This window comes from Neolamprologus multifasciatus, chromosome 19, assembly GCF_963576455.1.
Source record: "Neolamprologus multifasciatus chromosome 19, fNeoMul1.2, whole genome shotgun sequence".
Lineage (NCBI taxonomy): Eukaryota > Metazoa > Chordata > Actinopteri > Cichliformes > Cichlidae > Neolamprologus > Neolamprologus multifasciatus.
This window is the reverse complement of record NC_140457.1, coordinates 13,786,556-14,037,218: the sequence shown is the minus strand read 5'-3', so window position 1 is coordinate 14,037,218 and position 250,663 is coordinate 13,786,556. Positions and strand designations below refer to the sequence as shown.

The 250,663-nt window shown below is 40.6% G+C and overlaps 11 protein-coding genes, 1 long non-coding RNA gene and 1 pseudogene across 17 annotated transcripts; 12 read left to right on the top strand and 1 right to left on the bottom strand.

Moving 5' to 3' along the window:
- Positions 1 to 51,500: 51,500 nt before the first annotated feature.
- On the top strand, positions 51,501 to 61,757 carry bmp4 (bone morphogenetic protein 4). The gene is made up of 4 exons (XM_085143443.1): positions 51,501 to 51,872; positions 55,669 to 55,791; positions 56,434 to 56,798; positions 60,548 to 61,757. Exons 3-4 carry the CDS (start codon positions 56,441 to 56,443, stop codon positions 61,399 to 61,401), a joined length of 1,212 nt encoding a protein of 403 aa, XP_084999569.1. The 5' UTR covers positions 51,501 to 51,872; positions 55,669 to 55,791; positions 56,434 to 56,440; the 3' UTR covers positions 61,402 to 61,757.
- A 40,775-nt stretch (positions 61,758 to 102,532) lies between these two features.
- Positions 102,533 to 103,652, top strand: LOC146496202 (uncharacterized). The gene is made up of 2 exons (XR_014871197.1): positions 102,533 to 102,935; positions 103,548 to 103,652. It is a non-coding gene; the product is annotated as an uncharacterized LOC146496202 (long non-coding RNA).
- Positions 103,653 to 115,062: 11,410 nt separating this feature from the next.
- On the top strand, positions 115,063 to 123,940 carry lbh (LBH regulator of WNT signaling pathway). Its single transcript, XM_085143460.1, has 3 exons — positions 115,063 to 115,307; positions 119,773 to 119,875; positions 122,496 to 123,940. Exons 1-3 carry the CDS (start codon positions 115,279 to 115,281, stop codon positions 122,715 to 122,717), a joined length of 354 nt encoding a protein of 117 aa, XP_084999586.1. The 5' UTR covers positions 115,063 to 115,278; the 3' UTR covers positions 122,718 to 123,940.
- A 5,979-nt stretch (positions 123,941 to 129,919) lies between these two features.
- lclat1 (lysocardiolipin acyltransferase 1) lies at positions 129,920 to 150,020 on the top strand. 2 transcript variants are annotated; one of them, XM_085143445.1, is made up of 7 exons: positions 129,920 to 130,283; positions 132,489 to 132,581; positions 141,050 to 141,217; positions 141,777 to 141,975; positions 142,234 to 142,380; positions 143,714 to 143,830; positions 144,779 to 150,020. In XM_085143445.1, the coding sequence occupies exons 3-7, from the start codon at positions 141,050 to 141,052 to the stop codon at positions 145,303 to 145,305; spliced, it is 1,158 nt and encodes a 385-aa protein (XP_084999571.1). In that variant the 5' UTR covers positions 129,920 to 130,283; positions 132,489 to 132,581; the 3' UTR covers positions 145,306 to 150,020. The 2 variants fall into 2 exon arrangements, with proteins under 2 accessions (XP_084999571.1, XP_084999570.1); XM_085143444.1 differs by lacking the exon at positions 132,489 to 132,581.
- Positions 149,272 to 153,290, bottom strand: LOC146496199 (protein yippee-like 5). The gene is made up of 3 exons (XM_085143456.1): positions 153,120 to 153,290; positions 151,495 to 151,666; positions 149,272 to 151,388 (listed from the first exon to the last, which is right to left on the bottom strand). The coding sequence occupies exons 2-3, from the start codon at positions 151,633 to 151,635 to the stop codon at positions 151,164 to 151,166; spliced, it is 366 nt and encodes a 121-aa protein (XP_084999582.1). The 5' UTR covers positions 151,636 to 151,666; positions 153,120 to 153,290; the 3' UTR covers positions 149,272 to 151,163.
- A 174-nt stretch (positions 153,291 to 153,464) lies between these two features.
- Positions 153,465 to 169,329, top strand: LOC146496198 (phospholipase B1, membrane-associated-like). The gene is made up of 43 exons (XM_085143424.1): positions 153,465 to 155,656; positions 156,384 to 156,427; positions 156,539 to 156,602; positions 156,807 to 156,870; positions 156,943 to 156,977; positions 157,648 to 157,714; positions 157,803 to 157,851; positions 158,516 to 158,581; positions 158,681 to 158,746; positions 158,834 to 158,889; positions 159,008 to 159,065; positions 159,165 to 159,272; positions 159,384 to 159,425; positions 159,780 to 159,848; positions 159,980 to 160,057; positions 160,247 to 160,307; positions 160,400 to 160,458; positions 161,031 to 161,104; positions 161,186 to 161,229; positions 161,533 to 161,641; positions 161,747 to 161,798; positions 162,708 to 162,788; positions 163,300 to 163,365; positions 163,445 to 163,545; positions 163,630 to 163,711; positions 164,355 to 164,459; positions 164,566 to 164,661; positions 164,777 to 164,848; positions 164,953 to 165,030; positions 165,154 to 165,214; positions 165,294 to 165,352; positions 165,965 to 166,032; positions 166,124 to 166,167; positions 166,305 to 166,404; positions 166,505 to 166,556; positions 166,685 to 166,765; positions 167,596 to 167,661; positions 167,817 to 167,911; positions 168,235 to 168,316; positions 168,423 to 168,527; positions 168,676 to 168,771; positions 168,878 to 168,952; positions 169,042 to 169,329. The coding sequence occupies exons 1-43, from the start codon at positions 155,596 to 155,598 to the stop codon at positions 169,297 to 169,299; spliced, it is 3,249 nt and encodes a 1,082-aa protein (XP_084999550.1). The 5' UTR covers positions 153,465 to 155,595; the 3' UTR covers positions 169,300 to 169,329.
- Positions 169,330 to 170,265: 936 nt separating this feature from the next.
- On the top strand, positions 170,266 to 183,048 carry LOC146496197 (serine/threonine-protein phosphatase PP1-beta catalytic subunit-like). 2 transcript variants are annotated; one of them, XM_085143449.1, is made up of 9 exons: positions 170,266 to 170,395; positions 174,333 to 174,464; positions 179,211 to 179,441; positions 179,516 to 179,620; positions 179,744 to 179,815; positions 180,096 to 180,247; positions 180,960 to 181,094; positions 181,193 to 181,293; positions 181,660 to 183,048. In XM_085143449.1, exons 1-9 carry the CDS (start codon positions 170,344 to 170,346, stop codon positions 181,676 to 181,678), a joined length of 999 nt encoding a protein of 332 aa, XP_084999575.1. In that variant the 5' UTR covers positions 170,266 to 170,343; the 3' UTR covers positions 181,679 to 183,048. The 2 variants fall into 2 exon arrangements, with proteins under 2 accessions (XP_084999575.1, XP_084999576.1); XM_085143450.1 differs by having other exon boundaries at positions 181,193 to 183,048.
- A 2,887-nt stretch (positions 183,049 to 185,935) lies between these two features.
- manea (mannosidase, endo-alpha) lies at positions 185,936 to 191,505 on the top strand. Of its 4 annotated transcripts, none has more exons than XM_085143439.1 (5): positions 185,936 to 185,980; positions 186,526 to 187,135; positions 188,657 to 188,766; positions 188,889 to 188,965; positions 189,086 to 191,505. In XM_085143439.1, exons 2-5 carry the CDS (start codon positions 186,634 to 186,636, stop codon positions 189,717 to 189,719), a joined length of 1,323 nt encoding a protein of 440 aa, XP_084999565.1. In that variant the 5' UTR covers positions 185,936 to 185,980; positions 186,526 to 186,633; the 3' UTR covers positions 189,720 to 191,505. The 4 variants fall into 4 exon arrangements, with proteins under 4 accessions (XP_084999565.1, XP_084999567.1, XP_084999566.1 ...); XM_085143441.1 differs by lacking the exon at positions 185,936 to 185,980 and adding an exon at positions 185,987 to 186,109; XM_085143440.1 differs by lacking the exon at positions 185,936 to 185,980 and adding an exon at positions 185,995 to 186,249.
- Positions 191,506 to 191,813: 308 nt separating this feature from the next.
- Positions 191,814 to 200,244, top strand: LOC146496195 (4-galactosyl-N-acetylglucosaminide 3-alpha-L-fucosyltransferase 9-like). Its single transcript, XM_085143448.1, has 3 exons — positions 191,814 to 192,202; positions 195,377 to 195,621; positions 195,890 to 200,244. Exon 3 carries the CDS (start codon positions 195,898 to 195,900, stop codon positions 196,978 to 196,980), a length of 1,083 nt encoding a protein of 360 aa, XP_084999574.1. The 5' UTR covers positions 191,814 to 192,202; positions 195,377 to 195,621; positions 195,890 to 195,897; the 3' UTR covers positions 196,981 to 200,244.
- A 5,025-nt stretch (positions 200,245 to 205,269) lies between these two features.
- LOC146496194 (4-galactosyl-N-acetylglucosaminide 3-alpha-L-fucosyltransferase 9-like) lies at positions 205,270 to 207,990 on the top strand (annotated as a pseudogene).
- A 6,198-nt stretch (positions 207,991 to 214,188) lies between these two features.
- Positions 214,189 to 216,394, top strand: fhl5 (four and a half LIM domains 5). The gene is made up of 6 exons (XM_085143506.1): positions 214,189 to 214,301; positions 214,498 to 214,677; positions 214,850 to 215,024; positions 215,431 to 215,600; positions 215,775 to 215,961; positions 216,105 to 216,394. The coding sequence occupies exons 2-6, from the start codon at positions 214,516 to 214,518 to the stop codon at positions 216,254 to 216,256; spliced, it is 846 nt and encodes a 281-aa protein (XP_084999632.1). The 5' UTR covers positions 214,189 to 214,301; positions 214,498 to 214,515; the 3' UTR covers positions 216,257 to 216,394.
- Positions 216,395 to 216,405: 11 nt separating this feature from the next.
- LOC146496192 (transforming growth factor-beta receptor-associated protein 1) lies at positions 216,406 to 222,250 on the top strand. The gene is made up of 11 exons (XM_085143504.1): positions 216,406 to 218,045; positions 218,203 to 218,397; positions 218,553 to 218,707; positions 219,286 to 219,368; positions 219,505 to 219,846; positions 220,012 to 220,069; positions 220,169 to 220,312; positions 221,142 to 221,276; positions 221,353 to 221,494; positions 221,583 to 222,004; positions 222,104 to 222,250. The coding sequence occupies exons 1-11, from the start codon at positions 217,361 to 217,363 to the stop codon at positions 222,245 to 222,247; spliced, it is 2,505 nt and encodes an 834-aa protein (XP_084999630.1). The 5' UTR covers positions 216,406 to 217,360; the 3' UTR covers positions 222,248 to 222,250.
- Positions 222,251 to 243,039: 20,789 nt separating this feature from the next.
- Positions 243,040 to 247,984, top strand: col10a1a (collagen, type X, alpha 1a). The gene is made up of 3 exons (XM_085143505.1): positions 243,040 to 243,171; positions 243,523 to 243,640; positions 245,502 to 247,984. Exons 2-3 carry the CDS (start codon positions 243,538 to 243,540, stop codon positions 247,340 to 247,342), a joined length of 1,944 nt encoding a protein of 647 aa, XP_084999631.1. The 5' UTR covers positions 243,040 to 243,171; positions 243,523 to 243,537; the 3' UTR covers positions 247,343 to 247,984.
- Positions 247,985 to 250,663: the final 2,679 nt, after the last annotated feature.

The following is a 250,663-nucleotide window of genomic DNA, read 5'->3' as shown; positions in this document are numbered from 1 at the left end:
CACTTTCAAAACACATTTCTATACACAATTAACAATTCTATTAATAGGGACATATTAATAGAAACAGTTGACAGTGTTGAAGGCCCTTTAAAAGCATATGTGTGACACATATGACACATTAATGCAAAAAAAGAGGAAAAAAAATCATATATAGGTGTTCAAATGACTTGAGATCTGGTGACTGAAAAGGACATAGCAGGTCACCTAATTTTAAGATCCATCAGACTATTCTGTACCCCCCTCGTGCCTTGTGGATGGGGCCATTGTTATCCTGAAAGAGGACCATCAGGTCATCACTCTGAACAAGTCTATGCTAATTTACACTGGCTCTGAGTTCAGATGTTGCCTTATTTGTTGTCTGTGCAAAATTATAGCAAAATATAGGTTAATAAAGTAATTACAACAAAAATGGTGCCTGCTGACTGCCTTTCAGTCACCAGATCTCTAGTCATTTGAACACCTATATATGATTTTTTTTTTTTTTTTTGCATCAATGTGTCCACAGCTATCTCTACCACCATCTTCAAAATAATACATGTGGGAATATCTTTTAGAGGTATGGTGTTCATATCTCTTTTTAATAATATAAAGTATCAGTGATCTTGACCTTTGACCATCAGTTCTAATCACTTCATCCCTGAGTTCAAGGGAGTCTTAAAGCTAAATGTATCTAATCAGAAATCTTGGTACCATGCTGTTAGTTTAGTTTTGTTTGTTTTTTTAATTTAGCTGCATTCTTTTTTAAAAAAATAAAACAGATATCACACTGATGAGAATGAGATGAATGCACAAGGCCTCTGGCCACATCTGTTACCAGAGTGGAGGCAAACAAAATTACAACCTGAAATAAATTCATCAATTTTTTAAAATGCTTATGCAATTCAGGGGAATTGGTGGGCTGGATCCCTGCTTTCACCAGCCAAGGGATGGGGCACACCCTGGCCACGTTGCAGGGAAATAAATGCAAAGGAAATAAAATCAAACACCTCTTTATTTACAGGAACATGTAAGGAATCCTAGTTGTAGTTTTCTGTACTATGTCCATCAGGTAAGCATGTCCTTCTAGCCAGGTAACTTCTCTTCAATAGCTTCTCTGAACATTTTCTAATGAATAGCCCAGCAGTAAGCAATACTTTTGAGGAGTTTACCCATTCATCCACATCTTCACTATGTGAACGCTTAGTGCCTGCCCTTTTGCACATGTTCTACATAGTGTGGTGGTGTCTGCCAAGATGCACTGCCTGGGCATGTCTTCATGCCTTTATGGTCAGTATCATAACAGGCAGAGAGGGCGGGGGTTGTCAAAGACAGTTAGATTACATCAGAGAATTAATGCTAAAGCAAATAAAAAATAATAATAATAATTTTATGGCCCACAATAGCTTTTCATTTCAGTGGTTAACTACATGAAAACAGCAAAAAAAAAGAAAAGAAAAAAGGAGTTGAACTATTTGGACTGCTGGCTACTTCCCAACATGGATTATAATATATCTGTTATAGTGCTAACTGGTGTGTTTGTATGAGAGTGCATCAGTGCAGTGTGAGTTTGTATCTGCCTATGCGTGCATGTATGCATGTGCCTGTTTATTTAGGCAGAGTGCGCGTGTTTGCACAATGTGTGTTTTGTTTAGCAATACTTGTGTGTGTATACTGCTGGTCCAGGTGATCCTGGGGCCGTGGTGCGGTTTGTGGGGAGAGAAGGGAGCGAGCGAGAGAGAGACACAGAGAGAGATAGGAGAGAGGCCCAGGCAGCTGTATTTGGAATAAACAGACATTACCCTGCTGTGTTCTAATTTACTGCAGAGTGGGAATTAAACTTTAAGCTCGTCCCGCCCCTCTGCACTCTTTTCTTCTGGCCATCAACAACTACTTGCACAATGTGAGTTATTAAAGTGTTACTCCACCCAAATTCTGTCTTTTTAGTATCAAATTAACAACCCCTATAGGCTTGAGAGGTGGTTGTAAAAGGGGGGGCATCCGCACAGAATCAGCTTCCGGAGGAACTGTGGATTTCCTGAGTGGAATAGAGACATATAAAAGCAGCATATGAAGACTATTTGAGCCACGACACATTGTCTTATAAAACCATAAATGTGTTTTACTTCTTTCTGTCATTTCTGTTGCTTACTTATACATTGCATTATGGAAAATTGCCCCCCCCCCCCCCCCCCCCAAATTCTAGTCAACTCCACATGAGCATTCTCATATTGGTAATAATCATTAAAAATTGCTCAAACATTGCGTAATCATAAGTGCAAGGATAATTCACTTTGTGGTAATGTGTATGACCAGAATAATTACCAGGTTAAATATGCAACCAGATCTTGCCAAGAGCTTTCTCTTACTGCAGGTTTACACTAGAGGATGACATGTGGCTTTCATATAAGAATTAGTCTAAACAGGTTGCTCTTTCTCTCTCTCTCTCTTGCTCTCTCTCCCCCTGTCTTGATGTTTTGCAACCACCAGGCCCACCACCTGGATGAGTGGATGACAAACAAACTGCACATTTTCCCTTCCAGTAACTGACCAAATAGATATTTATAACCACCTGGTCACCTCCTCTACCCACTGATGCCCCCCCCCCCCCCCCCCATACACACACACACACACACACCCAACAACCCTCCAGCCATGGCTGCGAGAGCTCCCTTTAAAGATCAGTTGTGTCACTTCTGGCTTTGTTCTTAAACAAAGAGAACTGCCCCTCATCTGCCCGTAATTGGGCCTGCTCTTGGAATGTGCTTGATGTTTCCCGCGTGGGGACACCGCCACTCCAACAGACAGGGAAAGGTTTCTGGGACATAGCAGACAAATGAGTGGAAGCTCGTCCACTGATCTCTACTTTTGACCTAATATTTTTTTTCTTTCTTTTACTTTTTTCCTCCCGTCCCTCTTTCTTTTAAACTCTGCTTCACACTGTTAGCCACCAACTGCATCATAATGATGGATCCCCCCACTGAAATAAAGAAATCCCACACTCACACTAAATGGAACGGTCTGCAAATTGCCCTCCCCGGATCTGCTCGGTTTCTCTGAGTTGTACCACCTCGCTAAGGTGGAGCAGTTGGATGCACTACAAGGCCAATCTTCAGCACATGTCACGAGCAGTTACTGAGGTGATGTTGACCATGCACAGATGGTTGAGAGAGGATTGGAGGGTGTTTACTGCATTGTTACTAAAGGGAAGCAATTTGGAGAGCTCAAATTCCACTTGCAAGGAAGGAAAAAATGTTGAAACAGTAGTTGGCATCCTACCAAAAGCCTGAGCCCCTAATTGTTCTCATTAATAGCAAATAATCTCAAAGTGCTTACTCTGTATTCTGGGAAACATTATGGGGTTATGTTTAAAATGTGTACATCTGGGAAGTCTCAGAGGATTAGTTTAGAAATTTGTCTGCAACAATCACATGAAGCTCAAGTGAAAAGTTTTAGTGTTCTTACGCTCAAACCGCAGATACGCCAGAGTCTTTGTGTCGGTGTTGTGCGCCTTTTGGTGTTTAAGCAACCTTGTCCCCAGAATCCAACCCTTTGGTTTTGGTCATGACTCATTTACTCCTGAATCCTTCACCTTTCACCCCAGCTCCACTCTCCATGTCACTCGCTAGCTAACCTGGATAAGTAAATACATGATGTAATGTGTGGTTTTTGCCTCCACCCCCACCATCCTCCACACACACATACAGAGGTGATTAAACTGGAGCCCAGCAGTTTGAGGTGGGGCTGGCAGTAGATGAGCAAAATGGAAGGGAATTTAACTGGGCTGATTTGGGGTAAATATAATGGAAAAGGTGGGCTCATGCAGGTCACCAACAGTGCAGGACCTGCGCTCAGTTTGAGAGTATTTTCAGAAATTCTGAGAAAGTTGGCATCCTCTGATATCTGCCTAAAAAACTACAAAGTGCTTTGCTTGTCTTAAGAACTATTCATTTGATCCGTTTCATACCTGGCGGACATATTGCAGGAATTCAGCCCAAGTTAAACTAGAATGTTATTTAAGCAGTATCTTAAGTTTTTGCATTAGAAAAAAAATGGTAGGTAGTTCTGTTAAAGTTCAAACACATTAATTTGCTCTGCTGTGAATTGGAATTTCCTCTAAAAATGCATATTCATACAGATTTGGGATGAGCTGGGAATGGGTGTGGTGATGGTCTTTTAGACTGCATATGCAAAGGGAGTTCACAGGTCAGGTAATTGCTTTCCACACCCTGAAACAAAAGAGATTTTCTCTGGCATGACGTTTCTCCTCTATTAACAGCATGAACCATAGTTAACATTTGAATAGGGTTGCAAATAGGGAGGTTAGGCTAATGCTGTGCTGCAACAATTACAGTCATGAAATGAGTAGTTAGCCTCTTTTAGGTATTATTTTAAACAAAGATGTTTTTGTTTTTCATTACATTTATCATTATTTTCATGGGTAAAGAACTTCGAGGTCCCTCTTAGTGCTAATATGATTTATTGGGAATAGATCTGTGCCAGAGATGCTGCATATTATACTACAGGCTGTTTTCTCTGAGCAGGGATTCTCCATCCAAGCAGCCTGTAGATGAGGTCAGGGCAGCGGCTCCACCTTTCCCCCAGTTGTCTGAGCTCAAGGTTTCAGGATTGGGATTGCTGACTGCAGCACACGGCAGGCACATCTCTCTCCTCTGGGGTTCTTTAGGGTCCACTGTCATTCAAATTCCCTGCTGCAGTTTATAAGTCTGATGCCTCAGTTCACTGTTACCTGACTTCTGTCATTGTGTTTGCTTGTGTGAGTGAAAGTGAGCTTGTCGAGAATAAGACGTCTTTACGATTTTAATTACAATGACAGAGCAGTGACACCTTTTAATATTCAGGCCTCTTGTTTGTTGTTGTGTCAGTGCTGGTGTCACTTTTGTTATCTGACTTGGAAAACTTAGTTCAAAGCGTAACTTTAAGTAAGTTTAATGCAAGCAACGTTAAAGAAACAGTGTGACAATTTGAGAAATACTTTCTTCCTCTCTAGTCAAAATTATTTATGTTGGAACCGAAACAAAGTGGCTTAAAGAGAGGGAAAACTTAGCTCTCTATAAAGGCAGGAAAGAGGGGAAACAGCTACCCTGGGTCTACACAAAGGTTAAGAAATCTGGCTCTTAACATGTATAAAGGGCAGGGATTCTATTGGTAAGAAACAGAGTGAACATATTACCTTAAATGTCGAGTGACCACCACTTCCTTAAACATTTTCCTTTTACAGAAAGCACCTTTTTACATATTTGAAGGTCCAAGCCTGCCTGGTTTGTGTCTGCAGACAGAACCCTTTTGGTGTGGGTGAGTCAGCATACTTCACCGAGGCTGTCTTTAGACGATGAAACTTATCAAGAAAAGTTTGGATATACTCTCTTAAGCATGTCATGAGACTAGCCTCACTCCTTACCAAGCCAAGAGAATATAGATTATGTGTCCAAACATATTGGAATTTCATATTCCATTTTAAGATACAAGCACAATGCAGAGGAAATGGAAGCATCCAGAAAAAAAGAACGCTGGGTAAATTACAAACCGTGTAAGTTATTACTTGTGGGTGACGTTGGACATTTTGCGTTTTAAGGCCGCCGTTTGAGTATCTGTCACTTTCACCTCCATGTAAAAGTAAACTTACTGGTAAAATAGACAGCCTTAGAGAGGAAAGTGCCAGGAAGATTAATGAGGTGTGCCTTTCGCTCATTCGCTCTGTTTAAGTGCACAGGCCATGGGTCGATGCGTGTGGGGGTCCATGTAGGGTGGCCGTAAGGGGTAACGTGCTGAAGTAAACAGTCAGCGAACACAGCAGGGTGATGTTTCTCTCACTTAGCTCTATGCACATCAAACAAGACGCTTGTGTTGCCTTGTTTAGACATCTTTTCTAGCTTATTTTTTCCAAGTGGTAGAATCTTCAATCTGCACCCTCGCTAATCTACCTTATTACACACTTAGTGTAGGTTTAGTTAAGTGAAGAAGATTTAAATGGAGAAAGTTGACGTCATTAAAATGTTGGGACTAATAAATTAATTGTTAGTCCAATTAATTTATTGGACTAACAATAACAAAACTGTTTAGTATTCACCAGAAAAATACATTTATTCCCCAAATTAAATAATTTTCTTGCAGAAAGAGGCACATTAATAATTTAATATTTTGGAAAATTGTCTTGAGTTGGGTGTGTGGCAGGCAGGACTCAACAGATGGAAGTATACTTAAAATCACAACTTTATTTATGCTGGCAAAAAGGCAGAGAAAACAAACAGTAACAGTAACTGAGAAGGATTGTAACAGACTTAAAAAAAAGAAAGCCAAATAGACTGAGAGATAAAAAGACTGCCGGACTAAAACTCTCACACCATGAGGAAGAATACAACAAAGGAACACAAACAAATATGTACAAGAGGAGAATAGGGCAGAGTGGACACACCTGTGGAAGACAGCTAAACAGAATCTGACTGATAAGACAGGGGAAGCAAAAACTGAACAGCACATGCAGGAGACAGACTATCAAAACAGAAAATAACATACACTGAGACCGGACTAAGACACGTCAACTTCATATGGCGGTTGGAGATAAACAGACATGAAGACACGAGTGAGAAAAGGATAAAACATAGGTGATTACAGAAACAGGAAGGGAGAAAGACAGGGACCAGGACAACAGACCTATAAACATGACAAGACAGGCAAACCAGACAACCACAGCGACAGGACAGGGAGAGACCAGACAGACACAGGGGACTGACCGGGGAGACAGAAAGGATAACAAAACACGGAGAACAGACAGACTACAACAGGAGACACAGATGACAAGATACGGAGACGAGACAAGGAACAGACTGGACACGAAGGCGAAATGTAATAAAAAGGAACCAGGGACTAGAGATAACAAAACTCAGATGCACTAGAGAACACAAAACTCAGACTAGGTAATACAAAACATGATTGTAAACTTTTCATAAATCCAAAGAAGTGAGTAGGAGTCCAGAACAAACTCAAAAACAGGGTCGAAGACCAAGGAGTGTGACAAAAACGGGCTAATTTCTACTCTTGCTAACAGGTGTAGCACATGTCTGTTAATCAAAATACCACAGCAAGCAGCCAGTCCAATAGAAACAGTGAAATATTGATATACTTACAGCTTCAATGTATGTTTTTTCTCTTTTTTGTATAAAGTACATTTAATAAAGCACAGTAATTAATCTGCGGCAACAGAATATCGTGGCAGATCATGAAATACTCAACCTATAGTCTATTATTTTTGTGTTCTTTTGTGATTGCTCATCTTTTCCGTCTCATGCGCACCAATTTGTCTCTGTGCACACAAAATTTATATTTTCCACTTACATGGAGTGAAAAAGGTGAAGAAGTGGTGGTGGAGTGAATTATTTAATCACTCACACCAGGCAATTCAGTTCATACATGTAACAGATCTACATATTACATATGTATTCATTTTTAATACATTATTAATCACAAATGCAGTTCTAGTTTGAGAATTAGAAATATTCTGGTTAAGATTGGGCAATAAAACTACTGTGTTAGGTTTGAAGAAAAAAAATCTTTTGAAACCTTCTTCACGATACTGCTTTTTTGTGATTATTTCATATTTTGCTATGATACTTTATTGAATATATTGAATATTTATTCCAAATTCACTTGTGCTTGTAGCGATACACCCTAATACACACTTCAGGGTGTATCACTACAAACACAAACACATTTCTTTTCTTTGTTACTGTCTGTACCTGCATTAAAGTTTAGGGTTTGTTACCTCCAAGAAAGTGCCTGTTGTTTTCTTCTCCAGCCCTGATTATGACTCTATGAGTGCAGAAAATGATGCCTATTACACAGTCCATGAGTAAAATTTCTCTGGCTGTCATTTACAAGGTGAGTACTTTGCCCTTAGGACCTCTGTGGACCTACACAGAGACCTACATGTGTTTGACCAACCTCTGTGTTTTTAAATGATGTTTCACACTGTCAGGGTTAACTTATCTGAGTAGGGAAAAAGAACCAGGGAATAGACATATCCTCTGGAAAGGTTTGGAATGTTTTTACTATGGCACGGGGATCACAATCAGGGCAAGAGTTGTGTTGTCCAGAAGATGTTTCTTAAGTGTTACACACGTTTTCTCAGTTATCAGGCATTTTTTTTTAAATTGTCAATTTAAATATTTAACCTGATAATCTCAAGTAGAGTCAGACCACCAAATCTTGACGTGATGGCTGGTAAAGCTGAAAAGACATGCCAAAACAATATTCGTTTCCCCTAGTCTCATGGTCTGTGCTTATGATGATATGATAAAGTGTTTATCTTAATGGTAAGTAATGGTGTTTTCAATACAAAGAATGTGAATTGTACATATCTTGGTATCTAAGCATGGTTTAGAAACATATGCACATGTTGAATTGGTTGGATTCCTGTTCAGAGGAGAGAGAGACAGAAAAAAAACCCCATACACAGTCCAAGTTTAGATTGGTTTCCACTTGTCAGAAATACCCCCTTCTTTCAATCTCCTTCGTCTTCCCCCTTCCTTTCTTTACTTTTCTATGAGAAGAGCTGAGAGATGGGACCGCAAGTCCCCTCAGAGGCTTGGTCCTCCATCACAGTATTTTTAATGGATGTCAGATGTGTGTGAGAGGAGGCCATAGCGTGAGTGTGTTTCATGTTAGTTCTCAGCATGATGAGCAGGGAAGCAGCTGGAGATGAACAGAAACCACCTCTCGCCCCCAACAATACCTCCATTTTTAATCCCTACTTCAGTCCTTCCAAGTAATGTTCTCCTGCTTTTCACACTGTAATATATTGGCATTAATAAAGGCAAACAAAGGCAAACATTCTGTAATGGGAGAGGAAGATATTTTGGTTTCCTGGAGAACCAGACGGCAGTCTCTTTAGTTTTTCTCACTATAACTCTTGTGGCAGTTTCAATGGTTGGATAGCCATGCACTGTTTCCCTCAGTTGATTACAAAGGAGTTCAAGGCAAACTGCTCTGTTATTGCTTACAGCCACGGTACCTAATAATATGCTACAGTGAAGCACTTCAATCGCATGCACTCTCATACAATATCAATTTGGACCTCTACGGGAATATGTTATTCACCAAAGCTACTCCTGAAGAGAGGTTGTTTTTTTTTGTTTTTGCTATGAGTGGCATCCAAATGAGCTCAACTAAAGGCCATCCCCTCCCGGCAATGGAGCTCACATCCCAATTGCTTAATAAGAATTCAACTTTCCCACAGACCTCTTTGTTGGAACAGCACTCTTTTACCACAAGCATTAAACACTCCAGCTCACATTTCTTGTGACTTCTCAGTAACTTTTTATTTGTATAGCTTTGAGTTTTCTTTGCAGCATTGTCCTTGGGGAGGGCTTGAGGATAGTGCTGGACTGCTAAGCTAAATGAGGGAAAAATACAGCATGGGGTGTTTGTTGCATTTTATAAGGTGACTGAAACTATGTGTTTTGCAATTGAGTACCAATGAGTCAATATGAGTAGTTCTCACTCATCAACAAACCGAACTGCTTACGGTGAGTAAGACCAAGTGGGGGGATGGTGCATGGGCCAAACCGCTAAGTGGTGTGAAAGGAGATGAAAAGTGTTTATTTCAGTAAGGACCAGCATGGTCAAAAGAAAACTGTTATTTCCATCTGCAGCAATTTATATTTGGAGGTAGGGCTCTGGTTTGAGAATTCTTCCCCCTTCCATTTTCATAACGGAAAGTCTGAGAAAAGGACAGGCATTGGTGATGACAGAAGTTACAACTAACAACTAAGTCAGACATAGTGGAAAAAGGAAGAGACGGGTTGCAGAGGGGCTTTCGGAGTCCACACTAGATGACATGTGTCAAAGCATATCAGCTAAACCCTTAGACTATGTCGACTGTTAGTGAGATCAGGTGATCTGGCACACTAAATGAGCCACACTAGTGTTTTCTGATTTTTAGAAACAACCTCTACTTTAATAGGTGGTCTCTTCTTCTGTCCATACAGATATGAGTACCTACTTATATATGTGATCGCCCCTTTTAACACAGTCAAAGCACGTAATAATTTTCCCACTCATCCGAGTTATTGAAATTTTATTTTATTTTATTTAACCTCTGTTAACCAGGCGAACAGTTTATCATCATAAATGCGTCTTAATTTGAACAAACACAAATGGAAATAATGTAAAGTAAACAACAACGATGCATCATTAGCTTACAATAAATGATCACACAGAGGTGCAGAGGTGGATGTAAAAGTGAAAAAATAAAGCAAAACCATTAACCAGTTTTTGTGTAATGCCACATGGCTGCTGGTGGATGCCATAGTTTTCCAAAACTCTCCCATGCCCAATAAAGCACAGTTTTTGTTGTGTTGGAATCTGCTCCGACACAGACTTCTGTTTTCCTCTACTTCAACCTGAGCCCAAATTATTTCCTAACCAAAACCAGTCATTTACTGTAATGCATGTACTCAATCCAGCCTACCCTTAATCTAAACCAGTTATCTCCGCAGCGCTCAGTCATAACCTTTTCAATAGACTAACATAGCCCGAAAGAGCAATGTTACAGGAAACATGCACCAGACCTCTTAATTACGGAAAGTTTAGTGTAGACAGAATGCCAAAACCAAAGGAAGAGGAAAAATATGCTCATTTTAAAACCCGAAACAGAGAAAGAAATAAGTACAGACAAGCTTAAATCAGGAGAGGAAGGTGGAAGGTAAAGACCACTTGGGTTGATGCAGGTTGCCTGATCATTGGAGAATTTGAGCAGGCAGCCAGTTGGTAAGCTCTGCAGGATGGGGGCGGAGGGCCTCATTATATCTCTCTCCATGTCGGGCCCTTAAGTCCGTCTCCTCAGCGCCTGCTCTGTTTGTTTAGAGAGCCAGAGCCTTTTAAAGCTACGTTTGGCCTAATGAGCCCATTATCTGCCAATGATCCACAAAGAGGCCCTCCTCTCACTTACTCCCTCTCCCTCTTCCTCTCTGTGTAGTAGCTTGCCCTCTCATGCTCTCCTCTCACCCTATTTTTCTGCCACTTACCCCCCCCCCCCTTTTTTTTCTGGTGCAGTCTACCCTCTCCTCTAACTTTGCCTTGTTTAGCTCATTTTCCCCTCCCTGCTGCCCTGCTGTTTTCCCAAACCTGTCACACACTGTGCTCATTTCATTTCCTCAGGACAGCAGCGTAACCTCCTTCTTTTTAAAAAAAAACACCCGCCTCCTTCTCCGTTTTATGCTTGTTGTTGGGAAGTACTTTAACTGCCTTACACCTGCAGATAACGTTGACTCTCTTCATCACAGCTGACGGCATGAGTTACCTCTAGAAACAGAGAGTAGTTGTATTCCAGTGAGTGTTGAAGAAGATTTGTGGGGACCCCTTGTACGAGCACAAAATCGGCAGTATGCTAAACCCCTCTTTGGGAATTGAAAGTGTTATCTATGCAGCCTTTTATATCTACTGTAGGTGTTACAGGTGTGCAGGCACAAGAGGCTGGTGTTGATCAGCTGTGTTTTCAGGGCTTGTTCCACCTTTAACACCAAAAACCTTATTACGGTGATCTGGCAATAGAGGAGAAAACAGAAGGAATGCTGTCCTCATGGCTGTACCCACAGCAGGATTAACTGCACGAGCTGCACTCTCCAACCTCCACAAGCTTGACGGCCCCTCTCACAGCTGCTTTTGTCTTGCTCTCAAAAGAAGGAGGGTGTGAGGAGGTGGGAGGAGAGGAAAGAAGAAAGAGACAAAGAAAATTAATCTGCTGGGTGCAGGATCTTAATTCGATTTAATGAAGGGAGCTTGAAGTCTGAGAGGCTTTATGCTCACACACTTCCTCGGGCACGTACGCATGCACACACACACACACTCAACGCTCACTCATGTAGGTCTTATTGATCTGTTGGAACAAACCTATTATGGGCAATTATGTTATTCGCCAGCCGTGGCAAATCCATTCCTTTGCTTTTATTACTTGCTAATACATGGAAAGGAACTCTATTAAGCTTGAACGTGATGCTTCCTGTTCACTTTGGGTGTGAGATCGGAAATCTGTGTTTCCGTCTGGCTGTAATACGTCTGTCCCACATCACTTTGAACCTTTCAGAGGAAAAGACTGTAGAAGAAAAATGGCTCAACATTTGTTCTTGTTTCTTTTTGCCCATTATTGACCCGGAAATTATTTGACTAATATGATTTTATGCACTCCTGCAACCAGAGTGTCATTTAATATGCTAATTGCTAGCTCACTTTTGAATGCATATGTAGCTGCTTGGGTTAAACTCGTAGAGCTAAAAGTCATGTGGCACATCAGACCTGGGCTTAAAGCAAAACAATCACATAAGAAGGCCTCTCTTTGCACCACCTTTTCAGCCCAATCCCCTCCCTTAAGAAAGAACAAGCAAAACCAGTCTTTCCATCTCTCAACCAGTGCAGGAGAAGCCTATTACTATGTTCATCTTCTCAACATTTGACAGGTGGAAGTAGAACTTTGGGGTTTATGTTTTAATTATAAAGAATTCCAGATGTGGAGGGGGGCTCATAAATTAGAAGCAGAGCTACTCAAATGTCTTTTTTCAAAGGGACCAAGAGGGTCAGCATCTGCTTCTCATTGTAGCCAATGTTATTAAGGGCCCTGACTACAGAAAGGCCCAAGTCCCCTGTCTGGCCCCACAATAATTGACACTATTAAATGTGCCTAAACAGATTTAGAGCGTCCAGAAAAGTTACATTTGTCTTGCAGAATGACTCTAATCATCTATTTTAGATTGAAAGGACCTGAAGAGGAGGAACCAACCACATAATCTGCAAAATGATAGAGGGGGAGAGAGAAAAGGAAAGAGGCAAAACAGAAAGTGGAGATGATTGGGGGAAAAAATGCACAAATACAAACAAATTAGAGCAGAATGGCTCTATGTAGGAATGCCAGGGAGGGTGGGAGGGAATGACAGAGAGGAGGACCGAGGTCTGAACTTTATTACCGCACTCCAGATCTTGCTCTACAGGCTGGAGCTAGTTGAGCTGAATGTACATGGATAGCTTTACAAAAGCACCAGTCATGACAGACCATCTGCTCCACTTCTCTGGCGATCTTTTAAACCTACATAAATGCATTTTTTTTTCTTTCTTCACAGAATGATGCAATACACTGAGTGTTTTTTTTTTAATTTTCTCTGGGGCTTGATTCATTCTATTGGCCGGTGTTTGGGAGTGGACATACTTAACAAGGTACAGGTTTGATTCTTAATACATTACTCTTATTCCGGGGGGACATGTTTGAAGCCCTTCTGCTGCTGCCGAATTGGGAACGGAGGCAGAGGGAGGTCCAGTGAACTCATTGGCTGCGGTACTCATGTTTGTAGTTTTGGCCAATGGATGAAACAGGGTTGCAACTGAGGGAACAAGACAAGATGCATGGGGAGGGGTAAGTTTGCGCTTGGGTTGGTGTGAGGGTGTGATGTTTCTCCACAGTGTGCAGCTGGGGGGAAAAAAAGAAAAAGGAAAAAGGAAAAGAGTAAAAAAGAAACTCCTTCATCCAAAAAGTGGAGCCAGATCAGCAGAGGTAAAGTGGGGCAAGAATTCTCAGGGGTGTGATTGAAAGGGTGAGAAGTTAATTTGGCAGCTTTTCCTCTTCGCTTTGCTAATGTTTCCTCTCAGGACTAAACACCCTCAGCACCCCTCGCCACCACCTCGCCTCTCCAAACTCTGTAACCCCCCCTCCATACACCCACTACTTCATCACACAATCACCCAACTTCCACTTCTGGCCCTTTCCAAACACACACAAACTTCTGCCACTCTGCCTGTGCTGCAGTTTGCTTCTTCAAACATCCACAAGTTTTGTCTCTAATTCTCACCGCACCTCCTCTTCTTCGTTTCCCTCTCATCGTAAGCTGACCACCTCCCCCCCCCAACGCACCGCTTCCCCCGCTCCCCCACACCCTTGTGAAAAAGCACCCTCCATCACAGCAGTGCACACTGACCTGAGACGAAACCTTTTCTCCCCAGGAAACATCCTGCTCTGAAACACTTTGGCTCAAGTGTGTTTTCTCCTGGGACTCAAAGAGGAGGACGGGGTGGGGGTGTCTGAGGTGATGGTGGTGTGGTACTTGAGCTAAATGGAGACCATGTTGGTGTATCTTCACGGCCTGTCAATCAGAAGCCTGCTGATGTGTAGGGGGGCTCTGCTACAGCTCAGGATAGGATGAAGGGTCACATGGGGCACTTGTGGAGATGGTGGTGGGTAATGGGGTCGGTGTGTACATAAATGTGTGCGTGTGCATGTGGTATGTGTGTTACACAGCAGAGAACCACATGGTGTCCTTGCTCTCCTCACTCACCACACGCAGGATCGCTCACATCAACAGGAGCGTGCTGCTGGCGTGGAAAAAGGGAAAGATGTTGGTTGAATAGACTTAACCTATCTTGACTTTGTTGCTCTTTTTCAGCTTTTAAAATAAAATTTCAAATTAACCTGGACTGAAAAGATAACAAATCATTGAAAAATGAGCAATGAAACCTACATTGTCTTACTGACAGCTCTTTTAGGTTAGATGACTTGTGACATTCGGACACCTGCTTTCTTACAAACATAAAACCTGAGAAACACCAGAAGCTACATATAGGGAAGAAAAAAGGCTTACTGTAAGGCTTATTGTAGCTCTTACTGTAACCGACATGTAGTATAATACATTTTGGTGTTGCTTTTACTGAAAAGAAACAGAACAGGGTGGGGTACAGCATAGGGTTTTAGAATGAAAGCAAAAATCTACCTTTGAACAGAGGTCTACCTGGCATTCCTGTTTATTTAATGCTGACATGGTGGGCAGAGATCAATCAAAGGAAAACAACACAGAGAGTAGAATGACTGCCTCCTGTTTTGCTTTAGGCCACACGTGGTTGGGAACATAAGCCAAACGTATTTGAGATCTTCACTTTTTATAAGTTACAAATGAACTACAATATATAAGTAATTCTGTAAATACTGATGTGCACAATGTGTGATGTGGGAGAGTGTAATGACAACGACTCACCCTGAAACACTGTGATAAAACCTCAGGAAGATAAGAGTAATTAGAAACTGGCCTAAAAATGGAATTTCAGTGAAGTATCTGATGGATATACAGCACCATACAGAAGGCATCTGGTTGGTTTCACAGCAACCATGTCAAAATCACAAACTGTACATCAGGAAATATAAAGAATTGTCTCCTGAAACAACATACAAAGCAGTCCAAAACACAGATGTCCTGGGCCCTAACTTGGTTGTAGATAAGTCAAGGGACAGAGGCAACTGAGACAGGCGAAATCAACAGAAGAAACTCAGCAAAGTGCTCATATAACTGACCATTGTACTCAAGTTCACCTCAAATAACTGGTTCTCTGTGCAAAAAATAAAAATATTTGTGGCATCATTTCTGAAAGGATTCTTACATCATTTTAGTGGCTAAAGCTGTTGCGAAATCTATGCACATCTATGAACACTGTACATGTTCAGCTTAAGCATGTTAGTGCAGCAGTTTTGTTTTTTTTTTCTCGTCCTGACATAGTGGTTGTTAAGTGTAGGGAATCTAAACCTACAGGATTTAGGGTGGGGTTGTACCATTGGGTACCAATAGGACTGACATCATTTTATAGCTCTAACTCATTCTGTTACCACTAACTGTGCTGTATGTAGTGAAACACTAATCAAACATATTTGCACATACGCCCATGACATGCACCTATATTCACAAGTGCACACTTACACGTCATTGCATACAACAAAAAGCATGATCTCACACATCCAAGTACGTTCAACCTGTCATAAATTTCTAGCCGCCTCCATCCCTCTAAGTACCACTGGGGTCCCCATTGCGTGAGCACTCCCTTTTAGCTGTATTATTTCTTGACATTCCCAGACAATGTCAATGGGGGGATTACAGGACTCTAACAATGATGTAATCACATATCACTGACTTTTGATTGAAGTGTGAAATGCATTGTTATCTTTGTTGGATGCTAAAGCTAATCTTACAGAGTCAAAGTGAGCATGTGCTTGTGGTGTGATCGGGACCTTGTACTGTAAAAATAATAATATACTGTATGTTTTAAGCCTGCAAAGATCCACTTGCTAGCATAAACTTTAAACTCACAATGTTTTGTATTGTATACAGCGCCATGCTTGCCTGCAGTTTGTATGTTTCAGTGTGTAGGTGCAGGACTGCATTTATGCGTCTAAATACATTCTCTTTCCCCAAGGACTGCCATGGGTGCTGAACAAGAGCACACGCGGCTAACACACAGGTTGCGGTGTGGTGTGAGACAGGCCAGGTCGGCTGGTGACAGTGTGCAGCACCCTCTCCTGCCTCATTTATCTGCTATGGCAGTGGACAGAATGCAATTTCCTGCAAGGGGGAGGCCCGGGGGATGGAGCGGTTAAGGGGCCGGGGGATGCAAAGAACATCAAAGGCCCCTGAAAGCTATCAGGAACTTGAGTACTGCCAGCACTGCGTGCCAACTCGCCAGTCCTCGTTCACCCTGTGGTGCACCCGGACATCAGCCATGGATATGCACACAATTCACAGTGTTTGTTAATATGTGAGTGAGTGTGTGATGAGGATAAAAATACCCCTCCATTTAGAGGCTCAGACACCTTGAGCTGTGGCACTCAGAAAAGCCATTAGGCATGTTGCAAGTATGAGGAGAAGGTCGCAGTTTATCATTCCTGCCACCCTACCTCTCCAACACAGACACCCTCTTGGTATTTTCTCCGTCTCTTCCTCCACCTTCAGCATTGGTTCCGCCGGCTGGCTGAGAGTCCTTGAGTTGCTATCAGCAGAGGTGAGGGGAGAGCAGGAAGGTTTGGTGAAGACCATTTGGTGCAGATGTGAGAGTGGAACCTTTAAATTTGAATCCAGTTGCATCAGTATGCTGTGGCTGTGTATTTGTGTTTAGCTTCTACAACCATCAATGCTCACAATCCCTTTTGCTGTATTCTCAGTGTGGACAAAAAAGTACTATAAATCTTACATTCATCCAGTTACGTTGGATGTTTATCTGTGGTGTTTTGCAATGTGATGTGCAGTTACATAAGTTTTAGTTCACATTTATGGCAATATACAAATATGTGTCTGTGAGGACGGAGGAACAGCTGTTATGACAGGAAGTAATAAGGTAACCCGAGGTGGATTTTATCTCTGCCTTCCCTAAATGCCCGCCTTCCTACTTCATTTTATGTGGTATTAAACAAGTCATTTTTAAAGACTAGAGGAAACTGTCCATTCATGTTCTCACAAAGATTAGATTAATGTTATAATGATTAATGCTTATATACAGATTTGATATAACTATAATTTTTACTTTGTGTTTAACAAAAGTTTATGTTGCAATGTAAGTCAAAACTCATTAGACCAGGAAACATTTTCTTGTATTGTGCAATTTTGTTGGGCAAATTGAGCCTCAGTTTCCTGTTCTTACTCGGCAGGAGTGTTACCCAATATGGCCTTCTGCTTCTGTAGCACGTCTGTGTTCTGGAGATGCTCTTTTGCATACCTTGGTTGTGACGACTGGCCATTTGAGCTTCTTGTTGCTCTTCTATATCAGCTCAATGCAGCCTGTCTATTGTCTTTTGAGTTGCTGCAATGTGATTGGCTGATTAAATATTTGCATTAACCAGAAGGTGAACAAGTGTACCTAACAAAGTGACTAATGACTGAATAGAAGTCATATTTACTACCTCAGTTAAGATAGTTCTGTTGCTATATGTTCATGTTGTGTACTATACTCTATGTACAAGTTGTGAACTTATCAAAAACATGCCTCAGATCGCACATAATACAATTTTTCTCTAAAATTTAGATGACAGTTTAACACACATAAATACTAAAATATGTCACAGCCCATTTAATGTGATATAAAATCTGCCATTGTTAGCTCGCTACCTTTTGACATCATTCATGCTGACAATATATTCTACTTCTGATGGATACATATTTTTTGGTGGACCCTCCCTTTCCATGTGTGGCGAAGATGGCAGCTGCTGACTGTGAAAAGTTTACAGTGTTTCATACTGAAGTGTTTGACTGTTTTGTGTATACCTTCTGGGTACATTTCATAAAGCTGTAGCCTACCTGAAAAATATTCACTCTTATTCTCTCAAAACAGCAAATGGATAAGTATGGCAGTAGATGATTCAAGACACAGCCATTGATTTTAGCATACAGCAGCGCTGGCCTCCAGACATTTAAATTGCTTGCATCAATTTGATTGTTGTTAGGCCTCAGAGAAACATAACATTTTCTCCGTCCACTAGCCAGCTGCATACACTGGAGTGCTCAGTGGTTCCTATCTAGACCTATCACTAACAGGATGCCTATGGAATGCTTTTGTCATAGTCTGTGCATTACTGTGTGTGGGAGGTCATATTAGTGACCTCCACTCGTTGCCTTCCGCTTTCACTCAGTCTGTTACATTTGTGCATTTCAGCACAAGACCACCTTACTTTGTCTGTCAGTACCTCCACCTCCTGATGGGATGCTTAACCTGTTTACTTGAAAGGATGGAGCTGGAGGTCTGGTCAAGGCTACAGAGGTAGGACACCGGGGGTGGGATATCTTATCATGGCCATCAGAAATGCCTTGTCGGCAGCCATTCATTGGGGTTGGGGAAAATAAACCAAACTGCCCCAGATAACCGTAGACCACGGGGGTCCCCTCTCCCCTTTCCCCACCCGTCTATCACTCTTGCTCCCCGTCTCTCTCGCTCTCTTTCTGTGGCTGGTTTTATTGGAGAGGAAACAGAAAACAGAAAGCCTCAGTGTGGGAAGCCACTTGTTATCTGAGAGTCTTGGGAATCGAGGCCTCGGCAGAGGCTTCACTCAGCGCACTAATGAAAGCAGGACAATTTGGCCGCTTTCGTTCCCAACATAGTTAGACCCCCATCCTCATTTGAGTGCAGGTACTCCTGCTTCTATTTGCCTCCCATCCGCAGTGTTGCTTTTTCCCGTTCATCTGCTCCACATCTTCTATTCTGGTTCCCTCTCCTTCTCCTCTCCTTTTGGGGCACAGTGACCTGGTAATCCCACAAATTGGGCAAATGTTTGGAAATGCTTAACAGTTGCCGTATTGCAACAGTTAAGCATTTCCTACAAAACAGTAACTTGTGAATGTAATGAAAAGCAACATGGACATTTAACAATTTAATAATTTCATTATTTCTGCATGTGAATATTTTACTCAGCATCAGCTCGTCTGGCAACGAGCTTTATGGCATCATGGAAAACTGTGAACATTTTGTGTAATTGCTAAAAAATAGGTTGGCTATTTCAGAATATGTCCTGTATGTATTGTACACAGCCTGTTTGTTAGGTCTGGCTCTGTAGAAAGCAGGATAGACGGGCTTTTGAAAGTCACACATAGCCCCTTGAACCATGGAAAATCCTCTCTATTCAACAGTTCATTAAGGCTAGAAGATTTAAGTTTCCACAACTAAACAATGCAGCAGAGAGCCTCTAAGTTCACCTTTGTTTGCCACATAGCTGAGGTTTACCATCCCCAGGTGAGCAGCTGAGAGCTCCTCTCTGTTCTGATTCCCTCCATGCTGTGGCTTTCCCAGTGGAGCCAGGGCAGGGAGGCAGCAAGACCATGTGAATACCGTATAGTAAGGTAAGACTTGGCCGCCGGGCATCCGGGGAGAGGGCTCAGCTCCCTTTGTGGTGGATCCCTGACAGGTTAGGGCGATGCACAAGCCAACCCCTCCCATCCACTTTCACCTGTGATATTGTCCCAGGTGGAGGGGTTGGAGAGGAGGCACTGAGATGTGCCCATAGGGCACAGCTCCTGTGAAGCTCGATATCCCAATGGACTTTGTCGACCTCCAGAGAGAGGTTAAATGAAGCCATGGCTGTCTGATGGACAAAGGCCGCAGGTCAGTACCCAGTCCTTTGATCCATTCCTGCCCTCTTCAGACCGCAGAGCCAGACCTTTTTATTTCACCTTGCTTTTCTATCCCTAGGGCTAGTCCCCTTTTTTCCTCTCAATCTGCCCCTAACAATGGAGTCACTTACAAAGCCCTGTGCGTTGTATGGTCTGCCAGTCACCAGAGGGGAGAGGTTTCAAAGGGAAGGTAGTGGGGCTCAGTGTCTCCCAGGTCCCCAGTGACGAGATAGAAACTGATTCATTCAGTCTCCTGTATTGGGCCACAACCCCACAGCTGCATCCAGCACTTTAGAGGCCTCATCCAACAAAGACTCAGTGAGGGAAGTTCATTTATGGGGTTGAACAGTTGAAAAGAGAAGCAGGGAAATTTGTTGACACATGCTTGACTGCAGCTCAGCTTCTCGCTGTGAGACGAGTTGTAATTTTTTTTAAACTTTTAAAAAACTTTGTACAATAATGACAAGCAGACCTAGGACAAAAGTATTTAGAGGGTCATAACGCTGAGATCTCAATGCCAAAAGCAGCTCACTGAAATACGACTTTCATTTTTTCTCATTTCTCTCTAATGGTCAAAATGGGAGAAGAAAGGATTTATCTTGGAGCAGCAGCATCAGCAGATGTAGAAAGACACACTGGATCTAACAGCTTATTTCGGCAGCCAAAACCCGCAGGTGTAGACCCGCTCAGAGACCACTGTGGTATAAAAGTTCAGTCATCTTCTCCTACCTGTCCCAGTGCGCCTATAACACCTTGACGTGTCAGGACGTCACTGCCTCATTAGAATGAATCTCCTGTGTTTTGAATAAATAAAAAGGGATTTATGTGTGATTTCACAAAAACCCTGAAACAAATTTGCTCAATGAGTGGCTTCAATTTTAACTAATGTGTTTCGTAAAAAGATACACACTTAGCTCAAGGACGACGAAAGAATAGAAGGTGACAGATGCAACCAACAAACTAGATTTTCACTTGAAGGAATGTATGATCTTAATTTTTGCTTATGAGGATAGGTAGCAGTTTATTAATGTTCTTGCTGTTGTTTGTGTCCTTGATAAGAATGTTTGGGCTATTTCAGCATCTCCCATAGGAGCAATAGGAGCGTATGTTTGTGTGTGGCAGGGGCCCTGAGTGAGGGCCACAGGGGTAGGAATGTAAAGACTGCACTGGGGGCCTCTGTGGTGCTAATGGATTAACAGGGCGGCTTGGCATGCTAATGGAGATTGTCTGTGATGTAATGAGCTTCTAATTAGGTCACCTCTGAGTTTGACCCCCTTGTAATGAGGGGGGGCCAAAGGGAGAGGAGGGGCCGGGGCTGGTGATAGCACCCTGACCTGCAGGTGTGAACCGGCCCGAGCTGTAAACAGGGTTGGACATTCCTGGCATTCTCAGCTCAGCATCCCCTCCCCAAACTCCCCTCCTCCTGCCTGCCAATAACCCTTCTCCAGCGCTATGGGTGGATACACACACAGAGAAACAATTGGAGCCACATTTCATGCTCCAAGGTGCTTCCCATTTTGGTTGAAAGAAAAAAAAAGTTCTCCTAGGTCCAGCTATTATTCGATTGTCAGACACTACTTTTCTTTATGATATTCCTGTCACATTGGGGTTCCGCAGCATTACGCTGAAACCTGGATTCATATGCTAAAGAGATCTGTAGGAGGGGAACTATCTAATTAAATGTGTAAGAGTTTAATCACCCTGTGTTATTTTGGCAGCTCATTCCCACCTGACAGGTCTCTGCTTGCAGGACAATCATTAATCCTTAACTCCTCTCAGGCTCTTCTTCAGCCTGTCTCACTTGCTTTCACTTTCTTTTTCTCTGCTTTGGCACAAAGTGGCGCAATGATACCATCCCTAATCCATTCTCTCACAGAACAAAACACCTCGTTATTTTGTGGGGAAGAGAATAACACCCACCGTGCCACCAAGAAAGTGAGGAGGCAGAGACCTATCCATCTGCGCTCATTACAAGTGTTCTGTGAAAGGATTCCAGGACTACTGCCAGCAGTTTTATTGCACCATTTATAGGCATTACATTATTATAAGTATTGCTTGATTAGTCTGACAGGGATTTTACAATGTGGTCTCAACAATAGTGCTGGATTAAGTTTAAAAGAGGACAACTTTGTTCGTTTTTCTCGCTTTCTTCGCTTATTAAACAAATTAAAGCTATTCTTAAAACATCTCGCTAAATAGCATTTCGTTCTCATAAAGATCACAGCTGTACGTGCTTTGTAATTGCCTGCGTTTAAGCATTTAAGTACTTGTGCGTGCTTACAACAGGTGTGTACGCATGCCCACGCACATGGGGTAACTTGATGGGACATGGTATCAATATGTAGCTTTTGTTGTTCTTGGGGGCAGATAGAATCAATGTGGGTTATCATGTCATGGAGGGTGGTGACCAGGACGCATGGAGCTTAGGGGGGAGTGGTATGATGAATGACCTACAGGAGCTTATCGCTGTGTTTGTACTGTTGAACTTATCAGATGTTGAGAACCAATCCAGTCGCTTGGTTGAGATTCTTTTTTTTCTTTGTGTCTCTGAGGGAAAAAATGTAAATTGTTGTGTAGAGTTTTCCAAGAATGATTAATTAAAAGTAATGTCTGATGGCTTCCAAAGAATTTTGATGATTGAACCTGTGAAGATTACCTGTTGGATAACTTAACAGAGCAATTAGTGGTTTTGATTTGTCATCAAGAACAGTTTGTCACCCACATAACAAGTTTTTACGTCTATTCATCCTTTTAGTACATTGTGTTATAAGCCATTAAATAACAACTAGTGCTGTGGCCATGTTCATCCTTTTTTAAATATGGCATATACAGCAGTTCTCCCCACCTGTTAAAGTTATGCTATTCTGTCATTCGGATCATGTTCGTTCTAACTAGTTACACGTTGCTCTCTCACAGGCTCAGAGAGACAGTGCTGAAAATGCATCATAGAGGAATGTTTTATTATTATTTTTTACAAGACACTGTTGATCAGACATGAGATCCTGCTATGCGTAATCCTGCAGGTGCCTATTTGCTACTCTGACTAAATCCAGTTTTGACTTATGCAGCATTAAAAGTGATACAGAAATGTCCAACCTAGTTAGACTACTATCACAACTTTTCTACAACGGGTGCTCATTCAAGCATATAATGCACATGCTCGGTGCATTTCTGAGGAGGTTAGGCTCACACACTTTGATGAGAACCTCTAAAGGGTACGAATTGGGTAAGGGTGTCTTACTGAACATAACAAAAAACAGCCTACCTCCATTCTGAGGTAACGATCCTAACTGAGATAGACAAAGATTACAGGAAAACTAACCTTTGCTGTGTCTGATTTTCACTCATGTTTGTGATTTCTTCGACGAGACCTCCGAGGGCAGGGAGGTGCGGAGACGGGAACCTCAAAGTAGTAAGTGGACACTCTATCAGTCCCTCATTCCCTCTATTCTTTTAGAGACCTAGACTCATTAAGCCATCTATAAATGGTCTAGTCTTAATGAGGAGGCTTTTATTGGCCTCTCTCTCTGGGCCTCGAGGGGATAATCAGACTGCAGTGGTAGTAGGAAGTCGTCTGTCTTGATAGTCTGCCCCTTTCTCAGTGGTGGTCTGGCCAGGTCTAGCCCCAATCCAGAGCGGAGTCACAGCACTTATCAACTGTACCGCTATTCCCCATTTCTTTCTCTCACTTCGTTTTCCTCCACCTCTGCATCTACTCATATCACAGCAGAAAGAAAGTCAGCTGGTGCACAGCGTTCAGGCCACTTGGAGTTCTTTTAATTGCCTCCTTCCTCCCCCTCCTTCCTCACTGGTGGCGGCAATTTTATGAGCCCCAGGGCCCCGGACCCACCGGCTGCTGCTCACCCTTTCAAGGGTCTTCCTTCTCCCCCAAGGCATGTCTCCTAAAGCATGTCTTCATTTTCAAATGATAGATAGCTATGAATGAACAATTCCACTGTCATTCTAAATATGACAATAGTCTGAATTTGATATACGACAAGCAAACAGCATATTCCATTTGGATGTTTGACTTATCTTTTTATTTTCATTCTGTTTTTAGAACTTTTAGGAGGTTTTTTTGGATGTATTTAGCACATTTTGGATATGCGTCTCAAATGGGGGTTTTACCACAGCTTTTAGCTCATGGATTCTTGTTTACAGTCAGCTCTGAGCATACACAAAACCAACACTTTCCAAAGCTGTGGTAGAGATGCATGCCGACAAGAATAACCCACATTTCAGATTAAAAGGAGAGTGATCTATTTTTAAACATCATGAAAGTCCTGGATAGCAACAGGTTTTGGATACATGCAAATATTGCAACACTGTCCTTTTCAAGAAGGCAGTTGAAGACATAAAAGAGGGCAGGCTGTGTTCGCACAGTCAGACAAATCCTTCAGTGGCGGAATGTGGGAAAAGTATCATTTTTTGACATAAAATCCAAAATAGCACAAAAGTCTCCATTCACTCTACTTTTTAGTATTTTGATGTGATAAGCAAAACATCAGGACCTCATTTCCTATTAAAGAAAGCCAGGAATGCAATGTTTTCAGTACTCTGTATAAAGCACAGTAGTTGCAGTTGAAATAAAGACAAAATAAGATTTGAATAATTTGCACATGTAAAAGTAGTTATACAGATGGTGGCATCCCTTTTCCTCTGAGCTGATATTTGGAGCTCTTACAGATCAGAGACGTAACAGTAAACAAATCATAAGCTTGAAACCTCAGTTTCTTTTGCAGTGGATACTCGTATTACAGCAGGCCTCTCCTTTTTTTTTTTAACATAAAGCGATAATCAAGATTCATTTTATGTGTAACTTTGGGTGATTAAAAGTAAGTTCGTCAATGTCAACTCAGGCAGTGCTTGAACAAGAGTGAAAGCCTATCCTTGAGCAGATGTTTACCACTAAGGTCAAAGAGCATGCCGTGTTTACATCAGCAGGTTTAGGATGGACATGTTTAGAATTGGAAATGCTGCTGTAGGCAACGACTTTAATCAGATTACTTTATTCCTTTCCTGATCCCCTCTCCTTCAATCTGCTATTCCTTTTAAGAACTTTCTTTTTGTCTTACAAGATTCAAAACAACTGCTGCTTAGCATCATGAGTATGTCACTTCCTGCCTTAGGGTGAGTGTGGCCTCTCCACTTCCTCCCTTATTCATTCCAGAGGTGGGCTATGAAATGCTGCTCCATTTGAGCAAGCAGTGGGCCTTGGGGCTCTTTAAAAGGCATGCAGTTTGTGATTTGGAATAAGATATGTAAATCTGGAATGGTCTTTTAGTATGTTTCTGAGAGGAAAGTTACTCAGCAGCTGCTTTTTGTAACTGTGTCTAAAGTCATGCCTTTTAATTCTTGGCAAGAGATACAAAGAGGGGCTGAGAGGAGAGAAGGGAGAGGCATAGCTTATGGGAAATGGAATGATAGCTCAGACCAAAACAAATTGTTTCTGGTTTCACTTGGGCCCGACCCTATTATCAGGCCGTGTCAGATCAGACAACTGCTGAAGCAGAGACAGTCCAGATGGAAGAGTGAGAAAAGAAAGACCATTTCAAAATAGTTTGCACTTGTGTAAATGCGTTTTCAAAATTCAAATGTCGAAATGTATAATGCGTGTTTGTGTGTCTGTGCGTGTGTATATGAGTGTATTGCGGAAGGCCGGCGGGCTGAAGGTCAGGTCTAAGGCCGAACTTTCTGCGAGGGATAGGGGTTGGGTGGCCATTACCTCTGAGCTGCGGACATGAGGGAAAAGTGAAATACGCTCCCAGATCCTAATGATGTTTTCTTTTGGACTAAAACATCTAAACATGTCCATTGCTCAGTAATGTGACCTGATGTGGGGTCACGGTTTGGTCACTGCAGGAAAGGGTTTGCATTTCTCTTACCGGAGCTTGAAACAACACATTTTTCTTGGGGAAACATAAAGAAAAATAAAAGGTAAGGAAGCATCTTCAGCATGTAGACGTCCTTTTAAATCATTTGAAGCAAAACCGTAAAGCTATCAGAAAAGAAATAAGACAACGGATCAGTGCATGTGTCCGAGTTCTGCGTCCGACACTTAGTTCCAGCGTGTCTGCATGTCTGGTGCAGATGAAACAACTAGCTGTGATTACTGGGATGGGTGGGGCATGCAAGCAATAAGTCATGTCAGATACCAGCCAATGACGATAATTTATTGCATTTTCATTGGGGTGTGTATGTGTGTGTTGGTTGTTTTTTTTTTTTTTTTTTTTTTTTTTTTTTGGGGGGGGGGGGGGGGGGGGGTTCTTTCTAAAAAACCCTGTGGTTTTAACGAGGGAGAGTCAAGCAAGAGAAGGAACTACTTGAAAATTTTTCCCATCTTACTCTGTTTCCCCTGTCCAGGTTTACTCCTGTAATTGCATCATCACACCATGTCTCCTCTTCCTTCTTCTTGGTTCTCTAGTGACACCTCTGCCTGACTAACATGCCGTTATTATGGCTACTGAGCAGAGCATTTGGGTGAGGCCCACTCTTTGTTGTTGACAGGATAGCAGTGATTAACGTGCCTTCTCCTGACCCCAGCTGCAGCCTGGTCCCTCAGCCCTCCCTCCCTGGTCCCTGCTGCTCCCGATGCCTCAACCTGCAGCCCTAGAGACAGCCCTTTCTCAGCCTCCGCAACATGTGTTTGTGTGCACATGTGTGCTGCTTTGTCTGTTTGGGAGGCAGTAATGATGTGTGAGAACGGTGGGGGTTTGTTTAGGCTGCTTAATTATCAGGTAATCGCTTCCTATAACTTTATAGTGTTTCCACTGCTTTATAGAGAATAGCTTCTTTTTTTCTTACATATGGAATTTGCCTAAATGCTGTGATGTCACCCTTCCCCCCACCCCTCCCACCCCCATCCAACCTGGCTCGAGGGCACCGCAGACAAGGAAAATTAGAGGGGAACTTTCACATAAAAGACCAAGGCTTGGTCGGTTTAGAAGAGAGTCAGGTGATGTAAAGGAAAACAGGCATTCACAGGCTGGGTTCATTTTTCTGCTGCTCAGTTGTGACAAATTCATTTTTAATTATAGAAAAAAAAGCATCCTGGAAGTCATTAGATTTTTTTCCAGCCAGGCACTATAATCAATTGCTCTTCAGCATGGACTGTTGGAATGGTAGTTGACCACAAAGCCTGCTAGTTAGTTAACCGCATTAAAGTCGCACTGTTGAGAGATGCTGGATTAAAGAACAGGGCTAAGGGGAACTCTCCATACTGCCCCTGAAACCACCCACTGTTTCATGTGTGGTTCAACTGCATGAGGGTGGAGATGTGCATGCAAGGTGTGTGTGTTTGTGTGTGTGTGTGCGCCTGTGTGTTTTTCAGCACTCATATCAACGCAGACGTGTCCTAACATTCAAAGCCGGTGTGTGCACATGAGCGCAAAACACTGCCACTGCCCCAAACCCGCCACAACAGGCTGAGCGCTGACTTGCTTTTCCATCAGCCGCTCTTCCCTCACTGTTTGCACGAACACAACCCGAGCTTTATATTCCAGCAGAAAACAAATATTAAGTGCATGGCTTTCTGCATTACCTCTGCTACTGTGTATCTGCCTGGCTCTTGCTTGCTTCTGTTCCTTCACGTCCCAGATATAATTATATCTGTCCGAGGGATGATTATATGTTTACTCTGGAAGCTGGCCGACTGCCTGTCCCCAGTCCCTGAGGAGCTGCCTCTCAAAGGGGTTCCTCTTGAAAAGCACCACAGAAGTGGCTTCAGCGCCGCTCGAACACGTAATGCAGAAGATCGAAAGACTCCAGAAAGACAAGAAGCTACAGCGAGAAAGAGAGAGAGAGTGGCGGTGCCTTTGTGTTAAAATATCTATTTAAACAGGCATATTCAGTACCCTAGCTCCACTGCCTTTTCTCTTGAGAGGGCTGGTTAGCAGTGTCTGGCCAGCAAGCAGCAGACAAATGGTTGAAGGGAGGTTTTAAGAGGCACTAAATGAATGCCTTTAGAAGGTAACAATGCATTTATATTTATACAGACATCAATCCGTCTAACGTGGCTTCTGCTGGAAGATACATGTTATTGTTAGGATGAGGCTATGAGAGACAACAATGAACTAAGGCTCTAACAATACCTTTCATTCCTCATTTTCCCAAATACACTCTGTTATCTTGTTTAACATGCAGTTACTTTTTGTAGGCAAAAAGAAGCCACAAGCACAAACTATTGGAGCCTTGCGTGTCACTTATTTTGGATAACCTAGAATTATCACAATTCATGCCGATAAATTATATGGATTAAATCATAGCTTCAAGATCCACATCTAAACCCTCTGTGCAGCTTTTTGGTGTTTGCATGGCCAAATTAAGTGTTTGTAATGAGTTGAGGCAGAATTTTCAGACCCCACATTCATGTTGCTTAGCAATAGCTATTAATCTCTCCATGGCTGCTATGCATAAGGGTCCCTTTAGGCCAGGCAAAGGTCATCATTCCACACCTAATTAACACTCCTCACACAGCATATGCAGGCACAGAGACTCACGGCTCATTTGCACTATAGTGATTTTCTTTAAATGCAATCATACAGCAGCACGTTTGAGGGTCTACTAGAACCCAGCTCTGCAGAAAAGCTGGACTAAAATGCACACTTATCTCATTCTTTGACTTGTTTATAGTTTGGCATTTCTGAAGGCAGCTGACCTGTAGCTGTTAGTTGACTGGTAATCCTTGGGAATTTGCTACAGTTAATCATTTCAGCTCTTATACATGCTCAGAACTGTGGGTCCATCTGATAGGAATGAGAACAAAAGTTACACACAAAGAAGCAAAAGCAGGAAATTAAGTGTCTGCTATCAAATAATTTCCAACAGTGTATAAACAAATGAATAGTTTGTTGCTGGGCACCGGGAGGACGGAAGGACAAGCCAGTGGCTGACTTTGCAACATTATTTTTATTGAGCTGTGATCCACAACATTGTGTTTGCCTGAGGGGTCTACAGAGTACATGTTGGCCCCAGTAAGGTTAAAAGTTGGATGTGTACAGCTTGTATATTTGTGGATATTTGGTTCTAAACTGCTTTTGGTTTCCAGTTACCTAATTTCCTGAATAAGAACAAATAAATAAATACACACTTACATAAAGAGACTTTAGACGGTTAAGTATACTCTGGTTTTATGGCCATAATTTTCCTTCCCCTTCCATCTTTTTAAGTAGACTATCATCAATGAGCAGGCAAGAACTCACACAAGTCTACACAGAGATACTACTTTTAGCTGCAGACATGCTGAAGCCCACGCATCCAGGCTCGCCTTCAGTGCTGTCCTTGTAATGGCCGGTATCAGTGCTCCCTGAGCGCAGGAAGGACGATAAAAGCCAGAGTAGCTGCGTTTTATCGGTTCTGCTGAAAGTCAGCCATTGACACTATGCACTTTAGAGGAAGTATCACTCAGTAGGAAGACCCATCAATCCTCTCATCTCCTCAGTGACACGTCCCCTTTCTGGGCATAGATCAGAATTAACTTAGCATGTTTATTCCATGATCATGTAGATGATTTATACATTTATTGGTTATAAAGTCTTGTCTGACACCTCATCTAATTTACATTTTTTTTGCAGAATGGAGTACAGAATGAAGATAAGTAGACTCCTGTAGACTAGCTCAGGAGTCTACTTGGGATGACTTGGATCTTTGCAATACCCAAACATAAAATTTCTTCGTTTTCAGCCTCTTTGTTCTTTACTTACTTGTGAGGTTTCAGTCATCGAGCACTACCCTGAAATTTACCTGTAAAATTTCCTCATGCAATTATACAAAGGTTTCCTTATTTTTCTATCTATCAATGAGGCTCATAAGGCCATAGTCACACAGGTCTGGAGATCTGTCAGGGACCATCTGGCAACCACCAGTCAGCAAAGGAGATGTGAGTATTCTCTGACCAGTTGTGAGTGGTTGCTGCCAGTTACTGTGAAATTGATCACTAAAGTCCCACTAGTTACTAAGTGTATATTCTTTGACTGGTTAGGGAAGATTCCTGGCATTAGCTAGTTGAAATTCATCAGAAACATTCACATAATAGCATGTGAATCTATGCAAATGTCTCCTTGCATTTTCTTTGGATGCTAGCAGGTGCTAGCATGGTTTTCTGTAGTTTGCATAGAACAAGCTAACCTGTCTGCAAACACTTGAAAGCTGCTCACCAAACAGTAGCGAGACTATGTGCAATGCAAACTGGACATCGAGCCCATTCGCTTCAAAGTAATAGTTGCACCTTTTGAAGTGTGTTAGTTGCAGCGTTAAGGCTCCAGTCACTTTGCAGGCAAACCTTCTTCTTCTTTTTTCCAAGTGTCGCTATAGTCCGGAAGGTAATGGACGAGTCTTTGCAGACAAGTTGGTGTTTTCCATGCAAACTGCGAATAGCTGTGACAAACTGGTAGTGACCAAAGAAATTACAAGAATTGTTGCTGCAGACTGAGGCTTTACTGAGAAAATACACTTTTTTTTCTTTTCTTTTTTTTTTTTACATTCTATCAGTAATCAGTGTGATCACATACAACCCACCTGTGTCCTTTTTGGTGATGATGTGTTCTCAAATATCTTCAGTCCATTTAATGTTACGGTGATCAACATGAAAAATGAGACCCAAACTGTAGTAAATTACCATAAACCTGGTTTTTAAGCAAATATCAGACAATTGAATTCCTGGCTGACATGGAACTGTGTCAAATCAGAAAGACCAGCCATATCTATGGTGTCCACACTGATTCGCTTGTAGCCTACAGTGACTCAGTATCTCTCTTTTTGGCTCTTTATCCTTCCAAACTTGCTGTTTTGTGTTTGCATTGTCGTGAATTTAATTCTTTTGCACTCATTCACTTCACCAGTGGCAACCTCAACAAAAAAAGTCAATCACGGGCAGAGTCTATTTTTACTGACGGACAATAGGAACAAAACCGAAGTCGGTGGGTTTGCCCACTATAATTTGATTGCTGACAAGTGAGGGGAAAAAGGTCTGTCAGCCTAGTGACGATATCTAACAAAGGGCAATCTCATTATAAACGTTGTAGCACTCAATTGCTGGACGATGGAGCGCTGTACAATGGAACAGCAGGCAGTGCTGGGCATAGTAAGGACCCTCCCTGTGGCTATTTCAGTAATAACGGCCTAAGTGCCAACAGCAGGTGTCTTCCATTCAAGGCTGGGCAGGTTAATAAAGTTTCCCCCTGAAAGTCAATAAACAAGAGCTTGTTCACACACTGGCTAATTGTACTCATTCTTGTCCTTCCTCTCTCGCTCTCTCACTCTCTCTCTCTTTGCCATGGTCCCTTTCCAAATTTCCAGCGTGTGCTAAGAGGACAGACAAGAAAAAAGTGAAGGACGTGATATAAAACTGGATCTTTGAGCTTTTATCCCAGATGTAGAAAAACCCCATTTAAAATTATACACCTGTGCTATAATTTCCTCAGCATGTTTCACTTGATTTGCTTAGTAATGATATTATCAATTATTTTTATATGCATAACAGCAGTCTTTAAGAAGCAGTGTTTCCCACAAGTCCCAGACTGTTAGAGGTTAAACACCGCAGTACTGACTGCAGCTTTTGTTTTACTGTAAGTTTCAGCGTCACTTTTGCATCATCATCTTTATCGCCGTCATAAGGTTTTCAAATGGGGCTAAAAGTGTTGGAGGTTGTACGTGTGAATTAGAACGAACAAGGCAGACAGTGATGACCTACGGTGTGGTCACAGTTCCTGGCTTTGGTTTTAGTCAATATTCTAGTGTTCCCAGAAAGGAAGCAGCTGTCTGATGCCATTCACAGCAACAAGTCATTTTAGTCGCAAGTTGTGGGTAGCCATGTAATACATTTGGGTCACATCATACACCTGCTATGTTTCTTTTTGGGAATTGTTTTAGTTGCTTAATCTGACTTTGGTCAAGATGTAGTCGTGTGAAAAACTAAGCATACCAAAGCATTTTAGCCCTTTAAAGCCTGAACCATGAAATAATTACCAAAAAAAAATCATTTAAAAAAATGGAGTATATGTTGAACCTTCTGATGAAATAAAAAAAGATTTATTTTTGTAATTTAATGCTTACACATGTATTGCTGAATTAATTTTCTTTTTTGAGGGGAGGGAACATCACACTGATGATGTGGAAGACTTAAAAACTCACAAAAACTCAAGTATCAAGTATGATACACTTGACTTTACAAGGCCAGAGTCAAATGTGAGCCATTTGTCTAACAGCTAAAATGGCTGAAACAGGACAATGCTGAGCGAAGCAGGAACTCTATAACAGAATGACTGAAAAAGAAAAGAATCAAGGTGTTCAAATGGCCCAGTCCAGGACTGTAGACCATTCCAGCTGCCATAGGGTGAAAGGTAGGGTACACCATGGACAGGGGACCAGTCTGTCACATGGCTAGTACAGGAAGACAGACACTCACATTCAATTGATTTGCTTGGTAATATAATCACTTATTGGTATAATAGCAGTCTTTAAGAATCATTCAATTTAGAATCACCAGTTAACCTAACTCCCTTAACAGCATGTTCTTGGATGGGTGGAGGAGTGTTCGGAGATCCCATGCACACATGAGGAGAACAAACTCCACATGGAAAGGCCCAGCCAGATCACATATTTGAACCCAGGAGGCAAAAACACTGTGCAGTGGTGGTGGCAGTTGTTAAAAATGCAGATATATGTATGAAAACTTAACATGGATACATTTCTCCCTTCACTAGCAACGGATGTTGGCATGGGACTTACACTTTGAGATGCGGAATCGCCCAACGTGGATGTAATACCTCGGGGTCTTGAGCTGTTTTCTCCTGTGTAAATGATGAAGAATTTCAAACTATGGTTTGGGAAGAGACACAATACATCTTATGTCAGCTTAGTCCCTTTTTCTGCTCACTGCCCTTCCTCTGTGTGGACGGCTTCCATGTACATGTTTATACCATTTTTTCCCCCTGCATCACTTTAACTAACTCAAGTCTCGGAGGCTTGTGTTCCCTGTTTAATGGGATCCAAGTAAACAACTCCTCATGTTAAAGTTAGAAAAAAATGCAAACGGTACAGCCCACAAAGTCAGTGGAAATGCTTTTCCTGAGAAAAAGAAAGAGAAGAATAGAAGAAAAAAATATCCTACACCACAGCCATGCAGTAAATTGGTTCAGTGCAGTGAACCTGCGTTCTCTGTTTGGGCAGGCAATAAGCAAAATGAGGGAACATGAAATGATATCTCAGCACATTTATCTCGATAAGAGCAGAGGATGTTGAGGCGTAATAGGAACAACATGGCTGGTAATGAGAGGAACAGGGCACGATGGAGGAGTAGACATGGATTACCAGCATTCCTCTTGATGGGGTTTTATGGAGGAAAAAAAAGAATAGAGTTCCTTCGTTTATTTGATTTTAGGGCCTGTGGTTGGGAAGAAAAAAAAAAACACTAGATAAATGCACGTTTCATCAGGGCTAAATATTTCCACCCTGTAAAAAAAATGCCGGAAAGCAAACACAAGCCAGATTGTGGACTAGTGGTAGGACGATTGTGGGTATTTGTTTACATGTCTCTCTGTGTGCATGTGTGTCTGCCTGTGTGTGTGTATGCATAAATACCAAGTCTAACCACCCTAAATTGGCATAGCAGGTGCTTCTGAAACAATTGTAACCTAATGTTACTGTTTACCAAAGCCGCTTCCCCTGCTTTTACTCTGAAGTGTTGGGCAAATACAAGAGAAGAGGGATGAAGGCCAGAAGTGAAGAGCTGCAGCGGATTGTTTGAGTCCGAATTGAACACATTCATTGCTGACAGGTTTGCTAAAAGGCTTCCATCAAAGTGAAGGATTTCTTCATAATCTTCTCTGTCTCTTCGCATGCCAAAAAAATCCAGTGCTCCCACTGCTCCTTTACTTTTTTGTCTATTGACTGCAGATCCTCAGACTAATCTCAGCCCTTCAGTGTTTCCTATGTCCTAATCTTTTTTTGTCTTTCCACTGTTGGCATCATCTTTGCATCACATATGTTTTGGAAAAGAAAATATATGAGTGTGAGGTCAGACAGACACAATGATGCAATTCAGTGGTGCAGCGGTGTGTTCACAGTTCCTGGTGTTAGGTTTACTCAGTCTCCTGTTGTATCCACAAAGCAAGCAGCTCCCTCGCATTTCTGGAATGGCTCACATTTCTTCTCTCCCCCTCTGTCATCTTTTTCATTATTGCCGATCTCCAAAATAGAGCCAAGATGTTTTGGAGATCCCCCTCCCCCTCCCTCCTTCTTTCCTTTCTCCCTTCTGACTTGTCCTTTCACCGTTGTGTCACTGTCGGAAACTGAGGTGAGATCAAGAGAAAGCAAATCCACCAAGCTGCGGTGAAGGATACTCCCTTCTTGGTCATCTGGACTCCATTTTGTTTCCTTTAGATGTTATCCTCCTGTCATGCTGCTTTGCAATCAAACAATAAAGTGACAAGATTAAGGGAGAGAAACCCTGTTATGTGAGTGGATTAAACAGCTTAAAATAAACAGGGGTTGTAAGATGAGAAGTGCTCATTTTCTCAACACTAAAACGCAGTGCCAAATCTTTATTTCATAAACAAGATTAAATGCCACTTCATGTCATCACTGAAAGATGTTTTCTTTTTTCCCATGCTCCTTGTCAGCACTGCTGGTACACAAGAAACAGACACATAAGATTTTATCCTAAAATGCTGCTCGTTTAAGAAGAGACTGAGTTGTTAATTGAGACGTAAAAGCTTATGATACCAACAGTAATGTGGTTAGAGTGCAAGGATCCATCGCCATACTGTTTACATCTGCTAAGTTTTAATATTACTGTTAAACAACAACAACAAAAAGCACAACTCTAGCACAGCTCATTACCATTTTATCAAACAGCCCAAGGTGTAATAAGGCACATACAAATTTAAAATTCAAGCACCGTGCCTAATTCTCATTATCTCTAAAAACAATTAAAGCCTACTTGGCATAAACTATGCCATGATCCATCATCTGCCACAGTTGTTAGTTCTTTCTCAACTGGAGGAATGTATGAGCTGCAGCAGAGGCTGATTAGCTGTAATCTCACCTCCAGATTTATTTTCTCAGAGCGTAATGCAAGGTGATGCAAAGTAACTCAATCCTTTAGCACACATATGTATCATCACAGAGATACTTAAATCACTGCCATAATGGCTGCCGTGTTTTCCCAGTTCACCGGCTTCATCCCTCTCTTTCTCTCCCTCCTGTCTATCGGCCCCCCTCACGGTGTGTCTCTCAGTTGTTGTTTTTTTCTTGATTTCCTCCAGTCTGCCCCATGGAGACCGAGCCAGAGCACCTGCAAGTGCTCACTTTGAAAGATGTTGCAGGCTCAAGAATGCGCGCAGTAAACACATGAGAGCTGTATTTATAATAAATCAGCTTTATGGCCCTCTGATGGAGGTGATATCAGTGAAATTTATGCTGAGAGACCTCGCCGTCCTTAGCGAAACAGCTGCGAGATAGCACTACACCCCCACAACCACCACCCACCTACACCACCACCTTCACCCCCATCACCACCACCGCCCCACCCCACCCCAGCAGCTCGCCTGGTCTGACTGGGGTTAGAGAGCCCAACACAGTCCTCTCTATGTGGTGGGGCCTGTGGTCTCTGGAACGGTAAAGTTCAGACTGAAATAGAGTGTGGGCAGGGTGGCGGTAGTGGGTAGCTATGTGTGTGCTTGTGAGTGTGTCTCTGTGGTTGTGTGTGTGCAGTTATATGTGTATTTAATGTAGGCAGGGTTGCATAAATAGCATGAGCCTAGTTGAAGAGGCCGGAAGAGTGTCAGAGAGTTTTAAGGTGGATCATCTCTTAGCGATTCCAGACCTGTGTTATCACAAGCACCAGTGTTTTTGAAATTCACCCAAAACCTGACATCCCTGACAGTCCTATAAATCATAGTCCTGCAAATGCATTAAAGGTGCAATGTGTAGAATACATTATTTCAAGAAGAGATTGCTATTGTTTTGTAATAGAACTCTTTAATTCTATTTTTGTCTCACATGGGCACCAGTTCAACAGCATGTTCATGCTCACAGGCTTCCAGACTACCAGCACTCATCTCTTGATGCTGGTAGCTAGAGAGAAGCCATTGTTACGGTCCCTCAGTCCTCCTGACCTTTATTTTCTCTCCGTGTCTCGCTCTCCTCTCTCTGTGCTTGTGTGTCTGTATCTGGATTCATGGGCAGGACTCATCGCAGGTTCCCGCCTCTGGCTGAACACACCTGCAATAATCAATCACCTGTTGCTGAGGATCTCGTCAGGAGGTACTACTTAAGAGGGCGGTTGAGGTTCATTCTTTGTTGGAGCATTGAACTGTGCTGTTAGTAAAACCTCAGCTCTTTAGTCTAGTGTGGTTTCCCTGCCTTTTCCCCCTTGTGACTAATCTCATTGTTCTTTCCTTCGTGTACAGACCTTCCCTGGATTTCGCCCTGGAGGGCTTGGAGAAACTGCCTGAGCTGAGTGAGGAGAGTTTGGATTGTTTAGGCGTCCCTTTCCCTGGATTCCCTGCTTCCTGAATCACAACCTGTATATATCTCCCTGGTTTTTCATTGTAAATAAATGCTCTAAACTTGACCTCTCTGAGTCCTGCCATTGAGTCCTCTGTCTTCTTGAAAGAGGTGTGATGAAGGATAAGTGAACTAATTGGACCTTTACCAAAATCTAACCCTAGCTGATCAGTGTTTCTATTAACTTCACATCACGAATAATAGATATATTTACCATTTCATTCGTTGCCTGTCCATTAGCATATTTGAATACTGAGTGTTTTTTAACACATGCACTGTGGCCATGAGTTTTTGGGGTACGTGTGTGAGCAACCATTAACCTTGGTCTTCAAAATGCCTGCTCCCTAGAACATATTTCCCTAGAACATTTTCCAGAATTCATGTATGGAACCAGCTACTGAATGCATAAAAGAAAAAAAATGTAACAACTGGGTGCAGGCCTGTGTGCTGGTAAGCATGCTAACCTCAGTTAGAGCTGCACAAGTAATACAATTAGGATCTCAATCAATATCTGCCACAGTATCTTGATCCAACTTGTCACTTGGAACAGATCATTAATCTGCTGTTTGGAAATATTTTGGAATCAGCAAAAGGGAAAGTTAACCAAGACTTATTTAGCTGCCTGAAAACGCTGCAGGCTGCAGTATAATAATGTATTAAAGCCAATCAATACAGCACAACTGGTCCATAAACGTGAACCTGTATAAAAACTTTGATAGTGTCAGTACATGTACTGTATGCAAAATGCTACATAGGAAACAGACGGATCTCACAGCTGTCAAGTAATTTACTTTTCTAACAGATCCAATGATTTTAGATGCTTAAGGTGGACCAGTTTTATTTTATTGCAAAGATTTGTACATTAGCACAAATGCAACACAACATGGATGCAATGTTGTGTTTATGTGAAGGTAAAGTAAAAACTTTTTTCTTAACTTTTGTCACTAAAATCAATGAATAATCATTACAATAGTTGTGATCGCAATACAGGCCAAATTAATCGTTATAATCCTTTTGGCCACAACCATGTAGCCCTAAACTCAGCAGCTATGAGCTAACAATACATATATGTCAGTAAGATAAAGTCTCAGCTGTTGCTTCTTCATGCGCTGTTAAGAAAAGTATGTATTGCACCTTTAAAGCTCGTAGTTAAATATGGGTTAGAAAGGAATATTATTATCACAAGTGCCGAGGCACAAACACATGCACACGGTCACAGTGCTACTCCATTTATCATCCAGCCTTCTCTAACTAGCCCAGATGGTTCCTGTCTCTACTAGCCAGTGGACACAAAACACATTTAAAAGCAGTGATGTCACAGCCATGCCTGCATTGTGTGGTTTTACCTTACCGAACCCATTCTCATCATTCCATGATGAAAGGTGACCACCCGCCATTATTTGGTTTTCAACAGATGCAGGCAATAATAAGATCTGCCGAGGCTCCAATGGTTAAAGTTTTCTTAAAGCCTCTAAAACGTTGTGGAGTCCCACATAATCAAGCCCCAGAAAAACACCACATAAACAGTGAATTTCTGTGTTTTTTTCCCCTCTGATGTCATCTCCTGCTCTTCTTGCCAAGGAGGGTGCAGCAGCTTCTGTAAATGTTTGTTGTTCTTTTGTCAACAACCCCTCTTGAGGACTTTGCATTCAAATATGTTTGCTAATTTCGTATCGTGCTGAAGTGACACAAAGGTGGATCAAATAAATTTAAGCACGAGTCAGCCAAGTGTATGTAATACTGATTACACAATGGAAGGAGATTTAATCTTTACTGGAAAAAATTACAATTTTGTTCTTCTCTGCCATCTTTAGCAACCCCGCTGAAGTGTCTTTGAGCCTGCAGGGGCAAAAAATTAAAAGAAAACATCTGATATTCTAAACACTTTACAGCATCAATTAAAAAATTTTTAAAAAAAAGATAGGACCAGTGAACCTAATTAGTTACAAGATGTTTTCCAGCCTTTTGTTGTCCCTGTCCCAACTTTTTTTCAGACATATTCCTGCCATCAGATTCAAAATGAGCTAATATTTTTCTTAAAATTGAAAAATTTCTCCAATACATTTTTAGATGTTTTCTGTGTTCTATTGTGAATAAAATATGTTTTTTGCAATTTGCAGATCATTCCATTTTTATTTAAATTTCACACAGTGTGGCAACTTGATTTGGAATTGGGGTTGTGCTAAATTTTTGACTAAAGGAACAATGACAAAGACACATAATCCAGCAGTCTTTTTGTACCAGAGAGAAGTAAAAAGTGTGATTGGACAATTAAAAAAAAATCATACCTTATTTCACTAGCTGGGCCCACGTCCTCATTTTAGGTTTGACAGCATTTTAGTAGGTAAAGGTGAATGATTGGACATGAACTGAGCTGCGGTTTGGGGCCTGGCAGATCCCCATGTACTAAATAGGAGTGAAGAAGTTAAAGAATTGAGAACAAGGAGGGAGGGAGGGTGGGGCACGTAAATGAGAATGAACAGCTTGCAGAACTGGGGGAACCTATATAGATGACAGCCGGAAGGAGCGTGTTTGGAGGCGTGGTCCCGCTCCTGAAATTCCGATACATAATCTCCAATTAAATTTCCTCTTATGGGTCATCACCTTCAGCGCACCACTTCTGCCACTTAGTCTGTTTATAGTTTTTAGCTTTATTGAAGTTAAATTCAGATTACCTGAAATTGTGTGTCTACAACTCCTTCCCCTTTAAGCTGAATTTCATTTAGGTAAGAGGATGAGGTACTGGTGTGGACAAAAAAAAAGAAAAAAGAAAAGAAAATCCATCATTTTCAGCATAGTGTAAGCGTGCATGTTGATGAGATGATGAAACGCATAAAATTTCTGCTTATTTTCTGCTGCAGTCATTACAGAAGCAGTTTGTGTTGATAGCCCTGCAGCAGAAGATGGTTCTTAGCACACAATCCCCCCCCACCCCATGGTATGATCCAGGTTCCTGGAGAGGAAACTGGAGGAGTAAGGCAACAAATTTGGCAGCAAACCCCAAACCAACCACTAGCATGTTTAGGTAGCTGCCATGGTAACCAGTGTTATCCCACAATAGATTCCTTTTTTTTTCTCTTTTTTCTTTTTGCACCTACAGCTCCAGTAGAGTAAAAGCAGCTTGGTTTAAAAGGTGTCGGTTGCACAACAATGAGGAAGGGAGGGAGGAAATTTCACTTGCATTCACTGTTTTTCAGATTTGTAGTTGTGTTCTGGTTAAGATCAAATTTTGGAGAAGATGTTTATACATATCTTTTTTAGATCCTGCTCCCGGATATCCACACACACATAAATAAACAAAACATTTCAAATGAGCCCTCATGTACAATTAAAGTGAGCCAAACCACTAAAGACAACAACACATGGAATAACACGGACACATGTATCATTACTCTGGCTAATATCACTAAAACTGTGGCGTTTTTATTTAACTTTTTTCCAGCAAGCTTTTATTTTGTGGCTTGGATGTGAGCACATTTGGCCTTTTGTTAAAGGAATACGATGTTTGCATGCATCAGTACAGAAGTGGCATATTTGTGTTTCCTGGATGATAAAGGGTTATTGATGTGCGCATAAACACACAATCTTTATAAGTTAGATTTTCCAAGAAAAGGGACTTTGCAGAAGTTCTTTTTTCTTTGAGATCCTGGAAAAGAACATCCGATTCACAAATCGACGTTATTCCTTATAAAAGTAAGGCTTTCATTTAAAAGAATTACACCCTGGGGAAGCTAGTTTCTTACACATAAAAAAAGCTCACCACATACATACTACTTACCGTTCGGTACTAATAGAGGAAAACAGGAAACGTTATAGAACCATTATAGAAAAAAACAAACAAATACCCGTCTCACTGATGTCAGTGAAAGCTTTAGAAACTTTTGATATTCATTTAAATTCCTTCTCAAAAGATTTGTTTAAAATTACCATTTGGAGAGGAATCGTTTATTTGAAGAATTTCAGTCAGGATTTAGAGTGAATCATGGCACAGAAACAGCACTGGTGTAGGTTACTAATGTCCCTACCCTAGGCCTGGTTCTTCCTGTTAATAGGGAGTTTTTCCTTCCCACTGTTGCCAAGTGCTTCCTCGTTGGGGGTCATCTCAGTGTTGGGGGTTATTGTAGTCTTTATCTTATATTATAGAGTACATTGAGGTGACTGTTGTTGTGATTCGGTGCTACATGAATACAACTGAATTGAATTAATACAAATTCCATTAACTTGGAAAATCTTGGAGTCATTTTTGACTAGAACATTTTCTTTAACTCACAAAGCTCCCAGTTTGGGATTGAGAGACAGACACTGATCCTAATTTTAAGATTAAACTTTCATTTTAATTAAACTTATGTTTACAGCTGGATCCGGTGGTCTAATTGTGGGGATTCTTGCACTAATATTGTAGGCTCTTTACCTTACATTATATAGCAACTGTACCTGGTATAATATGAAGATAACTGGATTGAGTTGAGGTGAGAGGATGGACCATCTCTGCCTAAGTCGCTGTATTTTTGAGATAATCGGCGGCAGCCCCGAAGCAGATGGAGTACACAAAAACGTACTACTACTCTTAATGCTCCTGACTCATTTTAGAATCACCGACCCATTGTTTATTTATTTATTTATTTTACTGTCCACGGAAAATTTGTGTCATGTCAACCAGCCCCAGCGGTTAAGCACAGAGAGGAGAAAAATGTGTCTTCAGTTAACTGGATCCATTAAGATGTCTCCGAAACTCCAGCGAATAAATCTGCCCGCTTTGTCCTCCTCTCTTTAGCTTTATTTTTGTTTCAGTTATGTTTGTTTGCAGAGATTGGAGCATCTCTTTACTACACAACCAAACTCCCTCTCATGTTCCAATGCACTTGCGTTACAGGCTCCTCAGAAGCTTGCTTTCACCCTAAAGCTTGATTTGACGTGAAAACAAGTAATATGACTAAGCACGTATTTAAGAGCTTCCCAGCACTCAACAACTCAGCTTACATCTGGCCTCATAAATTTCTGACTTGCGCTACACAAAAGGATGCTAGAAGTGCAAATCGTAAATTTAAATCAGGAAATTCAAACATCACCTCATGCTTAATTCCCAGCTGGGATTCAGTTCATCATCATCACAGATGTGGCATTCCTATTCTGTAGGCTTGATGCTTTTTTTTTGTACTAAATGAAATGCTAATTCAGTATCATGAGCATGGGTACAGTTATTTTCCTGTGAGTGAATCGTCTTGTTGCCAAAAATAGTCAGTAGCACAACTAATTTGTGTCTGAAAATAGTTCCCCTGCAGATTTACTATTTACTCATGATTGGGTAAGGTTTGCTAAAACATACAGTGTTATTTACTTTTTAAATTTGTAGTCTGCATTTAAAGATTGAATCTTTACAGTAGAAAAATGTGCTGGGAGTGAGCGCAACAGCAGGTTAAGAAAGTGGAATGAGCCCTGCCACAGGATCATGTGTCTTTGCATTCATACTGTGCAGTATGCTATGTTAGCCAGTCTGTGTGAGTGTATGTGGGGCAAACTGTATCCCACCCCTGAACTTCAGCTCTCAAATCAAGGCCTTGAAAGTAAACACTGCACTGCCAGGGGATCTTGTTTATCAAATCTGCAATTGCACTCATAGAGCAAAATGACCTACAATTACAGGCCCAGCTAGAAATTAAGTTTTCAGTCAGCCATCCAGAAAAAGATCATAGGATATCCTACAAAAGAGAATTCTTCAGTAGTCCTCCCCTTCTCCTTGTACCTTTTTTCCTAAAATTCCATATCCTATGACGGCTTAAATAACGTGCTTTTTATGTTTCTGTGTATTTGCAAAAGGGTTTGTATAGCTTCACTTCACACTGACATGATGTTTGAGAATGTTTATGTCACTTTATGGTGATATTTGTAGAATTTCCTCCCAAAGCAACCACAACAGGCTGATGCATCCAAGCATCAGAGCTTTGTTGCCACTGGCTTCGCCAAGATATTCCGACCGCTCCTAAAATGTCAGCAATTCCAGCAAAAGCAATTACATGCTGCTGCCCCCAAAGTAAAGTTGAAAGGTTCTCTCTTTAAAGTGTGTAAAAATCCCTTTTGGTTTAGAAATATGGTGCTGGGTGGAACATGGAGGCTACTCTGCTCTAACACAAGCGTATGGCACGAGCATGCAACATACTGGTTCTCACAGAGAGATCATAAATGGAGCAGATCCCAAAACCTGGGTTACAGCATTCCTGGATCTCTAAGCAGTGCGGTGACCTAATCGCCTCACCACCTACTTCCAAATCCCAAGCAGCAAGCCAGACACCCCTGACAGTAACATCTGACTGCACCATGAAATATTACGTCAGGAGTGAGTCATTGGAGACTGAGCCTCACTCAGCCTTATAAACTCACAAACACAGGGGCTTTGCTCAGACTAGATTAAACTGGTGAATATACTGTATCACTGAAAGGAAATGTATCATTTCTAGCTTCCACACTTTTCAGATAAGGTCCAAAATAAGCGGTGTAAACACCCAGCGTCACGTTATATGGAGGGAATAAGCCGATCACAAATACATTTCTTTGACATGCTGCACTATGATTCAACATCCAGCTTTTGTGCACTGTTGACATTGCAAACAAATTCACTTTGACAAATATCCAAGTTTGATAAACAGATCGGTCTCTCCTAATAAATCAATTGATGGTGCTTTTATTAGTGTTTTGACATATCAGTCAAGCACATAATCAGTCAGTGAGCTGACTATCCAACATCTGCAGATTACTTGGAAAGTAAAGCTGTGGCTAACAACCAGTAGTCCACTAAACACTTTGACCTGTGAAACATATAATCAGGAACTATTTTTTTGGAACACGACACTAAAATACACACATAAAAATCATGTAAACAGACAAAATATTACAAAAGAATTTCTTAACTGATGGCATAAACAGGCCTGTAGGGCAAACCGAAAAGAAGCTTTAAATATTTTGTCCACATTTAGAAGAAAAAATCGGCTATTTTGTGAGTCCAATAGTCTGTTAATATTGACATGGATCAGAAATGATTATTTGCTAAACTAAGAACATTAATCACAGCTTAATAATTGGCAAAAATGCCCCCAAACTGTTAAGATTTAGATTTCTTCACAGACAAAGAGGTGAATACTGATCTCTAGTAAGAACAAAAGTTGACATTTAGTCTCTTTTTTAACCAAAACAAACCAGAAAAAGTTCAGGAAATGACTTGGACAGTGTGTTTATTTGCCCAGAGTAAGCTGTAATAATGAGTAAGTCTAGCTATTTAACTTACAGCAACAGCCTACATTAGTAGAAGGTCTTTACCCTAGTGTTAAGAAACATACAATGCTGTGCAAAATTCATAAAGCACTCCTCATTTCTTTACACTCTGGATCAAAGGAGCCAGACTTTTAAAGTATTTTTAAAGTGGTCTTGAGCAATAGTTTCTTTTCTTCCCTCTCCCTTTTTTTGTTTTTGGTATGTCACTCAAAATTGACCTATGAATCATCTAAACATTAAAAAGGCACCTAACTCAAGGGATAAACCAGTGTTATGTCTACACATAACAGACGATTAGCAAACAACCAGTTTATTCTGTATCTTATGGCACTTTTTTATGAGCAGCCTGTTGCAGAAACACATCTTACCATACGAGCTTCATTTATAAAGCTCTTTAAGATAATAAAAAAGTGCTGTGCACAAGAATGAATAAATAAATACCCTGAAAAGTAAAAACAACACCAATAAAAACAATGCGTCTTCCTGAGTTGAAGACTAAAGAGTACAAATGTTTGAAGATGAGATTTACTAAGTCCAACATAATGTGTGTTGCAGTAATATAGCTGAGACCTAATAAAGGCATATATTACTTTCTGAAAATGCTGCCTAGAATTAAATGAAAGAAGCTAGAATATTCATGCAGTATTTAAGAGGGAGAAACATCTCTCTGCTTTAATGACACATTGATCTGATTGTCATCGGCATAGCAGTGAAAGGTGATTCTATGCTTTCTAAGAGTGGATACAAGTAGAAGTAGATAAAGTACAAAAAGCAGTGGCTCTTAAATTGAGCCCTGTGGAACCCCGTGTAGCAGGGGAGTGGAGGAGGAATCAGAGGCAGCAGAAATCCTTCCAAAGCACGCCCACGGATACTCTCAAGATGCTGTAAATGAAATACCAGGTCCATGTATCACAGTTAGATCAAGCAGAAGAAAAATCACGTAGTCACCAGAATCAGATACCAGGAAAATATCATTAAAGACCCGTAACAGTGTAACTCTGTGCTAGGAAGGATTTCAAACCTCAGGATATCATGCTTTTCCAAAAAACAAAAGTCTTCAACTGGTGTATAAACTATCTTTCCTAAAACTTTTGAAAGAGAATGCAGCTTAGAGATAGGGCATTTGTTCAATTTCTTCAACTGATTTTTTTTAAAAAAAATGCCAAAGGGAGCACAGTTTGACAGGCTTAAAATAGTATTTTAGCACCACCAAGGTAATTCCCAAAGAGTTATTGGCAAAAAAAAAAAAAAAAGGGTGTGCGTCCTAAAATATTTGAGGAAAAGGAAAAAGTGTGGGGCCTAAAAACTATCTACAGCAGATGAAAAGCATCTGAAAATCATGTACTTGTGAAATAGATACCCAGCAAAGATTTGGCACAGGACCTGTGAGATGCATCTGGCCCTTTAGTTGATCCATCTACTGTTTGAAAAAGCCTCATATAAAATTGTCTCAGTGCCTGTCAAGAAGTTATCCCCAAGAAGACAAGACAAAGACAAACAGACAGGAAAAGCTGGGGTGTGAGAAATTACACAAATCAGTAGTACCAGTTCTCATGGAGAGATGAATCCAAATGTGAAATTTAGGTTCAAATAATCACAATCAAATCACTTTTATTGTCACATCACATCATCACAACGTTGTCAATCATCAATAAGTGAGTGTCTACAGCCATCTGTAAAACACGGTGAAGGCTCTGTTATGGTTCAGGGCTTCAATTTAGCCAGTGGTGTTGGAGATCTTATGAAGACTGATGGAATTACACAGAAAATTATGGCCAGATTTTGATCCACCGTGCAAAAATCATCTGAAAGGCTTCTTTTTTCAGCATGACAGTGATCTCAAATACAAGTGATCTCTTTTACTGCCAATGCAGTAAAAGCATAGCTCGGTGGAAAAACACACAACAAAACACTATCAGTCATGGATTGCCCTCTCCAGAGCTCGGACCTCAAAATTATTAAAACAATGAGACCAGCTTGACAGAGAATGGAAGAAAAGGCAACAAATAAAGGGAAACTTTGACATGTCTCAGCCTGATGAGTAAAGGTGGCCACACCAATTGTTAGAAATAATTACAAGCGTGTTATATTTACAAGTTTCAATAAATTTCTATCAACCATTTGCCTATTAAAAGATAAAGTAATGACTATAACTTAAGACTTTTGCACAGTACTGTATCATTCGTAGATTATAAATAATTAAATGAGGTGGTGGGATTGATGTCTGAGGGTCTCTCCTACCACTGTGATCTTCACTACTTCACAACTATAGTAAACCCTAAATAGTAGTATTTGACATCTATGATGAAAAATAGAACCCAGATTCACGATAATATCGGTGAATGCAGCATTGATTACCTTTAATTTTATATTTCTTTCATTTCTTTTCTTCTTTCATTTCAACACTACCATGTCTTCTTCGCCCACACAGGGATGTTAGCATATCCCAACTGCTTGGAATTCCTTCCCTCCGTCTTGAGAGCACACACTGCATTTTAAAACTTGTCAGATCCTTTTAAGTTTTATTTGAAAGTATGTAATTACATTCTAAAAAGGACAACAGGTCGCCGGAGTGATTTACACACTACATTAAATGTCAAGTTTCGAAAAGATACTGTTAACACTCGTGTGTTTTTGGAGCGAAAAGGTAACAAAGTGGAAACATTTTAAATTAGAGCAGAAGCTTTGAATGTACTTCACTTCTGGTAAGTTTTGAATTTTGTGTTGGTTCATTTGGGGGAGCTGCGGCTCTTCTGTGGCCCATTTATGATTTATGAGGTTAGGCTCTTTGTCACTGATAGAATTAAAGAGTAGATAGGCAGTCTGATTTGTGTATCTCATTTTGATACAGCTTTCTGCTTTCAGCCAGGATCACTGAAGGTGGTACATAACTTTCTGAAAAATGGATTAGTAAAGATTTGGAAAGATCTGCCTTTCTTTTTATTATGGCTTGAGAAAGTAAAATATGGCAGCAGTTTTCTTGCTGAATGGCAACTTTGTATGGTGACCTCATAACTTGATTTGGAGAATATTACACAGTCGTTCTTATCCAAAAAGAATCCTAGATATTCAGTTTTGAAACACTGGTCACAGGATCTCTCGGGGAACTGTATCAGCCTGCTGCATGCATGTTATTTAATTATGTTCTATTCCTGGTTGATTTCCATCTATTCAAGCCTAATCTATTTTTCTCTCAAGCTCCAGAACATGACACTTGTGAAGTTCTCACCACTGGAGAATTTATTCTGCTACCTCTTAGCTTGGCCTCTAAGGGGCTGCGGTGTGGCCAAAGTCAATTCCCCCTCTCAGATTAAAGGAGTATCTTCAAGTGCCAATCCAAATGGTGATAAAAAAAGCTTTTTAATCCATTGAGAAAGTTTCCCAGTGTAACCCCCCAGAGTCCCGGCATCAGGCGTTGCTGCACTCAGGCTGTGTCTGGACAGTGTTAAAGCCCAAGTGTATCTTCCTGCACCCTGACAGAGAGAGGGAAAGGCTCAAAAAGCCCCCCTCTGCAACTCACTTGACCAGGTCTCTTTGATAACATCTGGCAGGGGCAGGACTTCACCAGTGACAGCATGAGATGGACAGACATTAAAGTCCTCTCACTCACAGCTCCACATCATTTGACACACAGAGCCTCAATCTCATATGCCCGAGTGTCACTGATGATCTCTCTTTGTTACGGGTCTGATGATATTTTCCAGCAAGAGTGCCAATAAGAGGTGACTTGGCATGGCTTCTTTTTATTGTGAACTCAAAAGGTCACTGATACTGTCTTCGCTAAAGTTTTTGTGTTTCTTTCACTACAGAAGAACATAACCCCAAGTGGGTCGGCAACTTTTTTGCTTAAACATTCTTTGTAAAAGGGGAGTTATAGGGTTTATTTAAGCATGACATCTGTTGAACGGGGTGGGCTGGAAAAGACGCTGGGCCACCTTTGTTCTCGTGAAAGAGACTGGAAGCAGTTTGGTGGGGGAAAGAAGAGTTTCAACACAGTTATCCCAGAGAGGCTCAGATCAGTTCAACATCCATCCTTCTCCATTTTCTTTTTGTTTACTTCTAGGTTCATGAGTTTACATGCCAATTCCATTACAGGGATTAAAATAGTTTGTCCAATCTATCCTCAGACTTTGCTTCCCTTGTCTGTCTCCCTCCCTGAACCCCCCACACCACTTACAGACTTTTAGGTCTCAAGGCTGGGTTAGGGGATTACAGGACAAGCAACCCTCAGCCCGAGAACCCAAAGAAACACGAGGCAGCTGTGCTGAAGAATGTTCCAGTGAGAAATCCAAGCATTAGCAGTGAAAGCTGAGGTTTGATCAATGGCTGTGGCGCGTGTCTGCACTAGTGAGCACTTTGCAGAGCCTCTGAGGTAGAAAAAAAGAGAAAATTAAGGTGTGTTATGACATCAGGCTGGAGGTCTAGGTGCTCGGGTCACCTTTGAGCCGCTGCTGATTAAGGGCTGGTGTTCACAGGTGAGCAGCTCCGAGCAGGATTTAGTGACACAGGTAGGTGAAATCACTCCACTCTCCCAGCTTACGTTAAAACAGCAAAGCTGCTGACCTTTCCCCACAAATAGCTGCAGGCAAATGTCAGAAGATAAGTGAGCTCTTTGACCTGCTCAGTTTAGTCAAAGAAAAGAAAAACAGGGTGAACTTTCCATGCAACTTCTACCTTCCTCAATAGATGTTCGCGCTACCAGAATGCTGATGTTTTTACATGCCTGAATTTGACATTTCGGGACTTTTTTGGCATCTATAGAAAAATTTGGACTCAGAGGTGCAAGCAGTGGGAAAGCTCCTCACTGACTACCTGTGGTTCTAAGCCGCCCGCATTTGATAATCTCCTTCGTAACTGAGGAGCTCAAAGAGGCTAAACCCAGTCAACAGCTTGGAATGGGCATCCACCACATTACTTGCACTCAAGACAGTTTTGAAAGTTAACCTTTCAGTCCACTTTAGGGTGACTTGTGGTGTATTTTGGATTTTAAAAAATCCCACCTTTAATGTAAAAGGATCACAAAGAATATAGTAGAATATTTTTTAAAGTGTGAATATATGTGTGTTCATACCCATACGATGATTATGAGTAAAGAATATTCTACATATTAACAATAATAAAAATAATAACAATAATAAAGATCTTAGAGCTTTACTGAGACAACTGTTTTTTAATCATCTAAAAAAAATGAAATCCACTCTCATGCAGGCAAATAACATACTTTACATCTATCATATCTGACAGGTGACGTGAGCTTGAACTGTTTAACTTTTCTTTTTTCACTGGTAAAGGATGGATTGAGTTTTATCTTATCTGTCCAAAATAAATTGCGTCATAATTCAGGTTTTGTTTTTATTTTTTTTCCGCTTGTTTGTGTTCACTTCACTAGTTTGAAGCTTATCTTCAGTTTAAAACTTGCAATACAAAGTCATGCTGGTGTAATCTTGTTTTGATGGATGAGACAACCACAGGTTACGTACATCACCCTGATGCAGTCTTATACGTCTTTGTATCTTTGTGACCTCACAGAAACATCCTGTCCTTTGTTAATTCACCTAAAAACACCGAGAGGATTATTATGTTGGAATTTCCACCCGCACATTAAATAAACTGTCGAGAAGGAAACAGACTCTTTTTGTTGGTTTGTCTTTTTTTTGTTGCTTTAATTAATCATAAAACCTAAAGTCAAATAGGACTGAATCTCTGAATGGCAATCAACATAATGAAGAGGGCTTAAGGACTTGAGAGGAACCAGTTTAATAGCAAAAACATCTCTAAAAGGGCAATCTGTAAGATTATTAGTTTAAAAACTAATAAAAAAAAGTAAAGAATTTAAAGCTATTAACAATATGGAAAAGATGTTTGTATTGCATTACAGACATTGTATCAGCATGGACTCATACCATTCCACAATGCAACTTTTAACTCAAGATGTGATATAATGTACCATCCAGTATTTACTTACTCTATCATGAGAGAGGGAATTATTAGTGTGTATTATTCTGACATGCTGTCAATCTTAATGTAAGACAGGAAGTGAATCAGAAAACTGGATTAATGTGAAAGCCATCCAGCTAAAAAGTCTGTTTTGGCCTAGCACCACTTACTGCACACAAGCTTGCTCACGTAATTCTGATTTCTATGCTGTAGTAGTACTTGTTGATAGAAGACTGGATGCTCTCCATGCACCTTAGAAATCAAAGAAATCTAAAATAAGGAGGCAGAATAGCACTCCTAAATATCCAGAGTGACCGCCATGGATTTTTTTGTAAAACAATACAACAGCCCCTTTGTAATTCTACCATGCACAGCTTTACAAAGCGGTTTTACAGTCTAAAACTCATCCTGCACCAATGTGTGATACACAGTACATCACATGCAATTTTAACAATACTGCAACTCAGTGGGGAACCACAACCAAATGAATGCAGGTGCATCTTCTTCTTTTTTTGACAACAGGAAGTTTTAAGTTACATTATACAAAGAATAATATAGAAACTGTAGTACTGTAGTAAAACTGAAGCTGCACGACCTATCTGACACTCATCTATGCATTCTAACTCTGGCCAACCCTACAAACCTGTAATATTAAATAAGACTCCGGGCACTGGTGTAATTATTCAAGCTGTGAAATCTTCAGTTAAAATTGGTTAAATATGGATCCTCCAAAAAAAGAAAAAAAGAAAAAAAAACAGGAAAGAAAAAAAAGCTCTAAGTCTGACCAAAAATAAATGAGCAAGGTCTTATCAAAAAGACCAAATGCACATGTATACAGTGCATAATGCTGGAAGACTAAAATCTGGGAAAGAACAAGTGGAAATAATATTTATTAAGACTGCAAACAAACTAAAACAAATCTGTAATGTTTCTGGCACAATTTAAATGCTTTTTAAACATATACAGGAGCAGAAACGTTTTAGTCATAACACGGGGAAACGGATTTTTATCTTTTTAAGCAGCGGTTCTCGCCAAACGGAATCATTCAAGGAATAATTTCAGTCATACTTTTAAAAAAAACACGATTGAAAAGAACATGATGGCTGAATTTACATCTTTTTTTAGTACGTGGTATTAATTGTGATTATCTGCTTTATTAATATCATTTTCTATATCACCGTTCCACATCCGTAGTTCTAAAATGACAGCCATTTTAAAATCATTCAGACAGATGGCCCACTGTGGGGTTAGGCAGTGATTGAAACGGGCCCGCTTTAACCTGTATGTTACACAAGTACATATCACGGTGATACCGGTCATATAAAATGTCTATATGTTAAATGAACCCTTTACTAAGTTTAAAGAGCAGTCATGAAGTTCGGTGGAACCCCTCATCAAAAGCACTATCGAAACATGGATCCACGGCATGCGATCGTGGAATAATTTCAAATGACGATAACAATAAGAAGTGCAAAAGGCAGAAAAGCTATTTTGTAAAGTTGTACATTAGTGGGAACACATCGCTTATATCGGGGAAGCCAGTCACTTTGAATACATTTCATAAATTTTGATGAAGGATTAAAGAAAAAGCCTTAAACCAATAAAAATGTACGCACGTGGCCACGTGTATATATTTTTTAAAATAATTAAATATGCATAGCATTTTTAAAGTTTACTTCGGTAGACCAGTTGTTTACATCTGCAGGTACGCAAGGCGTTTATTTATTTATTTATTTTAGGTAAGGTCACTAACATGTTGCATATGGAGACTTACCGGGCATTTGACCCGCTGGGTGTTATTTAAAGTCAAAATGCAAAGTTTCACATAGTGAAAAGGGGGGAAAAGCGCAGTGAGTTGTCTTTATTTAAAGTGGAGGAGGAGGAGGAGAGAAGGGTGGGGGGGTTATCCAAGGTGTTTGAGACAGATGACGGAGGTGGGGGTCGTGGAGGAAGGAGGAAGGAGGAGGCAGAGAGGGTAAATTGGGCGGACACATAAAAACTGCAAGGGGCCATAGATGCTGGATCATTTGAAAGCCTGCCGTCCTGCGCGCCGATCGCGCTAGTGAGCCGCACTGGAGACGAATAAGAAGCCCCGCTGCAGAGCCCGAGCGCCGGCCTTCATTCCTCTTGTCCGTTCTGAGGTGTCGCTAAAGGATTAATGAGCCAAAAAGGCGCATAATTTCTCCTTTAAGGCACATTTCGGCGTTACGCCTGGACTGCCTTACACCTTCCCTTTCATATTCACTTCATTCGAGGATACCTGTACCTCTACTGATGGTAAGCGCTCAAACGACACATTTAGACTACACACATCAAAGAGTCAACAGCGAAACTTAAAAAAAACAACAGCAACAACATACAGACACACACACACATCTTTGAGCAAGAGAGACTCTCGCTGAAGTGTTGTTACTTTAAGTTTGGGTCTCTCCTTTGTGCGCATTTAAGCGACTCCGCTGAGAGTTTAAACACCGTTCCGGGATAAATGCGCGAGAATAAATGGGCATAAAAAAAACCTCACAGCGTGCGGAACTCATTCAAAAACCGATATAAAAGTGCATTTTGGAACGAATGGCGCTGTGATCATGGCCAAACAAGTAACAGGTTAAAGCCTATTGTACCCGAGACTTGAGCCGATGACAAATCAAGATGAGGTCATGTCCAAACACAGCGTCAGATTTAGCTGTTTTGTTTTTTTTATGTCTTTCATTGAAATCGTCAGCGTTGCGCACGTGTATGCATTTTATAATTCAGTTTAACACTGATTAAACATCTGTAACTGCTTCTTGTCATCCAAGTATGAAGGCTCGTATGAACGATGGAGGTTGACAGATCAGAGATGAGCGATAATCAAAATAAGTTGGGGGGGTTTCTGCAAAAGATGAAGTTCATTTCATTTTACCGCACGGGTTTTGAACAATAATTGACGCATAATTGCGCCAGTTGACTGAGCTGATGTCCAGTAATGACATAATGCTTGCGAAAACATGAAATGCTAATACATTACAGCTGCAGAGTCTTGCAGATGTGAGTCCGGTTTGTAGTCCACTCACGTGTTTTTCACCTGTTTGTAACAAGTCGTTGTAAAGATAAATCCTGTCATTTAATCCGGTAAAACTGCAGCAGGGAAAATTGCGGCCTGCGGACGCCCGGTCTCCTTGGCACTCAGTTTAGTTTGCAACTCAAATTCATCTCGTGAACTGCAGAGGAGCAGAATGGCCAAATAAATTAATTTTAGAATTACTTTTACACACACACACATATATATATTATATATAAAGAAGTCACATGTCACTTCTGGTGATGGCTTTAATTTTTTTCGGTCATTTTCCTTGTCAGCCTCCGTCTGATTGTTCTGGGTTTTCCGTTATTAACGCATAATTAACAACACACTTTTTTTTTTAATTTAAATGAAAAAACGTGCCATTGACATTTCCCCCTTTATTTTTCAATAAAAGGAAAAAAACCCGACAGGATACATCAAAAAATCCCACACACCTCATCTTTTCCCTCAGACTTTTTGCCTTTCGTTTATAATGCCAGAGAAACACCGTTGTATGTTGTAATTTCGAGCTTGAGAAATTTAAAAATATCCCAACCTGCACATAAAATATATAATTTTGTTAGGCTGACTGGTTAAATATTATTATTTAGCTTTGTTAATTTGGTTACTATAAAGCAAAAAAAAAAAAAAAAAAGACAAGAAAAAAAAGAAAGTGTGACATTTGGGGTTGTGTGTGTGTGTGTTTTCTTTACCTATTGCTCATTCCAAGAGCAGAACATTATTTTGGGACTACCATTCAAAGACATAAATGTCTTCTAATTATACAGGCAGCAACCGGAATCAAGTATAGAAATTACCACTGATCAATAAGTAGAATCCCTGTGACTAAAATGATAAAATCACTGTTCCACAGTGACCTGTTGCTTGCCTCCCTCTCTCCCTCCCTCATTCCCATCCTCCCTCCCACCATCACTGTCAAATTCCTCAGGAAACACATCTAAAGAGCCATGTGCATAGTCTGATCACATTATCTCTGGTCAGAGAGAGAAACAGAGAGAGAGAACGAATGAGAGAGGCCAAGGGGGATCAAGCAAAGCCAAGGGCAGTTTGACTGCTGCAGCCTAATTGCAGCCTGGTCTGCAACGGTTGCTGCAAAATGTATTTCTGTCACTTAGTGGAAAGCTTTTCTGTGTCCAGCTTTGTTTCATAATCTCATGTTGTTTTCGTTTGTTTGATTAAGAGGGAAATAAATGACTGCACGTTTATGATGAGTGCAGATGTGTGTGTGTGTGTGTGGGGGGGGGGGTGATTTTGTTGCTGCTGTTGTTGTTTTTTAAGAATTTGGTGTAAAACTATTTCTTATCACTCTTGGTGAAAACAGGCCAGTAAACACGAGCACACTGGCTTGAGAGACACAGAGCTGAGAGTTACTCCCTGTCTGCCTTACATCTTCTTTCATCATCATCACACCATTTTGAGTGTCTGTCTGTTTTAGCCTGCAGCTTTGTCAGTGGCTGGTTACAGTTACAAGATGTTCTGTATGGTCAGTGTTTTTGAGTGCTATGAATCCCTGTAATCATGGGAGAGGCCCTCTCTGTACAATGAACGTTTGTTGTCAGAGATGTACACACACAGACTCTCTCTCACACACACATTTATCCCCTCACCCCATGGGTAATAGAGCTGATCATGTTCTGAATCCTCCTCACTCTTTTTGCTGCAGTTCTCACGAACATGCAAATGGTGGCACACACTTATGCGGACGCGCACGTCAATGCATGCGCTGCGTTTTGCAGTCGTGCGCGCGCACACTGCATGTCACCCTCTCTTCTTGCACAGTGGATCTAGTGTCATGACCGAGAAAAGGAGGGTCAACCGGAGGTCAAAGTCTAATACCGTTAGGGAAATAGATCCTAGATTGCATGTATAGTGAGGCATGCAGGAGGCAAGTTAATCACATAGATATGAAGCCAGGCATGCTAGCAAGCTGAAAAACACAAACTGTATGTGACACACGCACACACACGCAGATAGAGTGTGAGCTAATATGCATCCTCACTGTGCAGTAATTCTTGGTTGTGCTCCAGTGGAACAAGATCCAAATGATGACCGAAGCCTTGTGTCACTTTGGAGTGTTTGTTCCATGATGCTGTTGTTGTGGTCACTTAAAATTCAGTAACCTTTTTAGTGCGATTCAGCAGCACTTAACACTTCAAATGAGGTGTACAAACTGAATCATTTGATCCATATTGTTCTTGTTAAACCTGCCTGTTAAAGCTCTGACTTTTCCTTTTTGGAAAGTGGTTCTTTTTTGTGTGTGGAAGTGTTATATATATATATATTTTTTAAATTAGTCTTCTAGAAGCACATTCTGCTCAGTACATCATGCATACATCAGTGGTGAATGTACTACTGTATGTACAGTGTTATCAAAGTAGAGAAGTCCTGCCATCAGCGTCACAACCCATGTGAGCTCTAAAATGGAAGAGAAGGTCTTCTAAGAAGAATCTGTTTAGTTCCTTGTCTAAAATAGGTCAACTCAGTCGCTTGGAGGGGTAAAGGCTGAGTGGGTTTTCAGTTTTAGTAAACCAACAGCCCTCTTATCTTGAATAAAGAGTTTGCTAATTGTGATCAGACTTGTTTTGTGCTCTGTGGGTTCTGACGTTTTTCTGTTGAACCTGGCGCTAATCAGATTTTTAGCTTGTCATTAATGTAAAGTAGGAAGCTGCTTTTCAAATGGGTGTCTCTGAAATAGATGTAAGATGTTGAATAAGTTGTATTTTCTTACCAAGGTGGGTGTCAAGCATTAGGTATCTGCTGTCTGTGTTGTAGCACATGCCTACTTACATTCCACTTACAGCAAATAGCTAGCTTACCCACCAGCCAAAATGATAAGCCTTAAAGAGACACTGGGTCTCTCTCTCACCAATAAACACACACATAGACAAGCTGACACAGATAGACACACAAGCTCCTGTGCTACTCTTTGAAGAAATGCCATGTAACAACCTCAAGTGTTTGCAAGTGTCAGTTCACAATATTTCTGTGTTTTCTGCCTTCATCTTTCAGGAACAGGGTCACTTCAAAGTTCTCCTGCAGCCACCCAACGCCACCTGACATTTCCTAGAAGAACGGGTCCATTGCCTGCTCCCAACAAACATGGACTGTTTCCCCATGCTTTATTTTCTGTCGGTAAGTAAGTGGGCCATGCCATTTCAATTAGCGGCATGTGACACGCCGCTACATCTTGCATCTCCCTTTTCTCTGTCCGCTGACTCACTCATTTATGTGGCGTCTATCCAGACTTGGACTGAAGGTCCCTAAGGGGTGTTGGGCGAGGCATGTGCCTGAGGAAGAGCTTTTTCTTATAAGTGTGTGGCACAAAGTCCCAGGTTTGGGCCATGGTTTGTTTGAGCAGAATGTGTAAGACCGAGACTTTTTATCAAGTTAAGAATTTGCTTAGACCCCAGGGCTGCCTCTTTTATTTGTCTAATTATAGTGGAGGAGACAAGGAGGAAGGGAGATAGTGGGGAGGAATGGCCCTGAGATTCCTTTCAAAAAAAAAAAAAGATGGGTTCTTGAGCTAGCTGTTTACCTTTGGAGGATAAAGATAAACTCTAAATGGTCTATCTGATCGGAGACTACTTTACTGTAAACAAGGCAGACTGGACTATTGAAACTAATTAGTCTGCCTTTAGTGGGAACATTTATACAAGAGAAAATAATGGTGTTTTGGATGGAGAGTAAGACAAATCTTATAGCTGCCTTTATATCTGCTCTATTTAGCCCTTTCTTAATCATTTATCTTCCTGTTCCATCTGCTGCTCTCACCAGAGACATCATGATTCCTGGTAATCGAATGCTGATGGTCATTTTAATATGCCAAGTCCTGCTGGGAGAGAGCAACCATGCTAGTCTGATACCTGAAGAAGGAAAAAAGAAAGTACCTGGCCTACAGGGTCGTTCGGCCGCTCAAAGCCATGAACTGTTGCGGGACTTTGAGGCCACGCTGCTGCATATGTTCGGCCTCAAAAGGCGGCCGCGGCCCAGTCGTTCAGCCACTGTGCCCCGCTACCTACTGGACCTTTATCGGCTACAGTCGGGTGAGGCTGAGGAGGCCGGAGTGCATGACATTGCTTTTGAGTACCCAGAGAGGTCAGCCAGTCGGGCCAACACTGTGAGGGGCTTCCACCATGAAGGTAAGCAAAAAAATAGGGGTTTTTCACATCACATGAACTCCAGAAAAACAATTTTTAGGAGCACAAAACTGAAAGAAGGAATGTCATTAGTAGGAGGAGAGATAATAAATACAAGTGTCAGCACACAAAACATTACACCACTCTTACAGCAAGGTCGCTGTTGCCAAGCATTCCAATAGTTTTGGTGGTAATGCAGTGCGCTGGCATGGGTGAGGTTTGCTTAGTATTCGGGGTTTTAAAAAAAGCACATTTCCGACATCCCTTGAAACATGATTGTAAGAGTGCTCCACCCATCTCACCATAACCAAGGAATCTAAGGATGTGGTCACCAAACACTGTCTACAGAGGGGCAAAAAAAAAAAAAAATCTGCTAGACAAGCTCTCAAGAGCCTAATTTGACAAAGCTCTGTGTGTTTGGTTAGCAGCTGAAGTAAAAGCATACCTCCATATTACTGACTTACACTTCTCACCCCACCCAGGAGAACACGGCTTTAAAAAGCCCGTTCTTGGACGGGAATTGTAGTGTGCTCCTCTCTCATGTCTCCAGTTTATATGGAGGGCTCTTTTAGAAGGACCTTCTTCAACGTACAATTATCTTTAATGCTACTCTGCAGACTTCTAAATAAAGCCCCTACTGCCAACAATGTGGGTGCTGAGAGCAGATGCTCGCAGCTCTTTGGCGAGATGGAAAAATGGCCTCAAAAAGCTGGTGTGATAGACAGAGTGGAACATTAGAAGGGTTTCTGTTTATTGTGACTGATCCATTTTAGCATCAAATGCAGAGGTTTCTCTGGGCTTGGAGAAAGTCCAGTTTGAGTGATATGCGAAACGTAAGCTGAGTTAAAAGATAATGTGTTTGGAAAAGAACGAAAATGATGTATCACCGTTAGTCAGCAAGGAATTCAATTGTAGCATGGATAACTGAGAAAACTGGGAAAAATTTATGGATAGAGAGGGGAGTGAGGAAGGAGGGATGAGTCAACCTTGCCAGACGTGTTGCTAAGGTAGTGCACGGCCACATGAACTCAAATGGTAGCGTAGCAAGGCTAGCAAGAAAAGGAAGCGCACCACCGCTAGTAAAGGAACTTCTGCATGTGATGCAATGTGAACACGCGCACATGTGTGCTTGTGCATCGGTTTCTACTCCTCTACAAGCATTTACCCGTTTTCTGATTTACTAAACTATGTTAATAATATGCTCTGAAGCTTTAAGAGTGGCAGTTCTCGCTTTCATGGCAGCGCCATTGTGTGATGGTATAACTCAGTTAAATGATCTGTCCAAAACATAGGGAGGCACTGCAGCCTGCAGCAGATGGATGATTATGTGAAGAGACATGTTTATAGGCAAGTTAAACTGTGTAACCTCTAACCTTGAATTCAGACGGCACGTTTATTGACTGGGTCTAATTGATGGCATCTCTTTGTTTTACATAAGTTATGAAGTGTGTTAGTGCCCACTTCAAATCTGATTTGGTTGAGGATTTGAATACGCACCGCGTCTTCTCGCAACATCTCCTTTCCCACCGGCTTCAGATAAATGAGATTCTCCTGTACTGTCTGACTCCTTAATGATTATTCGTGATGAAAATGATAAATGTCTTAAGTGAATAAACTGCAGAGCTAATCAAAAACACAGCAGGTTTTAATAATGAGAACCACCTGGGTAAGATTAGGGCCTGGGTGTGAAATAACAGGGGTGGATTGAGCAGGAAAATAGTAGACACAACATTCCTTTCCCCAACAATGATGATCTTGCCAGAAATCTGCAGACTGTGCGTGGAATAGGGAGCCTCCACTGTGTTTATACTGTAGCTGTGGTACGTTAATCACCACCCTCCTTGTAATGCATGTTTCAGCAAAGTGCTCAGAGAAAGGCATTGAAAGAAGGGCAGGATAATCCTTAAAGATAGATAAGAAAACACGGACGATATACATTTATATTCTTGAATACCCTGGAGGCCTTTCAAAGTAAACATATTTCCAGTGTACAAAATGATATCTTTACACAAAGAAATGATTTTATATCTAATAATTTTTAAGAAAGCTTACAATGCTTGCACAGTATACCCAAAAAAAACTGAGTGCACCCCTGATGTGATGAGTCAAAATAATTCCAAAAAATCCTAAATAATACAGCTGAAGTTCAATACACACCTGTGATCACTGATAAACGAAACAAAAAATGAGTATACTTGTGATTTGAGCCTCTATATGAAAAAAGAATTGCCAGAAGAATTGAAAAAATATGATTGTGAGACTTCACAAACACACCTAAACGTTCGTAATTAGGGGCTATAAACCACCGCTAGAGCCACAGTACCCTCCTCCTAAAATGACACCAGGGACAGAGAGCTGCTTGCACAATCTAGCATCAGACTTGTCCAGAGAAATGATGCATGCCAGTAAAAAACAAACAAAAAAAAGAACAAAACAACAACCTTGCTGGCTCTCCAGCACAGATCTGCAAGACTGAACTTGGTGCATATCGCAGTGATGATTTTGGGAGCATATTATTTGGTTAGATAAATCCAGGATAAACAATACCTGGAGAAATTGCATTGTAATTGCTGAAAGTTGCTGCAGCCCTTCTGCACACGCATCCAGCAACAGGCTGGGATCAGAACAAACCGTTCAACCCTGTGGTTAGTGGACAATCTTACCTTACCACCTGAGCCATGGCAGCCACAAAGATATTCACCAGAGTTCTTCATGTTTAACTTTTTCTGAGTTTGCTGCACAGAGTGCCATTAAAAGAAAAACACATAAGATGCTTAAGACATTTAAGTCATTTAAACTGCAGTCGGCATAAACCTGAAAAAGCAAAGACAAAAAACTACAATGCACTGCTATCCTACAGGTCTTACTCTCCATCCTAAGTGCGTTCCCAACAGATAAGCACAGCACTTTCCGCTTAGTAATATTTAACTGACACGTCAAACCCTTTTGTTAAACGTGAAAGCCTTTTCTAACCCATTCATCTCCGACATACTACCACTGTTATCACTGCTGTCTTCATACAACGTTACCTTACCTGAGCAGGTCAGAAAGATCCAGTGACTCGCCAAACTCTGCTATCACATCCTTTGACTCTCAGGGATTCCTCGTAGGTTTAGTAGTGACACTAAACAACAAAAATCCACCAAACAAAATCACCAAAAACATTGAAAGACTGATGTGGTGGGAACCAAACTCAGAAATCTTTGCACCCTAAAGTGACACTTTGATGCCACATGCGCTTTTCAAAGAGCTGTCAAGGTGCCTCACTCTTTAACTTTACAACTTCGCATTTTGTTGAAGAACCTGCATTTGTCTGAAGAAAAACCGCATTCTGTCTGCTTATTGTGGTTACTTTGCAAAAAGATGCTGGAAAATTGCTGCCTACCCTAGCTTCAAATTTAGACAAAACCTAGTAACATTCATTTCATCATGTCACTGGCAACTGGTAATAACAGGATTATGCTAGAACTCACTGATACTGATATAAATATTACAGAAAAAGTATAAAATGTAAATCTTGGTAGTCAAACATGTAGTGACCTTTGATAACATATAAGAGTAAACATTCTGCTGTTTAACTGAGGAAATGACTGTAAACTTGTGCAATTTTGAATCAGGATATTGCACATATTTCATACCCTTGCTATTTTTGTCCTTGCTCAGGATGTATAAGTCTATTTTACATAGTCTCAAAATTATTGAGTTTCTTAGTTAAGCTTGCAGTAAATATTTTTTTTCTTGCTGTATTTCAGAGCACATGGAGCAGCTACATGAGCAGGATGACGGAGGACCCATGCCCATTCGTTTTATGTTTAACCTCAGCAGCATCCCAGTGGACGAGCTTCTGTCTTCCGCAGAACTGAGGCTCTACCGTCATCAGATTGATGAGGCCATTGCTGATGCCATCTCAGACGACCAGGCACTTCACCGAATAAACGTGTACGAGGTGCTCAAAGCCCCCCGACCCGGGCAGCTTATCACACAGCTACTGGATACGCGGCTCGTGCGCCACAACGCGTCGCGCTGGGAGAGCTTTGACGTCAGCCCCGCCGTGCTGCGCTGGACTCGTGAACGACTTCCCAATTACGGGCTGGCTGTGGAGGTTCTGCACCTCAACCAGACTCCACAACACCAGGGCCGACACGTTCGCATAAGCCGCTCGCTGCACCAAGAACCCGGTGAAGACTGGGAGCAGCTACGCCCCCTCCTGGTAACCTTTGGTCACGACGGAAAGGGTCATCCGCTGACTCGCCGGACCAAGCGCAGCCCGAGACAGCGGGGCCGTAAACGCAACCGCAACTGCCGGCGCCATGCGCTGTACGTGGACTTCAGCGATGTAGGCTGGAATGACTGGATAGTGGCGCCTCCTGGTTACCAGGCCTATTACTGCCACGGGGAATGCCCCTTTCCTCTGGCAGATCATCTGAATTCAACCAACCACGCCATTGTTCAGACACTGGTGAACTCTGTGAACAACAATATTCCCAAGGCTTGCTGTGTGCCAACAGAGCTCAGCGCGATCTCCATGCTCTACCTAGATGAACATGACAAGGTGGTCCTTAAAAACTATCAGGAAATGGTAGTGGAGGGCTGCGGCTGCCGCTAACGCACAGACGTACTAAAGTGTGGGCTTGGACTGCGGCACTGAAAAAAGCAACACGGGCGCTAACAAATCGGAAGGTCTTTACTCCCAAAAATGTTCACTTGGACCCTTATTTATAACTTTTATGAGGTGTATGTTTGTCTCACTTTTTTTCTTTGACTATATCATATATTTTGACAAAATATATATTTATATCTACATATTAAAAATAAATAAATAAAAATAAATCCTTATTTTAAACATAAAAAAGCTGTACAACTTTTCATAATGTACATTAGATTGTATAAGGTTTTTTTTTGTTTGTTTGTTTTGTTTTGTTGAAAAATAGTAAAAACTCTAAAAAGTAAAGTTTATTTACTGGTAATATTTATTGCTTTCATATTATATATAGAAAAAAATAAATAAAAATATGAATTGCTTCCAGTAACACATTCAGTAATATCAAATGATGCATCCTTTGTGTATTTGCATAAATTAGAGCACTGAGTGAATTTGTTACAATGGTGAATTGTATTGGCTTTAATTAAGACGTTCGACATCAATCTGATTATTTTGAAAAGGCCCTCAAAACAAAATCATAAAGGTAAAAACGTCATTGTAAAGTATATGTAATAGAAACAAAAAGGAGTTAATAAAAACTACAATCTGACCTTAAATCTCCCATTACTTTCGTAATTTGGATCTAAACATGAGGCTGAAATTTCTACCCGTGGCACGTTAATTGCGGTGTAATCACTTTTTACTAAAACAAAAGAGACGAGCACAGAAATCTCTCTGTTTTGTCTTTGCCAAATAAAAGAATGTTTGGCTTGTTATCTGGTATCTCGCCAGCTTTCAATGGATTGCAGCTCATCAAAGGAAGAGCAGAAACCAGCAGAAAAACTGCTTCTGCATCTTTTTAAAACAGTATAGGAAGTTTTTTGTTGTTGTTTTGTTTTCTGAGAAGCAGTATGCCATTTCACAGCACATAGGAGATTAGGGTTAGGGCCTTATTGTTCTCAGATTTCACTTTAATGTCAATTAGGCTAACATGTGGTGGTTGGATACTTGCTAATCCAATTGCAGTCGAGATGGGTTGTTCAGACCAACTGCGTGAGAGTGATTCTATTGTTCCTGACATCCCCACATTGGGGGCATGATTGTGGCTGATGCGTCCTGCCCTCATACAAGGCGGCTGAGTCCTCAGAAGAATCAAAGGTTAGACACTCTGTCTCCTGCCTTTGTCTTCAGCGGCTCATGCCGGCAGAGCAAAGACGCCTGTCTCCAACCTGTGCCCCATCACACAAAAGGCTTCTACATCACTTATTTACAAGCTGACAGCTGTCCCAAATTATGTGATAATGTTTAGGGAGAGCGTCTCCTTTGAACTGCTGGGGGGACGTTGGCTGTGCATTGTTGCCTAGACAGCGTCCTGTACATATTCGTCTCCGGCAAACCACTGTGCATTGTTTAAATGCCTAAAGAACAGTATAATTACATTTAAAGGGTTTTTAATTTGATGGGTGTTTTTTTCTGAAATAACCTTTAAAAGCAACTTAAGCCACTAAAACGATCGACAGAAACCCCCCAAAAAAACCCAAAAGATGAATCAACTAAATTAGTTATGACGTTAATTCAGTTTTATTTAATGATAAAAGACAAGTTTGTTAGTTTTTGCTACTGGAGCACGTGCAAGCCCTGAGGCACTCCAATTGCTGCTGGACGTCTCTTTGATGCTTGCATATCTGCCTCAAAAAGGGGTGACTCCTAAAGGAGTGGAGGACGTTGAAGAATTTAATTTTGAAGTGGCTGCAGGAGGACGGGAGGTATGTATGTGTGCGTGTGCATGTGTGTGTGACTTGGCAAAGAAGGGGGCTGGGGTTGTTTTTAGCAGCTTGACAGTACAATTACAACATTTCAACTGATCTCCCCCCTAAAGTTGAGATAACATCAGCTAGTTATGGTAATCACCTTGCCTGTTCATTATCTCCCTACCCTACACAAAGAGCATGCGTGTCTATTAAAAAGCCCAGAGTGAGTTGCATTTATATAAGCTCGACAAACTTAGTGATGCTAGCATTTTGGTTAACGTCAAGCAGGCCCTTAAAATGTGTATTTGGTGGAGGTGAATCAACCTTTACAGAACCTTCAGCAGCATCAAGTCCAAGAAGCTTCACTGAGTGCAGTCAGCCACATAGCAGTGAGGACTTCATGAGTGTGTGTTAGCATGAATGGAGGTGAAGGGTGTGGGGGTCAATTAAAGAACAAGTCCTTAAAAACAGATTGAGGCTTTTGTCATTCCTATGTGACGTGCCCCGCCGCTTCCTGTAAGTACTCATTCTCACGCAATTACAGGTGAGTCATTATGCAGGAGGTCTATTGACACTGCGCGACTAATTGACTGGGTGAAGTCTTCAAAAAGCTTTTTATTTGGACATTCCACCGTAAAGTGAGCCATGTGTTTATAGACAGCGAGCCCTCCCGCAGGAACAAAGGAAGATGATCCTTGCTTACATTGCCTTGCTGTAGTGGGAGCACTCCATACCTCTATCTTGAAAATTCCCCCCAGTTACAAGATTTTAGAGACTTCAGTGTGTTTGAGTGCATCTTTTAGACAAGTCATGTGACTCTGCTTCTAACAATCACCTCCCTTTGAGAGGACTAGGAAAGGACATAAAATTACTAGAACATTAACTTCTGTCCATTGGTGGAGAGACAGAAAGCTAGAAGTATTTTACAGTTTTGTATTTGTCTTGAGTCATTTTCGTGGACCGGGCCCCATGCTGGCTGGGAAATTGATGCTAAATAACATGTCATGTCAAAAAAGTCCGAACTACCCCATAGAGTTCTAACGCAGAATCTAGTCTGGCCTGTTTGACTTGCAGTCTCATACAATGATACATCTATACTACCTTTATTTTTATCAAATGTTTGAGTGCCACAGTATTCTATTTTACTGTTATTTCACTTATATATTTATTATTTCACCGCTAACAGTCCAGTAGGCCTCGTTTCCTGTGGCCATACTGATTTATAGCAGGTAACCGCAGCAGTAGTAAATGCTATATTTAGGCTGAGCCTTCATTAAGGTGATTAATATCAATTGTGTGTGACACCAAAATAGCTGTGATACAGGTAGTGCTCAAAAATTCAATATTCACTGTCAAATTACATAAAACATGCATTTAAAGAGCTACAAATACTCTACAAAACCGATTAAAATTGACTGTTTCAGATTCAATTAAAAATCTTCCATTCACACAAAAGCTATAAGCAAGTGTGGCAGAAATGTAACCACCGTGAAGAAAATACAATACCCAAAAGATTTATTCTCTTTGCACCACAGCTAAGATCAATTTGCACTACACTGGCTCATGTTGCAGAATAAACTAAGAAACCAAGATTTCTAGAAGTCTGTTCAGCCAACCATAGCTAATACTGTTATCGCTGGCATCCTTTATCTTTTTCCTTAAGAGACTTTATAAAATTATCCAAATCAAGCATGAAAGTAGTTACTTGATTGGTAGTAAACTTGTCCAACAAAAAAATAAATAAAAGATACCTAAAATATCTGTTGTCTGTTAAGGTAAATTAAAACTAAAATAACACAAAATAGATGAGAGAGAACAGAGGTTTAATTTTTTGACGTCAGTTAAACTGTTTTGAATACCTTGTTAATCTATCATTCACTACAGAGCCATGTATAATGGTTGCGATGCATAGTTGGCAAGTTTTGTATGTGCGAAGTTCAAAAGAGAGAGCAAAACCTTTCTGAGATTAGCGGGATAAACACTATTGCTTCTGCATATCTTTGAAAATTCGTGCTGATTTAGCATTTTTCAAATATCACGTAAAAGCCTCGAACACCACAAAAACTTGCTCACCTCTGTTTTATTGAGGTATTGTCAGACGTTCGAACAGCGGAGATCTCCAAACAGCATCTAAAACCACAACTATCTTCAGGGTGAGTCAGACTACTAACACTAGGGACACAATATACAGTTATAAAATTATATTTATGGAAAGTACTGCACAAGAAGGCTTTGTATATAAAGAAAATAACCAGCTTGGGTGCTCTATAAAATGAAATGTTGGACTGGAAATATTAAATGAGTCCACATATTAAGGGACTCATTTACTGTGTGTGCTCTCTTATTCTGTTGTCCTGAATCAAGAGGGGCTATCATGGTGACAGCTCATGTCAGTGCTGCTCGAGGTCAGGGCCTCTTGTTACACCCTCTCACTCATACTTCCACACACGTGCATGGAAATGCACACATATTCTTTATACTCTCTTCAGGATATATCATTTTTACACAAAAGGGCACACAAACACACATTCAGGTTTGAAACTTTAGACCCTTCCCGCTGTCCATCTGTAGGGGTTATCTGTGTGACACCTCCTCTCACCCAGTCTGTGACTCATCTCCACTCATCACGCACACCTCTGTGCTGGCACATGGCAGCTGGGACACTCCATGGTGCATTAAAGGGGATAAGGCTGTCATCAGTGGAACAGTTTGACCTCGGGTCACTGGCACAAACGCATGCATGCACAGACGCATGATGAGTACGCTGGAGGTACTAACAGGTAACAGCAGAGGGATATTTTACTTGTTAGGGATCAGACTCAGGTGAGTAAGAACATTTAGGATAAAGAAAGGACATCTTTTGCTATGAAAAGATGTAAAGTAAATACATACATGTAAGCATACCTTCTTTTGCAGATTTGGCAACTCCAATTTTCATGTGATCACTCCATTGAGGCTGTTAATGCCCTTGGTGTCTGTCAGTTGTGTTATGAGCAGAAAGAAAACAATGGAGCCTTCTCAAAGAAAGCTTAATACCATCTGCTGACTGTGTGATTAGAAAGAGAGTTGGATTTTTGCATCTTGACAACTGTTGCCAAACAAAGCACACAGGAATTGTGTGCCGGGGGGGGCATGGAGCGTGGGTTCTCTGATTTACACACTGACCCCTCAGCAGTCGTTTCTCTCACCAGCCTCTCGGCCTGGGAAGGGCCCACAGTGGAAATTTCCATTTGTCGAAGAAACAACACGCAGGTTTAAAATTTGGTGTCAAGTGCCAGTGTCGCTGTGCGGACGGAATGCTTCTTTTGTGGGCGAGTCTCTGGTGTAATTTCGGGCAGGGCAGGGTGTCCCGGCAGTAGGTCTTTCTTCCTCTGGCCCTGTGCAGTTTCATTAGATACGGCTAATGAAAAGATGGCTGGCCCCGCAGTCTGGCCCCCTGACACTCTTCTGGCCTGTATTTAGAGCTCCTGCCTTGCATCTTCAACTGAACAGGTGTGCTGGCTGCGCCAAAAACACGTTTCATCCTCATCTGCTTGAGGCTTTGGAAAGTTATTTTCACAAGCTCATTTCACAACATTATTTTCATTTAAAGCAACTTTTTCAGGATTTTTTTCCCTTTTCCAAAAACAGAAGAAAGAGGCCTCCCTTTATTTTCTGTTAGAGCAAAGATACTTACTTCCTCTTCACAGCGCTAAGAGGGCCAAACCGAGAGTATAAAATAAAAATGTATTTTTGTTATTTGAAATTTGTTATCCATTAGTATTTTCTTTCCTGTTATGCTTCTTAACAGCCCCTCTTCCACTGAGACATCTCTCAGGTCCTGTGTCAGATTGAAATGCTATTTTATGCCATTCAAACATTATTTTTGGCATTTTTCATAGATTCATTCAAATTACAATATAGGTGCATCTTCATAGATTCAGTGCCTGAGTGGATTTTAGGACTTTCATTCAGATATTGCCTTAAAACAACTTTGTTCTCTTGTGCATCATATTACATTACGTGTTAGCTTTATATTCCTATGTATATAAGGCAGTAAATTAAAGGCCGTGAGTTAAACAGAAGCATAGTTCATGTATGGATTTCCACCACTGTGAAAGCTTTGGGAAGCTCAGAAATTTGTTTAAAGCCGCCTGTAATTAGATAAAGCTGTTTATGCACAACTGCTCCATCTCATTCTCTCATTCCCTTCTCTATGAAACACCAAATTGGCTTTCACCGCGACAATAGTTGATATACAGTATGGCGTCATCTGATGACTTCTCATTGTTTTGCTCAGGTTAGTTACAGAAGCCTTATTTTGGCCACAGGCAATGTCTCCCTTTCAGGTTAATATATATCTGAAAAGAGAACCAGTGTTTGAGTGAGGCACGGCTGGAGTTCGATCTCAGTGTTTATTTGCTAACAGACTCCCTCTGTGTTCATACGCTGACCCTTTTGTGTGGCACTCTGGGAGGCAGGTGGATTGTGCCTCGGGCTTGCGGGCTACAGTTTGAAAGCAACAACGTGAAACTGGAGATGTAACATGACCCTGAGGCAATTAGGCCCACAATGAGGACGTTTTTTTTGCATTCGCTCCTTTTGTGTTGCTAAATAGTATTTAAGAGGAAATAAAATGAGGAACCTTGGGTGCTTTGGCAGTGAGACTGAGGAAAATGTACAACCAGGTGGTAAATCAGCAACAGTTTTTGTTCCTGAGCAATGGCTGCTTGTTGTACACAAGTGAGGAAAATCCATAGAGCTCACCTTTGAAGCTGCCCAACCTTGTTGTCCTGCACTTTTTTGAAGCGTGCACATAAGCTGTTCAGAAACTGACTTTGGTGTTGAGAAAGGTGCAATGAGGGAGAGAAGCAGGAGACCCTGCAGCTCCTTCCCTCCGCCCTCTCTCCCTCCTCCCTTTCAGTTGCTATATACCCTTCCTTGAATGGAGTGTGTCTACCGGATCTGCCCAGGATGAAATGTCATATCTTAGACTGATCCTTATCTCTTAATCGCTTCCTTTGTCTCCCATGATTCCTCCGACCCTCCCTAACTTGCCTCCTCGGACTCTGGCCTTTGATGTGTCAGCCACAGTTAGGGACGCTGGGGGTGGGATATTTGTGGTGTGTGCATGCATGTGTGTTTTAAAGTGGCGGTCTGGTTCTGCTCTGAGCTAACAAAAGCCCCAGAGGTTATCAAGATTCTGTGGTGAAGGAGACCACTAGAGATGGCTGCTGTTGTGCTGCGCTGGTGCTCCTGCAGCTAAATGCAAAAAGATGGCATGTGTGTGCTAGCCTGCGTACATATGGATTTTCAGAATATTTGTGCTGTAGGGCAAGAGTAATGTGTAACAGTGATGTGTGTGAGTATGTCTCGGTGCACATGTGCGTCTGTATGACTCCACACAGGGTAAAATGCTAATCTGATGACACATGAGCCCCAAAACTTTCTCCAGGTCTACAAGCAGATGTTTGTGCTGTATGGGTCACAGACAGTCAAATGTGAAACAAATGTTGGTAACACCACAGCCCGAGTGAATAAAGAATAATAAAATAAATAAATAAAAACACACACACACTACGTTGATAGAGCCAATACCAAAAGCCTTTTACTATATGCTAGTTTTAACAGTTTAGTCTGGGAAAGTTGTGATGTTTCTATCATAGATTATTTACATCTTGGAACTAAAATGAGCACAAGTGGTATATCTCTAACCAGTTATTTGAACCATTTTTAGCACTAACAGCGGTCTGTTGGTATGCGTGTCTGCCGCTCTGGACTGAACTGAATGGTGGTCATGGTCCTCAGATGACAAATCCTAATTTTCATCTTGAGCCACCAGCACTTTTTGGGGGGTTTTTGCTGTTTTTTCGTGAGAGCAGCAACAAATGCTGCCCCAACTGTGCTGATTTACAGGTGCTTAGCATTAATTTTACAGACGTTAGCGTGCTTATAAACCCATACATTTTATATCTTAGCATGCCATCATACCGATATTTTGTTTTAAGTCAAAGCTCTGCAGTGCCTAAGAAGTCTACAGCCTCAGCTGCTGGGTGATGCTTGGCACACTTTTTCATGCTGTAGTAATGGAGGTGTGGGCCTGGTCTAACCTCTGAATTGTTTTCCCACTTTATATTTACATGTTACCATTGTAATCTAGACACCTATGTGACAAAATAGATCTCTTGTTCAGTGCTCCTAAATGAAAAAGTTTTCATTCAGTGAACTGAACACGTTTTCATATTAAGTTTTTATCTAAAGAATTACATTCGAAACAAGCTCAAATGATCATTTTAGTGTTCATTTTGCTTGATTTCTGTTCATAAGTAGAATTTTAGGTTTAAGGCATCTGAGGAGAGTTATGGACTTTAATTTTCTTGTCACTGTTATGTTCAAACTGATTCTAACCCAGTTGGTGAAGACATTATTAGAAAGAAAATCCTATTGGTGTGACGTATATGACGTAAAGACGAAAAAACATACAATTTATTCATTATTTAATGCAATATTTTAGGAGGTTAAAGAACAGCATTCAAGGTTGTGGCCCGATACTACTGAAGAGAAGCAAGCGTACACAGAGTAACATTTTTAAGTGGGGGATCATTTCAAAGATAATTTCAAATACAACATTTCTAACAGCTCATCAATTATTAGCAAACAAATTAACTGTTTCTGTGCAGTTTGTCATACAATGTGCCTGCTAGCTAAAAATGCAGTTGCTGTATTTACCACAAGGAGAAAATAAAGGGTAATGTGTAATACATTCATCCTTAGAGATGGGGAAAGACATAAGAAAGAGTGTACAGGATCCTAAATAATATTTTATTGTTATAATACAATAATAAAACACAAGGTTCAGTTAGCTTTGCACAAAACTAACTTGCAAAATACAATGGAAGTGAAGTTGAACAAAATATAATAGATGTAGAAAAAGCAAAGCTGCAAAATCTTCTTTTCAGTGTGTCTCAGTGCAATTCTTTGCATGTTTTGGTTTCTGTATCTTCCACAGTTGTTCCATCAGATTATTGTCTCCCCTAAATCACTTCTGTTGTTGTGTTCTGTTTATTAGTTTTTGGTTGTTTACTACTTCCGTTGTGTTTTGTGTGTTTTACCAGCATTTTCCTATTTGCTGGTGCGTCCTTAGGTTGCAGTCTGTTTAACCTCTCAGGGGTGTTGTAGAAAGGAGGAGGAAAAGGAAAACACTGATAAACAGAACAAAGTAAGGCCTGTAATAAAAGACGTATGCAACAGCTCAGTCATCTAACAAAAGAAACAACTTTTAACGTCAAATATCTGAAGCACTCTCTGTGCTTTTTTATCCTTTTTAATCTTTTTTCTTCATTTAGGGTTTTATACTAAGATCATACACATTTTCTGTTATTTCACTGTCCTCAACAATGTTCCTTTGTGCTTTAAATGTAAGAATGCTTTGGAATGAAACAGAAAACATCAGGCAAAGAGAGAACGGCCAGAAGTTTTTTTGGACTTCATATGGGGGATTGCATCAGGGTTATCAAATAATTTTCATTGTATTGGAACATGTGAGAAAAAGAGACAGAGACAGAGAGAGGACAGCTTCTTCGAAAAGGCTTGTATCATCGAACACATCTTCAAATATGTAGGCACGTCTTTGAACATTTGATTGTGTATGGGTGGAAAATGTATGTGTGTATCCTATCATAGCTCATTGTTGTCTGGTGGGCTCATTTTGCCCATCCGACATCCGGAGCTTCATTCTTTGGTCCTAAAGGAATCTTGGGTTGAAGCCAGTGGTGATGGGGGCACATTGTCTGCACCCTCTGGTGGCAGGATGCAACAGCACAACCTGCCCTTTGTGTGCGCACGCTCTGAAAGGGTGTTTGTTCGTCTGCGTGTTAATCTGGAGACAGCAGAAGAGCTTGCTTCCTCAGATGACAGTACAATACTCTGTGTTTGTGTGGGGAGGCCACCCAGCATAAGTTACATATCCTGACAAAGATAGGAGACCTGGCTTACAATTAGAGGTTTTTGCTTCAGCCCAAAACATGATTCATTTTAGTGAAAGAGCACGGCCTTCACTGGGTCCAGAGCCACCTGGAGAGTTCAATAGGGTCAGGGAGAAAATGTCATCACATTATTTAACAACTTATAATATATTGTAGCTTAATCATGGATGGATTTCTACAAAACGACCAGCAATATATGAATGTTTGCACATCCATACAAGTATAACGAGAACATAAGCCACCATTTCTAAGCTCCCTTCATTGCAAGTGACCGTCGCAAGGCTGTTTGTTGATCTTGGCATTAATGTACACAACTGTATATTTTTAAGCATGGATTTTGGGGCATGAACATATGGTCTAAGCAGTAAAAGCGTGCAGGCGTGAGCCCTGAGGGACACCATGGCTTTGTAAGTGAACACTGATCATATGCTTCAGATATTAATCCCCTGACATTTGTGGAAAAATCGTGCTCACTAAGTTCTTAAACCTACGACAAGCTAGTGAGAGACAAACAAGGATATCCAACATGCATTTGGATTATTATGAGTTTTTCTTGGGAAAGTAGAAAGGGTTCAGGTTTTATGTGAATGACCAGTACTTCTTTCCTGCTCGAAGAATTATCATTCTTTCAAACTAGTGACACTGTGCTACTCAAAAATATGTTCATATTAAAGAGACAAAACCCATTAACATCCTTACAAATGATGGACTTGATAAGCTTAAGGTGAAGTCTCCACATCTTATGACAGCAAACCTCAACAAGAAAATATTGAAGCTCAACCATGTCAGTTTGCACGACAAAAAGAAATGTCATGTGATAAAATTGATTTTCATTTGTCCAACAGTGATTTGTAAAAGTTTGAATAGGTTCCTACAATAATGTGCCACCAAGTCTCAACCTCCAGTGCTGAGAAATGAAGTCAGAAAACCAAAAACTACAGTTGCTGGCTCCAAATATGAGTCAGTCCCATAGAATCCCACATTAAATTGCCCAACCTTACAACAGAAATAAACATGTTTACGGCCTTGTATGAAATGGTTTTGTTATCAAGCTAATATATCTCCTTATAACAGCTATAAACTTCTTTCAGTTGCTCCCTTATTCACAAGAGTTCACCACAGGACAGGATCTGCATTGCTGCCGGTTTTTATATCACATCCTGCCTGATGGCCTGATGCAACTTTTTAGGTTTCCTTTCAGTTTTGACTTAGGGATTACTCAAATTGGTCAATAAAGTAGCTTGATGTATTTAGGTATGCAATATGTGTAGTTTAGGTAAAGGGAGCATCTAGTACACACAATGAGCAGGCACACACACACACAAAATTATGTACAGCAGAGCACAACAGGTAGCACAACCCAAATTTGGGCAAGCGGTCACCGCAACAAGTGCCACGTCCTATGAGTTATGAGTGCACTTGTTGCCAAATGCAGGGATCTGATTGGTTAAACCTTTTTATTTGCATGCTAAAATCAGAAAAATCAAACTTAATCCAAAAATGCAAATTTGTTCAATGAAATTATGTGATTGATGTGAATAGCTGGATCAAAAAATATAGTTTAAAAAATTCAAAAACAATATACATCATTTTTTAGACAGTCAAAGGAAGGAGATGGAAAAGACACGCAGCGATGGACCACAGGTCAGACTCAAATCTGTGCCACTGCTCTGCAGCAATGCAGCATGTGGTCACAACTGGTAGCAGACATCAAGTCATGTTTAAGCTGATGACGCTGATTAGAGTCACTCACTGAATTTTACACTTTTATAGCAGCTTTATAGTGTTTAGGGGTTGGAAAACAGCCATACAGCTTGTGAGACATCTGCTTATATTTTGTTGAATTCAGCTGACTAAATCCACAAAGAGCCGTGAATACTGGAGTAGCTTCACATGTCCTGTGATCACAGCCTACAGAAAGAAAAATGCACTGGAGCTCACAAAACAAGTTATTATATGACTTATTTCTAAGTAATTCTTTTCCCTGTGGTGCACTGCTACACCCAATCTTTGGTTTCCCCCACCTGCCAGATCCCACTTTAACCCCCATCTAAGATGAATGTTATGAAACTGAACATTTGCCCTTTGAAGTCTTCACAAAATTACCTTTCTTGCAGGATTTTGTTTCCCCAGGATTGACTGACTGTGAAGATGTAGAAAAGAGGAAAACACTGAAAACATACAATTAAACATTTGAGCCAGTAATAAAAAGGCAGAGGAACAGTCACACCAAACAAACAGACATGTTGCCTTGGTAATGAGCAAAGCCCCTGCTGAGGTGGTGCACGTGTGCTATCAAAATGAGTTATATCTAAAAAGTAAAAGATCGCTACAGGAAAGAGTTGTAATGGCTGACAGACGTGGAATGAGAGAGAGAAACAAAATTTTTCTTGTGGTTCTGAGGTCCTGCAAAAATCTGAGGGAAGGTAGAGAAGAATACCGTACTAATTAAGTCCAGGCTATCACAGCGGATGGTCTGTTATATTGGACACAGCCAGGGGATTTACAAAATACTTCCAGTTATTTGTCCTTTACGTTTGGGAAAGGATGTACATACTTACTCACGTCACCTGGTATTCACATGTGCTCCTGGCACATGCTAACCTCATGCTACCTGCGATCCAACATCTAATAACAGATGAAACAACTCAGAGATGAACGATTGAGGTTTTTGAAATGGTATAAAGATTTTGCTCTTAAAGAGAAAAGCACAAATTATGGGAGTCAATACAGTGATATGGTAAGACAACACATAACTTAAAGCTATTTAGCAACATGTCACTATGATGTGTGTGTGTGTGGCTGCATTTCTTTTTCTGTGGGAGTTTGTGTGAGGCTCCTGGCCATAGCTGTGCCCGGAAAGGCTTGGAGCACAACCAGTCATTAGGAAGTCAGGCTGTCTGGTGTGCATTATAGCTTGGGTACAGTAACTCTTACAAGCAGAGGATGCTCTCAAATCAGGATGATGAGAACAAGAAAGAGGTTGAAAAGAAAAAAATATCATATTTGTGGCAGATATCTGTGATTTAGAGAACTTTACAGGTATCGTTCAGCACACTTATCGAAAACATTTACTGGGAAAAAGTGTGAAATTGAAAACAAACAAAAAACCCAACAAATTTGGGATAAAACACAGATAGACACATTTTAACACCGGAGAATAAGGAATGCACAGAGCACAAAGCAACAGTGTTTTTCAGGTAGTGATGGAAAACACTCGCATAAGCTTTGATGGAAGGGTAAGTGTGTGGCTATATGATGCAATGCTGCTTATAGACCAACAGCGGGATAAAGCCCCAGCTAAATCCGTGCTGCAATGCAAACCGCAACGGAAGTTTTGACTGCAGCTCTCAACAATTTGACACGTTTTGGTCCTCCGTGCCAAATAAGTGTTTACATTACCTCTGTTTAGGTTTGGACATAACATCAAATGGACATGATTCAGCCCAGAACATACGTAGAAACTCAAACTGAGAGAAAAGGAAAAAGATGTGCAGTGTAGCATACAGGCAAAAGACTTTAGGATGAACAAAAAGAAAAGAGAGAGTGTTCAGTGGACATGGGGGGAAAAAATATGAATGGTATTTGGTGAGTACCTCCAAATGAGTTCTAACAGAAAGCCTTATGTAACACTGGAACAGCTGGTTCCTGTGGTTTGTTGTTCACCTTTTAGACTTTAATACAGCACTCCATAAGACGAGCAGCAAACATCTGCACAGATCTAGGCTGGATTATCTTTAAGCAGTGCATTCTTTCCTCAAGGTTGTGGGCAGATACGCACAGTGCATGATCATGATCAAGTCAGCAGCCTATGGTGTGTTTGCAGTAAGTGAAATAGCCGATTGGTGGAACTTTCTAGATCATACAAGCCTCATTTACCCAGTAATGCACACATTCACGCAAGGATTTAGTATCTTGACTAAGAACACTTCAACATGCAGGTTGTAGTAGCCAGAGATTGAACCACTAGCGTTTGGGTTAGTAGACGGCCTACTCTACCACCACCTCTAGCCACAACTTTCTTGAAGTGATGCATATCTATGAGATAATTAATGAACAAATAAATTGCTGTAAGTAGTCTGTGCGACAGGTTTCACACCTAACTTGTCAGATATGGATGCTTGTTAATGCTGGCATCTCAGTGACTCTAGAGTAAACGTAGGACAGCAACCTCTGAGAAGAAATTGGGGGTCGGCCAGTGATTGCATTGAATTTTTGGTCATTCTTTGACTGATTGCATGTTATAATGAGGTTCTTTTCATCAAATGCTTTGTTAGTTTTATTCAAGATGTAACGGGACTTAAACCTTCCAAAAAGGTCAACTTTTGTTCCATCAGTCCACAGAATATTTTCACAAAAATCTTGGGGATCATCTAGATTTTTTTTTGGTTTTTTTTGTTTTTTTTTTTTTGGGGGGGGGGGGGGGGGATGTGAAACGAGCCTCGTGTTCTGGTTTTGGTCAGTAGTGGTTTCCTCCTTGAACAGACGGGGGATCGAACACCAACATTTGCCATTAGCAGGTGACTTGGTCTACCATCTGAGCTACAGCCAAGGAGGATTAACAGTTTACAGTAATAATCACCATCGTACAGCAACTTTGTGATCATTTTTCTGATCTTTTTTGTCAAACTTGTGAGGTTGTAGTTGGACTTACACTCACACTTACATTTTAAATATAGAGACAGCAACAGATTTCACTGTTAATTGCCATATTATTACAGACAAATTGCATGTAATTGCCTACCAATTCAATGACAACCTGATAGCAGCCTGACTCCGTCTTATTGCCATTTTATTACCGTCTTGATGACTGAAACCACTTTGAAGACTGTGCGTGTTCGCAGACCTGGTCCCTATCTGTGAAGTAACCACTTCATAGGCAACAATAACACAGGTTCATTTCACATGGTTGCAATAATCTTGGTTATAGTCTTCAACAGCTTGAAGTGTGTAGCTATAAGCATCATTTCTCAACTAGCAGGATCAATCCTGAGAGGTGTTGTGTTTAAAACAAAACCACAAACTCTTCTAACCAAGAAGTGTTTGGTGCCTAGAGGTCTGCACTCACCACCGCTGCCAAACAGGGTTAAGTATTCACTGTAATAATGTACTTCAGTAACAATAATATGAGATCTCAAATAGCCCTTTTCCATTTTTACCTGCTTGGGTTGGTGCAACATGGATTGACATGGTTTTTAGAGTTCCTCATTAAGTGATAATACCTGGTACCAGGTACTACTTGGCTGGGGTTCCAAGCCATCACGGCAATCTGAAAATGTGATGTCAACAGATTGTGTGCCACCAATTGCCCACTCAATGGCGTCACACAATGAATTATGAGAGCATTTCTTTCACGAACAACAAAAACACAATTTTTGAAACCTGGCAACGAGGGAAATGGAGGCACAAAAACCAACACCGTGGTCCCCGAGTCTGATGAAAAGCCACAGACCGAGCAGCAAGTATATCATTGCCTCTAGGTCCACCTTTGATGTGGCGTTTGTGTCACATGCAAATCACGTCACGGGATGTAAAATTCTGTAAAATTCACAGCTGGGATGCTGCTGTTTACAACAATGGCCATTTCACCAGACAAAAGCTTTTATTTTCCTAGTAAACATGTGTGCCCTTTAGTCTCCACATTTAAAATAGTATTGCTTTTGGGTTGAACAAAAAAGCATGTGAGTCATTGCTGTTCATCATTCAGCCGCAAAAATTCAAACAGATTTTGGTAAGTTCACCAAGGAGGCAGTGTGCCGATATCCAGACAGTCGAAAATTTGAAGAACAGCAGCAAACTGTCAGATTTAATTGTAGCAAAGAGTAGTTGATTGCTGATTTATTAAGGTAATTTTAGAATTTCTGCTTTGTGGTTAGAACCTATGAGGCAAACAAGCCTGGTGTTTGCTATTTAAGACATGATCTTTGACATCTCGTCTTCATCCTGAGACTCTGTTTTTATGATTTAGCAGCAGGAGGGGAAAAGAATTGCCTGGCAAGCATCTGGCCTTCATGTTACAGCAGTCGACATATTGAAACACCTGTTTTGATTTATTGTGTTTGGGTAGTTGGTACTGGATAGATTCCAGCACCCGGCTTCTTGCACATGGACGGCAAAGAACACACACACATCCACAACTCAGCTATGCTCGATCTCTTAAACAAAAGTACAAATTCACCCGCACACATACACAACACATCAAATAAACATCAAGAGTACATATTTGTACACCCCCGATAGACACACACTCTTGCACACCATCCTCTGTACAAGTTTTACAAATGACTTGGGTGAAAGATCAGTCATGAGAACAGACTTTCTGGAAGTCTCTGTTAATGCCTTTCGTTTCTGAACGTCCCCCTGCTGAGCACAGGTGCACTGGCACACAGAAGAAGAAACAAGAGAGCAAGAACGGGAGGGAGAGAACAGCACGGTCCAACAAAGAAGAGAGTAGTCGAAGAGAGCGGACCATACGTCAGTCTGCCCTGAGATTACCTTTGACACAGTCCCACCTGTCAGCATGGACCTGAATTAAGCCCCCTTTTCTCTAAACTGTACTGCACAGGCTTTTTGGTGCTGTGCCAGAGTTCTTCTTTCGGCTGACCTGCGTCTATCTTGCTGGTTTACAGACTAGAGTTAAAGAGAAGCAAATAGATACGCCATCTGGCCGTTGTCTGGCCTTAACTGTCTGTGGGAAAAATGATGGATTCTATCTGGAAAAAAGGCCAAAACACAGAACGGCTGAGGTCAGTAAGTTGAGGAAATCCCAAAAGTGGGAGACGACTGTAGATCTTAGTTGTTTAAATGTTCTCCTCATGTGGATTTGGATGGTTTGAGAGCTGCTATTTTATGTTAAACCAGAAGTACAACATGTTTTTGTTTTTCAAGAGGTTTACATATTCTCTATTTTCTGATTGCAGTTTGACTGGCTAGTATCAGCTCCGCCCTTTCTGGTGGTTGGCGGCTGTCGTCATGCTGACGCATGTATACATTTTCCTAATTAGATGGTTGGGGGACCCAGACGACTGTTTGCCAAGGCCAGACGGAGTTCTTCCCTTTCCTCTGCGCAAGATGACATCATAGTCTGATGCAGGACACCCTATCATTGGCGTGATCAGGCAGGACATGATGTGTTTAGGGAGTGACAAAGACGACCACAGAGTCCTGTCACAGTCCACTCCTCCGTGCAGACCAGTGTTAGGAGGAAATAGCCCATATGCCAAGGAAGTGTGGGCTGTGCCACTTCAATCCAGGAATTCTTATCATGTTGACTTTTCAAAAGGGATGCACCACATTGCGGTTTCTTCTGCAGCTGCGACAACAAAGTGATGAATAGAGTGGCTAGTGAGGAAGGGATATGCCCACAAACTCACCTCCTCCCTCTTTCTCTTCCCCTTTACGCCCACAATTAATCCACGCGCACACACACACACATACATATACACACCCGTCTTGAAACCTGGGGAGAAAGGAGAAATTTGCGAGCTGTGGGGCTCTGCACAGCCACTTCTCCAGTGCTGTGGCCATAAAACAAAAGCACTTGTAACATGAAAGAATTCCTGAAATTTACAAGAGGAAGTGGAACATCTGAGAGACTATGTTTGAATTCTCAGTGCGCTCTTCTGGGCAAAGTGTCAAAGCTGGGGTGGTTGCTGCTGGTAATGTAAACCCCCCCCCCAATCCCTTCCCCGACAATCCAGCATCACCACCACAATTCCCTCAAGCCAAATCACCCTCAGTGCTGCTACACTCTTCTTTTCAATGCTAAGTGTGCTTCCTGTTCCCCATTACACTGCCATGTCTTAGTGATCAGTGAGACCTCAGTAAAATGTGTCCACCTTGAGTATAGGCACCTACCCCGAGCTGCTCTGGGGCCTTCAAGGGCTTCACTTTGAACCTGGCAGCTCCAGGGAACATTCCTGCTTTGAAAGGTTTATTTGGTTATCTCTCCAAATGTCCTGAGGTGAAATATACTGTTAAGTAAACTTAGCTGATACAAACCAGTTGTAGGCATGCAATAGTTAACAGATTGTAACCGCTCATGAAATGGTTGCTGCCTGCACTGGAATAGCGTGCTGCACATTGTCTGCTTCAAACCTTCCAACATCAAAAATAGCAGATTTTTTCTCATGATGCATCAACAGCCTGGGATCGGAGCTTTTACTCTTTGTGGTTCACAATGTCGTATTATATATGTCTTATGGAAATAAGAGCTCTGTTTGTGTGTTTAAAGTATGCACAAAGGTACAGCCACTCTTGGCACAAGTAAAAGTGTGTGTATGTGTTTGTGTGTGTTTGCAGTTTCCCAAAATTCAGTCTGCATTCATGTGGATAATTATAACTTTATGTTGATTTTTTCCCCTCCCTTTCTTACAACCACATCTGCAGCAGAGGCAAATAGTAGAAAAGGGTGGAGGCCAAACTTTTTAGCTCTCCTCTGTCTTTCTCTTCTCTCTGTTTCTGTCTCTGCACTCGTTATAACTGAACCACCCCGCCCCCTCGCTCTGTCGCTCATCTTCCTCCCCAGCTCAGACCACCTACGCTCTGAGCCTTGGGTGGACCCAGAACCATTGCTATCAGCGCAAGCGTACTCAAACATCCCATAATGACTTCCACTTAGAGCCAGTCCATAAACACTCTCAGATGCACAGAGACACACTCTGAGGACTCAGGCAGGCCCACAGCGTGATGTTCTCCTCCACAGAGGCTGCAGTCACTTAGTTTCCTTAATTCCTTTCTTAATAGGAATCTGTTTGTTTGTTTGTGTGTGTATTGGTTCAGTGCTGTTTATTTGGCTGCCTGTTTTATGAGATTTACCAAATGTCTTTTGAGCCACCCTAAGAGCTGTTCTAACCTCGTGTGTGTGTGTGTGGCAGCATTCACATATTAAACTTAAGGGTTTTTACTGTAACCCGTTGAGTTTTCCGGCAGTGGTTAAACCTGCGGTGAAGCTACCTCCACGAATTTTTGGTCGTCAGCATGGCTTCATGCCTTTGTACAATCCCCAAAGCTGCAGTCCACGCCTGTGTGAAATTATGTCACGCCGCGTTGTGTAATTTAGTTTTGCATTATGTTAAATGCCATAAAATTCATGTACACTGCAAGGGTGCGGTCTGACATATTCCTTTAACTCATTGAATGACCTCAAACCATTTTAACTGCAATGCAGTGCCATGATAGGTTTAGCAGCATAGCGAAGAGGATGATGTGTGATTTCAAATGTCAGTTTTTGTTGCTGTTATTTGTTTGTGTTCCCATGGATGTCACTTTTAATCCAAGAAAGCAACAAAGTGATACAGAAGTAATAAAATGATAAAAACAGTCTGACAGTTATGCAGTGATGTGATCAACATTTATCCTCTACTTCAGCCGTAATGCATGTTATCCATAGCTTATATTCAGATATGTCACACACAACTGAATTATTTGATAAGTATCAAATTCAATAGTGGCACGTGTTCATTACACCTTCTCTTTAATTCAAATCAGCCAGTCGCATGGCAGCAAGACAACATGCTGAAGTTCAAGCTGAGCACCAGATTTGGGAAGAACGGTGGTCTAGGTATTTCAGAAAATGCAGATTTTCCCAATACAACCATGTCAAGGGGTTAATAAGAATGGTTCAAAAAAGAGGAAACACCCAGTGAGCGGTAGTCGTCTTGGTAAAAAATCCTATTGATGTCATCAGAGAAAAATGGGTAGACTACTTCAAACTGACAAGATGGTAATAGTAACCCAAACAACCACTTGTTAAGACCAAGGTATGCAAAAGAATATCTGTGAATGCAGAGCACACCGAAACCTGAAGCAGATGGGCTACATGACCTGAAGAGCACACCAGGTGTCTGCTTGTCAGTAATGACAGGAAACTGGTGCTATGATTTGAACAGGCTCACCAAAATGGAACAACAGAAGAAAATTGTTGTCTGGTCTGACCCAACTTCTGCTGCAACATTTAGATGGTATCTTCAGAAACTGGCGTCCATCCTGCTTTGTATCGATGGTTCAGGGAGCTGGCGGTGGTGTTACGGTATGGAGGGTATTTTCTTGGCACATTTTGAACTCCTTAGTACCAAATGAGTATAATTTCAGTGACATAGGCTATTGCTGCTGACCATGTCCAACCCTTTATGACCACACTCAAATCACCCAAAAGTGGTTTCAGTACTCAAAAGGACTCCGCAGTCACCAGGTCCCAATAGAGCACCTGTGGGATGTGGTGGATCAGGAAATTCACATCATTGATAAATTTGCAGCGACTGTGCTAAGCTATCATGTCAGTGTGGACCAGAATCTCTGAGGAATGTTTCCAGTACTTTGTTGAATCCATGCCATGAAGAATTAAGGCAGTTCTGAAGCTAAAAGGGTGTGCAACCCAAAACTGGCAATGTGCACCCATCCATTTTCTTAACTGCTTGGGGCTGGAGCTTATTCCAGCTGTCATAGGATGAGAGGCAGGGTATGCACTTAACAGGTCACCAGTCTATTTCAGGGTGAGGTGAAACTTATGAAGAGGTATCGTTGTGTCTGTAACTTAAGACTGGTGAATATTCGTACTTCCAGATCCTTAATGACATTCTTTAATGACATCACAGGCAATTTCTATTGTAACCACTAGAGTTGTTATCATAGTTCCATGAATCTGCCAGTTAGAATTGTAGTTTGATTACATGCAAATTTTGTTACATAGTTAAAATGTGTAATGTGAAAGTTTATGGAATCAGGTCAAATGAAATGTACTTGATTGGTATATATTCACCATAACGATTTATTACGTGAACAAATTCAAATAACTCAACTAAATTATTTAAATTAAACCTTTTTACTTTACTTTACCTTTTTTTTACATTTTATATATTCCAGTTGCACTTCACCTAAAATTACAGCTTCATGTGTATGAGGGGAAATAATCATTTCTTTTGAGTGAATAGCCCACGATCTCATCGCTAGTGATCATCCATTACATGCAAGCCAGGTCAGCTTGAAACAGTTAATGTTAGAAATCTCTGAAAATATTAGGTTTTTGATGAAATCCCGGATGCAAGTCTAGAACTAGTGGTAAAAAGAGAACCAGAGGTGCACAAGGACCAGACCTTGAGGGGAAGTGAACTGATGCTGCTGTTTTTCCACAGTAAATGAATTCATTAACAGTTCTGGACTAAGCCAAAGTGCAGAGATGCCAGGAGGGCACTCGTCCTGACAAAAAAAATTAAAAATAAAGATCCTTGCACACATGTTAAATGTAAAACTATTAAATAAATGGATTTTAATGAGTTAAATAGCAATGGAAGACAGCTGTTTCCACTGTTTTAAATCTTTATGTTACATTAAGCTGATGGGAAGAAGCTTTATATTTGACAGTCATGAAAGTAGTATACTTTTTTAAATCAAACTGTTGGCAAGAAAACTAAATTGTTTTCCCCTAAATTGTCAAACTATTTTTGCATGAGCAGATGAAATCTTTCATGCGAAACATCACCCTGACAGCTGTAGACATTAACTTGGACTTGATCGTGACAGAGGAATGTCAGAGAAATTCAGGGACACCATCTGTATCATATCACCTGCAGTTTATCTACTGCCGAGATAAACACAAATATTCACACATCATTCTGCGCAAAACTCCTAAACACATCATACACCCCTTGTTGTTAGAGATTAGTCGGGCTATCTCTTGCCTGCTCTGACAGGATTCAAGAGATACGTCTTTGAAAATGGCATTTTTGCCAGCAGACTGTAAAGACTTTTACGTGACAACAGAGCATCTCCTGAAGGCTGCAGAGGAGGTGAGGAGAGAAAAGAGAAGATTGAGATCAGACTCTCAGCTTCTCCGCTCTCATCGTCCATCAGTGTTGACATTTTAGAGTGTTTTATATCATGTCAGAATGTGGTTGTTGAAAATATGCCACTGACACTGTGGTTCTGAGGTTTAGCTGTGGAAAATCGATTTGAATGTGTCTCGCTTTATCGGCTGTTTAGGATTTCGAAACCTGAATAGACCCTGATATTCTATATAAATGACAGGCATGCGCATGTACTCAGAAATGACTCAAAGGCAGTAAGATAAAAACATCCAGCAGCGTCTTTCATCTGGTTTCTTTTATAATTTTTCCATCTCGTGTTTATCCCTTTAGTAAAACTATGCATCTTGTTTTGCAATCAGTTTGCGTTTAATCTGTTTGGGACATTGTCTCCCCTTCCATCAGTACACAGGTGTGTTATCGCTGCAGTCCTGCATCCTGCCAAGCGTGGGGTTTCACAGCTCAGGGGCCACTATCTGGACTCGTGCTAAACAACTGTGTTCACATGTGGGCCAGAGGGCGGACATATCCAAAGCTCACAAGATCAGACACAGAACTAAGCCGTGCCCTGATATGCCTCCTCTAAGGCGATGTTGCAAACCTCACAGATAAGCAGATTCACGATATCAAGCATGTGATGAGGCAGGTTGGTGTTACTCTGAGATAGGCAAGGGTTCCAAAATAATAACGACATGTTAGGTTGTGAAGTCGAACATTATTTGGGTTATCTGACACATTGTTTTTTTCTGAGTAACTGAGAAAAGATCGTTTTGCTTAATGCTCCGATTAAAGTTCCAAAGCTGGAATTTAAAAAATCCCACGAAGACCAAACATGGCCAGATAAAATCATTCAAATACACCGAGCTAATTATAGAAATGTACTTAATAAGCAAAGTTGAAGTTGATCATTAAATCTGCTGAGAGCATGCGTATATAATTAAAATAGGATCTGTCATTGCATGTAAGTTTCCAATTATTGTTTATACTTTTTTAAAAATCATAATCACTATGTTGGTGTTTGTTTGTCTCTCTCTTTATACAGAGAGATAGATTATGGGTATTCCAACAATGTTGGAATACCCATTGCCTGTGCAACTTTATGCACAGGCAATTGCTCCGGTGGAAAATGTATATATTTTATAATGCATGTTTTTATCTTTTATCTTTACAAAGCAAAAATCGCACAAACACAGATGTGTTACACTAATCCACATTTTTGTTGTTCCACATATTAGCAGTAGAGTATCATAATTCCATCTTCCATGCTACTGAAGGCTGCTATAATGTTTTTAAAACATGATGTGTGTCATGGTTACAATATATTTCTAATCTCCTGTCTTTATTCAATAACACCTTTCTACTGACATGAGTTACCGCATTGGCATGAAGCAGTAGTTTCCCTCTCAGGGTCACGTAGAGTTCATTTAGAAGGTGAGTCAATTTCTATTCTAAGTGTCAATTAGTGTTTGTGACTCAGTTTTGGGTCCATTTTCTTTGAGTCACCTAAACAAGCCATAGCTGTTCCCGCAACACAAAAAGACTTTCTTGTTCCTTCCAGGTACCCACAGTCGGGACACAATAGCTGCCTTAATTGACTCGCCTTTGATGTTCCCAGTTAAAGGCTTTGTCTGTGTTGTGTCACTCAGCAGGCAACATGAACTAATGACAGTCTCTCCCTCTCACTTCTGAATGGTACGGTGCGGTGGGGGTATTTTTAAAGTATTTTCTTAGGAGACCCTAAAGCCACAGCCACAAAACTGCAACATTAATTAGATGAATACTCCATGGGTTGTTGTATGTTAGTAAGCCAAGTGAGTAAGCAAACAGTCACTGAAGCCACATCCACACTAAGGTGGATACATCTGGAAACCTTATTTGTTAGAGAATATTGCTTTTAATGGAAACAGAATTTCAAGTTGTTTTCTGAGTTTTCTACCCAAATTTAAAAGCTGAAACAAGAGCCAAATGGCAGTGCTAGTCTAAGATTGCACTTTGGTGACCTCTATATTGTCTCATTAATGAACACAGCACGGTTAAATGTTACCAAAGGAAAAAAAATATGCCTCAAGTCACTGTGAACCTTTTCTGTGTTAAACAGAATATATATACATGAAAAAAACATGTTTTTGCATAAATCATAAAGAAAGGTTAATACACCACATATCTTACTAATATTATCTTACTATCATTACTATATTGATGACATGAAATAGATAGGAAGCTGCTTCATAAGACCTGCTGAACTAAACTTCTGTCTTGTAAACTGCTCGGATATTTATTTGATTGAAATGTTTCTGTGTATCTGACTTTGATCTGGCTCCGTGATGTTTCTGCAGCTGCCGTTGTCACATGGCAAGTCTAAGCTGCGAACTGAAAAGAGTACAGCCATTATCAACTCATAAGACAAAGAGCTGGACGCATTTACACAATATATCTCAAACTGCTGTTGCTCTCATCTTTATACCAGAAACAATTAAGGCTGCTGAGACAACCATTAGCTTATGTAAAATGTCATTTTCACACAAACCATCTGATTATCTCTCCTTGGTATGTGCCTGTTTCCAAAAACCTTTTTTTTTTTAAACCTAAATGAGTGTACAACAGTAATTTGATCTGCCTGCATCCATATAAACATCTACTAACCAAGTTATTGGGTGTGAATAATGGTTGCTCAATGTGGATGGAAAGCCAAAACAGAGAGGAAAACATGAGTTATAAATTTAGTCAGCTTTCCTGACATGACCCAAGTCACCTATATTTGCACCCTCGCACACTTCATCCCCTTTATGCACCTCTATCTCTGGGGTGCTGAGAGGAGAGATTTTGGCTCTATCATCACAGCCTGAGTGGCTGCAGACAGGAAGAATCGGCCCATCTGCTGAAGCAGTTGCGCTGTTGCTGCTAACTTTTTTTTTCTTGTTGTTTTTCTTATTTAACATTAATAACAGACTAGGTTTCAATTCAGTTCTGTCCAGTGTTTGCTCAGACGCGATAAAATAGACAATATGCATATACAAGGTGTACACAAAACTATAACCACCTGTGCAATTATATAAAAGACTCCGCTACAGCCCTCTTTGTAAAGGTTATAATGTTGATATTCTGTCTCCATGGAAACTTTTGTTCTTCACTGTATAAAGCACTGTATCGTATGTGCGCTTTACTCGATCTGCTCTTGCTACAACTTAAGTGCACACAGTTTCCTACACACGAGCAATCTTAAGGATACCCTCACCGAATACCTTTACTCTAATGTAAGGAAAGTGTATTTCAGAAAAACCACACCACATAACCCAACACCACAATGGACTGGCACACATACGCGCTCAACACACACATACAGGGACTTCAAAGGAAACAGAAATTATAGCCTGCATACTAACTGGGGCCTGGCATACTCTCCTTGGTTTTCTCCTTGGCTTTCCTTCATCTGAAATAAATACACCCACAAATATAAAACAGGCAAATACAAAACCAGTGAAACACATGTTTTTTTGTTGTTGTTGTTTTTGTTTCTTGCAGCCCAAAGACATTGTTTTTTCCTTTCATTTCAAAAGGATATGGGCTTTTTTATTTTATTTTATTTCAGGTGATTTCTTGATATGATAGCAGCAAACGTAATCTGTGGCAAAAAACTTTCCAGACATTTCATTGCTATACATTAATGTTTCTCTCGATTAATGCTAGGATACCCACATGTGTTGAGTTATCTTGACACCTTTTTCCCCTTTACTTTACTGCTTGAGATTAGTGGCATGCACAGTGCCAATCCTGCATGCTGGAGACCAGATAGCAGCCTGTGAGGGTTCAAAATGTTAACAACTACACTCTTAGCGTGCTAAAAACCGTTACTATCTCGTTACGGTTCTTCAAATCTGATAGACTGATGGTCTCACTTTGCATCTTCTCAGACAGAAGGCAAATATAGGCATCATATTTCCAGGGATCGTCACAATATATTTCTCCCTGCAGACAAAGTTTAACAAAACCATTCCAGGGATTCCTGAGCTCTGAGTATTATCTGCTGTTTGCAGCAAGAGTGCAAAAAAGGAGGCAACCTTTTAAAGATGAACATCTAAGCATTTGGAGTTGCACAAAATGTTTTTGACGTGTAAAGCGAAAACCTTTAACAACCAGGGGGACTGTATGTTTTTTAGTGCGGTGAGTTTATAAAGTACATCTGCTTTCTTTGTTTGGACGGAAATGTTCTCTCTCATCTCTTTCTTCCGCTATAAATCAGAGACCACAATGGCACAGTGAATAAAAGTCAGGGACAGCACAGCTCTGTTGTACATCTCACTCGCAAAAGCAAAGTCTGTTTATGCTTTCATACATTTGTTTGCGCTGACTCCTTGTCTGTCTGTCGGCCTCGTCTATCCATCTTTTAAAATATCTTCATTTTAAAAACACTTGGCATGCTTGTTTCAGGAAGTAAGCACTGCAGTGGGGTGAAGTGGACTGGCATGCCTTTGTTAGTTTAGATGATTAAATTCATTCTCCTTGTTAACTAAATGTTTTAGGGGAATTGTGGCGGATATTATCAATTTGCCCTTCGTCATTTTTCCTTTCTGACTTTGAACTGTATGCCCGCTGTCTGATTGGCATTAAGCTTGTGGAAAGATCTGGTAAGCCATTGTTTTGGTAGTTCTTTCTCTCGCTAGCACAAAGCTGTTTTCAGTATAATTTCTCTTACAACTACTTTCAATATCCAAGTCTGTTCCAAACACACACCTATAAAGAGCCAGCTGGATGAGGCCCACTCCACAGTCTGATCTTTTTAGCGGTGCAGTGGAGAGCACAACCACACCACTGAAGAAATAAGAGAAAAGATGGGGCAGAAAAAAAGCGGTGCGGCGGGTTCGAGCCCTTGACGTTCTCACATTATCCCGATGTGTGAACTGAGACTGTGGGTTGTTTCTCAGTTGGATTGTTGTACTCAGAATATCCCCCTGTTATTAGAGTTCTTCACTCTGGTATTGGATGGATCCGCTGAGATTTAGGTCAACATTAGATTAATGTGTTCATTAGTCAAAAAGACTGCTAATTTTCTGTATTTCTTGTGAGCCTCTTTACTGAGCAAATGTACACCAATACATGTGGTAGTGATCAAACTGAATGGCTACTGCAACCTAAAATACACAAGTTATCTCAGTAAGTGTAACTTTTGGGAAAAAAAAAACTGTGAACCAATAATTTAATTTTCAGTTTGACCTCATGGTGACAGTATTGTGTTATTGTTGTTCTCTTTCAAACCTCACTCCGTATCTTATTTTGGGATTCTGATGTGACCAATCACAGAAGTCCAAGATAGACCAGTGAGTTCAAGGACACGGCTTTCCTCGACCCCTTTATTATAATAGCTACTGGCTCGACACCAGATAGTCTTGCTTTTTCGTTTTCTACCCTATGAAAGCTCCTCAAGAGGTCTGGACCACGAGTTTAATTGTTAACAAACACGCAGCTGTTAATGCAGTTCTTTAATGTGGGTTTTACTGGTTTCAGGATTAATTGTTATTACACTGTAATTATAGTTTCATTACAAGAATATATTTTTCTGATAAGTTGTTGTATTATTGTAGAGCTGCATCTTATCAAGCTAGCACATCAACTAAGCTTCTGTTTGTTTAGCTATTTGCTAGCCGTCAAAGCTAATGGCTTCCACTGGTTACTATAACCATATAATCCCAGTTTACCTTGCTGTTTCAAGGCATGGGCCACCTGCTGTGATTTGAGAGAAGATATCTATCTTATTCTTTGGTTCTCTAGGGATGCAGTGCATGGCTGTGGCTGTGTCATGGGCCTCGCGATGGCAGGGATTGATTTGGTTCAGTCTCTCCAAATGTCCTGGCCAAGATAATCAGGTCATTATTTATTCTCAACATGAGCTATCACAGCCAGGGGGTTGAGTGAGGAGGCTGCAAACTAGTGACCTGAGGAAGACACGATGAGACTTTTCACATCTACCTTCCCTCGTCTTAATATGTGCTCGCCCTGGAGCACATATTAAAATTACTCTGAGTTCATGGCAGTGTTTCTGACTTTCAGGCACGGTACAACAAAAGCTTATAAAGTGTCATGGAGGCACTCGCGTCTTGACATTACACATGCTTGCTCACAGTCCACAGATAATGTGGAGCAACAAGCACCGTCATCACACGTGATGCAAGTTCCTGGTATGTTGAAGATGAAAGAGTGAGTCTACGTTATGGGACATATTGGAATAGATCTGTTTGCACTGTGCAAAAATGCACGTCTTCTGTTTTATTCGCTAAAAATTACTTGTGATGTGATTTTCTTTCCCCCAAAACTTTGCCTTCATACCTAAGTTTAGGCAATTGAGCTTTCTCACATGAGATTGTGGGCACACTGCTTAAGAGTTGCCTAGCATATTAGACAAGGCACAACAATTGGTTGCTAGGGAAAAAATGTGTTTTCCACAACTGACCAGCAGTTCATGGAGGTTGCTGCTATCAGTGGGTTTAATCAGTTGCAAAGAGGATGACGCACCAAAAGCCTACTGGTGATTGCTTTGGTTGCTAGCAGATAGTGACAGTAGCCTGCAGTTTTTCAGTTTTTCCCATTCTTCTGAAAATATTTGCTAATTACTAACCCAGCAGTAAAACTTGAGAAAGAGCAAATGGAGTTTTGGAGTTTTGGAATTTTGCCTTTTAAGCAAAAGTAGCTCAATGATACAGACAACATTTCAAAAGTTGGAAATTTGACTTTGAAGTTAAACAAGCCTTCTGTTTGTGTCCCACTTTTTACACTTTCACTACAGCTTCGAGAATAGCTCGACAGTGTTTGCAGACAAGTCTTAATTATTAATAATACAAAACAAACACAAGAAGGTTTTTGCCAATTGGTTGAGGAATATAAATGTTTCCCTATCGACATGTGGTTACCAGGACATTGAGGCATTAACAATAATTTTCATAGCACCTCCCATCAACATCTGACAATCACTCACAATCAGTCAGTGAACACTAATTTTTTAGTGACGGGTGATTGCCAGATAGGCCCGTGTGACTGGAATATTTTTCACTTGATTCTACATTGTCACTGTGATTGTCACACATCTGAAGTAAAGACAAGTTAATGTCACATGGCTAGTCATCATGTATCTGCAAAACCCCAAATAGCTGCCAGGTACGGGAGCTGATAGCTTTTGACCCTGTGTAATTTGTAGAATTGTAGAATGTAATTTGCCAGAAGAGGCTTCACTTTGCCCTGTTTGAGCATTATGCATTTACTTATACAAGTCTAAGCAAATTAGGAAATGCAACCCGCTCTCAGTTTCCTGGGTTCTTTCCCATACAGTGACGCATATGTCCTATCAGAAGTTATTGTAATAGAGTCACAGGTAGTGCGTCCTCCTGTGCACATTCCATCAGAGGAATGGCTAACCCAAGGGCCCTTTTTAAAGGTGTTTTGGTGGGGAAAATCTGTGCAGCTGCTATCTGGGCAGGTCTTAGTGCATCCCTGTGACTGTGCCTTCATTTGGCACACTTAGTCCACAGTGTGAGCTCTTAGCTGTACCCTGACCTTTGAGTTGTGTGTGAGGCATTGACCTGCCTGTGTCAAGGTGTTACAGGCCTGGAAGCACAAGGCTGGAGGGGGCTGTGTCACCCATAATGAGATACCAAGTGAGATTTGAAAGAGTTACGGTTACCGGGATAACTCCTGTTCTCTGAAAACTGGGTTTGGTGTCTCACTGCACTGCTCCACCTGCATATAAATGTGGAAAAAAATACACAGATGCCTGGGGTGGGACCAGCAGCTATTATTAACGGGTTCAGGGACCCCGTGGACTGATTGGCAGATGTGATGGTAGTAGAAAGATGACTCATGCATTTTAGGTTTAAATAATTGTATTAAACTGCTTGGATGACGTTAGAGGAAGATGGTAATCACAACTAGAAGACACTGTCTTTCATAGTTAATACAAGATGATGCACTCTGCCGTCATCACAATTAATACTTTCTGCTCTACATGGCAATACACTGGCTTCATGCTTGTCAAAACACAGCACCTTCTACCTGGTGCAAGCCTACGCACCAGTTGCATCTTTACAAATCTTTGCAACTCTTTGCAGCTCTTTGCAGTCTTTGCCAACATGTCTAAACATGCCCGTACAGCCCACTACTGAGTTCTTCTTATCTGTGTGTCACATGCAACGACACTCTTCCAGCATAACACTTGTGTACTTTGCACAAAATTTGTCTATTGCAGGGGTTTAATTTTCACAGCTTGGGCCATTAGCCTCATTGGTTATGATGATATTGTAGTCAAAGAAGTAATTGCTGACTGTCCAAATGACACTGCTAAAAATACATTGAATTGAATAAGAAGCACAAGACTATTGTATGGGGAAACAGCTTAAACAGTTTAGCTGTAATTGGATTTTTAAGGTGACCAGTAAATGAAATCTCTCATGATATAATGTATCAATAAGTGCTAAGGGAATCAGCTATGAAAAAAAAGCCCAGGTTCTAATAAATCAGTTTTTTTCCGTTTTTGTAAGGTTTTGTGTTTTTGTAGAAATGTTACAACATTTCTGTCTTACCTCCATCATTATTTGCCTGACCACAAGAGGACGCGTCACAGTAATACGTAAAACATCTTACTTTAAGTGTTTGAGCAAAACAACTGACGCTTTTGTCTTCAGGAGAGGACAGGCACATGTGTAAGTACAATTTACAGAAATGTGATTTCGATTAGGCTGCACTAATGCATGCAGGTTGCAGCGGAACACAGTGGAGTAACATATTGCCTGGGAGGGGGGTAGAGAGTGATGGAGGTCGTGTGTGTGTGTGTGTGTGTGTGTGTGTGTGTGTAGGTGTGTGTGTGTGTGTGTGTGTGTGTGTGTGTGTGTGTGTAGGGGGGTGGGTTGGGGCTGAGATCACAGCTGGGAGAATGGTGTGCTAACCTTGCCAAAGCCTCAGCACATGACTCCCACCACTTGTCAAAATCACCATGTGTGCAATAATGTGATTACAGTCTGGTTACTATTATGATTTAAAACAACAGCTTGTGTGGAATGGAAGAAACGCACTGCCCCATAGTGTGTGTGTGTGTGTGTGTGTGTGTGTGTGTGTGTGTGTGTGTGTGTGTGTGTGCGTGTGCGTGTGTGTGTGAGTTGGCAGTTAAGAGAGGGTCTGCAAGGGGAGAAATATGGGTAACAAGAATAAAGAAGGAATGCATTGGATGTGTGCCTGGACACCCTCTCTTTTTTCTCCCATCTATGCCCTTCAGGGGGACACTGGGTGGGTGTTTCAGGGTGACTGTTTGGGTCTTGTCACAGATTTACAAGTCAGGGGAACACTTTATGTCATTTTCTCCTTCTCTGTAGCCCCTTACACCATCCACAGTCCCCCTTCCTTTTATTCCAGGTTACACAATCATTGCACTGCACACAAGGGGTTGTCATCACAGGTGCAGCCGAGATTGGCCAGGATAAAGGAATGTTTCCAGCTCAAGATGTTTTTCCCCCTCTTTTTCTTTTTTCCTCAACCAGCTCCTTCCCTTCCCTTTCTTGTTTTCTCATTTCTGGTATCCTGCGGTTTTTTCTATTATTCATGTTTGTTGTGACTTTTCACAAATAAAGGATTGCTCAAACTGGCCCATTGCCTCCTAATACATATCTCTATCTTCTTCTCTTTCCAAGCATAGTGGGGGGGGGTTTTGCTTATTTTTTTTGCCTTTTTGTTTGTTCGTTTGTTTGTTTTAAACCCTCAATGTTTGCCTTTATTCACCCTGATTAAAACAGGATTCTGTCCCCTCCAACTACCCTGTCCAGTCGGGAATAAACTCCTGCACCAGTCACCAGTGCGTGCCCCTTGGCTAACTCCTCATGAACAGTCAGGCAGCCAACAGAGCAGAGGAGTAATATCACCAATTTGCCAAAATCATGAATATGTACGTGTTTGTAATTATCCACGAAGGTCTTACAGCTTCTGAGAGACTGAGAATAGCGAGCCTTCTTTTTGGTGGTATAGCCTTGGCTACAAGGCCAGATGGAAAAGGGAGGGATGGAGGAAAGGAAGAAGGGAGGGAATGAGGTAGGGAGGGGTGCAAAATGTAACCAAGCAGCCCAGTATGTAAGAAGCTGGACCTGATCCACACGATGCCAACCGGGCATGAAGGCAGCTCTAACGATTCCCTCCTATGCATCTGGAAGTTGGAGAGAGAAAACGAGTGAGGCCTAGACCCACAATGCCACCCATCTCGGAGCTCAGCAAAGGAAAACAAACGCCAGCGGTCACAGAAAGGGGATTTCCGGTTAGAGTCACCTAATACCTCCCTGGAATTTCAGAGGGTTGGAATCCAGAGTTGTGGAAGAGCCAGGCTGCTGTAAGCCACAAAGCAGCAATATAATTCCACTTTTAAGTTTCTCCTTTCCGCATTAAACTAGGCTTAGCATCAGGCTCAACATCTCCCTGTTTGGCAGCTTAACTCAGATGAAGGAAATAACAGTGGATTTCACTGACAAGAATACAAAGATCAAGTAAATTCTCGAGTTTTATAAATGAACAAAAGCACAAAGCTTATGACTTCCCAGCTTTTTTTTTTAAAAAAATTGTGCTTTTCTCAAGGCTGGATTCTTATTTGTAACAAGTTTGGGCATTTTGCTAATAAACTCCATGACAGGCACTTGGCACAATCTCCCTAATTACACTGGTGTGAACGAGGTCAGGTGCACAGTCTCAGCCACAACCCAGGTGACGTGATGTGTTTGATGTGTGTGAGCCCTGAGCTGACCAGGTGGTGTAGTCGCTGCTCATAAGCAGCATTGTTCAGTAACCCTGGTAGCGAGGCCCCTCATCCGGGACCTTGCCTTAATTCTTTCACCAAGTCTGTTTTCACAACAGATGTTGTTACAGAGACAAAACCCAGACTCCTAATAGAAATAGTTTCAAAAACTCCCCGTTGGCTTTTTAGGGAGAGAACCGACTGCGAGGCATGTGTAAGGTCGTGTGTGCTATGGGTTTTGGTCCAATTGGTTTTATGACCTCTTTTGTGTCTTGTGATGAAACATCTGTGCCGATTTGTGGACAGGCTACAGCTGAGAGCACCGGGTGTATGCATGTCTCGTGTGTGCTAGGTGTGGCCAAAGCTGTTTACATCTTGGATCTGTGCTGTGTTCTCCCTAGAGTGGTTCATGTACTGTGAGCACTCCAGCGTCTAGTTTCTCTAAGCACTTCAGGCAGGGGTTTGTGCGCTTCAGTGTTCCTGTGATGAGTCAGCTGTGCAATGGAGTGTGCAACATTTATAAAAAATGTGATCGTGTGAGCACGCCGCCCTGGTCCTGCTCGTCGTCCATGTGACCCTTTGCTCTGACACAGAATTGCGGTGTGAACGAGCAAGGTCACCGTGCACTACAGGCTGATGGGAATTGAGGCATCTGTCTGCAGTGATGAATAGCAAGCACCTGCGCTACTCACGGAAAGCAGAAAGACTGAGAGCTGGAGATGAAGGGAGGAAAGAAAGTAAATGTTCAGCTCTGAAATTGGCAACAAGAGACCTCACCTGCTATAAGGCATGGAGTAATAAAAAACAGCCTCCCTGCAAACCTCCCCTCCTGCCTCCCTGAGAGCCACCCTCGCTATCATGCACACAGATGGATGAAACACACGCTCACACACACACACAGACAAACACACACCAGCTCAACCCCCCTTTATTTGAGATGTTTGTCTTGCTAATGTGCAGTACCTCTGGGAGAATCAGAGTTAATGCAAGGAGACCACAAACTCTGCGCTCTGTGGTCTTAATAAAGACTAACCACTCGCCGAGCTTGGCCAGAACTGGACAGGGAGTCCGAGGGGAGAGAACCAGAGAGAGAGAGGAGAGAGAAAATGAGTGTTGATGAAGCGAGAGAGAGAGTGCAGGAAGGGATAGTATGGGATGGCAAGAGAGAGAGGTCGGGGATTGTTTTACAAACAGAATTCCTTTAATTAATCACCCTGTTTGAACAGCTGGCCTCCTCAAGACAGGTCGTAACGGGATCCCTACATGGAAGTGCGGATTACAGACGCAGATTTGGCAGAAAAATATTAGCTGTCAAATGTTGCAGCCAAGAGGTGCGCGAGAAGGCCCCTGTTTCCTGGTGGTGAGAGAGCCACAGACAAGGGGGGTTGCTTAACATGGCTCCCCGAGGACTGAGGCTACTCGAGGCAATACATGAGCCCGCAGAGAGGTGGGCCGGGGCGCAGCAGTCGAGGCCAGCAATCATCCCCCAGGACTGAGACCAGTGCAGCAGTCTGGAAAGAAGGTTTAGTCTTAGTGTCAGGCTTCGATATGAGACTGTAAAATCTGGAGACCCCCATGTTAGCATTTATGTACAAGCTGCGTATAAACAACTGACAGCAGCTGTCGTGAGAGTGTGCAGTATCCTCATGGTACGTGTTTATTGTCAGTGTCCCTATAGACGGCTTCACATCATGATTAAGAATGCGGCTGTGAAACAGTTGGCTAGTGTCACTTTCTAAATAAATATATTTGTATGTAGGTCAGATTGTAGACAGGTCATTAGAGTTCTAACGGAAGGCTCTGCATTACATATATTCATAAATATTAACCAGTAAGCGCTCTGTATTAGTTCCTGCTCAAGGACTCAGTCATAAATGAATTTGTACAACAATATCATGTCGTTTAATTAATCATTAGTGACTGTATTCTGTCATGAAGGAAGTGCATTGGCATAACACTTTTGCCTAAAGTTGAGTGTTTTGCTAAGCTTAGTGGACTTTTTAGTGAAAAATTTTAAGGGATTAAAAGGACATTGAAAAGTTTATATGTCAATCTATCTCCTTTTTTTAAGCGCTTCAATGCTAGATGAAGCAGTCCCATTAGCACTTTTCACCTTGCTACCCATTTTACCATGAAGCAAGGAGGCTTATTATTATTCTCTGGGTATAAAACAATGCTGTCCTTTAGCGGTAGTGAGGGATGCATCTGATTATGGCAGTAGTGATACTGGGCTCAGAAACTGGCATATATCTAACACAAAGTGTTAATGTTGTAAAAATTCCATTTCTACTCAAACACAATATTTTCCTCAACCTAGCGCAGGTAGCTGGATGCAACTAACCTGATGAGTGAATTATAATGAAATTAAACCAAAAAAGGTGGAACTTTGTGTAAAACACAAATCCAAATGGGATGCAAACCAAAGTCTTCATAAATTTGCAACTTATCTAACCATCACCCAGCCTTCTAATGCTGATTTTGTAGATCTCTAAAATGATGTCATTATCTTACCTGCATCAGTATTACAACCCACGTCGATGCAGCAGATGCCTCAAAGCACTGGTGACAAAAGATGCCCTGCGAGTAATGTGGGGTACTTTGTACACCACGATAGATGCACTGGGGTTTAGTATCTTTGAAAACAGAAGAGAAGTTTCTTACATATTTTCGCCTACTACCAAGGCACACAGAGAGGAACAAGGATGTGAAAAGGTCAAAGCTCCAGCAACATTTGTAGTATAAAGCATAGCTATGTTAATTGACCTATGGCTTGTGGTGTAATATCTTTGACATGCAGATAGGATGAGACAAAGATCGAACCTATGATTGGTATGCCACCCAAACCAATGGTATGTGATTATGCCCTGGAACAAAAACGACTTCATTAATACACACTACTAGCATGCTGTAAATAGATTTTACGATGTTATTTCCTGGCCTATGGTTTACCAAGTCAAATTTCAAGAGAGTCAAAAATATTTTCACAAATGAACTCCAGACAGTGTTAGAAGAATCAAGCTGAAGCAGTCCAGACTTACATACACAGAACAGCGCGCAGCAGGAGATAGTCTGCTTCAGATACATTTTCACAATGGGAAATATTGTGTTTTGTGTGGTCAAGATAATTTTAGACTTAAATATAGCAATGGAAACAATATATATATGTCTAGCATACCACTAGCTTAAGATTCTCAAATAATGCACCCTTATACATTTTTATCCAAATTTTATTTGTTAAGCCCCAAAATAACCCTACTCGTGTAATTCACTGAGGTGAGGGTATTCTGTGCAGGAGGTAGGACACACAGATCCAGTCAGAGTCACAGGACAGTAAGCCATGCCATAGGCTCAGCTGTACAATACAGAGATAAGTCTGAGCTCAATGGTTTAATCAGCTATGTCAGACATTTGCGTTCTACCACATTTTAAATTGATGCCTGAAGACAAAGTCATGGATTTATGGTCAAAACCAGGGTCTTTTAAAAGTTATGGTGGATGGTATTGATTCTGCTATAACCAGGGGAGGCTAAAAGCGCTTTTCTTGGCAAATTTTTCTTTCACATATGGGACCTTCTGTAAGAAAAAAGAAATTCCCCTACTGCCTCTTCGTCCTCTGTTTCTCTATATCAGTTTTTATGTTCCCTTTTCCATCTTTGCACCCTCCCTCTGTCTTTGCCTGAATATCTCATTCCATCCCGTCGGCGAATGAAGGGAAAAGGGAGTCATGTTAGCTCAGGTGCTTGATTGTCAGAGCTCTCACTTACGCTGTATTTATGTGGAGGGTAAGGTGGAAACAAATGTTCACTGACCACACACGCAGGCACGGCACACCATACTCACACTTAACCAAGATTTGTCACTGTAATTGTGCATATGGCAATATTATTCTCAGACCTTCCACGCCACCTCCTCTCTGCTTTCTCTCATGACCATGATGTAATTACCAAGGAACTTAATTAGTCATTGAGAGACGTGGAGCAGGCACAGCTTGGAAATGGGATTTACCATTTCACGAGTCTAAATCTGAATCATTTCCTTTGTTATATGATGAATGCCAGTCACAACAACAACAATAATTTGTAGAAGTAAAAGCTGTTTCCTATTTTACTGTGGGGCTGCATATACACTAGAGAAAGTTAAGGCCTGCCTTAAACATCTGTCCAGCTTTCCTTTGAGAGCCCCATAAAATTTCACCACCGAGTGTTGTGGTGATTTTTCCACGTTTTTCTATGTATCCCAATAGGGAGGCGGCAGCTTGCTCAGTGAACTGTGCTCAGTTCAAAGCACAGAGAGGAGCTTGAGGAGTGTAGAGGAAGATGATGTATTGCAAAGTGGACCACCAGGCCTACTGCTTTAGTGTAACCCTTCTGTGCCTGTGAACTTGTGTGTCTACGTCTGCAAATACACCTTCTCCCATGACACACACATGCAAACACACATACAATAATAATTAATACTCTTGCTTAAACATTCACTGTAGAGGATGGATTAGCCTTATTTAACCTGCTCATTATTGCAGCGGCATTTTTATACTTTAATTGTCATTTGAGAAATTTTATAATCTGGCGAAGATTAGAGGCAGCAAAACAGAATCCAATTTAGGGCGGAGAGTTACATTATGTTGTTCATATAAACATTAAACATATCCAGGAACCTGTTGCAGAATGTGTTCAACTGTATTGGATCAACATCTGAGACTATCATTAAATCCATTTTTTTATATAATTGGGTTGGAGTGGGTGGAAAGATGTATACTAGCGATGTTAGAAGACACTACTTTATAACACATTTATGAACTAAACACACACCAGTACTCCTCTCTTCGTTGTAAAACAGAAATACAGAAAATCATTCATCAGCCATCAGACTTTTTAATTCTCTGAATTAAATGGTTGGATGCTGTCAGACATATAAAAAATAAAGATAATCTCATGTACTGTATAGAATAATTTGAACATCATTATATATCAGGCTGAGCTGGAACTAGGGGTAATTTTGTTGTTTTCATAAGTTATAAACTGAATTTCATGTGTTCTTGTGGTGTTTCCCCACTTAGGAAAATGTAGTTTAATGTGATGTAATACTTTATGTATACTCACTGTGGCTTGTTTTGTTCCTTTGCTTGGAATATACACCCATAAGGTTTAAAAGGAAACAGTGATGTACTGGAAAAAAATGGAAACTGGAACAAACTGAGAGAAAAACAATGAGATGAGTAACTTGAAGGACATGGATGCTTTACTATGGAGTAGCAAGCAAGACACAACAAGGGCTTCTCCACCAAGTACAAATTCATGTATCACTTGGGGATCAAATACTTAATTTACTCAATGACTAACTGACTAAAATATTAGAAATGGTTCATTTCTTCGTAAGTGAGCAAACCAAACTAATTCTGAAGGTCTTCAAATAATTATCTCCCCCACTGTAGCTTCCATCCATCCATTTTTTTTAATCGCTTATCCATTTTAGGGTCATGAGAGTGCTGGAGCCTATCCTAGCTCTCATAGGGTGAATAGAGTACACCCAGGAAGGGGTGCCAGTCTATCATGGAGAACCAGACAGTCATTCATGCTTGCACTCACAACTACTGGCAATTTAGAATCCCCAGTTAACCAAATAAGCACGTCTTTGGACTGTGGAGCAAACCCACACAGGCACAGAATATGCAAACTCCACACAGACAGGCCCCAGACTGTTGATGGATTTGAAGTCAGGACCTGTTCACTGTGAGGCATCAGTAATAGGCAAACTGTCCCACTGTGCCACCCTCTATTTACATAAATATTGATATTAGTTGTTTTAATCTGTCTATTTTCTTTGACAATGTTACAAAAACTCAGCAGTGAAGTGACCACTCAATGCAACATCACACCCAATTCCCGGGGTGCTTCCATGAGACTGTGGTCTCCACCTTCCTGTTTAGAGTCTTGTGTCTGCATGTTCTCATATTCTGTGACCATGCATATTCTTGACCTATTTGCATATTGTTACAGCAGGACCTGTTTTCCCACAAGAGCGAGAGTTCACATCTGTGAGCTCTTGTACGTGCTCATGTCAGAGGAACGTGTATATTAATGTTTGTTTGTGCATTTGTGTTACGTTAGCTGGATTAGCGCAGCCCATTTGCATCATCAGAGAATGTGCATGTGTTGAATGTCTGTTATCTTCCCCGTACTTTTTTTTCTTTTTCCCTCTAAGCACTTGCTTGTGTGTCTAAAAAATGGCCCAGGATCGTGACACTACTCTTCACATTCCCACACATTTACAGACTGCTGTTACATGAAGATGGAGCGCTACACAGTTGTAAACGTTAGCCTTTCTCAACTTTTTAGAGATGTGTTCCTGCAATCATGTTCTGAGTTTAAACATTTGATGTTTTCTATGTTCTTGTAACGGTCCTGGGTCGGTGACCCAGTGTTTTGAGTTACGCATTCTTATTGAACTTTGATTTTGTCAGTATTTATCATTTCTAGTCTTTTGGTTTCAATGTTAGCGTTCTCAGTATTCTGGTTTTTGTCTCTGTGTTCCATGGTTGCTCTGTATCCCCTTGTCAAGTCCACGTCTATGTGTTATGTTTCCTGTTTTACTTTGTAAGTCTGTGTTTCATGTCAGTGTGTCTAGTTTGGCTTCCCCTGTTCTTATTGTGTTTGATTACTCCCAGGTGTGCTCCTGTGTCCCATTCCCTCGTTATCCCTCCGTGTATTTTAGCCCTGTGTTTCTCTCAGTCAGTGTTGTGTTGTGTTGTGTGTCTAATCTAAATGGATACAGTCACATAATGAAAGAGTTCTATACGTAAGCAAATACTTTATGTGAAGTATAACACAGATAGCAAGATGCTGGGGGGAATATGAGATACAAAAAAGAAATCAAAACAAGACAAAAAGACTAAAAGGTGTGAGAAAATTACTTTGGTGGCGCATCTGGGAGACTTGAGGTGCTCCCACGTCCCTCTGGTCTCTCCCTCGGACGACCCTGCTCACCTCTGTCTGCGCTGAGAGAAAGGAAACGGACGAAGGATTTACTGTTGGGTCCTGACTTGTACACATTCCTGGTGTTGTTTTTCTCCCCTCGGCCCCTCGGCCATACCAAAGGCCTCTAAAACAACAGGCTGTCAGGTTGTGACAGCTGGCTTCAAACAGCTCCTACAGCAGCCCTGCACCCAGGTTCCCAGCCGCATTTGTATCTGTGTGTGTGTGCGGATGGTTATGTGCCTGAGCGTGTGTGCGTTGGTGGTTAAGTGTTTGTTTGGTCTGTACATGTAGATGTATAGCTGCTTGTGTTGGTGGCTGTGTGTATCTACCACTTTGAGATAAGTAGGCCTTCACTCGCTGAGACTTAACATTTAAACCTCTTTGGTGTGGGTGTGTGTCATATCCTCACACACACACACACACACACACACACACACACACACACACACACACACACAGCCAGGTGGCAGAGTGGCTTTGAAGCACTGTGAGCCTTCTTATGATTCTCCTGGCCATCCAGGTGTGTGTGGGCTGGCCCGCCTGTCTCAGTCAGAGAAGGCCCTTTTTGTCTGCGCTTTGTCAAGCAGGAGAGGACCATTGATCCCCATGACCCCCTCCCCTGCAGAGAACTACCACACCTCAAGATACCAAGATGCTCCCATGCAGTCTCAGACGTGGGAGCATGCAAAACCCAAGATTGTCTGGAGGATGGAGGTGTTTTGTATGTGTGTGTGTGCTGGGGAGTGGAGGCTAGTACAGAAGGTGTGGGCAAGGATAAGGGCTCCTTTAGGTGAGCAAGAGCAGTTCTTAATACTAATGGATTAATTGTTTGTACTCCACAGATGCTCATGGTCCACACTCAAATGTGGCTTTTCAGTAGTATGGAAGGATTAAAATTTTTGGCTAAAAATTGGCAGGCAGGAGATGTTTTTAGTGGGTTGAGAAGACAGCCTAACATAGAGGAAAATGTAACACTGAGTTAACTTATCGTCGATCCATTTACAGTATGTGCTTTAATTAAGTCACTGATGTGGTGCTTGTCCTACAGGCTAGCGCCTCAAATTTATACCAAAAATCTTAGGATGCCGAGTAAATTGTAAATAAAAACGAAAAGCAATGATTTGCAAATCTCATAAGTACATATTTTATTTACAGTATATCACATGAAACACTGTTTGATAAGAGAAATTGTATAACTTGTGAAAAATATTAGCTCATTTTGAAGCAACATGTCTGAAAACAGTTTAGTTCTACTTACTTTCCACAAGGCTGAAAAAGTAAGTAATACTAAAAGGAAACACCTGGTGGAACATTTTACAACTAATTAGGTTCATTGCAACAGGTCTGTAACATATTTGGGTACAAAAGAGCATCTTAGACAGTTTCTCAGAAATGAAGATGGGCAGAGGTTCACGGATTAGCAAAACAAATGACTCTAGAAGTTGTGGAACATTTTCAGAATAATGTTCATTAATGTAAAATTGTAAAGACTGAATATTTCATCTTATACAGTACATTCAATCATCAAGAGATTCCTCAAATCTAGAGAGATTTTTTGGATGCTGTATCCTCTGAACTAAAGAGCAGATGATCTATCCGACTTATTTTCAGGGCTCAGTTCAAAAGCCCGCATCACTGATGGTATAGGGGTCCATCTGTGTCTATGGAATTGGCAACCTTTTTTTGGAAAGGTACCTTCATTGATGAAGTCATGGAATGCCCTGCATATTTTAGCAATATATCCTGTACCTTTACTTATATCGGCCGAGAACAGAACAATGTTCCCATTCTTTCAAACCTCCTGCAACAAACCTCCTGCAACTCCTGCAGAATGTAAGAAGTGAAGAAGGTGGACCCAAGTGCAGACAAGCAAAATAACAAAACTTAATATTAACTGAAAACAAGCCATTTATTAGAGGCTGGATTAAGAGATACAAAACAAAGGCAAAGGCAAAACTAAATCATAACCTAAACTGGGTGAACTAAACATAACAGAACCCTGAAACATGTACATGGACACCTGGCATAAATTCATAATGATGGAGACAAGGTAGCATAACAGACGCTCTGACAAGGAATGAATGAACACACAGAGACTAAAAGCACACAGGAGGTGATCAGGGGAAGTGGAAACACATGGGGAAACAGCTGACACAAATGAACATAACAATGTCACAGTGGAAGAGTAAAACTAAACACAATGAACACAGGAAAACAAGACCTCTTCAAAATAAAGCAGGAAACATAATGAGACACATGTCTGTGAAGGTTCTCAGTCATCCAGGTCATCGTAGTCAAAGGAGCTTGCAAAGAAAAGCATCTGGACTTCTTTAAGTTACTTGAAGACGTTTCACCTCTCATCCGAGAGGCTTCTTCAGTTCTAAGGTCAAATGGTGGAGAGTCCCAGATATAAACCTGGTGGGAGGAGTGAAAGAAGCCATCTATGTCCACTGTGAGTGACCATCTTTGAACAGAGGCGGTGGTTTACGACACCAACTCTCTGCCATCTATAATCCAGTTTTGAGATCCCTTCCCAGACGCCTTAACACCCACTCACATCCTGGGCCATCTGACCTCAGGAATTCGCATGATAAGGTGGGGCCAGGTTTCACAATGAACTCACCCGAAACTCTGGCTGATTGGGACCCACACCCAGTTCCACACCTTGGCTCAGGCGATTAGAGGATCATCAGGGGGTCCTTTTGTCCCTCTGTGGGGGGACACTCCCACCAGGTTTATATCTGGGACTCTCCACCATTTGACCTTAGAACTGAAGAAGCCTCTCGGATGAGAGGTGAAACGTCTTCAAGTAACTTAAAGAAGTCCAGACGCTTTTCTTTGCAAGCTCCTTTGACAATAATGAGACACAGATATGACAACATGAACTTGACAACACAAGACATGCAGACATGAAACACATGAAGGGCAAGGGAGACTTAACACAGGGGTAGGAAGACACAAGGGGAAGCTAATAACAAAGAACTATAATGACAACCTAGGCATGATAGAAATAAACTTAGGAAACCTAAAGGACTTAAACATAAACTGAAAGTCAAAACACTGGGGCAAAATGGCCCAGGATCGTGACACTACTCTTCACATTCCCACACATTTACAGACTGCTGTTACATGAAGATGGAGCGCTACACAGTTGTAAACGTTAGCCTTTCTCAACTTTTTAGAGATGTGTTCCTGCAATCATGTTCTGAGTTTAAACATTTGATGTTTTCTATGTTCTTGTAACGGTCCTGGGTCGGTGACCCAGTGTTTTGAGTTACGCATTCTTATTGAACTTTGATTTTGTCAGTATTTATCATTTCTAGTCTTTTGGTTTCAATGTTAGCGTTCTCAGTATTCTGGTTTTTGTCTCTGTGTTCCATGGTTGCTCTGTATCCCCTTGTCAAGTCCACGTCTATGTGTTATGTTTCCTGTTTTACTTTGTAAGTCTGTGTTTCATGTCAGTGTGTCTAGTTTGGCTTCCCCTGTTCTTATTGTGTTTGATTACTCCCAGGTGTGCTCCTGTGTCCCATTCCCTCGTTATCCCTCCGTGTATTTTAGCCCTGTGTTTCTCTCAGTCAGTGTTGTGTTGTCCCCTGAGAGCTCCATCCCTAGTTTCCAGGTTTCCCAGTGTTTTTGTTATTCGTTCCCAGTTTCTAGTTTTGGTATTGTTTTTGCAAGTTTTTGTTTTGTAAAATATGCTACTGCAATAAAGAAGCCTCTTTAAGTTTATTCCTCTGTTGAGTGTTTTGCGTTTGGGTCCCACATCCTGCCTGCCACACAGCCGTACCTTGACAGATCTCTTGTAAATAAAATATGGGTTTATGAGATTTGTAAATCATTGCATTGTGTTTTTGTTTGTTCAATGTTATTGTTCAGTACCTTTGATGATCACATGCAGGTATTTTCTTCATGTTTCCTGCACCACTACACTGAGTCTTGAAAAAAAAAACTATCTTAGCTCTTTTTAATATTACACCTCCAGTTTTAACCAGTTTAAAAGTCAAGAAAATGTTTTTTTCTTAAGACGCTAAATGGCTTTGGATGTTTCTTAGTGCCAGAAACCAAGCCATTTTAATTTCACTTGGCCTTTCAATTGGCCTGCTTTTGAAAAAATCTCAAGGATGTGGTAAACACTCAAGATTAGTCATCACAGTGGTGCACCCCATGCCTCAATCTGATGCCCTCTTTTATTTTTTTATATGCTTCTGCTAGAATTTGTCTTTAGAAATCCTGTATCTGTTATAATTTCTAAGACACACCGCTGTACCTCAGTGAGATGAAGCAAACAGACATTTCCTATATGTAATCATGTACAAGAAGAAGCTTAAAAAAACAACTAAGTACATTCCATGATTCAATAGCTTGTAAAACATCCTTTGCCACTGAGAACTTATTTTCTGCATGACTTTATAAGTCATTCACGTGTTTAAAAATGGAGGACTGTCTGTGGTGTGACACCATATGGCCATTGCTAGCGAGCATGACTGCATGCAGTGAAGTGAATGAACATTTTAACCACTCGATTTCTAATTGCATTCAAATACGGGAAGTTTTGGTGGGGAACCCGCTAAGATAGATAGTCTCCCAAATATAAGCGATTAAAACAGAAGGGCAAGCAAAAGGGAGAAAAGGGAAGTGACTTCGTTTTTGTCTGAAGCTTTCAGCTGCATCACATGGTTTTGATCAGCAGATGAATGTTGCTCAATTGCTTTGGAACTTTCCAGAATGAATTATTGCATTATTAATTGATAAGTCCAAAGCCAAAATGAACTACTCAAGTCCTAAATATGTTCAGAATAACGAGGTAATTCAAACTGCTGACGAAGACCATATGACAAATGGGTCTTAAGGGGAGATTGTTTTGCTGTTGTTTTAATGGTCTACAATGAACTGGCAATGTCACAGGCAGTATGTTTACTTTGTTAATAGTTTAGTGTTGCACAAAAGTGGCATCTGTGAGAAATGTTTTCAACTTTTCCTGGTTAAACTACTTCACTGCTCCAAAAAGACTGTGTGTTTTTTTTCTCACCGTCACACTGTGGCAGCGTATATGCACCTTTGGTGCATTCAGGTTTGTCTCTTACTGGCCATTAAGTTGTGAGTGATTTTATGGCTCTTCTGTAGTTCTCTGTTTTCACAAAGGAAAATCATATATTAACTTGCTCCCTTGTCCACAGAGGGGTCAAAGTCCCAGATCAGCCACAGATCAGCTTGCCTGGAGCTGAATAGGAGTTTGTGTCTTGCTCATTGACACTTCAGCAGGGCATTTAAAGTTCAGACAAGAAAAAAAGAGTACTCTTAAGTGTTTTCTGTGGTGATTGTATGTTAAAATGTGTTTAGAGCACCGAAGTGCACTTTGGAAACTATAATGTGGAATTTAAAAACAGTCCTTCAGGCCCGTCTCTCATCTGAACGGTACTTTAGGCTCAATGCCACAGTGCAGAGCAAAGGCACAATGGGAGACATCACAGAGTCACGGCCTGTAAATGTTAGCTTTAGTTTCTTTTACATCAACAATTTACCCATCTCTAATTGGAACATGGCCCACCTTCCTCTTCTTTCTATCTAAACACATAGACATGTACACGAATAAGCACACGCACACATGCATTCACTCATCTAGATATACGCTGCGCCATGCGCGCACACACAACCGGTAGAGTTATGGGAACATCTGGAGGAGCTCATCCAATGCACAGACAAACGTTTCCTGGAGAGCACCAAAAGAACCATCAAGGCGTCTTCAAACGGCCCGCCGCTGCTAACACAAACACGCTCACAAAGCTACACACACACACATACACCTCTTGGCTGCCGAGGTAAAGGTCATATCAGATGAACCAAGGGAACAAAAAGCATCTCTTTGCACTGTGTGATATTGCAGCACTTTAGGTTAACTCTCCAAGCACAAGGGCTAACTTTCTTCTCCACCAGGGTCCCATATACACATCCTCATACATGCTTCTCTGTCAGGGTCTCAGACCCAATAGGTTACAGACAAAACCGTGAGGTATGAGGAGCTTCTTGTGAAACACTATGAGTATGTCAGGGTCAGTCACTCTGGCCTCTGACAACACCTCGTGTGTAGCGGGGAGGGATAACCGTTGTGCTGCATGTGGATCCCTGATAATAGTAGCTGTTTATCACACATCCACATACAGCATGGAGTAGATTACAATATACGTTTACTGTCCGTTTATTCTGGAAATTTTTCTTCAGCTCGCCAAACACGGAGGATGAAAACATAAAAAACAGACAAGCAATGAGTAAAAAGCAAGCATGTTCAGTGTGACACTAGACATTTAAACAGTTTCTGTAAATGTCTGCAGCTTAAAGTTCTAAAAATCCTCATCTTGTGGACTATTGCCAAAATTTCCCATTGATACAGTAAAACCTGAGCTGCTAGTGAGCTAGTCAAGTGTAGTTATTTTGGTTATTTAAAGTCCGACTTGTCATAGGGATTGAGAACCAGACAAACAGACTTAAGCTTTCACTTTAACCACCACAGCCACATGATTGCTGCCTGTGCTGCAGAATTGGACTTTTAAAAGTAATTCAATCAAGTGCTTTCTAAACCTAAACTCACTTTAATCATCTTATTCTCTCGTCCCATTTTTTCCATCTGTCTGTGAGACACGACAGAGAAGCACAGTTTATCATTATCACCCCCTCTCACCTGAGACCTCACCTCTTGTCTCCCCATTTCGCTCTACTTCCTGATACCCCCCACCACCGTCCACCCCTATGGGCCCTTTCACCCTTTCTCTCCCCTGCCACTGCCCATCTCTTCACACATTCTCTCCTCCCCTCTCTCCCCCTCTTCACCTCGCTACCACCTAGTGAGCACATTTCCTTACTCCCTCCCTGCCAACAAAGGGGAAAAAAAGCTTTTACTCATTAGCGGATGACCCTTGCCCCTAGGCCACATTTTAAGAGGCTCTACTTGACTCCTGACATGGCCGTCAGCAATCAAAACACGCACATATAGACCTGGAAAAACGAGGGGAAAGGCCAGCGTGTATTGATGCTTTCCCTGATGTGTGTGTGACAGCAGTCTGACAGCAGACAGACAGGTTCATGAACTACCGCACAAGCTCTGCGGTGGTTCCCCTGTCCCCGGGCTGGACTGAGGAGAAGGTTACCTACAATGGAGATGGATCACTCCCTCTCTCTTTGCTCCCCGTGTGGCTCGTTTGCAGGAGCCCCATTAGCTTTATCACCGATCTGTGTGTTTACCCATTGGGAAAGGTGAAGGGTTTAAGCCTAGCATGTCAAAGTCGGTGTGTAATGTTGTCGATACTTTTGTAATTGCTCACAGAAGTTGGATGGTGTAAGCTTGTTTAAGATCGGATGTGTTTGTGTTTCTAATTTCACAGACAGGATGCAAACACACACATATGCTGTTAATCGCGCTGTTGTTCTCTCTCCCTTTACCACGCACACACATTCTTCTAGACCTGGAAAAAAAAGTACGATTTTGAAACCTTCTTTGCATGACTGTGATCACAAAATTTTGCTAAGTAACAGCAAATGAGCAGCAGTATGCGAGCTAGCCTGAGGATTCTCCTGTGCAGGTCAGTCCTTTAATGACAAAGCTGACAGCATATTCCCAAAGGCTGGGTGCTGCTCCTACAGTAATAGCCCTTCATTGTTGACAGATTCATGTACTCCCCTCGTTTGATGTGGCTCTCTCCTCCTGCTTTAACCTCTGTTTGTCTGCTTTTGGAAGCTTTTTTTTTTTCCAAGGAAAACTTGGCTTTTCAAAGGACAGCAACCAAGCAATTAAAGTCTTCTTTTACCGGTTTTACTGTGTGGTAATGAGACGTACCTTTCTGTGTCGCTGACACTAATATAGGCATGTCTGCTCTTAATATGACAACAGGGCTGGCATTGTACCAGCATATAATTTTTCAACTATAGTGGAATCAATAACTGTGTTTTGCAGCACTTTAAGAGAGTTTAGATGTTTAGATCTGAAGCAGAATTACGGTCATCCGAATTCGTAAACATCAGGCTGCAACATCACCTGAACTAAGTCATTGGTATTATAGTGAAATCTGGAGATGAATAGAAATATTGAAGCATTTAAGTTATTCAGAGTGTTTTGAGGTGAAACTTTGAAGATCAGGGTTGGTTTTCAGCCCTGAACTGTGAAGAAATCCTAGATGGGGCCTGTCTACGTCAGTCCACAACTCTAACCCTGTATTTGGTTTATTTTCAGCCTATGTGTCGATGTTTAACACGAAAGACTGCAATATCCAAGCACTGAGCAGCACCAGCGACATGTGGCCACCAGACTCCTTCGCTCTTTCTTTCACTCCTCCCCACCCTGTGCTGCTCCTGCTGTTCCCCTGAAAACACTGTGTCCCATGGCATGAGCAAACATGTTTGGCCATCTTTCCTGTGACTCCCCTCTTTGCAAAGCCCAGAAGACATCCTGACCGCCTCTCAGTGTAACTCAGAACTTGTGAGACAACAAACCTTGATGATGGCTTTGGGTGACCTTTTAAAGGTATTTTAACAACCCAATGTACCCACTATTGAAATATTTGGTGGGTTAGGGTAATTTTGTCTGTGTGAAGTGGGGGAAACAGCTAATCCTGTTTGAATAGGCTACCCTAGTGTTTGAAGTCATTATGGCTCGCAACAGGGCAATGAAAGTCACCGTCCTCCACACTAACCAGGATTAATCATGTAGTGCCACAAATCAAGAACCACACCAAAGCTGAATCACAGATAGGACTGTAACCACGCTATGCTTCTGGGTGGTTGTTTGCTCCTGCATAATAAGCATACAACTTTTACAGTTTTAAAATTTAGTTTAGTTTTTTGTCTTATTGTCCTACAGATCCAGATGCAGAGAAAGATGATTTGACTTTTACAGCTTTGTTGTTTTTGTTTTTGAGGTCACCGTGCCGGAGCCTTGCCTCACTTTCATCCTACATCTAGATTTAAAAGTGTCCACCAGAAGATTGCTTTGCAAACATGGCTATTTACTCGAAAATCTAAAATAGCCAGGGTACAGACACTGTGAAGTTGTTATGAAAAGATTTCTTTTTAATTGACAGATTTTTTTTCCTTTCCCCAAATGCAGCAGTTCTTGAACTTTTCCTGGCAAGCTCCACCTCGGAAGCAGGAACAATTTCACGAGCCATACGCCACAATTTGAATTTTTTTTTTTTTTACATTTATTAGGATTTTTTTTTTTTTTAAAGAATCCAGTTGAACTTTTCTGGAGAAAAGGTCTTTATGATCGCATCGGTAAACTTTATTTAATAAAAATCTATTTTTATTTAGCTCCTCAATTTTCCCACTAGTACTCCACCACCTGCAGGGCCACCATATAATGAACCATTGCTAGAGGTGAGCAGATCTACCTAAATATCAATAGCATTGATACTGATGCTGGTATTGGTATCAGACTGATATCAAATTGACCTTAAAAATATATCTTAAAGGACTATTAAAAAATATCAGAACCTTTTTGTTCTTACTGTTGCATGCATTTTTGTGGGCTATAGAAAGTGCTTTAGAGCCAGGGACATTTACATTTAAGGTCTAAAAATAAAACAATTTCAAAATACATGACAAGCTGAAAGGTGTTTCTTCTTTTGTTAACTTCCTTATTATTATAGAAAGTAAAAATCACAGTGATTTAGTGGTTATTGCGTTCAGAATTTGCAAATTGGATTATGATTCATCTCATAAATCATGAGACACTGCTCTCCCCTACAAAAGCTGCATTTAAAGCTTTAAAGTATTGGTATCAATATTGGTATTGTCAATACTGGCCCTGTGTTTACTTAGTATCGCTAAGGACTGGTGTCTGAAATAATATGCGCTCCAGCCCTGCCATGTAAAGATGAAACTGGGTAAAATATATATATATAAATATTTATGTCAGCAATCAATGTGAATTAAAGATCTATTAAAGACCAAATCTCATGGGGGAAAGCCTACATAATCTCTGCTTTGTGTTTGCTTTGGTCGCTCTCCCATGGTTCTCTCTCACGGACGATTGTGTCACACAAACGCGCCACAGCTCCGAGACCAGGTGATGACAGCATTATGGTAGTTAGATCCCTAAAGGGTTATAATAAGTGTGTTAAAACATTATATAGTGCTCGGCAGCTTAAGAAGCGAGGAACAGCTCTTTCACCTGCCCTGCTATCCGCTCTATCTGGAAGCAGCAGACTCCCATGGATGTGTGAGGTCTTCATTTGTCTCCCTAAGCACTGATAGCGGAATACAGTAAACATCTGAGAGAGTTATTGCTGGGATTGGATTAATTACATGCAATCTTGAGTTTCTGCAATGCATCTTTTGTTCCCAGACAAGTCACACAACATTAACAAGCTGTCAAGCTGTGAATTGAAATGGTTTGTCTCAGCAACTTGTTTTGAGCGCCCGTGTGCGTGTGTGTGTGTGTGTTTCTTTACCTCACCATTTACCCCACTAAAGAATACACGCCTTAATGGTGTGAGCGACACACATAATCATGTGTTATAATTTTCATATCCATCCACCGAGCTCAGTTTGTGAATAAGATGAAAAAGAGAAGTGAGGTGGGATGGAGGGTGGGGGGGGGTGGGGGGGGGGGTAATGGAGCTTGACTAAACCAAGTGCTTGTACATAAATTGACATGTGCAATTAGGGAGATGTACACAGTCCCCCTGGTCTGTTTAAGATCTGGAATAGTTTCCTAACAGTTTCAAGATGCCCTGTTTTGGCTTTGGTTTCAAACCTAAATCGGGTTTGACCTTGCTGAATAATGGTGCCGGTGAAGTTCCTTCTGTTCTCTTTGGCCGAAGTCCAATTCCACAGCGTACATGACGGCAAATACAGAGCAAGGTTTGGCCTCGCTGGAATGTGACGAATGGTGAAAGAAATTCTGACCTGAGCTTGAAATTCCTAACACTGGATTTTGCAAGGTGGTTATAAACACTTTTGGTTTTGGTTTCCTGTTTATATGGTGAATAGAGGTTGGAGGGGGCACTAAAACTGTTGGAGCTGAGGGTTTAGCTTGCATGCTCGCACACTCAGTCTGGAACCTTTCAAAATGAAATGCTTTGGGAAACTCTTGCTGTTTTCTCTTCTCGCTCTCCTTTTTTTTTCTTTGTCTGGCTTTTTCTTGGCTTCTGCTTTTCTTTCTCCAGCGCACAACCTCTTCTTTTCTGTAAACCAAGACACGTTCTGGTAAGTTACCTGACCTTTATCTACATTTCACACAGGATAAAATAGCAGATTGTAATAACAGAGTGGCACATCAAGGGTTAAAGACAGCTGCCAACATCTGTAGCTGTAGCTAGCTTTTAATTGTGAGGCCCAGCAAGTGAGCGAGCAGCATGGTGGAGAGGGGGCCGGCAGGCCGCATATTTCAGCCGAGTGTTCACAGACCAGCTTTCTTTTTGCAGGACATGTGGACTCAATGACGGCGTCCAGGGGTGTACTCTGCTCCTATGAAATATTAAATGTTCTCGGCCCCTAAGTGCAGACAGACCACCTGCAAGCGCTGTGGCGTGCGGCAAGCCCGGTGATCAGATGTCCCTAAGCAACACACATGCACAAACACACATGAATGAATAAGAAAAAGTTACAAGCACTCATATTCCCAAACAGGGTACAACATACAGGAATGCACATGCTTACACTAATGGACGTAAACACATATTTTTAAAAAAGAAAGGGGAAAAAAAGCAATGTGAAAATGGAAACTGTCAGGCTGATGTATGGAGGAGAGATTTATTCTGCAAAAACATGTTTCCTGGCTGTAACACACAGAACTGCTGCGCATTCTTGAGACTGAGAAATATGTCTTTACTGTGCTTCTCCAGTAGGTTTCTGTTCAAAGCTGTGCTCAATGTCAGCAAAAGCAGAGAACCGTGATGATGAAAAAGAGAATGAAAATAAATAAAAGAAGACCATGACAGATGCAGCATTACTTGGTATGATCATAGTCCAAGAAGAAACCTAAGCCTACTTTGAAAAGCAGCCAGGAACACAACGGGTGCTTGTTGACTGCCGTCCCCTTCAGGGCCTCGTTCATTTACACATTGTGCAGTTGGTCCTCGGCCTCCCCTCTGCTCCACCGAGACATCCATGCCTGGCCAGATGTGCAGCTGTTTTTGTGAAGCCATGAAAAAAAAGCAGCTGGTGAGCACATCTGCAAATTGAACAGTGGGGGTCGCCATTCTCTTGATTCTGTGCTTTTTAAGTGAGGGAAAGGATTGCTATAGACACACTATCCATTCTACAGTGTATTTGGACTGTTCACATTATCAGATTTAACTTTAGATGGTTGTGAGATAAGTTAATGTAATTAATCCTAAAATCATTTACAATCAACTCGTCATCAATTATAATTAACCAGTATCAGGGCTAGGAGAGGCATTGATGCACAAATAGAAGCAGGTCTTTTTGTTTCATGCAGTGTGGTTGCAAAATAAATCATGCATTCAAACACTGTGCTTTATGCTGACAAACAGTGCAACGCTCACTTCACAGACACATCATTTCTAAACTATTCATTCGCAGCATCGTAAATATTTTCCTTCACCTTTTTTGTCACAGTTACTTTGATAGGTCAGGTTTTTTATTTCTAGATTTAGAAATCTTTCCTTTTTTTTACAGAAAAAAAGGCATAAGGGCCGTAATAAAGGAAAAGAAGAGGTATTGAGTGCTAAACTTTGAGGACAATTAACATAAATAATATTTTTATAAACTCAAATTAAATGTGTTGTCCTAAAAAAGTAACTATAAACTGATTATGTTTCATGCAGATCATGTTTCATGCAGTTGTTGAGAGGGCTGTAAAACAAATCACTTTAGTTTAAATTAGTTCATGCAATTACTAAATATGAGTTTAACCTGGCTAGCAGCATTTCCTGTTGGCTGCCACCCATCTTGTTCAGTCCCTTCTTTGAAACTTCTTTGACACTGGTGACATCATGTGGGCATTTGGTGTCAGTGAATCTTAAATCTTGCATATGTTGTTTCTTGATGTCTTGTTAGGGGACGCCAAACTCAGTGCTGCCCATGACATCATGTGACAGTGATGCGATGATGTAACTGGCTGAGTCACTCACACCCAAGGTAGCTGCTAATGGTATATAAATATATAGGATGGCAAAGAACCAAGTGAAAATACCTGTTTATATTTCTAACAATATGCTGCAATGACATCAGTGGCAAATGCTGCTAACTTTAGCTCCAGCCTATTCAAGGGTGTGAATGTCCTATAGAGTACTATGCAGGGGCTTTAAATAAAATATAACTGCGGTGAGATATGCAGCCCTTCCAACACACACAGTGCCCACAGTGCAAGGGCTTAAAACTACATGGACACATTGTTGAACAGCTTTGTGCATGCACCACAGGAGTTCATACCCAGAGGAGCTATATTGTAATGCTCAGCTTTCTATCTGTTGCTGAGGCATTACCTTTTTCCCAAGTCTCAAAGAGCATGAGCTGGCAAGTGGCAAATATAGCATATAGACTTTGCAATCCAAATTCTTTTTTAGTAACTAAGCCATGCCTGTTTGACGTGAATTTGCCTCAAACAAGATGTTGTGTCAATGGCATAATGAAGATGTTTTTAAATAGGAGAACCATATAAGAAATATTGTAGATACTAATTGCTGTATCATAAAGGCGTTTATTTCTATGTGTTTTGAATGAGTGAGGCAACAAATCAAACTTGTTTTTAGTTGGTCACAGGGGGGCAGTGGAGTCCTACCTGCATTATATCATCAGCCCCTGAAGAGTGCACCTGCTCTTTCTGAAATAAATGTACAGTACATGGCGTGCTCGGAAAAGGCAAATAGGCATTCTATGAGGTGTGAAGGTCGACTATGTGATATTGACCAAAAACACAGAATAAGCATGGTGAGGTCATGGAAAACAAAATCCGCTGACAATAATTTGATAACAATCTGTGGTCATCTTGTGCTTGCATTCTATGATATAACACAGTAAAGGCTTTCAAAATAAATAAATAAATACCATCCTGCGTTGTTGCCGAAGTCTACAGACATTGACTTGCCCTTGGAATATATTTATGAATGAGCCTTTCTTTCCTCCTCATTTGGATAAATGTCACGAATAAACTAGCGGGCGAATCGGAGTGCTTTTGTCATTCAAAGGGAGGTAAGGCTGTCATTTAGTTGCCTTGGAGACTGCAAATCATCGCGCAGCATCTCTTCGCCCGTCCCCAATGAGCGGGTTCAGCCGCGTTTGCCGTCATCAGGGCTGGAGGCTGGATGAGCTCCAGTCAGCCTGTGCTCTGATTGGCTCTTGTCGTTAATGAGCTGCCATTGAGGATTTTTGGCTCGTGCTGAGGAGAGGTGTGTCTCTGGCTGCTCGAGTACACGCCTCTCGCATAAATGCTCCGCCACAGCTGTGGATCTGATCAGACGCACCAATTTGAAGGGCAGGCTTTCGAGACTTCGCTGAACAGTGACTTTCGCTTTGCGTGAGCATCCCGTTTTGCTTTTGTGATAGACAAAGAGAAATAAATAAATAAATACATAAATAAATAAAAGTAAAGAGAAGTAAGCGGCAGCAATTAGATCCCCCAGCAGAAGTGACAGCAGGTGTGAATTCATGTCTGTATTTTCACCGCAGATATACTGGTGAGTACTCTTTTTTTTTTGTTTTTTTTTTCCGTTCGTACCTGTTTATGTGTGCTCTTTGTTTATGCATTTTCAAAATCGTAACTAATTATATGTCAGGCGCTGGATTTTTCGGCATTGCACCTGACAGACAAGAACAATGAAGGGTCTAGTTGTTTCATTTAGATTGGTGATTTCCCTTAAAATCAGCCACCCTATTTTTGTTGCTACACCCACTCATGTTTCCTTTGAGTTTTTCTGTGGGGTGTTGCCCCTGAAATTGGAAATGTCACAGCACTCAGATTGGAAAACGAGAATATTCTAGGTCTCGGTCTTAAAAGAAAAAAAAAAAGAAATCAAATAGTTACCAGGATATTCGGTAGGTTTAGGTACTGCTCCATGCGCCAGTTTAGAAAGGTGCATTAGTCTCACTGTGCTGTCATCATTTTCAGCTTATTTCAGTCCATTTGACAATAAATGTAAGTTGATCTCTTCTCACTTTCATGCCATTGGAAGCTCGGAACATATAGGCTTACTTTGCTGTATGTGAATGTAATAGGACCTTTGCTTTCAGTTTTTGGTCTTAAATACTGAACGTGCAAAAAGAGAAGTGCGCCTTATCTATTACTAATATCTGTTATCAGTGTTACATTTTACATAGCCAGCAATCAGTAGCCTACCATGACTCCAAAATTCACTCTTTGATGGAGGAATAAGGAATGTGTCTTTGTTTGTTCAGGCATTTTTAATTCTCTTCTGTCAAATATTTTCCTTTCTCTACAGAGGATATGCAAGCTGCTTTGAAAAAATGGTTTTGCAAGCACTGTTAAAACCTCAGTAGGCCTCTGTTTGTCTCTACCAGGAAGTTCAAAATCGACCTCTTTGTTTTAACCACACGTTGCTTTCTCGCCTGAGCTTACTTACATTAGGCTTGCGCTTCTATCTTTTGTATGTTACTGCTGTCAGAAACCTTCACTTCTTTAGTTTTATCAGAGTGGTGTACCTGTTTCAGAGTGCGAAACAAGATTGTTATGCTGCACTGAAGTCTTTGCCTTTCTCTGTGCCATCAAGAAGGCATTACTCTCCCAAAATGCTATCATCTTGTATAAAATACTACATCACATATAAAGAGAAAAAGATCTTCCATTGGTTGGGTTTCTCAAACTATTCAATATGAGTAAGCACTTGGCAACAGTGTAAAGAGATAATTTTCCACATACATCGCAGAGGACACTGATATATGATGTGTTTTCAGTGATGGTCAGCCCACAGGAATCTGGATTCAACTCATTTGTTCCTGCTCACTTCTGGGGGTCCTACTCATTGAGCCCCGCATACCTGCAGAGCTGGGTGACTTGGGTGGTGGAAAGCACAGCACTTGGCACTGAACGTCATCAGCTTCGCTCTGTGTTTGCCACATTGCCTTAGATTTATGATCGTCGTTGTCGTCGTAGTAGTAAGGACTAGCGGGGATGTTCAGAGGGGAAACAATGTTAATAATGCAAGTTTCACATTCCTCTTGTGGAGTGAGATTGTTGCAAAGAACATTTGGGCTCCAGTCAGCATCACTACAGAGAAGCAAGGAACTAGCATGGAGCTAGCCTCTTTGTAGTTCAGGGACAGGTGAATAATGGAAGATTTTTGACAGCAGTTGGAAAGGCTTTCCTTTAGAAACCCAAAGAAGTTCATGTCGTTTGTATGTGAAAAGGCTCCAGCGTAAGGTCAGCGTTGTTAGGAATAAAAGTAGAGCAGATTTGGTACAGCAAGCGCTTTAAAGAGCTATGCTTGAACCCAGCAATCAACTAATTAACTGAATTGCTCTAAACTTTGGACACATGGTCAAGAACATATTGGACCGTAGTGGCCTCGTGATGGTACTGGCTATCTATCTGTGGCCTGGCTCGCTGAGGCATTAGGAAGCTGGCAGGACCAGGTATGCATTAGGCTGACTGGGTCAAGAGGTAAGAGATTAACTGCCATCTGCACCACCAGCCTCACCGATTAATCATTGAGGTCATGTATCTTTAATGTGTTTCTTGCTTACAGAAATAGGTGGTCTGTTCCTTAACTCTGTTAAGGTCACATGTAAGCGTGCAACCTTAACTCTGTTAAGGTCACATGTAAGCGTGCGAGTTGCGGTCATGCTGAATGCATCTAATCTATACCACTTGGTTGCTTGGATAATTCCTGCGTCCTCTTTGAGAGGGGCATGTCGTCGATCCCTCCCTGACACTTGAAGCAGTAATTCCAGGACTATTGGTGCATGTTTGTTTCCTCCCAGGTTGACTTGTTACTCGTGCACCCCTACTTCCTCCTCATTGTGCCCCTTTGTGTTTTATTAGGCTGATGTTCTGTTATTCTTAGCTGAGCAGGATGTTTATAGATCCCCGAACAGAAATATGACTGGCAAGTCCTAAGTGTTTATCTTTCTTTTTCTTCTCTCCCTCCCTTTCCCCTCTTCTCCTCCTGCTCAGGTCTTCACTGTCATCCTTCTGTCTCCACCTCTGCTGTTTTTGCATGTCTGCCTCACGCTCCTCTGAACCCCACTGAACGATGATATTAAAGAATAACCTGAGCTGACTTTTTTCCCCCATCCTAAACCTTGCATATCCCTCAAGCCTCCTCGGTTTATTTCTGGATATCCGGCTATTGTTTCTGGCCAGTCGTCTCACAAGCGCAGAAAAGGTTACTTAACAGTGATTCAGACGGAAGCTTTTTAATTTTAACATTTTCAGAGCCATTGTGCACCCTGCTATGATGGCAGTCTTTCTTCCTGAAACAACAAGAGGTTGTGTATATTTAGGGATGGAAAAATTGATTATTTCTATGCCCCAGGGGTTTAAAGATCTCAGACTGTCTCATATCTCATGATTCAGTCCCCCTTGTTAATAATCTCATCTTAATTTAGGTTACATAGAAACTGCAGTATGTGTATAGGTACATGTGTTACATTCAAAAGTTGACGGTACTGATTAAAGGTTCAGCTACACAAAGCGGAGACCTAGAAATCCTGGGTTGTACCAGGGATGAGTGAATGATCTGAGTGCTGTTCTAGCCTGTGGCTCTCTTACCTTTTTAATGTTAGGTGTTCTCACTAAAAAATGTAATAAAGTTCTTGTGGGTTGGTGTCATCTTGACAATTTCCCAAACAAAAACAAAGGTCAACAATAAAAATTCTTCCATTCAAACATGGAGGTTGAAGCAATGCAGAGGGGATTGTCAGGACGCTGCGTTTGAGTGAGTCATGCATGGAGATAATAAGCCAGTACTGTACTTTACGCAGAAATTCCACATAATATATTCCATGTAATGGCAGATGAAGTGAAAGTCAGGGTTTGACAGATTTGTTTTTAGAGAGACTTCAGTTTTTTTTCCCTTATCAAGATATATTTATTTCTTTAATAAAATATGTCTCTGTCAGAGAATTCAGCGGATCTTTAAAAAAAAGACAAATTATACCATAATACCATTTTCACCAAAGCCTACCTTTTAAAAAAATATATAATTTTCATGCTTCTGATGCATCTAAAAATAAACCCTCCTTCTGAATTTCTGATTTTAAAGTAGGTTAAGTGAAGCCCACACATCTTGTCCCAAAAAATAAATAAATAAGCAAGCCCATCAAACTGGATAATGTGAGCATGTGAGTGAGCTTCTTGGCATGCTCTATTTTCTTTGTCCTTTTTAGCCAGTGACCACACAAACCACAAGCCTGTGGCCACTGACCACTAGGCACCAGTCTTTAAATAGAGAGCGTGAGAAGGCCGCTCAGCATCTTGTCTCAAGACAGCATCTATGCGAGTCTTGGGACCTGCTTTAAGCGTTACTGCGACAATGCTGGATAGTGAATGCACTGAGCTTGGATAAACAACCTCTTGCTACTTTCATCTAAAATGGAAAGTTTGGCCAAGCTTTGATGGAACTGAGTGCATCAAGTTCCTCCCCAGTCAAATACCACAGCACGCCCCCAGCACACTCTCACAATGACTGTTCTCTGGTTGCTAGCGCAAGAGCAAATCACTCTGTATTGAGAAACGGCCACCTTATGCAAGCCGCATCATGAGCTCTGCAGCTTTGCAGTGCATTAGCAAAGCAGATGGACTGGATGCGTGTTGTGTTGTGGTGGAGATGTGCAGAGTATAAACAAAACTCAAACATCAGTAGGAAAATAGATCAACCATAACTTTCAGACCTGGGCTGCAAATAGATGGTTTGATAAGTGTTTCTCTCTCTCTTATTGGCATGCTTGTGTTAGTTATTATAGCCTTTGAACTTTTATCCGTTTATCTTCACTGTATACAGTCTGCGCAGTAGTATGCCATACAAAATACACGGGGATTACATTATTATTGATTAGAAACATTTGGATAATTCAACACTATAAATCTTCTTAGTGTTTTTATTTTCTCTGCAGATGCCGGGCAACTGTGCTATGATTGTCACTGTGTCTAATCACATTGCCTGTCTTCTTCTTTCAACCCTACAGCCCAGTGTTTGTGCCCAGCCGAGATATGACTGAGGTGATGATCAACAGCACCCCCATGGAGGACATGAGGCTCAGCCCCAGCAAGGACAGACTCTCCTTCCAGGTAGGACACACGTGCATGCACAACAGATAAACAGCACTTCCTTCCGAATTCCCAGCCTGTACATTTTTATGCAGCATTGTCATTTCATACCTGCTTTTATCCATTTATTATCTTGAATCTGAGTATCATCTAATGATATAGTGATTATTTTCTTTCTTCCACCATTACGAGCTAAGCAAATATTTGAATTTTTACATATAAAAATCTGTGTTTTAAGATAAAGCAAGAATGCCCACCTAGATACTGAGATTACGATGATAAGAAAGCATTACAGCTAAATTGCACAGCCCTTGTGTTGTTTGTTTCTTTAAAATTCTAATATGTAATAGAAAGGAAATTGCAGATTATAGTTGTTACAACTTCAAAGTCTGTCTGTCCGACTGACTTATCCGAGGTCCGTCACAAACATAAACCCTCAACAGATTAATGTTTTTAAAAGCGGCTATCAGGTGGTCTTGACAAGTTGTAGCCAAAGGCTTTGTTTTGCTGTCAGCTGAGCAGGGTCATCTTAGAAACGAAATTATTTGAATATGCAGCTGCTTCATTATTTTACTGTCTAAAAATTAAAAGGCTTTCTGTCAATACTCTACGGGAGGGAAATTAACATGAAGATGGAATACTTATCAAAGAGGTCTTCTCCTGTTAAGTTCATTTTGATCATTTAAAACTTCATTATAGTGTCAAACTGTGTGTTCGGTGCATTTATAAACCTTATAGAGCTGTGTGTGAAGACTATGACTCAGGGAGGATGTAGACTGACCTAGAGGAAAAGGCCCGCTTCCTCTCCACTCAATTCACACCACAGCTGTGAGTCTGTCTGAGAGGGGCCAAGAGAAAAGGAGGGTGCCAGTGTGTCACTCCCTCACTCTTTCTATCCTTATCCGGCCCAATGTCCCAGGATCTCCTTAGAGAAGCCCTGTATGAACTGGTGATTCTCCATCAGTAGCTTCCACTATTATGAGTTCCTAGGACTTTGACTCTAGTAACCATGGCCATGGAATCCCAGATGCTATTACAAAAGCTACTAAAGTAAATATGAGCTATGATACTAGATGGTGAAAACTGAGTAGATGTTGACTTTCTGAATTATCACAAGGCAATGTCATGATTCAGGCATACAGTGCCTCCCCTCCACAACTAACCACGCTAGAAGAGCTTAAAATAGCCTACATTGTGCCTGGGTGATGTGTCTTCACTTCCTGTCATTGGAAGTAAAAGTGATTACATGTGTTAGTTAGGGGTCCGAAGGCAAGGTCACTCACTGCCCAACTCCCCTTGGTGCTGACGCACAGTGAGGATTAGCGATGCTGGCCAGAAATGCAGATCGACTCAAGCATTACACATAAATACGGATCTGCATGCACACATAATTACATGGCATTTACTTGGCACAGTTTGTTATGCACCTGGGTTTGAAGAATGTAAAAAAAAAAAAAAAAAAACGACTAATGGACACGTACAACCTTTTATAACCTGAGAGATTTTCCTCATTTGCTTTTTTCCTCCCTTCTCATCTGTCTCCTATGGAATTCATGGAGACTTAGACACAGCTGGATCTCCTCTATCTCTTGTCTCACTTTCTCTCCTGCCCCATCTAATGCTTTCTTTCCACTCGGCTCTATGCCCAGACAGCGACATCGCCCCCTTTACCCCCCCCCCCCCCCCCCCCAAATGTCTAGGAATGAAATATGCAGGTCTAAAAATATTCATCCACTTTATCCAAACAACAGCAAAAAAGAGGGGGGGGGGGGGAACTGCTGTTCTTGGACCAGGAGTGGCAGGCTTTTTTTCCCCTGGGCCATTCCTCCTGTTCCTGAGAACAGAGAAAGTCGGAGGTTGATGTCAAATCTTGCCAGGACAGGGAATGCGTGTAATCTCTGTTGTCAGTCTGTCTCTCATGCCCTTCAGTTCAGATCCAAATATTTTAGTGTGACACTCCACATTTATCAGCATACATGGATTTGCAGATAACGCAACAGATTTCGTGTTCTTTCCGAGGAGATTTTTGACTTTACATCCACAGAAGTGTACAATATTCAAAAGCTGACTGTTACAGGGATAGGTTTCCTAATTATGCACAAATCATGTCGCAGTGATATTTTACTCACTCACACTTATTTTTTTAACTCTTGGTTTAAAATGTTATGATTATGCTATTGTATAATCCCCCGAGTTGCGGGTGACGTTCATAAGCGGCTATGAGCTGCTTGGCACAATTCCTTCCAAGACATTGAGATTAAACATGAGGCAGCATTTATCCTAAGTCCTGCTAGAGATGCCTCATTTACCCATACAGACCCTTGTGCAGCATCTATGCAGAAAGCTGGTATAACTGAAGGAATGTGGGTTGGGCAAGCACAGGTATGCCACTGGGATTTTAATCAATCCGTTCCTATCGCAGATGTTTAGTCTTCACATCACTTCCTCCTTCGTTGCAGCCCTATAGTGGTGCCTGCAACACTTGCACAAGATTCAAGTTAAGTTGTAGGAATCCAAAAGCCTTGCTTACAAATAACTTTTTTGGGGGGGATAGCTGACGCTCCTCTACATTTCAGAGCCCAACTAGTATCCCCGTTCAGCTAATGACAGATTAATAACCATTTGTGTATTTTCTCTACAGATATTCCCAGACCCCTCGGATTTCGACCGCTGCTGTAAGCTCAAAGATCGCCTCCCATCCATTGTGGTTGAGCCGACAGAAGGAGAAGTTGAGAGCGGGGAGCTTCGCTGGCCTCCAGAGGAGTTTTTGGTCAGTGAGGAGGAGGAGGACGAAGAGGAAGAAGAAGAGGAACAGAATAGCAACATTCAAAATGGACAGCCAGCACAGAACTCTCAGCACTAGAGGCTGTGTTATAGCACCCATACACTCTTTCTTCTTTCTGATGGACTCTCCCGTTTCATACACTGGTTATACTTCACATCAGCACTCCAGTTCACTCAACTGACAGACGCCGTCTCGTTTCCCATGACACCAAAAAAGAAAAAAAAATATCACTCCACGCGAGAAGCAATATGCACACATAAACACACTTTTATGACATCGTAACTTATCCTCCTGGACTGCAAATCAATCAAAAACAGACTTGGAAGAGATCAGACAATGCACACCTCTAACCTTCACCTACTTCTTACCACCGTGTGTGTCTCGGCCCAGACCGGATGTCCTGTTGGACAGCAGCAGCTCAGTGCTCCATGGACAGGTCTCGCACTGCAGGATGCTACTACTGCTCTGTACCTAACTTCAAAATGGCTGGCGTCATGACCCCAGAGGCTTCCTACTTGTATGCAGAACTATTGTGGTACCCGTGGGAATTATTGTACAGTACACTGTCCATGTTTGTGTTCAGAATCTGGTTTGCTATATTATTATTATTATTATTGTAATTGCCACTGCTGTAGACTTGTCTGTTCTGGAGAAGCTGAAACTTTGTGACTTGTCTGTTGAATGGGTTTTGTGCAAAATGTTGTTGGGAATGTTTTAGTTTTGGGGTTTTTTATGTTTAGTTTTTTTGTCCTTCACTGTCAGCCACTTGCATTTAAAAAAATAAATAAATGGGGGGGGGGGGGAATAGAAGTGTTGTGAAAATCAAAGAGGTGAAAATGGTATGCATGATAAATATATGTGGGACGAGTTCATTTTTACCCGTTATGTACCAAAGTCAAGTTATGCTATGATCCCCCTCATGACACTGGCCTCCTGAAAGCCTTATGATGGACAGTATTTTGATGATGCAGCAAAATGATCTGACTGAGAACAAAAAGTGTCACCGACAGGCTGCTGTTCAAAGAGAAAAGCTGAATAAAGATGGGAAATGTTAAATTTTGAAAAGCACTTAATAAAGCAATGTACAGACCCAATGAAGGATATGTAAATACTTGTTTCTAGTGAGCCGACCCCCGAGGCCTTGTGGTGCACTGATCGTCTTTTTTTTTTTTTTTTTTTTTCTTTCTTGATTTCTTTGTAACTTTTTAGAAAGACAAAGTCTGAGATTCACTCTGAGCTGTACACATTTGATTGTCTTTCCCAGTCTTCCTCTTTTGTTTTTTTATTTTTTTTATTTTTTTTTTTTTAAAACAGCCATACTTTTGAAGCAACACCATGAAGTACAGGTTGTAGAGAATTCGTACTGTGGGCCACAGTTTGCAGAAGTAATCTTTGTTCACGTCGTTCTTGGAACTCCTGTTTGCCAAAAGCTGTTAATATTGTTACTGGTTCTCTGGTAGTAATGTGTCAGTTTATTTGCCTACAGTGTTTCTGTGTTCTTCTCCACTCAGTCATCATGACTTGGTGTATGTGGGGTCAGTTTCTAACTGTTGTAGAAGCATGTCTGAGATATTGTCTTTGTATTTTCTCATTTTGTGGCATTAGGGCTGTGTACAGAACATCTCTCTCTCCTGTCACCTGCAGGTCCCACATTGTTTTTGTAAAGCTCAGGGAGATAAGCCACCATCTTTCTCTTGTTTTGTTTTTTTCCCCCTGTTATTTTTGTATTTAGACCACTCTTCTCAGTGACTATTACAAAGGCTGTAAATAAACATTTGAATTTGCTATCCAGCTGTGTGAGTCTGACTTCCATGTTTACAGTACAAGTTAATGGCTGTTTTTAGAGGGGTAGTCCTCCAGCACATTTGAAGTATCTTCCAAGAGACTTTACTTCAGTGTTTACTTACATTCTCTATCTTAACCCCTACCCCCCTTCTCTCCATTCACTTCACCTGCAATGGTTAGAGAAAAGCAGTATTACTTCCTGCTTCGCATCTTTCGCATACAGAATCTCTTTCTCTCTCTCTACGAAAACAGATGCATGTATCAAATATATGTGTGTGTATATATAGAAGCGAGAGCAGGCCGCATGTTACTTCCTGTCTACAGCTTGCACACAGTGTTACACCTAGTATAAGCAAAACCTCATTCCTGAACACTGAACCGATTTCATTTTAAGTTCTTTAAAAATCTATTTATTTTTTAAATGGTACGTTTAAAATAAGGTGGTGCTATCCAGCAGTATAAAGAACGATGGGTTTCCCTGCCAGTTTTTTTAAAAGACTTCACCATTTTCTGCAAAATTAAGGATAGAACGCTGTTTTACCTCGAGGAAGCACTACTCATAAACACTCTCCAGAATTAAACGAGACTAATAAAATGTGGTTGAGTGGAAAAGCTATAACCGGGAACTGGGGGGGAGTTAAGGGACTAAGCAAAAAGCTTTCTGATCACTGTTACAATGGAAACTTCTCAGGTGATTTGCTGCCATGTGCTCTATTTGTGACCCTCGAGGTCAGCTTGGATTGCCTGGTACTGGGAATAGTTCATAAGAGTTGCTGCAGTAGGCCCTTTGGGGGCCAAGGGCCTCATATACTGGCCAAGGTGGTACTCTTGGGGCCTTAGGGTCACTTCCTGGAAATGGAACAATGAAAGGTCATTCTGTCCTGCTTCCTTCTTCCTGGAAAAAAAATGGAACATAAAGAGTTATTAATACCCCCCAGCTGATAATGGTGGTCGGCTGCAGAATGTGTGTGTCTGGCCCAGGAAGCCGCCGCGTCTGGTTTTGAATAGACTAGAAAATGAATGTCCTTTGTGACATTCTTAATAGCTGTTTCTTGATCTCAGTGGAAAAAGTCATGAGATCATGGAAAGAAGAAATTACAAGAAGTTAAATAAGGATAACTACAGCCCTTGGGGAAGCTGACTGAACTTGCATCCAGCTACGCAATCATATGACGTCAGCCAGAGACCTCTGAACTCCACGGCGTCCGTCAAATATTGCTGAAGAAAGCAATATACTTCAGGTTTAATAAAGAAAGGTCCTGTGTTTTTGAGGTTAAGGGAGATATGAAAGCGGGCCCTCCAGCATCTTTCCATGGAACTTTGACATTTTGAGCAGTTCTTATTTTCAGCTCTTTTTCTTCAGTCACTTTGTAGCCGATTAACTCAGTAAAGAACCTTTGAAGTTAGACTTTTTGCAACCCTGCAAACTGTATTTGTTTTTCCCCCTTCAAACCTAACTCTGAAAACCAAACTGAGACAAGCAAATGGCAGAACAATAAAGTTATAATACCCTCATCAGGACAAGTTAAGATCTGACTGCAGGAATGTTTACCTGTAACACCTTAAAATGTTCCTTGAAACAAGTTCAAGCTGTTTCCTCATTCGTGTTTTTTTTTTTTTTTTTTTAATAATGCTGAAAAGTAAGAAAGTGAAAAGACAGGACTTAACACCATTTGCATCAGATGTTTTTGTTGTGTTGCAAAGCCACTGTGAATTAAACCTATCACTAAGGACTTCTACAGCACACCAACATTTTGCTTCCTGAAAAAACTGTGAAAACTCAGCTCTAACTTACTCAGTTATGTTGTTTTTAGGTAAATTAAAGTAAATGTTTCCCAAAATGTGCATCATTTCTAAGCATACTTTTCTATTAAATTTAACTGTGGCCTGTATGAATTTAACTACATTCATCTTATATTCAGTCAAAGTTTCTTCACACTGTAAATCTCTTTTGCTAACTGTAACGTTTGTGGTCAGAGGCGACAGCATTCATTTTGTAAGATGACTGCTCGGTCAGTCACTGAGAACTCTGGGACATGGGGGGGGGGGGGGGTGTCTAGCACGCCATTGTTGGCATGAGATGCAGTATCTTTAAAAGTGTGTGAGAGCGTGTGCGCCTGGATGTGTATTAAAACTGCTGTCAGAGTCCTGCGAGTGAAGTCACTGATAGCTCTTCTAGCTCATTCTTGGAATTCTTTCCAATGGAAACAATCCCATCGCTGATCCCGGTGTGTCAGCAGAGTCTGACCTGCCAACCCCTGAATTCGCCTCGACTCCCAGCTATAGTCCACATTAACACTGTTTCACTATCACTCCTCTGCGCATAAACTCACAAGAACCCCTTTTTTATTTCCTAAAACATATCATTAAACAAAATGCTTCCCCTTTATGCAACTTTAGATTTTTCCCTTTTTGCTCCACTTTGATTGTTTTCTTGTTCTTTCGCTATCCCGTACTTTTAATCTATTCTGTTGTTCCAACAACATTCCCATACTTACACAACAGTAGAAATGCTCTCTGCATTCCCACACTTCAGGTTTTGTTTCATTATAAACAGTTCCCTTGCTATTTTAGTGCTGCAACCTTACTCTGTAAGCCACTGAGTTTTATTCTTTGTGTTCATGCATAACTGTGCCCCTGTGTTTGTGCGAAGCTTGCAAAGGGTGCAGGGGCTTGAAGGTTTTATGTACAACTGTGTCTGTTATTATGAGCGCCATGTGCGTAAGGGAAAGATTCTTTTCCCATGGTTCCTCAAGTGTGAGAAGAAAGTAGAGCTCTCAGGACATGAAGCAAAAACTCAGATAGTTATTTATAACCTGTCTGGAGTCGGCCTACCAAGCGTAGACACATATCTGGCACTGTTTGCGAGGGAAGAGTTAGAATAAGATACATGGATAGGGATGCAAACAAGAAGGGGGGATTAAAAGGTTAAGGAGTCAGGGGGGTAAAATGAAGGATGATGAGGAGGGAGAGCATAATGACACCTGCGCCTTGACATTGCTAAATCATAGGTCAAAGACCTTTCATCTCTCTTGGTGGCCAATCTAAATAAGGCTCAGTGAGATTAGGTAAAAGGCAACCATAGTAAAAGTGACACCTGTGATTTTGTTCAGCACCATTATTGCCCAATAAAATGTAACCAATGTACTTTCCAAATTACAATACAGCACTGATACATGTGATAAACCAATCGAGAACAAAACACCATAAATTGCTATTTGAAAGAAATCCTGCATCCCTGCAAAGATAATCCGCTCTCTGAAACTCATCAGACAAGACATAATGCAACAGTTGGACACACAGCTAAAAGCCCAGAGGACTGATGAGTCAGAGCACCCCAGGACTAAGCTCTCTGTTTAACAGTGATGCAAGGTGCATCTCAGTTTAAAGCTTTTAAAGCTTTGATCAATACAAGACCGCTGGCGTCCACTTTGTGTCGGAGTTTTGTGCGTTAATGTGCTAAGCCACAGGCTGCTGCTATTCCGTAGAGATCAGAGTGGAAAAAGTGAGGACAGAGAGACGGGGACATGGAGTTAAAACAGACAGAAAATAAAATGTAGAGTGACAGCGTTGTGTGTGCCTTGTTATAGATGTAGAGCTGAGACATGTCAGTTTGTAGAGGAAGAGAAGTGAAAGGGAAGAGGATTTAGATCGAACCCTCTTTGAAAAACCAAAAAAAGCGCAATAGGTCCATCAGATGCAAGAATGTTATATAAAAAAAACAAACCAAATGGTTTTTTTTTCTTTCCAGTAAAACCTCATTAAAGGGCTATCAATAGATTCTATTTAAAATAAACCAAAACACAGCGTACTATGCCTAAAAAGTCACTCTCTCTCCCACATGGACTTATGTAAGGGGAAAGGCCATGTTTAACTTAAATCGGTGTTGTTGCTCATGTCGAGCGCTATCAGTCAGTTTGGTCATAACTTTCGCTGTAAAAAGGAAACAAAGGTGAATTACACTATACTACACTTACCTCCCAAGTTGTCTTTTATCAGCAAACAAGTGTTTGTGTTTTAACTTTTCCGTGGATTAAAAATACTTGAGCTCTCAGATAAGGGGAATTCTCTTAGGGAATATGTTTGGGAGAAAATGAGCAAAATTCTTTTGCTAAATTTTCTTAAACAACCGTCATCAATCTTGTGGAGCTGCCACTTTTTATTCGAAGGTGAGCTGCCACCAGTCTGAAAAAACACAACGTTTTTCCATCGTCCTCTGAAGTGATGTAGCTGACCCTTGAAAAGTTTATACTGATAAAGCCATGCAGTTCAATTAGTCTCTCAGATAGAGTGCATGCCACAGGGAGCAAGTCATGGAAAAGTCTTGAGTTTAACTAGGTGCACTCTCTCTTTTACGCTGTCTGTCAGTCCATCTCCACCTCACTCCCCATGCGTGCACACAGAGTAGGCTGCCGTGTGCATGCTCTGACACACTAAGACGCATCAACCGCTCTGTGCACACACATCCCTCAATGCTGAGGTAATTTGTATTAGTAGAACAGCCCATAACTGTGGGTAAAAGAAACAAATGACATATGCAAAGATTTACACTACTTTAAAAGGCTGCGTTGGAGGACTTGAGATGTATATCATCAGTACCTGAATGACGTCTGATATATGACTAACAGGAATCCTGCTGAAGAACAATTTAACATAAGTAAAAGGTTTTAAGCTCTGAAGAGAGAGAGATTTAATGTGCACAAAGGCAGTTACCTATGGAAACATATCTGTTTAATGAACATTATTTGAATTTAAAGAAATTTAGACCACTGCAAAGGCTGCATATCTTGAAAGAAAGCCTGATCCAGCTTCAACCAAGAGCCTGAAATGATTGAACTTCTGAGTGTGCTCTGGACTTTCCCTGTTTATTGCTAACCAGTTTTAATGTTTAAAGGAAATCAAAACAAAGGGTTTTTTTTTTATGTTTTCCGTTGGTTATTTCTGCATAACTGTTTACTTTTCAAATGATCTGTTCTTACCCTTTGTTGCCTGTGACTGCTGCTTTGTTAATGATGAACTGACGTTATGATGAGGACCTGTACAATAGATAATGAGCAAAATGTTTAAATATGCATTGCATGATTTTCTATAAAATAGTTGAAGCAGCTCACCCTGGGCAAGCAGCAATAAAAAGCATTTCAGACCTTTTTATTAATTAAACCATAATACTGCTGAAATTATATATGATGAATAAGCGTAAAATGCATAAAACCATACTGTGCACAAAAAGTACTTAAGTACTTCTTAGCTGGATTTTTCTCTATTGTCAACTACTTTCTTTTTGCACATCCTACGACTTCAAAGGTGCAAACTAGTTCGACTGCTGCTAAAAATATAAGAAATGTCTCAGTGAAAGTCACTATCAGCTTGCGAAATCTACGCTGCGTTCTCTATGAGGGCTCTCCTTGGCAAAACCTGCTCCACATGGCACAGGTCTGCGGTTTTGAGACCGTCATTTTCCTTAATGAAGCTATCCTGTGCAAACAGCACCCCCTGTCGACTCCTGTCTGTAAAGACAGGTGAGAGGTAACAAGTTGAGAGGTCGGCTTCAGCTAGCTAAACGTTAAGGCTGATGCTGCAAGTTTGTGTTTTAATAGTAAGTAAATGCTTTCGTATAAAGTGAAGCTGCCTCGGCTCCGTAGTTAGAGCAGCAAATACTTCACAAAACAAAGCGGGTGCGAGGCAGTTTCAGCCGGTGTTCTACCGGCGCCAGCTCTCGTGTTCTGCCGGAGCTCCTCTTGCTAATGTTTGCTAGTTAGCTAGCTGCTAGTATGTCGCAACCCAGCGTTTGGACTTACTGGAGCTAACGTGACTAGCACACCCGCACCGATCGTTGATTGTGAAGGATAAGCACGAAAGGTGGGTATGTTTAAATTGTATGTGTTTCACAAAACTCGATGCATTAGCCATCACAATTGAAAGTCTAGTAGTTTACCTTAAGGTAGCTTCTCGTTTAATACATGTAGCAGTTAGCGTGTACGTTGGGAGATGAGCTGTTCTGTAGCCAAATGATTATAAAGGCAGTTTGTGGAAAACATCAGCTTAAGGCAAAGTGGTGCTTGTATGGTTACCCCTACCTCATAATGTGTTCACCGTAATAGAGCACACACTGTCAGAATGTAAACATTAGCGTCTCCATTAGCCAATCCATTTGACTCTGCAGTATCTCCTCGTGGTTTATTTGCATTAAAGGCTGCTGCTAGTCAATATTTACGTAGCAGCATTATTATTTACAGATAAAATATGGCACAATTCTTAGCTTAAACGTAAATCTAGGCTAATCAGGGCTTTCTTTCTGGCTAAAGTCCTCCTTCCTTACTCGCCCCACCCTGGGATAGTGGAAAAAGTATAGTACGATATGGCCTATTAGCTACTTTTATTGTTGCTTTAAAGGTGGCGTAAGTTGCTGTCAGTTGACCTTGGATGATATTAGTTAAAAGATATCGTAGTTTGGAAACACAGGCACCCAAAGTAACTGCATATCAGTTCCCTTTTCAGGCAGCCTTAGGGGTTTAATAAATTTCTATAATTTCAAAACAAACCAGCATATAGATTTTATCTGAGGCGATTGAGCTGTCCCCTTATCTAAAACAAAGACTCGCTTAACATGAGATTGTTGTTATAGTTATTGATAACACTGCTCTGCAAAATCTTTTTTTTGTTTGCTGTTGGGCACCTCACACCTGCTTTTTATCTGGTTTTTTTTTTTTGTTCTTTTTTTTTTTTTACACTGATTTCAGAAGTACAACCAACTTGCGTCAGGTTTTTGAGATACACATCACTTTTGAATATCAATATAGCAACACAATATCTGGAATTTCAAGCATTTGCCCTACAAAATAGTTTTAATGTGTGTATTCTGATAATAAACCAGAACACAACACCAGACAGAGACGCTAAAGCAAATTCCTGTCAATTTAGCTCAAAATTAAACATGTTAAAAAATGTTTAATACATTTGCTTTTGCGCTTGACTTAGCAAGAACCAACAGTAGTCACCCATTATGCTAGGATTGAATTTTCCCTGATATCAGTTTATTCTTGATGAAATCTTTCTTCCATGCTCATCGCTGATTTGGTGGGGGGAAAAGTCGAGATGAGAACGTAAGAAGTGCATCTAAAGTGATGTTCGGCAGTCATTAGCTGAAATGCCTTTAGCATGTTATCCATAAGCTGAGCACAATTCTGTGATTTCCAAGAAAATTCTGGACAACCTGCACGAAGGCTTCCCATGCTGCCTGATCCATTTTGGCTTCTGAACTCATTGTCAAGCATCATTTCACCGATTTCAGGTGAAATGATGATTAGATTTTCCAACTTTCCACTTCACCAACAAAAACACTTTCCTTAATTCTGGCTACATTTTTCTTGGGACCAGACTTAGGCAGCTCCTTATTCAAAGTCCTTTGTCCAATATATCCACTATCCCTTCTCTGCACAAGCCCAAACCATCTCAGCCTCGTCTTTCTAACTTTCTCTCAAATCCGCTCCGGCCAGAGTTGTGATTAAACAGATTTATACTTCGGCCTGAATAGTTTAGTTTGTGTGGAAGCAACTCTGTTTTCTTTGATTACCTGTTTGGTAAGCGCTTTTGTAGCCTTGCATTTTTAATTTATTTCAGTTGGGTTTTTTTTTGGTTTTTTTTTGCATGTACAAAATAGTGCAATTAATTAATTAATTTACAATGTGGCATAATGTTGCAAGCTGCTTGCCACACCTCTTAAATGTGGTGCCAAAGAAAGATGGGGAGGACAGGAGCCAAGTGTGCACAAAAAAAGAGAAGCGAGCAGGACTACTTAATATGTCTTCCTCACCTGCGTGCAGGAAGTATGCTTGCAAAGAATGTGGAAGTTGATTGACAAAAAATGGTTTTGTCACTAAAGTTTAGACCAGATTTTCCATCACATCCTCTTTGACAACAGCCACCAGCTTCCTCTATTAAGCCTTCTATAGTCAATTGTGTTTTTCCAGGAGCTTTTGTCACATTTCTGATACAACAAATGTATCCTGTGTATTGATTTTATGTTTGTTATCTTCCCTCGCTACTTTCTTTTTCTGCCCTTAGAATGAATATTTTGGTCCAAATTTCACAATGATGCAAATGGATTTCAGTAGAAGTCAGTGAAACGCTTAGAAAACTGGTTTCTGAAATTGCAAGGTAAAGAAATTAAATCAGTTTCTTAACTTCTTGACATGTTTAATCTTGGCAAGTTACTCATTGAGTTTTCTAAATCAGGACCTGCACTTAAATTGTTACTATTACCCCTTTCATTCCTCCTCTTTCTGTCTCTGTCTCTTAACACAAACACACACCACTTAAGCTCATTGTTTAGCCTCGACATGCTTGACCTGTTCACTCTGCTTTGCTCTGTTGGGATGTCTGGTCTTAGCTCGATGCTAGGAATTTCAACTTGAAGAGATATGTTGTGCTTTGTGTGTGTGTGTGTTTGGGGAAATTATTTCAGGATCATTACTATGGTGATTAAATAAATGTTAAACCAACCAAGTAGACGGGAATAAGTCAAACTCACAAGCAATGCTGGCCCTGGAGTATGAAAACAAGTTTCCCTGGATGCCTTGCACAAATAGTGTTACCAGGCCCCATGTGTATATGACAAGCGAAGAAAAACATGTTTATATAACAATTTAATTTTTCATAATTCCACTCCAGTTCTCACATTCCCTGGCTCCAGGTGTGTCAGGCCTTTTTACTGCATGTATGAATAGCCTTGTCTAGTTGTTTCAGCAGCCACCCAAGGGTGTGTGTTTCATTTGTGTGTCCGTGTGTGTGAGTGGAAAGGGACGTAGCCTAATTGTGGCAATTGTGCTGAGCAAGCTTGTTGTCCTCAGCCCTCTCATGCTTCACATTTTCCGTTGTTAAAACCAGCAACCCTTAAACCCTAAATGCCAACATAATCATGCACAAACACTCTTGGATTGCTTAAATGCACCTTCTGCCACTTTGGTTGGTGCCATGAGACCTGCTGTGTCATGATGCCGCAGAAGGTGTCAACAAGGGCAGGATGATGAAAGTGTTGGGGAAGGTAGTCTGAACTAGAAGCCTGTACAGTCATAACAGTAATTGAGGTGTAAGGTGAGAGCTGAAGTTCACGTAAGAGAGGAAAACACCTGCTGGAGAAAATTGCTCCCAGTAGCACGAGCTCAGAGATGCCAGCGTCAGCAAGGGACTTGCTGTGCCGCTCCGTTTAAACCTTCATCTTCTTAATAGTAATTGACCAGCTTTAGGGCTTAACTTTAAAACTAGTAAGTCTTACAGATTATAAGGGTTTCCACGCCCTTCTCTGTAATGTACACAAATCATTTGGCATGGCTTTTTCTCATCGAGCATCAAATCAGGTTTGCTGCCAAGCATGCAAAGGTGCATTACATCAAAATATTTGACACTTAAGTACTTGCTTACGTGCAGTTTTAGTAGGTTAAAAACTACTAATACAGGAAAGTGTGTAATGTCTCAACTTGCCCGACTTCAATAGGCTTGTTTGAGATGAGCAAGGCTTGCGTGGAGATGATCACAAGCGATCCCTTGGAATGTTTTCTGGTTAGATTTCTGTCTAGTGACTCAGTCTGAAATCATGCAGATATCAGTAAAGATAACCTCACAGTATCTAGGTGACTGTACCTTGTATTGCTTTCCACCAAAACCTCGGGGTGTGGTGGAAAATGACAGGCTCCGTCTGATCAGCAATACAAAAACATTTCTAACTCCTTTCGTTAAATTAGTCAGACTTGTTTATGTTATTTTCTTTGCAGTCTGATAGTTCTTGTCTACAGAATAAATATTATAAATGTCTTCTTTTTTTTTATTGACACAAAAGCTTTTTTTTCAGTAAAGTAAAATAGCTTTTACTTATATACCCAAATTCAGCACGTGTTAGAAGAAAAAATATATCTTTTTAAAAATTGCACCAAGTGAAGTGCATAAAATAGTCTTTCCCTTCATTCATTGTACCTGATCAGAATAAAACTAATAGCAAAGTGCTTGACAGCTGTGAGATCTCTGTTTATTTCCCCAGTAGTGTTTTACATACGGCACTGGTATTTCCACTTTAGAAAAATAATTGTATGTTAAACCTTTTCCTGAAGCGATCGTTATGCTCCGTGTTTGGTTGACCCTTGCATCTTTGCCCAAATGCGACTGCGTTGGTGATTTCACTGCATCATTGCTCACTTTTATGGAAGTCCGAGCTGAACTGTGATTTTTTTGACCTGCCTGCAGTTTGTGCTTTGTTTTCAGGTGGCTGAATAAGTTACCTGTGTGGTTTTGCGGTGCAGACACAACTCGACAGCACTCTTTGCATATAATTTGTTCCTGGTTAACATCACTTGACCTAAATTTGCAATATTTCCGAACAGTAAATGATGATTCAATTCAAGGGAAAAGCTCTTTACCTCCTGCCGTGCCACACATTTGAATTTGGTTATGTATCTCTCTTTTAACGCACTTTTACTAAGCCCGTCTAGTCCAGGAAACCTGAAGCTGCACAGTGCAGGGAACAGCTGTGATTGGCTCATGGAGGCATGTTAATCTAGCGACCACTTGATTTGCTTTTACTTTCTATTGGCAGAGCATACATTTTCAGTGGCACTCAATCATGTTCCTTTAATTGTGAGAAGCCAGCATCATGATTGAGATTAAAATTTGATTAATTGCACAGCCCTACTGTTAAGATACGCATGGACTGTGTTAGGGCTGTTCGATATAACGATATGTATCGGATGACGATATAAAAACGTCTATCGTTTCATTTTACGCTATCGTTTGTTTCGTGGTGTCGCAAAATAAACTGTTTACGGCAATATTTTTTCATCGTTTTGATGGTCACTGTAGTGGCTATATTAATTTCTTAAAGTTCTCTCTTTCTCTTATATTTAATATAACCACACTACGGACGGACAAGCGCCTGTTTTTATGCGTTGTGGTTAGCAACAACGACGGTAACAGCATCGCGTGTCCGCTTGTTCCACATAAACCTTTCACAATAAAGCTCAAGATCCCGTTGAGACTTTTCAAAATAAACTGAATCACGTGAAAGAGCAGATTATTTACGGATGAGAATTAAAAAAGAGCCGCCAGGTGCTAAAAAATAAACCTTAGACTCAAACGTTAGAACAGGCTTTTTCCCGCAGCACGCCGTGTAATAAATACAAAGAAAACGGCGGCCTTTACAACTTATGTCTAAAAATGTATCGTTTCATGCATCGGTTAAAACATTCGACTCCAGCCACATGACGCGCAGCTGGAAACACTTCCCGCAAGACGAGCTGCCCGAGATTCACAGAATTTACAGAAAATGTTATTTTTGTGATTTATATCGTTATCAGGACGATAGAATTTCTTATATTGGGATATGAGATTTTGGTCATATCGCACAGCCCTAGACTGTGTACAAGATTGTATAGCTTCTACTTTGCTGGGTTTTTTTGTTTTGTTTTTTTTTACATTTTTTGATGCATTTACAACAAAACAATAGGCAGACAGCTAGTGCCAGCTACTCTGAAAAAATAGAAAGCACACTGTTTTGAGGCTTGCTATCTTGTTGTTTATCTCCTGAAAAAAAAATATGCAGAGACCTCAGATCACTGTGTAGAATTTCTTTTCAGGCCAGCTGTTTTGTAAATGTAATCTCTGCATCTCTGTCTGCGAGATAAGGAGAATGAGCCTCACAAGTCACAACAATATGTAAACTGTATACTTAAGGACTGGCATGACACAATGTTGCTCCTTCACTATGACTGCCTGACAGATCAATAATGAACTCTTGTTTTGTGTTTAGTATCAGAAGGGATAGTACCAGCTTGGTCATGACATTTATTTTTAGCAGCAAACTGGTATAATGCTTGCTTTCATCGCGATCACACTGGCTGTGTGACTAGATCACCCTAGAAGCTTTTGTAAGACACGTTTAGTTCATCTTAAATTAACCAACTTTTTGTATTTGATTGATCAAAAGACATTGGTCTACACTTTGTCGTTTTTTTTGAAAGGTGATTTTTTTTCCTAAATATTGAATTGTTATGTCAATGCCTTGTGCAATAACAGGTGTTTAACATTTTTCAGGCTAATTCAGCCTTTTCCCATGCTTTGGTGGAACCATACTAAGAAATACATGGAGGTCTCCAGTCTTGGTATTAATGCTGCATTCAGTGGACACGGGGAATCCACTCTTATCTCTCCCCAGGGAAACAAATCAAACAAACAAGCCTTATTAGCTCATCTGTTTCTTCAGTTAAGTGATGGGGGTTGTTATTCATAAAATGGCAAAAAAGCAAACCAGGAGGCAGCCAAGAAATTACATAAATCAGTTAAATCCAATGAGATTCCTGATTAGATTTTCCAACTTTCCACTTCTGATGTGCCATTAATGCAGAATAAGAAGGTGCAACAAATTAAGTGGAACAAAATGAACAGGAGAGGGAGGAAGATGGCAGTCTAGCATCTGATCTTGAGAAGGGGTGTAATCAGGCAAACTAAGTGAAAACACCTGTGTGAAAGTTTGCAAAGCACAAATTAACATTCAACTTTCAGTTACCATTGGAAGCTGAAATGTTTACCTCTCATATCTCTGAAAAGACAAGGGCTGAATGAAGTACCTTTTACCTTTTGTTAGAGTGATGCGATTGTTCTTGAGCGTTTTGTTGTGATTTGACACCATTACAAAGTACATACAGCATCAGGTTTCAGTTTTGTTTGCAACCATGTGAATGACAGTTTGTGCATGGGCTTATAATGACTTCAAAGGATAATTTTCCTAACACAATAAAATGAAGTGTGGTTTATCAAATTTTCCATTGGTTCATTATCATGTAATGTTTTAATGCTTTTCGGTAGCAGGGTTAGTGGGTCAAAGGTTCATTAGCGGCCTACAAATGTTCTCTTCGTGCCTGCATGGGCTCTCACCGGGTACTCCAACTTCCCCTGACAATCCAAAGACAATGGTGAATGATTGTGTGTCTTTCTTTGGAAGCCATGATGCAGCAGACTGGAGAGCTATCTATGGTGTACCCCACCTCTTGTCTTATGGTAACTAGGATAGGTTCTACCCACACTCCTCACCCCACCTACACCTGAGACCCTGAATCTGATAAGCAGAGGAAAAACTTTACAATACAATAAAGTTTAAGTGTGGTTCAACCAATTTTTCCGTGAGTTTATCACCATGTGATGTTTTTAGTGCCTCTAAGTAGCAGAGTCAGTGACTCAAAGGTTCAATAACAGCTGAAGTTTAAGGTGTAGTTGTTTTTGTCATTTCCATTGTGAAGTTTTTAGTCTTGCTTTTTTTTTAACTACCGTTTCATAAAAACACATTTCATAAATGTGCATATCTCATGAATAATAACCACTACCTGGAAATTACACAAATGAGTAAGTCTCTGTGTCCCAGTCTTTCACCATACTGAATCCATTCTTCCAGTATGGAAGTACATGTACAGTATTGTGGAGAATTTGCAGCCACTTGTCATTTCTTGACAGTTTGTTTCCAAGTAACCAGTCCTTCTTGTAATTTCTAAAGTAGTCAGATGTGGCAAAAGTACAGACATTCTGTACTTATGTGGAAATACAGATATTAGTATTAAAATATACTCCAGTAAAAGCTGAAGTACTTATTTAACGAGTAAAAGGTATAAGTTCTGAAATACTCAAAGCAGAAAGTAAAAAGTAGCTCTCTGGAGGATTCTACTGAATGCACTCAGTTTGAATCAGTTATGTAGAATATGAGCAAACAATTGGAGAAAAATTCCTCTGTTTTCGTGTTGCTTACAGAACAGAGGGTGACTTTACCTTTAAATTGAAAAATGAATACAGTTAGGGGTTTAAAGTGGGATTCAACGCGTGGGGGAACCCTAAAATCGGTTGTAGTGGCTCAATGTGGGGAACGAAGTAATAACTCTTAATGGTAAGCTATGATTAGGTGATCTGGGCCACTGCAACTCTGAGTTACTCGTCTTGTGGATTGCACAACTGAATTCAACAAGATATAAGCATATGTCTCATGAGTTGTCTTGGCATCCTCTGTGATGACAGTATATTGTGCATGTTGTTTTTATACTAGGCTGTATAAGGTTGGTATGAAGGTGGAATTGGGTGAACGAATCTAAGATTCATCAGCTTAACTTCAAATTCAACTGTGGTACACTTGATGTAACCTAACTCTCACCTTGAGCACCATGGCCACTGTGCACTAGTCACACACAGTTCTTTGCTTAAATCCATCACAGTACGGCAAATCTAAATTGTTTATGCTGCACTAAGCTGCAGAGTATTTTCATGCTGCTTTTGAATAACACAAACTTGGCATACCTCAGTTTGTTTTGCAGAACGCTTCACAATATAAAAAATCATTGCTTCACATATACAGATAACATCTGACATAAAAAATCAGGACTTGCATGTCAGTATTCAAGTTCCAGTTGATCAACTATCATGAGCAGTTATTACCTTTAAATCTAATTCTCTCTTCTTCCTCTCCGGTCCTGTCTTTCTCTATCTCGAGTGGTTTTAGTTCTCATTCTCTCCCCTGTGAAATATAGCAGCTGTAGCTTTTAGGTAGAAGGCATATTGTGACAAACTGCACAGAAAGTTTGTGTGTTTGCTGATGTTTGTTAAGCTGATAGAAATTTTGCATTTGAAATTACCGGCCACGTAAAAAAAGGTATTCCCTTTATACTCACTCCTCCTTCTTAGAGCTAGCTAAATGCTGAAGTACCACAACTGCAAATTATGGACATCTGCACTTGTTGCAGGCCCACTTTGACCAAGAATAGAGAATTTGTTCACATTTCTTTAGTTGAATCTGTGAAAAATGTCAAAGACACAGTTTGAAGGGCATAAAATAGTATTTTTGCACAAAACGTTGATTCTCACAGAGCTTTTATCAGAAGACTTGGCATAGCTCGACATGATGTGCAACGTGTCTTTTAAAAATTTAAGGAAACTGGGCCAGTGGAGGTCAGAAGAAGTGACAGGCCTAAAAAACAGATCTTCAGCAAAGGAACAGTATCTGAACATCATGTTCTCAAGAAATAGGAATCCTGCAAAGACCTGATAAAGATACATTTGGTTCTTCAGTTGATACTTTGAGGGTGGCTGTAGCTCAGGAGGTAGAGCAGATAATCTACTAATCAGAAGATTAGTGGTTCAAACATGGAAGAGTTAATTCTGTGCATATTCAAGTTCAACGAACTTTATGACACAGGTTTACATGCATATAGGGACCTCGGAAGGAAAGCAGTGTTGTGGAAATACACACTCTTCACTAGTAGGGATAGTGCCAGAGCGTTATTCTTTATGGATGAGAGATACGTGTTTTGAAATGACAGGGAGCTTGTGCATCCTAGTACACGTAGAGCAGGTGCAAAAAAAAATGACGTACAAGTGGAGTGTAACACAATTTTTGGGCCATTTTCTCCAGCTAGCAGTCAGCGCAGCACATGTTGCTTTCTATGTGAAAGGGGCTTAAGTACGCTTGGGCAAGATGCGGAACCCTAAATTGCCCCTTTGGAGTAGGAATGTTAGATAGAAAAGCACATCGCTGTAGAAAAAAAGTGCTTGTATGAATTGAATAGGCGTGTGTATAAAAGCGTTTGAGTGCTAGAGTAGAAAAGAGCAGAAAAGTACGATATATGAACCAGTCCATTCACTGTTTGCCCCATCAGAAATGGTCTCAGTGGACTGAACCAAAGATCACTAGCAATCACTGGAAAAATCAGTGGCAATCGATCTTGTAGCACCTTCGTTCAAATAGTCATCAGTTTGGAGGTTGAGGAGAGAGATACAACAGCAAGCAGCTACAGCCATCTGTTAAACATGGTGGAGGCTCTGTCATGATTTGGGTATGTTGACAAAACTGATAGGATTATGAACACTGAAAAGGACTGTCAGGTTTTCCATCATCCATCATACAGTACCATCTGGAAAGCACCTGACTAGCATAGCTTCATTATTAAAGCATGACAGTGATCCTAAAGCACACACCCAATGCAGTAAAAACATACCTAGCATTCCTAATCAGTTGAGACTTTCAATGTAAGAGTATCATTTTCCAGGCTTTTTTGCTTTCAGTGGCTTAACACTCCATATATTGCCATATTGATTGCATCCAAGTTCCTGTTACAATATTTTAATTCTTCTGTTCTGTTCCTGATTATACTTGAGGGATAGTTTAAGATCTTCATTCAACAAAGCCATTTTATTAAGAATAACAGAAAGTTTCTCCAGCAGTACATTCAGTGAATAATTCCAAAACCACAACAAAACGTGATTTAGTGACTGTGCACCCACAATCTGTCACCCACAGACCAAAAGGTTCCCCCATTTACATTCCACCCTAGGAATGTCTGCCCTGGATTTTCCACTGTTTGTGGGCAAATATATTAAAAGAGCAACAGAACTGCAATCTTTGCCTCTGGCGAGACTGCTAAAAACCACATTTGTTTCATATTATCAATGTTCTCCTTCTTAGCTTCTTTCCATAGCAGAGATCCAAGTCTGGAATACAGTGACTGTCATCATCCACCCACTTAATAAAACAGTGTTTCTTTAAAACTGTTATGTTTATTCTGTATGGACTTGTACTCAGCTAATCTTGTCTTGTTCATCTCTTGCAGATGGCTGTGTCAGTGCGGGGCCTGTACTTTGTGGTGACCCTGTTTTTGGGTAGTTTCTTCGGGAGCGTCTTCATGCTGGGGCCAGTTTTACCCCTCATGTTGTTGTCTCCTGCTTGGTACCGCTGGCTCACTGATCGAATTGTGGCTACCTGGCTCACCCTACCTGTGGTGCGTACACCAGCTTACCCTTTTCTTAACCTACTTCTGTGTGCGACAGATGGTCTTAAGTTACCTGTGCTTAGGCTGATGAAAATGTGCCTTTTCTCTTAATTTGTCAAAACTACACTTCATTTATTCCAATTATGCCTGAGAACAAGGCAAAGGTCTTGTGTATCATGACTGCAACAATTGATGATCGTACTTATTTTCTTAGAAAAGGATCTACAATTTGCACACTGCAGAACTCTGATTTCTATCTATTAATGTGATATTTCGAACATACCTGCTCGTTATCAGATGAAACACAAGGTGGTGCCATGTAAAATCACCTGTGATTGGTTATATGACCATGAACAAGAGCAATAATATCCAACCAGTACCATGTCTTATTATCTTCTCATTCTTTCGGCTCTCTTTTCTGTTTTTCTTCCTACCTTACCTCTTCCTAGTTCCGCCTCCTCCCTTTCTATGATTTTTCTGTCATCATTCTTGACCACCTTCCTATCTGTCACCCTCGCTTCCCTTTCGGTTCTTTTATGCTCCCTCCATCCTTGTCTCTCTTTTCTAGTCCTTGCTGGAGCTAGTATTTGGAGTGAAGGTGGTGATAACAGGTGATGGTTTCATTCCCGGAGAGCGGAGCGTGATCATCATGAACCACCGTACCCGCCTGGACTGGATGTTCCTTTGGTGTTGTCTGCTCAGGTACAGCTACCTTCGTCTGGAAAAGATCTGCCTCAAGGCTGCGCTTAAGGCTGTTCCTGGCTTTGGTGGGTATACAGTGGGTGCTCTGCCCTTTCCTACACACAAAGACACTCGTGTACACTTACACAAACTATAATGTAATATATGCTGAAAGAGGAGATAAAACCATTAAGACTGACTTGGCTGAATGTAAATATAAAAGAGGAACAGTATGATGTAAAGTTAGAGCACTAATGTGTTATACAAGTTCAGCTCCTACTTTAAGATGTTAGCCAGTTTACCTTGATAAGCAGACATGTGACAACTTAATATTTGCTTTGCAGGTTGGGCAATGCAGGTTGCCTGCTTTGTCTTCATTCAGCGTCGTTGGGAGGAGGACAAGAAGCATTTGGAGAACATGCTGGACTACTTTTGTGACATCAGAGAGCCCTTGCAGTTGCTGCTCTTCCCAGAAGGCACCGACCTGACCGGTGAAGTGTAAACCTTGCAGTGTTTAATTCATTCATGGGGCAGTCTGTCCATATTTCAGTTATTACTCTCAAAATGTGTTACCCACCAGTCGGCTTCCAGAGCTCAGCGTAGCGCTCCACCTGTTGCACGCCTTTGCGCTCGACACTGTTATGCAAACACAATTTCAGAGTGATAAGACATATCTAAATCTCTTGTCACTGCCATTTCTGCAAGAATGCTCTGATCTCTCGGTCTAAGCAAGAGTGACACTTGTGCCTAAAGGCCCTTCAGATCCCATTTGAGCCAGTCAAAGTCCTGAGTAGCATTACTGGGAGAAGCTTAACTCCCATTTACATATCATGATGTCATGTTGAGCTGAATGTAGTTACATCATAATTAGCCAGTAGGGTCTAAGTATTACTTTACAGTGGGTGTTATGTTTGCACTCTTGCGAGTGTGTTTGCAAGTAAGCCTCTTAGACTTCAAGGCTTGATTTGACGCAAGAAACAAGGGGATATATACACGGTATGTTGACTTCTTACGTGGAAGTTCATTAGTCCCGCACTGCTTATCCTAGAGGCATACAGACTAAAGGATCAAGGTCAGAGCAAACTTTTTAATAAAGCTTTTAAAACTGAAATGAATAAGAGACTGTGTAGGAATGACAAATAGCTTTGTATAAGAGAACAGGTGTGATCAACAGAGCTGTCTGTTGTATTCTGTCTGAATTTGCTTCTTGTTGCATAATATAACTTATGAGTCATGATATAGTTTACATGTTCCAGCAACAAGTTCCCGAGGAATGTTTGGCTAATAAATAGTCACCTTTCCTGTGTTTATGTCCTCACCCCCCCATGGATTTTTATAAATGGATAAATGTTTATCTTTAGTGGGTGTATTAATGAATCTAATCATATCCCGTAACCCATGTTGTTATTGTTACTTCTATTTTTATAATGGTACACTGGAATTTTTTGATTATGTATCCCCATGAGTTCGGCTGTTGTTATTATTAAGGCTATCTAATATGCAACAGTTAATCTTGTCCATGGTATTTTGGCCTGACAGTATAAATTTCATCGCAGAGGTACTCTAAGTTTAATAATTTTAAAGTACAAAGTCAAATTGAATACAGACAGCTAATACTCCTAGCATCTTAAAACAATTCTTGGTTTATTTACCTTATTTTTTGTGCCTACATAAAGGTTTATGCACTCTTCTTAAAACAGTCATATGATACAAACTTGAGTCTTGATTGCATCCCAGTAAAAACATTTATCCTGGAGAGAATGAGTAACATGATATGTTTCTACAGAGTTTTTACTCAAGTTTTATGGTGTGTGTCTTCTGCAGAAAATACAAGGGCAAAGAGCGACGCGTTTGCTGCACAGAACAGCCTGCCGAAGTTTGAGTATGTTCTTCATCCCCGCACCACAGGATTCACCTTCATTGTGGACCGACTACGAAAAGGTCAGCTTTGAAGGACATTAACAGCTTCTGAAATCATCTACATTAAACACGTGACCGATTTACTTGTAATAGACACGTTAAGGATAATTGGCAGCCAGACAGTGTAATGTGTTCACATGAAAATAACCAGCACACAAAGCCTGTCACAAGGACGGAAATATTTTATCTCTAAAACCAACTGAAAATGACACGCTGCTACGATGACTGTACTTATTCCACTGATGCTGTTCATACAAGGAGGGATTATACCTGTTATTCTTCAAAGTCTCAGACATATGCTTCATCCCAATGGCAGTCATTACAGCTACCCGATATTCTCATATTTCTGTGTGAGCTCAACCTGGCAGTCTTCCAAAGGTCTTAAATACCATCTCTGGTCCTGCTGTCTCACCCCCCCCCCCCCCCCCCCCCCCCCGACCCTGCATGCTCAGCAGTGACACAGACTCTCCAAGCAGGTGTTGTGAAACACTGTGATATCATCAGACTAAGCCAATTTTCATCTCCCTTTCTTTATGCCACTGACTGACATACTCATGCTGATCATGTTCTCCCTGTCCATATCCACTGTGCCCCTCTAAGCTCTATTTTTACTGTGAGAGCAGGCGCTTGCGGGTGTCATCCTGTGCTTTTGGTAACCTATTTTGTTCCCCCTGTGTATACAAGGGCACTGTAGATCAGTGATGACGGTAGTTTTAAAACAGCGAGTTACTGGATAATTGGAGGTGTCTGAGTAACGGGGCCAGTGAACTAGTGTGGTTTTGTAAGAGAGATAATAATTCTCCCTGCAGTGGCTTGTCTTCATGTCTAAAAGATTTACTGTTTGTGGTTCTGGATCTGAAGTTGAGTTTTTCACAGTTCTAATGAATTTGCTTTTATCCTTTTAAAATAGTAAGTGGTGTTATTCTCCCATTCATTTTAAATTGTACTTATTTTTTACTTTTTTCCTAGGTGATAATTTGGATGCCGTCCATGACATTACAGTCGCCTACCCTAAGAACATCCCACAGACAGAACGCCACCTCGTATCCGGCCATTTCCCACGTGAGATCCATTTCCATGTCCGGCGCTATCCAGTGTCGGCACTTCCCACCTCTTCCTCTGACTTAGAATCTTGGTGTCGGGAGCGCTGGGCCGAGAAGGAGGTCCGGTTGCGGGACTTTTACTCAGGGCAGCCCCGCGCCTTTGACAGGGATGGCGTTGCACGTGTACCACCCTGTAAGTCAGAGCTGCGAGTTACTCTGATCAAAGTGGCCTCGCTGCTGTATTGGAGCAGCTTCATTGCTCTGTGTTTCACTGGCCTGTGGCTCTGGGCTCCTTTCAGGCTTTACTTCCTGATCATGGTTGGAGTGTACATAGCTCAACACAAGCGCTTTGGAGGGCTTGAGATGCTGGAGATGGCCTGCCATCGATACTGGAAGTCGATGTCTGCTGACGTCAGTGAGAACAATAAATTGCTAGATGGAAAAATGAAGTGAGGAAATACAGTTGCGAATGAACAATGACGTGTTACCACCTGTACTCAGCAAAGACTGAGGACTCATTTGTCTACACTTGTTCAGTCCAGTGAGCTAAAGGATCCCATGGTGGAACCTAGTGCTCCATGCCTTAGAAAGACAAAAATAAGTGCACCCACGATGGTATGCATGGCTTCAGTGGAAAGAGCTTAGCTTTCTTGGAGGGGGGAAGGAATGTTAACCATATTAAACTGTGTTGGGTTTAGGGAATTCATCGTAAATGATGTATCACTTGCCCTTTCTGTGACTTTTCTTGTGTAATCACTGTTATTTAGCTTGCCATCTGTCCATTTTTATCAGTTTCATATAGTAGGTGTTTGTCATGGTTTGTTATTTGGGACCTCGGTATGGACCTTTGTCAGAAAATACTGCTGTTGGTATTTGTCATACTTGTTAGATATTCATATTTTTGAAATGTATTTTATTGTATGCTGTAATAATTTTTTTTAAACATGAATGGAGCAGAGCCATAGTACAGAACGTGTATGTATGATGATTTGACTTCTGCTAATACTCATATTAGCAGTATAAGCTGGATTGTTTAAATCAATCAGCTTCTGTTAGAAGTGTTCAGCAAGGGGAAAAAAAAAGGACAGATGTAATTCCCAGAGAGTTATTAAGGCACATGAGTAAAACTGTTTACTTTTAGTGGGTATAATTACCCTTTTAGCCCTTGATCCTTAGCCTATATGGTGGTTTCACTGTATATGTCTCAATTGCTCAAGTCAATATGACAATGCAGCTTTTCCATGTAAACCCAGCAGTGAGAAAAGCAAACGTCAACTTTAAAAACAAAAAGCAATCAAAAGCAAGTAGTCTGTCATGTGAGGAAGCGGTAGATCCACATGTCAGTGGCAGGGTTGCCTGTAGCTATATTGAGGCAGCACTTGTATTATTATCAAAATTAAAGATCTGACTGATAAGTCTGGCTTACTGTAGAAGCAGATGGGCTTTGTGCCCTTTCTGGGGATGAAGAGACACCTTGTAGAGACGGGATGTGTGTAGTGCTGGGGTGGAAGAATGTCCTGTTGGGACAACGTTACCCCTCAATGTGCAGGGTGGCACAGAGAACCAGACTTGGAGTGGAAAACTGGCCCTGAACTCAACCTAATCCAAAAAAGCCCTGTAATGCCCACCACTGCTGGTATCCCTCTCCAGAGGACTGGCATTGATGTGCTGGCTAAACCCAATTAGCAAATGACAGCTGAGAAAGCGACTCCAGTTGTGCCAAAAAAGGAGTGAAATTGAAAGAAGATTGAAGCAGTTCTTCAGCCGCATGTTTCACCTCTTGTTCTCTTTGCCTTTGCTCTCTGTTCAAACTCAATTACATTTTTACTTGAGTGAGTAAAGAAGCATTTTGTGTTTGGAGGTCTACATCAGTTTCTGTAACACTGTGAAATGTGTGATCTAGCTGACGACTTCAATCCACTTTTGAAGTACTAATTGTCTGCCACGCAACAGAGTCGACAATGGGGTCTTTTTTTGTTTTGTTTGGTTTATGCAAATCCGAAGCTCCTCGAGTTTATGTCAAAGGGGCTGTTTCTAGTCACTGTGATATAGTTTTGTTAACAACTCGATCATCAGCATGTTTGTTTACCAAATATGGTACTATATAAATTTTTTGTTTTTTCAAACCACTTAAAACTCCCAAACCAGCTGGAAATCTGTCTCTTTCACCTGTGCCGTTTTGTGTTGCTCATTTTTACATTTACTTGTCGATGCTGGACCTCTTTAAAAATCACTGTCCTCAGGTAAACGCAGTGGACACTGTTATGAGTCAGTCTTTTAAATGAAGAGATATATATATCTAAATAAATATGCTGTATCAACTCACTGAGGTCTCCCGTCATTTTTTTTTTTAAGTTTAGGAAATGTTGACTCCAACTTAAGTAGTAACGGAGCTTTTGATGCCCCAGTGTCATGTGATCGGCAGTTTCATTCATTGCATTTTTTTTTCCACTGCAGTCCTTTAATCTTGCATGTCCGGTAACAACTACGGTATTGCAGTGGATGACTCAACAAGACCTTGAATGCTCATGTTGCACAACACTAAGGATGGAAGACCATCCTGCCTCGTGTATTTTGTGCGCACACACAAAACACACACACACACAGATATACATGTCACAAATATACATGTCACACACATTCTAGTCTACCATAGACAACCAAAAAGGTCAGGAACTTTGAAGGTGAAGTGCAGTCGCCATAGTAACTAATGTTGACTCCCTTGTCTCCTGGCAACAGTATGTGGAGTGATGTCAGTGGAAAGCATGCCATTTTCTCCCACTGACAGAATGATGTCACTCCTTTTGTGTGTGTGATGAGAGAGCTGGAAAGAAAAGTTTATTTCTATATTATACATCTCTGCTCTCCTGTGGGCACGGGAGAGCGAGCAGACACATCCAGTCGAATTAAAGACAAAAAGTGAGGACATATTAAATTAGCTGTCCGCAGATGATGAGTCATTGGACAATTACAGATGCATTTATCCACCCACTTTTTCTCTTGCCCCACCCCCTCACCCCTCGCTTTTCCATCTCTCCATCTGAATGTATCTTTGTCTGTATCTGAATATAACTTCAAAATTGCCCTGATGGGTTTGACAGTGGGTGGAAGGAAGATGGATGATTCGCATAGGCTATCATCTACCTTTTTTTTCTCTCAATTAGATTAGCTTCCAAAAGTCGGACTCTTTTATTAGAACAGTACTTTGATGGATATGTAGGAGGCACCTGGGGTCAAAGTTTTCAGGAAACTCAGTATCCCAAATTTCTCCCCTAGAGCACTTGTACAAATAGAAATACATCCATCTTACATAAAGATTGTCACATCTAGACTATCTAGTTGCATGCAGGCTAATAGGATCAAGACAGTGTAATTATCCTTATCTAGCCAGATAGCTTTTTCAATAACGACTGCGGCAGACAATCCAGAGGATAGGCACAGCCAAAGTCAGAGACTACTGAATTATAAAGTAGCACCGTGACTTCTCTGGAGCTAGGAGTGTCACTTTTGTCTCTGGTTCTATCCAGCTTTTAAATGGGTGTAAATAGCTGTGGAAACCATAAAGCCTCGCACATCCATCAAAAAATGGAGAACAAGCAACTACGATGGGTACGAAAATAGCCATGACCAGAAGAGTATATTGTGTTCAGCTAACTTAATTAATATTTGTTTGAGCTGGGTTTAGTGCATTGTGCCTGCAGGAGTGACTGCAGAAAAGCAAACCTGTTGTTGATTCCACCACAGTGACACAGACCATTACAGACACACCAACAAAGAAGCCCTCCTACAGGAGCTGAGCTATAAATAACTCTACAGCGGAGATGCAATATTAGTGGGTGGATCAGAAGTTAGTCGTCACTTCCTATTTGTAAAGCAAATGCAGTCAAATTTTACATCGTGGGCGATTCATACTGAGTGGTGAATAGCTGGGATTAAAATGGGACTTGTTTCGATGTGGTCCATTCTTGATTTCCTTTTTAAATGACATTTTCTCTAACGGTTAAGTAAATATTTTCAACTGTCGGACATCTAATCAAATATATATCATTTTTGAGTTCTCTTATTTGTTTTTATCTGCTTCAGGGAATAACATCTCTAATATGTCTTGCCAGACTGCAGTGAAGCTCTACAGATCTTGCCAAGCAGGTTTACGTCAGAGGCAGGCAAGGGATTCAGCATCACCCTACCAAGGAAAACATCTTTAACCTGGTTCTCTGTATTCTGCTGCCACCTAGCGGAGAAATGCTTAGGTTTTACTCATGATGGCACGTACCAAATCCTGGTATTTTCATGCCCCAATGTGTCTTTCATTTTCAGAAATGTTAACGTAAGAAGGTTTTGCCAATTGATAGCAACTACAACCACACCTGCCTTCTATTAAGAGCATTAATACATTAGAATATTCAGTGAATACTGTCATAAGGTTTAAACCCAGGTACTACATCTTTATTTAGAAATCACATCAGAGAAAATCTAGCCATAACCATAGAGGAAAACAAGTATCATATTAATCCCCCAAACAAGAAAATATGTCATAACAAACATAATCGATCAATAAAACAATAATCAGATAATATAAAGTAAAAACAATTGCTATCAATAAAATGCTGAACGTGAACAACAAAATGATGATATTCGATTGTGGCCACTAGCTGTACACTGCACTGACTTTGGAACATGAATGGTTTCAGTGTCCTGGATATTTTTTTTGTCTTCTGGAAATTAAAACTTGCACCGTCAAGCATGACCTTGCAAAAAACAAGCAAAACATTAACAGTGTCACTAGTGAAGGCTGGACCATTCTGGTAACGCCCAAAGCATAAATAAGGTAACATCAGGGCTGGATGGCTGTGCTCCAACCCAGTCCCAAATTAACCTCAAATGTCAAGTAAATTATCTATTTTTATTTTACAGTTTGACAATATAAAATGCAGGCTCTGGCCTACTCCAACAGCAAGGGCTTGACTTTGAAGATAAATACTCAAAGCTTGCCTGGCTTTGTGTTCTAAGAAGCGATTCATCTTATGACCAAACATGCCCCAAGCCTAGGATTATAAAGAGGATGTGTCACAAACCTGAAAGTAGCTCAGCAGCATTTGCATTGATGTGTTTAAGGGTTTAAATACATGTACGATGGTCAAATACAGTACTGAACATATTTTTAGATTCAAGAAAATGCTGTTTGATGAATGCCCACTGCATTGTGTTTTTAGTTATTCCTTCAAAACCTGTACACTTGTCCCACACAATCACTGAGCGACTTTCAAATATGACTTATTCTCTAAAAATCCTGTCCTTTAAGCTGCCGCGCAGTCAGAGAATGTCTCCGTCATTTTTCAGACGCACTGTCTCACACTGAAGACGAACGGCTGAAAGGAACATGCTCCTGACAAGTCACTAAAGTGGCATGCTGCTCTTCACACGCAGAGGCACAGAATCCATGGTAAGCTAAACACAGGTGGAACTGAAGTAAACAGGTTGTCTACTCTGTTCATCTGAAATACGTCATGTCATTAAAACAATGAGCCTAATCTAAAGAAAACTACTGTTCAGGCACAACAATGAATACTTAAATATGACATCAATCTGTGCAGTCCTCACTGTATCAGTGGGATGAGAACACAATTACATCCACTACACTGCAAGCGAAGAAAAGGTAACTGACACATAATCAACTATCATGATATTGAATGCTTTCAGTGCAACCAGTGACAGATACATTGGGTCAACATTCACAATACGGAAACACAAATACCACTAAACCAGTATGTTTGGCTCATTTAACAGCGGTATGGAGCACTGGCTGGTCGCTTTGCCCATGCTTGGATAATGATCATACTAAGCTCCACTAGCTCCTGTTACACAAACAAATAAAAAAGCTAGCAAATATTCTTTAAAATGTGACTGATCTGTGTATTATCATGCATGTATTTTAATTACCATGAAAGTGTGGCACATGCCTTGTGGATCAGTGATGACAACTGTGTGTGAGACAGTGCTTAAATGCTTTAGCGAACTCTCTAAGAGCATTTCCAGCTGTTTCAATTGACTGCCCTGTGATACATCAATCAAAAGATATTTTGGGGAAGTCTATTCAGCAAGAATAGATCAAGCACACCAATCTTTTAGTCAGCAAAGATCTAAGATCATTGGCCAGAGAAAGAAGGGGTGTGGGAGGGTGAAGCCAGAACTTCACTGACCACTAAGTCTGCAGGTGGTGGTGTGCAGCACAGAGGCAAAGGGGGCAAAGGAGAAGGAAAGGAGGGCACAGGACTGAGCCTTCCCACTCAACCTAATACCACTTCAAGGACTCAGGAGTTATCTGAGGGGACATGCTCTTCAAAGCCCTCACTCTCCCTAACCAGTGCCCTCTCCAGGATGACCCGGCCTTCCTTGTACCGCTGACTGTCCTCAGTAGCAAACTCATAGATCCAACCCAGCTTGCTGTTGCAGTTCTTGCAGCTGACGTCCCTCACCATGTGTCTGCCGGTGAGCATCACTCTGTCCTGCACCTCACTGTACTGGAGGTTCACCACCTATAGGGAGGAGTTTAAGTTAAAGTATATCTAATGAATGCCTGTATTTTATTTGGTTTAGGGAAACATGTCACAGATGGTGTGTTCATGGCTAATTTCACTGTACCTTATTGAAGAGGAAAGCTCTGCCTGTGGCTCCTGTGAATCGTGTGGAGATTAGCTCAGACCTATTAGTCAGGATTGTGTCACAGTTGGCACAAGAGAAGAGACGCGTTCCGCCGATGTGGTCCAAGAAGATGCGCCCCATTGTCTGATCACCGGGATTGACTAAATTAAGGCTAAAACATGAGAAAATTAAATAGTACGCTATGTATTCTAAGACTGTATTCTGGACTGATTGTAAACAGTATGAAGAAAGTGACCCCTTATAAAATAATACCCTTGAGCTGGCCAAAGTAATAATGCATATCAGTCTCAAACTTTTTTCTGGCATGTTCCACAACACACAATTGTTTGTTAATCAATCATTAACAATACAAGTTGAATACAATTTTTTTAAGATTTGTTTTTTAGGAACCATTTTAAAATTTTAATATGTGGAAAACTATCTGAGCTCAGTCACTCACTTATCATAGCTGTTTTACAAGTTAAGAAAGAAAGAAAGATGCTTGAAATATCCAAAATAATTGTATCCAATAAGCATAAGCATAATTTAGGCATGATTATGGCATGATTAAAACAAACAAACAAAAAAAACAGTTTCTGTTATTATCTCAAAAATCTATTATGCATTCTCTCTATATGGACTGGGGAAGATGAATGCACAAAACTATGTTTTGAATTGTACACATAATACAATACTTTGGTAAAATTGATAGCACAGCCACTGAAAGAGTATCAGTAAAAACATGAATGTTTCTACTGATACTGAGAAAAAGTACTGTTTTCTCAGTTCCCTTAAAACACAAATATAATCCTTAATAATAATAATAATAATAATCGAGATAAACTAAAAGAAGGAGCAAAGAGACAAAAAGCCACAAAAAATAGAATCAAATGGCTTTTTCAACTTGCTTATTGTTACTTTGATTACAAACAGCTGCCTTTTCCCATTTTTCTAATTTATTATCAAAAATACTGTCCTTTATAGAACTGCTTACAGGAGCTTAATATATCCGTCTATGTTTAAAAAAAAATCCTATAATAGGATAAAAACATTTTCATTTCATTAATTTTTCATTAGTCTTTTCCATTCTCATCTCAGGTCAGGCTTTGTAAGAACAGGGATCAGTGCCACATCACCCCAGCCCTCTGAAAAATGCTCATCAATTCCCATTATTTTGTATAAAATTTGGTTTCTTTTGTTTGTTTGTCAGTGGAACATGTGGAAACTAAGGTGTAAATAATCTTAACAAAGAGCACTCCAGTCGCCTTGGCACAGTTTCTCCCTGTTTCAACATTTTAGTCGTTACAACCACAGAAGTACTTCTTGTTCCTGGATGCCTTGTTATGAGTAATACTGACTGTAGATGGCAGCTGGGCTTTGCATGGTGTCGATGCAATTATGAATAATGGAAAACAAACGAAGCAGAGATTTTCCCAGCTACCTAAAGAGAATACTTCAGAGGATTTTCATTGGGATTTTAGATAACCTAACCGACTGGTTTCGTAAAAATGCACCGAGCCAGCGTGTGAATGGAAGCTAACGCCAGGTTAGCCGTTCAGCTAACAGAGTCAACAAGCGACCACAAAACAGATAATTCTACTAAACTCCAAATGACGGCTGCCTACCTTTTCAAATTCGGTCTGGTGACATAAAATGTTGTGCCCAGCGATGGTGTCACCGACTTTTTAAAGTAAATTTCAGTCGCACATCTGCTGTTTATACCGTCGTCGTCGTCGTGGCTTTGTTTTTCTTTTTCAGCTGTTCCTGTCCTCTGAGCTGAGCTCCAAACTAGTATCAACATCCGGTTTGTGACGTAGCTCCCTCTGCAGCAGCGACATACGGGTTTTCCGCCAGGTGTCAGCATGTAATATCTATCCTCAACTTCTGAAAAATATGCTCCCATTAAAATCGTTAAAAATAATACTGAAGCTTATTTAAAAAAAAAAAAAAAACGAAAACACAATATCTAGATATAACAAAAAAAGCTCGGCCATTCTCCACCACCCTTGGGGGCGTCTCCCATTTTGACCTCGGGACTTCCAGGCTATATTCGGCACAGATGTTTCGGTACACTATGCCGGCCACTTGGTAATGGCGTTCAATGTATGCCCTACCTGCTTGCATCTTGCACCCTGCTGTTATGTGCTGGATTGTGCATCAGTTCCTGATGAAGCCTCTTAGGGTCCTGTTGATCTTGTATAGGTGTAGGCATTCCAGGATCCAGGTGTGGGGCATTGAGTCATAGGCCTTCTTGTAATCAATCCAGGCAGTGCACAGGTTGGTCAGCCTAGTCTTGCAGTCTTGGCTGACTACTAGGTTTTGCGCCTCTGGTTTTCTTGACAATTCCTTTCTGTGCCCCGCTTACGTATTGACCCATGTGCCTGTTCATTTTAGCCAACAGGAGCTTCTATGTAGTACTGAGGCAGGTTATTGGCCGGTATTTGGATGGGACCAGACCGTACTGGGGGTCCTTGAGGATCAGGACTGTCCCGCCTTCAGTTAGCCATTCCGGGTGTCTCTCGTCAACTAGCAGCTGGTTCATTTGTGCTACCATACGCTCATGGAGTGCAGTCAGCTTCTTCAGCCAGTAGGCATGAACCACGTCGGCGCCTGGTGCTGTCCAACTCTTCATACTGGAGACCCTTTCTTGGATGTCTGCCACTGTGATGGCTACTGGACCCTGTTCAGGGTGGTTGCTGTGGTCTGCTCTCAGATCCACCATCCACTGAGTATTGGGTTGTGTCCTTCTCCCATATGCTCTTTTAGTATTCTGTGGAGAACAGCTGGTTTATTCTCATGCCTTCAATCTCTCTGGTGTATCTCTTCAAGTGGCTGGCCAAAGCTGTGAGTCTTTCCAAGGCTGTACTTCTTAGGCACCTTCTTTGTCGCACTTTTCTGCAATAGCTGCCATATTCCACTGATATGGAATATGAGAAGCTGCAGCAGCGAGGGAACTGGGTGAACATGAAAAGAGAAGGCAGTTGTGTTGAAGTTGTAGACCTTAGCTCTTTCAGCTCCTTCCCAATACACCTTCAGGCTCTCCAAAATGCAACACCCTTAAATCAGCAGTTGTAACACATATGTAGTGTGTGTAAGTAAGATATCAGTTAACTGGACTAGCTCCATTTTTCATAGATCGAAAAAAGTCCCGATCACTAGTGAAGCTGTTTCTTATCTTTTTCTGCTTAGTTATTCAGTTTGTCCTTATTTATCACCTGGCTGTTTATGCCTGTTTTGATACAACATGTCATAACATTATAAACCTAAAATGTTTTGCTTGATGGAAAACTCCTGACAACTCGAAAACATCAAGATATCTTGATGGATTATCCTGCACTGATTCCAAGGGTCGGGTTTATCTGCACAGCCATCTCAAAGGACACAACTCATAAAGTATTTAGCAATCTAATCATATATCAAAACATCTCCAAAAGCGAACTTGCTGGTTGTTAGCATAAAATTATATAACCTGGGTGAAACACATGCAACACCAGGAACTCCCATTCATCATTATTGGTTAAGAACCGCCTTCCGACAAAGTGAAGCATTAGTCCAACTATAAATTGCGGGGCAGCATATTTAAAATACACAGAAATCATCCCTGAAAGCTAGACTATAACTATAAAAACTATAACTATATAAACTATAAACCTGCAAATAATTTTCTTAGTTGTGTCTTTACAGGTATTTAATCTCTGATTTAGAAGTCCAAAAACTGATACTCATTTCATGGTCCTTTGATTTATGTGTCCCAATAGGTGACACAGCACAATTATAGCTGTAGAGATAGAGAAAGTGATGCGATCGATTGTCATTTGGATAAACTGATAAGAAGGGGTTATAAAAGAGAATAAGAGCAGATGTGTAAAGGACAAACATAGCAAAGAGGACTCTTTTCTTTTCTGCTTGACAGGGTTTCCTCTCTGGCTCCCTTCTTTGCCTTTTAAAACTTTGCTCTCTCTGGAATCCCAGGCTTTTCCACACTCTTTATTGATATGCTGCACTTTTACAGCGAGTGAGAGTTTCGTTCTCTTGAGTCTCAAAGGTAAATAAGGAAGAACTGCACAAATTCCCCAGTGTGGAAAACACTCTGACCACATCATGGCTCGAGCTGCGTTCCTGATTGTGGCTATCCTTGTTGGATTATGCATGACATTTTCAGGTAAGTACTGAACAGTTTGGACTACTTTAATGTGCTCAGTTATGTAGCGAATTTTAAGGGCAAGAAGGCACAGCATGAGCTGATATCAGAATGATCTTTTGACTGAGCGGTCACTGCTGGCTGATGCATGATTTACCTAATTTGACCAGTTTGACAGCATTGTTTCCTTTACAGAGTGCCATGTATCGAAGCTGTGTTTTATACTAGAATTATCTCATGTTTTCTGATGTGCACTTTATACACTGAGTATAAAACGTTAGATATAAATGTTCAGGAACTTTGGGTTGAAAATGCAAATGTAATAAATTACACAGAAGTCTTGTTAAGGTGCAATTTTAAAATCTGAGAAGCATCTATGAGGGCACTCAGAGAGAGTATATCCCAGCAAGGCTAATACTTTATCTTTCTGTTTTAAATTAAGTAGAACTCAAATAAATATAATGAGTTTTTTTTGTCAATCAGTCATCTCTCCACCTGGCTTACATTTGGAGCGCGCAAAGTTGATTATTCACTAACAATCTCAAAGAGTTTTACAAAATTAAAATAAGAAAAATGCAACTTTTTTATTGTTACCTGCTAATATTTTTTAACCTAATTAACTCTTTTTAATTTAAGATTTTCAACTTTTATAAACTGCCTAACTTCTACTGATTAATTTCATGGGGTTGGTTTATTTTCAGTATTTTAGAAATTTAAAAGTGTTAATTTTGACTTACGTCCCTTCTAGATGGCGTTGGAGGTGGCGACCAGACAAAAGTAAAAACAGAAGAGGTACTTCTTGCCAGTTATCACACCTTTTTGTCTGCACATTCATATTTTATACTATCATCTGTATATTGCTCTTGTAATGTACTAATGTACAGACTTTTTTGTGTGATTCAGGCAGAAATGTACATGTCCATACTTTGCTCACCATTACCACCGCACTTGTCTCCATCTTCTTCGGGTAATGGTCCCTCCAGACATAATCAGTGACTGCACTGAGTTAAAATTCAATTTTATTTCTATAGCATCAAATCACAACAACAGTTGCCTGAAGGCGCTTAGTCACTACTTTCATCCTTCTATAATAGGTCTGCTTTTAAATATATTTTCTAGTGTTGCATTATGAGATTGCTGACATTTCATTTCCTTGCTTTTCCAACACCAGTTCATGCTCTGACACCTACTGATATCGCCACTGTTTACACCTTGGGAATACCAGAATCAAACAGGTATATTGCAAAAAAGTAAACCTAACTGAACACAACCACCGCCTTATACAATGTGTATGTCTTCATTTTTAGGGATGAAGCCTCCAGAATTATCAGTAGACTAGCTGGTAAGTCTCATTTACAGCCAGTTGTATTATTTTCAAATATCAAGAGATGAATGTATAAAATTAAAAATGTACAATGCAATCTAATATAAATAATCACATTGGTTATCAACTGTTAACCTTTGAAATTACTTTTACATGTAGTATTTGTAATCACAAAACTGTTTTCCCAAAATACTTCGTTACTTTATGACTGAACTTCAGTTTCATGGTTTCAAAGTTAATAATTCCCTACTAATTATTATTATATTATTTAAATCTCCTATTATGTGATCAGGCCTAGAACTTGACCATTAATCTTGTTTCAGTTAACCACTATAAACCTGCTTTATCATTTCAGCTTTCACTGCCAACTTCAAGTGGATTAAAGCTTTTTTTTAAAATGCCTATCAAATCATTAAGGCCTTTGTGATTATGTATTGGAAAGCTTTTACAGTTAATAGTTCAGTTCAAGGTCAGGGTTAATAAACATATAGTTTCCTTTATCTGTAAGGATAAGATAGGGGCCATAAACATTGGTTAGTGACCCTGATTTCACATGAACATAAAAGAAAGCAAGCTTTCTTTTTATCATCAGTTATCATCTATGTCATAATGTACATTGTCTGTACATTATTATTGTGTGTTAACGCCTACCACAGTCTTCACGGTAATGTCTTTGTGGTTTGAATAGAGTTGCTGTCCATGTTTAACCCCACGGCGATTGCTCAACAATCAGCTCAGAGCTCATCGCAGTCCAGGTAAAACACATTATGCCCATATTACAGATAAATACTGTTTAAGAAGACTGCTGCAGGGTTCTTTACATGAGAGTTTCTGTGTTTGCAGGAGTTTACTGGAAGAAGCCGAGGACCTTTCATTCTCCCTTTCACATCAGGTAGAATTAACCCCTATCATATTAATTTATGCATTTTAAACATCTGAAGGTTTCTGTGACCTTTACAGTGAATGAGCTTGTCCACTATAAATACAATGGCATATACATAAATACAAAAGAAACAGATGACAGGATACTTTCACTAAAACCTCAATCTCAGATTGATATCTCAACAAGGAGACATGGTGTGCTTGGGTACTCCCATAATCACTAACTAATTTAAATCCCCCAGTCATGGTTATTCAGGAATGTCTCTGGCGGTGAAATGCCACAGTTGTTAATTAATTGTAAGTTTCATTTTTATAACCAATATCACATACAGAGGTTCAAAGAGCTTCACAGGCATAAAAACGTATTGATAAATGAGGCCACTTTAATTTAAGACATTTTAACGCATGAGTAAAAATCAGTCATACATATATAAAATCCTATGAAGCACAACGAGAGGAATGAACAAAAGCATTAAACAGAAACAGAAAGTCAACGTGAGATTGATGGAAACTGTTACGTTTTCTATGAGTAGACGTGAACAATGACAGGTTAAGTTCATAAACTGCAAGCATTCGCCCAACTGAGGCGCACTGTGTTATTCGAGAAAATTAAATCTAACAAAAAAAAAGAAAGAAAATAACTTAGACACACATTATACTGCATGTCCTTTCAGGTGGAAGACTGGAAGCTTGTGCTGCTGTTTGTGCCCGCAGATTTCATATGTGCCTGTTCTTCACATGTAAGATCTCTTGTTTAATTTCTGCTAAGGCTTTATATTTGGTGCTGCATGTGACGAAAAGGAAAAAATACAAAATGTTGCCATTTCTTTGTTCTTCAGGTTGAAGAAGATATTGAGGCTGCGGTGCAGGAAGTGGAAGCAGCTCTGCAGCTACTGCAGAAACGGGTATGGTCCTTTTTTTTTTTGGATTCAGTTTTTTCATGAACATATAGAATGGCAATTAAAAATAACACTCTGGGTGTATGCTTACAGCTGCATCATACTTTAGTTCATGTGGTCACCTGGAGTGGATATCATCAGCAAGATAAGTGAGTGTTTCCCATAAAAATCTACCAAAAGCAATGTGTTAAAAACTCATGTAAAACATGTTTCAAGTTTGTTCTGTGCTATGCATGTACAGTTATAGGATTGTTTTTCATTTTGTAGCACGTGTGAGTGTAACGCCAAACGCCTATATAAAGCAACTCTCCTGAAAGCACTGCAGGTTAACTACTTGTAAATAAATGCATTTTCTGTGCATCCTTTTGTCTCTCTGACATATTTTCCTGCCTAACTGACTATTTTATTTGGGATTTGTTTTCAGGATACTCTGAGCCATGTCTTCAAAAATCCAAAGTGGAATAACAACGGTGCAGACTTCACTGTTATGTTGCATTCAGCCCCAGCTATCCTTGAACCCCAATCAGACTCTGTAAGTAACATTGTTCCTATCAGCTACGTTGCATAATCTTTCCTTTATTAACAACTCATCAAATATTGCTGACTAATGTGTACCTTGCATATGTTATATGCTTCCACACAGTCTAGCCTTGACCAGTTGACTATTCAACTCTGGACAAACCTGGTAAATTCTTAAACCACACTTAGATGCGAAAAGGAAAATGTATAAAATGAAAATAGGCAGTGTGAAAGAGCAGCAGACTTCTAGAAATTCATTTTATTCTGACATTAAAACCATCCCTTCAATTTAAAATGAGGCCAGAAATAACAAGTGTCAGATTAAACACAGATTAAAGTGTTATTATGCCTGATAAGAGATTTAATGATTTACTTCATGGGATTATCTACAGAATGATTCCTCTCAAAGTTGTTCACTCTGAATGCACAGATGAGTGGATTGTACTTTGTAGGCTGCTGGATGCAAAATAGCTGCACATATAACCCCAAATTAACCACTCATTGACTTTTTCTTCTCCAGCTTCAGCCACTGACAAGTGTGCCCAAGGTTACACACAGACATGCCATAACTTTTCCTTGCCCTAACCAGGTGAGCCACTGCAGTCTATTGACAAAATGCCTTTGAAGTGTTAATGTGTTAATGCTTTCATCTCATAGAGTAGACTTTTTAAGTTATAAAATTCAATGTTAAACTGTTAAAATTTTCTGTTCTCATCCCAGGAGCATCCTTTCCTGCGTACACAGATTAATTCCCCTCCTGAAACAGTGGGGGAATTTTACAACAAAGCAGCAGTTCAAGTAAGAGTGAGATATGTAAAATTAAAGAAAGAAAGAAAGAAAGAAAGAAAGAAAGAAAGAAAGAAAGAAAGAAAGAAAGAAAGAAAGAAAGAAAGAAAGAAAGAAAGAAAGAGAGAAAGAAAGAAAGAAAGTAAAGAAGATAATTTAAATCTGTAGATAAACTGACCTGAGTATATATACATTTTTTAGAATATGGGTACAGAGATACCTTGCACAGACCGTAGCCCGTCTAACACCGTACCCACATCGGGTGAGAAATAATTTTTAAATTCCACTAATACACTGAGGGAAATGTTTCTCAGTCCAGTCATGCTCAGTCACATTGTTCTTTCCACTGTACAGTTAATGAGCTCAAACCTGGAGACATCAAGGTGGTGGCAGCGCTTGGTGACTCCCTGACAGTGAGTGTTTCCCTTCTCCTACAGCCCAATTTCATCTAATGGGAGTCCAAACAGTAAAATCAATACTACTACTGCTACTACTACTGGTAATGATAATAATGATAATACTAATAATTTTCAAAAACATTGAAATTTAATAAACAAATAATTCAAAGGTAGGAAAGGATGATCAGTCTGATTCTTAAGAAAAATAATTAACTCTATCTCTCATTTGCACTTAATTTACAGACCCACTAGATCTACAAAGGCATAAAACCTTCATAATAAGAATATTTTAGAAGTAAACAATCATAAAAGTATTTTATAATTTTATGTTTTTAACTTTTTTACTGTCATACTTTTACAATTTTTTGAAATCACGTTGGATTTTCTTGAAAAATTGCAGTTATTAATGACTTCTCTGCAATCTTTATACATTTAGTGGGTAGAATAGGATGCAAAGCAGGCCAGTTGTGGCCCAGGAGCCATATGTTTAACACCAATGGCATAGTACCTTGCAGGACCAATCAATTCATTCCTTTGGGTTTTATTAGCTCGGCTTTTTATTGTCTTGCATCTGATGTTTCCTGCAGGCGGCCAATGGCGTAGGTGGAAAATCAGATAACTTGTTGTCACTGCTTAATCAGTACAGAGGATTGTCATGGAGGTAAGACAAGTTAAAATACAAATTTGTTTACATTTTGGAAGAGTTACTTTATAAAACTAACTAAATTTCTGCAACTTTCAGCGTTGGTGGTGACAAAAACATAACCACTGTGACAACTCTGGCCAGTATGTCTCTATCTTGCACTCATGTTTTTGAAGTTGAAAAAATGGTAGTTGTATTTCACTTATTAAACTAAATTGTGGTTCTCATCACTATCACTAAAGGATATAGGCTTGAACAGGCCTATCTTTTACGCAATCTAATGACCTGAATCAACAAAATGAGTTTGGTTGCTCAAATGAAAGGGCACTTTTGTATACTTAAGAAATCTAAATGCTGTCACAATGACTAAATTACAATATAAGAGTATAACAATTAAATCCTTGTTTGACTTTTGTTTTTACTTTAACTTCTAATAATTTTTTCAGACATCCTGAGGGAGTTTAACCCCTACCTGACTGGATTCTCTACAGGAATCAGTGGACAGAACAATGCTAAAGCTTTTCTCAATCAAGCTGTTCCAGGAGCAAAGAGCGAGTAAGTCACATTTGTACTTACTTTCAACCTTAGCAGGATTTGCAGCATGCTATATGAAAAACATAATCAGCAAGTTTTAAAGATAACATTTGTTGCTATTTCTAGTGACATGGCAGGACAGGCGCGCATCCTAGTGGACAAAATGAAAAGAGATTCGGTAAGTCAGCAATAATTGCAGGAGAAATATGCATACTGGGCACTTTATTAGGTACACCTTCCTAGTACAGGTTGGACCTCCTTTTCCCAACAGAGCCGCCTTATTTCTGTGTGGCATAAATTCAACAAGATGCTGGAAACACTCCTCAGAGATTTTGCTCCATATTGACAGCATCATGAGTTTTCTGGTTTACATCCATGATCCATGATCTCTTGCTCGACCACATCACAAAGATGGTTTATTGGATTGGAGCACAAACAGACCCAAGAAAATGCCAAGACTGTCGATACCAGGCAGAATGGATCCATGTTTTCATAAAGCATTAACATTCGTTTCCTGTTCTTAGCTGACAAGAGTGGCACTTTGTGAGATCTTTTGATGCTGCTGTAGCCCTTTTTGCTTCAATGTTTGATTTGTTGTATATTCAGAGATGCTCTTCTGCAGACCTTGGTTGTAACAAGTGGCTATAGTTCCTTTTTCCTTTCTATCATCTCAAAGCAGTCCGGCCATTATCCTCTGATCTCTGGAATCAACATGGCATATTTTCTCTTCATTGGACCATTCTCTGTTAACTCTAGTAGTGGATGTGTGTAAAAATCTCTGTAGATCAGCAGCTTCTGAAATACTCATACCAGCCTAACTGGCACCAACAACTATACCACATTCAAAGCCACTTAAATCACCTTCCTTTCTCCTTCTGATACTCAGTTAGATCACCTTGTCCACATGTTGATTTGTTGCCATGTGATTGGCAGATTACATATTTGTATTAACAAGCAGTTGAACAGGTATACCTAATAGAGTGGCCAGTGGGTGTACATTCAGACACAGTGTCATGTGTATTTTGTCACAGCTTTAAGTTAATAATGAACAAATTAAACACAGAACTTTACCTCTTATGTCCTCCAGCGTATTGATTTCAACAGTGACTGGAAAGTTATCACCATGTTCATTGGTGGAAATGACATATGCGACTACTGCAAGGACACTGTAAGCGCTCCACATGTTGTTTTTGTTGTTTTATATATTGTACTTACTTACTTTGCCATCATAATCAGGCGGTTTCATACCATTGAACTGCCATAAACTGCTGAATTAGAAGAAAAAAAGCTGTTAGAAATATAGTTTAAATTTCAAATGTCAATTTTTGGTCGAAATCAAATTTAGAGATATTTTTCATGTTGGTCATCCAAAATATTTTATTATTTTAATGACAACTTAAAATTATCCTCATTATCATGACAATCTTTCAGAGACAAAAGCCTCAAAAGTTGCTTGCTTTACTTGATTAATAGTCCAAAATAATCATTAAAGACAAGTAATCATAGCCAACTCCTGCATTAGTGAAGCTAGAAGAAAATATTCGGCATTCAAATTATAATCAAAATAGTTTAATTGTACGTTTCAGTGGAATAACTAATTCAATAATTTACTAAATATTTGTTTTTCACTATTATGCTTGGGATCTTTTGTAATAGAGATGTTGTTTCCCCCTCTACAGAACTATTACTCACCCAGGAATGTGGTCCGTCGGATCAGTGAAGGTCTAGACATACTCCACCGTGAAGTATGTTCTCATCTTCTTGCACCTTGCTCCCACAGCCATTCAGTATCCCTGTATGTTTTCAATGTCGAAATCTTTCCAGGTGCCTCGTGCCATTGTCAATCTGGTAGAGCTGTTTAGCATCAAACAGCTACGTGATCTGCACAGTGATTCGACTTTGGGGTGTCCAACTTGGCTTGCAAAGTAAGCAATATTTTCTTGTGTGGACAAACAGTTTGACCAAAAATCGTAAACCACTAATTGACACTCTGTGCATTTATGTTCCAGTATGTTTTGCTCCTGTGCCCTGAGTCCTAAAGACGGATCAGCTGAACTCGAGATGCTTGAGACCTACAACACAGGCTACCAGGTGTGAAAGAGAGAAAAGTTAAAAAGAAGGATTTTTCATAATTTTCACATGTCAAGGTTCAGGGTTCCTTTATTTGTCATTGTACAATTTGAAAAAATTGAAGAAAAAAACTAAATTTACTCCTCCACTGCTTACAATAATGGCTCTGGAGTAAAGTGATAAAATAAGAGATACAGAAAGAAAATAAATAAACTAAATAATTACAATTCTCTCATGAACCTGTGCTTTCTTATGTGCATTACACATTTCTCAAGCTTACTTAACCTGACAGCAGCATTTTCAAAGGCATAAATAGACTGACTCTACAGTCAGTCTATTAAGGAATGAAAGTAGATTTCAATTATAATAATAGATTCTTTGTTTCTTTGGTTTAATAGCTGCATTGTATAGAAACTGGATAATTATGACTAAAAATTAAAGACACCTGTGTATTTTAAACAATTTCATGAGGTCATAATGAATTTATCCTGCACGCAGCATGAGGTTTAAAAGCTTGCTACAACAAATAAGTGGACTTTTTAAAGGCTAAAGAGGGCGATATTATGATGTCATTGTCCACTGAATATAACTGTCACTGCAAAATCAAAAACTTTATTTGCTTTTTATTCTTGTGAGGTCATCTTATGACTGTCTGTCCTCTCAGGTTGGCATGCAACAGCTTGTTGACTCTGGGCGGTATGACACGCACGGTAACTTCACTGTGATACTGCAGCCCTTCCTTAGAGGGCTTTCTCTTCCCAAGTTACAGGTAATGTCTTACAAATTTGAAGCACCACACTTTTACAATATTTTTGTTTTCATTTAGGAATTTGTTTAACTTGAAAGTCTTCCTTTCTTTGGCTTCTTTATAAAAGGACGGCCGGCCCGATCGCTCTTACTTTGCCCCTGACTGTTTTCATCTCAGCCAGAAAGCTCACACACTCATGGCCCGTGGTCTGTGGAACAATATGGTGGGAGTTTCTACGGCCATTATGACATCAATATTTTGCTCCATGTGGGGTTTTTTGTTTTGTTTTGTTATTTAACTTCTCTGATACTAAATAACCGACTTTCATGCTCTTTTAGCTTGAGCCACTGGGCAACAAGACTTCTACACAAAACTTCACAGCTGGCGTTGATTTGATTTGTCCCTCTGAGGTAAAAATGAATCTCAATCTCACCATTCTGCATTATTATGTTATTACTTTTACGCTTTCATTAGCCTTTTTTTTTTTAATTTCCATTTTTCTTTCCAAATACAGACAGTCCCATTCATTAGGACGGCTGTTAATAGCGGCTACACCTTTCCAGGCCCACCACCCACTCCTGCTCCAGTCCAGGTAGGTTATAATTTAGGTGTTTCATACCCCCCAAAAACTTGTGGCAAACATTTATTATTTACATTATGCACAATGGAAAATGATTGAGTCTTATTTATGAAATATATCTTTATCATATTACAGAACTGGGGGAGTGACTTCTCCTGTTCAAACACGGCACCGTCCAACTCTGTGCCCACTTCAGGTGCTCATCCTGTGTTATAATTCAGTTCTGAAATACAGTGATTACATGTCAAATATACTCATGTTGACTTTTTTAATAGCTCACAAGGTGCGACCAGCAGACATCAAGGTAGTGGCTGCTCTGGGAGACTCTTTAACGGTAAGCTCAAGAGCGTGACTGGTATTTTGTCATAACTGAATAAATCCTCTAAATAACTCCCAAAATTTTCCGCTCACTGTTTTTCATCCAAATCCTTCATTTGCCTCTCACAGCCTTAGTCAACTATTTGGCAGCTATGCAGTTATCTGCCTGTGGTTTAAGCGTCTTGTTTTTGTTTCTCTGTTTGTTCTCAGTTCTTGCAAATCTAATTTATTTCAAAGTTTCTAAACAAATCAAATGTACTTGCTTCTACAATAAAAACTGAATACCAGAAAAACCCATTAATACTGTAATATTTCATAAATCACGTCGCTAATAGACAAATGTAACAGAATTACTGTCTAAAGGACGGATTTTCTTTGTTTTCAAGTTCTTAAGAGCTGAAAAATACTCACTGACACATTTTTTGGTCTCTGGGACCCATAGCGAGTAGATTAATCTGTAATAATTTATAATGGTAATAACAGTGTTACACATCACACCTTTTCTCTGTACCTATAAATCAGTTAATGTATAAACAGAGAGAGTAATATCAACTTAAAGAGAGAGAGGTTGAAACGGGGGGAAGACTGTTAATGATTCAACTGTAAAATCACCTTTTCCCAAATGTAGGCCGCCTTTGGTGCTAAATCACAAAGTCTGGTGGATCTAAGTACTGAGTACAGAGGAGTGTCGTGGAGGTGAGAGACCAAAACAAGACTTTGCACATTATAAAGTATAAACGTTGCATTCTAAACACACATTCTTTGTTTGCCTATTTTTTTTTATTAGCATTGGAGGTGATGATACTCTTGAGACTGTCACAACATTACCCAGTAAGTCAGAAACCTCCTGTGTTGAACTGTAGTGCACATAAGCACCACTAGATGGCAGAAATAGTCTGACAAAAACTGTATTTTGTCTTTAACTGAGTAAACTCTGTACCCTAACTTTTTTTTAATGTATACTTTAGATATCCTTAAGAAGTTTAATCCTGATGTCCAAGGAATGTCAAAGGGGACAGGAAAAAAGGAGGCTGGTTTCAATGTGGCCGTATCGGGTGCTAAAATATCGTGAGTTCTGACGTTGACGTGTTATCAGATATATAAACGGCTCTATTACTATGCTATCTTGGAAGCTTTGCGTGGGCTAATTATGTGCAATTCCATGCAGACAAATCCCGGCACAGGTCAGACGCCTTATTGATGCCATGAAAGAGGACCCAGTGAGTTTAACATGCATTACCAAGTGATTTTTAATGTAGCCTTGTCTCAAGCCTTCCCACGTTTTCTGCGGGAAAAACACATGTATTTAAATCTGTCTCTCTGAATCTGTCACCACCAATCAAAATAGGCCGTGGATTTTGAGAACGACTGGAAGCTTGTGACCCTCTTCATCGGAGGGAATGACCTGTGTCAGTACTGCAACGATCGGGTGAGTTGCTTTAAGAAGTCGTCACAGGAAATGTGGTTTGAAGGGCATTTTTAAGGGAAAAAATGATTTCCCTCTGCAAGTGTAGTGCTTAAACATCCAGTGGTGTTAAACGCTCTCTCGAGATATCATCACTCCCCAAATGGAACTAAGCACTGGAGCAGAATAATTAAGCCTTGTGAGCACCCCCCGCTTATTGTTTTATTGTGTCAGACAGTGATGAGAGCAGACATGGTTTGTTTTCAATAAGCGCATTCTGTCGCTTTAGCCCTGCAACACAGATCACCCCCTCCCTCCTCTACCCCGGCTTATGTCTGCGTTGAACAAGCGCACAGAACACAGTGACAGGCCTTGTTCTCTAAGAGGCATAAACAACACAGAAGTCAACCGAGACTCTCTTCTTCCTGTCTCTGTCTTGCTCGCTCCCGCTTTTTCCTTTCTCATTTTAAACCCACCCCACACCCCCTCTCCCATTACACCCCTCAAGCTCCACTGTCAGGGTAGTCTCTCTTTTAATGTTTGTGCTTTGAAGCAGAATATCAAAGTGCAGCATCAATTTAAGATGAGCTCTGAGACTATAGTGACAGCTTAGGGTTAGTTGTTGCTAGTGCGCTCTTACATGTTGCATGGCTCTCTCTTGGTGGATTCAAACTTGGCCATATTCCCCTCATATCTGCCTTAATTATGCTGCTGGCTACAACAAAAAGAAGAAAAAAACACTAATGGGGTGTGGTGGTGGTGGTGGTGGGGGGGGGGCAAAAAGTCGTGGCTGAACTGAACTAAGTTCATGTGTTAATAAATAGCCTTATTGATTGCATCTGTCCAAACTACAGGCCATGCACTCACCTAAGAACTACAGCTATCATATGATGACAAGCTTGGACATGCTGTACAATGAGGTGAGACTATTTTTATTGATGTAAAAACAATAATATTATATAGTAAGATCATAAGTGAAAATACTTTTAAGAGATTCTGAACCAAAAAAAATATTTGGGTTCATCCAGTTTTATAGCTCCACTCTTCTATGATTTTTTTTTTTTTTAAATTGTAGGTTCCCAGGACGATTGTGAACGTGTTGGGGATCCTGGAAATTGAAGGTCTTCGCAAGATCAATAAGGACACCCTAGGGTGCAGTGTGGTGCAACAGTATGTTCATCAATCTAAGCAGCTTTTTCATGAATAAGACCATTGAATACAAGGCAGTCTAAATCACTTCTCGTCTATATCTAGGGAATCTGTCATAAGACATCAGGTCTAGGTGATAGATTGAGCAAGCGACTATATGCTGTAAGGCTAAATACAACAGCCGAGGTTCTCCGACCTGAGGCCCTTTCCTGTAGATCCCCTCCTCTTCGTTGCACTGTCTATTGAGTAAAACTAGAATATCAGATATAATTTGTATTGTATGACACAACTGCCTCATACCAGAATGAATAACAAATCAGTGATTTTTCCCTGTGTATCCCCAGGTTTGTCTGCCGATGCTTCTTGGACCCGGGAGAGAATTCACCAGAGCTGGCAGAAGCAAAACGAATCAATCGGGAATACCAGGTTAGCAGACTGGAGCCATGATAGTAAAATGTTTGATTCTGAACAAGTGTTGATGAATCAGGATTGTTACATTATCTTAATAACATCAGCCATCTGTTACTGCCAGACTGAAACCGAAAAATTGTTGCATGGAGGTCGCTATGACGACAAAGAGGATTTTGCTGTGGTTCTCCAGCCTTTTTTTAAAAGCACCATCTTACCTTTCAATGCTGTAAGTCTTCTGTGTGCCCATCACCCTCCACTACGCTCTACATGTATTTATATGTAAACATTTAGTTTGTGGACAGTAACACGTCTGTCAGTCCTCAGGATGCATTTTACCCACAAACAGGGATGATTGTGTGTTTTCCCTCGTGCAGGAAGGCCAACCTGATGTCACATACTTCTCCCAGGACTGTTTCCACTTCAGTGAACGGGGACATGCTGACATGGCTGTAGCTGTGTGGAATAACATGGTGAGTCTTTTAATGTGGGTAGTAAAGGGATAACTATTTGCCTTTATAATTACAACATCTCCCTGCAATTTATGCTGAACAGACATGCATTTGTGGTTTTATCTAGATGGAACCAGTGGGGGAAAAACAGTCGTATAACGCCTTTTCAAATGGCAGAGATAGAATCAAGTGTCCCACTGAGGTAAGGAATCAGCTGCAGAAGCACTTCTTATTGCAGCTTTCTTACAGGTTTGTGGAATTGAACTTTGACATCCTATTTATATGTTCCAGGAACATCCTTACATCTTCACAAAGATTAACAGTGTGGCTCCTGCAGTCACAGCCACACCACCCATAACTGACATCACACCACAAGCCTCGGGCAATCCAAAGTGCCCTAACACTGTGCAAGCATGGCTCGCTGCTGTGCTGGCTGTTGTTGGCCTTCTGATTGGTTCAGCTGTCACCTGGCTCTTCTTCTCCTACAAAGCCAGGAAGAACAAGAAGAAGATGATGACTTCGGGGCAGATGAAGGGCACAGAATTTTAACTTTGTTATGTTTTTTCTATTTAGGGTGGGGCGGGGGGGGGGGGGGGAATAAAGAGCTACACAAACATTGACAATGAGACTGTCAAAACTGTACAATGTTATATATGATCCTGTTTGCTTTGATAAATTAATATTGTAACTTAAATACATATATCTATGTATATATAAATATATGCAGTAAAATAAACACTGAATTAAGTTTCTGCGGTAATTTTGTGTATACTTGTAATATGTTTTCATTTTGAGACAAATACTAGTGGGATTGTAATGTGTGGGTTGTGGGAGATGGAGGGTTAATTGGCAATAATTCATGAAACAGTGTACTGTAGTGTGACTGCTCAATCCTGACCCAGCTTAATACACTTGTTTGTGCAGAAAAAGCACTGCAAAACACAAACTACTAATGCTCCAGTTGGTTAGGTTGATTATTACCTCCAAAGGCCGAGCCTGCTGATAAAATATACACAGGAATGGTTTATGATCTCTTTAGAGTGATGAAATATGCCGACAGCTTCTGTTGGTTATGTCACAAACTTGTGACAGGGTGAAAAGTACATTTACTCAAGCATTGAGAAACATTTTCTGCAGTTTCCCCCTTCATTCAGCACAAGCTGAAATACTAGACTTTACGCCACTTACATACGTATTTATTTTGACACATTGCAGACATAATTACAAACCAGATCAGTTTACTATATGTAACCTGATGTAACCTTTACTTTGTTTGTTTTTTGAATCAGTAATAATGTAGCAGGTCTATAGGGTGGCTGCTTACATGCTACTGTACCTTTCATACTTTTTGTACGTTTTTAGATTTCATCCCAATTCCTATTTAAACAATTGTAATTTTATTAATATTTTTGTATAGTTATAGTAGATGGTGGATGTATATAAAGGAGGTAAAAATAAAAAATAAGTGGATTATTCACTAATCTGCTCCCTGGTCAAGGTCTTTGGCAACCGGTTTGTGAGCAACAACCCCCCCTGGTGTCGGCTGGGGGAACTGAAGCGGCCAACACTGTACAGTATAACAGCAGTGTGAAGATGGCGGAGGGTGAATTGAACGTGGATAGCCTCATCTCTCGGCTGTTGGAAGGTGAACAATTTGAGTTATATTTACTGTGTTTTTTGTGGGGAACAGGTGAAGGGTTCGGTGTTTAAAAAATGGGGTTTAAATAATATCCGGTAACTGTCGCGGTTGCCTCGCAAAATGCAGGAAAGTGTTAGCTGGTAGGGCTAACGTCAGTCCATTTTAACGCTATGCCCGGCTAGCTTCGGCTAACGTTACCGTTAGCTGGCCGTGTTTATAAACACTGCAAGCGCTGAAAGCCTAGCGTGTGTTTGCGCAGCAATAATCTGCGGCTACGTTTGGCAGATACCGTATCGTGTCGTGGCCTTTACTTTAGCGTGTAATTAAACTTTCGGTCTGCTGTGTTTGCGGCATTTTTCGTTTTACCCCATTTGCCAAATGATGTGGGGCTGATGTCAAGAAGGAGAGGCGGGGACGTTTCTTTTCCTCCTCGTCCAGTGTGCATAGTATAAAGTCATTGTTACTGTTGTAGGTTGAATCGTTGTACTGTTACGCAGTAGTATTGCAGCTCCCTTTGGTTTAAACGCGTTTGCCCCACATTCGCGGTGCTGACGGTTGTCATTATTTTATTTGCTGCTCCCACAAATTTTTGTGTATTAGTGACCTGGTTATTAGGTCTGCTCTATAAATAAGTGGATAATAATAATAATAATAATAAAACACAAATAGCTAACTTTAATGGGTGTCGTTTATCACTAGATCCTGAATGAATCATAGCTGGTTAACTATTGGGTTGGTTTTTTAAATAAAGTTACCTTTTTTGGAGTGACTTGGTTTGGAGGTGTCTTTTTTAGTGGGTAGGTTGGTGTGATTCAGGACATTCGTGCTCACACATTACCTTTATATGTCTTTGTTTGCACTAAAGGTACATCAGAATTAAGAAACACACATGTGATAAAAGAATATTAGTGAAATATGTGTTTCTTTGGCTCATCCACAGGGATGTTTAAGTCACGCTGTGTTCACAATGACGTTGTTTGCTTTTATACTTTGGGGAATTTTGGTGATGTCTGAGGATGATGATATTTGGGCCAAGCAGAAAGAAGGATGATGGCTGACCAGCTGCTTCAGAGAAGACTGTGAGTTTTCTGTCCCCCTGAGATATCCTTTGAGTCATAGCAGACCACTACAGCGAATTCAGCTGTCCTTGGCATACTTTCCACTGCTATCTTTGACTCTGGTGGAGGATGCTAGGATAATTCTTGGTGGTAACTGCATCTCCCTGGGTTTCTTACCATTTCAGATTTAAAGCGTTGTTTTGAATACAGAAAGGTGACTTTGAGACAGCTGTGTGTGTGACTTTTGGCAAACCATTTATCTCTCCTCAAAAGTCCCCCGCTGACGCACTTTTCCTTGGCACTCAGCTCCAACTGTGACTTGTTGATTACATTGCTCATATTTGTAATGCCAGTTGAACTTAGCATTTGACGTCTTTCGTAAGTGATTAGTTTGGTAATAATCTTTGCGGTCTACAAAAGTTTTTTATTTTATTATTATATTATTATCTCATAGATAATATTTGGTTACCCTTTCAGTTACTGATGTGAGCATCATAAATAGTTATAACTGAGTATTAATGAAGCAATAAATACATGACACATCTTCTTTAATCAAAGGTTTTGCCTCAGAGCTGATTAGAATACTAGAGTAATACAAAACACAAACTCTGTTTTCCCAGTGTTTACCACAGATTCCCAGTTATATATCAAGAGACTCATAATGGTCTTGTGTCAAGTTTCTGAAGAAAGCCCATGGAAATGCCTTTATTCTGCATTCCAGCATAACAAAGTAGCTTACTGTTTGTTTTTCTGTGTGAGAAAAAGTGTCATTGAGACTGCTTATTCATTCTTATAAAACATGTGAACACACGCACAATTTAGCAAGACAAACAAACAATGATTCTGTTTATGATTGTTGCAAAATCCTTGTCATTGCTTCAGTTTGGCCTTTGCCCCCTCAGTAGTCTTAAGTACATAATCTCTTTTAAAAGTGCCAGCCTGCAGAGTGCAAGTGCGAACATTAAAAGGTTCACTGTTAAAGCTGAGCAGGCTAAACATCCAAGCTTAACTTGCTCTGCTCTGATGAGGCTGGGCTGTTGAGTAAAGAGCCCTACTTCTGCGATTTCATGCTCCGCACTCTGAGATGCAGATGGGAAATGTAGCAGTGCTGATTCAGTAGATGGAGGATAAGAAATATTAACAGAGGAGCCGTTGAACAGTTTTTGATACTGTGGATTTGGTTTATATTCCTGTGATTCACTCGCTTAAACTCAGATTTGGTTGGATTTCTTAGCTAATGAAACACTGAGAGTCAGGGAGTTTGAACACACTGTGTAAGCAGAATGCATATAAATGTTTATATATGTACAGAAACATCAGGCACTAAGCTTTAGGAATTCCACACAAACACATCAATTTGAACTGCTCCCTTGTGGGGTCATTCTGTGGTCATTCTGTAATGGTATCCATTAAATACAACAGAAAAAGCTACATTGAAAAAGGGTATAGAAACTCATTCTCTGACTAACATGCATTCGCTTCACTAGGCTCAGCTACCCTTTATTGGGCTCTTTTGTGGGCGTCTAGCTTAAGGCAATAACAAAATGGTTAGTTATTGCATAATTCCTCAGTTGTGGATTTGTTCATCACTATTGTTTCCATGCAGAGAATATTTTCATGCCTTGCTTTGATTTGCTTTTTGTAATGTCAACCTAGGACTTAAAAGTGAGTATTATGAGATCATTATTGAGTCTGTTATCCATTTATATTCATTTCAGCTTTTGTTCACAGTTACTACCATAACAAGTGGTTTTTCCTGCGTAAAGAAATGTTTGCCTCGCCTACAGGGTTTTTAGCCAATGCCAAAGGAACATTAATAGCACCAGAATGATAAGAACTGAGAATAAAAATAGCAGTTCAAACCCTCTTTGCATGAGCTGAATAGCAGTTCAGCAAATTACCATTTAACATGCAGAACGTACATTTAAATACTTTGTATCTTGACTTTCATCAACTCTCATTTAACCATAGGTGCCTCCCTCAAACTCATTCTTATGCTCTCTTCCACTGTTGTAATTAAATAATTTTAACTACTTTTGTTAAATTAAGTTTCACTTTTATCAGATTGTCAGTAATAATAAGAAAATGCATAGATTTCTGTCAAATAGGACATTACAGTCCTATTGCCTTTACTTTACATAGACTAGTCACGCTTACTGTCGTGCGTAGTCATCTCCCAAAGGCTGATTCTAAGCCAGGGATGACTCTGATTACTGGTATGATTTTGCATAGCTGTAATGCTGTGTGACTGATAACGTGCTCTTTATAGACCATCCTTAAGAAATATTCAGAAATATTACACTAAGTTTTCCAGACCTGAAATTGAAAATGTCAAATATATCAGGCACAGACTATTCCAAACAATATAAAACGTAATTTTTGTCTATTCCAGCCTCCAGATAACATGGCAAGCAAGTAGTTCTTAAGTTATAATCTCACTTTTCATATCTTTGTCTGTTTCAGCTGCTGACTATAACCAGCGTTTGCATTTCTCACTCCCCTTTTTTATCGTTATAAGATAAATCTTCACCCAGAGCTGTGGCGGAACGCCAGAAAGTAGGCTTAAGCTACTGCAGCTACACAGCCAATAAACCCACACCAGTGCTCAGATGCAAGCTGCTCTCACAGAATAAGCAGCGTGTTTCTAAAGTATGGCTGAGACTAAGCAGCTATAGGCTACAGAATCATTACGCCCTCAGTTTATTGGCTTTTGTGATACTGCCACAAGTGTTTTTCCCTTAGGTGAAACATTATTCTGTTATGGCCTAATTTTGATGAAGTTTGTGTTGCTGGTGTTTTGTTTTTTGGGAGTTTTTTACACACTGATTGTTGATAACTCACTCACTTGACAATAGCACTGACTGTGTAGTTTGTCTCCTCCTTAGTGCGGGGATGTCGCCCGGGGAAGATAGTCCAGATGACAGAGGCGGAGGTGCGGGGTCTTTGCATCAAATCCAGGGAGATCTTCCTCAGCCAACCCATCCTGCTGGAACTGGAAGCGCCCCTGAAGATCTGTGGTCAGTGTTTTCTGCCCTGACCTAACTCTCAATTAAATTGTTTACGAACACAGAAAGTTAAAGGAACCTAAAAACATGGGAACCATTGATATTTTCTCTGTTTGTTTTCCCTTTGGTCCAATAATTGGTTTAACACGTACTCTATAGGTTTTGATTATTTTTCTGTGGCCTTTTGAAATGTCAAACAACAACATAATCTGAATTTTTAATGCTATAGTCTGGCTGCAAAGGGTTGGGTGCACTGATGGCAACCCCCCACTCTGCAAAGCACAGACCACAAACTCTGCATAGCCCACATCAGCAATCTATTTCTTTGATGCAGCTCAGACTTATGTAACCAGACCGGGTAACACTGTCTTATCCTGGGTCATATACTAAGTCACTGTTACTCTCTTGACTCAGCTGCTCCATGTATGTAACAGAGAATACACTCACACATATGCACAGATTACATCCATACTATAGATAAATGAAAGACAAGCAGAGAAATACACTTTTACAAATGAGCTTCTTCTTTCTGCGTTTGAAATAGCCATCACTGTTGCTGTGTCTAACTGGCTCCTGCATATCTCTGCACACTCCCACATGCTTTATCTCATTCCTCCAGTGTATTGCAGCAACTTCAAACAACTCTAAACTGTCTATTACATGTGTCAGTCCTTGAAAGTAATACTGTATACCACCTAAACACTCAGCCTCAGATGGCGCTATTTATATTGTAAGTGAAGCAGTAAGGAATTTTAATTGAATGCTGACATTGGTGGTGTCTATATGTCTAACATCTCAGTGATCAGTACAGCTAGCTTTACAAAGGCCATGTCTGCCTTTCTCCACACAGGTCTAACTTTGACGAGTTCTAGATGGTGCTGTTTGTAATTGTAACTTTATATGTTTAGTTCTTGAACCTATAACCTCAGGCTAATTAGCTGCCTTTAACCCACAGCTGTGATGGCAATCAAGCATTGACTATAAAGAGCAAACAGTGAATGTCTTCAATTATTTACTTAGGTCACATGGATCAGGTTCTGAACTTACTTGCACTCGATCTCATCTGCTAATTGTAATTCTACTAGTGAATGTTTCCCAAGCTTGCAGCTTTGCCACTGTGTAAACTTAAACACAGACTTCTAATAACCATCATTATGAGGATGAGGATTTTTTTTTTTGCTACAAAAAAATAATCTATGATTTAAAAAAAAAACAAAAAAAACACCATCTTGTAATTAGAGTTGTCTGCAAAATAACCAAAGGGTTAGATTTGTTAATCGGTCGAATTAGTTGAAGAAAGACCACAAACATCAATGCTGTGTGCTCTGTGTATGAGCAGGCCTGAGATAAATCGTAAACGTGAAACAATTCTCCAAATCCTTGGTTTATATTATGAGCCTCAGTTTCAGAATTATTATACCCCTAGCAAATAAGATACCTTTTATTACTTCTTGACTACAAGGAGTGATTGAGAAGCAGCACAAACAGTTCACAAATTGAAGAGAATAATATGAGTATTATGATATGAACTACGAAACAGAAATTGCTTACGATAATTATCTCTCTTTTCCATACTTGCCCAAAGACATGCTATCCTTGTGTGTTTTAGTGAGAGTGATAGAGGATACTTGAGCCCCTGTTTAGTTTAGTTATAGAGTAAATTTGTTATCCTTTTGCTGCAGCTAGAATAAACTCACACACTATCCATGGAAACATAAAGAGGACCTAAAGCTATTGGAACTGCAAAACATCACTGAGATTTTACAAATTCTGCTAAGGTGTAATATAAACTTCACTTTAATTTGGTGCAATTTTGCTCTTAACGAGACTGTGGTGTTTGTCCCCAGTAGGGAGCACATTAGGCGGGTGTGTGTTGATAGTTAGTTAGAACAGAACACAAGATTGCACCACAAATCCGTTTCAATTGTAGACTTTTTCCTTTAATTAAGACGTCTCTAGTTTTCTTGATTAAAGACCCTGGAGTAAGTTGATTGCAAGTCTGTCTGCGACGCTAAAATAGATTCTTTTCTTGCATTTACCATCATTATCGTTAAATCACAGAATTCGGCAAGGTCAGTCTTTAACCAGGCAGCTGTTTATTTTGTTTTTGTTGAAGGAAAGTGGTAAAGGACAAACTTAAGGAAGAAGGGAAAAAAAACATGTGACAGGGTTTGGCCTCAGCCAGTGGAGCAAGCGTGTTTCTAGAAGCAGGAGGAAACATTGCTGTATTAGGCTGCTCTAGTATTTTAAAGATCACGAAAACTTGATCTGTGTACTGAACCTGTTTTATTTACATTTGTTGTTTTTCTTTAAATTTGACGTGTGTGTCATGATCCCCAAGGTAATATTTTTACCTGAACACACTATACTATCGTTCGAGACAATAACCCTGTTAGCTTAGTGTTTACAAATATACTCTGAGCGGTATTATTCAGTATTCCTAAAACACCTGTACTCTAATGCTTGTACCACAAATGGACAACATAGCCCATGCTGTTGTGCACTGTTGTTTTTCTAAAAATGTTTTATGAACTTTTATATTGTGTCCTCTTGGAAGATAAATCCTGCTAATTTGTGGTTCTGCATTGTGTTTTGTTTTGTTTTTAGCTTTCCTTTTTCTGCACTGGTTTTGAACCCATAATCTCTGTGCTTTTACTGTCTGTTTGTTTTGACGGAACAGGAACAGGCCAAGTAAATAATTCACTCACTGACATCCTACAGTTTCTTGTAAGAGTGCAGGCAGAGGCTGCCCTTTTTAAAAAAACAAACAAACCAAAAAAGATTCTGCAAATTCACACTCATATCAGTATGTTAGTCATACAGTAGCTCTTAGTGTGGAATTGATCATACTGAGTGTAAAATGAACCTGGCAGACCTTTGTGAGCAAAACAAATACCGGCTGTGACTTGTACTAATAGTAATTTAAAATATATTAAACTTGTACAGGTAAAATCTGTCATCATCAGTGCAGAAGGGAGAAATAAAAAGTTGCCATAGTATCACACCTCAGCTAAAGTTAACATAATAGTAAGCTATAGTTGACCTCCATCAGACAGCCATCCATTTTTCTTCTTCTTATCCAGTCCAAGGTCATGAGCCTATCCCAGCTGTCATAGGGCAAGAAAGAGGTAACACCCTAAACAGACACAACAGAGACAAACAGCCGTTCATGCCTATGGCCAATTTAGAATCAGCAGTTAACCTAGGTTGCATGTGTTTGGGAACTTCAGAAAACTCAGTTATAAACCATGCAGGCACAGGGAGAACATGCAATTTCCATCCAGAAAGGCAGTGCTAACCACCATGTCACTATGCCACCCTCCACAACTCAAAATGGGAAAATAACAAACAAAAAAACTGCTGATCCCTCTCTTGTCCCCCCCACCCACCCACCAACTCCTCATGTCTCTCTGATGAGCAGGTTAAACTCCAAATATCACTTTAAAAACAGCAATTAAAGTGGTAGTTTGGACTTTTAAGAAGCTTTGCTGATTTCATACTGACAGCTTGTGACCTGGATTTTGTGCATTAATGTCTGCATTTAATATGTGATTCGCTCAAGTTTCAATATTGTAATATTAATGTGAAGGATTATGAAGTTGTTACTACAGTGTAAATGCCTTAGATCTTGACCAGTGGGTTGCATGCCTGGAGCAAAACTTTAAATAAATAGACAAAGTAGGAGGCTGTGAAACACAAGCCAACCAGCTAAGAACACCAAAAACAGAAAATAACATACAGCCAGACTTAAATTATTTATTTGCATGGAAGAATGTGCCTTTGCATGCTGTCCTAAGTGTAGGCCTGTAGCCATATAAGATTTGGTGCCAGCCTTGGTTTGGGTTTTGGTGCATGGATGCCTGATGGGCACCGTGAAATAGGGGAAAAAATCATGCCAGCCAACCTCAATATGACTTCAATATAAAATTTACTTTTTCATTGGTCATTTTATTTTAAGGCCAGACAGCTGGACTGCTTAAAAAGGGCTGTCATTTCATTGTAATTTATGCCATGTTGTAATGAGTGTGGTGCATGAATTGGCTTTCTGTTTTGGTCATAATAAAGCCTGTTATTATTGCAACGCTTTTCTGGTAGGCCTCTCTGTAGTCATCTGTGTCTGGAGCACTTAGCCCAAATTAGAGCATCTCTTTAGCTGGTGCAAGAGGATATAAAAGGAAGCAGGTCTTGGCTAGGTGATGAAGTGAGTCTCCTCTGCAGAGACCCTATGCTCTGGTGAGAGCGACTACCGCTCATCACTGCCTGTCTAAATGTCAAAGAGGGAGGAGATTGAGCGTTAATCCTCAGAGAGTGGTTAAAATTAAAGCAAGTTTGTGTAGATATGTGTGTGTGTTTGTGTGTGTATTTTTGGATGGATGTCCTTTTGTGATTAATGTGGATTGCGAGCGTTCTTTGCCTCAGTAGCTTACTTTGCGTGCTCTGGTGACAGTTTTAATGGTTTTTGTGTGTGTGTGTGTCGTTTGCCTCGCTCACACAGTCCTAATATAGGCTCAGTCTTATGTCCCAACCAAACTACATGTCTTGCAGATCTTATCTTAAAATCCAAACAACTTCAGTGAGTTGTGCATGTAGGAGTCAGGAGGTAGAAAAACACAGCATTAAAAATATTTCTACACTTTTTTTTCCTCTAGGCAGAATTCTCCTCCTGCCTGTCTCTGTTTGACTACAACATCCTGCCTTTAAACTGTCAAATTAACAGCCTTACTTGCCTGCCCCTCATCCCTTTTACCTCTGTTTCAGGTGATATTCATGGGCAGTACACAGACCTATTGAGGCTGTTTGAATATGGTGGCTTCCCTCCAGAGGCAAATTACCTTTTCCTGGGTGATTATGTGGACAGAGGGAAACAATCCCTGGAAACCATTTGCCTTCTGCTTGCCTACAAGATCAAATACCCAGAGAACTTTTTCCTGCTCAGGGGCAACCATGAGTGTGCTTCCATCAACCGCATCTATGGGTTCTATGACGAGTGTAAGTACTAATAAACTGAGGCTTTACACAGGCGCAGTTCAGTTCTGAGAATAACTTTTGATTTCTTTCACCAGGCAAGCGCAGGTTCAACATCAAGTTGTGGAAGACTTTCACTGACTGCTTTAACTGCCTCCCCATTGCTGCTATTATTGATGAGAAAATCTTCTGCTGCCATGGAGGTGAGGGAGCTACCGTCGACACTCACTGCCCTGAATCTGAACTGCAGCTTTTTATTAACCCGTGTTTGAAATAGCTCTATAGTGTCTTTAATCAAAAGCAATCTTTTTGCCTTTTTGTTCCAGGGCTGTCACCGGACTTGCAGTCGATGGAGCAAATCCGCAGGATCATGAGGCCCACAGATGTGCCCGACACAGGTACTGTGTGTGCCTGCGTGTTCTTAGATGTATGCTCGTACTTGACACTGAACATGTTCACTTCCTCTGGATTCCTCCCAGGAATTTAAGTTTATTTTTAAATGGAAAAAACAGCCTCTCTCTTCCTGAGTGTATGACTGTTTCATCAGTAGATCATCTTTGTTACATCAGCCAAGGTTTTAGCAGATTTTTCCATTTGTCTGTTTATTCTCTCCTTTCCACTTTTTTCCCCGCTTTATGTTCCTCGGGTCCATCTATCTTCTACCTGTGTGTATCCCAGGTCTGCTGTGTGACCTGTTGTGGTCAGATCCAGACAAGGATGTACAAGGCTGGGGAGAGAACGACCGCGGGGTCTCCTTCACCTTCGGAGCAGATGTGGTCAGTAAGTTCCTAAACCGGCATGACCTGGACCTCATCTGCAGAGCCCACCAGGTAATTGGGAGTGGAATTGGGTATGAGTCTGATTGTGAAATGAAAGTCCCTGTAGGCACAAAGCTAGGATATTGATTAGCCTTTTTTTTTCTGTGATTTAAAATTGTTTATCCATTTGCTTCAGTTATGTCCATCTTCGATTTTAATTAATGTTGTTGATGAGAGGACACAGAAAACAGAGCAGAAAACATCTGTTAATAGAAGCTTTCTAATTTCCTGCTCCCATTCATTCTCTGTATTCCGCCCATGTATTGTACATACAGGCACTCAGTTTATAATATTTTTTCTTGTTTAAAATATTATTATGCAAACTATGACGAGGCACTTTATGCATTTATGGCCTGGAGATAGAATAGATGTCTCTTGCTTAACTTGATCTCCTACCAGTGGAGTGGAGTGCATGGAGAAAGGTAAACACGAGCAACACTTGTAGTATAAAGAGTCATCCACTTATGACACTGTTGCCTGTTGATTGTCACAAATAAGACTTTCTCAGAGTACTGATCATACAACTGAACAATCAGGAGACTGGTTCCTAAGTTACCCACAGTTATTTCAGCTCTGCATTTGGTTTTTCTTATTGATTTCAGATGTAGGTGGTTACATACACTCAACCTTGATAGCAAACTTGGATTGTGAAACTAGCTGAAGACCTGTTTCTTGGTATTGATTTTTTGTAGGCGCTGGAATAATGTCATCTTTCTTTTAACAGGTTGTGGAGGATGGATACGAGTTCTTTGCCAAACGCCAACTGGTCACACTTTTCTCTGCTCCAAACTACTGCGGGGAGTTTGATAACGCAGGCGGCATGATGAGTGTTGATGAATCCCTCATGTGCTCCTTCCAGGTAGTGTGAAAATCATTTGCCTTTTTCGGGTGTTTGTTTGTGTGTGTGTGTGTGTGTGAACTGACAGTGACACATTTCTCTGTGTTTGTGTTTTAAAGATCCTAAAGCCCTCAGAGAAGAAGGCCAAGTATCAGTACGGTGGTGTAAATTCTGGCCGGCCCGTCACCCCACCCCGCACCACCCAAGCCCCCAAGAAGAGGTGAACATACAACCGTGGCTCTCCCTCCTCCTTCTCACCTCATACAACCCCTGTCTGCCATCATGGCACCCCTCTGTAACTCCCCTGTATAGTGAAGATACAGGGCTTATCTAATTGCCCGAATCTTTTTTTCTCCTCCTTCCTCCTTCCCCACTCAACCAACCCCTCGTCAACTCCACTGACAGCTCTTTTCTTAATGTGTACGTGTACATAAATTTGCTGTGACCAATCTTTTTCTCCTTTTTTGCCTGTTTGTTGGTATTTTTGATATTATTAACAAATAATCTTTTTTGGTGGTTTTATTTCTAATGCTTTTTTTTTGTTTTCTTTCTTCTCTGGTTTTCTGGGCTTCTGTGTTGTGTAAAGGAATGGCTACTCTGTTTAGAGCAGCAACATGACCAAGTCACCATAAATCTTTTTCAAAACAAAATGAAGGTTCAACGTTATTTTGCCTTGACCTCTCAAAAAGCCGAGAGAATCTTTTCCGTGTGTTTCAGTTCAGACTGCGGTTTCTGTGCAATGATAGTTCCCTAGACACAAATAACATTTCTTTTAATCCAGTTTAACATCTTAAACTCGTTACAGCATGTGCAGTGCACTTTGTGGTTGTTGTGAACAAGCACATTTTATATATTTAACCAATGAGAAAGCGCAACTCCCAATGAGTAGCAGAGAATGTGAACAGACCGACTTGAATGAAATATAGAGGCTAAATCAGAAGCTGCTGGCAGTGACACGCTCTACCCGAAAACAACGCCCTCTGGGCATCGATTTCTCCACTCTGTTAATGCCTCCCTGCGCCACAGCTCCACTCCCACACAAAAACATGCCGCTCTCCACAGAAAGCTGGCATTAACCTTTTCCTTGGTGTATTTAATATTTGTTCTGATTAGGATAATTTGCCTTCATTAAAAAAAAAAAAAAAAAAGATCTTGATTTATAGTGAAAGGTGAGCGAGAGAGACTTTTTGAATGTTTGAATGTCTGTGGTGGGTTAAGTTCTTGCAGAAGCATTTATGACAATGGTGGGTTTTAAATGGGAGATTGTGCTTTGCAAAGCTGGATCTTTGTATGGAGAGAATAAAGATAAGAAATGTTAAACCACTGGCTGCAATTTCACAGGATTCTAAATAAGCTCTTACATTGTTTAAAAAAAAAAAAAAAGCTTGACAAAATGCCCCACAATATTACAAGTGTTTAGTTTATGTAGCACAGTGAAAACAAACACAAAGCTTTTTTAGAAGCTTTGTGGGAAAATGCCAGCCGTCCAGGATAAACTGAGTTGGGAGTGGGTGGCGGAGCAGGCAGTTTTAGCATTACTGTACGATTGTGTTGCCACCTGGTGTGTAAATACAGTACTACAGTTAAAAAAAATTCTATGATTTCAAATTAGGCACTTGAGGATGGGGCTTCATCATATTAGCAGTCCACACATGGGGTGTCCTTTGCTACAAGAAGGTACTTAGACACCGGCCAGCAATAAGCTTGGTTGGTGAATCAGCTTTAGTGTGCTGCATATGAGGTGCAGTTGAAATTTTGTGAAAAACAGTTGCCTCTTTTCTTTCATTCTTTCTACTTTGTTTTGCTCTTTGTTGTATTTTTATGTTGTCTGTTCACATTGTTTACTTTCATTTCACTTAATTTATTTCCTAATAATGATAATAAGAATAAAATGAGGTGTTACCAAAATCTGTTTTGCAATTTGTACAAGTTTGTTTGAAAGTCTTTAAATTCAATAAAATGGATGGAACCTAAACGCTGTTTTTAAATTATTGACTGTAACGTGTGGGCAGCTTTTACACACTCTACACTTATTTGTCACAATATATAGTTAACGTTTTATATTCTCCTGGCTTAAATAAGAGAAGGTCCACATTTGCGTGGTCATTTTGTCTCCTCCTCCATCACCCTATATCTAACATCCTCTGTCACACCAACCCTCTCATGCCCTCCTTCACTACATCCATGAATCTTGTCTGTGCCCTTCTTCTTTTACTCCTCCTGCCTGGCAGGTCAATATTCAACATCCTTTGTGCAGTATATCTTTTTTTTTTTGTCAAGGGCACTGTTTCCAAACCATCATGGCATCATAGCAGGCCTCACTACCCTTTTGTAAACCTTTCCTCTTACTCCTGCTGCTATCCTTCTGTCACCAATCACTCCTGGCACTCATCTCTACCCACTCCACCTTAGCTGCACTCTGTTTTTCACTTCTCTTGTCTAATATCTATTGCTTTGGACATTTGACCCCCAAGTATTTAAACTCGTCTACCTTCACTACCTCTGCTCTTTGCATCTATATTGTTACACCTGCCTCCTTGTCATTCACACACATAGTCTGTTTTGCATCTACTGCCTTTCCTTTCTCTTCTCCAGAGCATACCTCCACCTCTCTAGTCTCTCTTAGACCTACTCTCTCCTCTCACTACAGATCACAATGTTGTCTGCAAACATTAATATTTGTCCACTCCTGCCTGACCTCATCTTTCAGCCTGTCCATCACTGCTGCAAACCAGAAAACCTCCAGAGCCAATCCCAGATGTCATCCCAACCCTACTTTGAACTCAATGGTCACACCTTCCACATACCTCACCCCTGTCTCACTGTGCTCATACATCTTCTCCACCACCCTCAGATACTTCACTGCCACTCCCGAATTCCTATTGGCACCCTATCAAATGCTTTCTCTAGATCTACAAAAATACACAGTGCAACTCCTTCTGAGCTTCTCTGTATTTCTCCATCAGCACTGTCATAGTAAACATCCCATCTGTGGTGCTCTTTCTCAGCATGAAGCCATGCTGCTGCTCATTGATCACCACCACTGCTTAACAAAGCTTCATCAACTCTTTCCCATGGCTTCATGATATAGCTTATCATCCCTCTGTAGTTACAATAGGTCTGAACATTGTGCTTCTTCTTGAAAGTCAGTGCTAACACACTTCTCCATCCCAAACAAAAAACAATCTGGAAAAAAAGTCCACGGCTCTCTCTCTTCAAGTCTCTCCAAGACATCTTCATACCTCCACAAGTATGTCATCTGAATCAACCATCATTCCTACTCTTCTTCCTCTTCATAGCTGGCCTCGCTTCCCTTCACTCATCCTATGCACTAACTAACTTTCCTTAATTTGTCCTCCTCTCACTCTCATTTCCCTCATTCAACAGCTCTTCAAAGTGCTCTACTCCTTTCATATTTTCAACACACCCTCTTCACTCATTCATACATTTCCATCTCCAACCTTTTGTATGCAGCAGAAGTGAACCAGCGTGGCATTTTAGGCAGCTAAAAATGCCAAACAACTCTAAGCCCATTTTAGAGCCCTCTGGGGGAAAAAAGGCCTGAACACAATGAGGTCAGTGACAGAGAAAACAGTGAGGGTCCAAGTGGAGATGAGATGAGAGCCAAGCAACAATGTCCATAGTACCACTTTCAGAACAATAAAGAAATAGCAATGGGGTTTTTATTTATTTGTAAACATGTGCACAAAATAATCTTTCATAACCTGTGAAAACACTGCTGGAGGCTATCATCATCACTGGATGTATTGACTGTCCACAGGCTTCACATAGGAGAAGGTCAGATAAGGAGGAGTCTTCTGTTTCTCCTTTGGTTGTGTCACTGGTTTTTCCATTCAAAATGTCAGTACCCAGATAATTCTGGAATAATATTATTTATTGAATAATCACTCCAAACTAATTATTGTACATATTAAATGTTAAGATTATTCACTGAAACAAATCTGATCTTTGAAGTTAAACCACTGTTTCAAATTAGGTTTGTTGGTTTGAATACTGATGTTGCATTCACAGAAATGCTTTGATTTACACAACATTACAATATGATATATAATTAACAATGAATATGCAAGGAGTGGAATCAGTGAAGGTAAATGAGTTTAAACCTGTCAGCCATCTAAAGCAATGGACAGTACACATGAGGACTAAAGAAGGGAGTACAGGCAGCGCGGTGTGGATGAAGACAAGACGATAGACCTGCTGTGATGTTTGGTTTGTAGACAGCAGCAATGACAAAAAAAGCAGGAGATGGATTTGGATGAGTTAGAGTTGAAGATGCAAAGATTTTAATCGGGAGTCACCAGAATGGACAAGAATAGAAACAAGTATGTCAGAGGGACAGCTCAGGTTGAGTAGAGAGACAAAAAAGGTTGAGATGGTTTAGACACGTGAAGAGGAGGGATAGTGGATATTGGAGTGGATAGGACATTAAAAAATGGAGCAACCAGGCAGGAGGAAAAGAGAAAGACCTCAAACAAGGTACACAGATATAGGGAAGGAAGTTTTTGTAGAGCAGCCCCTAAAGGCAGCATTTGAAAGAAGAAGATCAAGAAGAAGAACAACAAAAAAAGAGAAAAGGACATAATAATATAAAAAAAGACAATGCATGCAATTACATTTGCTAATGTTTGATCTATGTGTAGTTTACGTACTTGTGCTGCAGTACTGTTTCCTTTGCAAATAAATGCTGTAGAGTAAATATGAAATCATGAATCATCATTCATTCCTATGGTATTAATTTTATTCTTTTCTGTAATGAACCCTCCACGGCGATGGGGGCGCTGTCACTCAGTGTCATTCAGTTAAACCACCCTTATGACTGTTGTTAGCTAAAGAGGAGGCAGCTTCCTATACCGCATGGATGGGTCACAGTGCAGTCGCAGTCACAGGTCAGTGTGTTTGAAGATCTGTGATGTTTTCCAGGACAGGCAATAAACCAGAAGTGCAGGTTGTGTCTCGTCCTCTGCATCCCAGCAGCGAAAATAATTTATGAGGACTCGGTCGAGCCATTGGACTGGGTGTGTTTCATGTGAGATATGAAAATGTTATAGTTTTAGTGCAAGAAGAAGCTAACTGTTAGGCTGTAGACGAATAAAACGGATGTCGTGTCAGCCCTGTGTTGCCTGTGTGGTGTTGACAAGTCTGAAGTTCAGTGCAGGTAGAGTTCATGTGGCTAATGCTGCTAGCTTTTTAACTGTGTGGTGCTAAGCTGCAGTAATGGACGTACTGTAACCAGCTATTGTATTTATAGTGTAAATAAAACTTGGTATTTCCACTTTTTTATTTGCTTTATTAATTAATAGATGGGAAATTACTTAGCTTTACATTATTGCAAAAATAACTAAAGCTGCAATTTTGTCTATTATTTAATGACTGGGCACTTCTGGGAAGATCATCAGACCTACTCACATCTCTTGTATCATTCAATTTCTAGGCTGCGTAAACACTCTCCGGCTGAGCTTTACTGGCTCCCCCTCCAACCACAGTCACTCACTGGTGTCTCAACAATGAACTATGGAAAGCCTCAAGCACTAACTGAAGAATGGCAAGATTTAAGCGCAAGTCTTGCATCACATTAATTGCTCTGGTGTTGCTCATACTCGCCATAACTGTGTTCTTAAGTGAGCTAATATCACGGGACTCTCCATTCAGCAGCCCAGCCGATATAAAGGGGTTTCCCAAACCAGAGAGCCGGGAAAACCGCAACAAAAAACCAGAGGAGATCAAAATGAGCAGCGCTGCTCAGTCAGACAAGGATGCAGAACTGGAAGTGACACTGAGGAAGTTCCCTCCTCCAAATTACTACCTCCATGCCTTCTACTACACGTGGTATGGAAACCCAAAGATTGATGGAAAATACATACACTGGGACCATCCACAGCTGCCACACTGGGACGTTAAGGTAGCTCAGGGATATCCACAAGGGAGACACAGCCCACCTGATGACATTGGAGCCAACTTTTACCCCGCTTTAGGGGTTTACAGTTCCAGAGACCCCTCTGTTATAGAGGCTCATATGCAGCAGCTGCGTACAGCAGCCATCGGTAAGACATCAAGTCACTTTTAATTATATACCACATTTAAAACAACAGGAGCTGAGCCAGAGTGCTTTCCAGGCAGGCAATGCAATGATGGCAAAATATGAATAAAAAGAAGTCATAAATAAAGTATAACAATAGAAATAACACTAGAAATAAAAGTGCAGTAAGAAAATTTTTAACGCGTACTTGACTGAAAGCTAGTGAAAATATATACAGTGTTGTATAAAAAATATTGCTCCCTTCCTGATGTCTTAATTTTTTTCACACTGTACACATTTCCCAGAAAACATCTTGATCCCCAAAACCTTCAGGAAAATATTCTGTGGACTGAACTTTTTGGAAGGTTTGAGTCCAGTTACATCTGGCATGAAACTAACACATTATTTTATTTTTAAAAAATCATGCCAACAGTCAAACACGGCGGGGGTAGTGTGGTGGTCTCAGGCGGCTGGATGACTTGCTGTAATTGTCGAAACCATGAACTCTGCTCTCTACTAGAAAAGCCTAAAGCAAAATGTCCGGCCATCCTTTTTTTCCCTGAAGCTCAAAGAACCTTGGGTTTTGCAGCTGGAAAATAATCTTAAACACATCAGCAAGTCCACCTCTGAATGAAACAAAAACAAAATGAAGGTTCTGAAGGGTCTAATCAAATCCTTAAACAGGCCGTCCATGCTGGAAAACCCTCTAATGTGTCTGAATTTACAAAAAAATGCAAAGAAGAGTGGGCCAAATTCCTCCACAGGGATGTGAAAGACTCATTCCTAGTTATTGCAAAAGCTTGATTGCAGTTGTTGCTGCCAAGGTTGGCACAACCAGTTATTAGAATTAGGAGATAATAACATTTTTCACACAGGGCCAGTTAGGTTTGGATAGCTTTTTTTTCACCCTTTTAATAAATGAAACCATTTTAAAAAAAACAGATTTTTGCATTTATCCTGGTGTATTTGAAGTCTGAAGCATATAAGGGAGCCAATACTTTTTCGCCACACTGTATGTCTTTATCTTTAGAAGTGGTTTATTGTCATTTAGACATGTGCTTATGTGGGTTCACGGAAAATTCCAGCTGTTGTTGCCCTGGTGGCAGTAACAGCTGGAAAAGCCTGTTCGCCTTTGGCTTTTAGGCGAAAAGGTGGTGCTGAGATAAGCTGATGGAGGATGACCTCAGAGACCAGGAGGCCAAATAAATCAATGCAGTTAAGCTCAAACAGGAATGACATGTTGCCTATTCTTTGGATCATTCTGAATCTATGTAGTGAGCTACAGACATTTATAGGTTAGTGTTTAGTTTTTCACACAAAATAAACATATTGTTCCCAACTATCAAACAAAAACTCTTCTAATTGAGTGTTGGCAGCTATGATAATAGTGACACACTGATACAAGGAAAGCCTAATAATATTACTCCAATACAGATTTATTACACATTTACATTAAATGAATCCAGTTATCTTTATGAATGTCCATCTGGGTGTTTTTCTTTTAGCTTTTGATTTTCATATTGATACTGTAACTGTTTATTTTAAGGTGTCATTGCTGTTTCCTGGTATCCTCCCAATATGAAGGATGACAACGGGGACTCAACAGACGACATTGTGCCTTTGCTGTTTGAGGTGGCTCATAAATACCACATTAAGGTGTGTGTATAGAGATTGCAGCAGTTGCTTGAATGAAACGGCATTATTTTCCTAATGAAAGGATTTGTGATTGTGATCCCCTGTGTGTGTGTGTTATCTTTGTCATTATTTGTGTGTTATAGGTAGCTTTTCACATTGAGCCATACAAAGGAAGGGATGAAGTCAACATGTTCACTAATGTTAAATACATCATTGAGAAGTGAGTAGTGATTTTTCCCACAGAGTCATTCAGATGTCATCATTAATGTTATCTGCATATTTAGATTAATCCTTCTATTCCTTTGACATCTGGTTGATTTTCCCATCCCGTCCTCCACAGATACGGAGAGCACCCGGCTTTTTTCAAGTACTTGACAAACACTGGCAAACTTCTTCCGCTCTTCTATGTGTATGACTCATATCTGTTGAACTCGGAGCAGTGGGCCAAGCTGCTAAAGCACACGGAGACCAACAGCATCAGGGATACCCCGTATGACGCCATCTTCATCGCGCTGCTGGTGGAGGAGAAAGACAAGAGAGATATCCTGACAGCAGGGTTCGACGGCGTTTACACCTACTTTGCCACTAATGGTTTTTCCTACGGTTCCACGCAGCGTAACTGGGCCTCTATAAAAGCTTTCTGTGAAGATAACAACCTGATGTTCATTCCAAGTGTAGGCCCGGGATATATCGACACGAGCATTCGACCCTGGAATTTCCAAAACACTCGAAACCGCATCAATGGCAAATACTACGAAACCTCGCTGAGTGCAGCACTGGAAGCCAGACCTGATTTTATCTCTATAACATCCTTTAACGAGTGGCACGAGGGGACTCAGATTGAAATGGCTATTCCAAAAACAAGCCAGACGGTGTATCTGGACTATCTGCCCAACAAACCATCAATCTACCTGGAAATAACTCGCAAATGGGCGGCGATATTTGGTGGTGAGAGACGAAAGTGGCAGGAATGAAAATGACTAAGATCCATAGCAGATGTTTATTCATGGGGGTATAAACAAAATGAAAACTAAATGGAGTTCTGCTTGCTGAATGCAGAGCAAAATGCAAATGAAGACCAACTTTATAAGAAAAGCCAAATGATTTGCAAAGCCGTAGGCAAGTGAACCACTTACTTATCCTAATTTTGGCTGCACTGATGTATGTCATTTTGTTGCACTTGAATGAATTATTGTGAATTTAACTGATGTCTTATTAACGCTTGTTTGCACACCCTTGTACATTTTTGTTATTCCTGGATTTTCACCAGCCGAAACAGCATAGGCATGTTTTGCAGTTCTGTGATCTGTGACTATATTAGACCCGAACAGAAATAAAGTGCACTCTGGAACGAGGCAGAGACACGAGTAAACAAAGCAGTCTGGTGGAATAAAGCTGTTGCCTCATTCTGCTTTCAACTCGGCTTCAGCCCAAAATACAGTACAAGAAAATAAAAAGACGGGGGAAAAAACTCCTGCAACATACATTCTGACATTTCAAAGACATGTCAGTTTAAAATCTGAGATGAGTCATAATGATGCAAACAGCGGCGGGATGGAAGGATAGCAGTTCAGTTGTTGAAACAGATTTGTAGCTGAGGGAATGGAGGGCAAAATCAAGATTGGTTTTTATCTGTGCAGTAGATTGCCTTCTTATTTATGAGCTGTTGCCATGGTACAGTACAAGTCTAACAGATACTTCTCTTACTAGACGTGCTATCAGTGCATACAGCTGCGTGGCCACAGCTGTTTGGCTGCATCTGCACAAATCACGCATTATGTTAAAACTGCCCCCGCAGCAAAGCCATCTCTCCACTGAAAACATACAGTGGTCTTTTTATTCTTGCCTCTTAATTTTCAGCCCAGTCCTTCTTCCAGATCACTTGAACTTGTGAGAATTTTTGTTGGTGGTGTTTCGGCTTCTGCAGCCATACAGCATGTTTACCCACAGGTTTATAAGCAAGCATGGCTGTGAAAGCCATTCAGCTTCAGCTTGGATTCCTGGAGCAGTTCGCAGCAAGTTTTAAGGACTGCTATAGATCACTGTGTAATTGTACAACCCAGCATCTTCTCAGTTGTACGTCCTTGGCTGGCTGCAGAACATTTGCATCCAGAATTTGCTGACTTTTATTGGAATTTATTTTTGCCTCGATCCGGGCAATTTTCCCGACGCTCCCAAATCAGAATATTACTGCAACAGCTTTCATGCTTAAAAGTTGGCAAGTTATGTGTGTGTGTGTTTGCTTTATTTTTCAATTAAATGCTTTTTACTCGTTTTTCTTAAACGGTACCTTTGGTGATTGTGGCCAAAAAAGCCAAATGAGCTTCACCTGCACACAGCACTTGTTTTCCAATTGGCTCTGGCTCATCCAGGTGTTGCAAGATCTCGTCTTCATGTCCTCTTGCCTTGCTGTTGTGCAAGGCTGCCTTTAATCCGACGCTGTATAAGAAAGTTTTTTTGGAGTTTGACCCATGCAAAATCGTATTGATGCACTTCTGAATTTAATCGTTAATTTTGAAATGAACCCTGTGATGACTCCTCCAACTGTTTTGAATTACAACATTAAACCACTAGAGCAACCCCGTAAATGATTAATTGACTGGCTAAAAGAAATCACGGGGCATACTCAAGGTTTAATGGGGCAAACTGCATCTGTGAGCCTCTGTATAGATAATTGAACCTACTTTTTTTGTAAGTTGTTTTTGCATGTGATTTAAGAATGCGAAAAATATTAAATAAACTGGCTGAAAATTAACAGAATTGTATTTTTGGGCCTCTGAAGGTGGCTGTGGTGCATTATCCTCACTAACTGGCAATCAGACTTCAGCTTTTACATCACTGAAAGATTCATTTGTACAGACCAATTGAGGTAAATCCTTTTGATCCCGTGCTTCCTCTCAGCAGAGATGACTGACCTGTTTATTCAAATGAGAACCTTAAACAGACGATTAAAGTGTAATATGGTTTAAAGCGGAATCGCAGCATCCCACTCAAACTAGCGCTCCGCCACAGCCTGCAGCTGCATCCACGGTAAACAGAGCAAGGTAGCGCATGGGCAGCCAGCAGGGAATTATTCCACATCGCATCACATCCCTGAGCATACATGGCGCCCTCGCACACCGAGATATGAATTTAGTGTGCAAGCGAACGAGGTAGTCGCAATTTCCCCCTCGTTCTGTCTTTCTTTCTTTCTTCCCCCCTTTTTTCACTTGCAGCCATCATTCTCTGCGTCGGTGTGCAGCAGCGGAGAAGATTCAGCGCACATTGCTACAGTAGGTATCATCATTTTTTCGGGATCAAGACGATGGATGCGGGCTCTATTGCTGCAAACACGGCGTGCGGGCTCGATTTTTTATTCCAAACGCATCCACATCTTCCTTATGTTCCTATGTGTCTTTGAAAGTGAGGAGGAGGAAATGAGAAGAAAGCTTTATTTTGACTCACGCCTGTCGCGATGGTGAGTAAAATGCTTGGCTGAGTCTTTCTCCCCCCCCATCCTTGCATCCTATGTCTGATCTTCTACCTGATTTTAAAGGCAAATCATTTGTAGCTAATTGCAAACGCCAAAAAGAAAATGCGCAAAACAAATGTCACAAATATAGACCGCTTCTTGTACACTGCATTTTTAAATGTTTAATGCACTAGACAGTTCACACACTGCAGGGGACATGGATGTTTTTCATCCGTGAATGTGACTTGTATTTCAAACCTTGCCCTCATAGCTGCAAATATTATACCCTCCGCGCGCTATTATCTAGGTTCTGTTAGTCAGCACTGGAAAATATTCCAGTGTATCTTTATTATTCCCATCAACTTCAATGCAGTGTCACGCCAAAAGACAACCATTTTAAAGAGTGGCTCCACTACAGCGTCACGTTTTGAAATGACCTTCAGTGCTCGGTGGCTGGAAATTAATTCTCACCTGAGATGGAGTGTCCGTTTTCAGCCAGTGCGGGGCTCCTTCTAGAAATTTGAGTTGCAATCTAAAGACAACAATTTTGGTGTACATGTGCAGCTTTAGCCTTTGCATACCCGTTACAAAACGCTGTTTGGGATTTGAGATTTCTGTGACTGATATTGCCACAGAAAATGTGTGACTGCGTTTTTTTCCTCCCCTTACTGCTCTCCAGCCTCTTCAAACGTGGCCTCGCTGCAGACTACTCACCCATGCGGTGCTCTTTCTGTGTCCCAAATACATCACAATGCATTTAACAAAATCACAGCTATGCTTTTTTTAAAGTGTGAATGAGCTGCAGGAGTCTCCCCTTAGTCTCATTTTGGTGTTTTAGAGATAGAAAGACATATCTAAATAAATAAATAAAACATTGTGCACCTTCTTTAAATAATCACATTGGAGACACTGGAACTTCAAAGGCCTGACCTGATCACTGCAATACAGGTTAACCTCCATCCTATGGGGTGTTTTATATAATTGACACCAGCACATCATAGCATGCATGGCATGCATGGGATGCATCCTCTGTTAACCACAGAGCTTATCACTGCAGCTCACAGGAGGCATGGTTGAGTGCTGTAAGAGGATTGTCCCTACATGAAAATGTATTGATACCATAAGCCTTTAAAACGAGTGGCACTCATTTGGCTCTTATCTCACTCCATCTCTGACTTGTGTGTCCGCTGGCTGCATATCTGTGTAACAAAGTCAAAGATTTGGATGAAGCATGGATGCATGTTACCCTTTCCTTTGATTTTACTGATTCAGATATGCTTCAGGGATGCATGGAAGAAAAATCGTCTCTCAAGCTTTGATTCTGCACTTGGCATGTCAGGCTTGTGTGGCCTCTGTGCCAAATGCAGGTGTGCTGAGCCCCAGAGAGCTCTTCTATTCTTCTCAGCCTTAAGATGGCAGCATTCTCTTACAACACACAGTGGATACCCAAAATAACAACCTACATCCATGCCTAACTGGAAACTTTTAGAAAATATCTAGGACTATCTGACTATTTGTGTAAGAACTTTTGTTTTGTCTTATACACTTGTTTGTAGAGATTAAGCTGATCTCTGCATGCAGGCTGGAAATACAAGCTTTCTCTGTGGTGCTATGAAGTAGCTCAGTGGGCACAGAACATAGGGAAACCCACAAAGTAATGGAGTTTGAAAGAACCACAATTGAATTAAGAAATGTACAATGCCTAGCTCAGTCACGGTGAGTGTGTGGATGCAGGTATTTGACAGTTAGCCAAGTGATGACAGATATGCTTCTTCTTTTTTTTTTTTTTTTTACAAAAATCCATTGCTCTGGCACTTATCACGTTAAAGATTATAGACTGACAAATACTATAGGCCTATTAAAAAGTTTTATCTAAACTCTGCTAGTACTGTCAGCTACTCTTTCTACAGTCTTGATACTTCTAGGAGCATATTTAAGAGAACAGAACAGACCAAGACAGAGGAGGAATAACTAGAAAGCAAACAGTGACATGCTAGGTAGCTTAACTGGACAGTCATATTCCAAACCTCCATATGGTTCCACATGTGAAAAAAGCTATTTTCAAACCGGAAGTGCAACATGGCAAAAAGTCAAGGACATTCAGTGACTATGGGTGAAATTATCACTGCAGGAAGTTAGCAGAGCCTGGGGTAAACATTTTTCAAATCCCAGGCAACTGATTGAAGTGACTACTAATGAGAATGCAGGATATCACTAATTAACATATGATCTGGTGGTAAATATGGCAACCAGAATTTGAAACATCCGCAAGCCACCAGCTGCCAGCTTTAAAGCGACACGCAACAGGAGACTCAGTCCCAGTGTGTACACAGCTTAAGGATTACAAAGTTTCTATACTGGACACAGACGATAGTAAGATATCCAGTACAAAAGAGCATAACAGCCAAGTTACAACCAAAAGCAGCAACAAATAATCCTAACCAAACGCAATATGTTGTCGCAATATTAAGGTCCTACACCACAACAAGTTACTAACAAAGTGTTCTACAGTTTATAAGACAAAAGCATTTGGGCACTGATTCAGTGACTCTAATCAAGGAGCCGATTACAAGTCAGGGACAAGCCAAGAAACTGGAGAACAGTCCTCCTACTCTCTCAACCAAAACCATCTAACTTAACCCTAGCCTTTAGGCAGTTAAAAGTAGGGGTTAAGTGAGTGGCGACTGGTTAAACCAGTGATCCCATCAAAACCACTGAGGTGTTCCCAAGCATATATCTCTACCCACGTTGATGTAACAGTTGACTCAGTGGATTCCCTACACATAACCTAGTGTCTTAAACCTAGTAAGTGAGTTCAAGAACCACCACTGCACTAAAGAACTCAAAGTTCATGAGCTAACAAGAACTGGCTGACGAAGCTCTCTCTGTCCAAGCTTAAAACCTGTGTGTATCCCCGAGAAAATTGTTTTTACACTAGTGATAAAAAATAAACTTTCATAGGAGCCAACTAACAGGAAAGTCCAAAATAAATTCATATCACTACTAACTAGGAAAAAAAGCCACTAAACTAATTTGTTATGCCAAGACTGATTATAGCATACCTGTGGTCAAGTATGGAGAGAGTAGGCAAAATGGGAGGGGTCATCAAAGTGCTTGCTTTTTGTCTCTTTTTCTGGCTTAATAGATTCTCTCTCATTCTCTCTCTTTGCTCGTGTAAAGGAGGCATCATTAAGAAGACCAGTAAATTCAAGATCAAACACACTTCATTCAGTCATTAAGGATCGTTATTATTCAGCCTAAGAGCAAAGAAGCATCTTCTAGCTCCAGCCTGCAATTTATTTTCCTATGAGCACCGAATCACAGAGGGGGTTAATCCAAGCTTCGATCCGATGTAGGAGCTGTTCCCTCAAATTCCCACAACCTCTACTCTTGCTTGGATTTCAGCATTCAGTAAAATCCGCCAGGTTTGTATTGCAATATGTTGTAGGAGGCATCACAGTTTTATTTAGCAGTTTTATTTGAGCACTGATGCAAACTATTGCCTTACACACCACACAGTATATATTCATACCACTAAGTATTTAAAGGCACAGATTCTGTTCAGAGTCAATGATCCAGTAGACATTATTACATATTGGTAGTATGTAAAGCCTTATCCTGATTAGATGATCAGTCCTGATGTTGTGTCCTGCTTACCATGTGGTATTTTTCTCTTTGGTTTGCCCTTTTTAGGACAGAGTATGCCATCTGCACCTTTTCACAGAATTCTGCGACCCCTTCTGCTTGGTACTTTTATACTGGGATGCTTTGTGACTCTGTTTTTGATGTATTTTAAACCATCTACAAGCTGGTTATCAGGTCCTGTAGAGTCAACAGTATCCACAGACCGGGTCAAGAACCTCTTCTCCACCAAGAGCGATAAAAACGTGACCACTGTGCTGATCTGGCTCTGGCCCTTCGGACAAACATACGACCTGAGCGTCTGCAGCTCTCTCTTTAACATTGATGGCTGCTTCATCACAGCAGACAGGAACTTCTACAATAAGTCTGATGGAGTCGTCATCCATCACCGGGACATCAGCACTGACCTGTCCAATCTGCCGCCGCTGCAGCGACCGTCGTTCCAGAAGTGGATATGGATGAACTTCGAGTCGCCATCACATTCGTCCCAGCTGCCTGGGATAGAGAACCTATTCAACCTGACTCTCAATTACCGTCAGGATGCTGACATTGAAGTGCCTTATGGGTCCATCGTAGCAGCGGAAGGGGAAGAGGATTTTGTACCACCCAGCAAAAACAAGCTGATTTGCTGGATTGTAAGCAACTGGAACCAGGATCATGTGCGGGTGAAATATTATAATGAACTCTACAAACACATTGAGGTTCATGCATATGGACAGGCCTTTGGAGAGTACATCTCTGACCAAGACTACTTCCCCACCATCGCCAGCTGCAAGTTCTATCTGGCGTTTGAGAACTCCATCCACAAAGATTATATTACAGAGAAACTGTACAACCCACTCTCAGTGGGGACAGTGCCAGTGGTTCTCGGCCCACCCAGGCAGAATTACGAGAACTTTATCCAGGGAGACTCCTTCATTCATGTTGACGACTTCAGCTCGCCCAAGGAATTGGCTGATTACCTGCTGCTCCTGGACAAAAATGAGGAAATGTACCTCAGGTACTTTGAGTGGCGGCGACACTTTAAAGTAAAGAAGGCCTATTTTTGGGCAGAGCACACATGCCTGGCTTGTGATTACTTGCGAAGGCACAAGGAATACAAGGCATTCAATAGCCTTGATAAGTGGTACTGGGGCGGTTAGAGATTTGAAGGGCTGTGTGTGAGGGGCTAAGCAGCCAAGTACAAGGTAAAAAATCTCTTCAAAAAGGGTTTTCTTTATTTTAACCCTCAAAAAGTTCAAAAAAGACTAAATTCAAAAACATAAGTAGCAAGCCCATAAAAGAGGTCAACTAAATGTAACTCTACAAAAAGTAATTTTCAGAAGCTTAAACAAACAAAGTGGACATAACTTAACTCACAAACCACCCTAATTACAAAGACACAAGAGAGTAGCTTTTATAGTGGTTTGGCCAAACCACAATAGGGGGAAAACAAAAACACACTCTAATATTAACTAAGCACAGAATAACCTAAGTAAACCTAAAACATCCCTGTTCCTGATGAGCACATGGTTGGTCCTTCTGAGCAGGCCTTGTGGTCTCAGAGTCCTCAGCCATGCCTTTTGCCCCCCCACACTCCATACCAGTTGGTGGCGGTAATGCACCTTTCAGTTGTTTGCCAACCGCCAATAAAAATGTAGAAGAAGAAGAAGATCCCTTTTTCCCAGACAGGAAACAGCCACCGGCCAAACCCAGGTAACTCAAAAAAACAAAACATAATTAATATAACAGAAAACATTTTTAGAAAAACCACACAATGCTATTATGTGCGCGCCTCATAATATCAGTGTTAGGTTTAACCAAATGATTAATGAATTATATTAATGAAGAAAACTGCAAAACAAACTAATAAAGTGAACAAATGGACTGATTTACCCATGTGTGGCTGATGCCATCACACTGTGTGATTTTTGTTATGTTGTTGAAGCCAGTACTGTAAGATTTTTGTCCTTCAGTTAACACAAAGGTTTGTTGCTGTTCTGTCGTGAGCAGCTGAATGGTGTCTTTCTATTGGTTCAGAGGCCCAGTGACACATCTAGCTTGTTCTTTTTTTGTCCTTTGAATTTTAGTTAAGCCTTACTTTGCCTTTTGAGTTATTAATTTATAATTTTCTATTTATTTTTTATGATTTACAAGTGCACAGTTTTTTTTTATTATTTCTGACCATGTTTTACTTAACATAACCTCGTCTGCTGCTATTTTTTCAAAATGATTTTGTCCTATTTTTTAGTGTGATTGCATGATTGTATAAACGTTCTGATAACATTCATGATGCAAGTTTTGTTTTTGTTTTTTATTATCCCCTGCTTATGAAGTGGCACAAGCTGACATTGGGGAAAGTGTTAGCTGGAGAAGAGGGGCTGACATAAAAGTGAAAATATTTATGTAATATTTATTCAAATGAGGCATTATATGATAAAAAAAAAAACAATCTCATCTGTGCTAGTGATGAATTCACCTATGCATTGTTTACTAAACTCCAATGTGAAAATGGTTCAATAGGGTCATGTACATATTGTGTATTTTTGGAATTATGTAGCTGTAATTTTTTTTCCCATATTTTTATAAGTTTGCATTTGCACTGCTAATCAAACTGTTATTTTCACATACTTACACTAAGGCAGATGGTCAATGTATTTGTAGATTGGATTTGGTGATCTTTACCTTGGTATCCGATAGAAGATGTCACTGTTATGTGAGAGGGAGGTTGCTAATTAATATTGCTGTGAATTGTTCATTGTCTTTTGTAATTTTGTCACGGTGTTTTGGATTCCATGTGGATGATGATGATAGAACAGCACAGAGCCATTGTACTGCAATATGAAACTCCCACACACACCTCCTCACATTGCATCTTAATTTGGAAAGTCTGTCATTTTTGACTGACTGCATTAAGCAGAAAGAGCACAAAATGAGCACGTAGTATAAGCATTTGCTTAAGCTCTTCACTTAGGTGCGGTACTCTCATCACACATTATAACTTAAGATGTGAAAGATGTGATCTTCATGGCTGCTGCAAGGTTATCCGTATTTTTGTATGAATCATCATACCTCAGTGTTGTCTGGGAGCGAGTGTTTCCATGCGATTCTGATTCTTTTAGCACTGCACCACACCCTTGAGACCACACTACAAAAAGACAGCTCGGTATCTGCATATATCGCAGATATTGCATCACATTCAGATGTTGTCGGAACGGCTAATTCACTAAACAACAATGCATTGCAACAGCACTCAGCAGCTATTAACAGAGATTTATGTTTTTTACAGAAAGTACTGTACAAATTCTTGTCAACATTTTATGCAAGATGAGCTTCTGTGTCAAAGTATAAAAACAGTGAGGTTAACATTTCTTCAATTTCAAAGGGACCATTGATGTAAAATAGGATGAAACCAATTATTTTTCTTATGGAGTATGGTTCCAAATGCCATAGTGGACTCTGTATATAAACACTGTAGTGAACTGAAGTAGGAATTGGATCAAACCAGCCCAAAACACAGATCATTCCTTTATGTCTAGCAGACAGCGGGAACTCCAGCAGCATTGTATATATTTTTCATGGTAAATCTCTTTATATCATGCAGTTGTTGTCTGGAAGTGACTGTGACTGCGCTGTACATTTGTAAGTAATGCCCGGTGCTTTGAGTGGCTGTGAATTAAGTTAAAGGGAGAGACACTTGAAAAAGAATTAAGAGCATCTGAAATGATGCTTTTAACGGTTTTGAGGTGGACATTTTCATCAAGGGAGGCACTTTTACATTTGAGGAGGGATTTTTTTTTTCTTTGTTTGTATTTGGTGGCAATCCTGTTGGCATGACCTAATTGAAAAAGTTGTGCCAAAATGCAGCAGAAATACAGCACTTTTATTCATTTTGAGTAGTGTGACTCACTGTGCCAGTTGTCGTCTTAGATGAAGCTATTGTGAGTTTATAAACTGTCCTCCAAGACCTTGGCACGTCCCACAGGATAACTATGAAGCTGCCAGTCATGGTTTCATATTGTACAGTCCAATCTCATGTATGAAAACAAAGCTTTCTTGTCCAATGTGGTTGGTGACTTTAAGAAAAAAAAATGTTTTTTTCATTTTATCTTTTTGGGCAGCATCAGTCTTCTTTATCTTCTCTCTTTTTTTTTTTTTTGCACAAAAACAAAGAAAATGAGCTGCGGCTTCTCTGTTGTCCAGTTTGAATCTGTGAGAGGTTCACTGATGCACCCAGAAGTGATTCTCTGGATGCTATATGACCGGGTATCCCCAAAAAATTTGATTTTGATGCCAGTTCACTGAAATAATCTGTTAGTCAATCAATACTTTTTTTGCCAAATCATTGTATTTTGCCAAATGTTGTGTTTTACTGTATATGTCTGATAGTGTCAAAATGAAAATAAAGATATGGACAAATGAGCAAACATTTGTAAAGTGTACTGTAGTATTCCTTTATTTTTGTTTTTTAAAGAGATGCCTGATGTGTATTACATGACATAGGCTGGATTATGCTGAAACTGTCTGGAAAAAAACATGTATGATGCTTGCTTTTAAACATTTTAAACAAGTTTATATATAAGTGAATTTATATATAAACTTGGCTAGCCAACATAGCTTAGCATAATGGCTAAAAACAGGACAACTCTGAGCTGAGCTGTACAAAAAGCAGAACAGCCATTTTAACATGGGGTTAAACAAATGGCTGTTTAATAACCATACATTGGTTTCCCCTGTAACTATGCTATGCTAAGCTGAGCTAAACTAAGCTAAGCTAAGCTGAGCTGAGCTAAGCTAAGCTAAGCTAATGTAAGCTAAACAGCTGCTGACTGTAGGTTCATTTTTTTGGACAGAAATCACATTGGTATCAGTTGCATAATTCTTTAATTGCAGGACAGCAAAAAATGTATTTCCTATTACAGTAAAGGGGCAATAAAGGTGTCAGTGCTCGAAAATATTCCTCTTTAGATCAACTTCAACGCAGTGTCAAAGGCAACCATTTTAATGAGTGGCTCTACTATAGCATCACATTTTGAAATGACCTTCAGTAGCTGGAAAGGAATTCTTACCAGAGATGGAAGACTACTCATGCATCGCTCTTTCTGTGTCCAAAATACATCACAATGCATTCAATATTTTAATTCTAAAATGTTAATGAGCTACATGTAGTCACAGTTTGGTGGTTTAGAGATAAAAAGGCAGATCAAAATAAAATGCAAAAAAAGTGCTCCCTCTTATGATAATCACAGTGGAGACACACATTATAACTTAACAGGCTTGATCTGATTACTGCAATACAGCTCAACCTCCCACATATACATATATTATTTGGTAGTCTACTAAAAGTTCCAGTTTTAGCCAAATAATGAAACAGTCAAATTATAACAAAGGGTCACATTAAACATTGTAGATTGACACAGTAGACTTATTAAAACGTTAATAAGGGTCCTTTCTGCACCCTTGATATTTCTAGGAGCGTATGTCCACACTGGAAGCAATTTACTGCAATGTGGCAACCAGAAACCACAGAAAGTCAAGGATATTCAGTGACTATGAGTGAAATGATCACCGTGTGGAATCCGAGATAAATTTTTTGACTACCAGTGAGAACACAGGATATCTCTGATTGACATACAAATACAGTTACTTAAAATGGTCAGCTGATCTTGACAACACCATGGTGGATCTTTGGCAAATCCTCGGCTGGTTCTTGACCAATGAGATCCCCTGCCTGTGATATGTATAAAGCCACCACAAGTGTTAATGCCCCTAAACAGCACTGAAGAAAACCAGTGCTAATGTCTTATGTATACACCAGTAGAGGCAGTGACAATGGAAGCTCATTCATTTACATCTTTCTACACTGCTTATTAATCCATTCTATGTTAAAGGGTTCTATAATTCAAAACACTGATATAGGTTAATTGGCAGCATACAATTTAGAGGTTGTACACACTGAACAAGCAACATACAGCAGAAGACACAAAGTGATGTCTAAAGAGTTTGGAAAGAAAAGCATCTGGACTTCTTTAAGTTGCTTGAAGACATTTCACCTCTCATCCAAAAAGCTTCTTCAGTTCTAAGGTCAAATGGTGGTCAGTCCCAGATTCAAGTCCTAGGGGAGTGTCCCCCAAGTCCGTCAAGAACCCCCTGTTGATCCTCTACCTAATCAGACGAGCCCAGGTGTGAAAACAGGTGTAGGTCACAATCAGCCAAGGTTTTGGGTGAACCCGCTGTGAAACCTAGCCCCACCCTATCATGTGATTTCCTGAGTTCAAATGGCCCAGGATGTGAGTGGGCGTTAAGGGGCCTGAGAAAGGATCTCAAAACTGGCCTTAATGCCCACTATTTAACTTCACTGTCACATGTTTCTATACAAAAAGTGTAGTCAAAATTTAAACTTGAATTGTCAGTGACAGGTGTATTTTAGATGTGACACAAGGGCAAGTGAGAAAAAGAGCACCCAAACTGCGCACCAATAATGTATGTGTTTGTATTCTGTTCTAAATAAATATAAAAGAAAAATGTGGGGGGTCTGTTCTAAAGTTTTAATGACATTTCAATTCATACAGCGTCAAAACACAACCGCAAGGTGCCTCAAGGGTCTTTTTATTGTGACGTAAAGATCCTCCAATATTACAGAGAAAACTCACACTGTTTCTGTTCTGTGATGAATTCTGAAACATGACTGGACCTCTTCAAATAAACCGTTCCTCTGAAAATGATCAGTTAGCTGTTTTATAACTATTCTTTCAGGAATTTTAGAGAAAAGGGAAGTTTAAAGAGCAGTCCATGCAGGTGGGTTAAGTGATGGCTTTTTAAGTAATGGTTTAATTACTGGCACCTTAATGTATGTAGCCTATTATTAGAGATAGGTGACATTTGGGATTAAAGCATTTGTAGTTATTGAAGTTAACTCAGAAGAATTAATCAGAGTGCAAGAGTCCAAAAAATATTAATAGTGTTTAAAGCATCTGTATGTAATGATGAGTCTGTGAGATGGTTACTAGTAATTTTTCTCTAATGGTTGAATTTTTATTTGTGAATAAATTCATAGAGCTCTGAATTTTTGTCAGTGCTGAAAAGAAAACTAGAGCTTCTTTAAAAAAGAAAAAAGAAATGAGCAAAAAGCTCTTTTCCAGGCTGGAGGTCTTCTAAACTACTGAGATGACAATTTGACTCCAGCTTATCTACTTTAAGGTGGACCTTTGAGAGTTAAACCAGGGAGTACAGTGACTTTCGAGAGTTTAGGTAGCTGCTCTGCACTGTGTTGGCACATGGCATTGAAGAAGATAAAAGTGGAGGAATTATATCCTTCAACTTAGTCACAGCACTTTCAGAATGACATCTACTGTAATGAAATTTATTTCTCACCTTAGTGCAATCTATTATTGTAAAATTTAAATGTTAATAAAAAATGATGAGATAAAGAGAAGCCAGTTCATCTAATAACAGATTAAATGCAGAGTTGAGGCTGTCATTTTCAGCATCTAAATGGATATTACAATCACACACTATAATTATTTTATCAGAACTAAGCATTAAATCAAATAAAACCTCTAAAGTCTAAAAATAAATCCGGGGTGAGGTGAGGCATTATAGTAGAGAGAACCAGAGCTTTGCACTTGCAACTAAAGGCAATCCTCTCATGCCAATTACACACTGGCTTTCCAAATATATTAAAAGTCCTAGCAGCATCAGTCACAGTCAACATGCTTGCTTTAGACATTCGATGCAGTTGTCTGCCACTAATATTAGTATATCACCTCAGTGTGATACATTTTAATACTTATATGTAATACTAATATGCTTTAAAAGGTATACCCCAAACACAACAACAGATATTTGCTGCACAAAAAGTGCCCAATCTTTCAGTCACTAAATTAATACCGCAGTAGTTATGCATATATAAATGTGGCTATATATGTATGTACTGTATGTATTATATAAAAATCTTTATAGGTACAAAAACAGCACATTCTGACAGTTTAGACAGTTAACACGTGCATTTTAAAATGCAACAACTGGCTGAGGCCCTTCCCTGCTTTCCTAAGATTGGCGATAAATAAATGAATAAATAAACACATTTCTCATACAATTCATAAACAGTATCACAAACAGTAGTTGTCTTGACACTAATTCTGACAGTTCAGAAATCATAAAAAGATCAGAAATATCATGTATAATTGATCCTGTGGGAAAAGTTAAAGTGTGATTCAGGGTTTTAATAGTTTTGCAATTTTCATTAGTTTTTATTTTTATTTAGTTTTGACTTCAGATTTTCAATTTTATATCAGTTTTAATTAGTTTTTACCAATTGTTTGCTAGTTTAGTTTAGTTTTTATTTTTTTGAAAATCCTTAGTTTCAGTTTAGTTTTGATTAGTTTCAGTTATAGTTTTAGCTGTGTTTGCAATAATTAAGTGTAACAAAATCCCAGTTTCATCATATCAGTCATTCTGCTCATCCTTGGGTTTGTTGCTATTCCAGCTACCATACTGCACCCTGGACAGGTCGCCTGTCTGTCGCAGGGCTAACATGCAGAGACAGACAACTCACATTCCCACCTATGGGTTCTTTAAATAAATAAATAAAGGCAGATGAACAACCATTGATACCAGGCAACTATAAAACGTATATCTTGGCCCCAATGAGACTATTAACTCTCGCAGCAGCGGGTGTTCGTAATTTTGGTTCAAGTGAATCGATAAACTTTTTGAAGGTAATTGACTCACACAGTTGTGTAGATATCCCCGTCCTGTTGTCTCGGGATGCATCACGCTGCCTTGCCTGGGGTTAGCTTCTGTTTCTGGGGATGAGGGTTGAGTGTGCTCCCTTACCTTCTCAAGCTAAGCTAGGTTAGCCTTCTTGTGTGAGCTTTTCAAGTGCACTTTAAGGTTTGTGGGGGTTTTTTCCCTTTAGAAATGTCCCTCATAATTTGTCTGTTTCCACTACAAGACACTTGCTTTATCCAAAACACAGTCATATTCAAAGTAATCCCAAATTGGACTCTGGCTCCCGACTTTTCCTGACATGATTCTACGGGTGGACGGAGCAGCAACACAGACGACTCGACTAACGTACTGCCACCTGCTGGCATAATGAGACACAGCAAGAAAAAAATCTGGAAACTAAACTTCATTTTCACCCTTGACTCTTGTATGACACGCACACATCAATGAAAACTAAACACATTTTTGCTATAAATTCAGTTAATTTTAGTTAGTTTTGTGAACACTCATTATAGTTTTAGTTAGTTTTCCTTTTTTGTTTTTATTTTTATTTCCGTTAACGAAAATGTTTTTTCACTTCTAGTTTTCGTTATTTCGTTAGTTTTCGTTAACGATAATAACCTTGGTGTGATTGCAATTATTTTGAGTTTGAATCAACCATCAGCTATATTATTGAATGAATGAATGAATGAATGAATGAATGAATGAATGAATGAATGAAAAGTAGTGATGTGCGATACCACTGATTTCCTTTCCGATCCGATACCAAGTAATATTCAGGGTGGTATCGACGACACTGATCTGATACTGATACTTTGTACAAAAACGTATTTTATTTATTGTTTCTCAAATTATAGCGTCATAATGATTACAGGACATCAGATTACGTGTTCTTATCACTTAATAATGCAGAGTTCATCATACAGAAATAAAAAACCTGAAGTTGTGCGCTATTTGAACACCTTGCCTGCTTGCAGCACTAAAGGACTCCGTGAGAGACGTCTGTCTCGCCCTAGCAGCACCTGTCCCTCTCCTCCTCTTCAGTTCGCCTCAACATACGCTCGTCATATTCTGTGATATGATTTACTCTGAGGTGTTTGACAAGGTCAGTGGTGTTGCGGCAACACCTCACTTTTTTGCCACATGTATCGCAAACCATGTCTCAGCTGTTTGTGGAGGTAAAATACGTCCGCACATGACTCCAATTACGCTCAGCCATCGTTATGAGTGCACACGCCAGGGGCTGCCACACATTTATACAGCCGTATTTCGCACATGACTATGAAAAGTGGAAGAGGAAGTAGTTCCTTCGAATGTAGACAATCCGAATGTTATAGTTCCTTTCCACTGTGTTCCTGTTAATGATAAACTACAGATTTACCCTAAATTACTAAAATATCATGAAAATGCTATCAAAACTTTTGGAAACTAGAGAAATCAAACCTTGTGTGAAGAAAGTGCGCTCACTTAGAACGGGCGTGTTTATTGTGGAAAGTAGATACATCCCAAGAGAAAAAAAGGAGGATTCCAAGAAACTGGGAAACCAGCTCGATAGCGTACCTGTCAAACAGGGTTGATAGCATACCTGTAGCCAAGTAAGGTGAGATTACGCAGTGTGGGAAGAGTCATCAAAGTGCTTTGTGTCCACCAGGTTTGTATTGCGTAAAAGGCTTCACATTTTTATTTATGATATTCATACCACTAAGTGTTTAAAGCCATCGATTCTGTTCAGAGTCAGAGGTCAAGCAGACATTATTACATGTTGGTAATATGTAAAACCTTAATATGATATGATGGTTAATCTTGATGTTGTGTCCTGCTGTCCACGAGATTATGTTCTTTCTCTTTGGTTTGCTCTTTTTAGGACATAATATGGCATCTACAACTTTTTACAGAATCCTGCAATTCCTTCTGCTTGGTACTTTTATACTGGGATGCTTTGTGACTCTGTTTTTGATGTATGGTAAACCCTTTATAAGCTGGTTATCAGGTCCTGTAGAGTCAACAGTATCCACAGACCGGGTCAAGAACCTCTTCTCCACCAAGAGCGATAAAAAGGTGACCACTGTGCTGATCTGGCTCTGGCCCTTCGGAAAAACGTACGACCCAAGCCTCTGCAGCTCTCTCTTTAACATCGATGGCTGCTTCATCACAGCAGACAGGAAGCACTACATAAAGTCTGATGGGGTCGTCATCCATCACCGCGACATTAGCCCTGACCTGTCCAATCTGCCGCCATTCAAGCAACCGTCGTTCCAGAAGTGGATATGGATGAACTTTGAGTCACCATCACATTTGTTCCAGCTGCCTGGGATAGAGAACCTGTTTAATATGACTCTCAATTACTGTCGAGATGCTGACATTGAAGTGCCTTATGGGTCCATTGTAGCAGCAGAAGGGGAAGAGGATTTTGTACCACCCAGCAAAAACAAGCTGATCTGCTGGATTGTAAGCAACTGGAACTAGTAACACATGCGGGTGAAATATTATAATGAACTCTACAAACACATTGAGGTTCATGCATATGGACAGGCCTTCGGGAAATACACCTCTGACCAAGACTACTTCCCCACCATCACCAGCTGCAAATTCTATCTGGCGTTTGAGAACTCCATCCACAAAGATTATATTACTGAGAAACTGTACAACCAACTCTCAGTGGGGACAGTGCCAGTGGTTCTCGGCCCACCCAGGCAGAATTACGAAAACTTTATCCAGGGAGACTCCTTCATTCATGTTGACGACTTCAGCTCCATCCATCCATCCATTCGTTTCCGCTTCTCCTTTTCAGGGTCGCGGGGGGCGCTGGAGCCTATCCCAGCTGTCATAGGGCAAGAGGCGGGGTACACCCTGGACAGGTCGCCAGTCTGTCGCAGGGCCAACACACAGGGACAGACAACCATTCGCACTCTCATTCACACCTAGTGGCAATTTGGATTATCCAATTAACCTATCCCCACAAGCTGCATGTCTTTGGACGGTGGGAGGAAGCCGGAGTACCCGGAGAGAACCCACGCAAACACGGGGAGAACATGCAAACTCCACACAGAAAGACCCCAGCCTGATGGTAGAATTGAACTCAGGACCTTCTTGCTGTGCGGCAACAGTGCTAACCACCGTGCCACCGTGCTGCCAGCTCGCCCAAGGAATTGGCTGATTACCTGCTGCTCCTGGACAAAAATGAGGAAATGTACCTCAGGTACTTTGAGTGGCGGCAACACTTTAAAGTAAAGACTTTTGGGCAGAGCACACATGCCTGGCTTGTGATTACTTGCGAAGGCACAAAGAATACAAGGGATTCAATAACCTTGATAAGTGGTACTGGGGCGGTTAGAGATTTGAAGGTCTATGTGGACCTTGTTATATTGTTGAAGGCAGAGCTAGTGTGTAATAGTGATGAATTCACCTATGCAGTGTTTACAAAAGTCCAATCTGAAAGGGGTTTAACAGGGTCATGTACTTATTGAGTCTTTTTGAAATTATGTAGTTTTCATTTGCAATGCTAGTCAAACTGTTACTTATCTTTACATACTTACACTAATGCCGCAATCCAGATTTCTCGGAACTCAGATGTCGAGATCAGGAGTGACTTCACTCCCAAGTTAGTGTGTACGAAAAACAGCATTTGTTTTTGTCCATAGCAAGGTAGAGTCATTCAGGTATCACAAGCAATATAACATAATAATTGCTTTTTGTGCTTAAAAAAGACATTCATGGCTTATTTAGTAAGTCACAAATATACAATAGTGGCAGTACAGATTAAAAGTTTAAAATGTTACTACTGTGTACATTTAGTGCAGCCATCATGGACCCTTAGTTTCGGTCTACATGGGCTGCTCCAACTATCTGAGAGGGAAATTTTACTTGAGGAGGTGCTCCAGATTCAAATTCCGACTGGGAACTCTAAAATTCGAATTTCCAACGTCTCCAGGCACGCACCATCAGACAGATGGTCATTATGCATTTGTAGATTTGAATTCGAGATCTTTACCCTGGTGGTATCCGACAGAAGGTGTCACTGTTATGTGAGAGGAAGGTTGCTAATTAATATTGCTGTGAATTGTTTATTGTCTCTTGTATTTTTGTTACAGTGTTTTGGATTCCATGTGGATGATGATGATAGCACAGCACAGAGCCATTGTACTGCAATATGAAACTCCCACACAAATTTGTCATTTCTGACTGACTGCATTAAGCAGAAAGTTAATGAGCACAGAGTATATCGACTTGATTAGGCTATTTATTTGAGTGATGCACTCTCATTGCACTTTATGACTTCAGATATATAGACTGATATTGTTTCAGGGTTTCGGGCAGACTTTGACATATGGGTAAAGTAAGTATTAACTAAGATCTAATGAAATTGGCTCCCATGTGAAGAAAACAGTGAAAGATGTGATCTGTTTTCATGCTTGCTGCAAGGTTATCTATGTTGTTGTATAATCATCATATCACAGTGTTATTTGGGAGTAAGTGTCTTCATATGGAAAATGTGATTCTCAAATTTTTTTTTAAATTTATTTTTTAAATATAGCGTTACACCTCATCCTTGATGTGTCCACTGATGCAAAATAGAATAAAACCAGTTATTTTCTTATGGAGTATGGTTCCAAATGTTATAGTGGACCCTGGATTTAAACAATGTAGTGAACTGAAACAGGAATTGTTTTTTTTTTTTTATCTGTTTTTTGGGTGTCTTCTGTCTCCTTCATGTTCTCTCTCTTTGCTTTTCTTTCTTTTCTTTTTTTTGCACAAAAACAAAGAAAAGGAGCTTTAGCTTGTCTATTCTCCTGTTTAAATTTGTTCGTGGATTGCTGCTGCACCAGAGAGTAATTCTCTAGATGCTATATGACCTGGTTTCCCTAAAAAAAACGCTGTAGTGTTAGGGGTTAGGTGGGATGTTGTTTCTCCAGAAGGTACCATTTGAGGCCAGTTCACTGAAATAATCCGTTAGTAGTCAGTTCATTTTTTTCGCCATCGTTGTATCTTGGCAACTGCTGTATTTTACTGTATATGTCTGATAGTATCAAAAAGAAAATAAAGATTTGGACAAATTAATGATTTTTTCTTCTTTTGTCCAGAGATGCCCGATCATAATGTATTACATGACAAAGGATGGCTGGATTATGCTAAAACTATCTGGAAAAAACATGATGCTTGCTTTTACACATTTGGAAATCTACTTCTATATGAGCAAGGTACCTACACACTGCTCCCTGGGCGCTGTATTGGTGGCTGCCCACTGCTTCACTGAGTGAATGGGTTAAATGCAGAGGAATAATTTCCCTAAGGGATTAATAAAGTATACATTATTATTATTATTATTATTATTATTATTATTATTATTATTATAAACCCAGCTAGCCAGCATAACTTAGCATACAAATTGAAAACAAACAAACTCTTGTAGTGAAGCTGAGCTCTATAAAAGCAGCACAGCCATTTTAAATGGGGTTAAACAAATACCTGTTTAATCCCCATACAGCTGTTTCCCCTGTAACTATGCTAAGCTAAGCTAAGCTAGGCTAAACAGCTGCTGCCGTAGTGTCGTAGCGTTTACGCAGACATGACATTTGTATCAGTTGCATCTTGGCAGGAAAGCAAATAAGCTTATTTCCTAACTATTCCTTTAAATTTGACTTATAAATATTGTGTCAACATTCTCATTTGGCTTGAAATATTTTGCAGGATGCTACCTAATGTGCATTCTTGCATCTATATCAAATGTCATTTCCACACTCAATGCCCACACTGTTCTACATTGCCATGTAATACAGGCGGCGGTATAAATAGCCATCCAAAAGCCTTGATAGCTGATTGATGAGAGAGACGAGAGAGTGTTGTGGTGGTTACAAATCAATCTTCTGGCTGTTGTTAGTTACCCCATATCCTCACTGGTACTTTGGTATTTCCAGTCATCCAATACACCACACAGAGCTGACACAGTTTTGTCAAGTACCTCCACTCAACGCCACAGGTCAACATGTAGGATAAGTTTGTGCGTGTTGCTGAGATCAGTGGCAGAAATAATCCATCCATGTCAATTGGGGATTAATGTGAAAGTTCAGACGGTGGTGGGGAGATTGTCCGTGCCACAGACAAGGGTCACTGTCCTTAACTGTAGATTTCACATTTGCTCTGTTGCACACAATACAGAACATTTCACAATGGTCAAATCAGAGATGACTTGTACCGATGAACCTGGAGGTTATTATCACTCACTTTGCACTTTGCATTTCCTTTCATCTTTCTTCTAGCCTCTATCCTAGTTTTTTTTTTTTTAACAACCCCAATTCCAAAAAAGGAAGCTGCGTAAACTGTAAATAAAAACAGAATATAGTGATTAGGAAATCTCACAAATCCACATTTTTCACTGTATAAAACACAGAAAACTGAAGATGTTTAATCTGAGAATTTCTCCATAAGATTCTCCCAGAATATTTTGATGATATTATGCAGTCTAGACAATAACTGTTTTGTATTTGTAGATGCAGTTTTTTGTAGACTGGTGAACCTCTGCCCACTTTTGAGAAACTATGCCTTTCTAAGATACCCAATACCAACACCCAATACCAATACTGATGTGTTGCCAATTAACCTAATTAGTTCCAAAATTTCCCACCAGCTTTTTTTTAAACATTTAAATTCCTACCACACTAATGAGTGTGCAGGGTTTTTTTTTATAATTGTCTAAGAATCTGAAGCATGTTTACATTACACTTGTTTATTTATGCTTCACTGCTTGTCTTTCAGTAAGCATGAAGCTACCATTACAGGACGGTGTTGCCGAAAACAGAAGAAAGAAGAGACGCTTTCTAGAAGGCATGTTAGAATTTAAATACTTACTTCCAAATGCCTGCAAAATTTCTAACATTCAGCGCTACACTGTCATTCGAAGTGAAACGCTAACTTTACCTACAGCTGATCCAAATACTACAAAATAAGGCAAGTCATCAGAGAACATTTCAATGGGTTGTAGCAAAGTCCTTCTTCTACAAAGTCTCTGGCTCTACATGCCTAAGAGGTGACAATTCTGTCTCCTCTTTAGTAATGCGATCAGAGTTCTGGCTCTGTAACACATCTTGTCACTTGCTCATACCATGACTCACTTTGGTGAGAACTAGAGTGGGGATTGAGGAGCAGAGTTGGTGAAGGCATTACCCCGGCATTCACGGGGCCTCCCTGAAGGGGTGTAATGTTTTGTGATATTGTAGACTTAGTAGATTGTATCTTCCTCCCCCCGGCAACCCCCCAGTGTGGCTATCCTGTTCAGTTAGAAATATTGTGTTGAAAGCAGACTCTCCACATGGCAGAAAAGCACAGAGGCCTGCTCAAAGGGCAGCTTTCTGTGAGTCCACTTATTAACTACTGGGGCAGCTCCTCATCTCAATCTAATGGATCCCACTTATGCTGTCATCACCATGCCAACCAGCTGTCAGCTTTGGTGCAGTGAGGCTTTTGTGCTTCAGAGAGATGCAACTGTGTCGTGTTGATCTGTCTCAGTCTACAACAAGTCACCACCTCAAAGGAGCCACCAAAGTAAATGCTTCTCTTCTTCTCTGCGATCATTTGATTATTGTAAAGCCTGAATACATTAAGATAAGAGGACACCTGAGTCCAGGTCAAATAAAGGCCTATTTATTGGGGCTTGACAGGCCACATAAGAAATCTGTTGGCAGTTGCCCACTAGCTGACTTCAGAGGATTATGTGGGCAAAAAGGAATATGCAAGATCAGCAAGCTTTTTGCTTGGCAGAGTTGGTGCTGTCTGCTCTAGAAGTTAATAATCCAAGAGACAACAACCAGCACCTGCTTCCCATCAGATACAAATCAAAGCCACGATAATAAAATCACAACCATGCCTGCACAGATTATCAGATAGAGCTGCAATAAACAATAATCTCCGCTTTAATATCCAATGAATAACACTGGCGGTTGACATGCAATTTATTTCTCATGGTTTTCGTATTATGGCAACACACTCAGGGAGAGGAGTAAGAGTTTTTGTTTGCTGGAGAATATAGGTCACCTCCTCCCTGCCTGCGTGTCACATGACGACAGACATACAGAGAAGCAATGCAACAAAGATTAGAAGCTTTCGCAGTGGCCGCACTGGTCCTACGGTTGGGTTGCTTGGTTTGTTTACATTTTGTGCGGCTTTTTGATTTGGAGCCACTGCTATGAAGAGCAGCAGGAGACAAGGATTCAATACAGTGATAACTTAATCCAGAGCACCAGACAACTTGGTGTAATCCAGTGGATCTGCTTAGAATTAAGAAGAACCTGAAGGATGCTATATCTTGAAATCAGAAAAAAAAAAAAAAAAAAAATATATATATATATATATATATATATATATATATATATATATTACAAAAAACCTGCCTGAATTACTGACATGAAATTGTTATTTTGTGCTTAAAGCCTAACGTAACACATATAGCGTAGGTAAAAAAAAAATAGCATGGTGTTACATTATCCCTCAGAGGTTTGTAGATACCGCCTACATACACTGCAAAACCATGTACCAGCATCATCTGCTGATCCCAAAATGGATTTAGTACCAGAGTGTAATTCTAGATGAATTTCTTCACAAGGAGTGCTACTGGAGTTAATGTAGAGAGAAGACAAAGGGGAATAGAGTTCATCTAGACAAAACTGCATTCCTGTCAGCCTCATCACTGTCACTGACCTTCCTCTGTGTGTGTGTGTGTGTGTGTGTGTGTGTGTGTGTGTGTGTGTGTGTGTGTGTGTGTGTGTGTGTGTGTGTGTGTGTGTGTGTGTGTGTGTGTGTGTGTGAGGGATTAAACCAGTGGGTCGGGCTGGTGGTCTTCCCAGGCTATTTTTATGAAGATGTCTGCTCCCCTGATCCTTTGGAAAACTGATCGGAGCATATGTTCCATGATTCAAATGCAATTAGTCAACCGTCAGTCAAAGACGGAGGTGAATTTAAATGTTTAAACGGGTAGGAAAGAACGAGAAGAGTAACAAGAGTCTCGCTATTAGCAGGATGGTCGCCATTTAAACTGTCATTACTGCTCCTCCTCTCTTATTTTGCTGGGGATGGATTGAAGGCCCACAAGCACGCAGCTTCACCCTTCTGAAGTGCTGCCAAGATGCTCTCAATAGCCACTGAGAGGTCCTGGCAATATAGTTCAGTACCTGGCAGTCACAAAGCTGCTGGCAACTACTTCTCATAAGCCATCTGCAACTGCTTGTGTGTGTAGGAGGCACTGACAAAGGCCACAAGTGTGTCCAGACATGTTACAGCATCCAAATGACTAACTATCTCTGCTGTGGTACCACTGTCCAAGCTGATAATAGTGTCGAAAAGATTTAGCATTTTCAAGCTCAAATCTTCTCTTTTAATGTACTGTCTGTATACATGTGAAACTGATTTGGAAGCCTTACATTATTTATATGGTGGTCAGTCATGTTTCCCAACAGTAATCTTCTTGTGCTAAAGTTGCAAATCTCTCTGCTTTTTTGCATTCGGGGGATGAGACAACAAAGAATAAATCAGTCCAAAGGCTTAGAGATCAGCGCACCATCAACTCCCTTAAAAGGTGCAGAACGATGCAGTGAAGTATGTCCATTCTCCCCTGAGATCACTGCTAATAAGAGGGCCTGTATTTATAGAAGAGCCCCCCTAGTGGATACCCCATAATCCTGCCTGACCCCTTTTCATCCCTGCCTCATCCCTGTGCCTCTGCAGTCTCTGGCTTCAGTCTCATCCTCACCCTGAATCAACTGAGGTAGAGAACTCTTTAATACAACACTGTTGTTTTTTTCCCTTTAAATTATTTTTGAAAGAAGGGGAAATTGCTTGTCCTCTTTACTTGCTTGATGAGAAAGAGGATAAATTGCCTGGACTATTATTACTTTTCCCTATCTCTCCTGTTCTTCCTTATTGTTCATTTTTTTTCTCCTTCTGCTCTCTTTGACCTGCAGCTAAGAAAAGCAAATAAGATGCCCACCAGCGAGCGTTTAGACTGCCATTACTGCAAAGACTCCCTGCTGGGAAAGAAGTACATAATGAAAGAGGACACGCAGTACTGCACTAAGTGCTACGAGAACTTGTTCGCTAACAACTGTGAGGCATGCTCCTTACCAATCGGCTGTAACTGCAAGGTAAGGAAGCAACAGTGTAGACAGTGAGAATAGTGTAGTGCGAGATGAGAATGTGAGGTTAGTGGTTTGAGTCTGTAGATGAGAAATGTGGAAGGATTTCAGTTTTAGAGCTGTTAAATGAACCATGAGCCTTACAGAACATCAATAATAATCACATGCAAAATATTTGCAGGATCTCTCCTATAAGGATCGTCACTGGCACGAGCAGTGCTTCAAGTGTGGCAAGTGCAGCCGCCCTCTAGTGGAAAAGGCCTTTGCCGCCAAGGATGATTTGTTGCTCTGCACTGAGTGCCATGCACAGGATTACTCCTCCAAGTGTACCACCTGCAAGAAAACCATCATGCCAGGTACATGCAGTGATGATGGTGCTGGATAATGTCACCTGAAAGCTAGATCATAATATAGTGTTAAATATATATTCAGAGGTTATGGCTAAAATTTAAGGATAAGGCAGCAATGAATTGGTGAAACCTCTTAAAGTATTGACTTTGAAGCTACAATGAACAAAAGATATGCCTGGAAAAATGTAAATTCAACAAATAGTCATGTTTTTTATTACACACATTTATTTCTTATTGGGGAAAAAAGAGTTCAAAAGACTAGAATTTCTTCCTTTGCCTAAAATTCTTTCTAAGATTATTTCAGTTGCATCATCCCCTCCCTGCAGATAAAGCAGGCCAGCTTTGGGCCACGGTGTGTTTCTGTCATAGAGGGACCATATGCTGACTAAGCTGCTCTCGTCCCGTGTGCCAGGTTCCCGCAAAATGGAATACAAGGGGAACAGCTGGCATGAGACCTGCTTCCTGTGTCACCGCTGCCAGCAGCCAATAGGAACCAAGTCCTTCATCCCTAAAGACACCGGTTACTTCTGTGTGGCCTGCTTCGAGAAGCAGTTTGCATACCAGTGCTCCGCTTGTAAGAAGGTAGGGTTACAGCTGAGTGGATTACGTGTATTGAGTGCTACAGTAAATCCCCCTGACTCTGGCATTTTTGTGTTAGTCACACTGCAGGGAGGAGAATAAAGGGAAGAAATGAGAATAGCACTGTATATCTCTTTTTGCTGAGCGCTCTATTTCTCTTGCTTGTGCTTCTTCTAGGCCATCACAACAGGTGGAGTGACCTACCAAGAGAAGCCCTGGCACCGTGAGTGTTTTCTGTGCATTGGATGCAGAAAGCAGCTGTCAGGCCAGCGCTTCACCACCAGAGAAAATTACCCCTACTGCCTGGAGTGCTTCAGCAACCTATACGCAAAGAAGTGTGTGGGCTGCACCAAGCCCATTACTAGTGAGTTTTCATTTAATCTAATACCAAGCAAGTGCTCTGCTCCTCACATTTAAGCTTTTAAGTCTGTGTTGTCGAGGGAGCGTTAGCAACACAAGGTGATGATTTTACATTGACATGAATGCATGGCTCTCTGATGCGTGCAGGTCTGGCAGGAGCCAAGTACATCTCCTTTGAGGAACGCCAGTGGCACAGTGAGTGTTTCACCTGCATGCAGTGCTCTGTGTCACTGGTGGGACGTGGCTTCCTCACCCAGCGTGACAACATTTTGTGCACTGACTGCGGGAGGGACAAATGACCTTTACATGCCAGGATCACAGCTCTACCCAAATGACAACAACACCTGCTGTCTGATAGAAATACTGTGGATCTACGAAAGTCTCACACAAGAATGCCTTGCACATAAAAAGCCTTCAAGTGTCATTATTTTGGTGTGTTTGTTTTTTTTTTAAAAGAAAACATTATCTCTTGTATGTCACTCACACACACCCACACACAGATTTTAAAGTTAATCTGGCATGTATGTTTTTCTTGATGACAAAACAATCATTAGCTGTCTGATGCAGTTTATTGTACATCTGTTGTGCCTAGATATAAATGTATCCACACTAAAGAAACAATAAATGATGCATGATTTTTGGATTTGCCTCAGGTGAAATATGTCTTGCCATATAGATCCTTTTTTAGTACTGCTTTTGTTCATCTCATCATAACTTAATCTGCTCCGGGCCTTTTGTATATTTAACTCAAATTCCATAGTGAGGACAGAGGGCACAAAGTTTACTGTAACAGATATAGCTGCGGTGGTAGGTTTTTTTTTTCTGTTTTTATGACCACAGTGTCTTCTCTCAGTCATCTTTGGGGCAATCATTGCTATAAAACAATCCCCCTTGCTGTGTTTCTGTTGCCTCTTGACCTCATCACACCCATCTCACGGACGTTGTAAACAAACTCAAACAAACCACAATCAGCAGATTGCTTCTGCTTGTCCATTATCCACTGACCAAAGTGACCGCTTCAGCCCTACGCGCATACCAAGAACACAAGAAGCCATAACTGTGGCCACCTCAAAAATATCCATCTTCTTCACCATGAACTTGTAAAAGTTTGTTTTCTTGGTGAGGCTGTTGGATGAGTTGTGTAAGTGTCCTCACATGGCAGGATGAGCGGTAAAAAATGCTGACATAGATTTCCTGTCAGGATATAGTCACATGGGGGGAGTTGTAACTTTTTTACACTTCATAAACTTGTAGAGGAATTAGAGGAAGGTTGGACAACAGAGAGGTAGGAACATTTTACTGTGTTTAGCTTTGATTTAAGCATATATCAGTGACTTTTGAAAGAACTCCTTTTTCTTCTGCTTGAACTGCATCCCATTATTCAACATTAATACTTTTTTGCAATGGCTTTTAGTGCCTTCAGAGAAGCTCACATATATGAAAAACGAGCAGTCTCGAAAGAGGACAAATCCTGCATCCAGTGCCTTGAGTGCTATGACCAAAATGTTTACATAGGGACTAAAGATGCAACAGTCCAACACCTCATTCTGACAAGCAGCACAAATGGAGACAATAGCCCTGGCCTGACCAAAATCAGAGAAGGTAGGGCAAGAAAACTAGGCTCAAGCAACTCTGTAAATCAACTGAGGGCAGTCCCACTTTTCAACCATCTGCTGGTCCTGTGGGACCGGAGCATTACTGCCCTCAACATGTTTTCCTTAGAGCCTGTTCCTGCTCTGAAGAAGATCCAGCAAGTGTCTTTGTTTGAGGTGTGCGACTCATTGCTCGCATCGGAGGGGACGTGTGTGCAGATGGTGACGTCTTCCAGCCGCAGGAAAGTGCTCCGGATCCATGTGGTGGGAGTGGACAGGTGGGAGGTTGTAAAGGAAGTCTCTGTGCTCCAAGACCCTGTGGCCTTGGCGGTGGATGGTGCAACTCTGTGTCTTGCCACCAGTGACAGGTACCTCCTCTGTGATATTCAGACTGGGAGCTGTGAGGAGCTCTTTCCTCATAATCATAGCAGGCAGCATGTTATCGTTACCTCACTGGGAGAAGGAGAATTCCTCCTGAATGGGCCCGAATTTTTGGGTAAGAGCTGCCAAAATATCCAACAGGCTTTACATTCATGTGCCATTATTCTTAGCTTCTAAAACAGCTCATTTCATATCACTCATAAGTCATTAATCCATCTAGCCAGAGGATATTTATTTTGCCAAGATATCATTTCTCCATTCTCATCCCTCAGGCATGTTTGTGATGAAGACAGGGATATGCCAGCGCCCTCCCCTGCAGTGGCCTCAGGAGGTGCTGGCAGCCAGGGCATGTTTCCCTTACGTCCTAAGCCTGCAGCCCGAACTGTTGTCTGTTTACAGCATGTTGGATCAGCAACGCAAACAGACTGTGAGTCTCACTGGAGCAAGGGGTCTACTTTCCACTTCAGGTAAATCAGGCGACATCAGTTTCTCATCTGATCGCAAAGAGCATGCTTTTGTTTTTAAAAGACGTAGTCATGTTTGTCTCAGTTTGCTCAAATATAGTCCGTCGTTCTTGCACCTTCTGAGAGTTTCTAAAAACCAAAAGCAAATGTCCCCTCAGATGGTGTGTTAGTGTTCACAGAGAGAGACATTTTCAGCCTGAGCCTGGTGCCATTCGAAGAGCAGATCCAGGCACTTGTAAGGCACCAAAGGGTTGAGGAGGCCTTATTGCTGCTGGAAGGGGCTCAAAGCCGTCATCCACTTGACTCATACAAGGTGAAACAGAATTTATAGGCACACTGAAGGATGCAAACTCACATCACACTGATTTAAAAATATAGCTTTGGCGTTATCAGGTAGCCTCCAAATCTTTTACTTTTGCTGCCTGCTTGTGTGCTGCTGTAGCTCCGGCTGCTTTGTACAATGATATTGACTTTCAGATTCATGCATTACAAACCCAACCGGCAATGCATAATATGGTTTGAATTTACCATTGATCAGACTGTCAAAGCATAGACTTGTTACCTTACAGAGAGTATACGCAGGTATATTCGATATCGATGAATGAAACTGAAGACAGCAGATTTACAGCGTTTGACTTTTAGCGTAATCTGTGCCACATCTCAGCTTACAGGTTAAAGATGAAGAGGCTAATTAACACAATCATGAATCATAGACATTTCCCATTTTTCTGCTACTTGTTTTTCTTGAAGTGTAAATTTAATTTTGTAATTTTAGCCTCAAGAGAGTCACAGTGTCTTCTGCCTCAGTAATTTCAGTTCACATATTGTTGCGTTAAATATGCTCATACAATATGTGCCTGGTTTAAAAATAAGACTATTTTCCCCTCGCAGGAGCTACAGAAGGCCATCACTTGCCTGGCTGGATTTGCTCATTTTTACCAGGAGGGTTTTTCCCAAGCCAAAGATCTATTCATGTGAGACCAAACTCCCTCTCCCGTAACAAAACACTCCAAAATACATGCTAAATAAATCTGAGAATACTGCTTTAAAGATGTGTACTTTCTGCTTCTTCCATATGAAAAAATGTATACCTATTACCCACTTGAACAGTAAAGGTGAGCTGGACCCGAGAGAAATCATCCGCCTGTACCCGGATATGTGTCTCAGCGAGGACTTTCAATCTCATCTTGATCAAATAAACAAGGGCAGAGATCTCCAGCTGCTCAAGAAGGAGGACAGAAACAAATTTCATCATTACCTGGCCTTCCTGGGAGATTTTCTCAGAGCAGCAAGGGGGACAGAGAGAGGCCTGAAGTGCAGTAAGGAAGTGGACAGCACCCTCCTGAGGCTGTATGTAGAAATGAACGATGATGAAAAACTCCAACAGCTTGTTGCTTTTCCCAGTAAGTGCAGTCTGGACCTCTGTGTCCCTGTTCTGGAGCAACACCACAGGTGAAAATGAATCATTATTAGTTATACAAATGATCTGAAATCACACCTATAAATCTGAATATTTTGCTTAGGACACAACCATGCTTTTGATTTTAGATTATTTATTTCTGATAATTTACTTTTTGAGAATCATTTTGACTTCTTCTGTTTTGTTTTGTTTTACAGATTTTTTGCTTTAGGTTCCCTCTACGAAAGCCACGGGCTGCACACTGATGCAGTAAAGGTACACCCCCCCCCCCCCCAATCCAAAAAAAACATCACATATGTTCACACAAACTTGATGTATGAAAGCAGTGTATTTTAACTGGTTGTATTCTTCCAGACTTGGGTGAAGATTACAGATGGCTTGTGTAAAGATTGTTCCTGCTCAGATGTATATGGACACATCGTGGCGACTCTCAGTCAGCTAAGAGACAAAGACACCGTGTGGGCATTTGCAGATTGGACTTTACAAAGAAACCAAGAGGTGCCTTTTTCATTTTTCACGCTCACTACCAAACTGCAGAGGGCAGAGTTGTACAATATAACTATGTATTGCACACACATAAAAGTGACAAATTAAAGGAAAATCTGAATTGCTTTGTCTGATTGGTGGAATGGCTTCTTCCAGGATGTTGATACCCTCATCTGCAGTAGAGTCACTCAATGGTTAAATACATATGAAACTGTCTGAATCACCTGCAGTGACCTTTAAGGTTTGGTAGTGCATTGAACCACTATCATCAAAATACCAAATGAGGGGTTATCTTTAGAAAGAATCATATTCCATCCCTCCATCAGAGTCTGAGGAATGCTAAATAAATAAATGGTAAAGTGCATTAAAGCTGCTAAAGTGATTCATGGTCCCACTCCCATGCTTTACTAAGAAACAGTGAGGTGTTTTTTTCCTTTAATCTGTCTCTGGTCTACATAAACCATATACTGTATATGTGGACATCAACCAGTGATTTATGTACTCCTGTTTTGAAGCCTTGAGCTGATAATTTTGGCTGTCATCGTCTTGTTTTAATGAAACTGAAGTTGATGAGGGTGTGGCAGATATGATTGAAAAACCAAGGGCCACTGTGTGCTCATATGGCAGCAATTTGTCAAACATAAAGTCAGTGGCAGAGCCAGAGGTTTTTTTATGTTTAAATTCTTGTTTTAAATGCCGATAAATCCCATAAGATTATCGGAATATAAATGTATCTGCGACTGTATACGTCAACGGCTCTAAATGGCACCACCCTTTTTGTAGAAATTGCCTTATAAACCAATTTGTAGTGATTAAATACATTTTACTTTATTTGATAAAGACAGGTGTGCAGATTTTCATCAAGCGCCCACCAGATGGTCAATTTGAAACACAAGATGTCCTCACATTCTTGGAGACGTTTCCACTGGCATTGATTTTCTATCTTGAGTACTTGATCCATGATTTAAGTAGCGAGGTGGGTACACCAACAGCTCCTTAATCTAATAACCTAAATTAAATGCGCAGACATGATTGATGTAATCTGCCCCCAGGAAGAGAGCCATCACAACCGTCTGGCCCTGGCATATGTTACTCAGATGCTGCAAAAGGAAGATGAAAGAGTAAGGGTGACCAGAGGGAAGCTGCAGCAGCTGCTATGGGAGTCCAAATTCTATAACATCTCCACAGTGTATGGTGTGTGAATTAGTGTGCGTATTAAAATAAATCATTGTGGAATTAGCAGCAAGTTAAAGTAAAAGTCATGATTTTTAACTCATTGCAGACAGAGTAAAGTCAACAACCCTACACCCAGAAAAGGCCATTCTCCTTGGTAGGTCTGGTGAACACTACCAAGCACTGCAGATGCTTGTACACGAGGAGAAAGACCTCCAGGCTGCAGAGGCCTACTGCTGCAGGGCAGCCCAGGTCCAGGATTCACAATTCAGGGAGGTCCTCCTGCTCACTCTTCTCCAAATCTACCTGAGCTCCAAGGATCTCACAGACGCAGCTGTGGATCTTCTTAACAGCCAACCTCACGTTTTTGCACTGGAGAAGGTACTCCAGCTCCTTCCTGAGTCCTGGTCTGTTCAACTGGTCTCTCAGTTTTTAGTCGTATCCCTCAGGGAAACCTTCCACCAGAGGCAGATGGTGAGATTGCAACAGGCTCTTGCCCGGGCGGAGCTCCTGAGGCACAAGGTCACTTGGGTGAGTTTAATGATACAGTTCACATTTTTCCTGCAGTGAACACTGAATTTCTCCTTTTTCTTTATGAGCCCTGTTGCACTGTTACTCTCTCGTCTGCAGATGCAGGCCTCAAAAACAAAGTTCAGAGTGGACAAGCAGCAGAAATGTAGAGTTTGCCAGAGAGAACTTACAGAACCACACTTTGTCCGTAACCTGCGAGGTGAGGTGGTGCACATAAGCTGCATGGGCTACTCTGCATTATAACAACGGACTCAGACTTTTTTTCTCACTGGACTTCTAAGAATCTCATTCATTTTTTACATTTCTGCTTCCAACCTGATGATTGATCTGATCATAGAGCCAGACTCTACCAGAATCAAAGTCAAGGACAACTTTGCTACTAAGATTTTAAAAATTCAAACTGGAAAAGAACAAGCAATGCAGTTTTTGAAGGCAACCATTTTTAGACAGATTGTAGACAGCAAGAGCAATAAAGTCAGTTGGGAAAAACCCTCAGGGGTCTATATTCACTGATCAGACAGTGGTATTTTACATGGAAACCACCTGTGGTCACCCTGATGACCAGAAGGAATATGGCCGTCCTCCACTGCTGTATATATACATCCCTGCCATCATGGTTTCCACTGTGTATATTTGTCTACACAGAGCTGGAAATAGACAGTCAACAACCGAGAGGCTGCACGTGAGAGACTTTTTTTTATTCAGCACAAGCATTAATAAACGTTTATTACACCCTGAAATAGAAATCACAATTGCAGGTTTAAAACTGGAACGTAAACACTGGGGTCAAAGTTTTGAGTCACTTTAATTTAATAAACTAATTTTACGAGCAAGCAAATGACATGTCTGCACCATCTATAGAATATTTTTTCCCCAGCATCATTCCTGTATCATTAGAGAGCTTCCAAAAACTATCACACAAACTCCAGTGCGTCCACATGTACAGCATGGAAATCATCTGAACACTTAAACATATATCATTAAAGTCATAAAGTATTTGTCTGTTTGTGCTGTAATTTTGTCATTAAGGCTAACCATAGCAATTTCTTTATTCTGATGCATTTTGAGATAAGCGCTCAGGAGACGCCTAAAGCAGCAGCACTAACTCAGGCATGTGGTTGGACTGCTTAAGGTTTCAGCTGGAGCTGAGTGACTAATTGTAGTACAGATAAATGGGGAGGGGGAGGGGGGATTTCGTTGTTCTCACTGCAGGTCTTAATGTTCATTTGATGTTCCACAATGTTGGTCTTAAGAAGCGTTCTGGGAGCGTAGCTAGGATTAAGGGCTACACGAATAATACACTTGACTTAAGCTTTAACTTGAAAAGTGTCACCCTGGGTGGATATATTTAACTTCAGGCTCTTATAAAAATGACGTGACTCATAAGACTCCAAAAAACTGTATTTTTAACTTCTTGCTTTCATGTTGTGATGGACCGAGCAGTGAAGGAAACTTAGGCACAGGTTAAAGTCCAAAAAAATGATTTTTTTATTTAACCCAAAAAACATAATTAGTTAAATCCTGCCAAAAGAATCAAAGTCTTGGGCCCATAAAAGGGGTCAAAATAACAAAACTCTACTCAAAGTTGACAACACTACTGATAACTCAAACAAACTGACCTACCTTAACGAGACAAAGGGGAAACTTAAATAGTGGCTGATCAGCCCACAAAAACAGGAGAAGGGGTAAAACACACAAAACCTAACTAAACCAAACATAATGAACTCCAATTCCCCCCCACGGTCCAGAGTTATGGCATGAACCAATTTGTAGACTTCCTTTAAAACTCGCTCCGCCCCTTTTCCACCTCTTGGCTCCTTAATCAAGGGACTGGAACAGCTGCAACTAAGGTAACTCAGAAAACAAAAGATTAATCATACATAACAGTGTAAACTAAAATGTGCGCACTTATTTTAGAATACAGTGTTATGTGGATATGTGAATTAACTCTAAACAAAAAACAGTTATTTATTGTCCTGTAAACTAATTCCTATATTTAAAGAAAGACAAATGTGAATGCAATGTTAGTTGTAAGCCTCTACCCTAACATGGTGGGTATTACCACTGTGTGGCTGTAAGTGCAGCCATCACACATGTGGATGCAGGAAAATTGCCACATCTCCTCCTTCATATTGGCTCCTTATAATTTTAACAATCAACGCATTTAGTTTTATATCTTAAGCAATTTTGGATGGACAGCTGAAAGATATGAGTGTCCCCCCTCCCTTGATTCTTACTTGTTCCTCTCAGCTTATATAGACAGACAGGGAAGGCTGCTTCCATGTCACTGGCTGATCTTTGGGTTGTGCTGATGACCAGTAACCACTGGGTGGACCTGGGCCCGTGATTACATCCACTTCTTTCCTTCTCACGGATATCCTCAAGGACCGTTAATGCTGTTTTGAGCACTTGTGGTGATGCTGTACCTCAAAAAATGTTTTTCCCACTTTGATTGTGTTGACCAATAGCCATAAGTAACCACAAGGTAAAAATACACAGGCACAAGTATAAATACGGCTTCTTCCACATAAACTAAGGCTACAGAAAGAACATTCTGTGCATTAAAATGAGTTAAATTATTGTAATATTTCCAATTTGTTGCAAGCCTGGATCATCCAGGGTGGCACTGATGATCATTTTACATAAAAGAGGAATGGATTGGATGCAAACATCAGCAGTTATGGAGGAAAGAGTGGTAGGCACCAGACGTTGGTTTCCCATTATAAATATCCATGTCACCACAAAGTCAGCACGAGAGAAGAAAACAGGAACATTTTCTGCTTTTGCTTTTCTAAATTTAAGGAGGAAAAGAACTGTCTGATGTCTGGATTTTTGCATGTAGCTGTGTACATTGTTTTGGACTTTTTCTCTCCAACACTGTTTTTAGCAAATTAAAAATATACTTGACATTGTTTTGTCCCCTTGCTATATGAGAATCCTATATTAAGGTGACAAAAAAAACCTTTAAAAAATGTCTGTCCTCACACACGAAGTTTGAGGTCACGCAAAAATGTAGCATATGACATAAATATTAATCAGAAATGCTGAAACTGACAGTAATTAAAGAGATCGTTCTTCATAAACCATTTATGAATTTGCGCAGACATACACAGGCCCATTTTCAGAAGTCGTCGCGCCGAAAACTGTTGATTAAAGATGCAATAAATTCTGCTAGCGGAGTGTCTGGTGCACCATTCTGTGTGAGTTTAATCATAGTTTCAATGTACCTCAAAAGAAGGGGGAACTGCCAAAGGTTTTCACACAACAATATCAACCACTCTGCACACCAACACAATTGTGCCATAATGGCACAATTGTTCACAAAGATGTGAGGCATCTCTGTCTCAACCTAGAGACTGATTTACTTACCCTCTGTCTCATTTGTGCAGCACGGCCTCCCACTTTGTTCTTTTTTGGTAGGAGCCAAACTTTGCTGCTGTGTAACCTTGTAGGAGTATGAAATCCATCGTTCTGAGGCAATTTTTGCCATTTTTTCATGAGTTTCAGAATAAAGTACTTTTTGAGGGGCGTTTTGATTATCCACTAGGCTGATGCTCCAGACACTCAGCTAGCCAAACACATGATCAGTTTTAAGCTCTGCTAACATGACTAGAAAAGAGTTTAGCCTTTTATCATGCTGAACTGCATTGCAGTTTGGCATTGGAACATAGGAGCATTATTTCTGCATTTATCTCTGTATGCCGTGATAAATCCTGATCTACAGTGGGGCAAAAAAGTATTTAGTCAGCCACCGATTGTGCAAGTTCCCCCACTTAAAATGATGACAGAGGTCAGTAATTTGCACCAGAGGTACACTTCAACTGTGAGAGACAGAATGTGAAAAAAAAATCCATGAATTCACATGGTAGGATTTGTAAAGAATTTATTCGTAAATCAGGGTGGAAAATAAGTATTTGGTCACCTCAAACAAGGAAAATCCCTGGCTCTCACAGACCTGTAACGTCTTCTGTAAGAAGCTTTTCTGTCCCCCACTCATTACCTGTATGAATGGCACCTGTTTGACCTCATCATCTGTATAAAAGACACCTGTCCACAGCCTCAACCAGTCAGACTCCAAACTCCGCCATGGCCAAGACCAAAGAGCTTTCGAAGGACACCAGGAAAAGAATTGTAGACCTGCACCAGACTGGGAAGAGTGAATCTACAATAGGCAAGCAGCTTGGTGTGAAAAAATCAACTGTGGGAGCAATCATCAGAAAATGGAAGACATACAAGACCACTGATAATCTCCCTCGATCTGGGGCTCCATGCAAGATCTCATCCCGTGGGGTCAAAATGATCATGAGAACGGTGAGCAAAGATCCCAGAACCACACGGGGGGACCTGGTGAATGACCTGCAGAGAGCTGGGACCAAAGTAACAAAGGTCACCATCAGTAACACACTACAACGGCAGGGAATCAAATCCCGCAGTGCCAGACGTGTTCCGCTGCTGAAGCCAGTGCATGTCCAGGCCCGTCTGAAGTTTGCCAGAGAGCACATGGATGATACAGCAGAGGATTGGGAGAATGTCATGTGGTCAGATGAAACCAAAGTAGAACTTTTTGGTATAAACTCAACTCGTCGTGTTTGGAGGAAGAAGAATACTGAGTTGCATCCCAAGAACACCATACCTACTGTGAAGCATGGGGGTGGAAACATCATGCTATGGGGCTGTTTTTTCTGCCAAGGGGACAGGACGACTGATCCGTGTTAAGGACAGAATGAATGGGGCCAAGTATCGTGAGATTTTGAGCCAAAACCTCCTTCCATCAGTGAGAACTTTGAAGATGAAACGAGGCTGGGTCTTCAACATGACAATGATCCAAAACACACCGCCCGGGCAACAAAGGAGTGGCTCCGTAAGAAGCATTTGAAAGTCCTGGAGTGGCCTAGCCAGTCTCCAGACCTCAACCCCATAGAAAATCTGTGGCGGGAGTTGAAAGTCCGTGTTGCTCGGCGACAGCCCCAAAACATCACTGCTCTTGAGAAGATCTGCATGGAGGAATGGGCCAAAATACCAGCTACTGTGTGTGCAAACCTGGTAAAGACCTATAGTAAACGTTTGACCTCTGTTATTGCCAACAAAGGTTATGTTACAAAGTATTGAGTTGTATTTTTGTTATTGACCAAATACTTATTTTCCACCCTGATTTACGAATAAATTCTTTACAAATCCTACCATGTGAATTCATGGATTTTTTTTCACATTCTGTCTCTCACAGTTGAAGTGTACCTCTGGTGCAAATTACTGACCTCTGTCATCATTTTAAGTGGGGGAACTTGCACAATCGGTGGCTGACTAAATACTTTTTTGCCCCACTGTATATATTTGATAAGTTCTGTATTTGCTTCCTAAGAGTAATAATTTCTTTGAGTGATCTCGGTAGAAACTTACATAAATGACAATAAAAAGATTAAGCTGTTGTCTTAATACTAAATTAGTTACTTGTCCTCCCCTCACCCCAAACCAGTCACGGCAGTTGGCTGCCCTACTCTGAGCCTGGTTCTGCTGGGGGTCTCTTCCTTTTAAGGGGTTTTTCCTTCCTACTGTTGCCAAGTGCTTGCTCATAGGGGGGTCTTCTGATTGCATTATGTATTATTGTAGGGTTATACATTTACCTTACACTTTAAGCGCCTTGAGGCAACTGAGCCCTTTGTCAGATTGGCCTCCTGTCTAGGTGCACCCTGTCTCGCACCCTTTAAATCAAAATCAGAATACTTTATTAATCCCTGAGGAAATTATGTGGTCACAGTTGCTCCAAGACAGTAAGAACAGTAACTAAACTAAATTAAATAATACAATAAATAATAAATCTAAATATATATGATTGAAATGGCAGCTGGGACAGGTTGATCCCTGAAGGATAAGTGGAATAAAATGGATGGATTGATGGAAACAACTGTTGTTGTTGTTGTAAATTGTTTATCCAGCTATCTATTTTCTTAATTACTTCAGTATTTAAGAAAATTAGTTGTTAATTACCTTAAAAGTTATGACGATATCTCTGTGTACTCCTCATTTTGGCAACACCTCTAAAAAAAAGCCTCTGTGGAGCATTATATATTTAAAGTTATGAAAATTGCAGCAGGTACCTCATTTAACAAAGCCTCTGGGGAAAATGAATATTCTGTGTTTCTCTATGTATCATGCATCATATTTATAGCCAAAACCACAAATTACTGTATCATGTCCCTTATGACGTATTTTTCAGGCTTGGTGGTTGACAAGAGACAAGGAGAATCTCAATTTGCAACCTTTTTGGTAGCAATAATGGTAAGGTAGCAGAAAACCTAAATGATTGCACTTAAAGTCCCATTTTACCCAGCAATACTAATTCTGTAGATATAGCTGAACAAGCATGGGAATAAACAGCCAAAGAGGATGATCAAAGCATAACTTTTTTTAACTCCTAAGGCAACACTCTATTTTCATTGCGTGCTACCTTGGGGTTTGGCAGAAAGCCACTGGGTTAAATGTGCAGGGGGGCCCACTGGAGACACTGAGAGCAGAGACAGTGACCACAAGCACCCACCCTGCCCTGCTGCTCCAAGGCATGGGTTATATGCATCATACTGTGTCATATAGAGAGTTTACAAGGCCCATGCTGTTTCTCTTTACCTCACTCAGCATTTAAGTATTTTTATAAGGGAGCTATGATATATCTCAATTTTGTTAATAACTTTCATAATAATCATGTTTGCTGCTAAACTCTGAGCTATTTGCCTCAAGATAATTAGTTTACCTAAGAACTAAATAAAAATATAAGAAACTGGTAAAGGGACTGCACCAATATTTTGCAGGGGTACAAAGGTTGAGAGGGAACAGTGAGTTTATTATCATCATTATAATTATTATTTTAGGGAAAATGGGGAACTGAATGTGTTTTATATATCAAAAACATGCGTTCTGCATGCATACTTTTGAGTCCATAAGCAATTTAAGCTCATCCACTTTTATACTCCCACCATTAACTAAAGCAAACCACCATGTATAATGTAAACAAATATTTTGTTCTTTATACAACCAGGTGATACAGAGCAAATATGCAGTACTATGTCTTGAACCATTCCTCATTTCTTCTTATTTTGTTTCCAACGACCATTTTCAGATGAATGTTTTAATTTTTTATTTGTTTCTTTTGTTGTTGTTGTTTTCTTTTGTTTTTATTCCCATTTCTCTAGTTGAGTCTGAAAAATCCCAATGATAATATAGTTTGATAGACATAAAACAGTTTTTGCAGCAACAAGGTGATTCCAAAAGAGCTATTAGCCAAAAAACTTATCTCAGCATTGAATGTAGTGTGACCTGACACTGAACAGTGTCTGAAAGTCATCTCTTAGAAATAGGCTTTTTCTTGACGCGGGATGTGAGAGATACATCTGGCTTTTCAATTGATCCACCTACTGAAGCTTCATCAGAAATGGTCTGGAGAGTGGCTGTCAAGAAGCCATTTTTAACGAATGGAAAGAGGGTGAAAAGGCCGAGGTATTACAAATTTAATAAGAACTGGACTGAAAATCAGGGCAAAACAAGTCTTATGCAGTGACGAATTGAAATTTGACATTTTTGTTTCAAATTGTCATCGACATCTACGGATGAGGTCAGACACGTGCAATAGTGAGCGTCACAGCCATCTGTAAAACACAGTGGAGACTCTGTCATGGTTTAGCACTGCATTCAGCCAGTTTCTTGACAAATAGATGGGAAAATTAATGCAGAAAAGGAGCATCAGGTTTTCATCCACAATGTAATACCGTATGGAAAGTGTCTGATTGAATGCTCCCAAGCGCACTGCCAATGCAGTACAAACATACTTGGACAGAAAACACACAGTGGAACATTATCAGTTAGGACTGGCCTCCCCAGAGCCTGGACCTCAATAATATGGAAGCACTGTGGGATTATCCTGACAGAAAACTGATAAGATCAAAAGAAGAGCTTGGAGATAAGTAATTCTCCAGAATTTCTTTAAGCTCTCGTTTTGGTCTCCACCAGCTGCTGAGGGGATAGTCTGGCTCTCATGGTGCAAACTGTCATTTCATGCATCAAAACTATTAATAATACTTTGAAGCCTTGCTTGTGGATATTGCTGCAAATAAAAAATAACATATAAACGAGTAAAACATTTAGTTAAACTCTTCAGCAAATCAGTTTCATGGTCTGCTTTAAACTGCTTTGCCCCTATAACATAAATCTAAATCAACAAAGACAAGATAAAAACATAAAGATATCTTTCAATCCACCTTCCCACCCCACTTTCAAATAAACAGAAAGCCTTTTCAAACACTTCTTTCATTAACCTGAAGTCAGCCATAAATAGATAAATTACGAAACAACTTAATTGGCATTAACTTAATGATGTGTACTTTGCGAGCTTAATGGCTCAATTTTGGATGAAGAATGAGAGTTGGGTTTTGGAAAGTGTAAGCTGTTTGGCAGCTGCATGTGTTTACACTGCTCTTTTCTAATGAGAGAACTTCAGGTGGAGAGTTAAGTACTCAGCTCATGGGGTCGAGCTGTGGCCTTCCACCTGGTTTGTGGAATTTAGAAGCTCGTGTCTCACATCCAGGTCTATGAACTTTCATGTGTGGCCCATTTGGCTCTCTGGGAACAGTGGCAAAAGGATCTGCTGAGTACTCTAAAAGCTGGCGAGAAACTGCAGTTTGGGCCAACTGCTTTATTGTTAAAAACTGATTCATATAAATAAACTTCATCACATATAAGCTGAACAAGCTGGAGGTGATCAATTTAGTCCCACAAAAATGGCCTTTTCTGTGTGAAAGAAACATAATTAAAGCTCCAACAAAAGAGAGGACGTGCGCACTGCACCAAATTGAAGATTTATCTGTGAGAGTGTGCCTTATGTGGTCTTTGACATTACTGATTACAGAGCACATGCTACATCAAGTTACTGTTACTGTACCCTGGGAACGCTGAAACGTAAGGCCATACATAATTAGACAGTTAGCACCAATCCTCCCCTACATATAAACACTCCCTTCACCACAACAGATAGGCCAAGCAGTTAAAATTGTCCCAACAGCCCCAATATCGTCTCTTGGAGTCTGAAACACTCTGCCTGTGCTATCAAGGACTGAACTTACTGTAACCCACACAATAAAATCCCAAGGGGAGAATGAAATACAATACTCACCCCAAAAGACCTCATTTAATCTACTGAAAAGTCTCCACAGCGCTACAGCAGAAAAAAATCCAGTGACCTATCATAAACTTATATTTAGCAATCAAAGCTCCAATCAGAGCACTGACAAATTAGGGGTATATTGTACTTAAGCATAGAATTACAATTCTATTTCTACAGATCGAACATCTCCGCAGGCATCGAGAGAAGGTTATTTCAAGGCTTTCATTAAGTCTTTCACGACCCGATTCTCTGCTGATGTGAAACAGCACAAAATCTCTGCAGTTTGTGGTCGCATGCACCAACACATACCCATACTTGAGAGTATTTCAAGAGTGACCAAGCATCACTTTGCATCTAAAAAAACGCAAAGAATTCTCAAAGAGTACAACATGTACTCAGACAAAAAAAACAAACAAAACGCACACGTAAAAAGTGTTTTTTTAAATCATTAATTTGGGTTGTAGTGTCCAATTTTCCTTTTCATTTAGTTGTTAACTTGACGTTTTCTGTGAACAGTAGCTTGTATTGTGTTATCAAAGTCTGCTTATTGGTCTTGGAAAGCAATATGCTTTTTAAAATGTGGTATAAATCAGATAAATTTCAAATTTCACTTGAGCAGTTTTATTTCAGTCTAAAGCCAATGTGTTAAATAAAGATAGTTCAGCCTGATAATTAAAAAATATTACAGAAGTGCCAACTTTTCTACATAATAACTTCACCTTACACGATCTGAAATTGAGATGAACTTTCTGGAATATTTATTTGCCTAATTTTAAAACTCAGTAAAGACCAGGTGATTTTTTAAAAATGACGTACTGTACTGCCAAGTAAAACCTTTCTTTTCACCATGATTTTATCTATTACTTCACAAAATGCAAAAACTAACTGGAAAAGTATTAATTTGAATACCAGAAATGTATTTATCCCAAATTTTTTTAGATTAGGGATTTGATTTTCTCAAAAAAGCAAAGACGCTAAATTATCTTAACTGATGCCTTATTTCATGACTACATTTTTAGGTGAACTTTTTAAAAGGTTTGTAGATTTAGTTACTTGAGTATAACACTACTTAATTACTTCCTTCAGCTTTTTCTGGTCTATCGTCTGGTCATCGATGTACTCTGTCAGTGATGGATTATTTGGTGAATGATGTATCCACTATAGCTTTCAGCATCTGCTCAAACTCCGTGGGTCCAGATGTAAATCAAAGAGCGGCAGTCATTGCGGGAAAAGCACAGTGAATCACAGCATCCTAAATAAAGCTCTCTAGCTTTCCTTTGTCTAAACACCAAAACCAACTTTCAGCTCTATAACATAACATTGTGTATGCTTAACATGTTGCTTAACGAAGCAACAAAACCATGGCAACAGCTACTATTATATGTATGAGTAAACCAGAGCGGGTTTGTTGTTAAAGCCCATAAAATCTAGGGTAGTGCATTTGCACGCTGTGTTTTTAACCTGTGGCAAAAACTGCTTTATATATTTTCAACCCTTTGTCTTTAGTTAATGTTAGATTAGACGAGAAAAAAGACAAACTGGTCTGTGTTGTATCGTCTAAGCTTCCTTCTTATGGCTTATGTTGAGTCACCTAATATTACATAGAGCACGTGCACAGAGTGCCAACTCTGATTAATAGCTGAATTATGAATTGAAGACACTGCTTACATTATTACAAAGTAATAGATACATCTTTTTTTTAAATCTCAAATCATGAATAAAACCAGAAACCACCAACATTTAAAAAGAATACTTTGTGTGAATGATGAACAAACTGAGTTTTCTGTAGTGGCTGTGATTTGAAAAAGCTGAGCACACCTTCCAGCTAGGACCTGATTTGAAAATATTTTTGACAAAAAGTCTGTGCACCTCTGTATGACTACACATAACAGTCTCTTTTCTTTATCCCCAGGTGATTACTGACATTTAGAGTCCATCGCTGCATTTCATCACAGGGCAGAAATCCCAAAATGTCTGTGGAAGCACATTTCAGCTCTCCCGCTCTCTCTGCACAAGCTGGAGGGAAAAGACAGATTTTCATAGTCTGCAGCTTAAGCTAAGCTCTCAGTTGGCGGCTGATGTCAAACTGGTGCAGACTGACAGACTGGAGCGACTGGGCAGCTTTTAATTCTCAAAAAAAACCTGCTTATAATGTAAGGTTCTGGCACATTTCCGACCTTTAATTTGGAAGAGGGTGTTTCACAGTCATGAAACACTAAAGAGATAATGGCTAGTGAAAGTACAGCTTAGAGTAAATGCGTGTGTAGAGGTGTGGAATATAATTAGTCTAATTTCAATGAAGCAAACCGCTTGTCTGTGAGGTTACAGAGGGGATCAAACTCAACAGAGGGGCTTCACACTGTGATAAAGTGAAAGTGAAGGGCTTTTAAATAAGAACACAAACATGAAACTTATCTCATTTAGGCTTTTAATCTGTCATTTCAGCAAGGAAAAGAGCAAATGTATGCAATTTTTGCGTGACAAGGCAACAAAAGAGGCCAATCCAGTCATGGGATTGGAGAAATGCATGAGAAATGCAATGTAATCACAGATAACAGACGTTTTCCAGTCACTCATAAATCACCCCTCACTTTTATTTCAAACATATAATGTATTTAGGCATACTGAAGTTCAAACTGAGCATCAGGACGGGGAGGAAAGGTGATTTAAGTGACTTTGAATGCTGCATGGTTGGTGGTGCCAGACAGGCTGGTCTGAATATTTTAGCAACTAATCTACTGGGATTTGACCATGCAAGCATCTTAAGGGTTTACAGAGAATGGTCCACAGAAAGGAAAATATCCAGCGAGCTGCAGTTCTCTGGGATGGACCTCAGTTGTTAAAAAGAATTCTGATTGTATAGAAGTCTACAGGAAAGTAACTGCATGGTCCCAGCTGTTAGTTTTAAGACTCCTTCAATACAGCATCATACGTAAATTATTGTGCCACTGAGAGCAAACCAGACAATAAAGCAGGACAGGCGTGGTGTGGCTCCTTGATGACTGACAAATCACTACCAAATGAGCGTGCAGTGGCCTCAGATTGTCAGTCAAACCCACCACCCACCACCTACTCATGGCATCAAGTTGCAAAACATCAAAACGGCGAAGGCCAAAATTCCAAATTAAAGGCTTCAAAACAACAACCCCAACAAACAGATGATCTCATGATGCCTTTGTTCATCTTTTATGATGACATAACTCTTATCGACTTGTTTCCAGTTTCAACAAACGCTGTAAAAACTTGGAAAAAACTGTTCACACTGTTGTTCTGCATCAGACAGACAAAGACATCTAATAACTCCTGAGCACAGGAAAGTATTGAGCAGAAATACTGTTATTTTTTAGGAGTTACCAGTAAGGCCAGAAACACTGCACTAAATAAAATGCTAATATTACACTGTATATTATGCAAAAATGCAAACGTTTACTAATCATTACTGGCATTAATTTATTTAGGATATGTTTAAAGTCTGTGCTTGAGCACAGCACAGATGCACGCTGCGACTAGCTTTCTTTGGTGATCCTGTGAAATTAAGTACAGTATATACCAATATACCCCAAATTATTAGAAAGTAATCTGTGTTTATATAAATGCACAAATTGACCTTATAAAAACCAGTCAGATGGCTGAAAATAAAATAAGCATTCACTGCCTGAGTACTTACCACCTAAAAATGGCCACTTTTGGCACACTGAGTGACATGCACGTGGCAGCACAATCTGCTAGTGAGGAGGTTTTCCATTTACGGGAAAACATGTCTGATCAAATGTTCTATCCCTTTATTAGAAAGCCACTTGAGAAAGCTGTTGCCATCTAAATGCGACTGTAAGAGTTTCCAGACAGAGTCCACCTGTCTGTCTGGAATAAGATGGGTTTCAAACAGCAGCGGCAGCAACAACCACAGTTTTACTCAACCACATGCTGTTGCAATCTGACCAGAAAGTGACTAGACCAATGTAAACACTGTAGCAGAAAAAGCGCAGCAGTATTAGGACTGTAATTCTCTCTTCCTTCACCACAGGACCTCAGACTTCCACATTTGGAGATTTTGTTTGAAATACAGAACCGTAAATAGCTGAGAAAAAGACAAATTGGAAAGTCTTTTAAGTCTTATGTGTCCCATTCAGCCGAGTTAGCAGTTCACCTTGTGCCACTTGACTGTCCAGCTCCAACTCACTGCCATAGAGGAAGACATATATTTACAGGGTTTAAGAGAAAAGCCCATAACCTTGGAAAATAGTATTTACAGTAGCTGCATTATCCAGAAAAAAAAATCAGTGCAGGAATTATAGAAGAGATTAACAGAGGCTCTTTGTCAGGAAAGAAGGTCAGAAACCCAAAATAGTCATCAGGCCTGCCCTAGAAAGATCCTGCAGCAAGCTGTCATTGCAGTTAAAGCTATACATGCTGCAATTGAGGGAGAGAGCTGGAAGTGACATTATAATTATTACGTTAACAGGAAAGGAAAGTCTTACATGTGGATCGGGCCGGTTAACAGGTCTCCAGTCGTGGTCACTTAAGACAGCTGCAGTGTGCCTAAATTACAGAGCACAATGACTCACACTCTTTCTGTGTTTAAGACCACTTGGCTCTGCTCGCGAGGGGACAAGCCCTCACAGTGAACTCGACTCTCCAAAGCGAAACTGATGGTTCAACAAAATGACAAACTCCTTGTTCTGCTTTGCAATGCTGGATGTATTACTGGCTGTAGGAAAAATAAATCATCTAGACCCTCCAAGAAGATTATAAAGTCCTGTTTCCTTAGCTTCAATCCGCTGGATGTCACAGAAGCTCGGCTACAAGTCCTCCCAGCAGACACCTAAGGTTTAGTCACGCAAGTCACGCAAGTAAGAATTTAATGTACAAGCGCACAAAAAATGTTATATGCCTCTAAGTTCTAAGCGTGCACATTCCTTGTACAGCATCTTGAACTCCAAGTTACCTGCAAAGCATTTGGTGTTTCAACAGCTCATTTCATGTAAATTTGGGTCTAATAGCTCCTTTAAAGATGTGCTAAACCATGTTTTTTGTCAGGAAAAAAAGTTTAAATTGCTTCTAATTTCACAGCATCATGCAGAACTGCAGACACGGGCACTACATCATACAATTCTGACTAAATGTGGACATTTAGTCAGAATTGTCTATTTTAGGCTACAAGTTCTCTTACAGTTTCACTACGGATTTGTTTTGTCTAAATGTCAGGGACGGTCTCACATGACCTGTGGTTAGGCAGGTTTAATGCACTATATTTTCCTTTATAGTAGGCGATCAAACGATACACTGAAGAAGAAATACCTCGGACCCATGCTGTGTCAGACAGCTTTCCATTTCCACAGTCCCGGCCCATGTAAAGCTCTGGACAAACTCACTCAACACAAATGTTTTTGGATCCACCTTTGGCCCGTCTCTTCGAAATATTCTGCAAATATAAAGTCTGGTCCCAAAAACCCCTTAAACAAACACAATGAGACGCCAACTGCCAGCTTGTGTGTTCTCCTCCTGACTTATTCTGGGATGTTCTTGTGTTTGTGGATTACCAACAACAAACTCCAAAACATCTGCAGCGAGCCATTCGTCTGGATAACTGTTTTTCAAATAGCCAGCCAACTGAATATTTTCACATTGGTTTTTTATGGCAACGCTTCAGATTTGTGGTCACATCTGAGTTCAGTTTACAAACCAGCTGCATATTTGTCATTTTTATAATATTTTGCAGACGTTAGTGTGTGTCTTTCATTACTGGTTTTTCTGATGTGTCAGTTTCCGTTTGGTGATTGGACTTTATTTTTTTCTTTTCCAATTACAAACAATAAAACTCAATAAAATAAACAAAGCACAATGACATAACTCGGATCCAATGCTGCACTGACTCAGGGCAACTAAGGGGGTGAAACCGTTACAAAGGACTGTGTATATAAAAACTGGAATAACCATTTTAATACCAAGTTTGAGCCTACAGTACAAAACGATATAAAACTCATTTGCAAACCACTATCCAGTGTGCCCCTAGTCCTGGTCTCAAGCAAGGATAAATGCGGAGGGCCTGTCAGGAAGGGAGTCTGGAATAAAATCTTTGCCAATTCAAACCGGTATATCATCAAAAATTAGATTTCCATACTGGATCAGTCAGGGCCCGGGTTACCAAAGGCTGCCTCTGGTGCTGCTGGCCAAGACGGTGATGGTGGAAACTATGCTACTGTTGGCCGGATACAGAGGAGGAGAAGAAGGGAAGGCATGTTGTAAGGCAGCATGAGGGAAGGAAAGGTAGGAGTATGTTAGTGAGAATAGAAACTTTAAATGTTGGGACGATAGAGCTGCCGGACTGAAGGAAAAGAGGAAGAACAGAGAACATTCAAGGATGTAGTGAAGGAACAGGAGAAGCTTGTGTGACAGAGGAGGATGCTGGGATAGGGTGAGATGGAAGCAGATGACCTGCTGTGGCAACCTCTAAAGGGAACAGTCGAATCATCCATACATCACTCAGGTTCGCCATGAGGCTGAAACCTATCCCTGCAGACACTGTGTCAGGTCAATATTTCATCACAAATCAACCAAACCAAATAACAAACTTAAACCTTATAAGGAGAAAACTCTGTGTGCACTATTATTTTTACTGCAACTATATTTTATAGAAAGTAGACAGCACACTATTGTTTGTTAGTGTTTTATAATGTGGACTCGTTCCCATTTAGACACAGTTAGGGTTACTGTTTCGGGCCCAGTCAAAGTATCAACCCACACAGGGTTCATCAGCCAGCAAAACAAACCTCAAAACCACAGCGATCGAGCCACGGCCCCGGCATTGTTCTGGACACGCTGTACATTAAACTCTAGCTAACTTCCTTTGGCCGTGTCTTTATATAAGGTTTGTGAATTGTGTGGGTGCTAACTCACAGGTTAGCCCCAACACTTATTTTGAGACAGACATGGCTCTTCCCAAATATAGTGTACAGAAACAACACTTGTCTTGTCTCTCCAGCAGTCATTATGGCGCAGTGCTAACAATCTGCTCCAGCAAGTGAGGTGACATTGTGTTGTGTAAACATGGTTCTTGGTTGTCACTCTGGATTTGAAGTACACAAAGTGTCATTCCCCCACCACACGTTCGACTCAGATGTGACAAGACAAATAAATAATAAATCCACCTCTGCTCCTCCTGCCTTTCACAAGCACTTTCCTACACACACACACACACACACACACTAACAGATTCTCTTGCATTCACTGATACAGACGGTAAAACCCTAAATTTTCACAGGCACGATGTAGCGGATTAGTCATTATCCTTAAATACAGGACTCTGCCACCTATGCTTAAGCGCTGAAAATCCCATTAAGGTCGTTTTATTTCGCTTTGATATCTTTAAATGATCCCACAGTAAACAGACAGTCTCAGCAGTCTGTCCTCTGTTTCACCGTTTGTTTGTTTCAATCCCCAAAAAAACAACCTCATGATAAAAACGATAACGAGCAAAGATCGCCTCCTCGCTTGAGGACACAACAAGCATGCAAAAAATATCTGTATGTTCTTATGACCTTTTTACCTTTGAAGTAAATTGGGTGCCCTGTAGCACCCCATAAACTGTCTGTCTGAGTACTTCTCATTCAATTAGTTTCTGGCTGCTGCACTTCTGAAGGCCTGATTTCCTCTGCTAAACTAAAGAAAGCTGCCCGATAATGACAGCTGAGTCAAACCTTTCTATAAATAAACATACAGCATACTGAACTATGGAAACAGAAGCAATCAAATCAAGTAGCATTCGACTCGCTTCACTGGCAATAAGAAAGTCCTCATTTTCAAAAGTGCGTCTAGCACCGGCTTCAACAGCCAGAACGGCGATAACTTCACAAGCAGGCAGTGAGCACAAATTTCAAACTATTTCCAACTTATCGGCTTAATTACACAGCAAATGTAGTGTGTTTACGGGGGTAAAACACCCTAAAGTCAAAAGAATTACGTTAGATTACCATGCGGTGTCTGGCTGAGGAAAGCTTTCATGTTAACACGCAGCTACATGCATTTACACCTGGCAAAGAACACCCAACTGGCGCTTTCTCATCCATCCCCCCAGTTTTTCTACCTTTCTGAATTTCAAACTGGTGACCTCCCAGACACCAGCTCTCGTCTCTAAAGCTACCGCTGCCATTTTTCAGTTACTTTTACGCTTCCGGCACCATTTGGTTCCCTGTTTGTTTTCAGGACCCTATAATTTCCCCACCAATCACTCACATAGGCCCCTGTCAAGGCTGCCATTCATAAAGTTTAAAGTAGTTTTTAGTGGTCCGTGGAGTTTATTGAAACATTAAATTTGTATCCCAGCAGTGATGGTGTATCTTTAGCCTTTAACTCACGTGCTCGGCCCGGGCCCCCTTACATCAACCGCCAATTATGTGCCTCTGCTGGGTGTGGGTTGAGCCTCGGCCAGAATGTCGAAGAAACCAAAAACATCGATTCCTAGGCAGTGGAGCGCACAGAAACAGACAAAATGCGAAAAGCTTTCCCTCAAATACTGTTATCATTGCAGAGTACAGGCACAAACATCACCAGCATTGCCAGTAATGCTGTCCAGCTACTCTCTGGGTATTTTAGTGAAATCCACAGGCTGTTGTTAGATACGGATGAAGGCCTGAAGAACATGCAAGGCCTCAAAATGCCAGTTCATGTCTTCTGCAGAAGGGTCAGGCAAGAAACTTTGCCCTGTCATGGCTTCCCATGCTTGTTTTTATCCTTATTTCAGCCCGTGTTTGTTTTGTGGGGCATATGAAGAATCTGCAAAGAGTTATGCTCCAAAATAAGAGTTTCTGATTGGACACTAGCAGCAATAAAAAAAGTATATATGAATCCCTGTGTTATGCGATAAAAAAGCATTGACATATGACTCCATTAATAATCTGAAACTGCAAAGCTACTAATAAGAGTTGCGAGACAAATATAGTGAAATAAATGCTGCAATAATTATTGGATAGTGAAGTACCAAAAAAGCAAATGCTCAAGAAGTACCTCAAATGACTCCTTAAATGACTGCTGTCACTAAACTACATGAAAAACAGCCATAAAATCTGTGTGATCTTAAAACAAGGAGCGATTCAGCTTTCACTTGCTCCCAGTGACTTTGGGCGTGTGCATAATTAGCTGTTCAGTAAAAAGAATATTTGATGTCACATATCAAGGGTACAAAGTGACACAAAACTGAAAGCATGTGTGTATTTTACAGTGGGGGGCTCACAAGGAATATAAGCATGAAGCGACATCACTACCTCATGTTTGAAGGCTGTTAACCTAATTCCTAATGGTTATTACAATGAGGCTTGCCAGCCACATCAAGCTGCTGCGGCGAAGTAATGAGAAGAGCAGATAGAGCTCTGCCATGTACTTTTCACAGCCTTCAATTCGGCTGCTGGAAGGCACAAGGACACTGTGTCCTTCTCGAATAAGTGCAGTGGCGTGTTAAGAAAAGCAAAAAATATATATGCTGCAAGGTTATAAACAACATCAAAATTGCACTGTCAATTCAAGTCTTCCTCAAGCCAAAATGTGCTCTGGTTCCAAAGCGCACATTTTGAGCCTTCCTGTCGCTTCACATGCAGATGCATGATGGGAGCTTTTTTTCATGCATAAAGAGATGAATCATTGTTTTCAGAACAACAGACTAAAAACAGAGAGCCTCTTTTGCATTGGCTTTGCCTTGTTTGAAAAAACATAAACTGAAATGATCTGAACCTAAACATACAAAATCCTAACTCCACCCTCCTTTGCTCTGTTCTTTCATCTAAATCTGACTAAAGCCGGAAAGCCTCGGCCTCCTCCTAGGGCACAAGCATAAAGAGATTTTAAAATAATAGAGCATAACTTTAAAAAAAATACATAGAACAAAACTGGTGGCACACTGATGTGGCATTGGTGTGGCATTCACCAGTAATTTCATCAAAATAGAAATCTTCTGCTGTATATTTGCAGGAGAAACCTGATTTTCCAAAGCTGATGAAGCAAGACTAAACATGCACATTCAAAAGGAAAACTTCCAGTAGTGATAACTGGCTTAAGTGCTCTGCTCCTTCCAACTGAGACACACTTCAAGTAAATGCAATGTGACTTCTCGCTATCATTTTACTGCCTCTGGTAGTCAGTCTACACCTTTGCCACGAGCTATCACTCCCAACTCTTTCATGAGCAAAATTTCAAATATTTGAAAATGAAGCTCGCAAATTATATTACGTTTTATTTGACAGCAAGAGTGAACTTAAACAATACTTGCCAAACATGATTAAGTGATATGAGCTGGGGAAGGTAGCACTTTGGAAAATTGCAGATAATTTGGTCTAATTTACTAAAAAGGGGGTTCCAACAACCCATGTTGTAGAATCTTTAATTATATATGTGGTGGAAGATGCCAGTCACGGTCACATGTAGTATAGACGCCTTATGTAGAAACATTTTGAAGCCCTCAATCACGCACTTCATCATCATTTCTGCAAATATACACATGTTGTCAGCAGTATGTATATACATTATAAGAACACAGGAAGAACATGTGCCATAACTGGCTGCACCATTCACCAAGGAGATTTTGGGATGGGCCATGGACTACCCTACACATCGTTTATGGCTACTTGTGTGTTTGAGAACATGTGATTATTTGGGTGTATGCATTTCCTATGTGGCTGGGGTGAAACTGAGAAATTACAGTTGGAACATCTCAAAGTAAGCAACACAAGGTGGAGGGTGAGGGCGAGGGAGGATAATACTGGAGGACATGAGTGAGGAAATACAACATTTTGACAGGAACCAGCTTTTATTGTAGGGATAGGACTGAAACCTCTGATGATGCACTGAGGCGGCCAAAAATAACAAGTGACCACAGGAGCATGGCCCCTTCTCTACAGCAGCGGCACCTCACTCCAGGGATAGGTGCTGTACCTCAGTAAAACCTGCCCTCTGGTGTTTAAACAGGAGTAGTGCACTCTAGTGTAGCAAACACTGCTACACTAGATTGCATTTACAAGACTGCACAGAAACAAGCCCAAATGCCTTTCCCAGTGGCTCTTTATATAGATTTATTAGCTGTTTTGAGGGTGAAACACATACAAAAATATCCAAGTTAAGAAAAAGTGTTCGTCTTGAAATAGAGGCTGAAATGAAAGCTACTTTGTCCTCTATTAGTCACATAACAAGCTAACCAAATAATAATACCCAGGAAATGTACTGAACTAAATATACGAATCTCTTAAATGACACCTTCACATCAGTGAAAAAAAATATTTTTAGTTAATTTCAGTCAAACTCCACTAAAGCTACTGTACCTTTCATGAAGGCAAGCTTTTCCCACCACTTCCCTTGTTTATGTTATCATGCAGGCATAGAGGTGTCCAGACAGACGGCACAGGTAAAGACAAGTTTCACCAGTTGGCTGGACAAGATGTAAATTTGGCGATGAGACATATAGTGCACTATACATCCTCAAAGCACGCTTTGTGAAGCTATACAGGTGCCGTTACAGACCTACAGTAGCTGTCTGTTTTGACTACCTTAAGATATTTTCATATTTAGAAAGAAGTATTTTAACATAAACATGTCCAGAGCAGATTTTAAATGCCTCCTGTAAAATGCCATATGCATGTAACCAAGATGAAAATGAAAGGTGTCCTTGTTGCTCTCGTTGAGATTGTTTTTGTCCATTGCAAAAGTATACTTTTTTTTATTGTTTTATAGTTCAGGAGAAGACAGAAATAAGTGATAATCATGTGTCTGGATATTCAAGACATGGAGGAACCCTGATGTGACATGCCCGCTTTGGGCAGATCTGTCTGCTAATTACAGCCTAGCCGGAGGAGGGAGGTACTTGAGTGGTGGGGGCTTTTTTTTTTTTTTAATGATGCGCAGGGTAGATATGGTATAAATACCCACATCATTGTACTGGAGGGCAGCATATCCTCAGTTGTGCTCCTACCCTAAGGATATACAGCAGCACCAGGAGCTCACTGGTGCTGAGGAGTTTGGTTCTTCTTGTTGGATGCCGGTATGTGAAATTTCCTCTCTATCTCTAGGGGAGTGCTATCAACATCTAGGCTTTGTGTGGGCCTTCAGCCATTCCTGTGACTCGTTGGAGAAAAATAGAGCAACTTCTGCTGCCTTTTACCTTCATTTGTAATACATAAGCCTGAAGTGTGGAAATAGAAAATTGTGCTTTCTGTTCTTATTTGTTGTCTAGTATTGTTTCTGTAAGAAAGATTAAAGCATGTTCTTGTACCAGAAAAGTTTTCAGGCTCTCTAAAATTCACACTAATACAAACACTAAAGCTTGATGGCACTTTTTATACCTTGAAAACAGATGTACTAACTTTCTTCTTCTCCTCCTCCTCCATTGCAGGTTTGACCTTGCAAGATGGACATACGTGTAGCGACCATCCTCCTCCTTGTGGTGGCCTCTGCAGCAGCCCACGGAAAGGGTTACGTAGTGAGGAAGATGATGCCTGTGAAGAGCCATGGTAAGAATACGCATCATTTCGCCCTGTGTTCAATCAGTTTGTGAGCTTCACGAACAGCCTATCAACTTTATGGGAGATCTTCTTCCATAAAGTTGGTCTTATTTGAGCAACACTGTATGGCAGGATTTCCTTACCTTCAGTGAGGGGGATAGCTGTTTTGACCAATAGAGGTACCGTAAGCAGCCAGGCAGATGATAGGCACAGCTGCACTTTACTTTGAAAGCTGAACTCCACCTTGCTCTGGGCCAGTGTTGCTCTCTGATTGGCTACAACAGGTTGCATGCCTCTCCAATCACGCAGTGAGGCCGGAAATTGCAGGTTATTTGCACGAAGCAGAGCTTGTAGGTTTTTGTTTTCCTGTAAATCACCAGATTAAATCTCTCTCTGTAGTTTTTGTAGCATTTCCTGTAGATTTCTATCCATTTGTTCACCCAAAGCGCTAGCTCCGTAGTGTAGTGGTTTAAACATTCCCCAAACAAGCAAAAGATCCCTGGAGGAGATAAAAATCCCGTGAAGAAGGGAATCGAACAGGTGGAGCTTTTCTCTGTGGCGACCCCTTATGTCTAAGTGAGCCGAGTTACTCACATTAGCAACAGTTTTATTACTTTATTTTATTCTATTTTGCGCACATGTTTCACAGGAAGGCACTTTAATTCTGTTTACAATAAAGCTCTGAAATGTTATTCAATCTGGCAGAGTTATTCGCTCTATTTGTTAAGCACACGATTTATTTAATTGTTAACATGAGTTATGTTTTGATTTTCTTTTGATTTGATTTTCTTTTGTTTTTTTTTATTTTGCCAAACACAAAGAGAGAGGTTGTGTGTTTCCCAAACGCAGTGTAAAATGTGAAGTGCACTGCGTTTGGGAAACAAACGAAGTGAAGTGTCGCTTTTGTGTCATCAGCTCATTGCTGTTTCTATTTGAGAAAGTAGCTGTTATGGGGTTATTTTTAGTTTCGCACTGACAATTAAAGTCCAGTCACCCAGCAGTGTGGTTTGTTTGGGTGCGCCTGTTTAACACAAAAGTAGAAACATCTGTTTGGCTTTATCCAAACTAAATCAGAATAAGCCAAGGAGCGTGCCTTTTACACTCAAACCCATTTGACCACATTAAGGCAGCAAATAAAAAAGAGCTCCTCTCTTATTTTGCTTGAGTAGCTCCTAAACAAATCATAAGGCTCTCATTAAAATCTGAAACCTGTACTTTGTATTAAAAATAGCCATTCAGCAGGTTACATGCAGCCATATTTCTTTACATTATGCTTTTTCTGTATTAAAATTAATTATTAGAATAATACTAAACATGCATCTGTTTATAAGGGGTTGTTTCAAAATAAAATATGCATGTAACATCTTATAATATTTGTACATCACTAGGTGAGCTGTATGTGGGCGTATCTCACAAGTCAGACCATTGCTTCATTAGAGTTAAACATGCCCCGCCTTCTGGATCAATTAGTCGATCATGTTTCAGCCATTTTAAAAAATAAAGAACATTATGTAGAGAGGTTTTCTTAAAAGCTAAAATTCAGCTCATATTTGATTGCTGAAAATCATATTGCTTGTGAACGCTGCAAAACTGATGCACACTCAAACACACTAAGTACTGAGAGCTGGCCAGTACATCCATGACCCAGCACTTTTCCCTTGAATGGGATGCAGTCAGATTTACTGAACATCCTAAACAGACCCTAATTAGAAATAAGTGGTTGAATTTTATGCATAGACTTAAGGTATCCTGAACATACACACAGAGATTTCTTTCACTTTGTTACTTTGTGTCCATTTTTGTTTTTTGTTTGTTTGTTTTTTTTGTTTGCTAATGGAACTAATGATGGTTTCTCTTTAACTCTTCACAGTGGTGTCAGTGGCAGGTGAGCCTGGCGCTCCAGGTGAGCCAGGCCCCGAGGGACCTTCTGGCCCTCCTGGCCCACCAGGTGAAAATGGTGTAGGCTATGCTGGACCTCAAGGACCTCCCGGACCCTCTGGATCTCCTGGCCGCTCCATTGCTGGTAAACCTGGATCTCCAGGTGGTCCTGGCAAACCTGGCAGGCCTGGAGACTCTGGTGAGAAGGGAGATACTGGAGCCACTGGCCCTCAAGGACCTAGGGGAGTCCCTGGATCACCAGGAAGCCCTGGACCTGCTGGCCTCTCTGCTACTGGCAAGCCTGGACCATCAGGTCTTCCTGGAGCAATGGGACCTAGAGGAGAGCCTGGTCTGAAAGGACATCCAGGTATCCCTGGACTGCCAGGTTCTAAGGGTGATAGAGGGGTGGGAGCACCTGGACCTCAGGGTGAGACAGGACCAGAAGGGCCTATGGGTCCACCTGGAGCTACAGGTTCATCTGGAGTTGGAAAGCCAGGAAAATCAGGTTCCCCAGGTGAGCCAGGAAAATCAGGTAGCCCAGGTAGCAATGGTGCCCCTGGTCCCATGGGACCTCAGGGACCTAAAGGACACACCGGTGCCCCAGGTGTTGGTATTCCAGGTAAACCAGGTGAGAATGGTGCCCCCGGTCTGCCTGGTCCAAGTGGCCCTAAAGGCAACCAGGGACCTGCTGGAGCCAGTGGTGCCCCTGGAGTGCCTGGATATGGAAAGCCAGGTGCAAATGGAGAGAAAGGAGAAAGGGGAGCTACAGGTAGCACTGGTGCTACAGGCCCAAAGGGTGAGCAAGGTCCAACTGGATATACTGGTGCTACTGGTGCAACTGGCCCAACTGGTCCTACTGGACCTCAGGGTGAAAGAGGTTTCACAGGTGCACCTGGTGCTGTTGGCCCTAAAGGTGACACAGGAGCAACTGGTTCTCAGGGACCTAAGGGAAACAAGGGAGATCAGGGAGCACAGGGTTTCCAAGGTAAGCAGGGTTACCCAGGACCAGCTGGTCCTTCTGGGGCCAGAGGGGAAACTGGACCCACAGGTGAAAAAGGACATGGAGGTGCCCCAGGTACCCCAGGAGCCCCAGGTATCCCAGGCCCTGCTGGACCCAAAGGTCATCCTGGTCGCCCAGGTGAGCAAGGTCCCTCTGGATCAGATGGTGCACCAGGTTCAAGAGGACCTACTGGGCCTCAAGGTCCCGCTGGTGCTCCAGGCCTCAAGGGACACCCAGGTCTCCCTGGTGCTCCTGGCCCCGCTGGTTTGGCTGCTAAGGGTCTCACTGGACCTGAGGGTCCTCCTGGTCAACCTGGTGAGCCCGGCTCTGATGGAGAACCTGGCCCAGCTGGCCCTCCTGGTCCCCCTGGCCCTCCAGGTGAGGTTGTATTTGAGAAGGGCAAGGACATGGGTGTGAGTGAGATTATGGTGAAGTCCCCCATGTCTGCTTTCACTGCAGCTCTGACCACCCCCTACCCTCCTGCTGGCAGCCCCATTAAATTTGACCACATAGTGTATAATGCTGAGAATCACTATGACCCTGAGTCAGGCATTTTCACTTGCCAGGTTCCTGGAGTGTACTTCTTCTCTTATAGCATCCATGTCAATGGAGCTCATGCCCTGGTGGCTCTGTACAAGAATGGCCAGCCTGTTATGTTCACTTATGATGAGTACAACAAGGGTTTCCTTGACCAGATGTCTGGTAGTGCTGTCCTCTTGCTCGATGAGCAGGATACAGTTTACGTCCAGATCCCTGATGATGAGGCCAATGGCGTCTTTGCTGCAGAGAATGTCCACTGCTCTTTCTCTGGGTTCCTCATCGCTTCAACGTGATACGTTGATTCAGTAGTTTCCGAAAGCCAACCAACTAAATTTGCTATTTCTCAAACTAAACTCCCTGTTCGTTTTTCCTCAACCTAACAGACAGGCAGTTCACCATTTTTGAGGAATAGTAGCATCTCGACTTGAAAACTACAAGAAATAGGTGCTTAGAAGAAGGAAAACTAATTTATGAACACAGGTAATCAGGGGTGGGGTAAGCAATCCACAATGTTACCAGTGAGATTTTAATGGAGACAGCATGTGAAATTGAGATGTTAAACTGTGTTGTGTCCTGACTTTTTCTTTTCCATTCTGTTCCTTTTACTGACTTCAACTGGTGACTCTTAATTTAGTGTTTGTCTGCTTTTGTTTGTTTTTATACAACCTTGTTTTTTTTTCTTTCAGTTTTTTGTTTGGGTTACCAATAATCTTATTAAAAGTACCCTAATACTTTTTTCTGTGCAACCTGTTGTACTAAATGTGACTTGAATATATTGTGAAATGGTAATGGTCAAATTGACCGTTATGACGAAATAAGTCACCAAAATGCTGTCATGGAAACACAAACTGTTTTAACGGCAACATCGTTGTATCCCTGGACATACATTGTGTCATGTAAACCATAATGACCAAAATAAATGATGTCTTAATGAATGTTCTGTATCAGAAGTTTTTTTTTATTTAGCAGCTCATTTAATTTGAAAACTAAAAAATAACTCAGTTAGAGGCACATAAAACAACACAAAACTGCTTAAGAAGACACACAGCCATAAGAGTCAACTCACTTTGAGTATTTTGTGAACACTGGTCAAGTTCTGTAAAAAATAAAACCTAAACCAATTTAGTTTTCCTGCAGATTCATAAATTAAAACAAGAAATCAAGTTATAATTGTGATCTGTGACAGGTTCAACACAAGATTAAGTTATTTTGAAAATATACAAAAGTAATTTAATATAAATATTATTCATACTAAAGTTACCTAAGATGAAACATCTTAAGTCAGCAACATCCATTCATCTACTTAATGGAAGCTTATTCCAGCTGACTTCCACAGAAAGGCGGGGCATACCGTGGACAGGTATGCCCACAGAGACGCAGGGAAAAGATGAACAATCCACAGCGAGGCTCTAATCACTTGGCAGGGTCAAACCAAGCACTGGACTACCATGCCATTATTTGTCAGTAACAAGATGTTTTAATTTTAAGCACTCATATGGGTTTTGTAAGCAAAATTTTGGCTGACAAATGTGAAGTGGAAGTATCAGGTACTATAAAATGGATCTTCCTACCAACGTTACTGTTGGACTTACTGTCCTCAGTGTAATGTAACTTATATAATTATATATAATGTACATAATGATGTATTTCTATTCATTTGTGGTCATTTTGTTAAATGTATCACTTTTACAAATTGGTATCCTGTGCACAGTATTAACTACGTGCAGCACTGTGCAAAAGCTGCCCCTCATTTCTTTATATTTTACTGAGAAAATGGGAAATAGGTGCAGCAGACATGTGCAAACATACATGGATATACAGTTTATAAGGGAAAAACAGAGTTTGAACATTTCTAACAAGCTTAAAAGTCAATATATGGTATGACCACCTTTATTCTTCAACACAGTCTTAACTCTTAGGCAATAATAGTAATTATTATTATGTAAGACCAAACATTGCTAATTTAGTCTACCCTTGGAGTTGAGATTCTCTCACAAATTTGCCATTGATCATATCAATTTAACCAGCTTGCAGTCAGTATATGAGTTTAAAAAGTGCCCTATAATTCACACATACTTCAGTGCAGTACACAAGTAAATATATTGTACAAATGGTCCTAAACAGAGGCTAAAATAGATTAAATAAAAAATCTCTCCACATGATGGCTACCAGTTGCCTGCTTGGCAGCCAAAGTTTACAAAGGCTACTCTACCATGCAAGCCTCAATATGAGAGTGCTGAATATAGTTTGGGTGTGGAATGAGGGACAGGGATGGTCCTTTGGCAGGGAGGCAGCTGTTTGATCTTGCTTGGGGGAAAGAGCGTGACAGTGGTTAGGTGAGGGGCCCAAGGGACAGAAAAGAGAGGAAGCTGGCTGAAGTAAACTGCTGGGGATTGCCATCTGAGGGTACTTCCATTTGGAGATGGCCTGTGGTTGTTGCAATGAGGTGGGACAGCGCAGATGGAGAGCTGCCTCTGGCTGACTCCACAAGCCGCACTCTAAAATTATCTGCTGAGACTACGAAGAATAATTTACTTTGATATATTTTTGTGAGTAGGCTCACCTTGTATGTCTATCTATACAGTTGTGCATCTGTTTGGAAAGAAAGAAGCAACGCAAAGAGGAACCAGATGTTCTTGAGTAGGATGCAGAGAGATGTGTGTATGGCAGCATGTGAGGAACACTGGGTGCTACAAGAAGCAGCACGTCTCTCAACAACCTGACCAAAATGGACAAGCAGTTTAAGAAGCAGAAATAGAAGTATTATGTGTAAAACACACCCTTTTTGCGGTGGCCAGAGCTGCGGTGTCCAAGGTTAGAGTGGGTGCAAAGGAAATAGAGGGTTTGAAATGTGCACGGGTAGAGCTGTGTGCTGCCAAAAAAACACCCTGCAGGAGTGTTTTGCTTTTGCCTCCACTCTTAAAAACATTCTGGTGTTTATGGGGTTTCATGGAAGGAATCTCGCACAGGCATCAATTCAGTCTATGCTGTTTGCGAAAGACACTAAACCTCCAGACGTCGTAAAAATGTTTGTTTCAAACACTATCATTTATGGTCCAAAACCAGAAACTCTGAGTTCGGATGCAACGCAACTGACCCTGAATCATGTGGCACAATTATGTTGTGTAGTTCCTTCATTGGTAAATCACTAAAAATACTGTTGGGCAGCAATCTTATCTCACTTTAGGTTCACTCCGGATTAAGTTTATTTTAGGGAAAGAAATGTGCCTGTCTTAAATGCAACAAGGTCCTCAAAGGGCAACTTCACCAGCTAATTTATCATTACTTTTGCTCTAATTTAGTAAATGAGTTGAATATTTAAATAAGTGACCGTCGCATCTTCATTACAAGGACTCTAGTTTTCTTCTAACATCTTGGAGTATTACCTCCAAGACCTTTGTCAAATTTAGTTTATGTTGATGTTGTGTGATGTATGTATGGTCGGAAGGGTAAGATGGCGCTGGCAAAAGGTCAGCAGCCTTAACCCAATTTCCTTTGGGGTCAACCTTCAGGATCAATAAAGTTGTATTGAACTGAGTTGAGTTGAATTGAAAATCCTTCCCCTCAAGGCTTCTAAAAGTAGGATAGGGGGCAGATCTAGACCCCTCTCCTGA

Excerpts from the sequence above, each read along its gene's own strand:
- bmp4 (XM_085143443.1), top strand. The coding sequence starts at position 56,441 with ATGATTCCTGGTAATCGAATGCTGATGGTCATTTTAATATGCCAAGTC. Across the intron at positions 56,799-60,547 it reads GAGGGGCTTCCACCATGAAG|AGCACATGGAGCAGCTACAT; the intron begins GTAAGCAAAAAA and ends GCTGTATTTCAG.
- lbh (XM_085143460.1), top strand. The coding sequence starts at position 115,279 with ATGTCTGTATTTTCACCGCAGATATACTG. Across the intron at positions 115,308-119,772 it reads TTTTCACCGCAGATATACTG|CCCAGTGTTTGTGCCCAGCC; the intron begins GTGAGTACTCTT and ends TCAACCCTACAG. Across the intron at positions 119,876-122,495 it reads AGGACAGACTCTCCTTCCAG|ATATTCCCAGACCCCTCGGA; the intron begins GTAGGACACACG and ends TTTTCTCTACAG.
- lclat1 (XM_085143444.1), top strand. The coding sequence starts at position 141,050 with ATGGCTGTGTCAGTGCGGGGCCTGTACTTTGTGGTGACCCTGTTTTTG. Across the intron at positions 141,976-142,233 it reads TAAGGCTGTTCCTGGCTTTG|GTTGGGCAATGCAGGTTGCC; the intron begins GTGGGTATACAG and ends TTTGCTTTGCAG. Across the intron at positions 142,381-143,713 it reads AGAAGGCACCGACCTGACCG|AAAATACAAGGGCAAAGAGC; the intron begins GTGAAGTGTAAA and ends TGTCTTCTGCAG.
- LOC146496199 (XM_085143456.1), bottom strand. The coding sequence starts at position 151,635 with ATGGGGCGCATCTTCTTGGACCACATCGGCGGAACGCGTCTCTTCTCT. Across the intron at positions 151,389-151,494 it reads GAGCTTTCCTCTTCAATAAG|GTGGTGAACCTCCAGTACAG; the intron begins GTACAGTGAAAT and ends TCCTCCCTATAG.
- LOC146496198 (XM_085143424.1), top strand. The coding sequence starts at position 155,596 with ATGGCTCGAGCTGCGTTCCTGATTGTGGCTATCCTTGTTGGATTATGC. Across the intron at positions 157,852-158,515 it reads CATTCTCCCTTTCACATCAG|GTGGAAGACTGGAAGCTTGT; the intron begins GTAGAATTAACC and ends ATGTCCTTTCAG. Across the intron at positions 158,747-158,833 it reads TGCAGCTACTGCAGAAACGG|CTGCATCATACTTTAGTTCA; the intron begins GTATGGTCCTTT and ends GTATGCTTACAG.
- LOC146496197 (XM_085143449.1), top strand. The coding sequence starts at position 170,344 with ATGGCGGAGGGTGAATTGAACGTGGATAGCCTCATCTCTCGGCTGTTG. Across the intron at positions 179,816-180,095 it reads CACAGATGTGCCCGACACAG|GTCTGCTGTGTGACCTGTTG; the intron begins GTACTGTGTGTG and ends TGTGTATCCCAG. Across the intron at positions 181,095-181,192 it reads CCCTCATGTGCTCCTTCCAG|ATCCTAAAGCCCTCAGAGAA; the intron begins GTAGTGTGAAAA and ends TGTGTTTTAAAG.
- manea (XM_085143439.1), top strand. The coding sequence starts at position 186,634 with ATGGCAAGATTTAAGCGCAAGTCTTGCATCACATTAATTGCTCTGGTG. Across the intron at positions 187,136-188,656 it reads GCTGCGTACAGCAGCCATCG|GTGTCATTGCTGTTTCCTGG; the intron begins GTAAGACATCAA and ends GTTTATTTTAAG. Across the intron at positions 188,966-189,085 it reads GTTAAATACATCATTGAGAA|ATACGGAGAGCACCCGGCTT; the intron begins GTGAGTAGTGAT and ends CGTCCTCCACAG.
- LOC146496195 (XM_085143448.1), top strand. The coding sequence starts at position 195,898 with ATGCCATCTGCACCTTTTCACAGAATTCTGCGACCCCTTCTGCTTGGT.
- fhl5 (XM_085143506.1), top strand. The coding sequence starts at position 214,516 with ATGCCCACCAGCGAGCGTTTAGACTGCCATTACTGCAAAGACTCCCTG. Across the intron at positions 215,601-215,774 it reads AGTGCTCCGCTTGTAAGAAG|GCCATCACAACAGGTGGAGT; the intron begins GTAGGGTTACAG and ends TGCTTCTTCTAG. Across the intron at positions 215,962-216,104 it reads CTGCACCAAGCCCATTACTA|GTCTGGCAGGAGCCAAGTAC; the intron begins GTGAGTTTTCAT and ends TGATGCGTGCAG.
- LOC146496192 (XM_085143504.1), top strand. The coding sequence starts at position 217,361 with ATGGCTTTTAGTGCCTTCAGAGAAGCTCACATATATGAAAAACGAGCA. Across the intron at positions 218,398-218,552 it reads GGGTCTACTTTCCACTTCAG|ATGGTGTGTTAGTGTTCACA; the intron begins GTAAATCAGGCG and ends ATGTCCCCTCAG. Across the intron at positions 218,708-219,285 it reads ATCCACTTGACTCATACAAG|GAGCTACAGAAGGCCATCAC; the intron begins GTGAAACAGAAT and ends TTCCCCTCGCAG.
- col10a1a (XM_085143505.1), top strand. The coding sequence starts at position 243,538 with ATGGACATACGTGTAGCGACCATCCTCCTCCTTGTGGTGGCCTCTGCA. Across the intron at positions 243,641-245,501 it reads GATGCCTGTGAAGAGCCATG|TGGTGTCAGTGGCAGGTGAG; the intron begins GTAAGAATACGC and ends AACTCTTCACAG.